This window comes from Chaetodon trifascialis, chromosome 6 (genome assembly GCF_039877785.1).
Source record: "Chaetodon trifascialis isolate fChaTrf1 chromosome 6, fChaTrf1.hap1, whole genome shotgun sequence".
Taxonomy (NCBI): domain Eukaryota; kingdom Metazoa; phylum Chordata; class Actinopteri; order Chaetodontiformes; family Chaetodontidae; genus Chaetodon; species Chaetodon trifascialis.
The window spans coordinates 12,640,317-12,928,674 of record NC_092061.1 but is presented as its reverse complement, the minus strand read 5'-3'; the positions used below and the strand labels follow the sequence as shown (position 1 = coordinate 12,928,674).

Sequence of the window (288,358 nt, the reverse complement as noted above, 5' to 3'; positions counted from 1 at the left end):
CCGATGTTCCATGTCTAAAGACAGACATTTTTGGGTGTGACTTTTAAATCTGTGCTTATAAATTACCCCCTTACGAGGCAAGTCGATTGTCCCATGAAGACAATAAGGAATCATATTCCCGCATTACAGAAGACGTCTGCAAATGATTTGGGGCTATTATTGGATATGATGCCGGCAAAATTATTTATGGATCAAAAATGAGATGACTGGATGATGGTCCAATGAATCAGCGGACATGACGGCCTATAGTTTTGACCTTATAACAATCTTACAGTGGATCACGTTTAACTGAGGACAATCACAACAAGCTCTCTAAAACTGCAAACAATGAGGAATAAAAATGTTAATTAGGCTGCTTATGAGCCAAGCAAAGGTACACATGGAAAACCATTTACTCTGAATTGTCCCAGAGGTCAACTTTTTATCCATTCCCACTAGCCAATGGGAAACCTTGCTTGCCAGGTGATTTTATTTGTGGTAATTAAAGGCTAATTTAGTATCTATAAATAAAGCCAGTAGAGTGCTAACCTGCGCTGGTAAATTTCTCCTCCCTGAGGCCTGCAGCTGTGAGTTATCAACAGCACAGAGAGAAGCACTCGACAGAATAGAGCTTGAACAAGTCTGGGTACTAGTATGTTTATATGCATGGGTGTATCCACATGCGTGTGAATGTGCATGCATACAGTACAGTCGTAAAAAAAAAAAAAATCTCTAATAAATTACGGAAGCAAGAAAGTGAGACAGTCTGTCCAGAAACATGGTGCCCTCGCATTCTGTAGCCATTAAATTGTTTTAATGAATGCAGGTCAAAGCCTGCACTTAAATTGGATGTCTTAGATATAATAACTCTGCCTCTGCCTTACAAGCTGTGACTGTGTGTGTGTGTGTGTGTGTGTGTGTGTGTGTGTGTGTGTGTGTGTGTGTGTGTTTCAAGGGGTGAATAGGGTTGATGACGCTCTGACGCAAGTTGGACTGTTTCTGTTTTATGCTTTAAGCTTTGACGTCTACCATACACCTTATTAAGCACACATACTTTGCATGCATTTACACGCGAAGAGAGGGACCCTCCACCCTCCCCCCCACCCCACACACACACACACACACACACACACACACACACACACACACACACACACACGCACAGAGAGAGAGAGACAGAGAGAGAGTATGGCACTCCATGAATCAGCAGTATGTCTAATTTCTCAGCACATTACAGAGAGGATGGCCTTGTAAGACTCCAAATGAAAGGCTTAATGTCCCACTATTGATTTCCCCTTCCTTAAATTGTACTTTATTTATAGCGATGTCCACCATTTTTTTCTAACGGGAAAAAACAAGAAGTGAAAACCCAGAGAGGAAAGAAAGCAACAGGCTAACAGGCAGGCAGAATGTGCACAGCAACAGCAGGTGGATAGACAATAAGGAAGACAAACAGTTGTGGGGGATACAGACAAACATGGAACATGGAACATGGAAAAGCAATGCTTCAGTCCCTTCTTCATAATAAGATGTGCTCACTTCCTCATCACACTCCAAACAGCAAGAGGTGCCATTCTTCCTCTGTCCATTTAAAGCTTGTGGAACAAATAACCGTAGGGGGAGGCGCCCAGCTCCTCAAAGTCTTTATGATAAAGGTTTGGCAATATCTTACATCTTGGAGCAATAAGTCAGTGATAATGGCTTGTTTTTCCTCTGGCTTTATTAAAGGAAAAACATCGGCCCGCCTTTATCAACATCTGTCTTCCTGTTTACCTTTTTAAAAAAAAAAAAAAAGATTACTTTTTTTGCCATTTCTGTTTTATGGAGAGACAGGGAATGCAGGGCAGAGAGAGAGGATGACAAGAGGGAAAAGGCCCGGGTTAGCGACTCCTTGATACTTGGTCCACACTCTACCAGGTGATTTACCAGGAGGCCCCTTCCCAGGTTTCAAAACAGTCTTCTTTCACTGATCTGGTGCAACTCAAATGTACCGTTATCGAAACTGTCTACTTTTGTCCATCCAAGACGGCCACCTCAGCATGCACCCTTTCACACTGGCACTCCCTGGTACAGTACAGTAACAATATAACAGCCAGGAGCATCTCCGCTGCTGCAGTCGGAAGTTTAACCACCTTGCTCAGAGGCCGCTGTCAAGAAAAATGATGACGCCTCGATCAGAGATTGCATCCTATTGGTTCCAAAATTTTAACCACTGACCTGACCTTGCTAGCCTGCGGTAACAAAAGGGTTGAGATTGTATGTAATGTATGGATTGTGTGTGCAGATTGTGTTTCATTGGCGATCTCGCAACTCAGGTGATGTCAGACATCGTGCAAAACTTATGGATCGGCGTATGATGATTACTCATAATAAAGTTTGAAGGCCACGCAAATTGTGGGATTTTTCTGGGAAATGGCCTGAAATACAGGAGTATTGGCAGGTGCTACCTCAAGCTTCTCAAGTTAAAAAAAAAAAAAAAAATGGTGGGCGGAGAAGCATGCCATATTACTTCTGTGTGCACTAGACTGTCTTATGCAATGGAACCAGACTTTAGCGAGCAGCAATTTATTGGCCAAAGATACTGTGCTGTGATATCCAACGCTCCTGACCTTTTCCTATAGTAGGCGGTATATGCTATATAGACATGAGAGCAACAGCAATATGAAGCTAGAAATCAGCTGAAAACTATTTCACTGCAGCTAAAGAGTATTGTATGTATCACAGAGATTGAAAAAAAACAGATTGGCAGAGCTTATGGGAGAGCAAGTACAGTGTGTGAGTACACGCCTGTGTGTTTTCCAGCGTGTGTCCTTGTGTATTCACATCCATGTGTCTGGCGGTATGTGGGAAATGGGTGCAAAGCTGCCTACAACAACATTTAACGTAAGTTCGAATGACCCCTAAAAGCTTGTGTGAGGTCATGTAATATTTGGACAGCCTAGTCCAATTTAGCCAGTCATATCTCCATCTGCTTTGCTCTGTATTTACCTCGAATGGGAATTGAAAACTGAGATAGGCCAGCTGTATGCATTTAGAAGTATGGCAGGGAAAGGCAGAGTCAGTCACTCCCTCCAGCTTTGCCCCCCCCCGTTCGCGTGCCAGTTTGTCTCCTCTGTCCACCGAGTCAAACAGTGTTCCTCCTGTCTCACTGAACTTGTGGCACAGTCAGCAGGTTGATTCATTAGTTGATGCTCACGCTGTAAGGTTTTCAACAGTGACAGGGTGGAAAAAGTTTGAATGCAAATAAACCTGTTCACTTTTTTTTTCCATGCCACCTGGAGACCTGTTGACGTTACCTGTTCCATTCAATCAGTGACTGTGGGGCACAAATCACGGCCGTGCTCATGACTGGATTAGGTTAGAGAGACTCAACCAGACTGTCACACGCAAAAGAAAACAAGAAAGGAATCCCGTGCCGATCATTTTGGTTTAATTTCTGCAGGTTTAAGATTAACATAACTTACTGTGAAGAGTTTTTCTAGAGGAGAAATAGTCTCAATGAAAAATGATGACAGTATCTTTTTTTCATTATTTAACGCTGTGACATAATAAACGATCGTCTTTTCACTCCCATTGTTCTCAGTTGGGTGCAGAAATCTCAAAACCAGGGCAAATGAAACCCAAACTAGCAGCATGGCTGGATACCAGTGGGCTAAAGTGAGAAAATATGTGATGTATGTGAACTGAGCATCTAAATATCCCCTCGTGCCTTGCAGCCAGACTCTCCTCTGAATCTTCATCAAGGCCCTGCAGTTTTTCCCCAGTTTCATAATTGTTTATTAGTGATAAATCAAACAACATGCTTAAGAGGTAATTATTTGCAAGAGTTACGCCATATCCTCATAGTTTCTGCTCACAGTGTATAAACATAAACATGTCTCAGATATTTGGAGTCTACTTTTCCGCTCCATTTGGGCACGAAAGGTCAGCCACTCAAAATGATTAAAGAAAAACTCGGCACAGGTGTCTAAAAATCCTCTGGAAAAAGGTATGTTTACATAGTATAGAAGTGCATGACATATTCTGCCCTGCCACGAGCACACAAGTGTCACACACAATATCGGAAGTTCATGTTCCTCACCGCGCAGACATTACTGGCGAACAGCAAAGCCAAATAATGACAACACAAGGTAAACAAATCTAGCCTGCCGACGCCAAGGCTGACACCCAAGGTCTTCCATCACCGCTCTGCGCCTGCTGCTGCTGCTCTACAGTACATCTAAGAATTTTACCCCAAAGCCTGACACTTTTCAAATGTGTGTGTACTTTTTTGTGTGAGTGTATGTTTAAAAGACAGAAAGAACCAGAAAGAATGAGAGAAATATGTGTGTGAGGCAAAGCGAGACAGTCTGCCGTGCCGTTCTCGGGGCGCTGTGACATTTCTGCTGAGCGGTGGTCACCCACGGCTGTTGTTGGTGACGCACATGTGACAGAACTGCTGACCCAGATGGTCAATCTAACCACTGCTCTGCTGACGCCTCCACTTCTGTAGGTTGCTGCGCAAATTCAACACCCGCATCTCCAGTGATCAAGGAAGGAGTCATTAACCTCATCATGTATGTTTAGTCAGCAAGATGAAACAAAACATATCCGCACTGGTTTTGGTGCTTTAACACTTCCACCAGAATCAGCTGGCAGTTTAGAGAAAGTAGTAAATCTGAGAATCTCAGAGGAAAGCTGGCTAATTCATCCAACATCACTCCCTCCACCCTGTACGGAATATTAATCAGTGAATGTTCCCAGTATCAAGCTGGCACCCAATCCAAACAGATGATGGATGGAGCACCAACTGGGCTATCTCTCTCCTCTCTTTCCTCCCTCGCTCTCTGCTTCATCCAGATATGAGCAAGTGATTTATATTTGGACTATTTCCTCCTATTGATAGTCATTTAACTTTCAGCTTTGGCATAGTCTCTATTTTCTTTCTCTCCCTCTCTCTATAGACTTTAGCATCTTTACTGTCCAACAGTTTGCTCTTGTTCTTTTTCCTCCTCGTTTGCTCTTTATATCTGACATCCTCCTCTCCAATCATACCGACTGCCCTCTTGTGTCGCTTTTGCGTTCAGAATGGCAAAATATCAACTGACAAAATAACAGTAGAGGGCCGTCCTTGTTGTCGACCGATAGATCTTCCTCTCATTTAAGTTTTAGCTAAATGCTGCTCCTCTCTCTGGATGTGGCATCCCAAAAAGGCAGATTTTCTTTTGAAACATTTCCGCACTATTGCAGTCCCTCTGTTTCATTTTCCTGCACATTTCATCACTCCCAGCACTACCCTGCACCACAATGAACTTTCTGATTTCTGTTTTGAAACTGACCTACAGTAAAAACTCTTGTCAGTGATTAATAATCATGGTGATGTAAGCAATGAAAGAAAATCCTAATTCTCAGACCAACTCTCCAAATACATGGGACACAGACACAAGATTTTTTACCTGCTACACTGACCTCTGTAGCAAGTGGTTGCATGCCGGCTTCACTGTGTGCATACTAAGGTTTGCCAAGTAATCAAGCTCTAGCTTTAAAAATGCTACACTGGTGGCATTAGCTAAAATGACAAGGCTGACTGAGTTATCTTTAATTTAGGACCTGTAATCAAGTATTCCTCGGCTGTTCACTTAGTCTCTACTGCCACCATTTCCATCATCACATGAGCACAAGGTGTGGCATTGGCTGGCTTACAGTGCTCACCTCAGGAGAAGTTGCCACGGCACCTGTTGTGCATCATAATATAGACCCAACCAACTGATGATGAACTATTATACTATTTATACTATTTATATAATCACTTAAATCATTTGTTGTTTCAGCCCCAATTTGACCCTAAGACACGTTACTTTAAAAAGGACTAATATAATCTTAAGGAAGTAGGAATGTATAAAGGGTGTAAATATTCAATACAGAGAACAGCTGGATGTCTAGAAAATATGAGAAAAGATGACAATTCTGCAAGAGACAACACAAAGCAAAGTAAGTCAAAAGGCATTATGATGAATGCAGAAGTAGATTTTGTCTAGAGGCCTCCTCTTACAGGGACTCTGTGCATGATCCCGGGCTGCAAAGCAGTCTTTATTCTTTACTCTGTGCAACTGTTTGTACTGTTGGCATTCGATTAACATGTCATTTTAAAGAAGGCTTATCTCCTCAAGCAGATACAAAAAATATGTCCCAGTAGAAATATAATCATGAACCTTTTCTTTGAAAGATGAGATATAAAGCAATAAGAAGAAGAAAAAAAGTTTTGGTGACACTGCTCCTTTGTTTTACTTTTATCTCCGTCTGCCTGCTCGCTGTCAATCCGGCGTTCTCTGCAGACTTTACGGACAGATCCTGCACGCTTCTCTGCATTCCTCCAGCAACCTGATTATTTTCTAAGCTTTGATAAGTGACTGCTGGGTTTAAAGAGCATGAGAAAAAACTAAAAGAATAAAGCAAAAACGAAAGCCATCAGAGTCGTTTATGGCTCTGACCTTTCGCTGCACAGACTGCACACTTTATTATCCCTCATTCCTACTCTGGACTCATTAGAACAACGCTTTACTTTGACATGTGGAATTCTTCACACACACATCCATATAGACACAAATGCGCATTCCAGGGTCTGTGGTGGTTATTAGTTTGGCACTGGGAGCAGGAATGACATCATGAGGCAGGAGGCGGTAAACACCCTTGATTGGTGGACAGCTGACACTGCCAAGAGAGTGGGTGTCAGTGTTGGTGGTCCACGGTCTCTCGCTAGAGTCCTGCCTAACAGGGACCAGAGTGAATAAGCACAATTCACTCTGCTGAGGTTGAACAAGCATGTGTTAGACCGCTGGGACTGATTAGAGCATTTGGGCTTGTTGTGTTTGTTTGAACAGAGGCAACTCACATCCCAAATCCTTTTTAAACGACAACCTTGTCTCGTAGGGTTGGATATGTATCAGAAATATACGGTGGAGTGACGTTTGCTTTGCAAAGTGACACACGCATCGGGGTGAGCCGTTCTGTTGGCTTTTTTTTTTTTTCAATTTAAGTTTGCGAGTGTGTGTGTGTGTGTGTGTGTGTGCGCGTGTGTCAGCACAGTACATTAGTACAGCTGAAGGGATTCTTTAAGCTGGGATTTCAGCCTTTTGCAATTCTGTAAAGTATAATTGTGTTGTCATTTTCACAAGCTTATCCTGCAGCAGCTTAGTGTGCTGGACGAAAGCCAAGGAAGGTGTTACATACGGCGCACTGTGGGAAGGTGGGAGAGGCACTGTGAGAACTTGTGCATACACAATATATTACAGTATAAACATGTACATGTCTGTATATGTTTATCATGTACAATTTATTTTTTGGTATTTGAATTATTATTCATTAGATTTTGATACAAACACCGTTTCGTCTATTTTTTGGTTTCATACCTCAGACAGTGAAATGCAGTTTCTGAAACAGTGTTGTCAATAGTCTGATCAAGTCAAAACACCCACAGACAGACACAAATTAATCAGTAAGTCTGCCACTTGGCTCAAAATGAAACATGAAAAGCTGCAACTACAGTAATTATTATTTTCTTTGCATATCACACTGTAAATTCTTTTCTGAGTTATTAGTTTCACTGTTCTATTTCCCAGAGCCCAAGAAGATGTCTTTAAACTGCTTGTTTTGTCCGACCAACAGTCCAAAGCCAAAAGATATTACATTTGAAATGATGAAGAACAGAGAAACAATTGCAGCACAAGAGACATATTTGGAAAAATACTCTCTTGTAGAACTCATTTCCACATGTTGTTGGGTCAAGAGAAAAAGGGTGTGATACCTTACAGTAGAGTGGATATTATGGTACAGTGTTTGAAGTTTTTACCGGTGAAACTGTGATATATTAAGCAGCTGTGGATGGTTTGGTCTGTTTAGAGAGTCAAGGCTACAAATGAAGGTAAACCTTTAAGATTGCTAATACTGGGATGATGCATCAAACATGGCCAGGTAGAGTGCCTTTATTTTGTAGAAAACAGAATATAACCAGGAAAACATGTCAATTGAATCGCACGGGGCTAAATAGGCACGAAACAGGCCCAGAGTTTATTTTCCCACCCTCTGACTTCGCAAAGCTCCGTAAACTCTTTCAAATTACCATTCCAACTTCAGGAAATCTATGCTAGGAGGCATTTCCCTAAAATGCTGCTTTATTTCTGCCTTGAAAGGCACTTTATCCATCCAATTTCCAGGCTGAGAGACGTATCTTCTTTCATTCATTGCTTGCAAAAATTGTTCAAATCTGAAGTATCTGGATAGACCTTACCTTTGTTCTCAAGCTCAGCTGGTTTGGGGAGTTCAGCAGCCGTCTGCTTGTGCTGGTGTGTTATCCTTACATTTACATGGGCGTGTAATTGTTGAACTTAGCAGTGTGTTCATTCATTAGTGAGTGCTTACCTCCTGGTCCCTCTCCTCATCTCTCTACATTAGCTCTGACAGTAATGACTTGCCAGGCCTAACCTCTTAACTGGCCTGATGCATGCTTGTGGCAAACCCACTCTTGCTGCCCAGCTAAAATGGAAACATGCCGGCTCAGTGTTTTACTTTTCTCTTCTCTCTCTTCATTTCCTTCCTTTTATGTCAAACCAAAAAGGGCTATTCAGTCAAATTTCAGGCATTAATTAATTAAACTTTCCAGCAAGATGTGGCAGTGTATATTTTTATTTGTTTTATTATTATTGGGTTGTTGTTTTTTTTAATGAGCATGTGACAAACATATTGTTATAGAAACTGAATGTATGTGCTGCTGATGTAAATGTGCAGACTTCTCCCAAACAGCCTTCATTCTTTTTTGTAAGCATTTTGTGCAGCGTCTGTGTAGCTGGTCACAATTTTACTGGGGTTTATGCAAACAGGTCAAAATGAGTCACAAATTAGTTTCTCATGATCTCACGGTTAATTCAGATGTTCTCCATGGTCCCCCCGCTCAAAACCCAACTGAGCACCGATGGGAGAGGGCTACTTTATAAAATTACTGCGTCAGTGTGGATAAAGACAGCTAAAAAAAACTTTTTTGTTAACATTAATTCAATCATACCTCAACAAATCTATTTTTTTTCTGGGGATACTCAGAGTCCTGTCAGACAAGAGATAATAAGATTGTCCTGTTCAGTGACAAGATGTGTGCTGTGTTTTACTCTGAAGCACAATGATTGGGTTAGGAAAGAGGGACTGATTTAAAAGCCGTCACTTTCGCCTCCATTGAGAGAAATCTGTATGACTTTGGGCATTTTCATTGGTGAGACTGGGAAAGTGGGAATACTTGTCATCATAAAAATAGATGATAAGACTGTGATGTTTATTGCAACTCTGGTAATATTTGCTGTCTCCCCTTCAACACTCAGCTCTGCTCGCTTCAAAGCAGCTCCAGTCTCTTTGGCTGGCTGGCTGGCAGAGTGGTGATAGGCTATTAGTCGTGACGTGTAACCAATCACAAGATGCTGGTGCTGTGGGCAGGACATTGAGTGACACTACAGAGTGATGACAACAGAGTGAGAGGTGACTTCATCGGGATCGAAGTAACACATTTTAAATTTAATTTAACCCAAATATTTTTATTTTTCTGAAATGAAATTATCTGATCGTGACTCAAAATTGTGATAAGATCCGAATCTTGAGTTGGGCGATCTGTTGCACCCCTACTGGAAATAAATACACTTTTACAGAAGTTAGTATGTCACATATTTTCTCAGACAGAAATGTGTTATTTATTGAATGAATTTACTTCTGGATTGTGTGGATTCTTTTTTATGTTATCAGACATATGCTGCAGATTCATGGAACATATTCATGAGGGACTTTTAGCCTTTAGGGCTCTTTTACCCTCACTCTATCCAGAGGGTGGAAAAGATACATGAGTTCAGCTATATGATTCCTGACTGGACTGCAGAGATAAGAGAGTCCAAATAAATCTCCACCCCTCCAAATGGGTTCCAGTGACAGTGGAAATAAAGAGGTTTTGGTTGGCCAGCCAGATGACTGACGTCTTGGTGCCGTTCCCACCTCGGTGACCAGCAGATAAACCCAGGATTAGGGGGACACACTATTACACTGCTGCACATGCACATACATACTCACACAAACATGCACGTGCTCACGCAGAAAATGCATGAACCCACGCCAAAAGGCATAATGCGTCCTCACAAAAACACACACATTCAGTCACAAATTCATACAAACACATGGTGGTATTTAAGTCAATTCCACATCAAATCATTACAGCTGCAGAATTATGGTGCACACTATTACCCCAAGATCCCACCTCGACCGGAGGAGTCACCGCTCAGGCGACAAGGACACGATCCCTCACTGGCTTCCCCCTGCAAACACTGCAAATTATGTATGTTTGCTGGAATGCACACGCAAGCCGGAGGTACCACTGCCTGGGATTGAACCCATCTCTCTGTGGTAGCTGGCTACCATTTTGCCCCCTCGCCACCCCTGCACCCCAGAAATCTTTATTTATCAGAAATGTTAGGCTGCTAAAAGGCTCGGGTGAAGCCAGAGGAGAAGAAGAAGAGAGAGAAAATAGAAAGGGAAAGATGAAGGGAACGCCGGAGCAGAGAGTGGAGAGATGTTATCGGGGATCAGAGATTCTGTCTGAGCTGCGGACCTCTCTGCGTTGTGAACTCCTGGCGGCCTGACCTGAAATGATTCCAGTCTGTCTCTGGCTGGAGGAAAGACATCCAAGAGGAGATAAAGCCCTTGAACAACTTCATAATGCACGCACCTGTTTCCTATGTACACTGAGAAACAGAATGCTACAGGCCAGTCCTATAGATAATGTACTGCCATATGAAACAGGATAGTCCAACATTTCGAGCGGACATTTTCTTGGACCAAAACTCAAGATTAACCTTTTGGCTCCTTAATTCAGATTCGTTCTAGCATCCAAGATCCAAAGAAATACAGAGAAAAAAATTATAGTCACTTGATTAACATGTAAATATTCATGCATCCAAAGTCCCAGCACACATTGAGGAAATCAGTCATTAAATAATATATAAACAAACTTTCGATGTGTCAAACAGATACAGAAATATGATTTATGTATGTGAAACTTAAGTCCGTTTTCATGATTTACAAAAATGAGGACACCACTGTGGAAACGAAAGGCATGAAATTAAAAAAAATGAACACCAAGGAATCACACAATTAATCTTTAAGCACAGATAGACTAAACACTGCTCTCCTTAAATAACAGAATCCTGACAGTCAGCAACCTCGAACAGTATGAACTGAGCTAAACCTAACTGGTCTTAACTGAAGTATGCCATTACAGCAGCATGCATAAAGCATTAAAACTACCCTATTTCCTCCAATATATGGTCTTGTTATAAGACCTATGAGGTGGCTGTGCACACAAAGCTCTACAGATGTAATGCAAACACCACGGGCCCATGAGAGACGCAATCATCATTAATGCGGTTGTTCTAATTAAATCACCAGTGCATACTGCTGAGCCAGCTGCCGGTCGTATGATAGTTTGCCTGATGGCTTGTCTTGCAGGATCTCTTTAACCATTAATCTAGGTCCAAAATGGATTGTGAGCCCGTTAAAGTTGGGACCTCACAGAACAAGTACACCAGGACATTTTTATGGCTCAGGCTCCCCGGTGCAGTACGTTTTGTTCAGATACACATACTGCACTTCTTTATATGCTTGACTAAAATCAAATGTGATGTGTACATACTGTTTGGATTTTGGGATTACACATTGTAATGGCATGCTAATACACTGAAGCATTGCGCCTATTAATCGAGTCTACAACAACAAAAATAAAGGTCGGGCTCTGGCCCTATTTGATCTTTGAAAGCATACACCAGCTCGAGGAGAGCTCTTCCGTTCATTCCGATTTGTATGGTATTGCTGTTGGCTGTTGATTATTCCTTGAGGATAATGCGGTGCAGTTGTGCGAATGTTGCACCCTGGAGAATGGCTCTTATCTTCAATGGCTCTGCAAAACTCCAGCTGTTTTTTAATTGGTTGCCAGGATGGGTGAACAACAAGTACCTCCCAGCAGTGCTCTGTTTGGTGATGGAGAAGCAGTAATGCATGGCACGTGGCCAGGAACTCAGAGGGTCTGTCTGGGTCAATGGAAGTAATACTTGCTGCTGTGGTTTTCAAATATTTTCTCCAGGGGGAGAAGATTTACATAAGATCTGTTCTCATCATCCAAACTGATTTTGTGGGCAACTGAGTAAGATAAACCAGTGTCATTTATTTAGTTGGATTTTGGCTATCAGCCAAAAAGGCTATATCATTCAGTCTGTACAGCAGAGGGACTCTGACTGCCTCATACAACATAAACGCAGAAAAAGAAGCACAGTTTCAGACAGTAAGCAGGAGAAGGTGGACAGCTGGTAATTCAACACAGTCTGACAGCAGTTCATGATATAGTCATGAAATTTAATCTTTAAGATTCTTGTACATGGACCCAAATTTTCCTTTTTTCGTGATACTCAGCATGACTGTCAAACTAACACATTTAAATTGGAAGCATCTTTCGTGCCTGGACCACGTTCAACTCCTTCTCATTCCAAGGGCAAGTTCGAAATAAAATGCAATGTTGAGTAAGACTTTCAAAATAAAGCTTGCTGAGAAACCTGTCAGGTGATGGTACGTATGACTTGGTTTGAAAAAAAGAATATGGTTTGGGTTAAAATTACTTCCTTAAAACAATCACTACCTATCAGCTTCACATGGGAATCAAACATATATGTTTTTAAACTTTTCACTTTTTGAGTTTACCAACTTTTGAAGTAAGCAAATTTCACAATTTTAGGATATCTAATAGCATCCACAATTATTCGATTTATTGATGAAGATAAACAGGTTATTCAGTAACAAAAAGAAATGGTCATTGCAGCTCTACTTTCATCCCACTGTCATTGCACTTCAGCAAGAACAGTTCTAGCTTTGCACAATGACATCAAACTGTCTGGTCAGCACAATCGGTTACTCTAAAAGAATTTGGGAAGCCACTTCAAAATTTCTTGTGACAAAACTTAGGATGTGCCATATGTCACAATTTAGTGGTACACTTGCCTAACAGCAACAAGAATATGGATCACTGGTCAAAAAGAGTTTGAGCGACAGGCACTCTGTTGCCACGAGCATTCGTTCCTGAGTAATGTTTCAACTCAGGCAGAGACACAGAGTGACTGGATGACATTTATAGTTCTGGACTGGCTGTCTGAGCAAAAGCTATGTGCCCTGTTCGCATAAAACACAAAAAGTATTAGCTCACTGCATGAGCTGCAGTAGAGTTATTACACTTTTTGTACATAGAGGTCTTGTCATAGGTGGAATAACCAGCCTCTTCTCTATTTTCCACCTTCCTTTGAAGGATTGTCCATCTGCCCTGGTGGGAGGCACTGATCCATCCTTGCCCTGGCACTTGCTTCAACGTCAAACCACCAAACTGAAATGTCACTTTTACTTTCTGCAAGCACTTGTCACTGCAGGACTAGCTTTGTCCCCAGGCTACAGCTGCAAGTTTCATACAGTGTGGTGTCAGAAAGGCTATTCTCCCTCCATCTCACATTCAGATCTTATTCACCTATCTCCTTTAATGTGTTATTCCTGTGGTTAGGTGGGTGAGGGTCTGTATTCACTCAAGGGATGCCAAAGACAAATCATTACACTACTGCCCTCAGTCAGGCACATGCACACATACACACAAAAGCTCAAGCAAGCATGTGCCTCTACATGCATTTGCAGATACACACACACCATCTCCAGGAGGGAAGGCAACCAATTTCAAGAGGCTTGACACCTGCAGCCACTTTCCCCTTCTCTCTCTCTCTCTATCCTTCTCCCTCTCTGCACCCCCATCTCTCTATCGCTTGCTCTCCTCAGCTGCCTCAACTGTCAAGCCACAGAGAAAAATTCATTCACAGTGAGGAAAGGAACCATTTGCAGGTCTGGAGAGAAGATCCTGTCCTGGTTACTGTCTGCCCTTGAGAGAAATGGTCAACAGTGGCCTTTCAAAGCTAGAAATCAACTATGACTCACATTGGAAGGACACACTTAGAGGTTAATAACAACTGCTTGTAATTGAAATGATGCATAAATTATGTTTTTACTATTAACTTGTAAGTGACTGAAGCTTTTAATTACTGAATTTGTCTCATTTGAGTAACTTTTATGTTTTATAGAGTTGCACTAAAACAAATGTTTGTCATTGGCAGCTTAAACCTGGAGTTCGGACCTTTTGTCTCCCCCTTCTGGCAGCGATGGTGATTATACAAACACTGTCAACCGGCTTACAAAGCCATAGGCTCCGCCATACTCCTAGTCACTGTAGCCTACTCTGTCGCCAACAGACACCAGATCTGTTTGGCAAGGGTTTGAATGCCACAGACATTCGTTTGCATATGAAAGTTTGGCAGTGCAGCATCAAAGCAGGCTCTTATAAGTTCGTGGAATAAAGTGAGTGACGATGATATGATATGAACATATGCTCAGTCCCTTTATGAATGTTTCATCTTGCCACTCTATGCCCTTAAATACACTTGCCCTCACCTCAATCTGCGCAGCATATTGCAACATATGGCAAGTTTACGATGACTGTCCAGTCGCAGCCACCAGCCAATATCAGCCAGTTTAGAAGTGAGGACCTGCCATCTGTCAGGTGCTGATCACTGCTGCACAGCTATATGTTTTTGTGCCATAAATGAGAAACACACAAACACTGTATGCACATGAAACATGGGAATCACGCACAAGGAGATTGCAACAGTGCAGAGAAAAGCACTCTGAACAAATCGAAAACTTGGGAGGAAAACAGCAGCAATGTACAGAGTTCAACTTTGACTGAGTCTTATCATTGAGAAAAATCCAACTTTCAATCAAACTATTGTTTGGGTTGAACATGTGTTTGTGAAATAACTGACAAGTCTGTTTATTGAGTTAAATCGCCATGGAGAGCAAGTATTGGTTTTTCTCAAAGATTGTTGGGATAGAGATTTGGAAAAGAAAAATTCCACTCATATCTTCCTCGTTCTGTTTCAATGCAACGAAAAAGAAAGAAAACATAGTGTATCTCAGAAATGTGTGAGGATGTGACAACATTCCAACACCTGGTTAAAGGGAAAAAAGTGGATTACTATCTAACCATGCACCTAATCAAACTCAGATCAACCATGGAACAAGATGTCGCCACATCATTTTGGCCGGGCTGCAACATTTCCATGAAAGAATTCCATCCCATCTGTTCTGGTGTTTATAATTAGCGGTTAAACACTGAGGGGAGAAATTAATCTAATTTGACAAAACAGCAGTAACAGAGTAAAATGGGCAAGCTTAGTGACGGGGATTATACAATGGAAGGAAATATCCATGGTCTATGATAATATCACACTCATAGTGGAAGAAGGGTGAAAGCAGCAGGATACTGCTGAGTAGTAAAGGAAGATACGGATCAACTTGTCGCACCGCTTAGCCAGTCTCTGCAGACTCACACACGTGTGCTGCATGCATTAGCCCTAATATTAGCACATGTACAAGCACAAATGCATTGTCATTAAAATTTGGAGGCATATACAAATGACATTTGAACATTGACACGTGTGTTTGCATTGTTTTCTTTTTGGATGATATTTAACTTTTACAATAAAATGTAAATTTTTTGACACTTTTATTTACTGCAGAAGCCAAGGATGTGACTTACAACTAAAATGTAGTTTTAGTTTGTTTGAGATTTTCCAAGCAGCTGATAAACTTTAATTTCTTCCCTCTAAAAAATGGCATTCTTCTGGCATTCAAATGAATAAAGTCTTGAATCAGATCGTCCTCAAACCTTCATCGGGTAACATTTGTTCATATGATGCCAGTAAGACTTTAAGAACTTGGCTGTGATATAAATATATGGTTATAAATTCTCTTGAAAATAAAATATGGTGGAAAAGTAATCAAAAGGAAACGGCCATCCATCCTTTCCGGTAAGACTGTTCCTCCAACTCCACATATGCATGTTTAGTGTACAGTACACCATGCAGGCATATTTAAATATGCTAACATATGCCTCTGCTTCTTCATGCAGTAGCAGAGGTGGAGGAGATGTGCTTTATGTTTAATGAGTCGTGTCTAAGGTGTAAATAAAACATTGTCTATCTCAGATGGTGGCTACGCTGCGGCACCTTCATGGCTTCATTTAATCCTTATATTCACCTCTCTTCACTCTTATAGCCTCTTATCACGGCGCAGAGGGGATACTCCTCTCTCTCATCATCAATCATCGGAGCCCATGCCCTGTCACCCTGCTGGCAGAGGTGCTGTGCCGTGCGCTATTGTTTTGTCCTGTTTTGTTTGTTGTATTAGACGAGCTCTATTTTTAGTTTTGAAGGTCTTATGGGCTGGCTTGGCACTCATAAAAAGCTCCACGGCGATCCAGACGAATGTTTACCTCCAGACTGAATCAGAAACTCTCGCAAAACTTTCAAAGGTAAGTGGTTTGCTGTTGCCCTTCAAAGTCTCAAAACAAGGACGTTTAACTTCTGATTATGAGGGGCAAACTTATGAATGATGTTCTAAGTTATTCAAGTTCAGTATTAGGAGCAGTGGGCGACACAGTGAGTGGCAGCCAGGAACCAACCCCAGGAGCCAGAATCGTCTTAATGTCTTAAGTTACAAAAAAAAGAAATGTACAATCTCAAAAGATTTCAGCGTTAATGTACATCATTTAGGTACATAAATACATCTCTTCAAACAGGCATCTTCCCAGACGCCTTCAAAACTGCTGTTTTAAAATCCTTTTGGCATGAAAATAAACAAATGAGCAATAATTTCTTAAAGCTAAACTAGGACAAAACTGAAATCCTACTAGGATTTCTACGGCCCTACAACGAAAAGAGAAGTGCTGTTTCATAATGCGGAGAAATCTCGGTGTTATCCGAGATTCAGATCTAAGCTTCACATCAACAAGGTCATTCTTCCACCTCTGAAACACGGCTAAAGTACGGCCATTTACAGATCAAGAAGATGCTGAAAAACTGATTCATGCCTTTATTTCAAGCCGACTCGATTACAGTAATGCACTATTTATTCAAAACTCTGCAGCTCAGCCATTAACCACATCCAAGACCAGAGAGCACATTAGTCCAGTTTTAGCTGCTCTGCACTGGCTTCCTGTAACGTCCAGAATTGATTTTAAGGTCCTCCTCCCTGATTTAAAATATGTATATATTTATATATAAATATTACAGGCTATGACTAAGCTACATTGCTGACTCCCTCGTTTATTATTTGCCTTTAAGAACCCTGCAATCATCTGCTGCTGGTTTACTGGAGGTTCCCAGCAACAGCCACAAGAAAGTCAGGGATGAAGCCTTTATCGATTCCACCCCGAAGCTCTGGAACACACTCCCTAGAGATATCAGGAAAACCTGCAATTCATTCCATTTATTAGTATCAACAGGCAGCATGAGAGTAAGTAAGACACACCAGCTACGTAGCAGATATGAACTCGCTCATATTAAATATCCCAGGAATTTCCGACGTTGAGCGCACAATCTCTTCCTAGAAAATTAACATAAGCCGATAATAATCAGTACATGAATATAAACCGTAAATTTGGTAAAGAGTGTGACTGAGTGGAACAGATGAAATATAGTTAATTATGACATCAAGAAGAAGAAAGAAAGCCTTTGGATAAATCCGCTGCTTTCGTGTCAAATTCTAACACTTAGCTGACTAAGTGTGTAAGGAAAATGTGACTTTGAGTTACAAAAGCCTTATTCAGATTTCTCAAGAAGCCATTGTTACAAATAAGTAAGGATGTAAGGATGAAATATTTAAAGTCAAGTACAGCCTATAACTAACCTCCACTAGAGAATAGAAATCACACTGAGCCTACAGGAAACACCTGACAAGCAAGCAGCAGCCCAGGACGCCAAACAAACCCCATTCAGTCACAACACTGACAGTATAATAGTCATACATGAGTGTTTCATCACCAGTGACTCTTCAGCTTGAAAGTATCTAAATGCACAGTGCCAAACATCAAACACAACATCACAATTACTGGCCATTCAGGTACTAGAAGCAGGTAAATTACAGCACAAAGAAGCAGATTTAAAAAAAAAAAAAAAACAAGACAGGCAGATTCACAGGGAAGCCATGAAACAGCCAGCAGCATCAGCCAAGCACACAAACAGCACACACAGCCATGACATCTGCTCAGCACTGGAAGTCAGGACAAAAAGCAAGTACTTAGCTTTGCTGAAGTGGAGCAGCCATCCTCAGCTCGTCACCCTCTGGGGAAAGCCTCCGCGGTAGAGAAGTGACCGTTGATTATGACGAGGGGCGGCATGGCATGGGATCCTGGCGACAGCAGCAGCAGTGGATATGCTTCCCAAACAGCATTATTTCCCGCTCAGAGGCCTTCTGGAGAAACATGTTCGCACTTTTGTAAGGCCAGCTAGCTTTGGAGGAGCTCCGTTTCAAGCAGCGGTGTTATTTAAGAGTGAGCAGCGACGCAGTGAGCAGGCCGCGATCAGCCAGGTTAAACAGCGCGCGAGACAGCAAAGGTGCGCTGGTTCTACGTTACTGCGACGGTAGATGAGGTCACGTGCGAGGGATGAGCCAACCGGAAGTAGGCCTACCTCAGGTAAGTTTAGTGAAGCAGACCTTTATGCAACAGGTTTTATTTTCAGGCAGTTAGATGCATCCTCTATATTTTCTACTAAAATGTATTTTCTTCTTACACATAATACGATCATATATATAAAAAAAAGAAAAGCATTAAACAATATAAGTTACTTAAAAAAAAATATATATGTTTGTTGTTATTGATTCCCGTATTTGATATTTATTTATTTATTTATTTATTTATTTATTTATTTATTTATTTATTACAATGTTTTATTTCACAGATATGTTTACATTTTAAGGTTAATCTTTATCAGCACACTTCCTTTCACCTCCTACGCAAGAATCACAATAATTATGCAAAAAAAAAAGTAATTTTTTCCCTTACTTTTTTTAAATTTTCAATCAGCCCTCAAAATGCCTTTATCTATAATTGTTTTAATAAACTCAAAGGACTCCATAATTTGTACAAACTGAAGGAGACAACTAGAGCTACATTTTAATAGTTTATTATTCAGTGGTTTTGGTCACAGTTTTGCATCAGTTAAATCTGTCCATTACAGTTCTGGATAAATGCATCATAAGATGGCTACAGTTGGATGACTGACCAGCATTGCATAAAGAAATAACTTCCATGTGCCTAACATAGCAATTTCATTTACTCCTTGTAGACGACAGGGTGATACAGTACAGTGGACAGGTTATCAGTCCTTTACATACTGCAGACAAACACTCAAATTCATGCCTCATGCACAACTCAGACTTTCTTATTTGCCTAACGTACATGTTTATGGGATGCAGGAGGAACAGCTAGAGAAATACATGTGAACAAGTGTACCCCACATAAACTTCACACTCACGTGAACACACTTATTTCTTCACAGAGAATTGTTTAATGGTCCTGTGACCTGACCTACATCAGTTTTCCTATTTTTAGAGGCCTCATACATACAAAACCAGAGATGATCTTATAGCTTGGATCCTTAGGGAAATCAGGTAGTGTTCTGTTCAAAAAGCCAGAACACAGGACACGCCTGGAAGGAGTCAGAGAGGCATGAAATCCAAATTTTACTGTTGCTGTTACAGTGAGCAGACCAGGTCCACCGGTCATCTCTGCCTTACCAAGATTAATAGCTCGTCTCGCAGGTTGGGTTCCCATTACGTAGTTTATCCGTCGCCACCTCGTTATGGACACATCTTTCACTGTCAGGCAGCAGAAGAAGGCAGTCGAATGGTCATAGCCCTGCAAACCTCGCTCACGTAAACCTGATAGGCGCTCTACAGCACATGGCTAAGACCAGTAAAGCCTCATCCTCCCACATACGCTCAAAGCACTGTATGCATCTGCAGGCAAATGCTGCACATTGTCATTGAGACACCTCTCCTACACTCTACATTACAAAGAAATCAATCTCAGTTGTATATTTAGAGCTTGTTAATGTGACTAATGTTGGCTTTTCTCTTCTTTTACTTTTGCAAATGAAGCTGCAAAACCCAGCGCCGTGATGACTTTGATCCCTGTGATAATGTTTTGTAACCTAATGGATGATACCCAAAAACTATCAAACCCAAAACTTTGAAAGCCAAAACACAAAGATGATCAATAGGCCTAATTATATTGATATAGCTATTTTCTTCCAAAAAATACTGCTGTAAAAACCGCACACACACCATATGTTTACACCAACCCCCATGGCATATTCTGCTTTGCCTCATGTTTTTCAGTTACTTACCATTAAAATGTGTTGTTGAGGTGTGAAGTTGTGCTTTTGTGTGTGTAAAAGGCCCATTGGTTGGCACAATATTTGTCAGTACGATGTAAAGTGGAAGATTTCCAGGTGGGATTCACTGTCTGATAGCTGGATGAGAGACTGAAACTAATGGCCCGGTGTCAAGCCATGGATAATGTATGGCTCCACATACAGTCGGATAAATAGGATACGGTCAGTGTGTGCGTGAGCATATGTGTGCATGTGCACAGTGATGAGTGATATGCAGTGTGCGATGGTGATATACTGTTGTTTGTGTGTGCTTATGTGTCTCGGCCTGTGCCCACATGCTTGGTTGATCATGTGTGCGAGGAGGGATGCACTATGAAGATATTTGTCAAATACTGAGGATTTTTTACCCAGGAATCCAGGCCTCTGCGCCTCCTCTCCTGTGGCTCTGATGAGTAGCTCTGTTAATAATTCATAGGGAATTCTACATGCCGAATGGTAAATTATTGTTTTTGCAGACCCATTCATCTTCATAGTGACTAATTTGCCCTGTGTTATAATGGCACTGAGGGCTTTGTGGGTGTAATGGGAGTCAATGACATTTTCTGGAGATGTGATTGCTCTAGCTTTTTATTTTTCCTGTGCACACAGAAATACAGATGCTCATGCACATGGCACGCACACACTGTACAGATTTGTGAGCAGTTGGAGTTCATGTGCATGGAAAAATCTCCTAAGCTTGAGTGAATGCGGGCGCTCCATCCCTCACATCCATCTGCCTATTTATCTAAGTAAGCTACATGTAAGCTGTTATTTATGATGAGACTCTGGAGAATTATGTGATCTAAGTAGCTTCTCTCTTATTATTGCCGTAATGCGCATTAAAGCATTAATACTATCTGTGTATACTCTCCTGGTGGGTTTGTTCATCCATATTCATGAGGACGGAGAATCTGAGGTTTGCCATGGTGTCAGTACATTAATCTCGTATACCTCTCTCTCTCTCTCTCTCTCTCTCTCTCTCTCTCTCTCTCTCTCTCTCTCTCTCTCTCTCTCTACTATGTGAGATTTGAGAGATCAGATGTGATGTAATGTAATAAACAGCTGTGGTGGGCTGTCATGTCTGCATAATCTCTGTGGAAACAATTGGCCGAGACGCTGTCTGACATACAGATGACAGAAGTTGTGAATGCAACAAAGAGCCCCGTTCGATGAATCCTTTGGCCACGGGTGACATGTTTTCTACCTTATGACAACTGTTTGTCATCAGAAATATATTGATGTTTTGAAGGAAATCAGGTATGCCTATCATGGGTCTCAAAAGAAAGTTTTAGACTTCTAAATATTCATGTTTGATGTTCCAAAACCCAATGGGTTCAAACTTTGAAATTGACAAACTTGAGAAACAGCGACAAAACCAATTTGGAGAGCTTGTTCGATACGCTGTATACATGTGTCAACAAGAACTCTAATAGTTTGCTGCAATCAATGAAACGAGCAGTTATGAAAAACAAACATAACATAATTGGAGAATGGCACTTTATCACAATTTATGGCCTTAACTGTACCCACAGTTAGTGTTCCTTTGGGACAGGACCGTACGTACAGGATGTTCTCTGAAGAGAAATAAACAGATGTCTTCAGATAGAAGAAATTGTCATGGATGGGTGAAAAGGGAAAGATACAAGATACAGATGAGAAAGAAAGAGAAAGAGAGGGGTGGAGAAAGCGTCCTTCTCCTCCTCCATTCCAGGGTCTCTTCGTCCTGCTGACAGAAATACATTAACCGAGACACGCTCGCCTTGAAGTTCCTCCCTCAGCAGCTGCTGTCTCAAACATTTTATTGAGTTATCGAACAGAGAATATATATGACAAATGGAGTCAACAGACTAGGCTTTGGTTTACATCCCTATCCAAACACTCTGTGTTTACTCTCGGAAATCAAAGTATAAATCTGTTCCCAGCCCGTGTGCAGATCAATAATGTGCTTCGGATACCTTCAGGTGTCCGTCAACAAACATATGAGTCACATCGCATCGAATACTGAAACTGTTCATCTCCATTTAACAACTTATTGCAAAGCCAAAGCTTTGTGTTGTTAACCATGCGACCTGTTTGTCATTTGCACCAGTTCAAGGAAGAATTGTGAGAGGCCTGTCCTCCCTCAGATCAACCTCCAGGAGTCACACAGTAAAGCTAAACTAACTGAGAGGTGTGGAGAGCCTCGAGATGTCAAAGCGGGCTGAGTGCATGAAAGTCGTTGCATTGTTGTGATGCAAAATGTACGACAGTGTGTATTTACTGCATTGGTCTTTGTGTTGGTAGTTAGCTGAAAAAGGGTTAACACCAGGATGAGTGACCACCACTGATTCACCAGGAAACCCCTGAGACACAGACATCTGCCAGACTCGTTCAGAGCCTCATCCTCCCTCAGGCTGTATGGACGTCTGTCAGCACAATCCCCCCCCCCCCCGCCCCCTCTGGTTCCTCGTCTGTCCAGGGGTGAAATGAAAGGATGAGAGGGGGAGATAAGAAGCTTTGACCAGAGGGAGAAAGGAAAATGTTGATTTTTCAAATATCAGTTTGACAGCTGCATCTCTACCTAATTGTGTATGTCTGTACATCAGCGTTTGTGTTTACAGTTCATATTCTGTATGCATACAATACTTTACTGTGTGTATAAATGCCATGAGTGCAGCTAAAAGAGTGGTGAGACCTCTCTGTGTCACTGGATGAGTCAGCATGTTGTTTACTGAAGTTGTTGTTGGAGTAACAACAGAGCCTCACCCTGAGTCCCAGTGTGCCTCATTAGCTGCTGCCATTTCAGCTCTTGTTCCCTTGTTAATCACCTCAGTCGATCACCTCTCTGCAATCAGTAAAATGTAGTGATTAAGTGGGGAATGCTGAAAAATGCTGCTTGGGGTAGATTTAGGCAGTTACAGAAGAGGCACATGTCTGCTTCCAAAGAGTGGTGGTTCGGTCAAGATAATAGATCTGGAGGAGCAATTGGATTCGTTCTGTGTGTCCCCATCTCAAAGTGACAGAATGCCACTTTAAGTTTTGTTACTACAATGGCTGCCTTTGAATACTCTAACAGGCCCTTAGCTGTGTTCAATTATTTTCATTTAGTTTTTATTGTAAAACCTGCAAATCTGCAAGACAACGATCTTGTTTTATGCTTCATTTTGCTGGTCATATGTTGAAATCTGAATCTGTAGTAACCGATAGCTGTGAAATAAATGTAAAAAAAATTAAAGCGTACAATATTTCCCAATGGAATGTGGTGGAGTAGAAGTACACATGGAAATACTCACCTAAAGGTCCCATATTGTAGAAAGTGATTTTTCCACATCTGTTGTTTTTATTATAAAGCAGGTCTAGGTGCTATTTGAGAATTTTGAGAATACACACGACCTTCAGAAACCTTTAAATGCTTAAAAGAGTCAGCGGGACTTCTTCAGCGCTGTCATGTCACAACTGTACAGTCACCGCCCTCTGCCACATCCCCAGCACAGCTGTGGTCACAAAAACAAAGACAAAACCGATGCAGAAACGCAGTGGACATGCCTGCTCAGAGCTGTGAGGGCTGACCAATCACAGCAGACTGAACTTGGCTTAAACCACCAAACCACTAAAACAGTGTTTCAGACAGACGGTGACTAGAGGTGCTGCAGAAATGGACAGTATGAGGAAAATGCGTTTTTTTGAATATCAAAGCATGTATACATTTTCTAGTAGTCATCCAAAAAAAAAGTATGAGTCTGAGAATGAGCATAGCCTTTAAAGCACAAGTGCTTCATAACTTGAATGAAATACTTTCTGTGTAAAAATAATTGAAAAACGGTGGCACAGTGGTTCCACGCAGCAAGAAGGTCCTGCATTTTTATCTGTATTTCACGCAGAACTCCAGCACATCCTCCCATACCTTTTCAAGGTTCACTGTTCATTGATATATCATTCTGTAACACAGGGTTGCTAAACAAAAGCAAGCAGTTGTCCCTTTATGCTACACAAAAACCACAATTTCTTACGGTACTTTGCAGAGGATGAGCAGAAGCGTCTCACCGCCTGAGGAAAGACGCTGCCCTGCCGTCTGGTGGCATGGCGGATACTTCTGTACTGCTTGACAGGAAGAATACGCTGTGGCTGCGGTGGGTGTTGTCTTTTAAAATCTTATTTTACTGTCACATTTTGTTATTTATGTATTGTAATAAACACCTGTTTCCATAAAAGCCCCCCCCCCTTTTTTGAAGGGCGTTCACATGTCATGTGAGTAATGATGTTGAGTGGATGCTCAGATTTTCTGTGTGTGTGTGTGTGGGGGGGGGACATGGTTCATAGATAGTGGCTTTAATGAGCATCATTCAGTCTCAATCTAATATGACCTTGTTGTTTTCTAGCTTGTTCCATTTGAAAATTGCATTATTATTCAATAAAAAGCCTGTCTCATATATATATGAAGACACTTTTTTTCACTTGTGCATAATGATAAAGGAAAACTGAAATGAGACTGAAAAACAACAACCTCAAAGTCATCGAAATGTTGTGTGTCTAATGTATCACCATCCGAGCCCATTACGCGTGGCAAGCATGGGACGAGACTGCCAGGAACATTTCCAAGCACCTGAAATCTTTTTCTGATTAGACGTGTGTTTCTGTTAATTTGCTTTGCTTACCTCCAACACGACATCAAATCATTCATGTCCAGATAGCTTTTTTATGTTCGTTTTGGCAGCTCTTTGGAAATGAGTAAACATTACTGACACTCTGTTAAAGGTGAACCAAAGAAATTCATAATTTCCAATGTGTTGTGCCGGCTTCCAGATCATCATTAGGCCAAAAGCTCAGACAAGCCAAAATGCCTGTTGTGCAATCAACATAGGAAATTATGAGAATGGTATATCAAAGGGAATAAGCACTAATATACTCTCTTTTTATCCCATAAAATGATTTTCTTAAGCCATTCTCAGCCCTGTTTGCTCTTAAGAATTTTGTTTTCAACGCTGATGGATTTGCTCTCCATATCTAAATTGAATTTGTTCTGTTTATCACTCCTTTTCAAACGCGTGCGCTCTTTTATCTGTTCAAGTAAACACATCTCTTTGTAGTGCCGTCGTTTTTTTTTCCTAAACAGCTCTCTCTTATGTATGGCCACGTGCCGTCTCGTTCAAGGGCAGTTCACTCACCTGCATTTCATCCTTCAGCGTAGATTCCCCCCGGTGAGCGGAGCTGACCTCAGTGCAAATGCAGATGAGCATGTGGCCGGTGCCAACTCAAGATCAAGACCTTTGCTCCCTTTGGTTCAAACATGAGGGGTTATTTTAGCACCTACAGTTGTTGGTTTTTTTTGTTTTGTTTTTTTCCGAATGAAAATATGTTGATACGTTTTCTGCCTCTCATCTGTCTTCTATCAGCACCCTGTCAGTCACTGGATGGATGCAGCAGTTCAGAAGTCGCGGTGACCTTGGCAAAAAGAGCTGTCCTCTCGAACACTCCTGCATACCAATGGCCCTATGATGTCGCTCTGAGATGGGAATATATTCTGGAGAGTTTGTTAGGTTGCTATCAAGTGCCAGAAAATACTTGAATGATGCCAGCAGGATATTTATGCAACCATATCTCCTATGAATAACATATATTTATCAATATAAGAGGTGAAGACTCCAACACACCCTCAACGACCAGCGTGACCTTCATCGTTACGTGATTAAAGTAGTGAAATTCTCTCAATTTTTTCAGGGTTAGGCACCAAAACTACTTGGTCAGGTTGAGTACAAGACCATGGTTTGGGTTTAAAACATTACTGTTAGGTAGGTTATGCAACTTAAGTACATAATGTGAGTTAAAATTAGTGACTTCTGGGTTCTTACAGGACACAAACCGCAGTCTCGTGTGTGAAAGTCCTGTTTTTGTTTGGCTCCATCTCACCTTCCTCCATATGTGGACTTTCTTACTCTTTATACTACATCGCCTGACTTCCTCATTTGCTCCCGTCATAATTGCTATGGCCACTAGAGGTCACCGCCTAACAATAAAAATAAATAAATATACGTTGTAATAACCTACTTGCAGAAAGGAGATATGTGGCCAGTTTTCTGGTGTTGACTGGCTGGAAAAAACAAATGTTGGATAAATGAGCAAAGTTTATTTAAAACATATTTATTTATATATTAGGTTGGTATATCTCCAGTGCAGTGTAAGAAGGATTATAGTAAAAGATTTAAGATTTTCATTATGATCCTCTTCGTTTGTCAGGGACAAATTAGAGGTTAGACCTGGTTACATCTTTTGGTGTTGCTACATGGATTTAGCTAGTCTCACTAAGAGTCTCATTAAGAGCCTCTGTCCACAGCACTAACGGCAGGCTGTGTGAAAAGCAGAGGTTATATTTATTTCCCCACTTTTTCTGACCAATTTCTCCCAAAGCACATCCGCCATATTCTATTCAGTGGTATACATGTCGCCCCCTAATTTTGCTATGCACACTAACCTTTCACAGCACAGCGTGATAATGGCGGGTTTAATGTCACGTTGTCACTTACTGAGGGCAGATAGACGAATCATGTGGGAATTACACAAAAGATTAAGCGGAATAATTATCCCATGCACCATTATGAGTGACATAAGGCTGATTGGGAAGGCGGATGCCAGAGTTGACAATGTACATATCAGTTCAGGGTGTCAGAAGTCCTATTTAATCACAGGTGAGAAGCAGTGTAAAGACAATACATTCATTTATGCAGTCCTTACTCTTCCATGTTACCTAGTTTTAGTGTTACTGCAGATATACGCTGATATGTTGACATGCTGTTCACATGACAAGCATTTGTGGATCTAACACTGCCTTGCTTGTTAAATGATGTGAGCGATGGTAGATATTGCAAATGACTTCTTTAAAGATGTTTTCTGTGCGTCTCAGACCTGAAAAGCAGCAGTGTAAACAGTCACTTTAACTTTAGGAAAACCTAGAACACCTGAGCTTCTTTGCATATTCCTTCATATTATTTCAACGTGCCTGAGGAAATCAGTGTGACCACTCTCAGCCACATGATTCCCACTGCCACAGTCTATTTCAATATAATGTGACTTTTATTTGACTGAATCTGCAGCAGAAAAAAGGGGATTGGAAAGGTAGTAAAATGTCTTCATTTTATCAAATAGCTTCTGTAAGTGAGAGTAATCTCATGGCTAGTTTCTGACATCTAATTTTAGAATCCTTTAACTCTCCGGCAGCGAGGAAGCCTGTAATAATCTTTGACACGTCTGAGGAACTGATCACTTTCAACTTTTTTTTCAGTTTCACTGTGACTTTTAGTTTATGTATGTTTTTCCAACCTTACCGATTTCTGTTTTTCCACAATTAACAGATAAATGTAAAGATTTGTGCACAAAAATAGAGACAAAAAGTTCAGCAGCATGGCTCAGCGGTTCAGATTTGCGTGGACCTACCTTCCCTCTTAATGTGGGCTTTCTCAGGGTGTTTTATCTGAAGTCTTGGTGAATACAAACTCTAAATTGGTCCTGTGAGTGTGAGTGTATGTGTTTATGTGTGAACCCAGCAGCAGGCTAATGAAGTGTCCAGGGTGTTTTTCGCCATGCATTCTGATGATAAGCAAGTACAGAAAGTGGATGAATGCTTACAAACAGCCATGTAGATATAGCAGCATGTGAGGAGAGCACTAAAAAGGGGCTGAGGAGTTTATGTTTTCCTTGCATTTTCAACCATGAGGGTGATGACTGACACCTTGGTAAGAGAGACAGGTATAAACTGCTCTTACGACTGGGATATAGTGAAAGATAGAAAAGAGAGGTGAATAACTTAAGCCTGGAGTGGTTTAGAAAAGAAAGAGGAGTTGAATGAGGAGAAGACGAGTGGAAAATGTGCCCACCGAGGCGTAAAATTAGCAATTACATTGGGTGTCATCAGTAATGACTATTTCAGTCCAGATATAGGGGGTTAATGTCCAACAGTGAGACTGTAATTCAGCCGTTACACCTGTGTTCAATCAGCCGGTCAGGGGAGGCTGTGGTGGAGCACAACCCGGCTCAAAAATCACACCTATGCACCGATAAGCCAAGATGGCCGCCATCTGCTGGGAAAGCTTTCAGAGGCAATTTATTTTTTAAGACCCATATGCTGACCTTGGTTGTGAAAGAACAAATTTGTATGAAACTACATCGCAGGTTTTTATCCCTGTGTGTGTGTGTGCGTGCGTGCCTGTGTGCTTGTGTGGGTGTGTGTGTGTGAATGTCTGGTCTGGTGAGTTTACGTGTTGCTGATTTTTTACTTTTTTCCTTCACAGGAACAAGTGCAACAGCTGAGTCTGGGATTTTAATTGCCTGAAGAAACAGAGGTCAGAGATGCAGTTTAAGTTGGTCGTGGCAGGTGGAGAAACAGATTTACTTTAGCTTGGTTTCTAATGCAGTGGGTACTTCTACTGTGTCAGTCCTCCACATGAATGTTATCACAGTTTGACTGAAGAAATAACCATACAAGTTCTCTGCAAACTGACGTCTTCATTTTCACATTTACACAACCACCTTCATGTCTGGCATATCTGTCTACCAAAATAGTCCCGCTCATTTGGTTTGATTATTCTGCAGCTCTCATAAAAAATAACCATCTGTCCTTGGTTTCCAGAGGAAGCGCTTTTTAAAATCCCTACGCTTTCATTCATCACCATGATGTCACATCTATCACTGTGGCGACGGGAATACAAATGAGGTGGATGCGCACTCAGTGGCCCGCTGTAAATAATTTACTGTTTTGTTTTATTGGAAACAGAGACACAACATTATTTTCTGCTAGGACTCCCCTTGGCCAAGGTCTGCAGACACATTCATCCACGATGCACCATATAGAGAAAGTTAAATCTCATTTTTATGCGTCTTTATTATGCATTATCACTCTAACCATTAAGGAGGGCTCTCTCATGGCCTGGACACACACTGGAGTGCTGTTAGCGAGGTGACTTGATGCATCACTGCTCCTCAAAGCCATATGGTGAAAGCCTGGATATATCATGATGTATTAGTTATGTTTTTAGAAGCCACATTTGGACATGCTCTGCTCGCTGTAATGATGAATTACATGTTATCTCTTGCAGCCACAGGAAAACGGGCACAAGGACAAACTCAAAAACATATACATTATACATATATGGTTATGCACAGGCATAATAGGCAAACACCCAACTTCTGCCCTCTCCATCACCCTTCATCACCCACCCCTGTGCCCTATTCTGTAAGTCTCTATTCAAGCAAAATTTAAAAACATTCCTTGGCAGAGCATGCATCCAGCAGTTTTAAGTGCAGCTCTGAACGTTAATCCTAGTGCACCAGTTCACTGACAGTGCTGATTATAAAAGCTTTAATTTCTAGCTTTAATTACCCAAGCATCGCGACTGGAGTGACAGTTTTAGAACTCTCCACTTTCTGCACCTTTAAACTTGCCAGCCAGTCGTAATCCTGTTGGGAGGGTGACATAGTGGAATTGGCTGAAGCCATGCTCCACAGATACTTTTCAATAGTGCACAAACCATCTAATCAAACCTTCTAATCTAAAGCACCCCCCAATCTATGAGACTGGAATTATACGGCCTATAGGTACCTTATTTTCATAGTCTTTAAAGCTGCACTAATCAATAATAATTTTGTATTAAAAGGAATCAAATGACTAATGTGCGAAGTGCAACTCTTTGGGACAAACACAGAGAGGATGATCCGCTGACCCTGCAGCTCCCCTCATTCTAACAGAAGATATTAACAACTTTAACCTTTTTGTTTGTGTCTGCATCTTTACTCTCTCAGCTCAGTCTCACAGTCCTGTATTTGTCAAGTGGTCAGAAACATGAATTCAGATGAATGATAATATTACTTCATGCCTGCTCGATGTGTTAATAAACTGTTTGCTAGCAATTTTGATGCATTATCTAGTTTATTTTAAGGTGACCGTGTTGCAGTTCAGTGTAGTGTGCTGCCTCCAAGTGGCTAGAAAAGCCACTCTTCTCTACAGCTTCACCACGACAACTTATAGCTGTGGATAAGCAAATTAAGCAAGTACAAAGCATAGAAGCTATCGTTGCTAACTGCGAGATTTCTCCAGCTAAGGCCTCACACAGCGAGTCTTCAGTACCTCAGTGCTGTACCTCCATTTCCTCTTGTTTCTTGGGCCCTTTCGGCCAAGTGCTTCTGACATATCTCCTGTTCCCTCTCTTGCCCAAAGCAGCCACTATACCAGAACTATCCACCCGAAGAAAATCAATTTGTCTACCTCTGACGTGTGCTGCACATCCGTCACTTGAAGCCCTGGCTTGCTTGTTCATTTACAGAGGCTGGCCTAAAGCATGTGGAGGAAGTGGACTGTTGTCAGCGAGCTAAAGAGCAATTTAAGAAAAGATGACCAGAGCGAACCTCAGCTGACAGGCAACACAAGTGCCACAAAAATTACATTTACATTACATTTAAATTCTCAGTGCTTCTTGTTCAGAAAATAACATTCGGGTAAAGTTGCATGCAGCGGTAGAGTATATCTGTCTGAGACCTTGTGATATAAACATAACTCCAGTGATTTTCAAAGTGGACTCTTCTTTATTTTTCCTTCATGATGATCTGTGGAAGGAGACTCATTTTGCAAGGAATGCTGCTGTAAATCTAAAATTGTCTGTAAATTCAACAAGTTGAGAGCAAAAAGCAATTTAAAAATGTGCTTTTGAAGCAACAATACTCGCATTATAACTCCATGTCTTTTAAAAGCTGGACAATTAGTATGTCACCTTTTACGCACACCTTCTTGTTTACTCTTTTTCTCTTGAAGTGGAATAAAGTTCAACACACAAAATGAACTTCTGAATGTATTACTGAAATGTATTCTGCCATCAAAAGTCTCTCTTTAGCTTTAGAGAAAGTGTCGCTGTGGGTGTTCTCTTTCTCAAAGATGCTTATTATTTACTTGGAACATGAGAAATCTGGTCATTCATCTCCACATATACATGATTGGAACAACATGCAGGTTTCTGATCGTCTGTGTCTAGTTGTGTCTTGATTTATCACCATGTCAGTCACTGTTTGTACCAACAAAAAATGTTCAGAAACCTAGATAAGATGTTTAAATGGCACAGTATATCGGTTTCTGGTGGGGTAGAGTAACAAAATTGTGATACAATTTAAATTAAGCTCAATCTGATGTTATAGTTTATCGGCAGTATTGTTTCAGAATTCAGTTCCAACTCTCAGCTTGCAATGATGGCGTCAACAACATAAATGAAAAGGTGAGAACTCTTCATCATCGTGACTATTAGTACTGATGTTCCACTGGAGCGCCGATACTTCCAGTCACCAGTCATGGCAAGCCCTGTTATAACCCTGTGACATTTAGTCTAATTGCTTAATATCTTGGATTTGTAGCCATTAATTTAGACACATAATTAAACTTAATTGCGAATGGGGAGATATATTTGAAATGGCACTCAACACTTTAGACTGATGTGACAAATAAATGTTCCTGCGGGTCATGATTATCACATGTTTGTAATTTGATATGGAGCGTAGTTAATTAATTTAGAGCGCCATTAAAACATTTTTCTTTATTGTGCTGCTGTGCCATCAGTCACTATTCACAATTTGCGCACACATTGATTAAAGTTACCAAAGAAGTAAATACAATGTCACTTCAAGTTAGCTTTTTACTTTTTGTATTTATTTATTTTTTTTGGTGCAACGTCGTCTGTGCAACTTTCTCGTCCTAATTAGTGCAACAACAAATCAGTGTTTAGGCTAGTAAGTGCCATTTTAAAATGTCACAATAAAGCAATCATCACACATTAGGGGGCATAAAAGTCCAGTGTGAGTTATTGCTAATGTGGACAAAACCACATAGCAATAAATCATTCAAATTAAGAGTTTTTCTTTTTTTGTTTCAGATCTGTTCAGTGGTGTTAAAAATATTGCGTGCGGCAGACAGGAATGGATCTGCAACAATCCCTCTCCAGTTTCACTCTTAACACACTGAGCTGGCTGACCACAACTATGTTCTCCTCCTGCACCTGGACCTGAATCACATGATGACCTCCCAAGCGCCCTCTCTCTCTGTGTTTTAGCCCAAAATTAAAGACAGCATTATGCACCGTCTAATAGTGCTCATAATCCTGAGCCACAGAAGCTACATTCAAGGGGTGGGTGATGATGATTATAATGTGGCTGTTTATAGGCAGCATTATTACTAACTGACATGTGGAGAATAATGAAAGCTTTGCTTGATGTCTCTGTCTGAAACCTCTTTATGACAATCTACAGCCATTGTTGTTAACGATGATGAGAAGTATAATGGGAGAAAAGTGAATTGGAGTCATGCAAGGATGTGATATGTGCTTGACTTAATTTGAATGTGCTCTGGCCCTGCTACAGTGATACAAAGTGACATCTTCGTGTGGGTGGGAACAGTGCGCTCTTCACTTGCCTCTGTCACCAGTTGAATATTAATGATAATTGTAGATATCTTAGGGAGGGCTTCTTGATGTGAGTTGCATCAGCCGCACGTAGAAGTGGGATCATCAAATAGGTGTTGTAGTTGCATGTGGTCTTGGGTAATTCGGCGAAGGCATGCAGCATTACGGCTATGAAAAAGGAGATAAAATCCTATTTGACAAATGGAGCATAGCAGGCACAATGTGACATTGGCATCGCCACAGTTAAGACATCGTCTCACAGCTTAAGCCATGCTCTAAATATGAAGTCTTAACTAAATCTCTCAGCTTATCTGATAGCAGACACTTCAGGGAAAGTGCTGTGGCTATGAGTTTTCATCCCCACTGTCACTGATTTGTTAGGGCCACCTTCGCTGCTGACACTGATACTCTCCTCTCCTCTCCTCCTTAGAGTTGTCTATCTCATCCCCTCCCTCCTCCCAAAGCTTCTCCTCCTTTCCTTCTCTCCATCCATATTACCATGGTCTGCTGCTCCCCATCTCCTGTGGGGATTAGCAGGCTAAACACAGGGAGAGGCTCAGTAGCATATGGGAGACGGTTCCTGCTCAGATCGTAAATTCATCCATGATTGAGGGGAGTAACGCCAGGCCCCTACTGGGCAAGCAGGAGTTCCAAGGCACCATACCAGGCAAAATGACCTCAAATTGACATTAAAGTGACCTTGAGTGGGACTTACTGTGTCAGCGCTCTTGCTGGAACATGATGATAAGGCTCCAGATTAACAGTTGAGACTCGGGGGGATGAAACCATCTTTTGGCGATACGGCGGATTAAGAGAGAGGAGATGCAAGATGCACATGTGCTCATGCACACGTTCACATGCATGATAAAGATGAAGACGTTTGGTCAGCAGCAGCTGAGGCATCTATTTTCATGTGATTTACTTGGGGTTATAGTATGTTCCATTTGTCACAGGCGGGCCATTTAGGCTAGGTGAAGAATGAAGGCAGAAAAAAAGATGGTTTAATCTGCCTAATGCAGAAACCCCATTAAAGGCTTCCTTCAACGTGTCACTTGAGGCCAGAAGTTTAACTTTATATTTCTCTCATTAACAGTATGTGGAAGATCATCAAAGAAGAAAGTCTTGCTCTGCTCTTTCGGTTACAGAAAGTAAGAGATATTAGAGGAATATTTTACAGTTTCCTGCCTGTGACCCCTCAATATAAAGCAATCTTGTGACCCCTTGTCATCGCGTGCATGTTGGTACTGTCTTGTGTGTAGCTCAATCGACTGATCTACTCCTCTCAGACTGACTGAATTTTATTAACTTTAGAGGCCAAAAAAGGCAAAACAAAGATTAGAGGAAAATCTCCCCCTTATTTCCTAAGATGGTTATTATCTTGCGACCCCTTGACTGCGAACCACTGCCTTAAATGATCCCGAGATATCTGCAGACTTTTACAAGATATGATATGAAGACCACACCAAATCTACCATCTTACAGTGTGAAGCAATGCTCGACGCTGTAATAACAAAACCCTACCGTATTCTGACATAAATCTTGTCCTCTGCTCTTTTCTCATCTGTCTTATACTAGATTGAGCCAATATCTTTGTCTCCTTTGGTTTCTTTGGCTTCCTCTGCCCTGTGGCTGTGAACCAGCCCACTATCAGTCCTGCAGCTCTGAGGGACATGGACCCAGACACATCAGACCTCTGCTCTGTCAACAGAAAAACATGGATGTTTCATGTTCTGGATGAGAATAATACCAGCTGACTGTTAAACGAAGCTCTGTGGCTTCATCAATAGTATAATTACGCTTAAGGAAAATATTATGTCATGCATGGCAATGATTGGGCCCTGGTGTATTGCAATCAGTGAAAATGGGGCTCAGTGACTCCTCTGGCTAAGGCTGTGGATGGAGGCACAGTGAATAAGTATAGATGAAGTAAAGAGAAGGACATACATAGATGATCTCATAAGGCAGACATAATGTTTATATTTAGGCTATGGATTAAAGGAACACATGCAGTTTATCATGCCTGTATCAAATTCTCCTAGTTTCAGCCTCTCCCAACCAAGTGTATTCCTTGGTGTTTCATTTATCTCATATTCAGAATATTGAGCAGTCAATATCACATATCTGTCTATTCTCCTCTTATCCTGTTCTGGGTTCAGCAGTCTCTCTCGTGTTTCCCCAATCGATTAAACTCTCTGAGTTGTGTCTGAGAAAAGCTATTGTCTCAACACGGACCTGCTGACCAGATGCTTGCTGTTTTTATTTACTTTTAATGAAGATGAAACCGGCTCTCAACAGAAGTGATGCAATAGGCGGAAGGCACAGCTGAGAGCTGCCAGCAGCGCCTCTGTGCTGTACTTCAGGGTGTGAGCTTTAGCAGCTACTGCAAACACATGGTGCATTTTATTTGCCTCTTTCCGAAGACCTAATTTGATTGGCGCCACTGAATTTGTTTTGGTATACTTAAATGAATGTAGTCCAAAAAGTTTCAACTCAGAGCCCCAGTAACTGGCATCTGCATCAAGGTATATTAGTGAACAGCACTCATAATGTGCTGCGCTGTATGGGAGTAAAAATACAAAGAGAGTACTCCTAAGGTAAACATATTATGTATTCGAAAGACACTTTTATTTTTGAAAGCTGGAAAAGAAATCTACATGCAGATCTCCTCTCAAACCGTGAGCTCAATTTATTTTATTTGACACTGCTTACAAGCGAGGCTACTGGGCAACAGTTAGTGGTTCTCATTAAAGATTGTTCCTTTTCACGTTACATTTGTCTTGTGTTGCTGTAGCCAAGCTAAAAACATGCCCTCTGGAGTTCTCATCACTCACATACTAGCTGTGGCAGGACTGGCAAGCAGCAGCTCCCTCAAGGGTCCTCAACAACAAAACATTTTTCTACCATGTTTTCCTCTGTAAATACAAAAGAGTTCCTCTTCACCTGTCAACATGATTATCCAGTCCAGTGTTTCCCGCTGAAAGTAGACTGGTGGTCTTACTTTCCCACATGCATCTGTGGGAAGTCTTGAGATGTGGGACAAAAGAGGCCTACAATCCTGCCTGGATTACCTCATGCCTTTGGTCCCTGAAGTGGCCAGTCAGTCTCTCTCTCCTCCCTCTTAAAATACAAGCAAGGAGTGTGAGTAAGTAAGGTTGGAAAGGAGAAAGCATCCGAAAGAGAGGAAGAGCGGAGCGTTGAGTGGGTAAGAGCATAAAAGGTGCTGGTGAGGAAACAGATTGAATGTGTAAGCTAAAAAAAAGAGACAGCAAGAAGGGCTAAAGACAGAAAAGGAGGGGTCTAATGTTTAGTATTCATCCATGTTTGTGTGATTAGGCCAAGTAGGGCAATTAGGCCAGATGGAGAATAGAGATTGGATCCAAACACAAGACTACTGATTCACATAAGTGTTCCCTCAGGGACGTAGTTCACCTGGTGTGAACCTCCCATCCAATGCTTCAAGGCAGCTGACTGCACAACACTCTGCATGGCTGACATATTTATGACGAGGTTCCCACCTACTACCAATACGTACGAGCTTGTGGCCACTGACTGTCTGTTGTTTACCAGAGTGAGTCACCAGAGAAACTCCTGCTGTCTCATTTAGATGTGCTTCATCGTGGTGTGGTGCAGTACATTGCATTCCGGTTTTTAGCATTTTCTCTGAGGACATATTCAATTTCAGATCATTTAAAATCATCATTAAAGTGGTAAGTATATTTAATTACTGCTGATAGTAGACAGTTGTATGTTTAAGCAGCACTTACAGTAGCAGTTTTTTGCTGTTGTGTTTTTTGGCCACGTGGGGTCAGAGCTCCATAAACACCACCTGCATGTCACTGCAGCAAGGTGAAAAGTTCATCCACTGGAGGTCAGCAAAAGCAAGATTTTCAGGAGGTGCTGAATCACAGAGATGTTAAAAGGCTGTGTAGCGCTGAGGGGAACTGCAGGTTTGGGTGATAATTTTCTGTGGATTCATACAAGTGAGCCCTTCCACATTACACAGTTATTTGAAATATTCATTTCAATGCAGCTCTTAAGCTGACAGAGAAGATTTTTCAAATATTATGAAGAAGACAAAACTTACACTTTTTATAACTATTCTCCTCGTGGTAACCATGTATCACTTGCCGTTATCACTGCAGGAACCTTAAAGGAGACACCGATTTTAATTGCCCCCAAGGCCCCATTTGTCTGCAGCAAGGTTTAAAAGATGAAAAATAGAAACCTTGATCAGATGGATAGCTTGATCTGAGACAGACAGATGTACCATTCACAGTGATGAGTTTGAATAAACCCCAAACACAACTTTGACTTCATATGATCTAATGCACTGCACTAACACAGATTTTATATATATATATATATATATATATATATATATATATATATATATATATATATATATATATATATATATATATATATATATATATATATATATATATATATACACAGAGAGAGAGAGAGAGAGAGAGAGAGAGATGGTCGATTAAACAGCACATCTCATTTTGCTCCCAGAAACTCCACAGATTTGATTTACAATTTCTGGAACACGATTTATATCACAGCTGGTGCCTTCGTATACACATTTTGCCTGGATTTACTTAGTGTTAACACAGTTTTTGTACTCAAGTTGAATACATAGCAGTTAAAGAAAAGATTAAATTAACGTCTCACTTGAACAAGAAACTGAACTTCAGAGATTCCCAGTAAAAAGGGTTGTTCAGAGTATAAGTGATGAAATCTATGTGGTGAAAATGCAAGCTGTAGCAACGATCACCTCAATATCTCAGAGTATCAAGCTGTCTCAGGGCATCAAGTGTTTCAAATCATAAATGAATTGGAAAAACAGCTAATATCTCACCGGACTGAGCCTCATTGATTTTACCCTCAGACCATGAAAAAAGAGAAAATCACTTTGCAAGCAGCATGAAGCCCAAGTCTGTGGGCTTAGTAACTTAACCTTGTGTTGAATTGAAGGTGTTGAATAATTTTTCTGTCATTTTATGTGATCCATGGTGCCTTAAGTGACGCCTGAAGACCACACATAACTGGCTGTATCAAGCAGGTGAATAAGAAAAATAGTAGTCAGACTGCTTCTGACCTGTAATGAAAACAGTATCGTATGAAAAGAAAGTGTTGAATAAAATGAAATGAAAATGAAGAGGTGCTCATATCTTTTAGTTACTTTTCAGATTTTACATATGAAACTGTAAATGAAGCTATCCAACACTATATGAGGCTTCCTTATTAATACTAATATAATGTATAATGTATAATAACTTCAGAAGGAGCTGATTCTGCATTACAAACAGTTTCTTCTGTTACTTAAAGGTCCAGTGTGCAGGATTTAGTGGCATCTAGAGGTGAGGTTGCAGATTGCAACCAACTGAACACCCTTTGTCTTAGCCTCCACTACACTGGCTGCTAATATCTCAAAATGAAAACATTTATATACATACATACACATTCGTATAAGTACATAATATTTGAAAACACAGTTATGAATATTATATTTCATTTCTAACAGTAGATGTCCCCAAAATCCTACACACTGGACTTTTATAATACATTTTGAAGTTCAAAAGATACTTTAAAAGAGTGTTTTTGTATTTAAACATTACAAATTGTCTATATGTATATAGTATGTATGTCCATGCACTGGTCCAGGACACTCTGATTATAAAGATAAATGAAGATCATACTTGCTATTTCTCTTATGATGAGTTATTACTTTAACAGAGTACATTCAATCTCAGCTCGTCCATCTATGATTCCTGCATTATGAGCTGAAAACGTCCTTGGAACATTCATTTTTTGCAAGCTTGTATTTTGGAATGACATGTCCGCCTCTGTTCTGCACATATTTCTTTATATTTCTGTGCATTCACCATGAGTCAGCGTATGAATATCCGAACACATTTCTGTACATATGGCACATCCATTATTAAATATGTTCTTATTGATGATTTGTTTTTATAAAAATAACAGTTTGCCCTTGGAAATTTGACAGTTTTTCTAATGTTACAGTACGTGTGAGCAAGGCTTTTGAATGCATTTAATGAGATGAATATATTCATTTCATGTTATTTATTCATCTGTTTTTGCATGAAATAATATAGTTATACATTCAACTCTGTCTTGACACCATGAAACATTCATACACAACATAAACATGCATACATTTTGAAGACCAGATTTTATTTTAAGTTAAGTTTATTTTAGACTTTATATCTTTGTGGTAGTTTTGGCACAGCTTCATAAGCCTACAGTCAACCTCATTTTCATTCTACATTTTGTTTTGTTGCATCCATATTTATATTTATTTCTACTGACACAAGCACACTATCCCCCGTCAGCCAGTGCCTCCACGTTACTCACAAGCTCACTGAAGCTGGGTCCATCTTCGGTGACATCTGCCATCAGCAGTGCATGACTGTGGAGAAATCTGTTTAAATCTACAGGGCACTGTACTGAATGGTTCCCATTGATCTACATTTGCCTGACACTGTGAATGACAGAGCCAATCAGCCTATCATGGCCCTGGAGACAGACAGACACTCATTTACAGGTGAGATGGGGTGGGATGAGTTTGATTGATTGACAGACTGTCACTGAGCCACTGGGGCATTACAAAACCATCTCTGCACAGCAGGGGAGCAATATTATGTTGGTGTATGAGTGTGTATGAGTGTGTGCGTGTTGATGCTTTTGCATGAGTGTGTTTGTGAGTGTGGGTGGTCAGCCTTATACAGATTACCCATTGCACCTTGAGTGTGGTGACAGGTAAAGAATCAGGCTGTCAGGTTGGCCCGGCCCACATCTTCAGAGGCTGGCAGAATTAAATAACCTATCAGGCAGAGACTCTGCCAGCAGGCTGCCAGGCCAGAATCATATACACTCTACGCATAGACACGGACCTATAAATGTGCACATATCCACACCCCCAAGGTGTTTCTCTCCTCTGTCTATGTATTTACAGTCTCTCACAAGGTCCCTCAATCTCCCTTTCCCCCTGCTCTCTCCCTCTCTCTCCCCTCCCTCCCTCCCTCCCTCCCTCCCTCCCTCCCTCTATCCTGTGGTTCAGTGTGGGATTCAGCAGTGCCATTACTCAAACACAGCCTGTCAGTACAGATAACAGTTGTTTGTTGTTTAACACTGTACAGAGAGCTGCATGGCAAGCCAAATCTGGAAACATTTTTTTTTTTTATCCCTGCTTTTTTTATTTTTTTATTTTTTTGCATGATTTCACATTCAGCAATTTCAAAGCTGGTTCAAACTGGCTTGAAGCCGCAACTGTGAGGATCCCCCCCCCCCCCCCCCCCCCCTTCAAATATACGTTCGTATCGTATCTCAAAAATCATAATTAATAGAGAGGGAATGTCTTTTATGTTAAAATTTCTGGTCAGCATATTAAGATATCCATGAAAGAGGAGAAGAAAAGTTTCCTAAATACTTGATTTTTTTCTGCTATTAATGGCCTGCTTCACAGCTTCATTCTATATTTCTTATACTATAGTATCTCAGTGGTTCGACACACTGGATTTTTGTTCTGGTGGGATGACACTGTGACAAGGTTTTAAATTACCTTGTTATCCTTAGAACATCTACTGCCCTCATGTGGTCGAGGTATGCATGCAAACAGACACAACAAGGCGCTCACACCTTAGGACTCAGAAACAGAATCTATTCTGTGAAAGCTGCTTAAATGTTTTCATTAAAAATATTGAGAGGAAAATCATTACTAATAAGCCAGCTGATGTGATTTCAGCTCAAATGACTGTGTGGTTGTTATACTCCTCCTTGATAGCTGAGAGTGGAGAGGTGGAAGATAATATAAAAAAATAAGATAAAACTTTATTGACAATATTCAACAACATGCAACAAAAGCCTGTTGCTGTTTCATTGGTGCATCAACCCCGAAGCCAAAAGGGTGCCATGATGGGTTACTTTTGGTTGATTTGTGAACATTATGTTTGATAAGATATGTTTTGGGACATACGGTTAGAGAACCATGTGTTTTGCTTGTGTTTTGTGTTATTTTCTCTTGCATCTGTAATGTAGCCTAAGTAGTGTCTTGTAAGCCCATTTGGACCACAGTGCAGCATCCTGTATGACACTTAAAGCTGCTATAATCAATATTTATATATAAATTATGGATCACATGCTTACTTACGTATTTGATAGGGGTTGCTCATGGTGACAAACACAGTGAGAGACCTTTTCTCCCAACTTCTCTCCCAAGTTCCATCTTCGAAGCTTTATAGCATCTGTCACCTTGCTGTTGTGGTTTTACAACTTTACGCTTTAGATTCATTGTCACAGCATCATTTTTGGCTGCAGCAGGCAGGTGTTGTCACTGAAAATGCTCTAAAACCAGACTGCACACTAACTACCTGGCAGCAAACAAAATATTGTGTAGCATTTAGGGGCGAAAGAGGCAGATACTTCTCTCAGGAGTTGATGGAAATAAAAAGCAGTGAAAAGCAGAGTGAACACTGACCTTACATTCATCTAATATGTCTGTGTGCAACAAACATAACAATGACAGTTTGATACTGATATCCACCCTGATGTCTGAAACTTCATCTCATGTCACATGATGTCTCGATTTCACACCACCTCTTGCTGATGAAACAGAGAAAATGTGCTTGCTTGGTTAAGGTACGTGTGTTTTACAGCATCTCCAGCATAAATCAATCAATCCACTCTCCTCTGATATCACTACCTGTGTCATAAGGATGCTGTAACCTGCACCACGGGAGCACAGACCACACTCTGCTCATGACAAGTCTCTGTGCAGCCACACACTATATGAACTGGTGTTTGTTTGCAGCGTGTCTCACTGGGTGGTCTGGTTCACTGACAAGGTTTCGTGGTAGAGGAAGCGTGCGGTATTACAGTTTCCTGCCTGTGGACCTGACAGGACGGTTTGCTGTGTGAGCGTGTGTGTTATTGATGTGCTGTTGACATGTTTCTGTGCGGGCAGTCACGCTTCTCTGGAACTTGTTCCTGCCACACCTGTTGCTGGCAAAAAGATCATGTCTCTTCTATGCAGAAAACAGTGGGAATTACAGAGGAATAAAAGATGACAGTTTTAGAGAGTCTATTTATTTACATACCATTCACCCCCACCCTCCCTTTCTCTCTTCCTCTTCTATCATCTCCTTTCATTTTCTGCTATGTTTCTTTTCACATTGAGAAATGCTGAGCGGAAACCAGAAGCCAACCTGGGACATAACAGAATAGTTGTGAAAAGAAGAGAAGCGGCCAGAAATTCAAAGAATACTACGCCACATAGACCATCAGCCAACATGTCTACTGATGCAATCTGCCAGCGCATATATATTCTCACTCTCATGTTATTCCTCAGGCATCTGCAGACCAGTCCTGGTGCGTTTAGATGATTTTGGAGGCTGAGATGTTTTACCAAGCGCACGAGTCCCCGAATGAGCTTCCCACCTTGGGTTTGGCAAACAACATTTCCTGCGACCTCCCCGTGAGAATAACCTCAGCACCAGGAGATGATTTGAACGTGAACATAATAAATGGACAGTTAGAAAGAGAAAGAAACACTGAGAGGGAAGTATGTAAGGAAAATGCTCAGCCTCCCGAAGTTTTGAACTGAGTCTTTTGAGACATGAACTCGAAAACTGATCTGGATTTTATGACTTTCAACAAGACAAATCCATTTAAAAAAAAAAAAAAAAAAAAAAACTGATCTGTGAAAACAGTGTCAACCTAACACCAGTAGATGGCAGTAATCGAACAGGCTAATATTGAGTGATGTGCTACCACTTATATGCAAATGTTAACACTTTCGACAGAGATTACAAGGTGAGTTAAGTTTGAGTCTATATCGTACATTATTCTAATATGTAAAAAGATGTATGCATTGTGATTTCAGTGTTTGAATGGAGACAATGACTCCAGTCTCTGGGTAATTTTATCTGATGAAGTTAATTAAAATAGCAAGATGAGAGCTTTGCATAGTCTCTTTGCATACTGTGTTATTATCAATTAGCACACATGAACCCAAGTGCCCTGCGCACATTTCCACTACCAACCACAGACTAACAATAATTCCTCCTATTGCTTTTGGCTAAATATTCTCTTCCAATTACAATCTTTGCTCCTTTCCCAGAATGTAAAGTGGAGGATTAGAGGGAAAAACCAATTTTTCAAACAGATGATGTCTGGCCATATCACAGTTTGTTGCTTGGGGATGTTTAGTGCTCTCACCTTTCAAGAAGACACATTACATCACCTCACATTGGAGAGAAAACTGTGAGAGAACCCACATCAAGACAGGCTGTGGGTTAAAGGCACCAGTGCTGGAGGGATGGCATGGCAATGTCGGTCTGTCAGATGGACAGTCCACTACTTTGGTCCACAATGAAGTCATCTGTGCTTTTGAGGGAAATGTCTCAACAACAACTGGACAGATATCTATGAAACTTTCATGTCCTCCTCAGGATGACGTCTAATGTCTTTGGTGACCTCTATACTTTTTCCTTCAGCACAATCATTAGGTCAAAATTTCAATTTGTCCAATACCTTGATTGAAATCATTGCAAAACAAACATTCCCATCAGCCTCGCCTCTACTGTGTCAGCTATGCTGACACACTAAACTAAGATGGTGACCATGATTAACATTATACTCTCTTAACATCAGCATGTCATTTTGAGTGTGTTAGCATGATTATGTTAGTGTTTAGCTCAAAGCAGTGCTTGAGTTGTTCTTTTTGAGTTTATAGACTAAATAAAGATAATGATTACAAATACACTTTACAACCCACTGGAACATACTGAATTATACATTAACAACCCGGAAGAGATGGGTACATTACCATTCAAGCATCTTCCAGTGTACTGTATGCAGGCTGTGACTTTCCAGGAATAACAATACAACAGTGCTCAGACTCTGCAGCATTGGTTGCTTTTGTGTGGGCAGCAAGGTCCTACAAATGTATTTTAGAGGAAATTACCACAAAGCTTTACCAGAAAGTGTGGTGTACTCCAGTGCTTGAAATAAGAAGCATGACAAGAATTGAAGCTATTACATACTGTACTGAGCTGTGCATCAGACTGAGAATTCCTTTGTTTGACAAATACAGTAACCTCCACTGCCTCCATAATGCAGAAATAAAACCTGTGAATTTCTTCCTGGCTGAGTGAGAATTTATCAGCAAAAGCATCTGTTTCCTGATAAAATCTGCTCTCCTTTCCAATAATACAAAGGGGAGGAGGGAGAGCAAGAAATATCGGCTGATGCAGAGGAAGATGCTTTGCTGTTTTACCATTGGCTGCTTGAAAGTCGGCAGCCTGCCATAAATCAACACTTAACGTTTAGGAAGCTGGGGGATTCTGGGAAAGCGTGTGACAACAACAGCCAGGATAACAGCTTAAATAATTGCCTCTAGTTTTGCTGTGGATATCATTACTAGAACTGCTGGCTGGACCCCATCACAACAAGATGCATAATCATGCTTCCAGGAAGAGAGCTGAGCAAAACGACTCCCGACTCTGCTTGGATGCCATTAGACCAATTTCCACCTAAATTAATGATTGCATTATTACAGTGTGTGGCTGTTGAGACCACTGTGGTTTTCATAGATTGTTATTTAGCTGTAAAAGGGTGATGAAAATCATTAGAATGCATTGGTGAACTTGTCCTGGGCTGACCATCTTCCTCTGAGAAATATATTGTGTATGTACTGAAAATATGTTGCAATGCTGCAGCTGAACGTTTTGGGTGTGAGTCTTTATAAGCGTTGGAGAATTACTCCACTTTGACCAGCAGAGGTCAGCAGATACTTGGTAACCAAATGAATTACCTGAAATCTAAAGCAGAATCTTTCTGGAACATGACTGTGCTTTCAGCATTCTACAGGGGAAAGCTGATCATTACTAATCCTATCATCATGTTCTGCCTGCTAATATTTCACCCTAGCACTGAACTGCAGAGGGCTATGCTAGTGTCTTTTAGAAGTTTGTAGAGGTTTTCAGGCCTGGTTTAATGGGCTAATTATGGATCAGCCCCTAATGGTTTTCCCATCTCTGCTTCTCCCATCAAGTGTTATAAAATACTTTCCTGGCTATTAACAACTGCATGTTTCTCTATAGATGTTTACCTGAAACTAATACAGATGAGTCATGCCAGGTATCAAAATATGATGTATCAGCCTGCAGCATGGTCGAAGCACTGCACTCACATTACGTGCCTGATAGCATATTGTGACATGTCTTGCATTTTAAAATTGTGCAGCCTGTCACAACTACACTCATACGAGATCTGCTTTGATCGAGCTCTCTGCAGCACATGACAAGGTCAGGGGTGAAAGTGAGACTGGAGTACTGTCTTGTCACATGTCGTCTCCTGACTATGAAGGACAAGTGAGAGAACACAGGATGCTGTTACAGTGTTGGATCTGTAGTTGTATTCTTTAGAGCTGAATCCCCTCTGCTTTATTGGTGAGGGGCGGCAGGGGGATCATGTGGTGTTGGTATGCAGCTGCACGCCAGCACCGTCCAGCTCTGGAGCTATGGCATGCCTCGATGTGACATCACTGGCCTGCTGACTGCTTGGCTGCTGAAGAGGTTCGCCTATGTTTGGAACTGTTGTCATTACTGTAGCTGCCTCTGAAACCGAGTAAGGATACAAAAACTCGGATCAGGATTAGGGCAAACTGTGAGTTTCGAACATGCTTGAACTATGTCTCCCCTGTGTACCGCATTCAAATTCCTCTACAGATGGGGGGTCTTATTATATAATCGCTCATGTGCCTTGTTAAGTCTCTCCAGTAACATTCAGTACAGTATCACCTCTCCTGCCTGAAGGGCAACCTGTTGTACAGAGCATTGTGAAAAGACCCCCCCCCCCCCCCCCCCACTACAAAAGTTAATTCTCATGCATATCCTCCCCCTGAAACTATGCTGCTGTTCTTTCTTTCTAACCAAGCACTGTCCATAGCCTGAAGGTAAAAACCATCTGATACTCATTTTTCCCCTTTTCACAGTACTTGAGTTAACCAAAGTTCTCTAATTTTATTGTTGATTTTGCACATTTGGGAACAGCCCTCACCAGGAGGATAAAATCCAATCTAACCATAAAAAGGTCAACAGTGCTTACTTACTTAAGTAGTTCCCATGATTTTATCTATCAAACACTTTAGTATTTAACAGAACCAGCAGTGACTTTTTAAACTGATCAGATATAGGTCATGAGATGCCTGCATAAGAGTGAAACATTATACCTCTCTATATATCTGAGTATCTCTGAGGAACAGAGGGGGAGGCAGGGTGTGTGAGCTTGTGGATTCTTCCCATTTCACCTGCTGCATGTAACGCAGTCAGATGTAAACCACCTGTTTACAGTGTGAGCATACAAACTTGAATGGGGAGACATGCTGTACAGTGCAGAGAATTCAACCTCATAGTAACAACAAACAACGGTGTCAAACTTCAGTCCGCCAAGGTGGCCAGTGCATAGTCTGACTGTGCTGTATCGTGTGTCACAATTCAAGCTCAGAACATTTCACGTCACCGCTTTTAAAAGCTGAAAGCGTAAATGTCAAGTGCACCCTTAACCTGCACAGAGCAGTTATGGATTGCAGATGCTAAACATCTGCAATAAGGGGTGTTTTTTCTGAGGGTACTTTTACTCGGAATGGGTATAGAGTAATGAATATTCTGAATTTGGCTTTCAATCATTACTCAGTCCCCAGTGACCTTTTCATGCAAACTGGTGCCTCTTTACAGTAAAGCAGCACTTTTTTCAGCTTGTGTGCCTTTTGCCTTTTTATCGATACAATTGTCCCTTTAGGTCCCGTGAGGGTAGGAGCTGTGCACCCTTTGACTGTGAGACAGTGTTCAAAAACCCCCATGTGATGTACCAAATACTTTCACCTCCCCCACAAAGAGAGTGGGAAGTGTTTTCTGACTCAGAGTTGACATAGGTGGGCTTTCATTTCTGTTTGCAGTTTACATGCATGCTTTTTAATCAGCAGGGATAGATGAGAACCCCCGTACATGGGTACACATATGTACAGCGTTAGCAAACGTGCTAAGAGTAAATCGAGACTGTACCTTCTGTTCTGCTGTGCAAAGACAGCACAATGACGGTCACTTAGAGAGAGTAAGAGAGAGGTGAGCAGGGGTGAGCAGGGGTGGAAGGGGGAGAGGAGGTAAATAAAAATAAATGGAACTGAAAAAATGGTGCAGGACATTCTGACCCAGAGTGAAGTGACTGGAACACTAGGCTAGAGTAACACTGTGTGTCTGCTTTGGCTCTTATAATGGTGCCCCATGCCAAGACTGTCAAAAGATCACGAGAGCACACACACACACACACACACACACACACACACACACACGCACACATGCACTCACACTGTTAATGATGTTTTCCGAAGAGAGCAGGGAAGGAGATCAATAGCTATTAGAAAGTACTGTGAGGTTGTATTTCTCTCTCTTACCTCTAATGTGTGCCATGATTTGTTTCAGTAAAAGTGCACAGCCATTTCTTTTCATCTGGTCACTTGCTATTACAGTAACAGCTAAATGTTACCAGCAGCACATTTCCTATCCCTCTGTACCAAAGGAGCTATATTTGTTTCATATCCCTAAGTGATGACATGAAAGACTGAAGACTATATTTAGCCATTTTATTGGCAAAACCCATCAGCATTATGACCACAAACAAGGCAACTATTAGCCTGTGTTGCATTGTTTCGGGAGGTGTTTTCAGAGATGGGAGATTAAACACATCGTAGAGATGAAAACAGTGCCACAGTTTTTTTCATGTTGGATGAACTGGAGAAGATACTACTTGTCCCTCTGAGTCCTCATGACTTTTTTTTTATATAACTGTTTTACAGGGAGGGACTCTCAAAATAGCCAGCCAGTGGAACAAGCTGTCTCGATGAGACGTGCCTGTAACACATGTTCAAAACATTGATTAAGAATGTTGCTTTGACCAAAAGCATGACAAATTGAATTTGGGGTCAGAGAACATTGTGATTTTTCTTGTCGTGTAGATGGGCAGTTCTTCTTTACCATCTGCAACTGACTGTCTCTGTTTGGACAGTCTGTTATTTAGGATGCAGGACAGAGGCCTATTTTAAGGGTCACCAGATGAAGCACAGCAGATTGCAGTGAACTTTATTTGGGTGTTCCTTAGAAACAGTACAGAATATGCATCCCTTTGTTGTCTATATTCAGCTCTATCACAATTATGATTTACAGATGCAGTCAGCATGAATATCCCAATATTTGCTGTATAACCTTGCACTGACTGTACATTGATTGTACTAAACCACAGCGCTATACCCATCGTCACTGCCTGTACTGTTTGATACATTTAATATTAGATGGTGCATACCACTGCACACACATCTTACATATTTTTGCCAAATGTTATAAATTTCTCTTGATCTCTTTTCCTTATTTATTACTGCTTTGCTATTCCGTGACATATCGCTGCTGCTATGAGACTAAAGTTTCCCCACGGGGATAAATACAGAGCTATCTATCTTAAGCGCTATCTGTCTATGATGACTAGATAACTGCTGAAAGGAATTGCTAAAAGGAAATGTAGGACTTTCAGATGGAGCATGGTTTCTGTTACTGTAAGGAGACAGTGATCAGTGCGACAAAAATGTGCAGTGAAAATGGGAGATTCCAATAATGCATACAATACCATTCACAATATTATAGTAAACATGCAGCATAATCCATCAACAGGATCTGAATTCTGCAATCCCTGCTCTGTTTGCTTTGAGTCAGTGCTCCCACCAACGATGCCACGTGTTGCTCTCTCCCTACGTAGACATGCCGAAGCTGTTTTCATAAATCTGGGGATAAACTTCACACACTTTTTCCAGCTCATCCCACATAAACTGTAATAATTTCCCATCACATAGTCAGAATCTGTTCACTGCAGTACAGATGACAGCAGCAACACAGATAGCTGGGGGGCAGGCTCAGTGGTTTGTTGCTTTCACGTCATAGTTTGATACTCTCCACATGTTGGTGTAGATCGGCAGTGAGCTGGTTTCCTCCCACATTCGGAGGAAAAGGTTAATCAGTTATACTAGATCAGAAATCACATGAAACTACGAAAGAATATTGCTTTCCAGTTGTAACATCTACTCATTAGTCCCTTGTCTTGGGTGTGATGTATTCTCCACTCTGATAAAGTAGCAAAATATACACATTAGAAGGCCAAAATGCATACCGAAAATCACTAGTTAATTATTTTTTTCTTTTTTTTTACTGTGATAGAGACTGCTGCTCAACAGTGCAATGCAGGACAGAAATAGAGGAGCTAATCGTGGGTGGGGAAAAAAAGGTGAAAAATAGCAGAAACAGCCCTGGAGAGTGCTCAAAAGAAACTAACAATCTCTGAAAATACAGTTTTACCAGTTATTTATGACTCCTTTGAAATTAAAATCTTGTGACATGACTGCATTCCCTGTTGGAACAAAACTGTAGTATCAGTATATGATATTGAGTAGTGCTGTCAAAGGGGCCTCCACCTCTTCTCCCTATTAAAAAGCCACACGCTGGACTGTCAATGAGAGGTGGAAGGTCAATCAGTAGCAGGATGAGGGGTCATCGGGTCAGAGGTAGGTCTGTGTTGTAATTGTGCCGTCCCCTGGGCTGTGTAAGAGGGACTAGACAGCTGTCCTGCCCCATAAAGATACATTAACCCTGCCCTGGCTAAGTGCAAACTGGACATATTCACTGCAAATGGCTCTGGCTACAACAGGATGGCCAGATAGAACACAAATACTGATCAGACAGCTGTAGCAATGGGGTAACATTTAGCTTACAGAAACATATAGATATGAAATTGTTCTGTTACATGAATGCACCACTTTCAGTCTTGTGACGCCTTCACTCTCTTATGAGCCATCATAAACAAGAATCTTGTGCATTGTGTGTCTGGTAAGGGGTGGCGCTTTGTATCTGGTGCAGCTGTTGTATCTCCCCAAGGGCAAAAGGAGGAGAAAGGGGACAGAGAAGAGGGTCCCTGCCCTGTGCTGTCTGTATCATGCTGCTGCTGCTCTTCTCTTTCTCTGCCCACTACTCAAGTTTCACAGCCCACACAGCTGAATCACACAGTCACCCATGAAATAGACGTGTGCACACACACGCACACACTTTTTCATACCCCCAGGAATGATTCATGGTTACCCCCCTCATTTCCCCGGGGAGCAGTGACTCAGGGTGAGAGGAGAAGAAGAAAAGGACAGGACATAATACAGTGAAGTGAAAAGTGGAGAGAACAGAAAGCAGAGTCGAGTGGTGTAACGATGAGCAGTCTGGCCTTCAGTGCTTTGAGGAGGCAGCAGGCGCTCTGTGCAACACAACTTTTGCTGAACATGAGCTTCATGATGCACAGTGCTGGTCTTAGTCACCACGGCAACTGTTCTATGGCGCTCAGAGGAGGGACATTTTCTGCAAGTGACATTCATCAATGTTTCAGCAAGTACATGTTTCACTCCCTTTGCACACCTCATAATGTTAGCTAGATGTTACTATTGTGAGGAACAGCTGCCAATGGAGACAGTATGAGTAAGGATTCATATCAGAATACATATTGTCAAATGTTACTAAAATGTGCATCACGCTGATAGCCATTTTCTTACAAATGCATTTGCAACATTTTCTGTGGAGGAGTTTAAATCAGCCTCCCCAAACCTGTAATGTAAGAATTTTTTGCAAGAAACTACTTCATGCATTTAAATGTTATACACTTTTAAGAATCTATGCAAATCAAATGCAGCAAATGAATGTTGAATGCATGTTCATGGCAAGTGGCACACTGTGGTTAGACCAGTGACAGAGAAGCAAAAGCAGATGCAGTGTTAAAATCACAATATCTTTCGTGTGCAAGGACGTGCTAACATGCAGGCAAGCAAAAAAAAGAAAAGAAAAAAAAAATCTGCCCCACAAATATCATCATGTTCTGTGCTGCTGCTGAAGGATCAGTGAACGGTATCAGAGCTACTATATGAGGAAAATACCTCCAACTTCCCCACTTCAAACTCAGACTTAGTGAGTAGAATTTGTCTGGCTTAGCTGTGGCCAAACACCAAAGCACCTGGCCAGAAAAAGGGCTGACCTTTCGATCTCTTCTGATCTAAGGAGGGAAAAGGGTCTTGATATTTCTGTCTATTCTTCTGTCTTTCGTACATGCTACAGTAATTACTACAGGCCTGTCCATTTATGACAGAAGCCACTACAGTTTCTTGCCATGGGGTCCTAATTGGTGCAGTTATGAGCTGTCAGTGTGACCTTTTCAGACAGAGAAGCAGGGTGAGTCAGAGTGTGTAAAGTGCAGCATCTTAAAACATGGCCAGACCACATGGTGTAGAGTTGAGAGAGAGAGAGGGAGAGAACCTCACAGCAGCTATGACTCATGGCTCTTTTTCTCTGGGATGCTTTCAACCCTAGGTGGGTGTGTGTATGTGGGATTGCCAGTGTGCGTGGTAGCATGTGGTGAGCCATTTGGTGTGAGGATCTGCACCACCTAATGTCACTTCTTTTCATGCATAAGCAATTTCGGTCTCAAATTAAATGCATGGACATGTCCAAAAGTTAAGCTCCATTTATCATGTTAAATAAATATTGATAATTGGCCGTGAGAGTTTCCAGATTTCTATGACATGTAGGAGAGACATCACTTACAGAAAAGAAAAGAGCCTTGGTTGCGGTGCACATGCTTTCTTGTTACGAAGAGAACAGCGAGCAAAGTGGAGTTTCCTTCAGGGGAGGAATCCCCCCATGCATGGTTTCTGTCTTTCTCACACATCTCATACAAACACACACACACCCACACATACAGTGCTGCTTACAGTGCAGCCGTTTAGACTCACTGATGCATATTTTATTTATTTATCTTGCACCTATGCTAACATTTGCACTGAACTGCATCTGCATTCTGTTCTCTGTCCTCTCCTGCAGTCTGATGTTACCACTGCAACTTTAAAAGAGTGTATGACTCTCTTTCAGATCACCTACATCAAAACCATGTTATCTTAATCTATCATGAAAGTCCAATGTTTTCACACTGTACCAAGTAAATACCAAGTAGTTTCAAACCAGTATCATTTACCTAGATCTCAATGACATATTGATGCCTATATAGTGGCAGCAGGCCAAAAAGACACAGGCCATTATTGGATTGACCCCTCTAATGGAGCATGAGGATCTCTGACCTGTATACTCACACCAGTCACGGCTCTTATTGACTCAGATCAGGAGTCAGCTCACACGTAGCCACATGGACCCTAAAAAAGTGAAAACTGGCCCTGGATCAGCATTTGTGACCGTGTTAGCCTTTTGCCCCTGCAGTCAGTGTGGCTGCCTGGGTGGAGGAAGTGAGAGTGATGTCTGATGATTATCTGACTGACAGGAAACCCTTTTGTCTCCGGGGTTATCTGGCTGCCTGCAGAGGAGATGACGTGAGCACCAGAGGACGGAAAGGCCATTTCGCTGGCACTGTGTGCAACTGTTGCTAGTTTCCTGTACATGCACCCACAACCAAATAAAGCCTATTCCAGTTACCGTTAGTCTTGCAGGTCAAACTTCATCAACCCAAAACAGCATGCATGATGAGGCAGGATGGTGCATCTGTGTGCCAGGCAGTCACTCATCTCTCTTGCTTTCTGCCTCGTCCATCCTCCCTCCAGTGTAAGTTCTGTGTTTTTTCCTCCCACTCTTTCGTCTCTCTCCAGTCCCTCTCGGTCCTCACTGTCCCGCTGGTCTTGTTGTTTTTTGCAGCACTTGGTTCCAGACATAGAATTTCACAGGAATTATGAGTAATGGGACCCCACAGTGTATACAGAAGCCACCACGGTGGTCTAGCACATGCTCCAGCTCACTGTGTCCTCTGTTTACCTTCTACATGTGAGCTGAGTTCAGTGAGCAAAGGATAGTGTACAAGTTGAGATAAATAGTCTGTATAAACTCTCTTTGCTCTGTATCTGTCTTCCAAAAGACAACATATTATTATTATTAGCAGTACATAACTTATACATGATGCATCATCTGAGAGGATGCTGCAAAACCAGATCTAGGATGCCGCACATATATATTCAGATAGTACAAACAGTCCAAAAAGGGAATACAGAAAATACCACAAACACAATATTCATCAATTTCCAGTAAATGCCATCCATCCATTTTCTATGCCGCTTATCCCTTTCGGGGTCGTGGGGGGGCTGGAGCCTATCTCGGCTGTCAGCGGGCGGGAGGCGGGGTACGCCCTGGACCGGTCGCCAGCCTATCGCAGGGCACAAACACACAATTATTCACACTCACACCTAGGGGCAATTTAGAGTCACCAATCAACCTAATGAGCATGTTTTTGGTGGGAGGAAGCCAGAGTACCCGGGGAGAACCCACGCATGCACAGGAAGAACATGCAAACTTCACACAGAAAGGCCCGACCCGGGAATCGAACCAGCGACCTTCTTGCTGTGAGGCACACGCACTACCTGCTGCGCCACCGTGCAGCCCTTTCCTGTAATCCATCTTGCTTTCATGATTTCATGAAAAATGTCTCATCACAGTATGTCCAATACAACAATGAGGAAAAGCTGACTCATTTTCTGTTTCTCCCTGATCACAAAGCTTGCACAATCTGTTTTCCTTCTGGATATTTTTGAATCTGCCAGCCTCAGTAGCTAGAGGCAGAATGCTACTTCTTTATTGTAAATGTAATGATCTCTGGTTTCAAGCATTCAGCCATGACTGCTAAAAGACTTCAAATGCACATTTAGTACCATCTTTTAAGATCAAACACATCTTGACATTTGAGGTATATGTTCAAAGTCAGTCGAGCTGTTTGCAAAAGATGGCCTGCTCTTTCTCTTGTAGTAAAAGGGGCTTCTCCTTGTTTACACATGTACTAATGTGACTCGTCAGGCACACGGGAGAACTTGTTTGTGTGGCGTGTCTGTGTGCAGGTGTTTCTGAGGAGGGTTTTATGTGGGCCTGTTTGTGATTTGCAAAGCCAGAGGGGCACCTTTTGTGTGCATGTGTGTGTTTGTGCGTGGGAGGAGGGAGAGTTTGTCTGGGTCTGCGTGTCTGGTGGTTTATCTACCATAATTTGGGATTGCAGCATTGTGCTCTTCATGCTCTGCTTCTCACTGGCAGGTTGGGAGGTACGCTGAGTCTTTGGGGTCTGTCACTCCCCACCCGTGAGTGCAGGTGGCCCCGGTGTCAACCACAGACATCCAGCACCCACGCGGAATCAGTGGTAGACAACACAAACTCTTTTGAGCAGCAGGGTGGGCTCATGTTCAGAGCGATCATCCTTCAACTGGAGGACTGGGTTCAACCTCTCATACTCACATGCATCTGTCCTGCTGAAATGCACTTGGAAAAACATTAAATCCTTGCCAACACATGGAGCTTTTCTGCAGCTGACCCTCACCTCTGACCTTGATGAGATGTGCAAAGAGAGTTTTACCACAAAAGATCAATAAAGTAACATATTATATTAAATCCATATGTTGCAGTTTCACCCTCTTGTAATCTCTTTGTCACACACAGGCAAGTAAGGACTCCGACTGAGCAGCCTCAGTGTCAGCTGCTCCTACCAGCTAATGAAATGGAGGTGTAAGACGGCAAGAGGGGATCTGCTGACTTTGAAGAGTTGCTCTTTCTTTTTTACCATAATGCTGTGGCAGGTGGAAAGGCTCCCTAATCCCATTAACAGAACTTCTTCATCTAATCATCCAAGACAGAAGGTGATAGTGGGATAGAAGGAAACAAGAAGCAGAAAAGCTGGGGTCTTTGTTGGGAGGTGCACGTTGTTCCTCCTTTCAAATGGGGTCACGTACCTAAATCTTTAACTAAATGATAGCACCAATCAAAAAGCCATTTAATCTGTCTTCCTTTTGCACTCATCTTGTATCCTTCAAATGAATGCTTTGCAGCTGTGCTCCCTGCTTTAGAAGCTTTGTGCTATATAAATAAAGTTTATTATTATTATGTTCTGTTGAGAGCATTAATTGTACAACATTCAGAAGAGCAAGGTGTTTTTTGTTTTAAGACATCCTCTTTTATTTCTGCACCATGTGTATAACATAACATTCCAGAGGCTTGTGGAGTGCTCACGCTTCAGCAGTAAACAACCCTGGGTTATGTAAGGTCTCACTCAGTGTATTAAAAAGGTTGCAGTAGGACATCATACTGAGTGCACAAGCCCTTAAAATAAAGCTTTAGCTGTGCTGTCAGATGAGGGCACCTCACCACTGCAGCTTAGATCTGCTTTCTTCAATCAGTCTGCCTTCAGAGCTGCAAATTTTCCCTGTCACCGTTTCTCCATGTTGTTTGCGTGTGTTCCAACATGAAACGATTTTGCCTTCGCATGTTTAATCTGCAGCTGAGCTCTGTATGTCTTCCATGCGGTCACATGTCTGCATGCATGTCTGTGTTTTTTTTTCGACACTCAATTTAGAACAAAGAAGCCTAATTCTATGGTTTTCAGCAGGTCTCCCTTTACTCTAAAGAAGAAAACCTCCATGTTTATTGATGCACTGGCAGTAAAGTGTTAACATCTGTGTGTGCCCATGCTGCCCTGTGTCTGTGCTGCGTTTCTGCCTTGTCTGGTTTGATTTTAGGGACTGGGCGATGTTCAGGTGTCTGGCACTTGGAGACCTACTGCCGTAACTGACATTTCATTCTTCGCACACACCCGCAAACAGACTGTTCACAAGTATACACACATGCAGGGACACAGATACACACACCCTCAGACAGATGGTTCACACACACCCACTACTGAATTTCCATTCACATGCACACTGCCCAGACACTGCTGAACAGACAGAGTGGAGTTATATTCAGTCAGTCAGTGCAGAGTCAGAAGGTTTCATTGTGACAGGCAGGGGTGGATAGTGTCACAAATTGAAGGGTTTTAATCCAAAATTATAATGTTTACATGTCAGTCAATGCTTCAAAAATGAGTATGTTTCTTATTCCCACCAACTTCAAGTCTCTTTACTCTTTAGCCGTCTTTCTGTCTGAATCAAACTGATCTCCACCCTGCAAAGGCTCCTAGCCTGTGAGTCAAAGACAGACAACCACTCATAGGAGTATCTGTAAATGACACAGCCATCACATCTGTACATTGTTGAAGCACAAAACCAAACCTCTAAATGGGAAGAGAGGCAGACAGACACTCATACAGTTAAATAGGTGTTAACTGTCGCATCCAAAGCCTGTTATTTGGCAAACTGCTCAAGCCGACAATTACGGCTCTGAGTTACAGCACCTGCAGTCATAACTTGCAGTTTCTATTAGCATCTGCAAATTACATGATATTCTGACAGTTTAACGAGGTGAGCAGATTGGACTGAATATGGAAATGATTTGATTTGACATTAGCTGACCGTTGTTTGACACTCCAGCTCATGCATGTCTTGCAGAATGACTTCTGCTGCGTAACCACAATCACAAGAGATTATTCCAAGGCCAGCAAGGAGTCGATTAAGCTCTGACAGGTTTAGACGGTGCTTGATTTAGAAACACTGATAGCTAGAGATGGAAACCACGAGATGCGGTTTGCTAGAAATAGAAGGAATAGTCACTTTAAAAAGGAACGGAAGCTCCAAAAATAAACCCTTCCAGACCTGGTCAGTATTAACTTGCCCAAAAAAGTACACAGGGAACAACAGAGAGACATCTTAGGGGATATTTACTGAGCTGTCATCCACTTAAAGTAGCACATATTCCGTCTTTGGCTGCCCTACATTCGTTCTCTCTTGGCTGTCCTCAGACAGATAATCCTCAGTATTCAGGTGAGAGTTTGCTCGCTTAGGATCTGGTTCACTCTGGTCAGTTCTGAACAAAATCTAATCCTAACCTGTTGCTGCAAACAGAACGGAAGAAAACGGTTGCTGCTAATATTGGTGTCACCGTGTACATGTACCTGAGTGGTTGCAGGTACCTGAGTGTTGGTGCATTTGCGTGGGTGAGTGAGGGTGCTGAGAGGCTTTAAATCACTGTAATCAGGCATCAGAAAGATGCATCTCTAAAACACATTTCTTCACTCAAGACGATTTTAATACGTTTATGTGCTGTTGTGTTCATTCTGTGTGCAAGCGTAAATCATACACTTGCAGTACATGCTTAAGTGTGTGCACTCTCCATTCACATTGGCTCAGCCTTGTTGAGTCAGCACTCAGACTTTATGGCCTCTGCACTTCAATTTTGGCTTTGATTTCCTCAATCTGTGTATGAAAATAAGAGATTGTGAGTACATTCCCCAAGTGAGCCTGTACTTTTAGGCGCCTTCCAAATGAACTGTGCTGCAGTTCATTGGTACTGAGGACATAATCCGGGCGCTGACAGGAAACAACCCCATGCTGCATGGATTTACAGGTTTAAAGGACATGTGTCAGACATCAGTTGCTTGTTCAGCATGATGCTCATTTCCAGTTTTGCTTTATGTTTTCTACTACCATCAAAAATGAAAAATGAAGGCAAGGACTGCAGTCTGACGTGTTCATTTAAAGGGACTGGAATTAGATTCATTTTGACCTCATTACCTCTAACCTTGGGGGGATGGCAGGTTATCAACACTAAGTCCTGTAAACAACCTATTCATATGTCGATTGCACCTCTGTTTTCAAGTGAGCTTAGTGTGGAACAAAATGAAACCAAATAAAAACACTAGACATTTTTTCCCTTTGGTTAAGACCAAAGCAAAGACCCTGTGCTCCTGTTGTGCAGCATTATTGATGAAACTGATGTAAAACATTGATCTTTAAACTGCTCTGTCACCTCCTCTCACTGTTTCCATCTCCCTGTTTCTCTTTCTGCTTTCTGTCAGCCTCCATCATCTGTTCTCTCTCTCTCGCTCTCACTTATATGTGTATTGTTCACCTCCAGTCAGGCGTATGAGACAGCTGTTTAGAGTGTCTCTGTTGTATCCTGCTGTTAATCCACTTCCCTCTGAAACACTTCCTTTTCCCTTCCCAGATATACTCACTGACATCCACACGCAAACCTGCTAACGCACAAAACATGCGCAACAGTCGGACACACATACACCCACACACACCCTGCAGACTTGAGCCACTCATTCAAACCTCCTACACATGCGTGAATGTGTTTGTGTGTAGGTTTATGTGCGTATGCGTTGGTGCTTTCATGATTGTTGCATCTAAAGCATGTGATATTTTCTCTCTCTCCTCCATCCTACCCCCTACATTTTCGTCCGATTCTGTATGACTAATAGCATTACATGTGTTTCAAGTATCAGTTTAAAATCTGCTCTTCCAGTGGTTTCGATCCACATGTTTGTGCAAAAAACTACTATGTGCTACAAAATGACTCACATGCCTCTCGCTCGCATCTTTCAGACTCCGGATGTGTACAAATGCAAGGCATTGCACTATATTCTTATTCAAATCCGTCCACCTCCTCTGTCACTCCCTTCTATTTTGGGTGACACACATGCACACCTTTGTATCCACAGATGTAGGTCAAATCGAATGCCTGTATCAAAGCTAGACCCGGTTGAACGTGGAAGCAGGTCAGACAAACAGTTATGCATTGGCCCAGATATCTTAACCTACATCTCCCCTTTTGCGTTAATGGTGGGAAAATGGAGAAAGCCACCCGGTGAAGGCTGGGATGTCACAGTGCTTTAGTCTTACTCTTTAGAGACCCAGAGGTGTCACAGTCAAAACAAAAACATGTAAGCATATTGGATGTCAGCTCAATAGGGCAACTGTATTTTTCCACGCTCGTTTGACTGGTCATCAGTTCTGCAGTAGGATTTTGCAAATTAAAATCTGGCATGGTCTTGCAGAGTACCTATTCTCCTTGATATATTGCCAGTAAAGCAACATCACAGTAAAGTGCAGTTCAGTTTTAAAATCTATCCCATGAGCCTGTCCTCACCTGAAAAACAGCCGTATAGGTTGTCTGTACAAGTCGGTTATTACAACCCACGTTTACTTTTATTGTTAGGCGCCAGCAGCTAGTTGTAGATGTCAAATGATGGGAGCAAAGGAAGAAATTAGGTGACGCAGTATAAAAAGCGTGGGGTGGGTGGATGGGCCAAACAAACAGAGGAGGCCGCATTTTTTGTGAAACCGATTTTTCTTAAGTTACATAACGTACATCACAGTAACCGATGTTTTTAACCCAAACCATGATCTTATCCTAAACCTAACAAAGTAGTGTTGGTACCTAAACTTAAACAACTGTTTCACAGCGTTACCCATGTGATGATGAAGGTCTCGTAGGCCCGTCGCTGGTACTCTCCATTGGTCGTATATGTTGTTTTGGTCAAATGACCTATTCAGGCATTTACATATGAGGACATGTTGATAGAGCATTAATTGTGTTCCTCCTGCATGAATTGCAGTTTAAAGCAAGTGATAAAAGCACTAACTATTGTGAAACTTTGGAAGGAACGTCCATTGTTATTTTACATGCACAAATGTCCCTTCTCTTGCAGTTACTCCTCCAGACTTTACTGTACGTAATAAAATGTTCTTGGTCAATTAGTGTGCTTAAAAGAGGGTTTAAGACAGCAGCTCAGTAGCAGGGTAATCAAGACCAGAGAGAACAGCTCCTGTTTCAAGCCAGCTCTGATTCCACCATTTACAAAGCACTGGCAAAGTAGAATACTAAGATTTCTATGCCTGCCCTATAATACAGAGACACTGTAATTAGAGAGAAGAGGGGCTTTTAGATGCTGAATTGTCTTTTGAGGTAGTTCAAAGGCAAGCCACGACAGCTGCACTGAGCAATGGAGGCACCAAGATACAAGCCTTAATGTGCAGTTGTTGTTTGTTTATGTGATAGATTGTATTTGTCTGAGTTGATTTTAGCAGTTGTGCACAACGGGCCAAGCCATTTTTGGGAAAATATGTCTAAACAGAAAAATAAAAGACTGCAAGTTTTATTTTTATTGCATTGTGTTTTTTTACTGTATGATAAATTGATGTGCTGAACACTTAAGTTATTTATACAAATGAACAACATATGCATTTCAGAATAAAAATAGGCATAATGACAGGGACACGCTAAATCTGAAGATTTACTAGTAATGTGACTCACCTCGGCAAAGAAAGTTTCCTATTCACACACCGATATTGTTCGTAGTTACAGCAAGTGCAAATTCAACCTTTCACAAATCTCTGAGTAAGCCTCTTGCATGAGTCTGTTCATGCATTCCTTTAGGTCTCTGAGCTCTTTCCGCCAAATATACAGTACAAACCCGTTCCTGCAAATAAAACATGCAAAACAATTCAGATGATGAAATGCATGCTTATTATTCATGTTCTAGCTACTAGTCATAATTGCAGGTACGCTCTAAAGTGTCTGATACATTATTAAAAGCATCCTTGTGCAGTATATAGATAATACATAATGCAAATTCCTGAAGGAAGCCACATGACCGAAGTGCAAAAGCTGTAATCAGTTTAAATTTTCCACAGACGTTGTGCAAACATTGATGTTTCGGAGCTCACCACATGAAAAGGATGTGAGAATTACATCTTTGATTAAACTTCATCGCTAACAAGGTCATGCACATACACGTGAATGTCTTTCCTGACCATCATGTTTATTGCCTGTACACGTGCAGAAGCAACATGTGTGCAACAGCTACTCTGAGCATACCTCTAATCTGCAGGCTCTGGCCGGGTTTCTCCTCTCTTACCGCCCTACAAAAAAAACGCCAGTGACATGTGTCATTGTGAAAGTTCTGCTCCTCGGAGGGGAAAATCATGTTGCTACATGAGCAGTTCTGAAAATGCTCTTCTCTCAAAACAGTAGTGTTTTCAAATCCAGGCTGATCAGCTGTTTCCTTATATAGATTTGCCTGCACTGATTCTGAGCTTCAGTGTGCTGGATAACCACAGAGGGCTAAGAGTGAATAGCAATTACAGACAAACAGTGTGGTAACATGACATTTATGTGGAGCAGTGGGGCTTAGTATTTTAGAGAGTGAGGGTTACGCGAGGTCCTTCTGCCTCACTATATTAGTCGTTGCACAAAATGAGACATATAGTGATATGACTCGTCATCATCGCTATTTGCTTGTGAGTAATATTCTTACATAAAGTCTGAGAGAGTTATTACTGTCTTTCATGTACGATTGTATTTGTAGGTTTTGCTTGGAAGTAGTTGGTTTGGATTCCTGAACAGACAGTGAAAGGGTGGGTGGGGAAAGTGAACTGATGAACAGCAGTGGAAAGTAACTAAATACATTTACCCAAGTACTCTACTTGAGTATTTCCACTTACTCTGCACTACAGTTCAAAGGGCAATGCTGTGATTGTTCCCACACTACATTTATCAGACAGTTATATTACTTTTCAGATGATTTTGCATAAAAAACACACACACATCTATAAAAATGCAATGCATTGTTTAAGATTAAACTACTGATTCCTATTCTCGCCTTTCAGTTCCTCAAAAGAGACGTTTCCCTGTAAGCTTCAAATCTATTTTTAATCATTCCTGGAGGCCTGAAGTTGTAAAACTCTGCAATGTTTCACTTCATTTTTCTTCTCTCCTTTCAGCACTAAATCAAATGTTATGAACCTTTAATGTTCAACGAGGAAAGCACCTTTTCCCTAAAACTCCTCACAGATGTGCAATACTGCATTTCTCCACAGCATTTAATATAAGCATCTTGCTTTCCACAATCTATCAACAACATTTCCAGAATCTCACCAGCATCAATGCATTTGACTAAGTGTAAAACATATGTGAAGTACAAGAAGTGCATAATCCTTATCATCATGTTATCATTTCACCATCTGTTCCTGGTTCATATAGATTGCAGATGTTGCCACTGAAGTTTATTTTCATTGTAAGCATGAATGTCTGTTCTCGCTCGCTTTGCAGCAATAAAAACCTCAAGTGTTGAAGAGCTGTTGCACAGTACTGAAAGCATGCTTGAGTCTGAGCATGCAGCATATATGCATGATAGCGGACTATTAATTGCTGATTTCATGGTATGACGAAGGTGCTTTGGGTCTATTAATAGAACACCTTTTGTTTTCTCGTTCCCTGCCTAAAAAATGGAATAACAAAAGGCCTTAATTGGCATAGGTTAAAAACACCTGGATTCCCTGATGCCAAAAATAGCCTCTATAAGCTGCCGGCAGGCCTGTTTGCTTACTCACAGCCACTTTACCTCATTCATGACATCACAAGCCTTTTGCTAAAAACACAATAAGGACTTTGTGATTTACTGAATCTATTTGTGTCACTGTGGCTAAAAAAAAGAGCTGTTGCTCTAAAAATAGTGAGTCTCAACCGTAAACAATAGGGGTAAGACTGCTGTTATTACAGAGCTCAGTCTCCCTCGGCATTGGTAAGATTACAGGAGTTAGGAGCACGGGGAGACTGAGGGGCATTATTGTTGCTGACGTGGTGCTTGCTGTCATAATGACTGTGCAGAAAGAAAAGACTCGGAAACAGTCCACACCTGACCTTTCCTGAGCAGGAAATCCAGCTACAACCGAGGTTTAAATTTACTTTTGGAAGGGATTCAACTTGCTGGGGGAAATCTTTCTAAATATAGTCAAACAGGCAACAATACATACAGACAGCTCCTGCTATCCCACACTTGTGCATTTATAACCTGATCTGGGTAAAAATCTACGTCCAAGGGCCTTGCTATTTATAGACTCAGGGGATTTTAAATGGTGAGAACTCTAATTGTTTTGAGGTGTGTTATTAAAGGACCTGTGTGTGACCTGCTTTTATTGGAGTGTATCTGGTAGCAGTGAATTACCGCTCTCTGATGCCTTTCCCCTGTCTGCCTCACAACCAAACTCTCCTTCCTATTGGTCTCTCTTAACTGATACCCTGATACCATCTCTCTCTCTCTCTCCTCTCAGCAGTGATATGCACACTCGGCTCCCAAACCTCACCTCTTTGTTTCCAGCTTAGGGCTGTACTGCTTGTGATCTCCCTGACCAAATATGATCTTTTGAAGAGGCCCTAAATTAATACTTTTTAACAACTGCTCTTGCATAATCCCGTTCAATCCTGTATGTTTTTTTGCTCCCTCCTCCCCAGTTCCAATCCTTGATTAATGAGTTCAAAGGATGCAGCATATGGGCACTCAGATCAGGGTGTATTGTACACACACGCACGCACACACACAAGCTGACAAACACACAAGCCAGGATTAAAATACTAAAGGTGGGACTGCCATTGTGGTAGCATTATTGCTCATTAAACCATATTTCTGCAGGGATTTCAGTGCGAGTGTGTGTCCGGGGGGATTTCAGGGGTGACGCCCACTGAGTGATTACTGGCCAGATGTTCGCATTGTCTTTCTGACCACTGACAAAACAACCGTATGTCCTCTTTATACAGAGTGTGTCTGTGTGCGCATAGGTGGGTAAGGTAGACCGAGGACAGACCTGTCATGCTCACGTGGTTTAAGCTGAGCATCTTGCTGAAAAGGAGGGGAAAACACAGACGATGTCTTGCAAGAAAAGATAGGTTGAACTCTTTGACATCTAAGGAAAACTGTAAAGACAAGGTAAAGATCTAAAGAGCAGGTCTCTTTAAAGTTGTCAGACAGGTAGGCGATGGAGGAGTCGGAAGGGCGAGGAGAGCTCTGGGAGACGAAAGGGGAAATGAGGGGTGGCCTCTTCTTTGGTGGAGACTAATTTTAAGTAACTTTAAAAAGTCCCTGTAACAGTCCGGCTGCCACAAGGCATCAATGGCCGCTCATTCTACCCCTCTAAGTGATGCTTTGAATTTACTGAACAGTAGTTTTGCTGAGTCAGGTGAAGGTGTCACTTTGAGCTCTGTTTAATTGTGACTATAATATCAAGTGAATGGATTGACTGGAAGATAAATTCATAATGAAAACAATCATTAGCTGCAGCTCAGTAAACTACATGAGGAAAGTGCTGCTTTAACATTACTGCACCAACAATAATAATAACATGCTACTGGCTAACGTACGACTCACTGCAAACTTTGCCTAAGAAAATGTAAACATAAGCTACCTTTGCACATGTAGGTCATATAGAGACATCAGTATTAAAGTTAAAAACTATGTGTAGTACATTTAAGTCAACTTAGAACCACAGGACTTTCACTTCTAATGAAGTAACTTTACTTCAGTGCTGAATCTGAACACTTAGCCAATAAGCTGTTCTGTCTGACACAAAGAGGCTTTTCAGAAACACAGCGTACAGCACGTTAACAGCAGGTTCTGTTTGAAATGACCAGATCTCATGTTTCAGTGGTTGCCCTCCTCATTATAACACTTCATGACTGATTTTTAAACAGCAAAAGATTGCAGCAGTGCAAGTTCACCGGGTGCAGTGCCATCAGCACTAAGCCGTATAAACCACATCAAACACTCCCCGCTTCTCTCTCTCATCTCTCACTATCTCATGCATTTCTTCTCGCTCCTTTTTTCTTCTCTTTTTGCCCTCACTATACCTGCACCGCATTGGCCTCTTTTCATCCCATTCTTTCCTTCTCCTCTTTACAGTTCTCCTACTCATGCCTCCCATATGCCACAATCATGTAGCCTAGGGGTGTGAACCTGTGTGCACTCCAAACACAGGGTGGAAGGAAAGAAAGGAAAAAAAAAAAGAGTCAGGCTAGCCTGGGTGTGTTGTTTGAAGAACAAAGGTTATCATTAGCTGCTTTGTAAGATGCAGAGAAACTCAGCAGCTGTGTGGCAATGACTGTTCGCAACAAAGCTGAATCAGAGTAAATCTCATCCAGGCATAAACAGTGAAACAGATATGTAGCCACACAGGTCAGATTCTGCTCTCTACTTCGGCTACGAATCAACATATGCTAACGTAATATGTTATATAGAGCAGTCACTACTCAATGTATAAAGTCAAAGGGTTGTGTACATAGCGAGAATCATCTGAGTCTATCCTCTAATCAAGTGTTGCAGGGGTCAAAGGATTACATCTTCCTTGAAGTAATACGTATATTATACATAGGCAGTAAAACCAGGTCAGTGTGTCAGGCAGCATACCAGCCATGTGGTGTTTCCTTTGTGTGCCAGAGCCACCCAGCTTATTGTGGCCTCACTCTAAAAGGCCCCCTTTTTTTTAGGCCATCAGCTAGTGGCATCTCACGTCTCATTAACTCTCAGTCAACAGGTGAGAGCACAGCTGCAAAAATCTGCATACATCTGTCACAGCAGAGTGGCCAGTCAGAGGCAGAGAGAGGGGAAAGCATGGGGGGGGGTCATAAGTGACACAGCTGTCCTCATGAGCACAAACTGTTGATACGTATGGTGGATAGATAAGTGTTGGACAAATTGTGTCAAATGTGAAAAGCAGCACACATGCAGTAGTATCCCTGGTGTCCATGTTCATGTCCACAACTAAGCTCAAGGTGTAGGTTTAGGTTCAATTAGGAATCACTTATGTACATGCACCTTTCTATTATAGAGGTCCCATTTGATACTGTCAATATCACACGTAGCACACATTTGGTATGCAGCATTTTTCCATCAATAATTTCTATATTAGCCTAATTAGTTATCTTTCCTGTGTTTATCACCCATCATGGCCAATTGATCAGCTTTCCAATTGTTGTGAGAAAGAAGATAGTGAAGTCACCTCCGCTTAATGCTGATGCAACTCACTGTCATTACGTATTGGTGTTAAACAGCACACACAGTTGCACACACAAACATGAATGCACATATGAGAATTCCCCTGTGGTTACTGCTCTACTCATGCTCAACCAACACTGCTTCTGGGGTCCCCTGTGTTTAGGCTGATAAGTGAGGTCCAATCGTGCCACTTCCTCCTTCACCTTGATTGATGGTTCACTATCAGGCACTGTGACCAACCACAGCTGAGCATGCAGGTCATGGGTCAAAACAAGAGAGATAACCACCTGCTGGAGCTGTTCGGTGCCCCCACATATATCACATGCTGTGTATGGTGCGGGTGTGGCCGGGTTAACGTGTTGACGTGTGTGTGTTAGTCGTCAGGAAATTCTGTGAAGGTTGTCTTTGTTGTAGTGGTGGAAAACAAGCTAACAGATGTTTCAGTTTAACATGATGACCAGTAACTGCTTTTAAACATCATGAGAACAAAGGCGAGCATTGAAACATTATATGAGCCTCACAAAGTTGTGTTACAAAAGAGTCAACAAGTGCTTTAGCCCACTGTGGATAATCAAGATGGGGCAAATGGCACAGAAAATCAGCCACTCCTTTAACAAGTTTACAGAGAAATTAGTAGCCATTGTGTTAACCAGGTATGATTTTCAGCATGTCTTTGCTAAAGCCTGTTGGATGCTTTCATTAGGGATGCCAGACACACTACATCTGTGTTAATCACCACCTTTAGCTTCGTCAACTCCACCCATTCAGTCAGCATTACAGCCGAAGTGACACCTTTCTAAGAGTGATCATGGATCACCCGCCCAGATAAACACAGGAAGTGGGTGTAACCGAGCAGATAGAAGGCTACAGAATAGGAGGCCCTTTTCAAAGGAACTCCTGGAGTGAGCTGACAAAGGAGGACAGCTTCCACCTTGTTAATACAAATGACCAAAAGCAAACCACCCTGCTTAAATTTGAACAAACAGCCTAACTGTTAATCTGCTTCACATAATTAAATTGTCAAGTCTGGTGCTCCTGCTTAGCAAAGGATGAAATACATGCAGGACTTTTGTAGTCTACCTATTGTGTCTTTCTGGAGCAATAATTAAATAGCACCAAAGTCTTTTAAAGTGCTGCACACCTGTGTTCTGTGCAGACACATTATGTACAGGCCGCAAATCACTGACTGTATAATAGTGTGAGGAGGGATGGTAATTTCACAGTGATTTGAAGGTGGTGACAGGGCTCTCATTAGATGTTCAGAATATCTTATGAAATCTTGTCTGTGATAAAGTCGGAGGGAGAAATCCATTTTAGAGTGAAATCTGACAGAGTAAAGCCAACTTACCTCTTTACCGCTTTAATAGCAAGAGTTGAGCCATATTAAATAAACACATTTTAGAGAGATTATTATCTGTTCTTCCTAATCTTCCATTATTTTAAAGTTTGAATCACCCGTGTGACCAGGTGACACAGCGACCATGCATGTGATCTCATTAAGAGCATCAACTATACTGAAGGTGAGGATGAGTCAACTGCCCACTTTGTGAAATACAAGAATCTGCTCTGACATTGGACACTCATTAACATTCTTTCTGTGGGAATATTTCCTCCATAAAGAGAACAGTTCATTGCATTGCTAATAAAAAGGCAACCTGAAAGACTTGCATGCTCTTTTGAAATTCTTATAATAATGGTATGTTGTTCTGTTTTCATTCATAAGAGACAGAAAAACTTCTAAATGCCAGACAAAGATGCCACGTGTGTGTAATTCATCTAAATTAAGCGACCTCGAGTGACCTTTTCTCACTCTCTGCTATTAAACTCACATGTCCATGCGACCGTATTCACTCACGTTAATCCTCCAGGGTGTGTGTTAACAAAGATAATGAGCTACTTATCAGATGGTTAGTTCTGGGATTAATTGCCTGGTCAGTGTTATTCAAACACGACACCCTGAAGACACCCTGAGGGCTGGCTGCACAGCAAATTCATCTGTAATGCAGAGCAAGCTGTTATGAAGCTCATTAGCGTGAGTGGGAGCACAGAGATGAAGTGCGCGCACATACACACACACACAATCTGACATCCACACTGAGTCCGTAATACACAGAAATGTTTCAGACTTCATAGTTAAGGAGATTTACTGTAGAAAGGATTTTGCTGCTGTGACCAAAAACGCATCCAAATGAGAGAAGTGTAGCTGGAATTACTGTAAACTGTGACCCTGTGTGAGTGGTAAGTGCTGAAATTGCAGTCCAAGCTTCTCCTCTCCTGCATTATTAATAACTCTACACACACACACACACACACACACACACACACACGGACATAACTCACAACACTTTCAGTCCTGCTGCTTTATGCAGTCTGTTAAGCAGCTGTCACTGCAGTTAGCAGCCAAATGTCTGTTTTAAGAAATCTGTCTAAATCTGAAGATTTGATCCTCCAGTATTCACTATGCTCTGTTCAAGTTGCTTCTCTCACTCTCCCCCAACAAGCTCTTTGATTATGGAGGAGTCTCCACAGGAATGTTATGCTAAACTCCACACTGCAGACGTCAGGCTTTTGGGCCTCGGATGCATACCACTGATTCCATTCATTTTACACTGCACACATGCCCAGAGAGAGAGGGATAGAGAGAGCGAGCACTGAGGGAATCCCCATGGGGCCTTCTCTTTTGGTGCACACTAAATGCTTACAGCAACAGCTGCAGACACAAGTGTGTGATGTTGGAAAAACCTGCTGCTGAACATCAAACCACCCAAAAAGCCCATTAGATCTGCATTTCACCAATGTGGCGTGAACTCCCTCTGTACTTCAATAGAACGTGTGTGTTGGCTTTTTGTCCTCTGTGTGTTTGAAGATGTAAATTCAAAAAGTTTTTTGAAGGCCATGATCAGACCTGCATAAGATACTGGAGTTGAATAGTACAGACATTTGGACTGCAGTAATGACAGTGCAGACTGTGGTGAAAAGTAACTGAGAACAATCACTCAGGGACAGTGCACAAGTATTGTACTATTTACTACATTTATTTGACAACAAAGTGTAAATATTTGCATATAAAACATGTGATTGTCTTATGAAACATTTGTTAGAAATGACAGTAGTTTTTCTGTAGTACTACTGTACTTGTTACAATTACTACTACCTCAACTAACTACAACAGTAAAATGCAGCTACATGTTAATATAACAGTGCTAATAATCCAATAATATGGTGTGTCGTAAGTAAAGAGTAAAGCGTCTTACACTTGACACACATTCTTCTTAAAAGTCTGTATTTTTATTAAAAATACAGGACTTTTACTTACAATGGAGTATTTTCACAAAGTGGTATTGGCACTTTTACTGACGTAGAGAATCTTAATACTTCTTCCACCTGTGAGAACAGATTATACAGTGTCTTTGAATTTGTATTTGCTCTTGAAATTTTTTGTGCTGTACTTCACACAGCAAGTAATGATCAAACAGGGATCCCTCAGGTCTGTGGCGGGTAGGCATCGTTCATTTTAAGCTCCTTCGTGCGTTAATCTCCATACATTCATTATCTCTTCCCCTTTGGCTCAGCGAAAGATTACAACTTAAAAAACAATGAGGTAGTTCAGCTGCTATTACAGCCCAACCTTATTTCCAGACTTAGGAAGAAAAAAAAAAACAAAAAACAGGCCAATAAAACAACATCTCTGTGATGCAGAGACACTGGTTCCACTGGACAAAAACTGTTTGCAAACACAGAAAGCAACAAAACAATCCTATTGTTCTCCCTTTAGATGTTTACTGTGACATGATCTGTCGCCTCCATATGGTTATCTATAAATGGTGACTCCCCCTCAAACAGAAGGGATTGTAATCCCTCAATGTCAGATTAGTAAACACTTAAATTCCTTCTGCTATATATTACTACCATATTCCTGGTTAAAGGATGCTGAGATTGAGATGGAGTGCAAGAGCAAGAAAAATGACAGCAGAGAAAGAAAAGATGAGACGGAGGAGAGGGGAAAATAGCAGTTGTGGCAGAGTAATGGAATAAATTGGATAATTGCAGAGAAAAGGAGGAAGCCAGAATGAACAAAAGGGGAAGGTTCAACATGTTTGAGGAGACTTTTATAGAAACTTGATTGATGCGTAATGGAGGTACAGAAGACGCTGAATTGGCTGTGCTTGGATTGGTGTCTGGCCTTTTGCTGGAACAACTTTGAATTGGGTGAAAAGAGAGAAGAAGGAAGACAAAGGAGGCAGAAAGGTCATGTGATGTTTGAAAGAAAGACAGAGTCCCTCCAACAGAAAGTCAAAAAGAAGCTCTCATCATCTGCATGCAGCGTCAAACATTTTGATCTCCTCACCCGTATTTATGCGTGCTAAAACTGAGCCCTCCAAACACACTTCTGCCTATTCCAAACTCTCTCACACACACACACACACACATGCAAATCCTCAGGGGGCCGTTCAGCCGCTGGCTCTCGCTGTGAAAAACATCCCAGGGGGATTTCAGAGCACTGATCCTCTGAGATTGCGTATGTGTCAATATGTAAACATGTGTATCTGGATGCATTGCTCTGTTTTTGTTTTCAGGGATGTACTGTATTCTCACATGTGGCCTTTGATGTGGCGGCTGTGTTGTTGACATCCACATGATTACACTGTGCCCTTTTGGGGGCTGAATTTATTAAAGGATTGTTTGACTATGCAGAGCAGAGCAGGAGGATTATGACAAAGTCCAGTGTGTTTAAAAAAAAAACTACAATAATAGCCATGTGTGATGTTTACACGGCGTTTTCTGCAATGTGTGCCAGCTGAACTTGGCATCAGACTCTCAAAATATTCTTTAGCTATTGTTATTGTATTGAGTGTAAGCATTAATTATTTCAATATTATCAGGACAATGCTCAGATAACATAATCTCGCTGGCAATGAATCACCAAAATAATAAAAGCATTAAACTCTTCATCTAATTAACTGTGAATGATTAACTGCTTAAGTTTGGCTTTAATGTGCTCTCTCGCCCAACACGTCCCCATACTTAAACAACTGAATCGATTAAGTGCTCGTGACTCCCAAAGCGACATATATGATCATCAGAGGGTACCAGCGATGGACGCACTGCACCCTCTAAGATTAATACCACTCAATACTGTCAGCAGCCGGCTATCTTAGCTTAGCGTCAAGACTGGAAGCAGAAGGAAACAGCTGGCCTCACTCAGTCCAAAAGGTAAAAAAAAATTGTCCACTTGTAAAGCTTGTTGAGGAAGACATTAGATTTTGTTGATCCATACAAAAAAGACGATCAACAGCAGAACAGAGTAAACTTTGTCCAGATTCAGCTTCCCAGTTGTGGCCCTTTCTACGTCAGAGAAAAGATACTCTTCGTATTTATTTGTTTATTTTTTTGCACTGCTTAACTCATTGTTCAGTCTTTTTTGTCCTCGTTAATCAAGCATATTGTGTGTAATGTTTAAACCAGAGTCAGATCCCTTGTATGTGCACATATACTTGGCCAATGAAGCCATATCAGATTCTGAAAAAGCAAAGCATGAAAAAAATAGTTGTTGTTTTCCACTGTTTTATTTTTTTTTTATTTTTGGCTAAAGGACTTCCTGGAGTTTCCGCTGGTTGCCTCTCAAGGGCATAACTGACTCTTGGCAAGAAAATGAATAATCCTATTTCCTAAAATGAGGAGCTGTTCCTTTAATGTGTAGACAAATACAGTAGAAAGATTAGAGTCTGTGCTCATAAACAGCACAAGTTAGAAACACCACTTAATGTCTGAACAGTTTTGTAAACCACTTTAAAAAATTGTAACGTAATGAGAGTTTAGACAGAGCAAATAGGGTCAGGTTACCGACTGTTTCATCTTACTTTGCGTAGAACATTCATATACTCATTAGCAGGTGTGATCACAGACAGCCTGTCTGCTCTGCAGAAAACTGTAAGTGACAGAATCAGTGGCTGTGTCCTGAATTTGCCTCCAGTCATCTCCTCATGTGACCCAGATTACATTACCCCACATAGGCCTGTGGTCAGAAGCACATTGATCCTACAGTCCAGACTTTGCTGATACTATGCAGCACTGTACACCAGGCATACAAAGACGGCCTTGTGCTGATGCAACAAAAGGCAATAGAGAACATCAAACACATCTGTAGAAGGAACACCCCACTGGAGGCCAGAGGCAATTCCCTCTCTCCGCCGTGTGGACCCAATGTCCCTGTGTGGGCCCCACAGAGGGGTTGGCTGTGTCGTCCGGATAATCAGCTGGTGAAGGTCTTGATTAGCAACAGAACAGCGTAAACCCAGTTTCAGCTGCCCAGTTATGGCCCTTTCTACGTCAGAGAACAGATATTCTGGATCCAGAACTGGTCCGATTACAAGGCTGTCTGGAGGGAGTCCAGAGCAATGAGTGGGCCTTGTTCACAGTTTAGTGTTTGCAGGGGGTATGAGTGACCCCCAAGAAGGAGAAATAATATCCCCCACACATTCAGAGTTTGTTTGCTTTCAAGGTTCTCACAGCCTTGCCAGCTCTCTCTCCTCCTCCTCCTCCTCCTCTTCCTCCTCCTCTTCCACCACCACCTCCTCCTCCTATTCTTCTTCTTACTCCCCCAGCCCTAGACTCTTCTAAATCTCCACAGTAAACAAAAGGCCTGTTGAAGAAGATTTCACAAGAATGGCAGATCCCATTCATACCATATAAACTGTATCATTTTCTTTGTCCCAGTGTGTGGACCACCAGTATGAGCCCCAGCATTGCTGTCATGTGAGGACCACAAGACTAAAGACAGCATATGAGAGCCATGTCAGATGGTTGTGGACGGTGACAGACACAGTGCTGAGAGGCTGAGCTGTCCTGCGGTACCGACTGTGTGGTTCAGTGGTATGACAGCAAGATGAGGCAGCATGAAGTGGGCAATAGTCGCCACAAAGGATAAGAGGAGGGCAGTGGGAGGTTTATGGGGGGATGAAGTAGGAGCAGCAGCACAGGTAGAAAAAGTTTGCAGTATTGGATGTGTATTTCAACATATCTGTGTTCTGTGATGTCTGAATGTAAAACAGAAGGGTAATGTATGCATTTTCACAGCGTGTGTTGCTTTTTCAGGTGCAGATTGTCTGAATTGTCAAATGGGGACATTATTGTTCATTTCATTATCCATTTCGTCTTTACACAAGAGCACAGACACGGTGAGAAAACGCCTTAGTCAGAAAAACATGATTAAAGAAACTCAGGGTCCAAAAGATAATAGTAGAAATAAGACAAAACATTAATGTGAGCTGGTTAAATCGACTTTTGTGCAGATTTTTAAATGATGAAACCAAATTAATTTGATTGCTTATGTGTTTGTTTGCTGTGACAGGACATGCATCGCTGTCAGCCATGCTGTCGTTTTTGATGCTGCCACTAGGGGAGCTAAGTTCAGAAATGTAAAAATTCTACCTGCTGCAACTCTGATGAAGAGCCTACAGTTTATAAAACCCGAGGAAACCCTTTAGTGATGCTGAAGGTATATTTCTGCGCTGACTTGATGCAAATAATTAAAATAAATTAAGCTAAGCTAAGCTAAGATCACCATGCTACAAACACTTGCAGATATTCCCAAAACTGGTTGGATGCTTCAACTCAATGTATATTTTGAAATTTGTTGCTGATGTGGTTGATGTTTGCACTTGTTTTTTCAGTATTGGTGGGCACACTTTCCATAAAAACAAGAGATGTTTTGCTGTTGGAGTCTGTTTCAGTTTGTTTATAAAACTCCTGGATCTCCAGTTGCATACCCTTTTTTTCAGGATGGTGAATGACCTGCCCTACTCTGCCTCTGATTGTCCAGACTCCTTGCCTTCATTGATTGTGGTGGTTAGGTTTAGGCATGAGGAGTGAGATTGGTTAGGTTTAGGGTAAGAGTATCAGTATCAGTCAGTCAGAGGCAGAGTAGGGCAGGTCATGCCTTCACCAACATCACATAAAACACAGCACTCCAGTTCATGTTCATTAATTGCAAACAGATACTCTCAGTTTATCATTCACAAAAAACAGGAGCATGTTCAACGAATGCGCTCTTATAGCGCCTTCTTGTGCACTTCCTTGAAATGCCACAAAGAGCATAAACACATCCATGACCTTATGTCACAAGTAGGAAAAATAACAAAACTCCCCTACAGCAAGTGCTTCTTTTATTAAGCACATTTGTTTCCCCCTCAGGCAGAATCACAGGAAATATCAAGAAGCAACACACTGTCTTTATTCATAGCCAAAGCGTTCAAAAATAGACTCAGTATTTTGGTGCTGATGAGTCACTGGAACTTCACATGTACCTGTTACATGTTCCCGTTTATTCCCTTTTGCCTGTATCAACAAAGACTATTTCAATCAGAGAATCTGCTCATAATATTGCGTCTGGCAGCTTCTTAGTTAGATTCACTCTAATTTTTCAGCGCCTTTCAGCCTGCTAATTTCTTCCTATGACTCAAGAAACACAAGAGAACATCTGTAGTGTGGAATTAAAGTCAATCATGTTGTCAGCTCATGTGGCCCTGGTGCTTTTTGCCCTCTGAATCAACATGAGCAGGTGTTTATGAATCAGGAGTTTACTGGCAACACATGTGCGTCTGCAAACACAGTTGAGACTGCCGAATTCTGCATGCAGTCGTGATTCATGAATGACAGGAGCAAAATCTGTTGGAACAGTGACATGCTTCAACATTTGCTCAACCAACATCATGCAAATCTACACCATTGCATGCTTTAGTTGTCTAAGAAAATTCTGTCATTCTAATAGCTGAAAAAAAAATTAGAAAATTAGAGCCTGAATGCGGTCAGGTCATGTGGGTGCTACTCATTTTTCTGTGGCTTCTTTCTGCTTATGACAGGGCGAGGACAATTGCTGGCCTGGATCTGCAGAACTATTTGCTTGGAGACAGATCGTTTTGCCCCACATTCTGTTTCCAGGACTATTTCCAGGCAAAAAAAAAAAACTACACACAAACAAACCAACCGGCCAACAAACACACAGAGCATTTGTCTAAAATGTGAGTGTCCTAATATAGAAACTTTTATTGGCTTTATGTTCAAAATGATGCATTCTTTGCTAACAGCGTGTGGTACCACTGCTGCCTGCTCTGTGATAATGAAAGCAAATGTGTGGCATTTCTAAATATTTATGAGGGAGTGCTGCAATTGCTTACATCCCACAAACTGAGACATCTAAAAAGAATCTGAAGTATTTTGTCAGGTGGAAAAGCATCCTGTTATACTCCACATTGTCCATTTGTAAGGACATAGCTATAATCTATTTGTCCAATGTACTTAAGAGCCCTAGTAAGCTTGATCAATACACATTACTGTCTGTCTTGTGAGGCTGTCATTGGGAGACATTTGAAAACAGAGCAGTCAGATGAACTTTGATGCGTAAATGTGAAGTATGACTGTTTTTTGGAAATGATACCACATTGCTGAGGAAAATAACGTAGCCTTGCAGAGAAAAACTACCACACTTAGCAAAGAAAACAAAGGATTCTGAATAAATGTGAAAGGCATATATTAATTATATGTTTCTATGGTATGACAGGGTCATGGTTTGGCCATCCTTAAGATAGAAAAACAGCTCATACTGTGAACAGCTGATGCAGATATTCATCAGCAGGGGATTTTTCAGGCAGGAGAGTCAGCAGCAGCACAGGGACTTTTGCTCATCGTTGATTTAACTGAAGCCGTGACTACGCGAGTGCAGGTATTTTTCAAAACAAACATTTTCCTCTGGGTCTGGGCGTCTCATCCGCATGCAAATTATGTTCTAGGTAACAAAACTGAATTTTTTTTTAGAAAACACTTTCTAAAGTGCAGAATATTCAAAACATGTGCATCTGTGTGTAAAACAAAGCATTTGGGAAAGGATGATGTCATCACCTTAATTTGTTGCATTGTGTGATGAGCACGTCTGAATCAACAGGTTCAACAGGCAGTCGGACTGTTTCGTTTATGTGGACTAAAAGTGTTCAATAACAGGCAAGGCTTTAATATCAGTGTATATTTATGACCTGGTTTTCCTGATGTAATTCATACTAGCCTATGAGTGGTTATTGTTTCAGATGATGATAATTTCAAAAAACACACCAACATTTGGCATGTAAACTCTACTGAAGCCCACTCCATATTTCTCCCGCTGTCTTTCCTTCTGTCCATGTGAGATTGAGCACATCAGGGAAGTTGTTACATGCAACAAAGGAGCAGTGTTGCCCAGTGCAGATGCCATGTGACAGTTCAGATTTCCTCTCTGTGCCTTTACATGCGAGCATGCACAGAGACTGCAGCACCCTGCCAAACAAACAGCATGATGTGTCCCCGTGCTCCCATAAAGTTACACAACCCTGGATCACACAGTCAAACGGTACACTGCGAACAGGCAACAACAAAACATGTGCTCTGTGTTGTGGCCGTCAGAGCTGCAGGACTGGTGCCTTCTTATCCAAGCAATTAGTTAATTGCATTCACCTGCCATTCCAGGTGTAAATCAGTATACGATTAGACAGTCAGGCTACAGATAACCCAGCTCTAATGCCTGCACAAAGCAGGGTTTATGGTGTTTCAAAAGACAAACTGAGGGACAGCGTTCGTATTGTTATGTAAGGTCTAACGTGCTCTTATGGAAACACTCGGTACACTGCTCTTAAGATACAATGTCCTGAAAAGTGCATGCATGTGTGTACATTTACACTTTTTCTCTCTCAGGCTCACATAAAAACCACCCCAAACCACATACAAATACCACGCTGCTTTCGAGCATATAATCTGACTGTCTTGCTTCAAATTACAGTCACATGCGTGACCTCTCTGTCATGAATATGAAAAAATTGTTAGGTTAGGAGTTTTCTTAAATGCCAACCTTGAATCTTAAAGTGAGGCTGTGTAACTTAAAGAAATAAAACAATCTTCCATATTAAAAAAAAATACATTTTACACTAAAACACACACTTGCTCAGCTCATTTTTGTGGGTATTACTGTTACAGTTCTAAGTGGTCTAACATGAGCTATTACCTATGGTGGCTAATGTTAGCTAATGTTGGAAAACAGTTAGATATATCTTCCTGTCTGACTGATGTTACTGAGTCATGTCACCATTTTTATGACTCATCTTTACTTGAGCTATTCTTACACTACATTTTAACACATCATGGATAAGAAGTAGATTATGGTCCATTAATTCCATTCAAAGAACAAATATTGCTGGTCTGTTTCTGTATTGTGTGGACCACTGAGCACATGCAGCATTGTATGTTAAACTTCATATTGCTATTAAGTCATGCACATATAAATCTTTCTAAGGCTCTGGGAAAGAAGTTTTACCAATATTAAACCATAATGCTTAATGCTAATTTGCGTTCCTGGTGCTGTGTCAGCTGATTCACAGACGTCTCTTTCAGGTCCAGTCAAAGTGAGATAGTGAGATTATTTGTTATTGATCACAGATTCGCATGGATTTACCCCCATAAGCAAATCTGCTTATCACATCAGTTGAAATGAACTGATTTTGTTGTCAAACTTTTAAATGCTGGTGTGACTGTACCTTGATATGTCTGTGGGGAAAATGTTTTGCTTGCAGGGGATTTTTTTGCTGAAGCACCATGACTGACCACAAGGACACAAGTGGTTGACCACCCGCTTGTGGCCACAGTGGTTGCTGTTTGGCTGAAGTCACATAGTCTTGCTTTCAGGGACAGTCGGCAAAAATATGGTCAATCTCATTGGGACAATCTTGAAGTAGCAGTAGAACAAAAGTAATCTATCAGGTCAAGTGGTGTCATTTACATGGCTTACAGTAAAAGATCCCCCACTACCCATGTTTTACACCTCCCATCATTAGCGTTCAGCCTGATGAAGGGCGATTCACATCTTGTAAACACATTCCTGTATGACGAACACAAGTCAACCTGTAGCTTTTCCTCTGATTCATAAGACAAAAAGAACTTCCCTTACAGACATCTGGAGGCTGAGATGTTTATTCCCATTTGATACAAAGGCTACATGCAGTTGTGTATCACTCTTTATCTAAGAGACTATCCCAGATACAAGCATTCCTCTTCCCTTGACAATATTCTGCCCTGAGATAAATCTCAGAGCATAATATCCAATTCATAAGTGGAAATGGAGAAAAACAGGGAAGCATGACATCATCTTCCTTTGGCAGCATCTGTAATCTCCCTCAACAGTAAACAGGAGATACAGAACAGACAGATAGGTCTTTCTTCAGAGATAGGTACTGTACAGCAGTCGGAGACAGCATCGCACATCGCAGTTTTCCTTACATAAACCCTCACAGCTCGTCATCACCCCATATGAATCAGCCATTATCTCACAACCAGGCCAGTATTGTTAGACAAGAGCCTATTCTCCATGTGTCTTAGAGCATGCTTATTGATAAAGAAAAGGCCAGGCACTCACAGTCTGTACAGACACTCAGTCTGTGGAGCAGAGCAGATTAAGCTGCATGTGTGTGTTATGTTCATATCAGATGAGAGTGATTGTGACAGTGAAGAGCTCATGAGCTTGGTATGTTAGCCATCATCAGTACCACTCACCTTTTCTAAAGTGTTTATGAACCACATCCTGTTGGGCAACTCCTTTTATCTCCTTTATTACATTGAGTCTAATCTGACATAAAACATATATATAGTGCAAAATTTAATAAAATGTGTAATAAGATGTTGCAAACATGTTGCGCTTTCACCACAACGTGCAAGCATTACAGCATCATTACTGCTACTGCCATATGTTTTTCTCTCTGAAGAGCATGTTGTTGAGTTCATAGAGGTTAGATAATGCTCCTCCTGTCCCTGACAGTCAAACTGTCCTTTCCTCACTAGGAGGGCTGTGTGGGGGTTAACAATTCCTGCTTTTTGCTGCACATCTATCATCAGCTGGACAAAAACCACCAGAAACCAGATCCTTTTTCAGGCAGCTGTCGCGTGCAGCTGGTAATCCGAGACTCGGCTCTCCAAGAGGCTTTTAATTCCACACATGTGGCACTACCTGTCCAGTGTGGATTTGAAGATTTTATGCGCGTGGGGCAGCTGCTGTGGCTTGTAAGACTTGATAAGAAGGGGGGAAAGGGAAAGGAGGGAGAGACTGTAAAAGTGCCCCTCTTAGATCTTAAACGTATATCTCCATTCATATACTAAGTTATCCCTCTATGTATTTTCTGTTGAGTAGCCACATGTGTCTGCACATGTCAGGAGAAGAGAGCAAAGTGGAAATCTGTCACCCCAAGTGTGTCTGTGTTTATGAAACTTTACCACTGACTGCTGCCACACAGTAGGTGCCCTAGAGACTCTGCACAGAAGGCTCAGTGAGCTGATGGCTGTGCACATGGGGGAGGAGGACAGAGAGGAGGGGTAGCACAACACTGGAGATAACTAATACAGTGCTAGTAAAAGAATACATTGTTCAGTGTGCCTACTGCATGTACGCTGGACAGCCTGTATGTCAATTATACATGTGAACACAGAAATCAGCAGAGAGAGAAAGACTGCACTTGGCTCACTGACACATCTTCCTCTTTTGACTCTCACAGCAGTGAGTTCTTGCAGTCAGAACATTCTGCTCTAAACGCTTTTAATACACTTCATCAAGGTTTATTATGTGCTGTTACTATTCAACGCAATGTGCCAGAGATATTTGTTTTCTTCCTTGGATGGCAGAGAGCAGTGAGAGTTGTAATGCATCCTCACACTGCAGAGTGGATGCACTGGACCTTTGTTGGCAGTAAATAAGTGTGTAAACAGTCAAATAAAAAAGAAGCGAACAGCAGCTGAACTTACATGGTTTTTATTTGACAGGAACATGCTGCTTATTTTGTTTTTCTACCACTGGAGGAAGGAGACATGGAGTACTACTCGGAAAGGAAGAGACACTACCAAGAAAGTAACTGTATCCTCTTTGGGGCAATGCTGGCTGTGAGTTCCCCTCTGTTTACAGGAATGAGGGCAACACTGCTGCACTGAAGAGTTTTTCTCAGTAACATTAACGTTGAATCCACCTCCTCTTATCTCTGCCTACCTCCACTTACTTTAATTATTCTGTGTGGGAGGGAATGCATAATAGGCTACTTACCTTATATTTGTTGGAGAGCACATTAAGTTTATTTGAGGAGGCCAGTTTAGATGCAGAGAGACTGAGCAAATTTCTGAAACTACTGTGCAATTTTTGCTTCCGACCTCGTTTTCTCCGCAGATTACTCACTCTGCAGCTGGGTGAAGGCTTTGCTGTACTGTATGTACTCAGCTGGACTTAACTTCCCCTGCCCTCCTTCTTCCTCAGCCCAGTTTACCGCCAGGTCTGGCAGCCACTTCAAACAAACATGCCTGTCCACGTGCCAGTTAGGAGGTGAATGCAGGTGACTGAGGAAAAGATGTTTGATGCAGTTCTATCTCACATGGCTTTGCTCTTTAACATGTTTGCCTGTGGTCACAGAACTCATGTTACACCGTGTAACCTTTGGGCATTTCAACACACTACCATATTCAGCTTCTCTCACCTGATTCTCCTTTGATGTTCACCTCCTCTTCTTTTACTGTAAATACCTGACTCTTTTTTTATATTTTTATATTTTTGTCCCAAATGAGATGTACGGAATATCTCATGATAGCAGGTAGTCATAAATTAGCTGTTCAAAGATGGTCTTTGGCAATAGATGTGAATGGCGCTCTCAGTCTTTCCTCAGCCATCTGCTGACTCCTCGTCAAAGACTTTGATTTAATGTAGACTCCTGCACCTAAACACAGGAACCGAAGACCCAACCCGATATGACCTGTATGGGTTTAAATCCATGGGTCAGGTCCCATTCTATAACCACAGGTCTGTTTAACATTATGTGCATTACCCAAGTGGATCCAAGAATACCCAGCCGTGATCAGAGAGAGCTGATCATCACAAAAGTGATCACTGCGTGTGTGTGTGTGTGTGTGTGTGTGTGTGTGTGTGTGTGTGTGTGTGTGTGTGTGTGTGTGTGTGAGAGAGACATTAGGGTGAGAAATCACGGCTGGCAAATAAGGTGAAAAAAAGCACATATGATAGGAAATTAGCAATGCTAACAGAGCTGTGGCAACAAACGAGCAGTCGTTATTATAGTCCAAAAGGGCAAACAAAGTTATTTTTATTTTGCTACAGTAGAAGCAACAAAACTGCAAAGCTGACTATAAATGAGACGCATTTGTCATCCGTCACCATGACAGCAAGTGGACTTTTGAGATGAAATAACGAGTGGATTAGTCACGCTGCTCCAATCAGCAAGGGAAGAATAGAAAGATATAGAAAACCTGGGTGTATTTTACCAACATTCTCGGAAAGGAGGGTGGATTATATGCGTCATGGCCAGGCACAGGGGAGAAGACTGCTAACGTTACATTAGATAACACAATTTTGTTTTGCCAACTTGCAAATTAATCTTAACCAGTTAATCACCTGTGCTGATCAGGTCTGTGCCTATTTGGGTTCAAGGTAGTACATTTCAGGCACAAATGTTTGGACCTGTGAAGACCTCAACACTGCAGCACTTGCAACAATCTGTGCTGCTAGTTTACTGCAGTATAGCTCCCAAAAATCAGAGGCAGCACACCAGGCATCAGGTCACGTCAGTACACAGAAACCATCTGGGATTTGATAATGTTTGTGTTTCCTTTAATGGAAATCACGTGCACTTCATCAGATTAAATAATGTTCTTGTTACTTAACCCCTATGTGACATTGGCATTGTTAATCCTGATGGGTTTCTGAGATCTCTGATGAGCTGATATTGTCGGCATTCATCCATTATTAAGGAGGATAATGAGCAATGAATGCTTGAAATGATTGGGTCAGTCAGATAGCGGGATTGTGATGTATAGTATGATGGATGGTTGTGGGTCAAGTTTTTTGCCTCCAAACAGAAGTTTTGAAAAGACATTTTAAGGATCATTTGTGCATACTTGCAAAAGAGAAAGCAATGTATCTCCAAACTGGTGTTCCTTTATGGCTTGAGAAAATTCCTCTACTTCTTCAGCGGCATAAGTCAAATGAAAACCCACTTTTCACTGGACAGCGCTAGTTCTAACTAACATAAACCCAGCAGATACAGATTTTAGCCTTTGCCTTGCCTTTAGTTTAAAAGAGCAATATAAGCTCTTGACGGAAATCCAACCCAATGGACCCAGCAGCCCATCCCACCTCTGTTCCCAGAGCTGGCCAGTGGAAGAGAACAGGATGTAGGTGATTTCTGCTCTCCTGAGAAAGGGGACATCTGGCTCACATTAGATGGTGTTTGAGCTCAACGTGCGCACTGCTATCGATCACATCAAAGTGACTTTGCATTAGCCAGAGCAATAAAAATCCCACTTCAGTGACTTGTCTGGTTTTAATGTGTTTATATTAGGATGTTGGGTGTTTTATTTTAAAGCAACACAGAAAAAAAATAGCATGAAATAATAACATGTCTTAAACTCTCTGCCACTCAAAGGAGGCTCTTAATGTGTGATGATGTTCCAGCAACAGTGCCTCAAGATTATTTTGCTTTATGCTGTGGAAGGGTATTCAGGGAGGTTAAGCTTATCTGCCCTTCTAATGTGATTAATCCTCCAGTAAATGTATCATTTGATAAAGGATTACTCTCTATCTCTTTGTTGTCTTTTCACTCAGAGAAGATCTTCCAAAGCTCAAATGCATCAACTAATCTATATCCAAAAGTGATTTGATGACAGAGCTGAGTTCAGACAAAGGCACTGTATGCTACCAGTGTGGACTTAGATGACACCAGATCTCTAAAGTTATTTTAACTCACTCATCTCTTTAACAAAGACCAAAACTCCCTGACACATGATCAAAGGATTTGTTCATCTTAAGATCCTTTTTTCTCTGTGTCCTAGACTTCAAAGCCCTCAAACATCTTACGCTCTTCTGCTTAACACAAAAAGGAAAGGCTGTTTGGCTGCTCCGAGCAGCAGACAGAATGGTGAAAGCTGGCAGCAAACACGAACACAACTAATAAAACCTCAGCTGTGTGCATGCAGCTTGTCGGCTTCTCTCTGTCTGTCTTCCTGTGCGTCTGTCTTTCTCTTTCCCTTTCTCTCTCTCCTGCTGGGTCTGTGCTGTTTGCAAGGTGACAGCATGGTGAGTCAGCGTGGACTTTCCAGCCTCTCCTCTGATCTCTCTAGAACTCACCTTTCAATGCCTTTCCTGGTATCTGCTGCAAACACACACACACACACACACACACACACACACACACACACACACACACACACACACACACACACACACACACACACACACACACACACACACATTTGTGTTTCCATCACTTTTGGGACTATTATATGCACTCACATCCATTTCCTGAGACTTATCCTAACCATAACCAGCCAAACCTTAACCCAAGTCTTCAACCTAAAATACAATGAGTCCTCATAATGTGACTGTGCAAACAGATTTATGACCCCACAACATCAGTAAGACACGTCCACACACACACACACACACACACACGCGCGCACACACACACACGCTTCTGTGAAAGGCCAAATTTCACACAGGTTTTTAACATCTCACCTTCTCTCTTCTCCTCAGTGCTTGACTTCTTCCCTGAAGCAGGGGCTGCTTACCGGTCTAAAGGGTAAAGACCACTGGAATCCCCCCAGGTTGAAGATTAGGGCACCTCCCAGACGGCCTCACGTCACAGAGGAGTGTGAGGCTGATCTTTCACCTTTTCTCTACTCTGTCTCAGTTTCCATCACTGGGCTCAGGGTCTAGCCTGTACTGGTTGAGTGTTCTGTTACTTGGGTGTGAGAGTGCGCCAATGCAGAGTCCAGTTTCACACACTAACCTGAACCCTATCTGAGAAATACTGAGTGTTTCTTAGATATGGCAGAGTAAACAAAACACCCCATACCTGAGCTGCAAGAAGTCAGCTCTTGGGGTTAAAGAGGTGGTGTTGAATCCTTTGATGCAGTAAGCTGCGTGTCATGTGTGCACGTGTACGATGGTGCACACATGCTAGAAACAAGTGCACAAGCAGTTTAGAGAAGGAGCATGGTGGTGCAGATCTGGAGTCATCATATGTGTGTGCTATTAAAAACAAAGGAAAAGCAAAGGAGTTCTGAGGAAGGTTTTGTTCAGCTCATATTGCCTTCACAACAACTGCTCTCACATTCCATGCAGAGAGTGTTCTTATCTGTCCAGAGACCTTTTTATTATTTTACAAGCTTCCAAAAACCTCTACAGGAATGCATTCACCAGGACTGCTTGCAGGTCAGATGTGATTGTTGCTTGCTTCATTCAAGCTATTGCTCAAGAATGTTTCATAATGAAATGAATTTGAGTGTGCATGTAAGCACACGTGTACTATATGAAGCAGTTCTTGCGATCAACATTTGCTTTTGAAATCACCCAACCTTTTGGCCCAGAGGGTATTTTCAGTAAGCTCTTAAAGGGCCACCGTCCGCCGTACTCCTTATCTACACAGTGTATATAAAATGCAGCACTGTATTGATTCTAGAGCAAGGTTCATTATATGCACAGCTGGGTATTCCGCTCAGTGTTTGCACCAAGCATTCATACACCCATAACACACGCACATGCAAACACGCACCTGCCTTGTTGCAGCAATCTTACGGTAAAGAGTTTTATCACAAGACTCAATTGCTGCCTCAGGCCACTGTAAACTTGATAGCATTTCGGCTTTGTGTATGTGCATCTTTGCGTGCATCTGTGTGTGCTCTGTTTTGCCTGTTCACTCCTTTTGTGATGCCTGGAAGCTTCGGAAAACAGCTGAACACATTAAGAATGTTTTTCAATGTTTAGTATATGATGATGGCAACTACAGCTTGAGACTATATCGAGTGGTCGGGAGGAGAAAAGTGTGACTATTGGGATTTTGTCAAGGGTGCAAACAAGACATAACATAAAGACACCACACATCTTATTGTCCATGTTTTAGTCTTAAGTAAAAGTCGCATAACATTACAGTCTGTAAGTGCTCAGAATTTTCCTAAGCAAGTTAAAAACCTGTATGTATGATGGAAAAAAATGCACATTAAGAACACACAGTAGGCATTTTCACCTTTGCAAACACTCATAACCTTGTAGTATTTTGGAAAGGGCTTCCTTACCCAGGAAGCCATGAATTATGTCAGAAGTTAGACAGTTGGATTAGATTAGATCAGCCAGTCAGCATACAACCACATACACACAGTCAGTGGTGGATTGATGGGTGCACAGACACAGTGACATACAGGAAAGACATGCTCCTTTCCAAAAGCAATTACCCATTGTGTTGCTGTAAACATAAGGATGCGGTCTTAATAAACTTGTCTGGTTAAATCAGGGCTTCAGGAGGCGCAGACAGGTAGGCCGATGACGGGACGGGGGTAAAGCGGGGGGTTCGACAAGTAGATGCAGGCATGACGTTAGATAGCGAGGTAGACAGATTGTTATCAGCCGTGCAGCAGCGTGTGCTGTTGTAAGTGCAAACAGTCAAGATGGGGGAGAAAATTATACTCCTGAAAATACAGTATATTCTCCTCGTGTTTACGCACACGCATCCATATGTGTGTGTTTACATACACGACAGCAACAGCAGAAGCATGGCTTTTATTTGATGTGAACAGGTGTGTATCTCTCTATGTGTGTGTCTTTTGCAGTATTTTTCCAATCTGTCATCTGAGTCAGATAAGAATCAAGACAAAGTGTAGAAGAAACAGACAGAGGAGTGTGTCGGGAAAGCAGACCAGGTGCCCAGGTTCCTCTGTGTCAAAGGTCATCACAATCAGCTGACGCGGTTTCTTTCTGCTTGTTAATAATCATTCTGTGGTAAATAACGGCGTCCCTGGTGCCTGCAGTGGGACGCTTTTCATCAGTATGCTGATAGAAATTTACTGACAGTGCAAGCTAGCAAGGGTTTGCCAAGGGTTTATGTCTTTATCAGCCATGTAGTGATTGATTATCAAGAGAGCGATTCATTGTGTGTTACAAGAGCGGTTCTCAACATTTTTGGCTTGTACCTCCTCAAAAAAAGGAGTATGTTCTTGCGGCTGCCAGCTGAGGTGTGCACATGTGTGCAGGGAGGTTAAGAGTTATTTCTACTCTCAGGTTGTTTCAACAGATTGAAAAAGTACGAGGTGAATACCATTAAAGCAAACACTCACTCATACATTGAGTAACTTTTCATTCAGGGCCAGATGACTGAAGCTCCCACATCTAAACCTCTCCTTTCTTTCCCCAGCTGTGTCAAATAGTGTACTTCCTTGCTTTCAAATTCACCTGAGTACATGAAGCGACCAATACACATTATACATACTATGATCTGTTTGTTTTGTAATTACCTGCTGAGTACACCTTCCGCTGATATCTGCCAAATACGCAGAAGGCCCCGCGAAGCTTCCCTGACAGCTGAGGGTGGAATTACCCTCTATTTACTAATGTGTTTTCTGAGATTAACAGCAGTGAATGCAGCTGTTAACAGAATAATAAGAGCCATGGATTCAGCACCTTGCTCTATGCAAGGTCCAAACTTCGTAAACATTAAGTCCACGCTTAACTGTTATGTGATGTTTGAGAAAATGCGATCACTGTGCATTTTGTTGCACAGTGTAATGTACAATATGTTATACTATGTAAGAATAATGATATTCACAGGATATGGTTCTTTATTTAGATCACTTCCCTTTGTTACATCAATAGGATGGAAAAGTCATAATAAGATTTGGGGATTTTAAGAGCCACTTCCTGTAAATGCAGTCTTGCATCTGATCCCTCTCATCTCGTTTCTCCTCTGCTGGAGGTATCGTTTCAGATGATTGGCTCTCTGCTTGCAGGGAGACTTCAGATCTGATCAGGCACCCCAGGCAGTTGCTGCTGTTAATACAACTTTGAACACATTCTCTGGCATCCTCTGAATGAGCCATTCAGGTGGTCATTATCCTGATCTCACTGCCCTTGTGCGATCAAATACCCTCGTGTAACACATTTTCAAAATCCCCCCCAAAAAAGAAGCTTTGTTCTCTGTTTGCTTTTCCTGGTGAAGTTATCTTTTGAGACAAACGACTTTTTCGTTACGGCCAATAACAATGTGTGTAACAAACAAAGGGCAGACAAAGGCTCCATAATTGAATCAACCGTCGTTCTAATTTCTGGGGCATCCCTCATCCTAATTAAGCATCGCTCGTTGGTTGTCATGGGAGACAATGACAACCTGAATAGAGCTGTCACTCTGGATCAGACTGACGTGTTGCCTTGGCAACAAGGGTCAGTGGGTTTACAGTGCATGTGGATGTAAGATGGGAGGAGGGGGAGGAGGACAGAAGTGTGGAGGGTGCAAAGAGAATCGAGATCCAAGAATCAGCTGGGAGTCAGCCTTGCATTAGCATGTGATGAAAGCAGTTAAACAAAGCAGAGACAGACTTTGCACAATTCTCTCCAAAGGTCAGCGTTGCATCAGATACGTCATATGTTTTCTTTCAGGTTATACTTCACCTCATTTATCCCTTTTCCATAATTCATCTGCATCACATGGATTTTGCAAACACATGACTCAGTGCCCTTTAAGGCTTTTAACCCTCTGCTCTGTGTACTTTTCATGGTGTTTCAAGGTAAAGGCTGAATCACAGCAGAACAGGGCTCGAGAGGAAGACATTTGCATGAGTTTCAGGAGCCTGCATTGCTGTGCAAATATCATGTTGTTGTGGAGCTCTGAATGACGCCTCTGTGTCAACAAACGGCGGCTCTGTCGTGGGGATGCCATTGTGTCTAAATAAAGCGACGTGGATGAAAACTAGGCTATAAACGGCTCTTTAGGTGGTGAAAGTCTGTCTGCCTCCCTCCTATCAGTCCGGCCAGAATGCTCTTTTTATTTGCTGAGAAATTTGGGTGAAGTGTGCCACTCTTTATGTCTTGGCAAAAATCCACACCCATCTATTTCAAAAGCTCTTTATTTCTGCTTCTGCACACACACACTGCAGAGAAGTGGCCCTTCCATTCTTCATCACAGCCTTGCATTTTGAAAGGGCCTGGCTCAGATATCCTATAGGCAGGAGGAACAGCTGTCGCTAAGCCACCATAGCTGGCCCCCACTCAGCACCCAGTGGGGACCCAAAACTCTCCATGTCTGTCGCTGTCTCCATCCCGCTGTCTAGCCTTTGGACTGGCTGTCGCTGGCTACTTTCACTGTCTCTGCCTCTGTCTCCCCTTCTCTGTCTGCTTCTTCTTCCCCTATAATTACATTGCATCCTAATTTTCCATTTAGGAAAAAATGCACTTCCTTTAGTTTTTTGAGATTACAAGAAACAGAAAAAGAAATGGAGAGGCTATGAAAAAGAAAATGACACAGGAGGTGGGACAAAGAAGGGGTGAGGTCCTCTCCTCCATTCATTGAGTTTGAGGCCACAGACTGGGCCACACACCCACACACACACACACACACACACACACACACACACACACACACACACACACACTCCACCCCACCTCAGCCACCCTCTAATCTGCACTGTTCCACCCTGAGGGCCTGAGGCTGGGGCAGCTGCTACTGATGGAGCCAGAGAGCCAGCTGTCCTCACACACACACATACACACCCCTCCACTCATTCATTTGGGACAATGGAGCCAGGACAGGAGTGTGCATGGCTCATGATTTTGGAGTGTGCCGTGGTCATGGGGAGGGGGGCCTTCACAGTCAGTAAAGTGGTTTTTATGTTCGCTTTGTGTCTCAGCAACAGTTGGCAGCACGTGTGACAATGACACGCCTCTTTGCTTTATTGTCCATGAAGTCGGAGGGTTTAGGGTGACCTGGGACAAACACACTGACACACTTACAGAACCATAAAGACATGCATACACACAAACAAAGGGGCATGTGCAGATAGACAGTTATGAAGTAGTCCCTTTTTTTAAATTGTCAATCTGTCAAAAACAGAAAAAAACAGACATGCTGTTTGCTCTGCTTATTTCTGCGATTTCATCATCTTGCAACATCTGCAACAGACCTCTGTTTTCAGTCTTTCATGTCCTTGAAAAAACATGGCAGGATTTGTTCTGTAACATGACAATCTTGTGTAAGTTTGGATTTCCCTGTGTATTACTAGCTGCAAAGTTAGGATTACAAAATAAGGGCATTAACATCTTGCATGTTTGAGTGTAAAGGGAAAGTTTGGAGTAGAGCTTCAAAAACAACACATCAATGGATTCAGCCTTCAGGTTCTGATTGGTTTATCTCTATCTCTAACTGCTTTGGTTTCTGGCTCCTGCTGCTATTGGCTGTCCCTCTCTCTGTCCCCGATTGGCTCAGCTGCTGATTGCTTTCAGCCACAGCCGTCTGATTGGTGGAGGATCAGCCTAGGAATTGCTGCGATTTGCTCTCGGTTGCGAGTTCGCCAGTCAAGAGTGTTTTCTAACTACTGCAGCTGCTTTGGAGACAGGGTGAAAGCGAGTGTGTGTTTGTATGGAGGTTGATTTGCTTGAGTGAGTGCATGAGGTGTGTAGTTAGCAACTAAAAGGCCATATGGCTGATGACACATATACACACACACCTGATTGCTGCCTCACACCTGCTGCACTGTCTCTGGTTGAGTAAGATCCAGATCAAAGGAAGCAAGCCCCTGGGGACTTGTATGTGCGTGCATTTATGCGTGTGTGTGTTTCAAGAGACATTCACTGCTTCTGAATCTATGCCAACAAAGAGGATTTGTATTTGAATGAGAGACGACTCATGTCTGGCTTTGCTAAGACAGAGGGCTGAGAGGGTATGGCACGAACGCTCTGTGCTGCAGACTGCACACACACGCACACTTAATGTAGACCACAGCAGAGTTACCTTGACAAGGACAGGCGGAGGATGGCAGTATGGGAGGAAAGTGGCAGGAGGGAGTGAAATTGCAAACTGCACCGTATGTTGTGTGGGGTTATTGTTCACTTTAAAGTGTGTTGGAGATAGTGTGAAACGGAGCCATGTGCACTGAAGAAAGAAAGAAAGAAAGAAAGAAAGAAAGAAAGAAAGAAAGAAAGAAAGAAAGAAAGAAAGAAAGAAAGAAAGAAAAAGAAAGATCATCTCATCATATTAAATGAGCCAGTGGATTTCAGCATTATGACCTCATTAATAAGGCTGGAGATACCCTTTAATATGCTGTAGGAATTACAGTTCCCTTACGTTTATACACACTCCCACCTACCAACCTACACACAAACGCACACATACGCAATCAAAGCAGGGCGCTCAAAGGCTGGGTTCTTTCGGTTCGCCCACAGAGGCAACAAAGTCCGTCTTTGTCACTTTCCGAGTCAGACGTCAGCGAGAGTTTGCCTTGCTCTGGGGCTGTGGATAAAGCTTGCCCACACGGAGCCCCCATGTACATCTGCATATTGTTATGACCACCCACACACACTACTGCGCACAGTACAACATACTGTACAAGAAATTATTAAAGGCAAACAGCAGATGCAGAACTTCCTAATTTCTCCTCCTTGCATACATACAGTGCATGCAGGCATGTGTGCAAAGGGCAGACGCACGCTTTGATGCACAAGATCTGCACAGACAGTCACACACATTCATGCAAAGCTGCAGACTTACAGATCCTCTTTTACTCACAAACCAAGTAAAAGCTTTTGTCTGTGGTCTGCGTCCATGTCTGTTAGCACACATGCAAGCTTGTGTTTGTCTGCAGCATAAACAGACTGGCTCAGTGTCAGTGTACAGTAGTTGCTGGGTAGAGTTGAGGAGTCTGCGGAAGATGTTGTGGTTGGCTAGCCCCTTTCTTTGTTTCATAAACTGTCTGTCTGGCAGTCTGCTGTTAGACTGGGACAAAGGAGCTAATTTAGATGCATACTGAACTCAAGCAAGAAGAGGTTTATGTGAGGAAAAAGAATGTTTTCCAACTATTTCAGTGTGCTTCATGCTGTAATGTTTTCTTCCACTTTTTTGTCTCTCTCCAACAAATACAGTCCAACAAGCTGAGACCTGGGTTCATTCTCTCTGACAGCCACCAGTATTACTCCAGCGTTACATTTAACTGTCCATGTGGCTGCTATGGATGAACTTACACTCAATTACTACATCCCCGTTTTCCAGTGATTAGGCAAACATGATTGCACTCACATGCTTTGTGTGTTATCCTGGAACAAAAAGAAAAAAAAAAAAATCACGGATTACTGATTAGATTACCTCTCTCCTGCCCTGAGGGCAGATTCATCTGAGGAGCTGGCTGTGGATTTAAGACAGGGAGAACAAAGGATAGACAGGGACTACAGAGAAGCCTCTTTTCATAAGGAAATAAGCAGTAAAAGACACACTCAGATACAGATGTACTCACTCACACACTATGCAACTACTGTTTACTTGCTGCAGCTGCATCCTGTGTGGCAGGTAACAAACATGCACACACTCACACACAAAAACACAGACCACACGTACACTCTTCAATCTTTACACCTCTGTAAATGAATGAAAATGTTTGCAGCTCTCTGGTGCTATTAAACAATAACAAAAAAAATGATTAAATTAAATAAAAAACGTGCAATTTACATGAAAGTAAAAAAAACTCAGTTGTAGGAAACGTGAAAGAAAATCACACCATCTATGTGTTTTGCTCCTTGCAGCAGTCCACATGGAGCTTGAATTTTGCTTGTGTTCTGGAGTGTGTGAAATTGCACACTATATGATATTATATTTTACAATCAGGTACATAGAAGAGCCTCTGTTGTGTATGTCCACAGTGATAAAGTGACTGTTAACTGGAAGACAGCGAGATCCTGACAGTAAAGGAACCCCAAACAGGTGACAGAACCAGCAATCAACCTCTGTCATAACAATGACAGCTGTATAAAGAAAATGTACACATGAGCACATGTACACTCATGTGCACAAACACAAAAACACACTCAGGATACTGCTTTTTTTTTTTTTTTAACAGTGTCAGTTGCTCAGGCACAAACACACGTGGCCTCTATACGACCCTGAGATCAAGAAATGAAAATGACGAAAACTGTTTCTGTGACAACGAAAGGAGAGCAGTGTTTAGGAGCATGTTCAGCATTAATCACAGCACCACAGACAGATGCATGCACATACACTCCTCACAGCCCTTCATTGGGAGATTAGGCCGTTGATTTTTAATTGGCTTAGCGGCGTGTGTTTATTTGATCCTGGTATTATTGCCCAGTGTGTTTTCTTCCTTGAGTGAGCTGATTAAAAAATCTCCCCCCGTCAACACGCTGCCAGATAGATACCACTGTTTGATTAATTCACACACACAAACACACATGTCATAATCCCCCCCCCTCCCATTGGCTGCTGTGGGAGCCCTGTTTCCAAAGCAACATTGGAATGCCGGGTGTGTAGCCCCGCCCCTTTCAGGAAGGAACCGCATGTAAACAAAGCCGGCATGTGCAGCACTGTGTGCTCCGTCTGATGCCGTGGTAAACAGAGTGTGACTGGGTGCAGGCAGGTTGAGGCTGACCTCTAGGATTACATGTTATTCTGTCGCCTGACGTTGCAGGCCTGGACATGTTGTTTGTGTCTGGCTTCACGACACGGAATCAAATCTGAGCTCAAATTTACAGATAGAGAAAATACACATAAAAACAGTGTAAAACTGTGTTTAAATCTGTGCATGGAAGCAAAAAGGTGCGCTGCAAGTCAACAACAGTCTGGCATCGGTGTGGGAAGAAAGGGTGGCTGCATCATGCGCAACAGCGGGGTCAGTGACCTGTCCTCCAACGTCACATCTTTCCCCTACCGATGTCATTTTTACGGGGTGTGCAGCTTTTTGTGCTGCCCAGTGTGTTTACTTCAGCAGCCCAGATAGCACAGTATGGCCTTTCCTCCACAGACCAGCAGCTAAAGGTAACCACAGTTCAGGAGGATTTAGCACTGAGTGGTGCATAACAGCTCCGACATTTTACTATGGTATGGCCTCAGCGGATGAACCATAAAGACCTCTTCTGTGTGTGGAAACAAAAGGGGGAAGAATAACAAGGTTATTAGAGAACATAACAGCAGATAAACAGATTCATAACAGTGATCAAAATACCCACTCACTGAGACACCTATCCCATTGAGCAAGAACTCCCAACAACCAATCAAATTTCTGTTACCAACAGCAACAACTCGTGTTTATGCCTGCCTCTAGCTAATCCTGCCCTCTGATTGGCTGGTACCCGGACCTCAGAGCACAGCCCCTTCCCCCCCTCCCCGCTGTTCTCCCTCTGCCTGTCACTCCATCCCTGCAGATTAAGTAACACCGGCAAAACAAAAAGAGCTTATTTTTGTTTTCCATCAATGACAGTGCACCCACACAAACATGGGGCTTGCTTAGATGCAAAGGTATGTGCTCTATGATGGCAGATGAAGAGGTGCAGAGACAGGAGAGAGGAAGAGGAGGCGGGATAAGCTGAACCACTGTTGCCATGCACCCTCAGTGTGTTACTAGGTTAAGTATGGTATGTTGCTATGAAAAAAAAGCCAAGTGCAAGGACGAGGGGCAATTGCATCATTCCCTTGAAAAGTCCTTGAAAAACACGTCTCTCTCCTTTTGTACCCTGTGCAAAATTCTAATTGCACTTTCAAATCATCCTCTGGGAGGGATTTCAAACTGAAAGGCTGCACTTGGTGCTGCAGTGTGCGAACTTAGAAATGTTGTCTCGTGCATGAAGGAGCCAGCTATATAAACTCTTATTGTTCCTTTTGCTGCTGGCAGTTTTGATCTGTCAGTGACTGTTGTTGGAGTAGCGGCAGCATAAGATAACATATGTTTCCAAGAACATGGTCAGTCAGTCCAGATCCTGATGTTATTATGCAATACCTCAGTGGTTCAAGGAGCATGTTTTTAACGCGTAGCAAAACAGACCCACATAGGAAAACAGAAAACATGTGGTGGTCACTTTAATATATAACCGCATCACAAAGGTTATCACATGCTTTTGTTGTTGTGTGTACTTTGATCTTGTGTGTGTGTACATGTGCACAGTTTGGGATTCATAATCTACCGTTACACACTTACATGCACGCGCACACTCTTTCAACGAAAATCAACTTGTTTGTGCATGAGCTCCTGCATCATCATTCCCCTAATAACCCTGACCTGTAATCGAGTGACGGCACAGCACAGGCAAACAAGGCCTTCGTCAGGGACCCTCCTCTTCCCCTTTTCTTTTACTTCTCCGTCTGTCTCATCTGTTTCCTTTATCTCCTGACATCTTTCCCTGGGCCTTTCTCTCTTCTTCTCCCGGTGTCAAGGCAGGCCGTGTCCCTAACTGACTACTCAACCTCTCTCGAGGTTTCTAATTAGCGTGTGCGCTGAAAGCAAAGAGACAGTCTGGCAGTCTCACTGTTTACTCTGTGCTGCTCTCTCTCTCTCTCTCTCTCTCTCTCTCTCTCTCTCTCTCTCTCTCTCTCTCTCTCTCTCTCTCTCTCTCTCCCTCTCTCTGCATCTCTGTCATCCTCTCTCTAAAAAAATGTCATGCTGCCTTGACACCTTTCCACTGGGGGTACCAAAACACTGTCAATGTCCTTAAAAGTGAGAACATAGAGCTTGTTACTTGCATTTCCATGTTTTCTTTCCTTCTTTGTCCTGTTCGTTTCAGGCTTGCACAGAATCATGATGTGAAAAAATAATGAATACTCAGTGGACAATGTGTTCCTGTTTCTCTCCTTTTTTTCTGTGTGTGTGTGTGTGTATGTGGCACGTGTGTGCTGCTCTTGACTTCCCCATGAGTAAGACTGAGCATTGCTATTTCAGATTCCACTTTGTTTAGCCTGCAACAGTCTTACACATCAGCGTGATGGAATCTGGAATTTACACCATCCATGCAATGTGTCTATCTCTTTCTTTTTACACTCTTTCTATCTATCCTTGAATCAACCCGCTCATCCAGTCTGCCCCCTCCGTCTGCACGCCAGGACAGAGCAGAGACTCTATTATCAGATGAGCAAATATCTTGCAGTGTCCCCACATTTTATTTGTATGTGTCTATGTCTGTTTGTATCTCCCGTGCTCTCCAGACTGCACTACTATGGCCATGTCTTCCGGCCTGCTGCTCTACATGAGGATTGCAGGCTGTGAGAGGGAATTCCTGGCACAGCTTTGAGTACATGTGCTTCTGGAAGGATAAGCTCAGCTATGTCAGTAATGTGTCAGCCCTGCCGAGGTTTCAGGCTGCTCCCCATATTTGGCAAATCAGTTAGCATTGCCCCACCTCAGCCAGACATGCAGCCACAGCAAACCAGAAAATATGAACAGAATCCAGAGGCATACTTGGCATCAGGGAAAAAGCATGAGTGAGGAATGGGATGCATTCATTAAATACCATAGTCTTTGGTGAATGATAACCCACTTGGAGGCACACTTTTAAGGTGTTTGGCTCGTTTTCTACTCTCATTGTCTACCCTCCTTTTCCCTCTTCTGTTCTTTACTGTGCCAGAACAAACCAGGTGAGACTGTAAGACTCTGAGGTTCTCTGAGCTGTTTCAGCTGTCCTGAAATAGCCTTTGCCTTTTACAGTTATCTCATTAGAGCTTATGTACAGAGGCATGCCCACAGGCCGAGCTTTATTTGATCAATGCATTTGGCATCATATTGCTCCTTGTGGTTTGTCCAAGAAGGCCTGCGTGTTTACTCATCTCAGTGTTTTTCTTGTAAAAAGTATTTTGTGTGTTTGTTGTGATGGTGCTCAGTTCATGCGAAACACCATGAGGCAGGATGAACTGAGAAATCCGGCATTTGAACCATGTGATCTAACTTTAGCCTGCTGAGGTTCCTGTGAGGTCACTGCTATCATGGCTAATGTATTATTTTTAATAACCCCAGTGACTAGAGTCTCATTGCAAAAAGGCAATGAGGGCACACAGATAATCTCGTTTGTGTGACTAATACAGATATTGCACTCAGAAATCATGCAATTCATCCAGTCAGTCCATTCAGTTGCTGCAGAACAAACACCCTGATGCAATCCCAGGGCAATTTTGCAGATGTACCAATTTGAAAACACATCCAAATGATTATATCCTGCACAAATAGTGGAGGGAATTAAATCCATTCTCTCTGCCCAGCACTCGTTTTTTTTTTATTTTTAAGACAACTGTCTCATTGATTTTAGCCGGAGAAACAGAGACTAGTATTTCACATTAACAGCAGTTAAGTATGTGCCATGACCTCATCTGCAAATGACCTGCTGTGTGTGTGTGTGAGTGTGTCACTGTACCCCCCACAAGGGGACACAGTGGATCTCAAAGTGTAGGTCAGGTGTTTGTGTGTGTGTGTGTGTGTGTGTGTGTGTGTGTGTGTGTGTGTGTGTGTGTGTGTGTGTGTGTGTGTGTGTGTGTGTGTGTTTTTGTAACCTGGCCACCCTCCCCCTGGCTCTCACACACAGCTGTTTTACTCAGTGTGATTATAGGTTCTGTAGAAAGTCAACCGCGATCATTACTTCTGAACTAAGAGGTTTAAATCATGTGATCTCATCCGTGAGTGTGGTGCGGTCATCCCAGGTGCCCAGGTGTACGTGTGTGTATGTGTGTGTATGCTTCAACATTTACAGCTACCTCAGCCCTAACCGCAACCACAAAACTCAAAAACCACCCGCGTCAGGTCATACCGAGAGTCCTCACAGATAGCAGCCTCACTGTGTCTGCATGTTGTTGTACAGGAATCACCTTGGCCACCGCAGCAATGAGAAATTCCCTGCCCCGTGAATCTGAGAACTTCTGAAAGTTGCACATTGTGCTGGCTCACCACACAGCCTCTGAGGAGTGAGCTCACTGTAAGCTGAGCAACAGCAGAAGCAGAAGCAGCGAGGGTGCAGCTCATTTCTCCAGTGAGTGACACATACTTAGATTAGAGACACCCAACACCAGCCATCCATCTATCTATCTATCTCTACTGCCTGCCAGAGCCAGCTGGGCCTTGAGCTCATGGTACCAATTTGGCCACACGAGAGAGAGAGCAGTAGAGTGAGAGAGAGCTGGGTGGGGTGAGAGGGGATGTTGCCTGCCAGCTCATGGTGTAATCTCATCTTGCTGTGGTTACTGTAAGTGAGATGGAGAAGGGGAATGGGAAGAAGGGACCACAGTTCCCCATGAAAGTAATGGCTCTGGGAAGGGCTGAGTATTACTCTACTAAACTCCCTTTAGCATTTACAGTTGAACCACAAGTCTGGGAATCACATCCCAATTTGGACATACATACTGTAACATTTCTCCAGGGTTAAGATAGTCAAATGGCCAGCGTCGTGTGGTATTGTAACACCATGGGGCACATTTTGTAGACATTACTATTACCAAAGTCCTCAAGGTTATACAAAAGGTTATCACAATATCAAATGTTACTCATTTTTGTACTTGGCAGGCTTGTTGAAAAGTTTGATGTCATTCTCCTGTTAGTCTGCTCAATATGAAGCTGCAGCAGCTTGAGTAAATGGCATAACTCCCTGCATTTTTATAGTGTTTATCTAGTCTACTTTGACCACTCAGACGCTTTACAATTTACATGCCACATTCATCCATTCATGCACGGCATTGGATGGATGATTGATTTTGTTACCGCCGGACAGTGCCAGCCTGTGTACCTCTGTTACCAGAGGTACCTTATGCTAAGCTAAGCTAAAAAGCTGCAGGCTTCAGCTTCATATTGACAGAAACTAGTGTGGTATCAATCCTTTTATCTCTGCAGTGAATGAACGTTATTTCCCTGACTGTTGCTCATTTCCTTTAAGAAGGTAAGTCATCATTTGAATACCCTTTAATCATCTGGGTACATTTTGTGTCAGTGGTCGTAGATCAATCAGGTAAAAACTGGATTTTTTGTCTAGGGTTGTAGCCAGTGTGAAACAAGCCATCAGCACTTCAAGAAAACAGTCTGCAAGCATCTTTGAGTAAACTACCACTTGATGTTTACCATCTTTCTATGCCACAGTTGAAAATACTAATGTTTCTAAGTCAGCGCACACATCTGTCTGGTCTTGCTCCCTCCCTTTCAGTCTATCATAGATCTCTGGCTCAGACCTCGTGCAGACAGTCGGCTGCCTCGACAGTCTGGAGAGTTGCTCCAGGCTTTGGCACCACAGCCAACACGGAGAGAAGATGTTTGTTAACTCCATACAAATAGCAGCACAGGCAAGAGGCAGCCCTTCCCAGTAGTCTTTTTTGTTTTGTGCTGGCCCACATACACCTGAAGCCAAAAGGAACGCAGCATGAAAAACAGGCATGTTGTTTTTTAGTCTTGCACAGGGCTTGCATGAGTTGATGCTACAGAAATTAGGGCTGAGATGTGGGCCTGGTTGATGCAGTCGTGGAAAGCACAAAGTAAAACCTGATCTATCACAAAGGCCCCCAGTATAACTTATACAGAAAGTAGGTCAAGGATCTAGTCAATAATACACTTTGTACTTGTAACTACCATACACTTAGCCATCGCTACTTTGTTTACTCACAGCAAATAATAAAACAGTCAGCATTTATATTCTTGAGAAAATGGGTCTTATCTGGGGCATTAAATATTGCTTTTTTCCAAAAAACAGGTCAAGATTAGACACGACTGCCTCTGCTTTTGTTGCTGGTAGTGGGGTTTTTTTCATGGCAGAACAGAGAAAAGGCTGTCTGGAGAACACTGACCTGCATAGACCAAAATTCAATATATATATATATATATATGAAAAGAGAGAGAGACTTTCTCTTTTCAGTTCTGTCTGAAACTCAAATTTGTTAGCTGGGACATTTCTAAGTAATTTTGATAAGATTTTATGAAAGATACTCAAAGATACTTTTGAGTACACCAACCACAGACAAATAGTCATCACAAGCCACATTCCCAATCTATCTTCAGTTTTGAGAGTGTATGTAGAAAAATGACTAGTACAAGTCAGCATTTATGGTAATTTATTTGCGTCTCACATATGCCTACCAGTGCAGATAGTAATGCCCATGGAAAGTCCCTTTATTGCTTCTCTACAACTTGCTTTTTGTGATTCTTTCTGAGTAAAGCTTCCCCTGTTCTTAGAACACTGAGCAATTACTTGTGATCAGCCTCAGCTGAGAGGGACTGCCTCCTTCGCTTGTGTATGTAGTTGTGAGCATTTAGTGCGAAAGTGTGTACATACAGTTGCATGTGTCTGTTCATGCATGCGTGCACCTGCGCGCTAAACGTGCACACATGCCGGGTATGACCAGTGGTTGGCTGGAGGCCGAGGTGTTGCCAAGAAAAGTGAGATGAGTTCCTCTGAAGTCTGCTATCTCTTTGATGTGGGCCACCCTTTACTGACAGCTTCAGCTGAGAGTCGACCACAACGCACTCACACACTTCCCCTTACCTTCCACTGATCATCTTTCCGACCCTCATTCCGCTACAGCTCAGCTCAATTCCAGCCCATTTCCTACGGTGTGATTGCATGTGGCTGCGTGTGTGCGCGTGCACGTGTGTTCAGGAATACAAAATGCAAAACTTTTCATCACTTTCCCCATGTGTGTTGCTTAATGGCGAGCGTGAATTTTGTAAGCCGTTGCAGGATTTATCAAACTGGACTTCCACACATGTATATGCAATACTTCAGATTTCCCAACAGTGCATTTCTGATATATAGTTTAACCTCAGTGCTCTACAGCAGATCAAAATTTGGTTATCAATTGCATACGGCATCCCATTTCCACTTGGGTGCACAAAACTACAAACTGAACAGAGCACTCGCTGACACACATACCTCTCTAGCCTCAGCTGCCTGTGCGCAGAAAACAAAAGAAAGCTCCTTTCCTGCAAGCCCCCCAGCCTCGGCCTCGATTCTGGCTGCAGCGATTGTGCAAGCTGTCGCACAAGGCAGCTGGTCTACGAGCAGTAAAGTATCAGTGCCTGGAAAGAGCACATGTCACAAGTATCATTATGTTGCAACTACCCTACTCTCTCTTAATCCCTGTCTCACAGCCGCCCAACTTTCCATCTTCCACCTACACTTTACTTTTTCTTCTCTTTTACTCAGTAGCTGATGTCATGCAACACTTCCTGATACCTCTATATCTGTGCAATCTGCTGTGTTTTCCCACGCTCTGCTGCAACTTCACTAACCTATGGTTTGGCAAGCGCCAGTGTAGTCTGCGAAGCTCAGTGCAAAAGAGAAATAACATTTCTGACAAAGGAGGATGAGTTTGAATTCAAACGTTTATTCACAAAGCATTAAAAACGAGTACAATTCAAATGAATATTGCATTGTTTTGTCTGCATATTTGAAAGTAAAAATAATAGTCCATGAATACGTGTCACAGATACAGACACAGCTCAAATCAGGATTTGCAAACAAAGTCTGTGCTTATTCCAAGAACTTCCTGATAGCTGCGCTGGAAAAGAAAAGTCCACTTGGTCATTTTCAGATACCCTCTTCTGGACCAACATCTTCCTTGTTCCCATCTGATGAGATTCAGTCCAGCTTCTGCACTTTCATATGTCCATTTCTTGCACAGTCTCCATCTCTGTGACCCTCTCTGCTCAGTTCCCCGTTGCCTTTTATCTAGGGCACTAACTGGGCCAAAACTCAGCATCTTTTCATGCACTATGCAGCACAGTCCAAAATCCTTCTCAGTGTCCATCAGGCTTTCTGTCCACTCCACTGACACCTGAACCAGTCCACACTTGACCTCTGAACTCGAACCCTTCCTCAGGGTAATCCAGAACCACCGTGCTGACCCAGAATGCACCGGAAGGTCGTGCAGGGGGTTACAGCCACAGCCTCTTAATCCAGACATGTGAGGCAGAAAGGCTTGACACCCCCGTCTGAAGCTCAGCTCCTTTACTTTCTTTTAATCATCATGATCGTTAGTGGAAAGTCACTTCAGCGTTCTGGGAGTGTGATAGTGGGCACCCAGTCGTACACACTGCGGCTCTCCTCGCAGAAGAGACTCAGTTTATCCAGTGCGGGGTCTTTCCATGGGTTTGCACTGGGGCTCTGGAATAAAAGGAAAGAGGTGTTTAGAGTCAGAACACCTGCCACAGATACAGAACATTCAGACATGCAGGAACTGGAGAATTCAGACAGAGGGGTGATGCATGCATGATTCACTGGCTGAGTGGGACGTACCGTGACAAGAATGCAGTGCGCGTCCTTGGGCTCGCCGGTCTCGTCTGCACCCACGAGGTCGGCCAGGCGCTCGATGTCATTGATGCGCACCACGTTGATGTCGTTGTCGAAGCAGAAAGCTTGGATGAGGGTGAAGTGGATCTGAAGAGCAATGTCACACTCGTATTCCTCATCGGTGGCGAGGACGCAGAATGCCACGCTGTCTGGGTCACTGTGGAAAAAGTCAAGACAGGCGGTCAGAACATATGCGCTCATGTTTACGCTTAGAATTAAAAAAAATGCAAATGTAGTTAAACATTTCATGAATTGCAATACTTACACATTCATGACTTTGGCAGATTCGTAAACACCAACTGTCAGGTAGTCCTGCTTCTTAGCAGCGACCAGCAGCTCTTCCAGGGCTGCGCCTGCACTTTGCACCCTTCACAAAGAAAAATACACACCATCAGGGCACTGAGCACATTTCAGGGCAAGACAGTTGTAAAGCATTAACACAGCAGCTTGAATAATGCTGAATCCGCGTGTAAAATATTTACCTATCAGCGTTTTCCATTGTGTTCTCTTGTCCGCGGATCTCTTCCAGAGTCATAGTTATAATCCAAGCGCGATCGGGGTTTTGCAGTGAACAGAAACGGCTGTGTGCTTCTCTTCTCAGTCTCTTGCGTTATTCTGAGCTCGGAACAGGCGGTGGGTGGATTTATAGCAGGTCAGCGTAGTTTCTCGGCAAGGGGCGGTCTTTTCCGCTCCTGCCTCCTACCATTGGCTCAGAGCAGCCAGGGGAAAGCAAAAGTCCCCGCGCAGTTACGCAGAGCATGTTGACAACCCCACGTGGGGCAAGATTACAACCTTTCAAGAAATCCCCCCCACCCTCATCCACCACCGATTCCTCCGTACCTTGTCAACATCCAACATCACCACTATGAACACAAGCTAAAAGTCCTGTTTACGATGGACTTTCACAGTGACTGTACAGCCGACACAACAAAGCCTGAACCCACTCTGGCTTCAACCTGAACGCCACACAGTCAATAATATTTTGGCATATGCTGACACTGACCTTAATGTCTAACCATACATATAAACCAAGTGACAGTACACGCTTCTTAAGAATAAACAGAGATACATCTGAAATAAGATTCAGCATCCTACTTGTCGGGATAAAGTGATTATTTGTCCTCTGATGGTCACAGGTGGAAGTCATAGTTTATTCACCGTGTTATTTACCTCATCATGGAGTACCAGGAAACCTGCCTTGTGTTTGTAGGTTATATAATTGTTATGCAGCAAGTGGTGTTTTCTCAAGGCGGTTATAAAACCAGTGGGCATAGCAGGCTGCATCTCTCCAGGTGACAATGTAACGGAGTACGCGGATCAGTGAAAGGAAAATTGCCGAATCGCTGCTGTGGGTGAAAGGGCAGTGGAACCAGTAATGAAATTAATCTCTTCCATGATAAACTCCGGAACAATCTTCTAAGAACTGGACTTCCCCAGCGTGGGGAGTCACTGCTGTGTTATAAATAGGCCTTCCAAACTTTCCCTGTAGTCTGGCTTTGCCCTCAATAAACAGCTTGTTGACGGTACACCTGCACGCGCGTGCAGCTGATCAACCTGTTATCCAAGGTGGTGCTGTGTTTACGGTCTTCCCGGTAGTAACAGATCTGTCACGGAGAGAGAGCTCTGCAAGCCTGCCCTGACCCAAATACTGCAGACTTCTTGACGGCGTTTCGGAGGAGCGATCAGGACAGCTTGTGGCCGGCACACGCCAGTTTTTTGTTCCCCCGTTGAAAAGGAAGCTTATAATTGCCAGTCTGACTCGACGCGTGTCGTTTCTCCACGGAGAAAAAGCGACTTTGTGTCACAACAATAATCACGTCCTCCACCTGCCCTCTCCTTTCATGGGGCTGGGGGATGTGTGTGTGTGTGTGTGTGTGTGTGTGTGTGTGTGTGTGTGTGTGTGTGTGTGTGTCCTGCGTGCGCCCCGCACACTTAATTAGCCCACTCCATTCAACGCCATGCGGCAGATGCCCGACAGATGCGCGTGGGCCCCTCCCGCAAAGCGCCACGTGCCGCGTCCAGCAGTGTTTTCAGGCAAGTTTATCTTATCAGCGTGGCCCCATATTTACATTCAACATCGTCCGCTTTTCAGACATATGCAGAAGGCTGTGCAGGTTTTCTTGCCTTAACTTTAGAGAGGCCTACGTGTGAGTAACTCAGGGAAATTTTAAAATCTCAAAAGTAAACATGACGACAATGCGCAGCCCCTAACAGACATTAATACCACAATAACGATACAATCACTGCTAGGCCTCATTACAGGAATAATGCACTCTTTACTTGTCAAATGATGAGTCAAATCGGCTTATAAGCCACTCTGACATTTGTCTGAATGCAAAAGAGTTTGCCTGCATGATAAGTGGATGACCTTTAACCCTAATAACACCATGCTCTGCTCCTCTCACCCTGCACGGAGGAGAGCGCCTTGTCAGAACTCTGGACTTACATCGCCCTCTGCTGGTCATTCAGAGACACTGACCTTTGCCCTTGTACGCAACTAGTCTCAACATGTTGGATAAGCTCATGACTCATGATTCCAACCTCACACTTGTGAGTCACCAACCAGTCCCCATGTTGTTATTCCCCAACAGCTGAGGTTGCGTCTAAAGTCAGACAAGTATTGTTTTCCAGCCGTGGGGCATGGATGTGACCAGGGGAATACAAAACCAGACAGAAATTTGTTTATGAAAAAAGCAACAAACCTGCAGTTTGAATTGATAGAATATAAAGCACATGTATTGAGAATCGCTGCCCTTGTAGAGCATCCTTACAACATCTCTGTATTATCCACACAGGTGCATTTGTCATTCACATGAATAAGTCTAAATGCATTGTGATATGCTGCTCAGATCAACAGCAATGAATATTTTTATTTTTATATCTGGAAGCTGTTGGAATTTTGTGGCTTTTATAGCTCTGATTGCAGTAAGCAGTTTGGCTAAGAGGATGGGGGAAATCCCACGTTGGCTGTGAAAATCCCTGTGGAGGATAAATTAGAAACAGTCTCCCAACATGACCTTGAACAAAGTACCTAACTCCCAAAACCTGTAGTTGTTAGAAGCTGTGGCAAACAGCTCCATACTGGGGTTGCACTGACAGTCAAATAGAAAGACAGAGTTCACAGGTATTCTTCTACTCATTGTCAATGAAACTTCCCAAGAAAAACCCCAAAAGACTCATTCTGATTTATAAAAAGTTTATTATTATAGAGGTCCAGACATGTCTTATACATAAAGAGTTCAAATGTACAGAAGAGCTACAATCATTTAAGCCTATTTACATTCCCTTCTTGGACTACATCAAATGTCAGTGCATTTGTTCAACGTGATCCACATTTAAAATCTCATTTACTGTCGATTATAACAAAAAGCAGTTCCAATACCATTCAGATTTCGTTTATCACTAACAGGAACATAAGAAATACACAAATAATGACAAAAATGCCTCACTGACGGAACAGGTCATTACATTTTTGAGTATATCTTACTGCAACACGGTTTACTGAACAAATAATCAAACCCCTTATCCAGTGCACACAGGTGCTTCGGTATTTCAGACATGTTTAGAAAGGTGCGAACTGTCCCGTGAAGTTGAAAAAGAGGAGACGGATGGGGTGGACTGGGGTTGGCGATCAATGACGAAATCAGAGGTTAATTGTACTGTTCTATACTTCGCAGACACTTTTTCTTGATTTACTGTACAACGTAAAAATGAAGCATTCCAAAATTAAAAGGAGCATGGATACCCTTGTTACAAGGGAGATACTAACAAACTTTACAAGTCTTCTAAATGGCCAAATGTCCTGCAATGGCTTAAGCATTACGGTGGTCAACCACTTTGATCAAGCTTTATGAGTCACAAGCAGCCTATCGTCTACTACGCTGTGGAGGTTTCTGGCTAGTTTGCCTTGGACTACTTCTTTTCACAATAATTTACTATGGCAGAGTCACTCACGAGCAGCTTAGCTGAACATCCAGATCTGCGGGAGATGATCAGATCCAGAGTCAAACAAAGCCCTCCCAATTATTTTAGTGATAAATAATAATCAAGTAATACTCCTCTTGAAGTAATCTGGTTCATTAGAAATTGTCCTGCGGCGGTGCCCACAAGTTAACGAATTTTGGTCATTAGCACCACTTTGTACAATAAGGTGAGAGCGCTCAGTGCTAAATCGCATGGGGCCTCCAGCAATGCAATCGTGTATATTATTGCTGTTGTGTCCCAATATTTAGGTATCTTACAGCACTAGCATATGGAAATCTCTCTCCAGTTCTTTATGGCCAGTGGAACAAGGAAATTAGAACAAAGTGCAAATTAAGTAACAGTAGTACATCAGAGGGCTGTTAGAGGGGAAAAGAAGGGACAGACAGACTGATCGTATATCTTGATAATCATTGGTATTTTCCATTCCTCCTTGTTGAAGTTTCAGTTTCCCTCTGCTACCTAAAACATTGGGAATATGGCTCCCTCTGCTGGTTATACTGATCAACATCTCAATACTACATCTCATCTGAGCGGTGCTGCTGTAATATGACAGACGGCGGGTTCCGGTCTATCCAGTTATCCTTGGATCCTGTGACCTCATACGCCACTGCAGCATCGATGGATCCTTCCTTCAAGGCCCCTACCCCGCCAGCCGGCCCCGGTATCATCTCTGCAGCCTGAGTGGGACTGGGGAAGTCTGCCGAGGAGTTGCTGTTGATTCCTGTTTCCGAGTCTGGCTGCTCCACCCTCTGGTAGTCGGGGGTGTGATTCTTCTGGCCGCCGGCGAAGATGGCTTTAACGTTCTCCACCTCTGCTTGGGGTATCAAGCGGAACTCCTCCTCTTCAGGATCAAGGTAGGGTATGGCATCGGTGCTGTCTGGTGGCAGTGAGCGCAAGGTCCGGGAGATGACTGCGATAACGAAGGACAAAGGAGAAATTCAAGAAAAGTAACATTTAAGACGAGATAAAGAAAACAGCACTACACAGGCCAGTAGTCAGGGAAACATTTCACAAAGAAATCTGAAGCGGTGTGATGCAGTCTGCTAGTACACACACATCCAACACATGTGTATCAGAAAGACACGACAAGAAAGGCTGAAATGAAACAAAGGGGTGAGGTTTTAATCTGGTAACTTACCTTTGGAAGAGGGTGTGTAGAGCTCCTTCTGCTCTGTGTTTCTGCCAAATGGATTGACTGACGGGAAGATGATGAGGCAGAAAGAGAGCAGGAACACCTGGAGGACAAAGCCAAGGAGAGGGTGAGGATAAAATACTGCAGCATGACAAAGAACTTGCCACTTGACTCAAGTAACCTCATCTGGAGAGAAAAAAGAAAGTCAGCCAACAAATTTACCATGACACAAGTGCTGGTTGTGCTCGCCTTCATGGTCGACATCTTCAGCATCGCCTGGAGCTTCCTCAGTTGCTCTATCAAGGATCTGTGAGAACCAAAGGGACACATTTACTGTAACACAACAGATTCAGAAACACTTTCTCGATTCCTGCTATTACGTCTGAGCGCAGGCGATATATCTCAGAGTTCTTACATGTTCTGTTTCTGAAGCATTTGGACTTTCTTCTGTAGCTCCAGGTTGTGTGCAGTGCAGATGGCAACCCTGTGATAGACAGTGATTCAGAAATTAGTATATTTATCCAAATGTCATTAAAGAGTTTTTGACCAACCATAAAAAGACATAAAATAAATCACTGCTAGTATAATTAGTCAAAGAGAACTAAGCTAAGGTACTATTTCTGCCCAGGTCTGTGTCCACCAAAGCGTTTTTTCCTGAGGTCAGCGTATTTTTTTGACTTGCTTGCAATGGGAGCATATTTACAGTACGCTACAAACACCAGCATCTTGCTGAGCTTCTATTCTGCCATATTTTGCCCTTTTTTTTCAGGTTGACGAGAGTTAAAAAACATTAAATTTTGGGTAAAACGATGCACTTTTTACCCAGCAATCCAATCACAGCGGAGGAAGGACGGGACCATTGTACTCACCGACACAGTTACTTCCACAGACATTCAATATAATAGCAAACAAAGTGTCTCAGCTGAAAAAACGCCGCTGCTCCAAAGTGCTCTCAACCGCACCCAGCTGGGAAAAAATGCTTTGTGGACTCAGCCCTTAAGTTCTCCCTGCACTCTGTGTTCCTGAGTAACCACAAGTCCTCATATGAATAACTGTCTGTGGACTGTAGAGCTGCAGAAATTAGTTGATGATTGACTGGAAATACATTGGTAACTGTCACATGATAGTGAACTGAATATCTTGAGTTTTCGGCTGCAAAAAGTACATTTGAAAACATCACTATGGGCTGTGGGAAAGTAAAACAGAGATATGATAGCTGGACTATGACCATGTTGGCCTTCCAATAAAATCCTTGCCAGAAACATAAAGAGGTTTTATCTTTCTGGCTACAATAACCCATGATTCTATGCTGTCCAATGATGAATGCTGATCATAGCTGGCTTTAAAAAGAAGTGGAAGTGGAGTTTAAGGAGCACTTTTTATGCATGAGGAACAGGTCCCTGGAGTGAGTGACTACACAGAGTAGTGCAGAGAAAGACCACTATCCTATGAACAGATGCAGAAATGTGTGTATATATGTGAAAGACTTTACTAGACAGACTTCATCTCTCTTCATCTCACCTGTTTTCCAGTCCATCAACATACACCTTCTTCTTCTTGCGGCTCTCCTGAGCAGACTGCTTGTTGCGGATCTTCCTCCTGACCCTCTTCAAGGTCCTCTCCTCTGCCTGTTTAACAGAGAGGAGGCTTTCACCACAATGTTGACACGACAGATGACGATGTGTACGTAGCAGCCCTCAGCAGCTGTGCCACATGAAGACTAAACAGAAGATCCATCTGAGCGTTCATCAAGCAGAAGGGGTTAGGTTTGAGGGATTTGAGGGTAAAAAAATAAAAATAACGACCATATCAACATACAATACAAAAACGTTCACATATGACCAAATAAAAAAAGATTACACTGTTAGTTATTATTAAATAAATAACTGCTACAAGGATGAACAACAACTATTCTGATGAGTCAGCAGCATGCTGTTTGACTATGCTTATTTTTATATAAACACTTCCAACCCTTGCCAGATGTTCTTGTCCAGATCAGCTTACAGTGCTGCTCAGCATCCTGACAAGACCATCAGCTCAAGCAAATAAACTTTTTTCGGCATTCATTACCTTTGTGAGCGGCATGTGTGTGGGAATAGTCGCTCCCTCTTTCGACAAAAGCCGCTTCTCCTCCTCAGTGAGGATAATCTCTTTAAACTGGAACTGGGAGGAGAAAAGGTGAAGATGAGCCTATATGAAGCGTAACAAACTGAGACTTTCTGTCTTCTTCAAGCAAACTGTTCAGGTTGACCAAAAAAAAAAAAAAAAAAAAAAAAACAGGAGGAAAAACTGACCTGGTCGTTTTTCTTGAGTTCAGCTGAAGTTTGTGTCGAGTCCTCTATGGCCAAAGTGCAGGGCAGCTCACTGATCATGTCCTCCTCCTCCTCCATTTCCTCACTCACCAAGTCATCTGGCACAAGAGAAATGCATTTGAAATGAACCTAATCTGCTACTCTTATCTGCTCAAAAGGAATTTAAAAGGATATCAAGGGGTTGAGTGAGTAAATTATTAAAAAAAATGAAGTACATTAGGCTATAGAACTCACAAATGAAAGAGTTCTTGGACTACACATACCCAGATCAATGAAGACATCTGTGTCCAGCTTCTCTGCCCTCACACTCTGCAGGACATCCATGTCACTGTCTCTGCTATGCAGCATGGAGTAGCTGTGATCCGCCTGGACTGTTAAGGCCTCCAGACTCTCAGCCTGCACCTCACCAGGGGCCAGGGCAGGGTCAGAGTGCACCGGGCTGGGCTGGGAGTAGCTGGGACTGGGCACAACGTCACTATCACTGCCCTGTGGACTCAGGCATCCTGGAAGGTTGTTGTTTCCAGCTCCAGAGCTGCTGTCGTCAGAAATGCCGCTGTCGCTGCCCAAGGGAGAATGAGAGGGACAGAACGCCCCCATGTTGTCCTCTCCCTCTAACAAGCTGGACAGAAAGTCTTCAGTATCCATACCTGTCAGCATCTGGGGGGAAAAACATGATTTGCTGCTCTGTGGTGTTGATATGTGTCCAAACCATGAAAACCACCCTAACAGTGAGTTGTTAGTCATATAACCATGTATACAAATGAGGGAAACCCCATTTCAAGCAAAAGCTTTAACACCAAGGTTAGATAAAGACTGAAAATTCCCAGTTGTAGCTTTTTGAGTCATCCAAAAATAAAAGAGGAACAATGTGGTTCAAGTCTTACATCTTGTTCGGACAGCCAGGATTCGATGAGGCCGTTCTCATCAGGAAAGAGAGGCTCAGTAGACCCGTCCTCTCGGTCTTGCAACAGCAGCCCTAACAGGTCTGCTCCATCCATGTCGGGAAGGTCCTCAGCGACGGACATCTGCATCAGCACAGAAGCATGAACACAGTTTTTGTTAAAAATGGTATCAATGTTCATGTAACTTTATACAGGCATGATGTCAGATTAGCCATGTTTGGGATGTTGGAAATTTGGGATATAGCTTAAATGTAATTTATTGCTCTAATAGGCTTTAGAATATCTTTCAATTTCGCAATGTTGATGAAATAAAACATGTAATTCAAAAGACATCACTTTGGGAAGTTGTGATGAAAATTAAAAAAATTATAATAATGAAAATGTTAGCTGCAGCAGTCAGGTGATGCATTTTCTATGATAGCTTATCAGAGATCTGAGCACACACCTCAGCCATGATTAATGTTGTTTAAACATACATTTGGATATCAAGTACAAGTATTGAGTCAAATGTTATCCTAGTAGAATTTCCTTTTTCACCAGTATCACCCTGCTATTTGTGATACACTACTTAAGTGTCTGAAGCTTGCCCCCACACTGACCTCCATGTGGAGGATGCAGGTGCGTTTGGACATTGTTTAGACTGTGAGGAGTGACAGTGTAAGACATCATACTTCACCGTCAATGGGTGAATAACACGTACACTGAAGTGCCATGTAAACTGCTTCATATTGCATCATTGCCACACTCCCACTATGACCTCATCTGAAATCGAGCCCCGCCCCCCATGCCTTTGTCACGAGACCTGAATCCAAAATCAAGTGTCAAAACAAAGATGTTTAACCTTCACTTAATTCAAGGAAAGCATCATTTCTGATATGCATCCCGTGCCGAGATAAAAAGAAAAAAACACACTGCAGTTCGGGTGCAGGGTGTTTTTATTGTCTTGCAATAAGAGTATTGACTTGCATCATAGCCACTGAAGTCACAATCGACCTACTTAATGCTGCATTGAACACTATGAGCAGTGAGATTCAAGAGATTTGGTGTTAGCAGGATGATGGACTTATTGCATTATGCACTCTGATGGTAGAAACACAGACATGTCTTAGGCCAACATCGACGAGCAAGCCAGCTAAGCTAGTTAAAGCGATTTCTACAATCCTGTCATGATTCTTAATGTCAAGAGGGCGTGGTCCCTCGTGACATTAAACATATTGAAAAACATCGCAAAACAGTGACTGTCGACATTAGTTTTCTTACCGTTTAATGACGGCAGACAAACGACCATTCAAGTGAGTGCCTCCAATTGTCTTCTGGTTTTTCTACTCTGCGTTTCTTCGCTACTGCCGTCTACAGACTCAGCACTTCCTCCTGCAACCTTCCAACGAGGCAAAAATTGCGTCATCACGTACAAGCCGACATGAGCACGTGACCTTCTTGGGTGCTTCTGGGAAGTGTAGTACACTACACTACACCTACCATGCGCTGTACTCCGATTCCCCTGTTTTCATGGACGTTAAGTGGCAGCAATAAAATAAGCAAATTATTTTACATTTACATTTTAAATTTATTTTAATCAACACATGAGCATTAACATGGCATCAGGTAATTAAAAAACCTAATTACTGAAACTCACACTGAGTCCAAACTGAAAATTGATTTTGCCACATGAACAACTATAACTTTGGTGGTAGGTATGTTGTATTCATAACTTAATGACATTTATTGGCTTTTTAAGGCCACAAGGAAAATACATTGAGTGAAGTCATTCAGGTCAATCAGTCCAACATCTCATAGAGATACATCACATACGAAGGTAAAGCGTGAAATCTCTATTCATACCATCACAAACTTTAAACAGTATAATGAAACTGTTCTGTTAGATTTCATAACATGATAGAAAACTAAGGCATGAAAGAAAAGTGCAATTTAACATGAAAGACACACATTTCATGTCTTGACTGCATGTTTCTCCACTTTATCACATCAGCAGAATATAGTGGATTTATTCTTTTCCTTTATGCTACATTGATTTATCATAGGGTTTATTGGTGATCCAGCACAGCAATGGGTGTGGGCTATAAATACCAGGCCTGCATGGCCCAAATGAAATGTTATGTATGCCATCCAATCATCATTATGTTTACTTAAATAAATTATATTTTCGTAATATTTCCCAAATTTCATGAGGATTACAGGTCTCTGTCCCTGTCAAAAGAGGAGACAATAATGATTCACTCGCAGCAACATTCTCACAGAGACTAATTTTACTTACTAGAAGAAAGATACTAAAGTAAGAAATCCCAGATTTCAGGAGCTGAGTGCGGTTACATACCATGGTTTCAATTTAAACTGCTGGATTGAAAAGCAATTTTTTTAATTATTTCTAATGAAATCCATGCAATCTCATCCCAGACTATCAAGTCACTTAATTTCCAGAACAAAGGAAAGCATTTTGTCACAGAATCACGCAGAGTTTAGATGTGTGCCTTAAACTACGGTACACTTTTAGTCGTTCCTTTTTACTGGTTGTAGTTGGTCCGACTACCTTCGTGACCACAGGCATGCTCTCCACAGCCCGTCTTTTGTGAGCCCGGTGTAGCAGGATCCTATAGACCCCTGTGATGGAGCTCCTGCAGTCTTTCCCCTGGTTGTTGAGGATGTGTTCTGAGCTGATTCCTAATGTTTCCAGTGCTGCCTTTACCTCCATCTCTTCCTCCGCGAGTTCAGATAATTCGCTCTCTGCTAGGTAGGATGGGTCTAGTTTAAAGGACTCCATGGCGTGCGGGAAGTCCACAGGGAGCAGCCACTCGCAGCCCATCATCTGCTCCACCGTGCAGCGGTCAGCTGGTATGGGTTGGAGGATTCCCCTGATAAGCCTCTGGCATGCGTCCGGCACCCATGAGGGCAGGATGTAGGCCCCCTCCAGTATGCATCGCTTCAGTTTGGCCACAGTGTCCGCCCTGAACGGCATGGTGCCAGTCACCATGAAGAACAGCATCACCCCCAGGGCCCAGATGTCTACAAAGATGCCAACATAATGCTCATCCCGAAAAAGCTCAGGCGCGGCGTAAGGCGGAGAGCCGCAGAAGGTGTTGAGCGTCTCACTACGGCGGCTCAGCGTGCTAAAGCCAAAGTCCCCCACCTTGACGCAAGAGCTGCTGGTGTAGAAGACATTTTCTGCCTTCAGGTCGCGGTGGATGATGTTGTTTTCATGCTGTGGTAGAACAAGGACAAACTGCATTATGGACGTGCCACCTTCATTCACATTAATTTACTGCTCAAAGATTATCCAAACTGCTCATATTAATAGTGGACCATAACTATGGCTCCCTCCACCCAAACTGTTTTGTTTACTGGAATTTCAGTTGGATGTTTGAGCTTCAATGTGCAGAATGATGTTTATTTTTTGTCACTAGAAGGTTTTTTTTTTCACATGCACCTGCTGAAGTTTGCCTGAGCTCACTTTAAATCTGACCTTAAGACATTTATGTACGAGCAGGATTTTTTTGACCTCACAACGAGTTTGGAGGCCAATCATGATCCAATATGCAATTTACACAAGCGTGAATGTCTAAAAAGTAAATGTTGCATACACACTTCAGATGTAAGGAGTGATAAATTCCATATGTGGTGCATGTAAATCAGTGTTGTGTTAATAGTCTGTCCTAACAGAAATTGTCCTATGAGATGAAGATTAGATGACATTTTAAGACTTCCACAGTTAAACCAGGTCATGAAAGCAGCGGAGAACAGATGATACTATAGATGAAATGCTTAAATTCAGATTGAGATTTTGTTTTCTATTTTTTTTACCCAAAGATACCACTTCAATATGAACTTATACGCACTGACCATGTGTTTAACAGCAGAGAGGATCTGAGCGAAGACGATCTTGCTTTCAGTATCAGATAGTTTCCCCTCTGTAGTAATCTTGGTATAGAGCTCTCCTCCCCCTGCATACTCCATCACCAAATGCAACCGTGACAGCGTCTCCACCACCTAAAGAAGATGACAGGATGTCATCTGGTTGTAGCGATCAGTGAGAAAGTCCCTTGGGACCAGATGACGTTCACGTATAAATCAATACGGGAGTGTGCATGAGTCAAACCTCATAGAGGCGTATGATGTTGGGATGGTGCAGTTTCTCCATGCTGGAGATCTCTCTGGACAGCAGCCTCTGGGTCTTCTGATCCAGCTTGGTTTTGTCCAGGATCTTTATAGCCACTTTGTCTGATGATGCCGAGGAAGGAGATTACAGTCAATGATCGCTGACAAATGACGCATGACCAAAAAAATCTTTGCTGATTTTTTAAAAATTTAGTTAGATAAATCTTATATAAGTCAAGGATGTGAGCCTGTTTCCACCTTGCAAACACAGAATTGCCCCTGAAGCGACCATCCTGAAGCTCTGCTCTAGATAATTTGATGGAGGATTAGCTGTCCTCAGACACCAATTTTGTTGATTACTTTCTCCCAGGGGATCAATTCTCACTTTCAGCCTTATAATACAAGGAAATTTGCTTTTGTAAATAAAGGAAAATGGCTCTTTTGCTGTCATACTGCAGATACCACATGGAAGGTCAAGTCAGGGTGGAGGTTCAATATGACACAGAGTGCGGAGTTAGCAACATTGTTCTGGAATCAAATTTAACTTATCACCTCTGAAAATATGTTCAGAGGAAAATACAGCGCACATTTCAAAACGTACACAATTTTACAGCCAGCAAAGACCAAAGACCTTCACATATATCAAGTTCAAACAACTGATATCTTTACTGTATTCTGTTAAATGATTCATAAAGTGAAGTGAAATAGACCGCAGGTAACTGAATACAGAAACGTTCTTAAGCGGCAAAATGGTGTTGAGATATCTAATTGTGCATCAGCATGCATTATTCAGGCTGGCATTAGGCTCCCTTTCAAGTGTGACATGGCTCTCAATGGGAGCATTCAAAATGCATCGCAGCTCATATTGTTTTTTGAGGACTAAATGATACCACTTACATGCACACACACACATAGCAAGGCACACAGGCATAGGGTAAAGTACATGTAACCCTAAAAACATTGCGCGTGCACGCTCACACAAACGTACAGAGCTACGCACTCATTCTCCTCCCTCTCTTTCGCCTTTGATGAGGCATGCAGCAATTTTAGCCGTCGCTAAGGAAACTGGAGATCTCTAATCAATCCATCTGTTCAAGGGCAGCAGACAGTCTGTCTCTCTGTGGCTGAATCAGCCCCCCGGTCAGGCACACATCACCTTGTTAGTGAATTGCTACATAAGGACACACTTGTTAGTGTTGCAGCCCATTGATGGAAACAGCAATCAGCCAAATTATCACTTAAATCTAATAAAAAGGCAGAGCAGAGAGCAAATGGGAAATTACCTTGGATTTTTATCTTAAAAGATGGATGTGTTTAGACTTCTAATGACGGCAAATAAGTCAAACCGTCGATCACTACTTAATAGCTTTACAGTCAGTGTGGCTGCCACTCCTCAACTGATGTTTTCCTCTACTCAAGTGCAGCCGTTTCAACAGATGCATTTCGTTGATGTCTTCAGTTTCCTACCTTTGGTGAGGGCATGAATTCCTAGCTTGACGTGGGAGAAGTTCCCACAGCCGATTTCTCCTCGAATTTTGTAGAAGCCGATCCTTCTGCCCACGGTTAGCTCACGGACCACCCTGTGACAAGATTACGTGATGGAAGATGCAACACTAAATATTCTTTATGATATGCTATAGCAGAGCCACCACAGCAAGAATTTCACCTCCTGGTAAGTCAGAAATAGAAACACCACAAATCTTGATAAAAAGATGAATATTGCTTCATTTTTGTAAATTATCCCACTGTGGGATTAATACAGGATTATTTTATCTTTATTTATCTCTTGAGCCCTACCTTTCATCCTGGCACATATCCAGGTTCAGCCTTTCCAGTGGAGTGAGGCGGCGGATGGTGACTCCCTCGTCATCTGTGTTGATGTCTGAGCTGTCCTGATGGCTCCAGCGGGTGTACCGTTGGCCACCTGCGACCACAGCTGTGCCTCCAATGGAACCTCCGACAGAGTCTCCATTAGACTCTCCGGTCTCGACCCCAGAAACTGAGATGCTCCCAGTGGTGCCTGCTGCCCCCGACCCCCTGGTGCCTGCTGTCCCGGCCCCAGCTTCAGCCCCGTCTGGGCTGCTCTCAGAGGGGCAGACAGCAGTCATCCTGCAAGGGACGCCCAGGCTGGTGTGGGCTTAGCTCATGGCTGGGAGTGGTGGAGGGCTGGATGTACAACAAGAAACAAACTGTAGTATGTTCCTTGTTTATTTCTAACTACATTTCTTGACAGCTTTTTGTAAAAAGTAAAAAAAATGATTGGTGCTCCTACATTTTGTCAGTGCCTTTTAAAATCTACCTCATAAAACTAAAATTAAAAGGCATGGTAGCAAGAAATAAATCTGCTGCTTCTATTGAACTAAGCATTCATACTTTTATTTTTCTTGCCTCATCGTATCAGATTAACTGTCTTCATTGTGTTGTAAAATAAATTATTAGCCCCCATTTTTACAATGTGCTCACAGTAGCTTCAGTGTAAGCCTCACACACACACACAGACATAATCCACATGATGTGAAATGAAGATGCAGTTAAATAGCAAGCAGCATGCACTCATAGCACATTATTGTTATACTATTACAGATCCAATTTGAAAGTTGATGTGTAAATTAATCTGGGACAAAACCTTGACTTACCTTCAGATGTGTGAGCCATTTAGAAGTGTAAATTCTTTCAGTGTCCTTGTCCAAATCACATAACTACTTAGAAAACTGAGTCAACAAACAAATGTTATGAATGAGGGTCTTCGTGTATTTCAGTGGAACAGGATAGAACCTCCTGTCCATGGACCAAAGCGCATGCTGCATCCGAAATTTCCCAAATGCGCTGCAGCTGCAAACTGTCCTCACCACAGTGGAAAATCAGGGGCAATTCGTCATCTGGAGCTTGACGCAGTTGTTGTTGTTTTGTTGCATCTTAAGAATTTCCAGTGGTTGAAGCCTTAGTTTTCCTTATTTGAGGCTGTTGAAGAAAAGGTGGAGAGGCTGGAGATCAGATGGACCATGTGCTTTCGAAATTAACGCTCACTGCTGTCCCTTCCTGAAGAGGTCTGCAGAGCGTTAATGGGCTCTTCTGAGTCTCCTGGGCATAAATAGGCCACAGGTTGAGGAGGAGGGGAAGAGAAGCTGGATGGGGGGGTTGGAGGAAAGAGGTTGAACAGATGACAGTGTCACGGTGCATCCATGGGGCATCTTGTGAGACAACCTGGAATGAAGCACAAGAGAGAAGCAAAAATAATGTCAATTATGTTTTGATGCTCATGAGCCCTCCCTTTCCTTTTAATTATCTAGTTCTTCTGTCTTAATCTGTTTTCCTTTCATTAGTTTTTTACCTGCTTGTAGCTATGTCATTGTGTGTATTATTTTGCCAATTTTTAAAATGTTTTTATGAGTCTGCATCTGTGCAAAACCATGGTACACAGTACACGTGTTTACACCCGGCATGGGAGTTTGTGAGCAACACAAGTGTGCCTGTGCAGTAGCCACTTGACTTTCCATTAATGTGTATTGTAATCCGTACTTAATTTAGTGCTTGAGTCCCGCTCCAAGGACGATGCAGGCTAAGGTTGCCATGAGAGCGAAAATAAACAGATCAGAGATCCTAATCACTCTCTACCAAGAAGATACTTACAAGTTGGCAAAGCTATTTCATTTGTAATGGAGAACATGAGTGATGACTGTCGTTCCCTTGTGTGTGTGCGTGTGTGGTACAGTGCGTGCGGGTGAATAAATTTGTAATTATGTGATAATTGCATGCTGTTCACAAAACAAAGCTCTAACAATGTCCCATGAGCAGGAGTAGAAAAGGTGAATCTGAGGTTAAGGTGAGCCCTGATTTTTTGCAGAAGTATCTGACACAACTGGACTGGCCTGAAATGCGATTGGCTGGTTCTCCATTAGCTCCACATGGAAGTGTTTAACACAATAATAAGAGTGCCCACGTAATACTTTAAGTGAACTGCTCTGCACTCAACCTGAACTGAATTGGTTTGTGAATAACAAACAGTGTACTGAAATGATATACTTCACCCAAACTACAATCTACAGCCTCCCCTGTATGAAACCTGCCAAGCTTTGTCACACTCACACTTTGAACACATGTGGCTATTAAGCTGCCTATTGTTGCATTAAAGGATAACAGTCTATATTATTATTTTCAATCAACAGGACCCATGCAAAGCTCAAAACCCATGAATGAACTGATTGAACATTATTGGTCTTTTGAAGAATTTTTCTTTTCATTTCTTATGGATGTTTAAAAAATAAGAAAAAAATTTGAATAATAATAAAATACATTCTTTTATGAGATGATTATGATAAATGGACATAGAAGATGTAAATACTGATCAGCACTTGGATGTTTACCTATTAATCAATCAAAAATAAATAAATATATCAATTATAGTTGCTGTGTACTTAAACAATCTACCAGGGTGTCCACTGGAGTACTCATAATGTCAGTTTCTGTCATAAATCAAGGTTGGCAGTGTGTGCGTAAAGCAGGAGCAGCAATAGTTAACGTAGTGTAACATGCTGCTTTGGAAGGTGTTCTCGCATCCGTTTCTATGTTAAGATGAATGAATCTATGTTCAAGCCTCGCTGGCAAATCAAAGCAGTGCTCCTTTGTGAGGCCTACTGTCTCCCAGCCTTCAAACACCTTCCTGCCATCGCGCCATGAATATCTAAGCATTGATCTCAGGCGGCCTAAAAGGACTTGCTAAGAGAGGAAAGGCCTCCACTTTACAGGACAAAGCAACAAGCCCTGAATACCAGCCTTTTATTTATGGAAATAAGAAGAGGACAACCATGAGACAGACAAGTGACATCAATGGTAAGAGGTGAGCAATAAGAGTTTGGGAGAAAATCATCATCGGGAAATTGTATTTTTCAACTGTAGATGGATGTTTACTTGATAGTATTATTAATTGATTAAGTATTGATGAATATGTTTTGGAAAATAGAAGCTATAATGTCATACAGCTTATCAGACACATGATACTCTCTAACATTGCTTGAACACAGAGTGCCATGTTGAGTATAGCAAGTTAGATAAGCAGCTGGATGTACTGATAATGATGTCTGCTGAAGAGTACCCCACAGTGGCTCTATAGATGAGTAATAGTTACCCAGATTGCTTTATGTGCTGCTTCCACTGGAAAACAGATCACCTGGTTGCTTGGTGATGGACACTGACCGAGCATGTTTGTTCTTCTTTTTTTAAGGCTGAGGATTATGCATTAACCGGCGCTGAGCCGCAAGCGAGAGAGCACACAAAGCCATGTTTACATTCAGACAGTGCTACATTGAGCCTCAGAGTGCCCATGTTAATGATGTGCATGAAGATGTGAAGAATTGGAAACCTTACAAATACAGTGTCTCGCTCACACCTGTCTGATTAATTAAAGATGAAATCGGTAAAGTCACCATTGATGAACTGTTACAGTTTTATTAATTAGCTTTTGCGACAGTTTGAAAGCATTCCTGGTCAGACCAAGTAAGCAATCTTAATCAATCTTAAGATACAAAACATTTCTAGAGTAAAAGCAAGTCTCTACTGAAGGGATGTTTGAAAATGGCATCCATGGTCATGAGCTCTAGGGAGTGACCAAAAGGATGGAGGCCATGGATACAAACAGATGAATTTCCTCTCCTGGGTGGCTGTGCTCACCTTAGAGAGAGGGTAAGGAGCTCAGACATCTGCAGGGAGCCGCTGCTCCTTCGCGTCAAAAGGAGACAGTTGAGGCGATTCGGGCATCTGATCTGGATACCTCCTGGGTTCCCTCCGTTGGAGGTTTTTGATGCATGTACAATTGGTGCAAGACACCGGGGTAGATTCAGACCATGCTGCAGAGCTCATATATCTCATCCGGCTTGGGAACGCCTTGGAATCCCCCAGGAGGAGCTGGAAAACGTCGCTGGGGAGAGGGATGTATGAATTATCTTGTTTAGCCTGTTGTCACCGCGACCCGGCCCCACGTTAAGAGGCAGAAAATGGATGGATGGAAGGCTGCATACAGTCCACCGAACTTGTTGTTTCAAGTTTGAATCAAAGACAGATATACAGTACCATTTAAAAACTCAGTGAATACAGTACACTGCTTACCCCAAACGGGCTTATGAGTCTGCAAACAGCCAGCCCTTCATCAGAAAACACAATCAGCTTTGCCAAGTACAGGTCCTTACTCACCACACTCTCAATCATTTGTCCGAGGGTCTCAAAAGAGAGGGAAGAGGGTTTGCCCGGTGTGCTCTGCTGCTGATCGCACGGCTAGCATCAGCAGCCTCTTCACACACTCCAACAACGGAAAACATGACAGCCCATCCACAGCAGCTGTGGATCAGGAATTAGACACTGTTTCTCAAACACCCATCTGTTCGTGTAGTGAGACAAGCAAACAACAGAGGGGCTGCTTCCCCCATCACAAGCTCTGAAATCTGTAAAATAGTTCCTCCTCTCTGTTTTGCCTCCCACTCACTTTACGTCCATCCCCTCATTCAGCCTGGGCTTGTGTCCCATTCTGTCTTTTTCATTGCCGTTATGCATTCAGGCGCAACGCAACGCGCCGTCTGCACACACACAATCACACACCCGCTCCTCTGGCAAACACATGCACAAGCGCACTCGTGCAAACACATACACACAAGCGCTGGCGCACACAGACGGCGAGCTCTCTCCACACAAAGCTCCCCAGTGTGTTAATTGAGACGCACGGCTGACAAGAATAAAGAGCTCAACAGTGAAAGAGCTGCGACAATGAAGACTATGCGCCCTAGGAACAGAGGGGCAGGCCTCTCTGGAATCTATGGGGCAAATATTTCACATTTCCAAAAAAACAGACTGACCTCTAAATCCCTTCCCCCCTGACACACATACACACAGAGTCCAAACCAAAGCTGCACAGGCCTCTGCAGATGCACTAAAAGTAAAGCACCTGGAAATAATTCACACACAATACATGGCTTTGCAAATGGTCAGCTGAGCAGGACACTGTGCTACTCTTTCAACCATATTTTGCTGAACTTTTATCTACTATCTTAACTACTGTAGTTTTGAAAAAATGTACAGTACACACTATCATTCCCTCAGCCTGACAACACACAACATGCACTACTCTACAGCTCCCAGTACATCTTGAAGAGACGGAGAGAGAGAGAGTCTCTGAGGCCTTAACAAAAGTTACCATGACACTGTGTGCAGGGAGCACAGTAACATAATGCAGAAGACACAGTAAATCCTGCATCGGGTGGTTCAGATCAAAATCCATTTGGTCAATCGTCTTCTCCTGCTTTAAAGAGCCATCTGCGTTTGCATGTTCTTCACTGTCAGCACTTCAAACAGGCGTGCATCAAAGGAAGAACACACGAAGCACAATGTTTCATGTGCTCTGACTGATTGACCATCAAAAGAATAAAAATCAGGAACAGATTTCAATCAGGTGGATGTAGACCCCCAAAAGGGCTATTTTTGCTTCATAACTATGGAGATATATTCAGCTTCTAATCCCGCACTGAGAGGAAGGATAAAGGCAGGTGTGAGGAGACAACTTTTTTTTTTTTTTTTTTTTTGACAAATTACAATAAAGATTACCAGCTTAATTTTGCAACTGAACTTCATCACACAGCATTCTGGTGGCTCGGTTCGATCACACATCTAATGTAGGGTATCCAAATGTGGCTGCTGAGTCATTCAAATCTCTCCTCTCTTTTGCTATCAGAAAGAGCACACAACACATCAGTCAGTGTGTATTCAACAGCTCTAGTTGCAGGCTGTTTCCTTTGATTTCCTCCGTGCTTTCTCTGACAGACACATCTTTAATCTGCGCCTGTGCAAATCTTTGCTGAGTTTGTGTTTTGTGCCTTCGCTTCAGAGCAGGATGACAGAAACCAAAACGTCAGTCAACTCTCGATTAAAGGAACAAAATCAGATCGAGGTGTGATGGACACAGGTTGACCCCCCGGCACAGTGCAACAGGTGCTACGGCCGAACTCCTTCGTCCGCGCAAGCTGTGTGCTTTGAAACAGTCCGGGAGGGTAATCAGTGTGTCACATCCCCAAAGTTGATATCTTAAATAGCGCGTGCGCGTGCGTCACGTGCGTGCGTAATTGCCAAGTGATGCATTGTGAGCCTTTTCAGAAGTGCTGCATTGAATTCAACTACTACATCAATGCGGAGCAAGTCTGAAAAACAGTGAAATCAGAGCGCGAGATCATGAAAGATGAGTTATGAGCCGCATTCTCGGTCATTATGATGAGCTCTACCACCTTCACAGATTATTTGACATGGTGGGCTACTGCTGAGTCACATTTAGGTAAGAAAAAAAAAAAAAAGAAAGAAAAGAAAAGAAAAGAAACACTTGCAAGCTATGAAACTACAAACCTGCTTTGGAGTAAAGAAATCTTGCAGTGCATCAGTTAAGTCACTTGTCTATCGGTGTTCAATGACAGTCAACAGTTAACATCGCAGCAGGCCATTCATTAGGAGCCAGCGCGATCTCACTACGATCCCATCAGCACAAAAACACCACAAACGTTTCATCTGTGAATCTTACTTGGGTGAATATCTTCAATGGGCTCCGTGGACAAGCTTCACCGACCTCGCAGTAAGATCATCTTCTCCGGTGCACGGTGACATTGAGCGCACCGGCTCTGCTGCAGCTGCTCCCCGGTTCAGTCTGTTGTGGAGGAAATCCGCTTGACTTGCAGGTGAATTGACCAATCGGCGGCGGAGTCCTGCATCTCTTATCCAATGAGAAGCAAGTATTGGCAGCTTTGCTTTCGAGTTCAGTACCACCGGAGCTGTCCAGAGCGTGAGGCGGCGGCGGCGGCGGCGGCGGGACTGTCCAGGTAACCTGACTCGTGTGTGTCACGCACCATGGCCACGGGCCACGCTATTAGCACAGCAGAGGTTCAAGGTGGGGTCAGGGGACCAGCAGGAGGCCTAAACAGGATTCCAAGATCGGTCTCAATTTCACTATTCTCATGTGTGTATGTGTGGCCGTTTCTTAATGTAAGCCTACAAATGGAGATCCCTGCGCCCAAACCTCATCAAACTGACTCAAACATATTGAGCTCCTCTACGAGCTTTTCTGGGTCTGTCATGGAACATATGGTGCTTTCAATTGATCAATTTTGCATCATAATGTCAATTTCTGGACAGTTATTTGTACATACTCCTCTGTGGCTGTACGCACATGCTGTATACATTGCAGGTAGACCACCTAGCCAGCAGGACTTTAATGTAGAAATTTGTAGTTTGACTGCTTTAGTATATACTTATTCACTGTAATACAGTCTGTACACACTGATAACAACAGCTTTAATTAGGGGAAAAACAGAAATTCTAATGTGTAATAAACAACAGAATTTCTAAATGTATCTGTACCTTCACTAACTCAACTCAAAAATTAAGAGCTCAGTAGATGTATGCAAGACGCAAAGCCCATTCTGGAAACCAATTTTATTCCATGTCTGAGTTTTTCCTGCAAAAACACCAAAAGGCAATATGAAAAATCATCTTGAACAAATCTGTAGCATTAGCACTGATGGACATCAGTGCCATCAGCTGCTGAATGAGCTGCAACAAGAAGCTTTCATTCACTGTCAAACTGTCTTGCACTAAAAGAGCATGATGTAAATTTGAGGTGAAATAAGACAAAAAAAACCCCAAAACAAACAAAAATGAAAACTGATTGATGAAACACTGAAGAGTCAGCAAGAATACACAACATGATGGCAGACAGCTTTAAAATAAATACAGGATCATTAGCAGGAGATTATATATCTCCATCACTCTGTCCATTAACTCAGAGTTCAAAGAGTGAGGGCGGTGGGAGCGGAGTCATTCAATGTGATGGCACACAGCAGGACATATTGAGGAGACATGCTTTATCCTACATTCAGTGTTCTTCATGGAAACTAAGTTGTCAGCTACAGGATAATGCAGCAGCTCAGGACTGACAGAGCGCCCTGCAGGTCATCTGAGGGTATATTCACACGTGTCATTTGGAGCAGTTGTGTCAAAACCAGGAGTGTTTCCCCTCCAAAGAGCGTTCTGCTGATCGTGAAATCTGTTCAGGAAGTGAGCATATAATTGATCTGTATTTATGTATGTATCTACGCAACTCATCTGATAACCATGGAAGCACATATGCATGTCAGCAGGGGTGTTTTCTGTTGTTAAAACTGCTGAGCTGGTATCCTGCACAGCAATCCCACAGTAACGATCCCTGAATCATCCTACAAGATGCCTCCTTTTCATCCTGTCGATACCCGTCAAAATTCATAACACGCAGTAGAATTTCAGTGCAATAATACTAATAATGCTTATATCAGTAATTTCTTTGTGAACTCTTTGCGACACCAAAAACATAAATACACACATCATCAGTCAGTATAACTTCATGTCTACTCCTCTTGGCTCGTTTGTAAAAAGTCAGTGTGAACAGGAACTAGACCAGAACTGAAATGCAACAAGGTATCACTGAAGCCCCTGAATCGAAACAACGCAAACGAGCTACATGTGTGAATACACCCGAAGACACGGTCCTTCTCACATTCTCATACGACCACCGCTTGTTCTGCCTCCTCAACGTTCACCATTTCACCCTCCATCTCTACTTCCACTTGAGAGTTCACCACCTGCTGCCCGTCTACTTCAGTCGTGGTCACGTGCACCACCTGGATCTGCACGCCGGCCTGCTTTAACCTCTCCACATCTTCCTCGCACATCTCTGTCACACCACCGTCCTCCACCACTACAGTCGCAGTCTCCTCCATCTCCATCACATCCACGGGCTCCACTGTGACGTGCTCCACCTGGATTCCATCATCTAACAGGACTGTTTCTGCTCCTTCTATGCTCTGTGTGGCAATGGCGAGGGCGGCGGCGGCAGCAGAGTCAGTGATGACCACTTCCTCACTTGACTTGTCGTCCTCGGTGGAATGGACATGCTTGAGGTGGGCCTTTAGGTCTTTTGGGTGGGTGAACCACATATCACACATGGTGCAGTGGTTGGGTTTGATCCCTGTGTGGCTCACAAGATGGTCTTTGAACTGGTCCCAGCTGTTGAATACACTGCTGCAGACCTGATGGAGGAGGAGAGAAAAAAAGACATTAAATCAGTGAAAACAGAATCTCTTGTCACCACTTTGATGTTACAGTTTCTGCTGTGGCAATAAAGATTACTTTTTACACTACATCTCCCAAGAAACCACCACGAACAAAGAATCTGTATGACAATACAGCAGAAAATTCTGTGTCAGTACATCAGTCTACACATATTATGTTGCATTTCTGCATTAAGTGGATACATACATTAATATAATGTGACAAAAAATATTTGGATGGTCTTTTTCTACTGTTGACACTGCACTGGTGGGGGGAGTGCTTGACAGCCCTGATTCTGGACAAACTGTACCTGGCATTCATAGAGCTTCTTCCGTCCTTTCTTGGCTCCAGCCCCATTCTGACAGGCGGCCATATGGCACTTCAGTGTGCTGTTCCTTGCAAATCGCTCATGGCAATCTGGACACTCATAGGGTTTTTCACCTGCAGAGAGAAATAGCCGAGTTTGTGTTTCAGTTGAAGATGTGTAACAGCAAGACAATTATATCCAATTATCAAAGTAATAAGTTGAGTAATTTGAACATTGAGAAACTGAAAATAATTATTTTTCATTCTCACCTGTGTGTTTCCGCAAGTGCTCCTTAAAGTGCCCGAAGTGGTCAAAGTGTTTTTTACAGTATTCACAAACATGGACTTTTTTCTGGGGCTTCTGGTTTTGAGACAGTTCCTCTGCATCAAAGTGAAACGTGCTGATGTGCTGCTTCAAGGCGCCCTCCCGCGTGTAGGCTTTACCGCAGTGGCTGCACACATGGGGTTTTTCCAGCAAGCCCAGGTGCGTTTTCAAATGCTGCTTGAGGTGGTAGTACAACTTGAAGCTACGGTCACACTTGCTGCAGCGGAACATGTTGTCCACTTGTGAAATCTGAACCTCTACGACCTCGACATTCTCCAGCACCTTGGAGGCAGTCACCGTTTCCTCCTGATACACCACCTCCTGCCAAGCACAAACACAGGCAAGGCAGGGTTACTCCTTTCACATTTAGAACTCCTGCTGTATCCCCATATTTTGCCAATTCATACACCAAAAAAATACGACACGCATCTTGAATGAAGGCTCGTACAAATACAACTCAATATACCTCCTCTATTTCTCCCTTCTTAATGACCTGTAGTGTAGAATCCTCTTGCTGATACTTGCTGGTTATGTCAGCAAGAAGTGCCAAAGCAGAGTCATCTGACGCCGCCTGAGCATTCTTTGCTTCATCCACCACCTCTTCCAGTCCAGTCTCCTCTACCTCAATGGCCCCTTCCCCTATTACCACGATCTCCACCTGGAGAACATTGAATACATTCAGCCTTGACAGTTAAATGTGTGGGCAAAGTAAGGGTCGCTTATGTGTTAATAATGGAAAAATGCAGGATGTCAGTGGAATTTCAGTCAATGTTACTGTCCACTGTTTATCTTTATGAGTGTGACCACCATGAACATACTGACCTGCTCCCGTTCCACTGAGGGTAGGGTTTCTGTGATCACATTAGATGTCTCAGCAATCTTTCTCTTTTTACCTTTGCTCTTTGCGGTCAGCGAGGGATTGTCATTCATCCTACAAGAAAAGATGAGCTCTTGTTGAGAGAGAGCGGTGTCTATGATGAAGAGTCATGAGACTTGTTCCTTTCTATCTCATAAAACACTTCACTGCAACAACTTTGTACATTACAATATGGACACCAGCAGAGATAGGTGACAGGTCAACTGTGTGCAAGTCTCACTTATTGTTGAGTGCTTTGATGGCTTCCTGCATCTGGAGGTATTCAGCAGCCTTCCAGACATCGAAGGCCTCCTCTTGTCCAGCTACAGCTAGCGTTGCGGTGTAAGTGAACTCCATCAGCTGGCGAAAGGCTGTGTTACTCACTCCTGTCATAAGAGCATGACAGAGCAGCGGTGTGAGTAAAAGCTGTTCCATGTAACACAGTGACAAACACAGGAAAATATATCTGTAGCTGCAAATTCCTGGCTGGAACACAGAGCACATTTAGCATGTGGCACAGCAATTACTAGTAGACTTAAGATGTTTGGTAATACAAACTGTTCTAATATGCAATACCTCATGGGTGGTTGTTTTAGATGACGGACTTACAATAAAATTATGATGAATAAAGCAAGATCATTTCTAATTCCATTTACTGTTTTCGATCTGGGTCTTATTTTCATAGTTCTCGTCATCGTTCTCATCAGTTACAATTCCATTTTACTGAATGTCATTGATAGCAGCTGGTGAATTTGATGATCCTTCCAGAAGTAGCAACAGACGTGCTCTAAACAAAACTTTTTCTTTTATCTAATTTTAAATTTATTTAAACCAGGTAAAAACTATAGAAAAAAATCAGTTAAAAGCTTTGTGAATCTCCATGTGCACACATGTCTGACTACCTTCTTTTTAGTGTTATCTGAAACACAGAATACCTTCTATCTCCACCAGTGGCTCCTGGGTGAAATCCTGGAAGAACTTATGGAAAAACTGGCTGCATGCTGCCAACACTGCTTTATGGGCTCTGAACTGGTGTCCTGCAAGAGACAAGAGACATGGAAATAAGAAGCATTGCATAAGTATTTCACAAAACCACCATAAAGATGATCTGTAATGTACGTCTACTTACCATCTACAATCAGGGTAATGTCTGTGAACTGGTCCAGCTGTCGTTGTTCATTAAGTTTGTCCATCATGACTTTATAATGCGCCGGGTACTCATTGCCTCCATCGACCTCCACCTCAGCCGCCATGACTGACGTTATCCCTCTCTGCGTGAAAAGGGGAAAAATGGACATACAAGTCTTAATATGAGTCACTTTGCTTTACCTCGATTCATGCTTCCAAATTTCACCGCTGTCTTAATGCATATTAGAAACAAAAGACAAGATTTTGAGAATAGTTTAAACTAAAAACAATTTAATCTAGACATCTAGCAAAGAGACCACCAAACCTTATTTTTAACTTTAATAAGACCAATAAGACAGAGCAAGACAACGGCTGCTCCTCCATACATATTCCCACGTTGCATTTGCACATATATATATACAATATGATAACTGCATGACTAAATTTGAATTTTAACAGCACAGCTGCAAAACCTACATCTGGCAAATGAGGGGGTGGCTGCAATTAAGTTGTACTGTGTTAAAAGAAAGTGAAATTATCTTTAGTAAGGCTAAAAACGCTTGCACTGAACGAGGAAGTCAAGATGAGGGCCCATGAGAAGCACATCACCGCTAAACTCGAGAAGACGTTACATTTGCCAGAAAAAAGGTGTACGAACAATGAATACACACTCTGCTAAATTTTCCTGACGTGCCACACGAGAGGACGGGCATATAATTCAACGAATGACCGGACACATGGTTGTTCATTCGGCTAACGTCAACAGCTTTGCTAGTCCAGCTACATATTAGCTAAACTAGCAAACATTCAATCCTGCCTCGCACAGGGCAACAAAATCAGTTATTTATCACGCCTAATAAATGCAATCAAAGCCCAACTTACCCGGACTACATGCTGCTGTATAATCGTTTCGATACAGTGATACGAAGGAAACAAACATGTTACAACCCCAGAGTGTGACAGGTAACGGGCCTCATAGCACACTCGCCATTTCGAGTTCGACTATCAACATTACGTCATCAAACCGCGCATTAAAATACACTTTTCCCTGACAGATTTCCCGATTTTAAACGCCCTGGGTCAAAATACACGTTAAAAAACATCGGTATACGTACGTCAAGTTTGGTTACGCTGCTTCAGAAAGTTGTTTTGCGATAATTTTTCCCTCGACGCATGTACGACTGTTCTACTCTGGTTGCTCTAAAAAGGGCGGTCGTTCAACCCTCGGGCCTCGGATTCCCAGAAGCCCTTGCAAAGTCGAGGACGCCGGGAGTGTTGCTTAGTGACAGCGGTGAGTAACGACTGTTTACATGTTCTTCTTACTACATCATATAACTGCTTTGAGTCAGGCAGACCGACTGTTATCTAAACGGACAAAAGTGCATTCACATTCAATTTACATCACATTATCATATGCAATTATGTATTTAATTGTGAAAAGATTGCTAATGCTTCCTCCCTGTCAAAATAAAACCTATGTTCATAGGACTGTAGGCCGAGTTTAATAATGTGCCAGGTCTGACTAACGCAGAAAATTATATTCACTTCAAGTAATGTATAATGTAAGCCACAGTATATGTATCACTGTTACTGGTAGGCGGAGGTCTTTACCTAAATAAAGGGAGCAATATCAGACTATTAAAAGACCACATATTACAAGAAAAGTCCTGCATTCAAATATTACCTAAGAAGAGGCCAAACATCTTTTAAGTACTTAAAGTCTCAGCAGGTCTTCATCCATCTTTACACAAAGTTGAACTTTAAAGAGATAAGATAAGATATACAGCCATAGTAAAATAAATTAAAAGCTTAAAAATCTATGCATGTGGAATAAATGGAGGTGCAAAGTGCAAACGATGATGAAAACACAGGTCAGTGTCCGTGATGATAAAACTGCACATAAAGGTGCCTTACTATGTAATCATATTACAAATGTTACAAATGTTATTACAAATGTTACAAATCACATGAACAGAAAGAGCATGAGCTGGAAAATATGTGAACTGTATGAAGTGGTGCATTATAACACGATATAATGTTATTATACCTGTTATATGTGAAATAATGAAAAAATAAGTTAGAACAGCGGACTGAGTGTGAATGTATGATTAATTTAGTCAGTACCAGCCACACCAAACTGGGAACATTTTCTCATTGCCAAAAATCTGTTATGCTGACAAAGGTTTCTAAGATATTTTGCCACCTGTATCTCCTTTTAGTGTCATTTGGTTAAGTTTAGTGTGATGAACTCAGACCTCCTGAAACTTACTGATATGCATTCTTATAAACAGGTCAGTGTGCCCTGATAACGAGCATTATGTCATACACTGTAAATGAGTAACCCTGTAATAAGCTTGGCCTGGCAGGGCACTCTGAGTAACATATCAAGCTCAGCTGTATCGGCTAACGGCCACGCCACAGTCACATCTCACTGCAAAGAGAAGGTGGTGTTTACAGACACTGATAACCTGCATTTATCCTTCACACTGGTGCACGTTCCTGCTGCAACTGCTACATCACAGCCTCCACGTGTTTTTGTTATGCTCCGTTTGTAGGCTATGTGTCCTTGTAGATCTTCAATTTTAACTTAGTTTCTACTTTATTATCATTTGCAGCGCTCCCTCCGTGTTGGTATGTATGAAATGCTGCTTGTGTATTCTGGCAGCAAGGTGCATTCCCAAATGTTAAAGCATATATTCTACCATCAGTTTTATAAACTGTATATATTGTGCATATACATAGTCCTAGTATTTCTCAAGTACAAGACAACACATGACATTCATAGTTTTTAACATAAGAACATTGGCAATAGTACTCTTTTGTAGCAATAGGATTTTTAGGACATTTACTATTTTTTATAATCCATACAAATGTACACATAGTTGTTTTACTATTCTGTATCCTGTATACTTTTAATTTTGACCTTTATGCCACTGTGCTTGCTCTTTGTAATGCTTGCTGGCTGTAACAATTGAATTTCAATAACGTCTTATCTTATCTTACCTTATCTTATCAAGTCAACTAACTTTGCTACAGTGTATGGCTCCTGATATGACAAGCAGCAGGAGATTAACTTTTCCACTTGTCTTCACTTCTGTCTCAAATATTAAATTGTATGAACTTACAGTAGTGACTCTACTGAGATATACTGGGGGTGGACACAGTGTAGGAACATATTTGACACTGGCAAACCTAAGCCAACAACATTACAAACATTACAGCCTAAAAATCAGCACAGAGAAAAACAATCACCTCTTAAGCACAGTTGTAACAACAAGCTGCAAAGATTGCAGGGTTATTGTATTATGTTGTCTGATATTGTGTTACATTTCTTGTACAATTACTGTTCAGCATTGTTTTGGATAATAACTTATACTCACATTTCCAACTCTGTGTGTTTAAATGCTCTTTATTCCTTGTTAAACTGTCACTGACATTTGGGCTGGGCTAGTTAAATCTGGCCTTTGACCTAATCTCATCGCGGTGCTTTCACTACCCTGAACTGCATGGCCTGTATTTGCAGACAGACTGGACTTTGATTTTTTTTTTTTCATTCTCCCCTGTTCATGGCTAAGCTGAATTCCTCTTTTCTAATTAGTTACATATTTTTTGGCCTGTCCTGAGCTATGAGAGTATCATTTACTCACTTATGATCTCCCATGTTCAGCACCGTACAATACCCTGGTTAGATTTTTCTTCTTTTACTGTCTGTGTGTATCAAACTGCAGGAAACTTCCTCAAGAATGCTTAAACTAACCCACTTGTGTATGCTGACTCCTCTCTAGCTGTGTGGGCCTTGTAGAAACATGCTGGACACTGACCAGAGTCCCGCCTTCTGTCCCTTCTCACTTCCCTTCTCTGCACTGAAAGTAAAAAACAAAATTGCACAATGTTCCTCAATGCTCTTGGAGACTCATAATACAACTCTATAATATAGTTCACATAATGTAAAAGCTTTCTTTTTGAATGAATGAATGAGCTGACATATCTTGCAGCTGTAATAAAGACATAGCTTCTTCTCCTCTCGCTATTCTCTTAAAGGAATTTGTCAAACTGCCAGTTTCTATGGAACATTTACCATTAAAAAGTTTTTGTATCCTCTCAGCAAGCGGAATTCATGCCCTGGTTAACTGCAGAAAAGTGTAGACATCAGCATACAGCTGGGACTGAACTTTGTCCTCCTTCCAGGCTGAAAAACAACAGGCAGAGTATAAAAGGGGGGGGAGCAGGGAAGGAAGAGACTTGTTTTTGTGCAAGGAGTTGCAGCAACACAGAGCCGAGCAGAGAGAAGGCAGCTTTTCAAACGAAGGGTAAGAAAGAGAAATCATTACATTTTTAAATGCCCACAAAGCAAACAAGAATTTAAAAGTGTTTCCTTTTACAGCTGTAGTAAATAAATGGGTAAATGCTAAGACACAGGGACTAAGGATATTTAGCATGTTTTGAACCTTTCTTAAATGCAAATGTTTTCATTATAGATGCATTGTATCAGTGTATCCTACTTCAACCAGTCGCTGAACCATTTTGTCCATTATGTAACCTTTCTGCCAGTAATGCATGTGGTGATATGTTGCAGAAATTTTAGACTTTTTGCTTTCGACATTCAAGCATGCTTCCTCTTCGATGATATGTTGTTTCTTTACTTTGTATCCATTAGCTTAAATTTGTATAGAAACAACATGAGCACATGAGATGAGATGTAAGAACTTCAAATCAACCTCTTTCTTCACTCAGCTAGATGCACAGTCACTTTTATAACTATCCAGCAAACACTTGAGTGAAAAGCAGCAACACTTTAGGAGGATATTCAGGATCATTTGGAAAATCTAAAACTCATAAACCTTCTCTGGCCTTTTGTACAGTCCTAATCTCTGATGTTCCTTCCTCCCTCTGTCCCCTCTGCACTCTTTCCCAATTTCCCCTTCTTCCTCACCCCTATCTCCTACCTCTCCAGCAGCTTGGGGCAGTGAGGAGGCACTGCAGGGATGTGGGCGTGCGTCAGCCTGCTCATCACTCTCTGCCTGCTCCACGGGGGCAGTGCAGAGAGTGATGGGGGTGGGCCTCGCTGTCAGCTGCCACCACCCTGGAAGATAGGGGAGGTGGATCCAATGAAGGACGCAATGGGCAAGGTGACAGTGGTGGCCCTTTTCCAGGCCAGCTGATTGTTCTGCTTGGTGCAGGCTTCCAGGTATGTGTGTAAACCAGTATGACCTCTTGCTATGCACTTCTGTCCAATCAAGAAAAAACATGACATTAGATTGCACCACCCTAGGAGTCCTAAATCTGCGGTAAAGCGTGACATTGACACTGCGTAGTTAGTCAAGCAGTGTTACAAAATTAAAATAAAAAATATTAGATATTTAACAGTGTCATTTAAATTTTATGACACACTCTGCAAGGCTTGCCAGGTTGGCAGGAAGGCATAGCAAGCTTAGACTGGTCCTTCCTATGCAGCTGTCAAAGAAGTGCATCCTGTTCATACTTGTTCCTTAAGCAGACTATCCAGCAAAACTAGTTACTTGACAACAGTTTTTTAAACTCATGGTGTCTGATTTTTCACAGAATGGACGGCCTGCGCCAGAAGCTGGAGGGCGAGGGTCTGAGGGATGTGGTCTACATAGTCATTAACCACCAGGGGGAGCAATCACAGCGTCTGCACGCCATGCTGGTGCAGAGACTGTCAGAGAACATTTCGCTGTACAAGCAGGATGAGCAACAGCCTGATGTCTGGCAGACTCTGAGTGGAGAGAAAGATGACTTTCTCATCTATGACAGGTCAGTAGAGGACAGGACATTTACATTTTACACAGGAAATCAAATATTTTTTGTTATTTATTTTACTCACCATGCATTTCTGTCCCTTTGCGACCAGGTGTGGCCGTCTCACCAGCCACATTTCACTTCCATACACCATCATCGGACAAGGCCACGTGGAGAGTGCGATCAAAGAAACCTACTGCAAACGCATCTGTGGCGAGTGCTCACATGAGGTATAGACCACACATGACCTCAAGAAAACAAATGAGCTCATACAATGAAATCTGTTTTGGTTCTGATTCCATTTATTTCTCCACAGAGAGCTGAGATCCCCGAGGAGTGCAAAGAGAAACCACCTGCACAGCCTGATGCAGCCATAATCCCACCTGTAGAGGAGGACACTGGACATGGTCACCATCATGGACATCACCACGGTCATCACCACCACGGGGATAATCACGGTTCTCACCATGGTTCTCATGGCTTTGGCCATGGCCATGATCACAACCATGGACATGGTCATCACCATAGAAATCACAACGGCCATGGCAGCGACCATGGTCAAAGTCATCCAGATGTTAGACAGCACGGGCATGGCCAAGGTGGTAGTGCATTTCAAGGGCAAGATCATTTAGATTTAGGTCAGGTGCAGCAAGCAGTTCACATGCAGCAGGAGGTCCACAGAGCCCCTATGAGGCCTTGAGTACCAGAGAAGGCAAGGTGAAAGTCAAAGTACAGCTGACAGTGGACAGCAGGCTCTGACAATGAAGCCTCTCCTAAGGCCAGCTGATGCTGACACTGACGCAGGCTGTTTGGCGATGCAGGGAGTGAGCAGCCGGTCGGTCTCTGACACTGTGATGAGGCGCTGCCCGCCTCCTGACAGTGACACGGACTGATAGGCGATGCGTCCAATAATGTTAGGGAGACCTGACAGTGACGCTTGCCTCCTGCTGACTGACAGCAGCCTCAGCCAGCCCAATGAGTCTGACCCCAAGGTGAAAGCTGAGTATGAGAGCAGCTGTAAGCTGGCTCTGATATCAGCCAGAGACACCAGGGGCCAAATGCTCTTTTTACCAACAAGTATTACCCTGAGAGAGGGCAGGGCAATCCCTGACAGCATGGGATATATTAAGAGGTCCGACATCACACTGATAAAGACAACATGAGGGTAAACAAAACATGAATTGGCAGCTTGTTAACTTGCTTCATTTGGCACAGACATCCAAGTAATTTGATCAAAGAGCATATGTCGCATTTCACCTGCCTCAGCATGTCTGTCAGTGTGTTGCTCTCGTTCTCTCTCAGGAGTCTATGTGGTTGTCATGTTCATGAACTTCCTCCTCCACTTTGCTCTCTCCATCCATTATGAAAGCAGACACAGAAACTATGATCTAGTGGTGTCTGTTTGAAGTCAGGCAGGAAAGGGAGGAGAGGGTAGTCCAGGAGCATGACAAACACTTTCAAAGTTCAGTATCAAAGGATACTTGAGGGAACATCAAAAACGAGATAGAATCTGCAAATACTGCCACAAACTAGAGATTCAGGATGAATAAGAGAAGATTCTATGAGGTTAATACCAGAAATCAGTTTTTGGGGAAACCAGAAAGCACAGGTCCGTTACTGGGGAAGAAAGTTAAAAAAGCTATGGAAAGCAAACCTTAAGAAAAGTATGCAAGTGATGTGTTCGTCTGCAGGGCATGCTATTGATCATTGTTCTTGAGCACATGTAACAGCAGTAACTGCCACAAATGAGTTTTCCTTTTTTTTGTTCTGCACTGGTTGAAGTCCACAAGCTTAAACATATATCAGGTGTGTCTTTTACTGCAAACATGCACATTTTAAATGTACTTGGCATTCCTGTGTATGCTTTTCTTTGCATTTTCTGGACTTGCTATATAGATTGCAAATAGCACACATTCATACAAATCTTACTTACAAAAAAATCACATAAGGCTCTATTGTTTAGGAAAAGTCAGAGGGAAAAAGAGAGCGATAAAGGGTTGTTGGAATACACTCTGTACTTAATGATGGCTTCTGTGGGAAGATAACAGTCACCCTGAAAGCCTGATGCTCACACACAGAACTGTATTGTGTACAGGATGTCAAACATGCAAAGTGAGAGTTGAATAAAGATGGTTGAGTTGCTTTTTTAGTTTTTTTGTGTGTGTTGTGTTCTTGTAAAAGTCAAAACATAAATGTTGACAGTGAATGTATATATTTAAGCAGACTCCAATGTGCTGTGTAAGAGGTATCATGGGGTCTGCCTGGGATTGTATGTCTCAGGGGAGAGACTCTTGGCAGTATTTAGCAGCTCGCCTGCACGTGCCTGAGAGGTTAGATGCATGTGACTTCAACAAAGCAGAGGGCTCGTATTACCCACAATTGCCTACTTGTACATTTACGATCTTCATAAGAGTCTGCAATATGCCATTAAAGTCCAACAATACACAAATCTTACATCTTAATGTCCCTTAAGTAGATAAAATTGTTTTCAGTAATAAATTTTAGAGCGCATCTATGTAAAGGGTGCCGTTCAATGTGCTGGTGTATTTGTCAGCAGATGGCGATGAAGGTCTACACAATGAAACACCACCACAGTCTCAACAGCTGATTGGTGACTTCACTAATGGAGCCTGTCCTCTTTACTGACCTCATACAGGCTCACCACATTCTTTGACAACTCCACCCAATTGGGCTTTGAACAGAGTGCCTCTTCACTCCAAATCATTAATTAAAGTGGCTTTTTAATTCAAATAAATTGCTCAAGTGTGCAGGTCTTTCTCCTTTATTCTCTCTCACACATACACATGCAATTTCAATAGCACTGGCGCAAGCTATCCTGATTTTATATGAACATGAGCAACATGGCACGCATCCAGTGTCAGCTTGAAATAATTTCAGGAGTACTCTATAGAGCACAAAACAGAGCTCTCATCAGCTAAAAAAATGCTTTCATTTTAGTTGAAAAATAAATAAATAGAAAATCCATCATGGTTGGTTAGCTGTGGTTTTACCGTATTTTGGTTCCTAAACTTAAATTTGTGATTTATATACACATTGTGAATTGATAATATACTTGTTACATCTATTTTCTTGCATTAGTAATAATGATGATAGAACAGACAACACAAGAAGAAAGTAGTTTGCATCATATTTAATAAAATCTGTCCATTTGGTTTGCTGTTTGTGACATGTGTTTAGAGTGGCCTTGGATGCACGTAACTTTAACACATGCAAAACCACCATCTTAAGCTCATTTTTTTGTGCTATCACTTACATAATGATGTCAACACACAGCTCAAAACCTACGAAACAGTCCTCAAGACTTAAAGTGCATCACCCTCTGCTCAGTGTAATGTATCTGAATTGCCTGTCGGACTGTGTGTCTGAAAAGGTCAACAAGCAACCGGAGGTAATAAATGAGGCCGAGGTGGACCGCTTGTGTGGGCGTAATTGGGCTGAAGATCCAATACAGGGGAACAGTGACTTATGGGTAATTACCTGCAATGTCCTGAGACGAAGAGCTGTGAGTGGCTGTCTCTCTGATTCAATCAGCCCCACACAGAGCAGTGCAATACACAGCCTTTGTCTTAATTGTCCGATATGCTTTCCCCACGATGCACAACTCTTTCTGCAGCCGCTTCCTCTCCCTCCACTTACTCCAGCAGCGCCAGAGAGAGAGAGAGAGAGAGAGAGAGAGAGAGAGAGAGAGAGAGAGAGAGAGAGAGAGAGAGAGAGAGAAGCACACACTTGTGAACTCATTCACACACACAAAGTGTCTCTGTGTTGCTCACAAACAAGTACCCACACAATTCCTATTTTTCCCTCTCTCATAGACACACATACACAAAATCCATTTGCATTTGAACTCTCCCACAGTGGGCTGTACATTTTGTTCATTAACATCCTTTTCTGTCAGTGCTGAGTGCTGATCTGCGCTGACCTTTACTGTGCAGTGTGCCGCTTGTGTACTTTTAATGATACAGCTGGTAGTGAGTTATGGGGGTTTTGTGAACAGTCTGGCGAATTGTATTTAAAATTGAATTGAAATTATAATCAGTGACATAATAATAATAATAATAATAATAATAATAATAATAATAATAATAATAATAATAATAATCTGATTTGTTTAATTGACTGTCGCATTTCCAACACTAACATTATACTTTTCATTTAGTTTGGAAGGAGGCTGTTAAAACATGGCACGGAAAGCATAAAGAACAACTAAAAACATACCAGTTAAATGTTTGATTTTATTTTTGTGGGCAGCCGATGACAAAAAACTTGGGCGAGATGATTGAGATGCTGTATATACATTTATTGTGTAACTTGTTGAAAGCTTATTGATCACACATACAACACCAGAAAGGCTCAGCTGGTAAGAGAACAATACCAAATCATCAAAGATCAACACAGTTCTTGGCCTTGAGTAAAACAGCAGCCAACAGACGAGAACAGTGACTCCAAGGACAAGAAGGTCTGAAGATGTGATTGAAGCACGAAAAAATGTGGAAAAGGCATATCAATTAATGAAGCCAATGCAAACTGATAAATTATGTTGTTGAGTCTTTCTTCACTTTCAACCACAATGCAGCTGTTTCTAATTCTGACTTTTTTTTTTATTTTTTATGTAAGCCTGGATGACACACGTCAGAGAACAGTGCACACATTACTCCTGCTGCCCCATTTACTGATGGTGATCTGAGGGCTCGAAGACAAATAAATAACAGGTGAATAGAAATATAGAGCGGAGCCACTGAACTTAGTCCAAAAAAAAAAGGAAAACAGGGTGTATACGCTGTACTCAAGACAAGAATTAAACTACTTTATTTCCCCAACAAGCTGAAAAAATGTCTGGTTGAATGCTCTTCGTTTGAGTTACAACCAGCGCAAATTCCAGCACTCAAGATTACTTCCAGGCTTAACAGAACGACAAAAACTACCCTTGAACTGACGCAAAACCACGAAGCTGGAGGCCAGAATACGTCACTATAAAACACTGTAGCCCCTTCTAATGCACTTTTCAATAATGAAATGGTAAAATCACATGGTGGGAGAAATATAAGAGTGGAAAGTTACAGTAGAACCGTCTCACCCTACTAAATATTTTGATATGACTTTGTAAAATATCTATCTTGTCTATCCATAAATCTTAAAGCAAACATTAAATACTCCATTACAGTACATCATTCTATCAGTCTGGTAGTGTCAAATATGTCCTACAGTATAAACATTAACTCTGTAGAACACAAGTGAAGCTTATTGATATTGAAAGATCCTCATTGTCTGGTTATTGAGTTGGATAAAAACATAATGCTGTTTTATAATAAATTCATAGACTTGATTTAGTCCAAAATACAAAATCTGACTACTATTTCAAACATCAGATATATATTTGTGTGTGTACAAAGTGCTTGCTCTAAAGTGTCTGTAACATTTATAAGTTTGGAATAACGGTTGCAAACTTTCACACTACATTAAGAATGAGCTCATTGCCAACAGGAAAAAAAAAAGCAGACACAATGTCGTAAACACCTGTACAGCAGGCTGGAACAACAAAAAAAGCACCTCCCAATTCCTTTTGCTTGCTGTGACCTTTAAAAACACTTTCAGTGATTTAACTGTTTTTGCAACTTTTCCTCAATATCACAACTGCACCGCATATTCCAGTTTGCACACGTTCACAATCACCACAGTACAACTGAATCAGAATCTTAACAGCGCTTTTTCCATAATCTGATTTTCCTTCATGTACACAGAGAGCCTTCTGGGGATCTTTGGACGGGCGTAAACACTGTGAATGTCAGATGAGCATCACAAGGTGAATGCACTGCAGCTTGACCTTGTGGCAAAACTGCCCTATTGTTGCTTCTGATAACTGAACCAAATCATACCTTCCCATTTCTCACAGGCAACAAAACATTTTCAGATATCAGGAGCATCTAATTTGCGTTTACATTTACAGAGTCGCGATAGTTTTGAATGACCCCTTCCCACCACAGTAAGGCTGAATGCAGGAAAAAATACATGTACCGAGCAGCAATACATTGTGATTAGTAACATTAATGACATAAAAATATACTATACTTGTAATCTTACAGCACTAGTAAATATATTAAGACATTTCTGCAACAGCATTGACTTGCTGGTATCATCAGCACCAGGCAACAACAACAGAACACTGAGCTTTATTAAAAAAAAAGAGAGAGAGAGAGACAAAAAGAGAGAAATGGCACATATTTATCATATTCACATTTTCAAAAATTGTCATTTCATGGCTCTTGCTTTGTCTCTCTTCATTATGGGATTGTCTGATACAAAACATCTTTTCTATCAAAGTGATTCGCCTACTTATCTCAAGGATGATTCCCAAATAACATTATTCAAAGGCAGGATGTGTTTCTTAAGCATTTTAAAGCATGTTTTGTTTATGGTGTGATGTGACTATTCAGAGGCTGCGCTGATGGTATACAATAGGAATGCTTCTGACTCATTCATGAACTCGTTGAAATGAAAATTCATTGTGTTGTATCACAAAACCACGCATATCGCACAACCTCTATTGACCTATGCTTAGATAGCTTCTTGTATGCAGTATATGCAATGCTGCTGTGTGTCACAGGCATATTGTCAAAGGCTTTATGATAGAAATGAACACATAGGAGCATAAAACCTTTTCAAAAGGGCTCCTGTGCTATCCTCTCACCCACACAGGCTATTATTACACAGATTACTTATTATAACAAGATTACACTGTCAGTGAACCAAGGGCAAGCTTACACTGCAAGCTAATGTGACTATATAACTGATAAAGCAACATATTCTGCTTATATAATGTCCTTAATTTGGTTATTCTAATTAAAGTATGGGGGCAAAGTAACTGGGAATCCGTGCCTAATTATATCAAACCAGAACTCAAGGGCTTTCAGGGTTTACCATGATTAGCATTTTTGGCTTGGAAATTATGGTCAGTTTTACGAGTGTGACCGGAAATGTGCAAATTATGGTTTAAATTTTGCAGCTAGTTTTCAGCTCATAATTTTTATGACTATGTCAGGAAGGCAAAAATGAAATATATCAGTTAAGGCAAATGTTCTTGATGTAGTGTGTGTGTACGCATGCATGTTATTGTGTTAGTGCATGTGCAGGTTTTTAGTAGTTACTCTATGCACAGAGAGGCTTTACACCAGTTCACCAACACACAACAATGCAAAAATGCATGAATCCTAATACCGACATATACTTTAGCACAGAAATGGCAAGCCAATAACACTATCATAGGCACGGTTTACTTGGCAGATAATAAGTAGAAAATGTTAGCTAATTACAGCTATTACATACTTTCACAGTCTTTCAACTTGTTCCAGTTGCTGCCCCTGCAATAACAAAGCAACATGAGAAGAATACAAGTCCGGAGTTGAAAGTTTACCCATTAAAATTTCAGCTTAAGTGACAGGTTATGAGTGAATGCTCATTGTAGAGGTGAGACTTGGCTGCTCTTACAAGATGAAATGAAATATCTGGTTTGGGCGTGTGTCCTTTCCCTTCTACCTAACAACAATAACAATATCAATGTGCCCTTGAACAAGGCACTTGGTGATGCTCTGTGTACTACACTTCGCTGTAAGTACTGAGCACCTCAGTGAAGATGTGAATGAATCTGAGTAAATCCTTCCTCCTACTGCCGTTAAGCGTCGTGACATGTTCTCAGGACGCGTGTCAGAGTAAAACGAAAATAACTCAGGTTAAAAGAATATTCTGTGCTGGGACATGCAGAATCAATCAGAAATATTCGATGCATTCGAGGAATTAGTTTATGATAAAAAGTTACAATTTCCCTTTTATTTGTCACTTCTACTTCAATTAGTGTTCTCCTTCAAATCCCAGAATGCATTTAAAATTCCCCCAAGGAAGGAAAGAGATATAATAACATTAATAAGTGTTGAGAGGTTGATGGTATTTTGTCCCAATTATGCTTGTCTGTGTGCATTTTCAGTTGTTGAAAGAATTTCTTTCATGTTGTGGCTGTAGAGGAAAAATAAATTTATTGACATCATATAATCTAGATTTGGCTACTTATTCATGAAAATATGAACAGTATTAAACAAAATGAAGCCAGGAATGCAAGGTAAAACTGCATAGTTGTGTTTTCAACTGCATCTTATTGTGGATTCTTTTCTTTCGCTAATGCCTTTTCGTATAAAAATATATCTCTAGTGAAGTACTAATAAGGTGATGTGATGAGATAAGAAATTTAATAATATAAAAGAAGCCACGATTGAGTGGCAAAACACCTCTGCCAGCAAGAGGAATCAACAACAGCAATTACTTCTCAGCGTGGTGTGGCATACATGGCTAGAATGTGCTTGTCTCCTCTCAATCATACGCTGACATCTCTGGGTAAGATTAAGACTTCAACAATGTCGTTGCTCTGAAAAGAATCAGCCAGAGGTGTAATGTGATCCGAGGCAGTTTGGGAGTGAGCCAACGCTTTTTGACTCATTACAATCTCAGTCAGCCTATCATCTGTGTGTGTCTTGTGCATGGATGTCAGCAAATAGAGCAAACTGTGCATTTGGTTTGTGATGTTTACATTTGGCTGCCTCTGCATCAAATGTATTGATGGGGCAGATGACAGAGTCCAGAAAACAGCTTGCAGCTTTTCGCGTCACCCTTTCAGCTCCCTCTGAAAACAAACACCTGTACACACTCATTCACACTGTGTGCTGCAAGTTATTTGGTTTCCAGCAGGAATCAGGTAGAAACAGGTTTTAGTGACTGCAGGGGACTTCCTGGTCAATCAACCTCACATCTAAGGGCCTAACGGCAATGTCATTTCATGGTGAGAGGTTCCCCAGCAGGTCTGGGGTGATGTACCCTACGGGCATGGCAGGTAGGGCCTTGAGGGGGTGCTGGGGCAGGCATGGAGGGGGAGACTGGCGAGAAGGTGGGTTGAGGAGCAGACTGTGTTGACTGTCCACCTCCTGTACCACTGTGTAGTCTGCAACAGGGGCAAATAACTGGGACTGGGGAGAGTCAGGAAGAATGTAAGCCGGCTGATTATCCTCTGCTGTGGCTGCAGGTTTGGTCTCCACTGGCTGAGGGTGTATGGTTTGATACCCTCCATCAGGCATGGGGGAGCAAGGGGGAGTGCTGATCTGCCGGGCATTGCTCTCCGTGGTGTAGCCACTTCCTTCAGGATCCACTACCAGCAGCTGAAACTGCAGCTCCTTCTGCTTCTTTTCCTCAGTGTCCTCGCTGCCTTTGGGCTCTTTTACGTTCTTTTGTGTTTCCTCCTCTGTGGTTGAGGTGCTCTCCTGGATTCTGAGTTGCTGGCCAGGAGACAGCACCACACCCCCGGAGGGCATCACATTGCTGACCTGCGCATAGAAGTCTGTGTTGATCCAAGTCTGGGGTCCTCTAGTTTGGGTTTGGACGAGGGGCCTCTCCTCTCTCTCTGGGGCTGGGGATCCTTCCTCAAGATCGAAGGTGGCTTCTTCGTCCTCAGGCTGGCCTGGCAGCAGGGTGGCCATCAGCATGAGGGTGTCTTGGTTGGGCAGATCTTGGTCATAACAGCTTGCCCGGCCTGAATCATCATCTGGGAAGCTGGGGGAGAGAGAAACAGGTGGAAACAGAGAAATGTGGAGTCATATTTGTGGCAGCATAAAAACATTGCCTTTACATGGGAATCTGTGCAGTACCTGATAGCATTGGAGCACCCAATGTTCAGGTGGTGGCTGACAGGTTGGGGCAGACCCAGGAGCCTCTGGGTGTCTGAGCCCGGGTTGTCGTCCTTCTCTGCAGCATCTGCATCCTCAGCATCCACCTCGATGAACTCCACCCATGGCTCGTCTTGGTAGAAATCTGGTGCATAAGTCGATAGGCCACCCATACCTCCACCACTCAGGATAAAATTCAGCTCATCCAGCTTCCCCTTCTGTATGTGCACAAACGTGTATGTTGTAAGTGTGTGGCAGTCAGGATGCAGAAAGGAACATCATCATAAAAGTCCTACCTTTTCCCATTCTCTACACAGCACTGGGACTAATGTGTAAATTGCAGCTGCAAACCTAACATGCTTTGTGTTTCACATTTTGTCTGAATGTGAAACAGCAGCATTATTACTCTATTTATTTCTACCAGGACTTTTTCCCCCAAGGTCTGGGGGCAAGGTTGTTTTGTAAAGAGCAAACAGGCTGCCAGTAAAATGCATCCCACATCATCTGGCAGTAATACACCCACAACACAACCAAGACCCTCGTCACATCTTATTATCCCTCAGCGGTCCTCCTGTCCTTGTTTACTTACACAAAACAAGAGTGCCTGTTTGCTTTCAAATTATTTGTGGGCATTTTCGCTTTCATTCGATAGTTGACACAAATGATAAACAGGCTGTGATTGTGAAGGGGACAGTGGGTGATGTGATGATTACATAGCCTGCAGTGCCTCTGCCAACTGAGCCTCATGGACGCCCAGCAGTGTCTGTTTTTAATCAAAATTACAATAGAAATGTCATAAAAAACAAAACAAAACTGTGGTTACACAACACTTTATATAATAACTTTACCGGATCAACAATGCTCATTACCATGTGTTGGCTGCTGTGAATTATTGATGTTTACAGTTTCACTCTGTACATAGACAATACACACTATACAATAATATATACTATAAAGTCTGGCAGGATTTCTGAGAGTTAAAAATTGCAATATATATAAGTTAATATTTGTTTTGTAAAATAAATACATAATAGAAAATCCCATGAAAGTGACTTATTAAAGAGTTTTAACTACTAAGGTATGTACTGTGGGATAAGTGGGATATTTTACAGCTGAAGAACAAACTTGGCTGCACTCTCTGCTGTATTAGTGATGTAATGGTGACACAAGCATCTTTGGAAATGTCATTTCTTGTTACATATCGGCGAACATACACATCGATAACAACGCATCTGTGACAAGCTAAGACCAGGTAAGCCAAAGTATAGGTCAGGCTCTAGAAAGATAAATCACAGTGAAGGCAGGATAACGACACAGAGAGAAATATACCTTTAACAGCTCTGGATCGATGCCTTTAATTTTGGGTGCAGGAACCGGCGGCAACAGAATCATCATTAATCTGCAAAAGCAGGGCAAAGAGGATGAAGATAATATGTTCACAGTTGACAGTATTTGTGTGTGTGTGTGTGTGTGTGTGTGTGTGTGTGTGTGTGTGTGTGTGTGTGTGTGTGTGTGTGTGTGTGTGTGTGTGTGTGTGTGTGGCAAATGACGCCACACTGAAAGCTGCACTACACAATCTCATCTCACTGTAAATACCATCCTTAATTCAGTGGAGGCTGAAAATGTTATTTGGGCACTGTTGTTAAGTATGCATGAAAGAGCGAGGGAGTCTGTTCCTACCTGTGCTGCTGAGAGACAACAATTAGCATGATGAGTATGAGGATGCCCACGACCCCAAAAACAAGAACCAGCGTGAGTAAGAAAGTAGACTCTGAAAAACAACATAAAACAGAACCCATTATCATCATAATCATCGCTGTCACCACTACTACAATGTTCCCATTTGTTAAAGATGGGGCAGTCATATTTATTTACTACATCTAACCAAAAGATTCACTGCTCCACCCACGACCCACCGTCACCTTACCTTTGCTGGGAATCTCAGTCACTTGAATGAAGATGGAGTCGCTGAACTCTCCGAACTTTGTGAAGGCCTGCATCCTGCAGCGGATGTGCACTTCATACTCTCTTCCTATGTTCAGACCGTAGATTGTCTGCTGGGTGTGTGGCTGCATCTCCAACTGACATACAGAAACACATGAGAGAGAGAGAGAGAGAGAGAGAGAGAGAGAGAGAGAACACGAAAACACAGAGAAGAATTAAAAAAAGAAGTGATTTTGCTCTGTTTCATTCAATCAGAAAGGATTGAGCTTTTGTTTATCCTGACAGAAACAGGTAAAACTGACAGGGTGACAAAGGTGCTATTGTTGAGACGTTTCAGATACATTAGATGGAGGACGCACTGTTAATGGAGGCCTCTAAAACTCTTTCCAAGGCTGCATATGTCAGACTGGCTAGTCGGTAATGAATATGAGTCTGTTCAAGGTCCCATGGCCTCTGACCTACAGATCCCTCCCTTCACTTCCTTCAGAGAGGCAGTGTTTTCCCAGGGGGCCTTGCTCTGGCTTCCACTGCCTTGCCAACAAAGCTACGCTGCATTTTAGCCACAAGAACCCGGGGGGGAGGGGGAAGGAAACACGACACTGTGCCTGTATGATCTGACTACAATTTACTTTAAAGAGGGTGCATGAGTGTTTGCATTTGTGTGAGCTTGCGCGCGTGCAGGGAGGCATTTTAAGGCGTGCTTACATGTGTCAGAACAAGCAACCATGTGTGCACATTAAAGCAAGGGAGGAAGACGCAGAATTAGAGAGATGACTTACTGCTTCCCAGTTTGTGGTATTTCTCTCTCTGTACTGGATCTCATACTCAATGCGCATCCAGCCTGCCTCGACGTCTGCAGAGGGCGGGGGCTCCCAGTTGACCATGACATCATAACTTAGCCCAGAAGGACTTATATTTAGCAGGGTCCAGTTTAGAGATACTGGTGGGTCAGGACGTACTGCCAGGAAAAGGGCAAAAGTTCAGTTTGAACAGAATGAAAACATTTAGAGCAGACCTATAGGTTCCCTATACTGTTCATTTGTTTATGTGCGAGCATGATGTGACGATGTTCCAGTTTCACTGGACTCCTCTGAAATGAGCGATCATTTTTGTAAAAATCAAATATCATTGATATTTCTTCTCTACAGGCAGAATGTTTGGTGTGATGGTGGCACTGGTCACCAAAAACATTAACATTGATCATCATCATTGGTGAATATGAGCATTCACAGCAAATTTCCTTGAAATCCAACCGATAGTCGTAGATGTATTTTGCTCTGGATACATAGTACTGCATAAAAAGATGGACCAATAGCATCTTTACTCTCCTCACCTCATACTGTGAGTTTAGTGGCAAAGAGGACAACATGCAAATATTATTGACAAAAACATGTTGATAATAGATTTGCACACATGAGGAGAGCTGGCAAATAAAGGTTTCCTCATGGAAGAGATATCTGCAAGCACATGACATCGTCATGTGACAACACAGTATTTCAGTATCTTCTACAGTCCTGGTTAGATAAAGACCGTCAGACAAAGACCAGACAAAACATTTAGCATGTAAATACTGTGTATCTGACATTGCTGTGATATTGAGCATGTGACATTTGCTGTTTTAGCTGATACACAGCACCAAGTGCCATTTCTCAGACACCTTTAGTGAGGTGATGTATCGTACTTTCCACAGTGCAACAGCAAACAATTGTCTCTGAATAAATTTACTAAGCAATTACTGAAAATCCTCTGTAATCAGTCCAGCTATTTATACATGATTAGGAAACAATTTAGCCAGAATGTGCTTCACAATGTCAAGTACACTGGAACTGTAATGTACAATCCCCCTAATTCATCAGACATACAGCAAAAATCAGGATATATGCAGTTTGTTACTAACCGATATTTTCCACAGTGAAACAGTCATCCTCATTGAAATAGGTGACGTTGTTTTGGCTGCGGAGCTGCACGCAATAGGGGATCCAAATGGATGTGTGGTTTACGTCGAAGAAGCACTCCCTGTGCGAATGGATATACTCTGGACACTCTTTCCATTCACTGGTGGGTGAGCTGAAGGAGGGAAATAGTAAAGGGAGAAAGGGAAGGAGAAGAAGCCAAGGAAGTAAGGAAGGTTGCAGCATTTTTAACTGGGACTCACACATGCATTACAGTTACTTGAGCTTCTCCTGGTAAAGTAGGCGATCACACTCACTCTTTCTTAAGGTAGAAGACTCTGAGTGCTCCAGGGGAGGACAGGTTGTGGAAGTTGCCTGGACTCCACCAACATCGGAATGTCTCCTGGTCCCTCGATACACACTCTGTAAAATGAGGTTCAAGGGGAGCTGAAAGACAGTGAGGAAGACAAAGAAAGGTAGCAATCAGAAACAGAACACACAGCAGAACCTGGATCGCATTCGGCTGATCAATCATCTTTGCTTAAGTCTATAAACTCTATGGGGGTTTGGATTTATCAGTGCAATAACACTGATACTTCCTTATTATCCCCACTCCTCCTCAAAGCATGACTTCTGTTAATGGACACGAACAACAGTCCCTTCTGCACAGTAGATCCAAGAGAGATAGCTGCGAGCCAACCTAAACCAGTGCTTCAAGGTCTCACCTTGGAACACACATTTTCCCATCGTCAGTAAGTTGCAAACCTGTTTTGTAAAATTCAAAACAAGCAAATTCAGCAAAAATAGGCTAGTAAACACATACGGTGTCATCCTGACCTTACACGCGCACACACACCGAGGGATTTTGTCAGATTATTCAAAGATAGTGTCGCCATCCTGCATAGACACGTTTTGTGCTCGAACACATCAGCAAGATACAAGTCACGTGACCCAGATTTGGCATCAAACAGCTCAGATAAAACGCCAGCTGTGTAGGCAGAAATTTCGCTGAAAGTGTGACAACATGCTCAGATTTGTAAAACACCAACTGTGTACCAGAGTTGGTTACCATTTTGATGACATCTTTCAATGTTTCATCAGGCACTGGCACCATCCTTAACTGCCAACCAGTTCTATGGCAGATTTGGCACCCCCCCAAGAACTCTCCATCCATCCATCCATCCATCCATTTTCTATACCGCCTATCCCTTTCGGGGTTGCGGGGGGAAACAGTTGCTGGAGCCTATCCCAACTGTCAACAGGCGAGAGGCGGGGTACACCCTGGACTGGTCGCCAGTCGATCGCAGGGCAACACACAAGACAAACAACCATTCACACTCACACCTAGGGGCAATTTTAGAGTCACCAATTCACCTAATGAACATGTTTTTGGTCTGTGGGAGGAAGCCAGAGTACCCAGAGAGAACCCACGCATGCACAGGAAGAACAAGCAAACTTCGCACAGAAAGGGCCTGCCCGGGGATTGAACCAGCAACCTTCTTGCTGTGAGTCATGTGTACTACCTGCTGCCCCAAGAACTCTCCACCACCCTGATTGTCACCGGACATGTCTTCAATACGCCCATCTTTGGTGTCAGCTTATGCAAATTGATCCAGCATCACTCCGATCATGTCCAATGGCAGCAAGTAAGATAAGCTATTGCATAGGGTTTCTGGGCCTTTTCAAGCTACATGGTAAAAAGCCTGTACATGTAAAGTGCCCATTCTTGTGTGGAACATGATTACATCATGCAGTTTTGCGATGTTCTCTGCTCCTGGAGTCATTTTTGATGTGGGATGTTTCTATTCTAAATAACACTCAGTTTTAATGGTTTCATGCTCTCTTTGTGAGCACACGTGCTCACTACATATGATGTTTTGTTGGCACTACATATCACACACTGGGGTTCCAGTTCCTTCTTAGCATCAGTGAACCCAACCTCACCATAAACTTAGCCTGTCACCTTTCAATTAAATGTTGCCGTTACCATGGCAACTGCTAGCCTACTGCACATCTTTCATGCATGTCTGTCAAACTTAAAATCTGACATTAGATAGCTAAGCATTTAAATGGATTTTTTTTTTTTTTTTTGGGACCACACACCCAGTGACCCTTTCAGACAGCATGACATTTGCAGTATCTCACAACACAAGCTGGCAAATGTGTCAGTGTACATTGCATACATGACATGCCATAGGCTATTTTCAGTATTCACAGAGGTTGTGACCTACCTGTAGCCGCTAGCTGCCATGAGAAAAACACACAAACCTGATGAAAGCCATGGAATATTAAGCAGGTGTAATACCGTCTGCTGGCAGGAGACGAGGATAATTTTCAGTCTGAAGCTTATGTTAATCTAAAATTGATTTCTGCTACCTGTGAACCTGTGATGCACATGTAAGAAGGAAAAGTGCTTATTGAAAGATGGAATTACGTTAGATCAAATTTCACTCACCATGCCTTAATAACATTTAGATCTATCCACACACAAGCGTTTCATGCCATTTCTCCTCTGCCCCACCCTCAGGCCCTGACTCAGCCCTTTCCACCTCTCCCTCAGCACCCTGTCAGTCCTCATCACCAATCCCCCGCCAACTCCCTCCACTGTCGGAGGCCAGTTTCTCATCCAGCTGAGAGTCCCAGGGTTTGGTGCAACCATAAATAAGCAACTGAAGGTATCATTGATTTCTGCTCTAGCAGCTCTCCTCCAGCTCTGGCTGCAGCATAAATCACACACAGACCCGGAGCATAAACATGCTTCACAACACAAGGCAAGGAATTAAAGACAGACTCTGCAATACTCTGCAAATGCAGCAAGACACAGTCATAAGATGAGTTTAGAAACATGAAACAGAATTATCTCCACATAGACTCACTGAATGCTGCTGAACCTTAATGAAAAACGATGAAATACTTCAGCAGTATATACAGCATGTTCATGTATACAACATTTGTGTACACATCTGGCCAGCATGTATCCCTAGTTATCATAAACACACTTCTAAACCCCAGAAAAAACCCACCCTCACAAACAAGCCCAACCCCATGCAGACTAGACTGCAAATATTCCTTTAATCATACAGAATATGCACCATTACTTTGATTACTCTGCTTACTTTCTATTTGATGCCAGTGTAACCTCATAATTCATTGCATTCCTCCACCGCTGTGCCCCTAGCTCTCAACCGTTCCTCCCCCTTTCCCACCTTCCCTCCCTTCATCTTGTGCACAGTGTCGTGGTTCCCAGAGCTTTGCTATTTCAACTCGGCCTCCCTCCCCCATCCAACAAATTCCAGCTGCCACCATCAAAGACCTCTCTGCAGACACTGGATGCAAAGGAGAGCTTAAAATTACAGCAGGCCAGATTATATAAGAAGTGGGATAAGTCCTCGGAAATGCTTTCGGTTAAAATACGTGTATGTCTCAAAGCCTGATGATCCTGACAAATTAATCACATTTTTGGTTTTTTGCTGCAAATATGCAGCTATTTACATCTTAAGACATGTTTGAATGTCATCTCACAGCTTTGTTCTATTCTGGGTGGAGAAGACTCAAAAGCACACAGGCAATGTTTTGACAGTTAACCTCTCCATAAAGAATGGCGCTCTGCTAGTAAAGGTCAGAGGGCATTTTTCAAAAAGTTGTTTGCATTTCTGAACGCGGCACAGGATGGTAGCTGAATCTGAAGTGTGTCAGAGGTGAAAGGGTGCGCAGCAACACCTGCAGAGTCTCACATTCTCACCTTATATCTCAGACATCTTTTCTTACTCTTCTTCTTCTTCTCGATATCATAAGGCTTCATCCTATTAATTGCTTTTTCAGAAGATAAAAATAATAAATGGAACTGCAGCTGGCTCACAAACCAGGGGCAACGTCTTGACAGAAAGGTGCTGATTACCTTCCATGCTTAGGCTGATAATGTTGTTGCAGGGCCTTATTCCCTCTTTTCCACACATACTATTACACTGTATAACCAGCTTAACTGATGGGAAGCTAAATCCTGCCTGTACCTGCCAGCTGCCATGAACTGATCAGCAGTTGAGAGCCTTCGACTGGAAGAAGAAACTTAATTTTACGTGTGTGTTCATGTGTGTGTGTGCATGCGCACCTTCATCCTGGCTGTCCATATGTATCTGTTGGTCCTTGTGGACTGTGTGTGCAGCTGAGACTGATAAACAGCTCTTAGCCTCATCCTGTCTTCATCAGTCCATACAGAGGAGCTAGGAAACCACTTATCCACCTCGATGTCAGCTTTAGCCATTAAGATTTAAAATCCACTAACAACCCTAAATAAAGCACTCTTCCCCCAGCTCTTGCGCCAGCTGGTAAACAGCACTAAACAGGCGGTGAGAAAGGTGCGACTGCGCTTTATCAGGTACTGTATTGCGAAATGCTTGAATGTCATGAGGAGCATGCAGGAAACGAGGCTATGACACGATGAATTACCACCTTTTCCAGCTCATTTGCAGATTTAAGTTAGTGCAGAGGTTAATAACGCTTGAAAAGGCTGCTACAGGGAGAGAGAAGATGAGAGGTAAGACAGAGGATGAACAGAGAGACACAGATGGAAAACAACAGGATGGATTAAGGCGCAACACCAGCAAAATAGTAAACCAACCTGAGTTCTGCCGCATAACAGACAAACAGAGAGTTCTCGGTGTACTAATATTCTCAGATTTGCCTACTGCAACTCATTGAATGCTGTAATTTCCCAGACTGGTATTTCCCGTTTACAATTAGTGCAGAATGCTGCTGCTGAAGTGCTGTCTGGACAAAGGGAAAAGATTTTACATTTGGTTTGGTCTTCCTACGCTTGAAGCACTTTGGTACAAATTTGGTTTATTTTTAAAGCATCACATCGATTAACTTGATCTTCTATTACTTTGGGACTTCATGTTCAGTTCATGTGCAGGTTCTAGAGAGTGTTTTTCTGTGTTTCTTACTTATGCTACCATACTGTCAAAAATAACACAACAACACAGACACATACGCACTAGAAACATGGACACTGAATGCCTCTCCATCCTGGTATTAGCACATAATTGATTTGATTGCCCTATGCTTGAAGAGAACACACACACGGCTGCAGAGCAGCAGAACCTGTTGTCCCCGGTCACTTCACTCACATAACTCGTACTCTGCTGTCCACTGACAGCGTAAACACAATAACAAGACACTCAAGCCGAACTGTTGCAGCAAGTGTCAATTTAACCCCAACAGCATAGCTGAAATGTAATATTGATTTAGGGTAAAGCTATCATATAAAGTGCTAATTTTACATTATTTTATCACAGATCAGATTCCATATTTACATGGTAGATGCTCATTTTTTAAACCACTAAATTGTTGCAAAAGCATTTATGTTCTTTATGCCTCAAGACCAGTCAGACAACGCTTTTGAACAGTTAATTTGACTTATTTACAGATCAGCACCAACCTCTCACTGCCATCACTGCACCACCCATGCCCTGTGATTCACATCGTTTCCTGCAGCACCATCAGTCTGTGTGCGTGTGTGAGTGTGTGTGTGTTTCTGTCAACCAGATGGAGAAATCAGCAGTAAAAACTGATGCGAGGCTGAGTGTAAAAGTGTCTGTCAATCTGCACAAGCCAAATCCTACATTATGTCCCTGCTCCACAGCCCATCCAGACACACACACACACACACACACACACACACACACACACACATACACACACACACACACACACACACACACATACACACTGCACAAGCTGTAACACACACCATTAGATGTGCTAATGTGTGTGCAACAGACGGCATCGTTTGTCTTCCACAGCAAATGTGTCTTGGATGATGAGGAAAAAGAAGGAACGAAGAGATGAGAAGAGAGAAAAAAACGGGAAGAGGACAGGGACAAAATCTGGAAAAACCAAACAGGAATTTCCTTTATTTCACATTTTTTCCCATATTTCTTCCATGTGTTTAACCTCTTGGCAGAAAATAAAATTTCATCCCTTCAAACTGAGCTTAATAGTGGCGGTGAAAGCCAGGAAGCCATGTGGCACGAGAAGTGGGCCAGAAGAGAGGGGGAGAAAGGTGAGATACTGTAACAAGATACAAACAAGGGAATGTAAACAGGTGATATAAATAACTGTCAACATGCACACAGAGTTTCACACACAAGTGCACGGACGCACACAAGTGCACACGCATTGAACTTACACCTGCAAAACAAAAACCGACAGAGAATATCAAAGTGCCATTGTCCAGTTCCCTGAATATGTTCTGCCTTTCCTCCCAGTTACACAACAGCACCTATGGCTTTTCTTCCCCAGTCAAGTTTGGGACCACAGAATGACAATTACTCGCTCTGTCTGATCCTCATGACTCCCATCAGTGTTTCAGCTTTGAAGTCTATCGCACACACAAAACCTGGTGAGTGTTAACTATTCAGTGACCCAGTCAGCTTTTTCTGGTATTCCACGTTTATTAGCCAGAACTAATGATGATAATCTCCTCTAATGCCATTACAGCCCACAGCATTGGCTTAGTTGTGTCATATTATGTCCAAGTGAGAGTAAATATAGATGAGCAGGGGTGTCTGACTTACAGCACAGACACCCGCATGCATTTTCTCCCCTCGCCAGTTTTTTTTTTTTTTTTTTTCTGGCTTATTCCACCCCGCCACCCTCTGCACTTCAGCAAGGTGTCAGACGGTTTCACATGGGACAAAGCAACTTGTCAAATTCAGCCAGTGTGTGTGTGTGTGTGTGTGGGTGGGTGTGCCTCACACTGAGGTAAGAGATCCCTGTTTCACAAATGAGTCAAAATGGCTCCATAGCTGTTTGTTTATCAGTGACACAAAGACTAAACAAACAGCCCAAACTGAGCTCCTATAGAAAGCTGTAATCCTGACATCACTGCAGTCAGCTGTTAATGGTTCTTCACTGGTTTTTCTGAAAAAATTAAGCCCATTTCTGGTGTTTAGCTTTAATATTCTCATAAAGTTTGACAGTACTTGCTATGTGATTTTAAGTCAAAGGCTTCTAGAAAGGTTTACAAGGTTTTTATGTGATTGTAAACATTTTCCCTTACTTTCTTATCCTTATCTTTACTTCTTTTTATGCCTTTGGGAAGATTTGGGATTTATAGTGGACCTGAAATACAAAGCACCTCCACAAATGTATGAAGAATCATAAAGTGAGGCGATTGTTTAAAACATCATCAAAATGCAAATATTTCCATCTCACAATAACTCTTAAAATAATTGCAATATGATTTTGTCTTGCATATTGTTCAGGCCTACTCAGCAGGCGATTGCTAGATTGTATGTCCATCACAGATGAATGTCGAAAGAAAATCTGGGACATTTAAGTCAAGAAAAGTAGAGACCAATAGCACAATCAGTCACAATCAGGTGCTGATGAGTGAGAAAAAACTAGCTGCTGCACTGCAAGTCAGAGGCCGAGCTGATAATCAGCAGTCTGCCACACATAGAAAAACATTACCCATAGAGACAGACATTAAATCAACAGCAGAATCACATTGTTTGAATTTACCATACCTATCTAGACAAATGCAAAGCACCAAAGGACACACTGTTGAACAAGGTTATGGTGTAGCGATGGATTTTTAAAGAAAAGATTAGTGTTATTCTTACTTAAGAAGGCACCTGTTCCACTTTAGCTCTCCTTAAGGGTGCTCCTCATTCTGCCTTGCTGCTTTTCAACCTCTGCCTTTAAACTCACTTTTGTTGAACTAGGAATGTCTTTCATACATGCAGAATGCCGCTTCTTCATAGCTATCTCCCCTTTACTGAGCGTTTAATCAACCATGTATTCTCCCTCCCCCTATCTACAGTATACTCTCTCCTGCTTTTGATGTTTCCAGCTTTGTGTTTAACTTCAGGCACCACACTGCAGCCCAAACCAAGCCCCAACTTCGCTGCTCAGAGCAAACACACCCACTGCTTGTCTTTGAGGCAGATGTAACTGCCAGATGGGAACCATACCTCTGCACTTTTACCACCGGTTACCACCTCTGTGGCCAAGAACACAGCCTCATTCAACAGGATCAATCTACAGGCGAGAAGAGCGAGTCCTCCTGAGGCACACAGGCTCAGGAAATGTTGGGGGAAAAGAAAAGACAGTGTGTGTGTGAGAGGACAGATCAAGACAAATGACTACCACTAGCTGTAATCACTCTGGTTAGCCTTTAAATATATAGGAGCATCTCCAAACGTCTACTCTCAGCTTGTTATGCGGCTGGCTCTACAACACACATAAAAATGCTACAGAAACAGAGAACCCGCAGAATTTCAGGGGGGCTCTGTTAGGTCCACAAGTGGCACAACAAAACGGTTTTAAACAACCCCGAAAGCACAATGTTTACAGTTACTCACCTGCTCACCAAGATTGAATGGTTTTTGCAGCCTATTAGACGTGTCGGAGAGAAAGAGTGGAAAGTAAGAGGTCAAATATAGATGGTTTTATGCGCAAACACCAATGTAGAACGCAGGTGTCAGGATGGATTTGGTGGCTTCATACAGTGCGCTGTGCTCGGCGCAGACCGTTTTAACGACTTAAGGAGGTCAGTCATACCAGTCAGGAAGTTTGATGGTTTGATCTCACCTGCCTATCAGCAGTTTGTCTGAGAGCTTATCAGAAAGGTAACACAAAGGCCAGGAGATAAAGACATTTGCTGCAGTTTGTTGACAAATACAAAGCCAAAAGGCCCGGGGGCAAAGACGTAGAGCTCAAAACTCTCGGTGGTTTACTAATGAATTCACAGCACATTACAGACACCTGTCTTACACTAATGCTTCAGTAACATGGCATCATAAGATTAAGATTAGCGGTGTTGAAATCAGCCTACAACTGACTAACTGAACGCATGTAACTGATGGGAACGTCCTCATTTTCACATGCTTTCACACGTCTGTGGCTGTATACTATCAGTGCACTTTGATTCTGAGGTCTTAGTTAGTCACATCAGACTCAACAAGAAAACCACTTACCTCAGCCAGACTGCTTCCTCACCTCTCCCCAACATAAGCTGCAACAAAACCACAACCAGAAGGCAGAGCAATAACCAAAAATTTATGACACGAGGCCAAAAAACAATTATAGTAATGAATTTCTAATCAGAATGCCAACATGGCCGTTAACCATGATTGCTTTATCCAAATGGGAAAGCTTGAATGTGTTTGCGCTGATATACTTTAGACCAACAGGCTCTCTAAAAGAAAACATGTTGGGTTGATTCACAAAAAATCTGTGAAACAAAGCACTTTGGCTGCTTTGGTAGCAGCACTGGCACCAGCATTTATTTTCACTCGGAAAAGACAAAACGAATTTCGACACTAAAAAACAGCCGAGCAGAAAGAAAAAATATGTTTGCAGCACATGGAAATTGAACCAATGTTCTCAAACTTCTGTGCCACGTCGGCCCACTGAGTCGTTCATTTTCCCCAAAACTCGATTTAACCGGCTGATAGCTGTTGAAGCTTTGACTGATTATTCCCTGATCAGTGCATTTTAGAAAGCAGCAGAGCGGAGCACGCTGGACAAAACGTAGAGAATGCCACCCAAAAAACAGAAAAGAAGAAGGGCGTGGACTTGACCTTAACTTGGCAGAAGAAGACAAGATGAGTTGGCATTCTCCAGTGGATGCCGGTGGTAACATTTCTAGCTGTTTTTTCTGCTAAAACACACACTAACAAAAGACGCGCCCAAGTGCCAAACCATTTGTCTGACTGTCGATAGTCGCTCATTGTCAGCTGTGGTAAAAATGACCACTGCTTCCTGTTCACTCATCAGTGAAGATGTGAACTGAAGAATACATAAATCCAAATGTGCTCCATTCACATTAGTCATGCAGTCTAAGTCAGTTTGCACAAATTCACACACTTCTAAGGTCAAACCCCATTAAATGTCACATTAAATGCATTGTGAACGCTTAAGTTGAAAAAAAATAATAATAATAAAAAAAAGGAAATACATCTTCCAATGCTGTTAGCCGGACTATTAATAGCTGAAATGACATTTAAGTCAGGTAATGGCTTTCCGTAACTGCACGAATAACATGTTTTAAGAAGGGCACTGAGAAATCATTTACATGTGCAGAGTACATGTGCAGGTACCCACTATATCCCTGTGGATGGGGCAATCAGAGCACATGTCACACAGCCAAAATTTCCCTTGTGTTTCTACAGGTAACACACGTGCTTTCCATTCTCGGCAACAGGTGCTGCAGCAGCCAAGCCGGCGGCGATAGTTTCTGAGGTCTCTGGCCAATGCTGTCTGGCCCACTTCTTAATGGCAATGAACAGATGCACCTAAGAATACACTGGCAAGACAGTGGCTTGTCAAAATGCACGTTCAAGGACGGCTTTTAATTGTGCTGCCAAATGTTTTCGGTGCCATTAATTGCATGCAAACTGTACATTCCTCTAACTGGAACTGAGTGACGCTTCGCCAACAATCACAAAAGAAGAAAAAAGAAAAAAAAAAAGATTTTTAAAAAGTTAATGCAACGTCTAACTCATCAACAAATTCAAATATGCTGATATGTTACTGACAAATGACTTCAATCATTACAGTGCTCACTGATTTATCTATCAAATAATATATAAATGACTTCAGCATTGTTTTATGTGTGATTTTTTTCCTCAACAATATCCTAAGGGCATGTGGATAATTGTTTTTATTTATCCTTACCAAAACCAACTATGTCTCAAACAAGAATAAAAAATCCATAGCCTGATATTCCTCCATATAAAGTGAAGGAAAGAAACATCACATCAGGGTGTGCGAAAGAAAATCCACAGTGCATGTATTCAGGAAGAAAGAAGAGTCTGTTCACATATAACTTTGTGCAAACTCAACCAGGCTCATGAATAATTATGTTTTTTTTTTTTTCATTTCTTTCCTTTTTTTCAGACAATGGTTTATTAAGAAGAATCCCTCACAATGCAAAACCCAGGAATGCAGACACAGCAGAACCAAATGACAGACAGCGACGTTTTCAAGTTTCGAGACACGTTTCGACAAAGTCAACAGCAGAATTGTTCTTGGAGAGTTTCTGTATCTTGGCTGTGAGGATTTCTCTAAATCATGTGCTGTTCTAGCATAGGTAGACTCTATATAAACAAGAGCCTTTTGGCTAAGGAGCTGCACACTTTCACCTAATTCCAGCTGCAGTGGCTTCAGCCATTAGAGGAGGATGCCAAATCATCTTTCTTGACTAGTTTTTTGATTGAGAATTCTGACCATCACTTGTAGATTATGCGGGAAAAGACGGCATAGTTGATTTCAAAATTCCTATCTGGGCCACCCAAATGATAGATGACATCAAAATTAAAGTTTGGCCTGTTTTCTCAGCCGCAGCATTCTTGCACCTTATTATTTCCAGTGGTTCAATGACAGCTAGATAAGCTGACCAAAAATCCTGCATCGTCCTGTCCCTGGACTTTGACAAAGAAACCCCAACCGTATATTTACCCTAGCTCTATTGATCAGCAGCCTGTTTGACAAGCCAAACCAGGAAAGTGTGGCGTTTGCTCAACAGTGAACATTTCCACATGTATCTGAGCAAACACAGCATTCTGCAACTGATGTCTGACATAAGACGTGATAACAAGTGTCAACAGCATGGTGTGTTCAGAACCTGAATCACATTAGTTAATGTTTGATGAGCTCCATGTACTGTAGACAGATTGATAAACTGTCTGAGAAATATTTTGTCTCACATCAATCTATTTCTCCTGATTATCTGTCTCGACACAGAGCAGTACAAAACACCAGTAACCTACCTGATGATGTTATGTGGTCCCGGGCCATCAGAAATGCAGATCCTGGAGTGGACAGCCAATCCAGGGAGGGAATCAGAAGAAGGAGCAGGAGATTGGAGGAGGAGGACGAGACTGCCATGATGCTGGGGAGAGACACAGCAGGGAGAATGAGAGCGGGACAGAGACACAGTGATTATAATTATCAGTTGGCCTCCATGATGACATGCCCATGTGAAAAACCCTCCTTCCCTCACTACTCTCTGCCTCCCTCGCTCTTTCTTTCTCTCTGGCCCGTGAGGACAAATTGTGGGTGCCATTTATTTTCAGCTGCTGCATGTGAAACCTGACACAGAACGGGGCATAACTAATTATCATGCCAGGTTGCTGCTACAGCACTTGTAAGTTGAATGTATGAAGCATGTTTTTAGGTGTAAACGAGTTTTACACCCACTTGAAATTACATCGTCATCGACCATGATTTTATATTGACATATATCTACTGTAGGTTTAAAATTGAGAGCAGGAAGAGTCACTTGAAACATACAAAAATGCACACATGCTCACAAATACATATACTTATGTGACCTCTAATTGCACCAATTAATACTGAAGGGTAGTTAAATATTTTATCATTGTGCTGGCTACTAATGGAAGCCAGTCACTGATTAAGAAAAGTGCGGAACAGCATCTCCATATGTGGTAATGGATTATTTAAGAATATATGTTATATATTTTGTTCAGTTGTGTATTTATATTATCACAAATGTTTCCAACAGTGTTGAAACTTTTTAGTCAAGATAACAGTGCGTTTTATTTGGTCACCTGTCAATGGCGTCATTGAAAGTTGGTAAAACTTCCAGGGAAACACAGGAAATACCAGATGAGACAGACAGTGAGGAAGGAAGTCAGTGAACTAGCTAACTAGCTAATTAGCTAATGTATTGTTTGCTATTGTTTGTATTGCTCACTCTTGATGGAACACGATTATTAATTTTCATCAGAAATGGTGGTTGTGCAACAACGACAACAGCTCCCATGATCCTACGGTACTCCAGGGTGACATCGGACTCCAGATTTTGATACTGAGAGACCCCTAGTGGCAGAAATTACATGCTGTGCATTTAAACCGGCAATGACTGATTTTTGTTGGGCCATCTTCTTTTGTTGGGGGCAGCAAAAACAAGCTGTAAACACAACACCAACACATTATCAAGTTTATGGTGAATTTTTGGGCAAACATTAGGGAACTGCATTCGACTTCATTTAGAATCATGTCGTGTCTCACTCGTCTTTTAGATCTTTTTTGGTCTTCACCAGCTCCTGGGGGAAATATGTGGCTCTTTGGTTACTAAATACTCCCCCATGTTCACCAGCTGGTAGCCCTGCCTTTGTCTGCCCTTTGGTGCTGGGCAGTGTACGCACGATAGTGTACACACTGCGGAAAAAGCTGCCAAAACATCTTCCTGCTGTGTCTGAAAGTGAGGTGGATGAGAGCAATGAACCAATAAAGTTGCAGGCTGTAAAACCAAAACAGTGAAAGACTACAATACTCCATAGAGCTGCACCTCACATTACAGCCATTTGCTCAATTATTAATGCAAGAATATTCATTTTAGCAGCTTGAAGCTTCTCAAATCCCAAACCAAATCAATTCCACATTAACAAGTACGAGTAGTTATGACTTCCGGTGTTGAATAATCACATGCTGTCGCAAAACATAACTGAATCTAAAAAGACTTCTTGGCAAAACTTGCACCACAGCAACACAGCAACATTTCCCCGAGCCTGACTCCCCTTCTAAATACTAGAATTTCCCAACAAAACCTTTAACACAGAAATGTGGTGACTACTTCTCTCATCCAGGCCATCTACCGTTCCTAAGACTAAAATAAGGCTTTTTAACACCATATGGTGTGTATTATAGAAAAAGCAACTTCCTGTTCTATATGCTGGTGTTGGTGGACATGTTCTACCAGGCAAGTCCAGCCTCTAAATATAGGCCCAACTTTCTGTCCGCACCCTTGGCTATTTACAGCTGTGTCTCCACAACGCTGCTGTGCTGCCAACAACCCCAAATGCGGAGGCTATGTTTCTGAGGGCAACACTGCCAGTATTTTCCCCAGGTCTGGTGCAGTCTGTGGACAGAGGATCTTCAAGCCATATGACTACAGTGAGCTATACAGCATATCAAATTCTCCTGTGTGCTTCACGGGAAAAGAAGTTCGGGCTCTGTGCCGAGAAGTAGTGAGCCAAAAGATTGTTCCCAGCATTTGTGACAACTCCTGAGCAACAGTGTGGCCACCTCAGGCACATTTTCAAGACTGACAAACTTGGATAGAGCATTGCAAGACCGAGTGGCAGAAAAATGCCTGGGGAAAGCTCACATGTTCGTATAACAGCACATATCTAACACTGGCACCTATTTACTAAATAAGCGCCAGCTGTCCATTTACGGTGGATTAGATTTACTGCAAATAAAAAAAACATCTTTGTAAAGTGCAACAGCAAAAGCAAGCGCACATACCAATAACTTCCCCAATGCACTTACCAAATCTTACGTCAATATTCAGTCAAATATTAAGTCATAAGTGTGTGTATATATGTGTGTATGCATGTGGATAAATTCCAAGTGTCAGGGGCCAAACAAGGCCAAGTTATACAATGCAAGAATTTTTGGCAGAGAGCTGTCAAGCAGCAGGCTCATCTGGACTGACTAAAATGCCTCATTTACAATCAATTATTGCTCATTTTCTGCATTTGACATCTTTCCCAAGTCTGTCCTCAGACCCTCTCGGTCTAAATCTCCCTTCACTTTTGATGATCTGTCATTCTAAAATAAAAACATTGGCCGTTTGTCCACTCATCAAAGTGAACTTAACAGCCCTCTGGATGAGCCCTTTCAAAATAGTTTTATGACTTTTGGAGGGTTTAAGCTGTTGCTCTTTTTTTCCTTCAAAGTCTAACATTCTTCAATCAGTTGAGGAACCAAAGTACCACAGATGAGCCAAACAACGCCCCAGCTCTCCATCATGTTAACCCTAACACCAGCCTCCCCCTCACTCATGTGAGAGCCTCTGTGAAAGCCTTGACAAGGCTAGAGCTTCATCTCCATATTATGCACGCTTCTCCCCCATTCCTGCCCTCAGCCAATTACTGGCTCTTAGACTCGCAGGAGGGCTGCCTAAGCCAATCAGAAAAGAGGGAGGCTCAGCCCAGGCCTCCTGGGGTCCCTTGATAAACATTTAAGGCCTCTGTGGTCAACCTTCCTCCAGTACCTCTGCCCTAAAACGCACACACACACACATGTATGCAACATCTTGACTTGGCACCCCACTGCCGGCACCATGCCTCTCCCATGTTTCCTCAAATCTCTATTAATCATCTGTGTTTGTTGAAAAGGAGCTGACAAAAGAGGGAGGGGGGGGTTAGGAATAGATGGGGTGATGGTGTAAGGGTGCAGCCAAAGAAAAAGAAAGGTTACGGGGTGAGAGGTCACATCATCTCTGTGTTAGTCTCTTTTGTAGCTGCAGAAGAAAAGCATGGACACACACACGCAGAGCGATGTTGCAAGCTCGAGTTTAGTTGGAGGTCTCTCCAAAGTGAGAGCAGAAAGACCACAGCCAGAGAGGTAAATGTTCAATTTTGTGAGGTGCGGTCATTCTGAAACACAAACTTTCTTTTATATGATTTGCTCGGGCGGTGGTTCTCTATCTGGCATCTGGGGTCATTGCAGGGGGTGGGGTGCACATGACCCTGAGGGAAAACATGGAGAGCAAGTAAAGTTTACCAAAAAAAATCTGATCTATGAAGAAATAAGAAAGTGTGCTGATGTTTGCAAGATTTATTCAACTTTGATAGGGAAGAAAAGAAATGATGGTCATTATGGAAGAATATCTGAAATATGATAAAGCTCATTTTACTCTTGAGTTCACGGTAAATGCAGTGGGAGACATTTGCCTCTGTTAAGTCTAAAAATGTAGTTTTGTCATTGTTTGATGGGGCATGACAGAGGAGTTTGACAATCATAGCATAAATGTCCACAGACAAAAATCCAGGACACGCTTCTTAAAAGTTAACTTTCAGTACAGAAGTACAGAAATGTTTGGATACTCTTGTTTTGGATCAGATACATAATGGATGCATTTGAAATATAGATGAGTTCTGACACCAAGTGGGTTTTCTTCGCACCATAATAACATACAGCTGAGGTGCTGGGTTTTGGATCCCTGAAGATAAATTATCCAGACTCTGGATGCATTTATTGAACAAAGAAACAGCATTGCACTAGTCCAGCATTTCATGATTATCTAGAGCAACATAAATTGTTTCTCTAACAATACAATTTTATCGCTTTTGTGATAAATAATGAAATGGTTGCTGCATTTTCTTTAGTGGCTTGTGATATTATGGAGCAGTAACAGTGCTATGGAGCAATAGTTTAATGAGTGGGCTCCTATTACATTTGTTTTGTGCAAGAAGATGAATATTCACGCACAGTAGTGATGCAATACACAGTCCAGCCATCCTGATTTCATGTTACTCTAGGAAGTGTAGCAATGTGCCAATAATGGCAGGGAAGAATAACTGCAAGCACAAATTTGGATGTAAACAAAACAAATAAAAGGCTCTGAAATATTCAATGAGGAAGAAAATCAGACCTCAAGGATAAACAAAACTTAGAAGAAAACTCAGTGCTGTGGCTGATGAAACTATTGCTTCTCTTCTTATTTCTACTGATCTGCAAGATAAGCATTTGCGACCAACATAAATAGTAATTTACAAATGTACCACTATGGTTACTGACATCCTGAAAAACCTAAAAAGAAAAATAGAAATTGTCACCTGGAGCATGCAGGTGTTTAGTTTGAGGTCGAAAGGTGGCACTGACATCATAAATTCATTAAAAGGATTATACAATTGCATCCATGCACACGCGTGGACACACAAACCTGCAAATAAGAAAAATGAGGTCGCCCTTAAATGGGATTATGACCGCATGTTGTGATGGACTCTCTCTACATTCACAGCCCTCAATGAGTTGTCGACTTCAATCTGTGTGAGATACTCATGTTAAACAGGTCCGCATGCACACACACACACACACACACATGGGCACACACTCATTAAGGAAGAAGACGGGTGTTTTCCTGTGGCTTAGGGTTAGGATAATTAACACCAGCCTTTATCCTTTATCCTGTTTTATCCTTCTTTTTGTTGATTTTGTCTCAGTAGTGGTGACTGAGTGGAGTCAAGTGCTCAAGGTCCAGAGGAAAGTGTGAGGTGGACAGAGAGTGTGAGAGAGGTGAGCAGTAACATGTCTGCTTCAACTCATGTCTAAAACAAGCAACCAAACAGAATACAGCATTATTCCATTATTGACATCTTGAACATTGTTTTCAATAGGTTTTTAAAAAGCGTATGAGCTAGGGTGTTTTCCCTAAAGTGGGGTTGTATAAAATGTGTGTGCTTGCAAACAAAGTGCATACTAAAGGTAATATATAAGTTCTATCAAAAACAAAACAAAACAAGTGTATCTCCTATAGGCACACTGCTGTTTACACTGAGATGCTCTTTTTATTCAACTTTGTTCCACTATGTTTATCATGGCTTTTCCTGTTAGTTGGGGTCTGGAGAGAGGATGGAGTGATGGTGGGCTTGTAAATGAGGCATCTGAGCTATGGCTTTAGTCTAAAAGGGTTTCACAAATATCATAGTGTCGAGTGTCTACATTAGCCTCTGAGCTACTCTCAAGGTGTGAGGGACTTCTTAAATCATTGAATGAATCAGTGTGAATGTAATACCTCCCATTAGTGTATCCCTCATCTTTTGCTACCCACTATCCACTCTTCTTCATGTCTTTTACTCCTTTCTTTTGACCCTTACTCTCATTCACTGCAGTCTATCTATAACTACACATACCCTGACACTCCAAGCTCAAAGTGCTTGCCTCTCTGGGCTAATTGAGGGTTGTAAGAGAATTAAAGGATGAATCAATTTAGTATAACCTCTTTAATTACTTTGGTACCAGTCAGTGAATTACCAGCCAGGCCAACATTATTAAGGCAATCAACTGTAATCATGGGAGAAAGACCATATGAATAAAGAATGAGTGTGACCCCACAAGGACTCTTTAATGGCTGTGAAACTGCAGACATGATCAAATGCTAGCATTGAAATGTGTGTAAAACTTTGGCTACCCAGTGGTACAGCCACCATTAGACTCCCACAGAAAAACACAGAAAAACTTACCAAGAATCCGTCCTGCCATTGTGTTTTCTCACATTACCCAGCTTTAAACGGCTACCTGCTCTGACGTCACTTGTCAGTTTGTGAAAAGTGGCATTGCTAAGTGCAGCACTTTTGACATGCTGGAAGCTGTAATTTTAAGCCAAACTGCTTGAAAATGGCCGCATAAAAAAGGCTGAGAGCTCTGAAAAAGTCATGTGTTTGGAGGCAGCCTGGTGGAAACAAAGCTCATATAGTCACACTCATTTCCCTGATTGGTTTAGAATGAAATAATTATTTGGTGAATTCAGTTTGAAATCACTTTAAAGCAACTTCACATGATAAAATGTGTCATTTAACCTAAGAGTATGAAGAATTTAATTAGTCCAAAATGTAAACAGTTACATTATTAATAACTTCATAAATTTCATAGGTTATATGTCATGACTGTATGACAACTAATATTGTGGTAGAAATTATTATATTTCAACACGATCATTTCAAAACAGTCCTGTTTATGAGCACACGTACACAAAGTTGTCCAAGGTCCACTGTTGGGTCTCACAACAATTACACAAGAATCATGCAAATAGATTTTCTGCCCTCGACTCTCCCCTTCACCACTAACTTCTTTCCTTAAAATAAACAATATGTGAGTAAACATAGCACAGACTTCAACATGAGCCTGCATGTTACAGCAGCCACTGGTGAGGAAGAGTCCACACTGGCAAAGCCCCTAAGACAAGAGGTGGGGCCCGAAAGCTGCAGCTCAACCAGCTGCTCCTAATAGGCCTTCGACTGTTAGAAGTATTTACATGAATTCATTAAGCAGCAGTGAGGCTCTGTGTGTGTGTGTGTGTGTGTGTGTGTGTGTGTGTGTGTGTGTGTGTGTGTGTGTGTGTGTGTGTGTGTGTGTGTGTGTGTGTGTGTGCGCGCGCGCGCGTGCATTTGTGAAGAGGGTATACATGCAGACACAGGATGCATTTTTAACCTGTGTGCATGTCTGAGCTCTTGGGCATTCAGATCTGGCTACTGGATGGCTCTAATGTCTCCTACTCTTATTTCATAAGAGAGAGTGGAAAACTCAGAGTCAGCACACTGGCATGAGAAGAGCATGTGCTGGAAGCAGATCAGGACACACATCTGCAAACCCAGCTCCAGCCTGTGTGTGTGGGAGGCGAGTGAAAGAACGAGTGGGTGCTTGTGTGTACGCGCGTGCATGCGTGTACTGTATGTACAAAATCAAGTGTGTGTATCAGAGCAGGAATGAGAAAGGTAAAGAGTGCAAAGCAAGAGACGGAGCCCAGCAGAAACAGACACAGTGCACGCTGCACAGATCTGAAAATTGATCTTGGTGGAAAATCTCTGCTTTGCAGCATTCCATGCTGAGTGCGTGCACGCACGGGCATGCAGCACTTTGTCTAATATGTTAAAACCAAAGCTGTAAAGTAAAATATTGCTCCCAAATCCAACTTTTTCATCAGTTGCAGCTGCTTCACATCAGTAAAATAACTGGTTGGTCATTTCAGAAACAATGAATTCTAATGAGAATTGACTGGATTTGGATTATCTGGGCAATCTTGATTTTGGTTTTAATGATTTATCACATTTTGAATGGCACACATTTATTACTTAGGGTTGCAGAGATGTGTTCAGTGTTCATCAACCCACTTGTTGTGTTCGAGGGCTAAGTATAGATGTGCTGCATGTACCTGAACACTGAAGACCAAGTGCACATTGATGTGGGTAAAATCTAATGGTTTCCAGAGTTCTGCTGAGCTGTCCATGTGTAGAGAGCATTGCAGCTGTATTTAATGTTGTATGTGGGAGTGTGCTGAACACTGAGAAAGAAACTAACGCACCTTAAAAACTCCTCACCTCATCTATTAAAACATCTCTTACTTGAGTGACCTGCTGGATGCTACAATAGCATCTATTCATTCCCTCATCATGCTTTTTCTCTGCGTTAGTACTTACGGAACAATGGCTGCAAAAACAAACAACACTTAACATGGTTTAGCTATATTCAGGTGAAAATGAGCAAACTCTGCAGTCTTATAGATGGGGTTTGCATAATATCACACATCCAGTTGATGAAATAAACCTGCAATATTTTACAATTTACAATAAAGATGAAGAGCGTGTGGAAAACATTGTTGTCAAGTTAAGAAACAAATCACATCTCAATATATAGAGATATACTCTAAGGTGCAATAAAACATTTACCTTCAGGAGGAAATTACCGCAATGTAGTGTGTGCCTTCTATGTGTGCACATTGCACCTCATCACAGTGGTGAGCTTTCTAATAAACAGAAGAGGAGCAAAGGTGCTCTCCTGTACTGTGCAACAGTCTGCAGATCACTGATGAAGAGCAAACAAACTGAGAGCAGGAGCTGACTGGAGAAGCTCACGTTGAAAAAGTATATATATATCTTTAATCAGTGGTCATTTATCCAGTAGGAATCCTAAACATTAGCTGGTCCAGGCTTCTCCCAGGAAAAAAAAAAAGAGAGAACTGTTTCACATGAATATAAATGAAATTTCTTTGAGCTTTTGGATTGTTGATCGATGAAACCAAACAGCAGTTAAAACGCCTCATCCGGAACTCTGCCAGCTTATATTTGACACTTCTCATTTGAGGATTAATAGATCAAAACAGTTAAAAAGAAAATCATAAAAGCTGCACTTCTCATCTACAGTCCAGTAATATAAACAGACACTTTATGGTCACTGCAGCACTTATGGGCCGAACTGACAAACTGATTTCCATGCATAGATCAATACACGAAGCTGTGTCAACAGTGAAGCAACCCAATTGGATATTTTTGAGCATTACGGATCCAACTGCCTACTCTATCATTTAAATGCTTGATGCCTTTTTAAATGAATCAGCATTTCCCTCTCATTTCAATCAGACGCTTCCATTTCTCCCTGAGGATTTAATATTTATTTGTATGCTTTCGAACACGGAACGGTGCGCACCAAATGAAACTGCACATGAGATAACTTACCAGGTAACGAGGCTACGTCCGTCAGGAGCAACCATGGCTGTCACCTCATCCCTTCTGCCGGGTGTCCAAATGATTTTGCAACACCAAGTTTCAGCGGAATTTTAGACAAGCTCAAACTTCTGTGATTTTAATGTAAGGCGCATTGCACCAAGCGGTAGCCTAAACATACAGAGTGTTTATGGCTGGCCAAAATCAATTTGCAAAGAGCAGCATGCAATGTAAAAAAAAAAAAAAAAAAGTATTGAAATTTCACTAAAGTTTCCCGAGTTGCGCGTAAGCCGCCTAAAACGTGGAGTTTTGGATACGTGGAGGAACACAGAAAAAGATGCACTGCACGCTTTAAAGAACACAATCGCACTTACTTCATACGAAGTCTCGAGGTGGAAAACTGCAAGGACAGCGCAGATCGACTTTTCACAACTTGGTCATCTGATGGCCAGAGTGAGCACCAACAGGCACGAAAAGTCCTGCTCCTTCACTTCAGCCTGCCCGGCCCAGAAGGATCTCTCCGATCGGGATCTCTCGCATCACCCAATCATTGAATTCGGGTCTGTTCGGCTTTCCTGAAGAAGATTTTAGTCTTATCTGCAGCTCAGTTCATCATCCAGCTCACTTTCACGGCTGCACACACTACGTAGCTTAGGCACAGCCAGTGTGTGTGAGTGTGTGTGTGTGTGAGTGTGTGTGTATGTGTTTCAAATGGCGGTGAAGCGCCCTCATCCGCCAACAATCCAATCTACTCCATTACGGCCACAGAGACGACAGCCAGAGAGAAAGACTGCCGGGACAAACTTCCAAAATAAAACCTCCTAGGAAGGAGCTGCTACGCTCTCTGTGAAGAGCCAAAGTTTTATGAGGTAGCAAATAATCATTTAATTAGGTTATTTTTAGACTAATTTATGGGAGAGTAGCCCTACAGTATAACTAAAAGAGTCTCGCCAGAGCATATATATATAATAATAATAATATATATATATTATATAACCAATGAGTCTGACACTGAATGTTCTGATGAGCACATACAGTGATTCCCCCCCCCCCCCCCCCCCCCGTTATTTTTAGGGATAAAAACGCTGAAAAAAACATCGTTGGGTGTCTCTTTCTGGACGCCCTCGTGACTATTTATCCATTGAATCAATAATTATTAGCATAACAGTAAAGAAAGTGATGCTTTTTAGTAATTACGGTTATAGGTTGCGTTTTCACACATTGAAGTGTTGAACTTAATTTTCCTTCAGTATGGAGCAGCTTGTAAATTTGACCCGTTCAAATTACAACTTATTTCAGTCTGTAGCTAAAAGGTTCGATATGCCAACTTTACATGTAACCTGCGCACAGTACGTTTCACAGCACACCACGAGCGTTTGTTTTACTATCGTTTTCTATATGCAAATCAAATCCTCCGAGAGCCTTGCGCGCGAGAACGTAGGAGGGGCTGTCCTGGGTATACGTGCGTGCGCGCGCGCGACCACTTACGTGCACGTGCGTATTAGTGTTTCTAATAAACTTGGCGTGGAAATAACAGAACGGGATAAACAGTATGATCCATATGATGGAGCATATTTAAACCTGCAGGAAGCTCAGCTGCTGGTCAAAAATGCAAAACGGGATTAAAAAAAAAAATCTTAAACATACAGGCTCAACAGGCTGTGTAGTGTTTTATTCCACTTGTTATTAATGATGTTTCAGATGCTGTTGATGTCTGTCTTGTCTGTCCCACCTGTCTGTCCTCAGCGTGTGTCAGTGCTTTCTCTGCACAGAGTGTCTTTTTTTTTTGTCTCCTTATCCATATCTCCTAGCTCGACTCCACTTCACAGACTACATTCACCTCCCCCCATGTCACCCGGCTGGCCCGGATGGCATCAGCCCCAGACTGCTCAGATCAGCTCTGTGGGGTCCTGCCATACATCTTCAACATGAGCCTCAGTCTGGAGAGAGTTCCAGCCCTTTGGAAAACGTCCTGTGTGGTTACGGTCCCAAAGACCACGCATCCCAGGGAGCCCAACCACTTCAGGCCAGTAGCCTTGACCTACCGCCTGATGATGAAGACCTTGGAGAAGATTATACTGAACCACCTCCGTCACCTTGTGGGCAGTGAGCATATCGTCAAAACATCAGCGTGGAGGACGCGGTCATCTACCTGCTCCATCGATCTCTTCCCATCTGGAGCATACTGGAAGCACGGTGAGGGTCATGTTCTTCAACTTCTCCTGTGCTTTTCAACACGATCCAACCATCACTGCTCGGGGGAACCTGGAAGGAGCCGGCATAGAGTACCACCTGGCTGCGTGGTCCATAGACTACCTCACCAACAGAGCACAGTATGTGAGGCTTCGCGACTGCGTGTCCAATGTGGTAGTTTGCAGCACAGGGGGGCTCCACAGGGTACAGTGCTCTCCCCCTTCCTCTTCACCCTCTACACATCAGACTTCAGACACAACATCAACAGCTGTCACATTCAGAAGTTCTCCAATGATACAGCCATCGTTGGATGGATCATAGGGGAAAGAATTTGAATACAGGGAGGTTGTAACCAACTTTGTTGACTGGTGTGGACTAAACCACCTGCACAAAAACCGCAGTGAGATGAAGGAAATGGCAATTGATTTCTGAAGGAATGTACCACAGACTACAGCAGTGAACATCCAGGGCTCGGACATTGAGATTGTGGGGGATTACAAATACCTAGGTGTTCACCTTAACAGCAAACAGCCCTGTACAGGAGGGGCCAATGTTGTCTGCACCTGTTCAGCAGACTGAAGTCCTTTGGAGTATGTATGACACTGTTAAAAAGATTTTATGATTGTGTGGTGGCATCTGCAGTTTTCTATGCAGTGGTCTGCTGGGGTTGTGGAAGCTCTGAGAGGGACAGGAAAAGACTAAACAAACCGGTCAGGAGAGCTGGCTCTGTCCTGGACTGCCCTCTGGACACCATCGAGGAAGTGGGTGAGAGGAGGATGTTAGCCAAGCTGACGCTGATAATGGACAATCCATCCCATGCCTTGCACAAGACGGTGGGGGGCTTAAGCGGCTCCTTCATTAACAGACTGCTGCATCCAGCCTGTAAGAAAGAAGGCTACTACAGGTCCTTCATCCCAACATCTGTCAGACTTTTTAACTCCAGCATCATGTAATGTAGCACTGTGTTGATGCTGTCGTTCTCAATTCTACATCATAAACCTGTTTTTGATTTTGCACTACTGTTCAAGGCTAATGCTAATGTCTGCTCACATGTATCCATTTCACCTGGTGCAATTTCTAAATTTCTAATTTGTATATTTCTCTCAACTGTGCAATAACACTATTTATCATCCATATTGGCAACTGTATTTTTCTAAACTGTATATATTGTGCATATAAATAGACCCAGTATTTCCCAAGTGAAATAGTATTTTTCTCAGGTGCAATAGTATTCTCAACTGCAATACAATACATGTCATGTCAGTAGTTAGTTTTTCTCAATACGACTACCAGCAACAGTACTTTTTTATGGTAGTTTTTAGTCTGGTAGTTTTGTTTTTTTTTTTGATAGTAGGATTCTTTGGCATTTACTATTTTTAATAATCTGTACAAATGTACATAGACGTGGTTGTTTTTTTCTATTCTGTATCTTGTATACTTCTATATTTTTTATTATGACCTCTTTATGCCACTATGGTTGCTTTTTTGTAACCTGCTTGCTGTAACGACTAAATTTCCCAGGTGTGGGATCAGTAAAGTCCTATCTTGTCTTATCTTATCCTTACCTCCACAGGTTGATGGTGGGTTAGTTGCTGCCGTGTGTGCACAAGGTGACATCAAGAGCTCTATTTTCCCGAATCTTGGCGCGGTGCAGATCACCGTAAAGTGCGCCCTGCACAGTACGTCTGGAGCGTGCAAAACTCGTTTTGTGGCCAGGATAAGCTGGCGCACCTGTTGCGCACTTGGATACCGTGTGAGATCCGAAAGAATACTTAATCATAGTAAAGCTGGGTGTGGTAGAGGCTGTGACAAGCATGGCCAATAGCATTCACTTCTTTCACCACCTTTAAACATAGCTCTCTCCCCGACGTGGCGCACTGACAGTTTGGATATCACGTGGAGAGTTTTCTTCAGAGGAAACTTTTCAACATGTCTGGGATATAATGGCTCAACTACACTGCCGGGAGCAGATGATGGGTCTTCAGAAATGCTCATCTGCCATCACGAGGATCCATTTTATAAATAACTCTGTTTTGTTGCACTACTGTGAAACTGAAGGATCTGCAACGATCTGATGCTTGTTGCACAAAATTTAACCAGCGCATCCGCCGTGCGTAATTGTGCACAACATCACTTCAATTCGACGGCACATGGCACAGATAGGCTACATGCTTTCTGCAGATGCCTGTCAAGAGGGAGGAAAGGCCGTCAGTACATATAACTTTCGTGGATTGCAGAGCAGGTAAGAATCTCTCATCAAGATGTCATCAACACCATAATAGGGATAAAACTGTGTGTGATCAGATGATAGATGAGGATTGCAAAATGAAAGTGAAAAAATAAACAGAACAGAAGGGCTTTGGGTGATCTTAAAAAGATATATTAGTGTGACATCACCGAATAAAGAGACCAAAATATCATGGAACACAGGTTAGATGACTTGTTAACCTGCTGTGATCTGGAGAAAAACGCAGTAGCCGCTGGACGCCATGTTTTTCACACTTGAACTACAGCAGCAGAAAATGCATCTACACGCATTCGAACAGAAACTGCTAAAAATGACATTTATTACAGACTCTATTAATAGGTAAGAGGTTTCACCCTGCAGCAGGGTGGATTGCAGCCCCCACAGACCCCCCCCGCCCCCCAGCTGATGTTGGGAGCTATAAGCAGCTTGTTGTTACGAACGGCAGCGTCTGTCTGAATGCTATGGCCTGTGTGCGCTCACGTGGAGGGTCCACTGGAGGAGTGACGCCACGAGAGGCTCGCCCAGAATTACAGCTGTCAGTGGATATACACCCCCGACCAAAGAGCCAACAATTAGACGGCCCACCCAGACACGTGAGAGAAAAACACACCCATGTACCCATCTTCTGCTGCCGGCTTGCAGGTTTTTCGGAGTTGGTGTGCACGCGCCTCCAAAAACTTCTACAGGCGTTCAAGCAAATTAAAGGCAAGAGTCAGACTAAAGATACGCACACTGCCAATTGCTGTGTCTGTTAGATGTTCACATCTAACAGTGTCTGTTAGATCGAAACGTTGCTCAATTAAAATTGCTGGGACCGTTTGTTACAATGTGCGGATCTCTGTTTTTTTCTGCGCACACATTGCACGTATGTGTCTGCCTGCGTGGACCCTGTGATCGTTTTTCTTTTCAGGATTTGCCTTCCAGTGATCATCCCAAGGCAAATATCCATAAGTGTGAGCAACAGCAATTGCATTATTAAAGCTAAAGCGGCAGAAGTATCAATTGCATGAATCCATGCTGCTCTATTACAGATGGTGAAGTCAGAGCATGTTATGTCAGCCTGTAAAAATGAGCTAACCCATGTGTTCTACAATAAAAACCATCTTAACGGCCTGTAGCCTTCAGTACACACCAGCTCACAGTATGAGTTGATGGTAGGATAGATTAAAAAAATGAGCAAACTAGAACCTATATTATTCAACATGATCACCTTCAGTAGGAGAGACACACAGAGACTGACAGACAAACGTACTGGCAGAAATGAGGCCTGGCGGTCCGTTTTTTCTTGATCTAGTGCTTTTTTTTCTCTCTCTGGCAACACGTTGACATAATTTGTGATGCAAGGGGCAAGAAATGGAATTGGCCTGTCTATACTGAGCGGAGCTATCCCTGTATTTTTATATCCTGTCCCGTTCTGGTTTACAAGGTCCACAAGTTATGGCTTGGCTTTTCCGAGTCCTCCAGTTGCAGTGAACATAAAAACACTCAGTGAGACACCAAGTCTGCTCGCTGTAAATTATGACTTGCAGCCCAGATGAAAAGGCTGTAACTGAAATATATTTAATCAGGTTTGCAAGTTTTTTGTACCATCTTTCAATATGCACACTTATTCCATAAAACAAAAGGTAAATTCAAGCAATATTAGGGTTCCTCCCGTTTGTTGGCAGTTCAGCAGACGTGGGGCACTATGTCACATTAATTACCACACAGAAAAAAACACTGACAAGCATTTGTATGTATGAAATGACCCCTGAGCATGTCCATGAAGCAGTCAGCTACAGGACAGAGAGCTCTGATTGGAGGAGAGTGGGGGCGTGCATTGAATTAGTTCCTTTGTTATGGAATACTCATTCCTGTGATTGTCTGCTCTGACTGATCATGCGGACTTATGCTGTATCGAATGTGACAACAGAACAATGCATCCAGTTCACAGACTGATGCCACTTGGCCTGCACTGGAGGGCTGGAGCTGGCTCCCCTCCGCAGCTACTCCCTCTGTGGGATGTTTGGTGAACACTCTGGTGTCAGTTGTTACAGCAGCCATCAAAGTGTTGTTGCTTTTCATTACTGACATTTATCATTACAGAAGACGTTATCCTCAAGCTTGACACTACTAGCTTTTAAAATGCACACATGCAGTGGAAACACAGAATGGGTTGCCCTTTTATATATTTTGTTTAAATATGTATATATTTTAATGATAATGGGTTACTCTTTTATATATTTTCAATAGGTTTTGGACAGCAATGGAGCTCTATGGAACAGAGGAATATGCTGCATCGGGCTGTAGTCACACAGGCGATAGTTGTTAGCAAGATCAAAATATATAACTGGACTTTTTTTACATTTACAAATTTTGTATTTTATTTTCATCACAAAATTACTGAGAAAATAGCATTTTAAATGGTTGTGTCATGAGATTGTTTGGTTTTCAATTTCTGGGCTGCCGAGCAGAGCATAGTAGTTTCAGGCAACATTAAGTCACAGCCTCATTCTCATAATTGGTTTTCTGCAATAGCATGCTTTTCAATAGCCAAGTAAGATCTATTTGAGTTTGGCTGTCTGTTTTTATTTTCCACATAATGAAAGAGTGCCCTTTGTGTCATCCCCTTCAAGTCACCTGTAATGCATTTAGTGCAGTTCCACGTCTCTAGTGTGGCTTTTCACAGCTAGGTCAGCACCCTGGTGTCTATTACATTAAGATAGGAGAGAACAGAAGGCTACAGGGTGAACACACGCACACACACACACATGCATAGAAATAATAACAGCAGCAGTATATAAGGACAGATCACTCTGCTCCTGGTTTTATAGCTTCTCTATCATGGAATTGTTGATAGACCGAAAGTCACAAATAATTCACTATTAACACTTCTGAACCCTAATCCAGTATTACAAGTCCCTATACTGCCATATATATGACAGCAGGAGGTAGGTGGGGCGGACGCAGTGAAGTGTGGAGGAAATTGAAGTGAATTGGTGAGATTGCAAGGGATGAGCAAGATCCACAGAGTATCAGCATGAGAGCCCCACCATGTGCCAAACAACACAATTAAGAGGGACGCTTAGCCTAATCAGTGAATGCATCATGCAAATGATGTTTTTTTTCAGTGCCTACTTTAATCTTGGCTGTTATTGTAGAATACAAATCAGGGACTTAGCTCTAATGAAAGGAGGATAGAATGAGAAAAGTGGGATGAGACAAAGGTGAATAAGAGGGACAGTGAATGATGGAGATGGTCATGCAAAAAGATGTCTGAGAAAGACAGTGTTGGTTGCTGTGATTACGGTATTTAACCCAGTGAGCAGCGTCTACGGCCAAGTTCATTTTTCATGTCAAAAAATTATTGACACAGCAGCAAATCTTCATTAGATTAATAGTGGTTTCCTCATACTTAACTCTGAATCTGCATGCAAAGCACAGATACATTTACAGCCAAAATGTTATATTATAAGCAGGGCTGTGGTGCTTGTCATTGCAGAATTATAGATTTAGATGGTACAGATGTTGCTTTGAGTGAGTCCACCCCACCTATTTCACGTAGGTGCACAGAAATAATGCTTTCAATAATATGTACTCAGCTGAAAGCTCATCTTAATGTCTATGCAAATCCTAGTAAAAAGAATCACTTATTCTATTTTTATAGTACCTGGTAAATATGGTTCTCCAAATTCAATATTTGACTTAGAAATGCTGAAAAGCTGTAGACCAAGTTAAATAAGGTCATTGCTGGCATAAAATGAGATATTATACATCTCAGTAGCAAGAAAACTTAAGTTTCATTGAGCAGGGGAAACCTGCAGGAATATATAGGAAATGCCTCCAGCAAAACATTCTTCACATTACATTTGTAAACAGGCTAGCTGTGAAACACAGCTGACCATTTTCTCTATTGCTTCAGGCTGCAGAAAGAAGGCTCTAAACCGATCTGCAATAAACTCTGTTTCACACACGCAGGCACAGCTCACACCGGGCTTAAAACTGACACTTTGAATACAGAATTGCTAATAATAAGGTGTTGGAGAGTGCTTTTAACTTATGATAAGGTCACATATTTAAATCGGAGCAATTGTAAGGCACATGAGAAGAGCTTTTTCATCTGTCCCTGACTTTTTTCCTTTTTATACACATAGTACATACCCTGTGTATCCTGGTGACTCCACACATATTTTTCATGCATGGTGTGCTTCAACTGTCTTCATAATGTTGCAGACTTGTTGCATCTGTAAACTGTCTTGGGTCAGTAAATAGGGGTTTCTTCCTCATGACATCATATCCCAGACGCCCCTTTTGATTGTGGAAGACAAGAGGCAGCTGGCCTGGTCCTCATTCACCCATCCAAAACAAGACCCAGGAACCTCCCCCACCAACCCCCAGCCACCATTATGTAGGGACATGTGCTAATGGCTCACAGTCTAAATGCTCAGACCTTGAAAATATCCTATTCAAGCAAGCTCCAGCCGTGGACCCAACACATCCTGGCTTCAAATCCACAGTTGCTTCGTAAATGCAGTTCGTTTTCTTTAGCCTGCATTCACATAAAAGTGGTTCATCTCATTCACATTGTCATTGATTCAGACTGTAATCACAACCTTACATATTCATCTACACTGACAGCGCCAGTCCTTGTCCAGTCTCTACCTCCTCTGGCTCCATCAGGATCACAGAGTAATAACAAAGGATTAAGCAGTGTTATCCCTTGCATACCTGCCCTAACAATGGGCTTCCGTGGTTTTTGTGTTTTTATATATATATATACACACACACACACACACACACACACACACACACACACACACACACACACACATATATATTTTTTTAATGTGGTCCACCATCATTGTTGGACAGTCTGTATGAGCATGAGCATGTATACACACATGCTCACATGGATCTGCACACACTCACACTGTCTTGTTTCCATCAGTTAGGAGGACATTACATTCATTTCCTTGAGACTTACCCTAATCATAACCACTACTTGCCTAACCCAAACCCTTACGTTATGGAGACTTGCATTCTGTGTCCATAAGGAAGGTGACATCCTATTTACAGAGAACAGAGAGGTGTGTTGAGATGAAAAGTCAGATTCTGTCCATCTCTCTCTGTCAGAAACACACACATAAGACACACACAGAGGCCGACTGCTCCATCATTTCTCTTGAAATTTCAGCAGAAGAGAAGAATTATTTTCAGCTTCACTAGTATTCAGCTCAGCTTAATGCACCTAAATTGCACCAATCATGGTCCTATTCTAAACCTCTATGTGTATGAAAGTGATTGTTGAGACTAAGGAACCTTTTAATCGAAGGGCTGTTGAAGGAACGTACTTTTACCAAAGATTTGTGGTTACCTAGGGGACTAGAACAAAAGCACATCCGCAAGGCACATTATCTTGTCATCCTCACACCATCAGGGCATGTGAACACTGTCTCCAGGGACACTGAATATCAAACAGGTGGCAATTTTCGGTGGACAAGCACATTTGAAGCACATTTACCTGATCACTTAAGTGCTGCAATTCAATTCAGTTTCAGAATAACATGCTATGTGCTGATGTTATTGAGAGAGGGACTGATTTTCAGGCTTTCTAAAGAGCCAAGTTGTGTCTTTTTGGAGCATTATTTTGCATTACTGGGATTTGCTTCTCCTTTTTTGTTGTAGGGGTTCTTATAGAAAATGTTTACTTAGTTTGTCAGGATTTTCCTATTTGGTAAACATGTTAGCTAGCTTCAACGTCTATAAAATTTCAAATAAAAGAACAAAATCAAAGGCAGAGCTTTCATTAAGGCAGCACTGAATCACACAGCTGCTAGTAGCACCCCCTGGTGGTCAAAACTGGATATTTTCCACGCTTGCTGTCATGCAGATGTGGTTTTGACTTTTCATTCCAAGGTTGACGTAAGAGGAAAGGAACCACAGGGCAAGACTGTGGCACATTACTTAACAGAGCAGAGAGGAAATACCTTCTGCTGTGCACAATATTTGAAACACGAGAATATGTGCATGAGATAGAAAGAATGAAAAAGAAATGAAAGATGGAAAAAGACGAGACAGAAAAGTTGACTCATATACAAAGAATAGTTCATCACAGTAATTATTCAGCTCATTTTCTGGTTATTTAATGAACATTTAATGGTGAGTAATCAGTGTGGTCAAAACAAAGTGACTCAAGAAAAATCTGCGGTTCTGAAAGCATTTGTGGAACAACGTCACTGTGCAACAAATAAAAGATGTAAACATTTAAGTGTTTTTTAAGTGTTCAGCATTTATGAAAAGGAAACATTTCTTAATTGCTTAACCATAAAAAAATTAAACAGAGTAAATAAACGTAAATGCTTGTATAAAAATCATACCTTTGTAAAAAGTTATACAAGTTGACTTTTTGCTGGAGGGCTGTTGGCACACATGCGTGACTGTAAAAATTTGGGATCAGGAGGCAGAACAGGCAGTGTTCTTGGGGAATAAAATGAATAAATTCCACAAAAACAACTTTCAATACAACTTAAAGTAGTTTGAGTCTGTTTTTTTTGTTTTGTTTACATAATGACATTATGAGCATTTAATAAATCAAAAGACGTGAAAAGACTTACAATCTCCATCCCGTTTTTAATCAAACAGTGGGCCACCTGATTAGTTAGCAGCTCACCAAGTATAAATCCGTGTCGACGCGACACACAAATGACCTTTTATCAACATTTATACCATGGTCTGGGAGAATACTCGACTCTGATTGGCTGCAGGGTGTCCGTTAAAAAGTGTTATAGGACACCTATAAAAAACGTTCCAGTCAAATAGCCTGATTGTTCTAAATTATTGCACTGGCTCAAACGCTAGTTGGTAACCGTGGCAACAGAAACTCGGAAAATTTGTGGTGGATAATATTTATAAAAACGATTTAGGATAGACTTACTTGCTTGATACACATTTAATGATCAGAGTGAATGGTGGATGATATTTCTTGCAATAAAAACGATTTAGGAAACTATCTGTGGACTTTGATTCTTTGAAACAAAATTTCGCATCATCCTCTGGACACACACCAGGGGTAAGAGGCGCACTTGCCCTCTGACATGATACTTTGTATCACGTAACATAACGTTAAGCAATCATCTCACTTCGCGTCGGACGGTTCACGCCACTGCGTCGTCCATTCATTTCTGATAATGGACACCTCGTCGGGCATTATCCCTTACATAAAGTATTATCATAGAAATTATACATTCTTCTGTGGTGTAACTCCTTCATATGGCTCTTTCTGTAGGTACGAACAGGGTCTCTGTTAGCTCTCCCTGCTCCTAATGCAATTCATTAAATTCCACATGCAGTGATCCTCTCCTGAGACATCCAGTGCACATATGGTAAACAGCATACAGTAGCACGTCTCAGCGTAAGGATGATGCAGCAGTGAGGTCTGTGGTTTTAATTCATCTGGCAGCATCAGAGGTTAGGTCACTAGCTACCTTAGACTTTGACTCCAGAACATCTCAGCAGCCAGGCAACGCCATCCAGAAGACCTGATAGGGATTCTGCTACTGTATCCTGCACCTGAATAAGAAAGAGAAACACAAACACGGGTGGAAAGTCTCCTCAAACTGACACTGGATGGATATGGATGCAGTGGAAGCCTTTCGGTTGGTCAAATGTCAGACAGTTACCATCCAGGGGTTAGCCAGTTGGGGTAGGCGGAGTCTCTTTGCTACGTCAACACAGGGAGTCCGACACCTGGCTGTGTTTCTGCTGCTAGCAGTGCAGCTTGTCCTGACTGCTTCTGGTTCTTCTCTGGAGACACAGGAAAGCACCAGCAGAGGCCGGGATGCTGACCCCCCCGCAGAATTCAGCACAGCCTGAATCTGAGCCACCTCAGACTCCCCCTCACCTCCTGAAGACATGTTTTTTCATGCAAATGATCTGTGCAGATGTTTTATATTACAACAACCAATGTGCATGACGTGGCATGGTGATAGCAGAGAAGCAGCAGCAGAAGAAGAAATAGAAATGTCCTCTTATGTTACCTCTCCCAGGCTCTGCATTGGCTACATAGATGAAACCATCCACCACCTGGCACACTTGCCGGACCTGAGGAGCAGGGCTGTAGATTGGGGAGCCTGAGTCATCTGTTCCCTCACAGGTAAAAAGTTTATTACTGATGCTCTGCTGCTGAACTCTGGCTCTTTCCCTCTCTGCCCTTCACACACAAACACAAAGACTTTGGTGACGTATTCACATTAATACTCAGAAAAAGACAAACAGTCGCAACTTACAGGGTAACTTCAAAGTGCATACCTGTTGGTTGAGTACAGAGTCAGGATATTAAATTTGAGCTGGTTGTTGAACATGTAACTGATCCCTGAGCCGACACCTAGAAAAAAACAAAAAAACAGTAAACATGGGTTACATTCTTCAGACATCTTGGCTGACGTTTACCAGTGAAATAACAATTGTGGGCTGGTAGTGTCACCTAGTGGTGCATAAATAAATCTGCAACAAATAAGATGATGTGATTTTCTTTCAATAATTTGTCTCCTGGTTGAGTCTATGTTTCATTGAAATGCATTAATACAATATTTGTGTTATGTGAGCATCACAGTTTTAGGCATACAACCATCTGATTCTAGCGACAGCTTGACAGGAAGCTGGACTTTAAAATTGATTTAGGGGTACTACTGTGTTATTAATGCTGAGAAACGACCAAAAGGAAGCCTATCTCACCATTAATTTGTCTGTGCGGAGTGCCAGACACAGGAAGCACATCTGGTGCGTGCATGAGCCTTCTGACTATAGAGACATCCAGCTGCTCCATGCCAGGGCCAAACATGGCGTAACGAGGTTCAGATGAGGCCACCAGAGACTGAAGAAAGGACGTCACAACATCATATGCCGGCCGTGAAGGAAGCCATTGTTGTCTGCAGGACGGGCAACCTTTCAGGTATCTGTTGAGACAAAAAGACTGGTCGAAAACATCTCCAACAAATTGCTGCCAACTGATACGGGACGACAGAAAAAGACACCCACTCTGACATGTAGTCAAATTTCAATTCCATCACTGTGTCTCCCCCTTCTTCTCTATCCTCCAGGCTCTCATGCTCATCGATTAGTGGTGCATCCAACAACTCCAGCTGGGGCATGGTCACGTGATCAATGGAGGGCCAGTATGGCATGTCCCTGAGCAGGAAGTACCTCCATAGTAACGGATCTCTAACCATGGCCCTCCAGTAACGACTGGTGGCTCCCAGGCGGCAGATATCACCAGGACACAGAAAGGTCATGATCAGGAACTGTACGTCCACCTAATGATGGAGGATATGATGATAATGATGACCGTTTTAACAGGTGATACACCAGGTTTCCACATGACAAGCTGGATGATGCGTTTTACTGATTCTGTGCCCACAAGCCTCATTTTTTAATGTATTTTATTTTGAAAAGCCAACAGAAAAACAAAACAGAAGAGGGTCAACACCAGGTAAGAGATGGACACAGGAAGGGAACTTTCATTATCAATAAAATACACAAAAGGGGACAAATGTAGGTTTAAAATAAACATTAGAGCATCATATTTTCTGGCCTTGCATATCCAACAATCTACCACTCTCATCTGGACATATTATATAATAATGTAGCTGTTTGAAATGGGAGTAGTGTAATAGATCAGATTTTACAAGCCGATTTTATGTGTCGTGTAAGTTTAACACGTGTATATTGGAATATGTATGTGAGCAGAAGTTGAAAGTGAAACACTGATTCTGTCCCTGAATACACAGTTTGACTCAATATGCTAATATGAGACTATTTGACATTAGATGAAAAGCGTCCCGTGAATTCGCCCCTCTCACCGGTAAGGTATCCAAAAATCCCGGCTCGGGTTCTTGTCCGGTGTTTACAACAGGAGTCAAGTCATCTTTGACGTCTTTCCAACTATTTGGGAAATATCGATCTCTGAATCTCCTAAGGCTGCGGATCACTACAGACTCGTTGAGCTGCTGATTGTTTCCTGCCATGACTTCAGACGTCAGCGATAATAGGCGAACGGATGATCAAATATCCACCTGGCCAGAGAAAACAAACGTTGACGTTTCCCTGATTGTCACACTTCCTTGTTGCTGGCGGTGGCAGGGCATTGTGGGTATTGTAGTCCAACATCAAAGTACAGCTAGCCGCGGCTGGAGCTGTTTGAGTCGTAATGCAAAAATAAACGCGTTTTACTTAAAACAACGCGCGTTTATTGTCAACGAGGACATTAAAAAAAAGAAAAATGATCTTTGTCCAAACAACACACATTCTCTATCAATAGTTATACTATCAAGATTATTCAAGTGGCAGAAAAATGGAACTTGCAATAGATGGGAATACAAGTGGTGCATTACAAAGCTGTTATGAACAAATCTGAACATTAAATGGTCATGGATACATCAAACTGGTTTTGATCACCTTTCTTTGCCTTTAGTGTGTACATGTTTATACACACATACATATATAATGTATATGCAATTATAATATATTAAAAGCATAACAAAATGGCAACAAAACAATAAATAAAATGTTACTGTGCAATTTCTGATTTCCAGCTGGATTATCTTCAAACTTGTAACAATCTTAAAAAACGAAACAAAAAAAAAGGTCAATTTTATTAATAACCTTCTTATATTCATATTAATGTTATTATAACACATTCTCAGAGCAAAGTAAGTGCCCCAGTCAACAGTCTGGAATCGGGATGATAACTGCTTTTTCAGCAGGACAGGGACAAAAAATGATTCTACAGCCTCCACTGCAGCCCCCGCCAGTTTTACACCACCTATCTTATACTTTCTAACCTCTCGTTCACCTGCTTTGGCCTGGGCCATTTGGCATGGGATGAGGTTGCCTGTAGACACTGATCCAAAGACTCTTTTCTTCACATACTTTCTCCCCGTGCCTCCCCTTAACCTTCCACAACACTACACCCCACCTGATGGGCTCCATTTTTATTTGGGGTTGACACACATTTGAATACTGATCTTAGATCTGTGCCTGAGGGCAACTTCAACACAGGAGCAGCTTGGTTCACTGTAAAATACTAAGGATCTCCTTGGCATTCTCTGTGTTCCAGCCCTGGCCCTGCAGAGGGCCCTCACAGGCAAGCACATATTTGTTGAGGATCTGTGTGCCAATGTCCCGAAACTGGAGGCGATCTTCTTTGCGATCCATAGTGTCAGCACTGCAGTCCTCGTACTTCACTGCCCAGAAACACATTTCCCCGATGTACATCATTGTCAGCAGGTGTGTGTCTGAAAAGATGCCTGGCCGAAAACATAAGAAGGTAGTGAGTATAATTAAATAGTCAAATTTTCTCCAAATGGACTAAAGCAGCACAACAGTTTTTGTTATTCGAAGATGACATATTTACCTTCAGATAGGAAGCTTGCTGTAGCAGTGTCATGGAGTACAACACCATCGTTGAGCTTCACAGAGTTTCTCACCTGCAGCATTCGCATCAGGTAGCGCACCCCTTCCTGAATACACTGGATTAAAATAACAGCAGAGATAGATGAGCCTGCGTCCTAATATCTGCATATACCAGCAGTAACACTTGGATACTAAACCACTGTTTTCACTAAAACAAAGTACATTTGTTTGGCAGATCCAGTCAAGCCCAAATCTCTGCTCACAAATACAATTTACTGAATCAACTTGGATCTTTTCAAAGTGTGGTACCTTAAGGAATGTGTCCTTGTTTTTCTTAATCCACTGTTTCCGTTGATGAAGAGTGTGGCAGTACATGTACAGCAGAGCTCCACGTCTCCAATAGAGGCATTCCAACAGCTCTAGGCCCAACACAGACTGCACCTACCATGGACAAAAAGACAAGAATAAGGATGTCACACCATGACTAGAAGTAAATGTGCACCCAAAATTATAAACCAACAAGAAAATTAAAGCGCAATAGGCATCTTACTGGGACTACTTCATTATCAGCTCGAAAAGGAAAATAGACAGAAATGATGAGTTATTTTTTTAATGTACCCTTAAACATCTTTTTCCCTCAGAGATGTATTTACTATAAATCACACGACACTTAGTGATGTTGTCCCTCATTGTTGTTTCATGCCAAGCAAATATAGTGTTACATGGAGTACAGTGAGACATATTACCACACAAAATAGTTTTGAGGTAAACGTATACACACTTCTTGTGCTGGTGCTAGCCTCCCCGCCAAAACCTCTGGCTCGGTTAGGTCTTGCAGCAGCTGCTGGATTTTAAATGGTGAACAATCCTCAGGGAACTCCTGGTCCACCAGTTTATTCTCTTCATAAAACGTGATGTCTAGGATCACCTTAATGATGAAAAACAAATATATACCTAAAATTGAATATAATGTGCAAGAAAACTATGCAACATTTTCAAAATCACAAAAATCTCTTGGAGTCATCACAAACAATTACCTCCCTCTTATGAATAAATGGCCTTCTTAAGATCTTCATTAATAAGGTAGATCAAATCAGGGATGACAATGATATTTGCCAGGAAGAGGTAGCTAAAGCTGTAGCCTCTTCTCCAAAATGCTTATTAAACCCCTTCTCAAAAGCAAGTTTGAGATCCTAGCGTCTATACTAACATTCAATCAACTTGAGTGTTCAGTGACAATGAGTTGCTTGACTACTGGTAACTTGATACTAAAAAAAACTCGCTGAGCCATTTCACTCAGGGTATAACCAAAGCTGTTAAAGTTCTACAACTCACCGCAGACTCCAGCTCACCATTGGTATTAATTTTCCTTCATCTAATCATCCCTTAAGGTTTTATACCCACCAAGTTAAGTAATTTGCTTTCCAGCCTGAATATACATTTCACTTCTATGTTCTTCAAGCCGTGGTATTGGTTTCCAAAAAGTAATCCCTAATGGTGAATGTAAAGCATGTGGTTTTTAACTAAAAAGGTAAACTGAGGGCACCTCAGGTTGTTGAAAAAAAAAATAACCCACAGCAAATTTGGTAACTGATGAATAGCTTATGTAATTTATCAAGCAAAACTGGCAAGCATTTGTTGGTAACACCTTCTCAAATCTGAGGATGTTTTCCCCTGGATCATATAATTATACATGACTGAATACTTTATGTTTTTGACTGTTGGTAAGATGTCCCAAGATATCTAATGATCACCTTGAGTGAGAACTGAGATGAGCACTTCACACTATTTCAAAATGTTTTAAAAACTAAACGATTAATTGAACAAAAAGTCACATATTAATCACAAATTAAAATAATCATTAATTCAAGCTCTAGACATTTCATGAGGTTTGACGTAATGAAGTACCTGTGTGTAATCCTGGAGCACCTTGGAAAGGTTGCTACTCTCCCCTCCTTGCCGGTAATAGCTTTTCAACTTGTCTAGTATGGCAGACGCATTCTGTAAATAGTCATCATCTGTGGAAGAACGACATGTTAACATATTACAGATCTAGACTCAAGAAATGGCCTTCAACGTTATACATTTCAAAGTATTTATACACAATGCTTATGCAGAGCAAATCGACTGTCGGTCAAACAGAACAACTTTTAACATTACAGTGTCAAAGGCAAAGGGACTAAGCAACAACATAATATACAATCATGACAGTGAATCTGTAAGTTATGAACATTTCATAATTTTGAAATGTAGTTGACAAATATAAAGGCACATACAAAACAGTGGCTAAGTTACTTCGACAACTAGCTTAACTCTCAATTCTGGTATATTCAGTAATACGCAGAATCATGTTTCATCGCCAGCTAAACGTTTGTCAACAATAATGATTTTTAGCTAACGTTAGCGAACTTAGGCTAGCCATTAACTCGAACATCTGGTCAAAAAGCGACCATCGGTCAGCAGCTATGACTTTGCAAAATAAAAATGTTACCGCCTGTTAGTTAACCGTTGGATAAGTATTATTTATCAGTATGCAACATTTCATCAGATAGCAGCTGTTGTTATGGTTGCAGGCTACGTTTGATAACGGTAGCTAGATGCTAGTTGGCTAACAAACTGAAAAAGAATTTAGCCGCACATACGAAGTGTAAAGAATGGCCACGAGACAAAAGAAAAGTAACAACGTCTTATCGATACCTTGCTTCTCGGCTCTGAGACTAGAACACTTGATGTCTAACTCAAATATCCTTCTCTCCAACTCGAAACCTTGTCGTCTGTAGTCGTCGGCCATGACTAAAAGTATTCGTCACGTGAGCCAGGGATTACTCACGTGCTCACAGAATGTCAATTCTCTGTCCAACACGGCAGTGTTTTGGTGTGTGCACGCGCTAAGTGTCGCTACACACGCTTCATCGTCGCCATTATTTAACCGCATTACTTCTTTCCCCCTTGACTTTTATAAATATAGGTAATGTTGACGTTCACCGAGTAATTCATCCAAGCGCAGAGGCGATGAAAGGGTTAAATTTAAATTAGCTTGCCGAGCCTCTCTGCTTCCACTTGTGCTAGTCCAGCCCATTGAGACACCAGCCAATGTCATTGAAGCGCTTACTTGTCGGCGTGTGAGCTAGCAGCGCTATCATTGCAGCCACATTTTGCGTCCTCCTCTCATCATCTGTCGTCCACCGCCTGGAGCTTTCATTCTGCTCCTCGACTCATACACCGTTTGTAGCTCCAAAACATGGCGGCCCTCAGAGCTCTGTGCGGAGCGACGAATATATTCTTCAAACACCTCTCAGGTCCCAGCAGAGCCAAATTAGACTTCGTTAATCTCCAGCTGAGCAAGGTCGGTATTTAAACGGTAGCGGTAAGCTAATGAGTTTACTGAGTAACTCGGTTGAAAGAAGATGTTTGCAAAATGGGTGGGCAAGATTAAAAGGTCACATATTAGGAAGGGTTTTTTCCCTTTTGTCGTCCAGCATTTCGAAATAAAGTGAATTTAGCTTAACAATGTAACGTTAGCAATCTTCACATATTCTTGTTGTTTTATCTGAGTTTACCGTCCACGCATTTCTCAGCCGTACTACATATTGTTGATGTGAATTTGAACAATCAACAATGAAACAATCATGTGAATTTGATTGTTTTAGCTCATACGACATTGCATCGATCAGAGACTCAAACCATATGATGTACATTAGTCAAACAGCTAACTGTGTGTAGTGGTAGTACTTGCATATTCCACCTCTATCATCATAGCTTTACACATACACACACACACACACACACACACACACACACACACACACACATTACAATACTTCCGTCATGTTTCTTTTAGTCAGTGCCCATAGTCTAGACATTATATAGTCATGTCTGTCTATGGTGTTATTTCAGAAATTAGTGTGATATCTAAGAGCTAATGAGGAAAGCAGTGGAGTGTGATTGAGTAGAACATGACTGCATTTTGTGAAAGTCTGATCAGTGAAGGTAGACCTTGTGTTTAATCATTGGAGGAACAAATGGGAAGTCCCACATCTTAGTGCCTTAATTGCCTTCGTGACCTCAAGATGTTACTGCAGTTGATATAGTAATTTGAACCCTTTGGCCAGTTGTAAACCATCAGGATGACGCCTTTCATAAAGGGCAAATGTGCATTTTTTTCATTTTGTAAACAATATTGCACAACAAGGTGTACATGCTAACTGCATGTCTAGATAAAGAAGTTTGGAGCTTCCTCCTTCAAGTCTGACCAATAGGGATCTAAATAGTTCAGCATTTAGAAATCACAAAAATGTAATATAAGATGTCAGTATTACATATTGCAGTGCAGTTGTAATTCGCACAGAATCTGCACCAAAATACTGGAGGCGGTATAGTGAATTTCCATGTAGTTCCACCACTGTCTGGGAAATGAATGGTGGCAAACACAACAAAATATTTTGCCAGATTAATTGGTCTTATCATCACAGGTATGACTGTAAACAATCAGCACTGACACAGAGGATTTTGAATCTGAGTCCTCAGCTAACTGTTGGGTTTGGGCTCTTGGCTGTGGGTTACCCGATATCTCTGCCCCTTTTGTCGTAGGATTTGTTCAGCGGTGTTGCTTATCTTTCCCTTCCTCAACTGAATAAACTGGGCCAGGCACTGAAACTGTGCAAACGTATTAGCTGTCCTCAGGCAGCCGGCCACTTTTTGCAGCTAATATCATTTTAATGAAGCATTACACTGATATGCTTTTATCCCGAATCACTTACAATGAGTTTTTGTTGCTTGGTGTGGCTCTTTTAGAAAAACTAGATGAATGCGTTTTGTGAGGGTTTGTTCACCTCTTATTCTGCTTTCTGCAGACCTGCGGCTGCCACTTTTCGACCTCCAGCAAGAGAAGCTCACAGTTCTACTCAGATCCCACCGAGGCAGTCAAAGACATCCCGAGTGGAGCGACCTTACTGGTGGGAGGTAAGTCGTTGGATGGTCGCATACACACAGCTATGGACTAGGGAAAACAATCTGCAGTGACCGCTTCACAAACAAAGTGAGCTTGAACTCAGCCCGGCGTGGTGGTTGATCAGCATCCACAGACAGAGCACGCACAGATTCCACAGCTCTTATTTATAGTCAAGCTCCGAGTGACATTGCAAAACATTTTCCATTGTGTCACATTTCTGTCTCAGGGGAAAAAAAAAACTCAGACTGCTTCACTCGGTGTAATATTAGAAATGTTGACCAACATGTTCTACAAACAGGACTAGGATTACCTGGTGTTTGATTCAAGGTTATTGTTATTGCACTTGGGGTTTTCCTGTGTGATCTGTAACAGCTGGAGACATCATCTGTTTCTGAGATTTGTAGGTTTCTTCCATTTTTGTTTAATGTGCATTGCTTTCTCACACAGGTTTTGGATTATGTGGTATCCCAGAGAATCTTATCAACGGTTTGCTGAAGACTGGCGTTAAGGGTCTCACTGCAGTCAGCAACAATGCAGGGTAAGTGCGTGCGTGTGTACATGCGTGCGTGCGTGCGTGTGTGTGTGGAGGGGAAGAAGCATGTGTGCACCATACATGCATGCAAAGCACTCATACCTGTGTCCGTGTGCTTAAACCATGCAGTGTATTCCATGGTGGTGCTTGATTTTGATATTAATTTAACACCATCACCACCACTCTGAAATCCCAAGAATAAATGTGTTGACAGATATGAGTTTGTTTATGTACTTCCCATTGTGTTTGCATTTCACGCCTGGCTCGGGAAATGTTAGCAGTGTCGTGTATCACATTGTGTGTTATTTCTGTTTTAGTAGAAGATTTGCCATAAAACTGAAAATCAAGTTCAGTCTGGCTCTGGTTGCAATCTTAAATGTTCAAGGGGTCAACTCTTTCAGCATATTTAAAACCTTGTCTTTGAATTGAATCAGATTGAATACTGTTAATGCCCCAGTGACATGAAAAAAGTTGTTGCTTCTTTCGGTTGACCTTTACACAGGGTTACTCGGTTTGTGGTCTGTTACATTCCTGTTTATTGCCTCTAATAAATGTTAGGATGGGCTATCAGAGCAGTCAGTGTCAGTGCGTGAGACTCTCCCCTGGCCTCTGCCACTGCAATCTGTGTACCTCTCCTGGTGCCCGGGGAGTTTTGAATGGGCAGTCAAAGGAGTCTGTGACTTTAAATTCACACTGGAGACGTGCTCCTAACCTTGTTACTGTTTTTTCAAACAGACAGCGTGGACCTGGAAAGTTTCCCAGAATTAAGCTTCTGATAAGTTATCAGAATACAAGCACAAGGAAAAGTTGTGATGAAAGCAACGGCCACTCCTTCAGTGGTCAGGTGATATTATGTGTGTGTTGTCTGTCTTTGCTCTCAGTTGGATGGACTTTACGTTTCCCCTCTGGCACATGGCTATCAGCTGCTGACCTTAATTCCCTTTAAGTGTTTTGTGTTTTTATTGCACACCTTGATATGCAGTATCTCGAACGTAACACGTAGTAATTTAATCTGCTGGGTTCAGCAGAATGTTGATGCCTCTTGCAGACTTGGAAACAGTTTTCATGTTGCAGTCAGTTTCCGTAATTGAATCCTGATGTGCTGCCACTCGGTAAGCATAGTTTTATCTGAATTGTTCACATAGCAACACTGAAACTTGAGACAGTGACCAAAACCTCAGCTTAGCTACTTAGATATTAAAAAGATCCTGCAAAAATAATGTTTTTTTCCTCTGACTATAGGCTGCTATTTTAAATCATACATTTTTCAACACCACACACAATTTTGTGTTTGTTACACTATTTTTACATTCAAAGCACTGGCTTAAAAAAATGTTAAATTTTAACCCAAATTTGATTTTCAAGTGGAAACTGTAATTGCTGAGCTTTATGAATTTTGTTTATTTTGTTACCTTTTTGTTACAAAGCTTGATACAAAAAGCTGCACATCTTTGGAGCATCTTTTTGGAAAACTGCCTTCTACACGCAACCAAAATTAGAAAGTCTATAGTGAATGTCATGTCTGGTTAACCTCTTTACGTGACTACATGGACTGGTATTGCTGAAAGGGTGGATTGCCAAAGTTAATCGTGCCTATTTTGAGGAAGCTCCTGTTTAATACATTCTTTTTACCTAGACCAGTGATGGGGATCAGCTACTGTAATTGCTGACGGTACTGTAAAATTGAGGTTTCGAATCAGTGAGTCAAGTGGTAGCACACTGATTCTTACTGCACGCCAAATGCCAGAGTTGTGGAGTAGGAAGATCAAAATGTCTTCAGAGTCTCTGCACACACTGTTTTAATACTCTTCTCTATACCTGTAGCTGTTTTAGCCTAAAAAACTATGTCCTGCACTATGTGCTTAGTGTGCTTTTTACAAGACTTTTCTTGTGAACTTTGATTTTTGGTGAATATTGATTGTTGGAACATGCCCTCAAAATGTTTGCTTGAGCCTGGCCATCCCCCTGAACAGTCATTGCTCCTCTGAATATTTTTCCCTCTGCAGACACCTGCTGCTGGCCAAGATCGTAGCTACTTGCAAATAGTGGCCACAAGGTCTCTTTTGTGTCGTTTCTGAGCAAGTTTGAACATACGGTTTATGTGCATATTACAGTCTACATGTAGTCTGTATGTTTATTTAGTTTGTAGTGTATATAATACCCTCGAGCACATGCTTTCCCTCTATACTAGATTGACTGGGGCTTATACACAGAGACAGGCACGCCTCTGGCTTGTATTGCAACAAGGAGAAGTGAGCTGAAAAATGAGAGGTACACTGACGTTGGCAGGAAGGTGTTACACATGACGGTCATTCATTATTCTAGTTTTATAAAAGCAGCCAGGCCTGTGTACTGTATACCCGCCGTTTTCTTGATCACAGCTGAATTGTGTTTGCATTTCCTGGTTCTGTGGGGAGGAGGCCTCGAAGGGGAAGAAGTAGTTATGTAACATGTAATTTTAGAGAGAAGACTCCTAATGCTGAAATCTCCCCGTCCTCTGCTCGCCACTTCTTGAATGCCTGAGTGGATTGTTAATCCTCTTCAATGAAACATGCCAAAAACGTAATATGAGATACTTGTCCTCTCAGAAATAAGGAAGAATGCAGACATAACAATGGAGAGGGCATTCTTTGCTGCTGTGAGCACTTTGATATAAGCACAGGTTCTCCCAACACAGACTGCATATCTAGTGCAAAGAGGAAGTGTGGATGTTAATTTAAGAAAATGTGATGGACGAAGTTTTGCAAATGGAAGGACTTTCCTTAACAGTCTCTCATGGATCTATACAAAAGAATAAAGGAAACAGTTCCACTCATCCATGGACACTGTATGATGTTTGAACAATAGATGTTGCTGACCTATTTTTAGTAACAGTGAGGGTTAAGTGTAATTTTGGTTTTGGAATTGCTGCCGTACATGAGAGGTTTAAGAAATTGCTTTCATTTGGTGCGTCCTTCATGTGTCCATTCGTTTGCATGGATACAGGAGACACTTTCTGTCATATGAGATGGGAGGGATTCAGCCTTACACAAAAAGATATTATTGAGCTGTGCAAGAATTGCGTCCCCCTGCAGCTTGATATTTATTCTTAAATCAGCTGTTTCAGGAATGTGACACAAGCAGAGCAGATTCAATATAAAAGGCAATTTGTGCTCAAGAAGTTGTGTTTAATGCTGGAAACTGCTCTGATAAGTGAGTATTAAGTATTTAACTTGGAAAGCTTGCCTTTTGATTCTTTGCCCCCGGTAGAAGAGTGCACACGCCTCATCATCAAACAGTCATCTGTTTTTGGTATTCTGAGTGCACATGGCCTAGATATTTGTCAGCTGACCTGAGGTCCCAGTTAAGGACAAAGCAGCAGCTCCTGAATCTCATCTTATTGGGCCAGAGAAAAGAAGGAGAACCCACCCCTCACAAAGATCAGCTTTCCTCTTGGCTCTGATCAGTAGCAGCAGTGACAGCACAAACTATTTCTGGATACGTGCTCTTACATTAACATTCAGTAAAACTTTTTTATTTTATTAAGTTGGTCATTGAAACTGACTTGATTTGATTATGCTTTGTTCTCAGAGCAGTGTTGCTTGTAATCAGACTGGGTTGGAAATATAAAACGAGATGTATGATTTTACTTTTATACTTGTATCATAAGACAGGACCCTGTTTAAAACATTTTTACTATATGCTCCATAAAGTCTTATGACTAAGACCATGGCTTCATTAGTTCATGGCTGACCAGCCACACACAGTAGGTCCTCTCATAGCTACTGGGCCACTTTATAACTATTTCAACAACCCTAGTGACACAGTAACTTTCTTTGGTCACAGAAAGTCACAAAGGAGTGTTCACAGCACTGTCAAATCATGATGGTTTGTCCAGGTTTGATGATCTAAATGTGTGATATCCTGTTGTGCTTTGTGGAGCCGGTGTAACCCAGACTTGAGACCAAGATGAGCATTGCAGCTTCATTACAGCGCAGTCCGCAGTTCATCACCCCTCTAATGATATTTTGTAGTGATTTTTCCCAGCTGATAAACAAATAGATGCTTACAAATGAATGTCTCACTGGCTACTCCACTAGTCTGGATAGGCTGTAGATGCACTAGGCTCTGTCTGTCTTTAAGATCACCGAAAAAGAGCTGTATCATTTGGTTTGACCCAGTTACGACCTTTAATAACACCTCTCGGCATTTATGGCAATGTGACCTAGTTAGGACGTGGTAAAAGAGTTGGAACAAATGAGATGTGAACGGTGGAGGGAACTCAGTGGAATTTAAGTGTATTTGACTCAAATCAACAGAAAAAAAAATTATGTCAGAGTGACAACAAATGTTTACAAATGTCCTAAACTGATTCCAAATATGAATATGATTGCGTAAGTGTTGGCAATCTTTAAGATGCTGTGTAGTATTGTCATAGAGGTGACAGCCTTGAGTCCATATCGTGATGAATTGTTTGAAATGTAATGTTGATGGAAAAACTGATGGAAACACAACTGTGTGTGTTTGTGTGTGTGTTTTCTTCAGAGTGGATAACTTTGGCCTGGGCCTGCTGCTCAAGACTAAGCAGATCAAGAGGATGATCTCCTCATACGTTGGGGAGAATGTAGAGTTTGAGCGGCAGTATCTGGCAGGGGAGTTGGAAGTTGAACTGACGCCGCAGGTGGGTCAGAAAAAAGTTTAGACGTGAATTTTGAAATCACACATTCACAAACCAAATTTCCTCAAGCAGAATTGACATGTTAAATTCAAACATCTAAAAGATCAGACTTCATGGTATATGTATTAAGCCTTGACAATAAGAAAGGCATGCAGTGCATATTTATGTTGCACTCCTCTTTTAACATGTCGCCTTCTCCCTCACAGGGTACTCTTGCAGAGAGGATCAGGGCTGGGGGTGCAGGGATTCCAGCCTTCTTCACAGCCACCGGCTATGGCACACTGATCCAAGAGGGAGGCTCTCCTATTAAGTACAACAAAGATGGCAGCATTGCTATCGCCAGTGAGAAGAGAGAGGTGAGAGTGCTGTCGTCCCTGTGGTGGCTGTGCCATCAAGCCTATCATGAAGTCAATGCAAACTCTCTTTTCCTGGGGATTACTGCAAATGTTTTTATTATTCGCTTCCAAGAGCTTCACTGTGATGTGTTGCAGTTCTCTCCATGCAGTGGAAGATGCATAAAGTGATGGGTTGAACAAATCACTCAAATGATGAGTTCAACCACATCCATCCATCCATGTCATCCATCCATGACACATCATGTGTCAGAGTAGACCATACATTGTAAAAACACACTTAAGGAGGGCTTAAGTTTGTAATGTGAATGTATGCATCGAGAGCACAGCACAGAACTTATTACAGGGGAAAGGCTGCATGACTTTCAAAAGAAAGTTGCAACTTGTTTGACTGGTTTGATTTTCATGTTGCAGCAGGCCATGATAATGGTAAAAAAGAAATCGGAAGTTCTTCATGTTTGCAAAAATAATGCTTTTCACAAATGGAATGTAGATGGTGTAAAGCTTTGCCATAAATGTTTGTCATACTCTTGACTTTTGGGGGCAGGGAAGACTTATCTAGGTCTGGACTCAAGTATGTGGGCCAAGTCTGAAAATGCAGTAAAACAGGTCACCATATTCTTCCTCAGCTGCATCCAGTGCCACTCACTCCATGAAATGTGTTGTTGTTGTGCACAGGTAAAGGACTTCAACGGAAGGCACTACATCATGGAAAAGGCCATCACTGGAGACTTTGCTCTGATCAAGGCTTGGAAAGCTGACAAGGCTGGAAACATTATTTTCAGGTACATGGTGTGCAAGCAAGGTGTTTTGATCGCATTGAGCTAAATCAATAGCACAGACATGCAAGTATTTGTCTTGAAAAGGATTCAGCTTCTCCCTGCTTCAGAGTATATGAGACTATCCTTAACTCGCCAAGGTTGTGTTTGCACAACAGTCAGCACAGACTGATTGTTGTGCAAACATCGTTGCAGTGAGAGTGAAACAGTAGTTTGCATTTCTCAGATGTTCTAGCAGCGGGTGTTCATTTAGTTTGACCTTGACCTTGCTTTTGATTTGATCTTTGAGAGCTGTGCTGTATGAACTGATTCTAATCTGTACAATCAGTTCCATGGTTTTCTTTTGCTTCTGCTGAGTTTCATAGTATTTACATCAATTTCGGTATCTTGAATCATTCAGACAGCACACTTGTTTCACGGTAGGGTTTGGATCATCAGTCATTATTGCTAATTTAGTTTCATTCAGGAAAGCCAAGATAATAAATCACTAATTACACCTGTTGTGGATATCCTCATTATTACCAACACAATCTAATTTAGGTTTAGGCTCATCCATGTAGCACCAGTCAAGTACTTTGCACCAGCTGAGCATGTGTGAATTATGGAAATTAGTAGCTGTAGTAAAGTCTTTCTCCACAAGAGAGCAGTATCTTCCAGTAATCTAACTGCTTGGTGTGAATATTAGTTATGACAATGAGGGTTTTTCAATTTACTTGCTTGTTTGTTTTAATATCACCTATTTCTTCCTCTTCTCTGTCAGGAAAACAGCCAGAAACTTCAACCAACCAATGTGCAAGGCAGCCAAAACCACTGTAGTTGAGGTATGCCTTTCCAACAACACAATGATGTGCTTCTAAACCTGATTTCTGTCTGGAACGTGTCTACTGACACACATCTGGATTTCATGTATTATGCTGACTTTAATTTTATAAATTCTTTGAATTTAGTTATTCTGGCCCCCATAGCTGAGATGGGTCCTCCAGGATAAATGTAAATAACATAATAATCTACATTCAGCACAAAAACCACTGAACTTTGAAATACATACAATGTTGTTCATACGCTCCATATATCATGTAGAAACATCCTAAATTAAAGCCATTCTTACACCCCGGGGCATGCTGATGAACTAATCTGGAATAATAAGTGTGAATTTGTGTTTCAACCAACTAAAATTGCCACTGTCTACATGTACAAATAATGTGTTGACCATCAGGGTAAAGAAATCAACCACTTGATATTTGAACACAACCATACAAAAGCAGTAGTCCCCTATACATCTTGTCGCCAGTAAAGCCACAAAACACAGTCATCATTTCAAGTAGATGCTACAGTATCCAAAGAATATGGTAGGAAGCACAAATATACTCAAGTGATATACTCCAGAAATGTGAGACATGTCTTACAGGTGTGAGGCCTGGATTTTTGTGACTGTGGGCTGAACAGATCACATTGAATTGTGGATAGTTGATGTTCCAGCCAGTCTGAATATAACTCTAAAACCTCAGATATTATTAATAGATTAGAAGTTGGAAGATCTTAACCTCCATCTGTATGGCCAAAATGGAGTGAGAATGTCCTGCTATCTCTGGGCTGTCTGTGTCATACCTAGTTTCCTTCTGTCTGTCTGGTCACCCACCTGTCTGGCATTTGACAGTCTATAAGTCTGTGTGTGTGTGTGTGTGTGTGTGTGTGTGTGTGTGTGTGTGTGTGTGTGTGTGTGTGTGTGTGTGTGTGTGTGTGTGTGTGTGTGTGTGTGTGTGTGTGTGTGTGTGTGTGTGTGTGTGTATCTGTGTGTCTTCGTCTCCCTCTCCACCCCTCCAACACACACAGCTTCACACCTCCCATATAGACACTGTTTGATTCAGAGAGCAGCAGGGAGAAAAACTGTGCGTGAAAACCATAAAACACAGGCGCTTTCTGAAAATAAATCGGTAGCGATTGGTCTCTCATAAATCTAACAGGGTTCCACGAAGCACATTTTCAATTATTCCATGGCTGCTGGAGCTGAGATTTAGTCTGCTGTTGATTAGAAATGTCTGGGACCAAATGGGGAGAGTAAATTCTTTCACTGTTGAGCTATTGTGGACCGTTGTGGTCGACTGATCGCTGAAATTTGGTTTATAGCTGTAAATAGCGCCAGCATTAATGGGTTTTTAAACAACAGTTTTCTGCACGCTTAATAGCCACTAAATTCAACTATTTTGCAACATGCACAATCTACTGCGTATGTGGCAATGACTATGATGGATAGCAATTAAATTCTCTTTTCTAAATCAATTTTAGAGAATCAGTGCCACAGTATTATAGAAACTGCCAAGGGATTATGAGACTCGTGGCTCTGACAGCGTGGTGCCACCAAGAAATGTGTCTGTGTGACGTCTGCTGGAGTTGTGATGTAGACAGTAGTGACATGAATGATAATTCAGCACTGCTTAGAGAGCCACTGGAACGCAAGCATAATTGGTTGGATTTTATATTGAACTGTCTGCTCCCAGAATCGTCTGCGCTGGGTGTTTTTGCCAAGTGGAGAGGATGAAACAATTATTTAATGGCTTTAGAGACTCAGGTTGAATTTGGACTGAAGAACAGAAGTGTTTTTTGTTTTTTTCATTTTCCAGGTGTATTTCTACGATTGTCTTTGTTGCATTTCTTTTTGCATACAGTGAGAAGTGGCAGGAATGATTGGAAAGAGAGAGAAGGAAGGACATGACAAGTTGAAAGGGAGATTTAGATCCCACAGTATCACAAGCTTCCAGGATGCACCTGACACACTTCAGCTAACAAGGCCTGAGAAAAGGTCTGAAGACAGACAGCCTCTGAGGACTCTCATGGATACAGAAATAATTGCTTGACTTAACTGTTCAAACAAGGACACAGTATAAACAGCTTTTTTAATGAGTATTAGACATAAGAGTGTTGCCTAAAGAAATAGCCTATTTATGAAAATAATTAATGACACATCCCAATCAATTAACCTCACCCAAAACACACAGCAGAACCTGACACAGATGATCTTATTTTGGGAAAGGAAAGCTCTGCATTTGCATCTGAACTTATATTCATCAATTTAATATGTAATTTTATGTTCCCTGCCACACTGTGTCTATGTCAAACAACTGTGTCAGTCTGGCAAATTACATCAAACAGTATTTTCAAATATTAAATTATAATTCAGCGCATTTCACAGCTGTCCTCCTTTAACGTTGTGTGGTTGTTAAATGGTTTTTAGTTGCTTTTTGTGTGCAAAAACTGCAAAGTGAGCGATACTATTGTGATATTCATGCTCATCTAGCTCAAATACCTGTTACAGATAACAAACATGTCTCATAATTCAAGATACATAACACGTATAAGATTGAGTAGTATTTCTAATGCATATTTGGAATATTGTTCATTAGGTGTGTGTTTAAGTACATCAGATCCCAGTGTAGCTGACTGAACACTTCTTATCATCCTGTCAGGTGATTGATTGTCATTGTGTCCAGTGTGTCACCATTTTCTCTATGGTGCCTTTTTCATGGCAGCGGGGGTAACATGAACATTATCTATGACAAGCCTACTTACTGGTGACAAAAAAGTGATCGAGCTGTATTGCAATACTCATTTAGAACCTTTTTATCTCTGATAGCAGTTCCCATCTCTGTGAAAACAAATTTGTCTTTAGGATTCAGTGCATGCTCAGTCATAAATCTGGTGATATGCTGTCAATATTGACCCTGCTGTCTTGGTTCACTGTTTATGGCTGAGAACCAACAGACAGGTTCAGGGGTGTTTGAAGCTATTCATTTAACTTGCAGCTCAGCTTGAATCTAGGGGCAGTTTGCGCAAGCTCTCGTACAGCGATCATGTTGCACAGTAGCCGTCTGTCTGCTGGACCAGATTTCTTTCTCTGTAGCCTTTGTGCAGCCAGGTAGGCTCACGCTGTTCAGGGGCTAAGCAATTAATTGTTATCAAAGGGCAAAAAATGTCAGAACATTGTTGAGGGAGACCGACAGGACTGGGGAAACGGTGGAATAAAGATGAAGCACATCTCGGTTTCAGTTAAAGGGCAGCAACTTAGACAGCACTTACAACTGAGCCAGAAAGACTTAATTGATTTATCAGGTTCAATCCAAATTACTTTAGTTTAAATTCTGTCTTAAAAATATTCATCAGTTGTGAATTTAAATCCCCCAGTTGGAGTCAAAAAAACACCAAATCTCCTCATCAGAGTGATTCCGCTCTTTGTTTTTATTAACTCCTGGACCGTCACCGCATTGAATTGTCAAAGTGAGTTCCATAAAAGCCGGTTTGTCCTCTCCTTGACGAATTGCAATAGCTGGTGCCCATTAGCCTCTTGAATAAAATTTTGTTTTGCCAGCCCCTACCTCTCTAATAGTTGTCTTAGTTACCCTCACTTGAACTCCTCACTTGCAGATTGACATGACAATCTCCAGAGGGGCCAAAGGGGCAAATAGACATTTAGATATTTGACTCCACTTATGTATGAAATTAATTCTGGGAAGCAGGTTCAAATGATCACTCGGCAGTCTGTCAATAACCCAGCAGTTGTCGCCAGCTGGCTCCCTTTCACACAAAGGGCTCCACATTAACCATGTGCGAGATAAATCGATTAACATGAAAGACCCTCATACACACGTGCCCTTATTAACAGGTTCGACTTCGGCCGCAGCCGTCGCTGCTGCTCCAGTCCCTCATTGTAGCCCCCGTACCAGTCCTGATACATACGTCGACTTTTTTTCTGTCCTGAATTTAAAGTACAAGAGGCAGGAAAGGGTGTCAGCGAACGAGATAACACAAAAGCACTTTGAAAATTACCAGATCATCACCAGCTCCTGCCACGGTTGCTAGGCAACCAAACCCTGCTATTCAATTGTTGAATGTTCCTCAGCATCTAGCCGGTCCAGTTATTCCCTCATCGCAGGTACAGTGAAAGGCCCCAGTGCATTGTGGGATACAATACACCAGAGACTTAATCAAAGCAAAGGTTTCTGCTGTTGTTCGACAATCAGTCACAGTAAATGATTCAACTGTATTCTGTTACTGTGGCAATGCAATGCAGTGTCGTGGTGCGGTGTGGGTGTTGGTGCGCACGCACAGCCGAGCAGTCACGCATGCATGAACTGAATGAATGTAGTTGTGAGCGTGTTTTGTTCTTTTAACCAAGCTGGAGGCCTAATTGGATATAAATGACCTCCATCCTCAGGTTTTTCAGCCTCAGCCTTCCACTGTACATTTGTGTCGAAATAAATATATCAACTGAAAAACCTGCTGATTTACTCTGATTTATTTGGCTGTGGGATGATTATCATGACCAATTAAATCTTTTCTGTCTGTGTAATGCTCACTGCTGGAGTTTTGATTATCACAACCCACATTTGACGTGCCATTTTACAGCACTTACCATGCCTTGTTGAGTTTTTGTGCCTTGATCTTGACTTGTGCCCTTCACTAACTCCATTACTCAAACTACTGTTGGCATATAATTACAAATCCACTCATTTTCCCCATCATTTCCTGCCTAAAGAGGTTTATGAATTAGCTTTAATGTGCATGAGATGTGAAATGAATGTCATCATTACAGTCTGTATTTTGCTTACGTTGAGGGGAAGGATGTTGTGGGATACAGATGTATTGTCTTGGTGATCCAGTTTCTAGCCCTTCTTTGGGACCTTTGCCCCAGTGGTGCAAAAGTAATCTGTAGCTTTTAATTGGATGCATACAAATGTGCCAGAAGGTGACATGGCTTTGAATCCAGTTTGATTAAAAAAAATCCTTATTGTGCAGTGACGCTTGTTTTGAACCACTACTACTTTTGACATACTATGATACAGATGAGATAGCGAAGTTAAAATTGCACAATATTGTGCCACTTATTTTTGACTTTGAGCCAAAACCTCTCCAGAGCAAATGGTGGTAATTACAGAGCTGGCTGGGCTACAACACAGCAATTTGCTGTATATCAATGGACAGATGGTATAAAATCCTTTGACACTATTTTTCCCCCCAAAGTGTGCGTATTCTGGCTTTCATGAGTCACAATGAAACTGATAGCGTTGATATTGTACTTACACATCCATTTAGCAGAGACATTCTTGAGGTGGGGGACTACACATCAATTCCCGACTGAGCAGCCTTGAAAGTGATTGAGGGAAATAAGATTTATTTAAGATTTGATTTATTCTAGCCTTGAAAGACGCACACATGAGATGACCTCACAAATGATCTCTAATCTAGTAAGACAAGCAGTAACATTTGATCATGAAACATTTCTATTATCTCAAAATTTTCTTCTTCTTTATAGCTTATTTAGAAAGTAAATGTTTGGCATCAGCTCCTATTGTAATCTTATTATTTGTATGTGTCAACATAAACAGCAGCACATTTTATAAGACCAGATAATATTCTACACTCTTGTCAAACTAAATTTAGGTTGTCTGGTTGTCCGTCCATTTCTCCTTCAGCACTGATGCATAAATTTGTTCACACAATAAACCTAAAACTCATGTTGGTGTCTGACTAAAGTAGAAGACTGGATGTAGTCTGTGGGCTTGCAGCTGCTTAGGTCAGGTCTTTCCTTCATTGATTAAAACTTTTGAAGATCCGGTCTCATCTCGAGCTGATTAGTAAAGCTGATTCATATTTTAGAACTAGTGTATGTTCCAGCTTATCTTTTAGGGATATTGCTGGCAGTATTTGTCCTTCTGCTTTGCCAAAAATGTTGCTCAGGCGTTGAATTGAAAATACTTCTTCCTGGATGTAAAGGACACATTTGCCATTTTGGACATGTCTAATCTGAAATCAGACATTTACTCTTAGGCTGGCATTGGCTTTTTTTTTTTTTAAGAGTAAGTCAGGTTTGGCAAATCAGTTAACATCAAATGGTGACATTTACTGATGACGGTGACAGACTGTTGGGCTAAGTTTTAGGAATCAGCTGTAGGTCATCGTAGGAGTGGTTGAACAGAGAGACAGAAAAGGGGACAGGGAATAGACATAAAAGGAGAAGTAGAGGAGGAAGGCAGATTTACTGAGCATATGCACAAACTGAATGTTTGGAATGCCAAATTTACATGTTAAACAGCCCGACTGTAAGTTCAAAGTTCCCCACGGACTGCCTATCATCTGAATCTGAAGCACATTGCGCGGAGGCATATGTGTTCTTTGAAATGTAAACATTGAGCGGCGTTGTCCGTGTGTAGTCTGTGTCATTTGAAAAAAAATCTATTTTTAGCTCCTGTAATGTTGTCAGGGTTTGCATTGGCTGGCTGTCTCCTTTTTTCTGGATACCATAAAGACTGTCACTGACCAGGCAAGCTTCCAGTGAGAGGAAACAGATTGCTCGTGTTGTCAGTATTCTGGGTTAGAGGATAGAGCCGGAGCTGAGCCCCAAAAGTGGCAACGGAGCATGGCCAAGTGCCCGCATACACAAACACACACACACACACACACACACTGGGAGGAAGACGGAGAGGCTAAAAATACACAAGGTAATGAGAGTGTGGTGTAGCTGTCATCCTCATGCTCTGTCGCCTTTAGCCACACCATCTCTTTCTCCTGACTGTCACATCTCAGTACCCACCAAAACATGCACACACAAACAAAACACAGACTGGATGGATAATAAATTCAGGTTATGCCGCAATTAAAGTAATAGCGAGCTGCGCTTTTATAGTCTGTAGTATCTCAGTTTATCAATGTGATTTTAAAATTGAAAATCAAAATGTAAAACTGACGATTCCATACTCAGAAATGTTACCATTTTATTAAAGGGATAGTTTTGGTTTTTTGAAGTGGGATTGTACGAGCTACTTATATCTAGTCAGTGTGCTAGAGAGAATAGCTCTGGGATGGTGGCAGGGACTCAGATCAGACAGTAAGGCACAGAGAGTTCAATTTAAAATAAAATTGGGCAAATATAGTTTTGGATGGACACAAGGCAGGTGGAATGTTTGGCTGTGTATTTGAGTGCGTGCGATCAGTTGTTTGGATCTGCTCATCCCAACCAACCCCTGCTTTCCACAGGTCTTGGATGAGGATTTTAGCCCGTGTTGAGAATGGAATGAGATATCCCAGTGGGACATATTGTGATGCTATCACCGTGAAGACATTTCTCAGTGTCGCACTCCACAGGCCAATTTCTGTATCCAAGGCAGTCGGTGAGGCAGTTCCAACAGAGACCTGCTAGTTCATTTGGGTCTTGGCTGCATTGGGAAAGCCACTGTTCTGTGCTGCCTGCTCTGCCTTCCACAGGGAGGTGCTGCACAACTGATGGGATGTTGCTAGCCCACTGCCTTATATCAAAACCTCCAGCAGATATCAACTCACACATTCGATTGATGAGTGTCCTTGCTTCGTTGACAGGTATGAGGCTTTGCAAACAATGGTCAACATAGATGTTCCCCTCGACAGTGTCCAGGATGTTTTTATTATGCTGGCCACCACTGTCATGAATGCGGAGCCCTGGGGTGACGAAGGCTCTCTCCAATTGAATTTCTTTGTCTTTAAGGCAGCATTTCATCCATAACTGTTTAGTAACTGATTCTCTAGTTTGATGCGTGCACGAGCCTGGCGTCTTTGTCTTTCTTGTTCCCTGAGAAGCTCTTCCCATGCCTTCACATCCAGCAGTTGACAATGTTCCTCTGCTAGACTTCCATAAGCTGCTTTTGCATTTATGCTAACTCTACAAGCTTTAACCTTTCCTCCAACCTCGCTGTTTGAAGCCCAGTTATTTCTGCAGTGATCGAACATCCTGATATAGATGTTCACTAATCTGGCTTCTAGGTTTACTGCGGTGGGAAGCTGAAGCATATGACAGTTGAGAGGGTGAGCCTTTCTATGTGGTGACACAGTCTCCACTCACCTTACACTAGTGCTGTTGGGCGATTGGTGTAAATAGTCGGTTTAGGTTGATATTCAACTTCACAATCATTAAAGAAGGCTGGTGGATGTCTCTTCCACTGAGTTCTGGAGTGCACTGACATGTCGACGATATCATGATGCTCCAACTGCATGTTGTCCTCAAGGTGGCTATCAATTCATCTTGAAGGACCATGTGCTAGAGAAAATACCTCTGGGATGCTGGCTTGATAGCCCCTTGAAGGACAGGGACTCAGAGCAGAGAGTAAGGCACAGAGAGTTCAATTCAAAATAAACTTGGCAAATACAAGTCAGGGATGGACAAAAGGCAATGGGTGGTATGTTTGGGCGTGTATATCTTGTGTGTGCAATCGTCGGTGAGCAGTAATGATGCCTGTTGTGTGCAAAGTGTATTTTAGCAACGGAAAATAAGGTCTACCTTAAATGATTAGTATCAGTTTAAGCATGTGCTGTACTTTTAGCATTGTTACTGCTTAATTCCCATCAGACAGCCCTTTCCTTTGGTGCTACATTTTCTCAGCTGTAAACACTTCTCCACGCACTGACCCAGACCACCACTAAATAAGCCAAATAGATACTTAGGACAAATTTCACAGCTGTGCAGTACTCCCATCACCAGGATCACTGGGAAGGATCTCTAAAGATGCTAATTTTAACAATGTTCTCTATCCCCTCCGTCCATTCCCTTTGTAATCAAGAGTGTAATAAGCGTAGTAGCCTCCAGGAGCCATTTGTTTAGTTTGTTTAACGGACAGAATTATTATGTGCATGCAATCTGAAGACACAAGCACATGATCCTGTTTGTTAATTGGTGATTGAGTTGTAGGGCAGATGGTCAGGATGAGTGCAATCAGCTGAGATGAATGACTTTCATCATTGAGTCTGTTTGGTACTGAAAGATGTTTGTGTATCTCAATTCCTGTATGTGTTTTTTTATTTAGTGAGCATAATCAGCTTTAGTTCCATGTACTTAAAAGTGTGGTCAAACTGTAAATGCAGCACCATTTGTTTTTATTGTAGATGCTTCAGTGAAGGTATATTTCCAACATTGTTTAATAACCACAGAGAAAACAGTGGGTGTATCACCACTGTTGGTGGTTTATTCTAAGAATATGGTAACATTGTGATTCAGTTGTTGAGATTAACAAGATTTGACAAAGCTCACCGCCTAAAAAAGCACAAACTATTGAAAAAAAAAAAAAAAACACTTATTGTGTCCCCAGAGGGCACTTTGATTCCCTCTATCCTCCTGCCAGCTCACTTCATGCCTTGCTCAGCTCTCATTGATGTGAAAATCGTTCTACAGATATGGGAATATCAATGTGTGTGTCTGCGTGTGTGCCTGTTTACTTGCTCCACACACCTGCTCATTTGCGTGTGTGTCTATGTGTTATTCTTGTGAGGTTTTTTTTAAATTATTTTAACACTTTATCCACCCTCGCCCGTTGAACCTCCTGTCTGAGTTACATCCAAACACCGGCGCGGCTGGGATACATCACCCAGATGAAAGGAACGGCGGCTTTTTTTTATGCACGCAGAACATCTAAATTACATGAGCTTGTTATTGTCCTGTGACTTAGCTTTGGAAGGCTAATTGAAAATTGAGCTGAACAAATGGTGTGTTTGCATGTGTGTGAGAGACCAACAAACGGACACGGAGAAAGAAAGGTGCAATCTCTTTTTTTGACACCTTTTTGATCGAAGAGACAAAAATTAGGGATTCATACAGTTAATTAAACAAATTCATTGGAAGTCTGGAAAATTCATGTCACCAAATATTTGTAGTGATTCCCCCAGTCTTCCCTATTTTATTACTGTTACTGTTTTATAATGTGATGAGCTCTCTCTTCCTTGATGAGCACGTCTATGGAAATCATCATTCTCACAAAAGACAGCTCGAGCCCCCAGAGAAAGATGTGGGTGGATGTGTGGGACTGCTGTATCAATTCTCTCGCGCTACCAATCTCATCTTGCCTGGCCTCGTTTTCACTGTGGAGCTTCAGAGACTTACCATAACCCGACTGAGAGAACCAGGAAAAGAGTCTAAAATCACTTTACGGTCCTGAGTGGCCCTAGCTCACCACAGACCAAAGCCTGCGTATCCATGACAACGCTAAGATGGGATCCACTCTTGGCCATTGACTCCTCTCAGTCAGCACTGAGTGCTGAGGGAGGAAGTGGAGATAAGGAGAGATTCAATTGAATTTGCTCCGAATGGCTGCTTGCCCCACATGTAAATGGAATAAATAGGTTACACTCGGAGCTACACAGGAGTGAAGCACAGGGAGGGGTGACAATAATGCTGCCATGGTTAAGTCCCATTTTTGGTCCTCAGAGATGTGATGATAACTTGGTGCTTGGTTGTGCTCTCTTCTTTTTTCCCCTTTTTTTAATACAATGTAATTTTAAGTGCTTTTCTCCTTGAGGAATCCTCAGCAAGAAAGAAATTGCTCCTTCTCCCTCTTAGTGTCTCTTCTGTTTGATAAAGGAAAGTAACCTCTTAAGAAAGTCTACTGCTGCTCCCTTCCCATCTTAGTCTGATTCCTCTGCCGGCTTAAAATTACAGGGACCACTGTGTTAAATAGCATAGCCTACTGTAAATATTAACATGACTTAAGGGTTTTAGACTAAAATGCACAGCAAGATTTAGTGGAGCCCACACAAGCTGTACAGCTTCCCCTGAACACCTGTATAAGTGGAGGCTGTAGGCTCGGTTTATAGCAGTTCCTAATATTGCCTAAGGAGGAGGGAGCAGGTGCGTTCATTCTGGGATTTCTATCCCAGTCATCTTGACCTGACTCTGCTAAAATCAATAGCCATTTCCATCTGTGTCGTGCTAGTCAAACAGAAATAATCCTTTATGTACACGACTCCTCTGCTGCTGGACACTCACTACATAAAGGGGGCACACTTCTGCCTCAGAATACAGTGATTGGTGAGATGCATGCCTTTCTTATTATGCTGTCACATTAAATGTGAGAGGTATTAAAGCATTATGAGGGAGTATTTAGAATAGCAACTCTTCTGAGATCCGAACAGTAAGCTGAGCTGGAATTTAGACCTTGTAAGACAGTCCTAAGGCAGAGTTTGTGGAATGGACCTAAAAATAAAAATAGGTGGCTAAACATTGTTTTCCACACAGTAGAGTAAAAACTTCCTTTTGACCTTCACGCTTGGTTTGACCGAAGTCCTCCCAACACAAAAACAATCTCCTCTGTGCACTCTACTCTCCATCGCCTTTGATCCCAGGATCAAGCTACGTTCCCTGAGCCCAGTGTGTCAGATGATCCTCTTCTGTTTTCAGTCAGCCAAGCAGGGTTTGGATACACAGACAGCTTTCACTGGACTAAAAAAAAAACAAAAACATCACTTTCTCCTGCAAATATTTGCCCTCTTTACCTGTGAAAGATTTGACAGTAGCAGGATTATTAAACACACCAGATCATATTTGCAGGACAAACATCAGCCTGTGCATCACCCTCATTGTTGTTCGTATCTCAATTTAGGATCCAGTGTCAAACAAAATTAAAAAGTGCGCTGTATTCCTTTAAAATGTACCCAATCACCTAAAAGTCAACCTAATTTCTGGAGATTATCCTTTCAAGATGGCAAAAAAAAAAAAAAAAAAATGCTGGTCTTTATCTGTTAATCTTTTAAATTTCATAGCAGCGTAGGCAGGGGTTATTTTCTGGTAGCGCAGTTCCATCAGCACATGGTTGGTTTATCTGTGCTTTGATGTCAAGAGTTGTGAGATGCTTTACAGGTGAAGGCGGTGCTCATCACTCTGTGTTTCTATGTAGGTGGAGGAGGTGGTGGATGTCGGGACCTTTGCCGAAGAGGACATCCACATACCCAGCATCTACGTCCACAGGGTTGTGAAGGGAGCTAGCTACGAGAAAAGGATTGAGGTACAAAACAAGGCCTTTCAGATCTTACATGAAAGGAGAGATTATGCATGTTGTATCTATTCTCTCTATATTTTCTGCATTATGTCTTTATGTGAGTCACACAAATCATGTCCATTCAAAAATCAGTTAAATTAATAAAAAACATGAAGGATTAATTCTGTAACAAAGTGTTAAAAAAAGAAAGAGTTAAACCCTTTCTCACTAAGCCTTTGTCACAGGATTTAGCATCATTGTTCAGAAACACACACACTAGCTCTTATCCATATGTGTCCTTGTACTCGGCCAGAAATAGCCTGTCAAAATCCTGTCCCCCTTGTTCCTCATATATCTCTGTATGATTCCAGAAACGCACAGTAAAGAAAAGTGAAGAAGTGAAGCCCAAGCCAAAGAAGGACTCGGATATTGTTCGGGAAAGGATCATTCGCCGGGCTGCTCTGGAGTTTGAGGATGGGATGTATGGTATCCTTTTAAAAGAATACAAGCAGTGAGAAAATTACAAAACATGTAACTTTGTGCTCCAATTACCACGACTGAAAACAAACCAGGTGTCGGCCAGTAGCCACACTGTTCAGCATGCGTAATGAATAATTGTAGCCTTTGGATCATTTGATTGCACAGGCTTATTATACACAGAGCTTTTTTTCCCAGCATTTCACATGAAGCCAGCCTTAGTTTTTGAGTGGCTAATCTGTGATTAACCACTGATTTCTGGACTTATTCACATTCCCCTATAATTTGACATCCCTGTCAACATTGAAATTTAAAAATAATGGAAATTTTCCATCGCCCCACCCTTACCACTGTCCACATGCCCCTTACATTTAGACAAGGGTACACACAATGAATCCTAAAATCACCACAAGGCAACTATAGTTGCTTTCGTCAAAGAAAATTATGACTAAATATCGTCGTCAACGAACCTTTATCACGTGACGAAAATGAGACGAGACGCAACGTAAATGCTGGTCATGTGACGATAAATATCATTGAAGAATAAAAACGAGACTAAATGTGGTTTACAAAATAAAAACTCTGCTAAAATGTCTCTTCATTTTCGTTGACTAAAAATTTTGGTTTCGTGTATACTAATAGGTACTTTATTGACTGTGTTGAATAGAATTGCATTACTAAAAAGAGACTAAAATACAGTTTTCATTGACTAAAGCTAGACTAAAATGTCATCAGTTTTCGTCGACTAAAACTAGACAAAAATAGTCATGGATAATTCTGACTAAAATAAGACTAAAATGCTCAGACTTTTAGTCGACTGAAACTTGACTAGACTAAAAAGAGTATGAACGTGACTAAAACTAATAAAAACTAAAATGACAGCTTGACACAAAGACTAGACTAAGACTAAAATTAAAACAGGAAGCCAAAAACAACACTAAAGGCCACCACTTGCTTTTAGAACAACGGAGAAACAGTCACTGGGTTAACTAGTTACTACATTAAGGGACAAGAGTTAATAAAGGGACTACAGGTAGGTGGTCAGAAAGAGGTTATGGCTACTGGCAAGTGAGACAGTTGATAGGATTTCTGTTGTATGATTACAAATGTGGTTGTTACCATCTTTAACAAAGAGCTGATCAGCCAACCTTGGTATTGGTATCCCCATGCTGGCCAGCAACTTTATAAAACCAGATATCACCGTCCACCTCCAAAGTGAAAATGGAATTTTGGGACTGGTAAGAGAGCTTTCTTCCCCTCAGGTTTCAGTTATTTGACTCTCAACAAGCTAACGAGCAGCATATTTTCCGATGGCTGTATTAAGCAGCAGTAAACGTTTTTAAGCTGAATTGGGTGCTGAGTTTGTAGCGAGATGAGTGATTCGTGAGCCATTCATTTGTGCCGTATCATTCCTAGTTGGGGTCCTCATTTGAAATATGCTGGGTTTGTTATGTAACAAATTGTGGCAGTTTGACACCTTCTCTTCCATTTCTCTTTCTCACAATCATTATTTGCTGGCTGAGCCTTCAACAAAGGCTGCTGACGCTGCCATGGAATGACTTCCCAATCAGTTGTGTTGACAGGGGAATGTAGGCGCCTATGCTAATGTCTTATTTGTCAGAGTGTCTTTGAATTATGAGTGCCAGCTTTAAAGAAGTCCTCCTCTCCTCTCCTCTCCTCTCCTCTCCTCTCCTCTCCTCTCCTCTGTCTGAAAGGATTGCTCCCTTTGTTCAACCCAAAGAAAATCAATGTCTCATCTAATCGAAAAATGTGATCGTGCATGTCTGTCCTTTGAAAGATCATGGCTGGTCAGGCTGAGTGACATGGGAGTGTATGTGTGACTGCCTGCCTGTGTGCACATTCTTGCTTATGTGCATTTCTCTCTGCGTAGGGGCCGTACCCCACCGAGGATTCAGTGGATCCAGACCTGATCAATGCTGGTGAGGGTTGTCCAAGTCCATATGTCCCAATGATACATGTATTTTTTCTATTTATATTTTACATGAAAAAAAAAAACAAAAGCTGTGATAACATTGGTTTAACTAAGCTATAGATGGAAGAATTTTTTTTGCCTAAGAATTTCCTGAATTATACATAATAATAATAATAATAATAATAATAATAATAATACAATGGTACAATGGCATATACTTGCACATTTGTTTTCACTCATACGTTCATTCATTGTTATCTTTTTGTTTTATGTCTGTCATTTCTTTTACCTTCTTTGTGATTTTGTTTACATGTAAAGTGTGTTGCTTTTAGGTAAGTGTGCTGTTAACAGAGTTTACTGCAATGATGAGTTAATCCCAGTATTTTATTTTGCCCTAAAATCAAATATTTCAACTCTGCAGGCAAGGAGACTGTCACTGTACTGCCTGGGGCTGCCTATTTCTCCAGTGATGAGTCATTTGCCATGATCCGAGGGTAAGGCCATAACACAAATGCTTTGAAAACTTATTTGCTGATGAAAGTTATATATGCCTGACATTTCTGGATTTATATGTAGACAGCTTAGTACTTAAAGATAATTTTCATAATACCATGACTCACTTCTTCTGAACTTCCTGGTGGAGTCTATGCAAATCAAAACAACAAAAAACATCACTTTTGTAATTTACTCAGGGTGGCTCCCTTCAGTCCGTAGTTTTTCACCTGTACCATAAGCCAGCCATAACTATTAAGCAGCGTGTGTCCTCAGGACATTGCCACAATTTGTAACACTGGATATTAACAAATATCCACTGTCACCAGTACTAGACAGCAGCTTTGCCAATATTCCCAAGGTCCCTGCTTCTTATTGATTTGGCAGCTGTCTGAGATAGCCCACCCGCACTCCCTGCAGCATCAATTCTGTTTGTCCACCCAGTGGAAATCCAATAGTGCTCATAAATAGCACTGTCCAGTCACACTGGCGGGGACCAAATGGAAACACGCTGTGTGTGCACACACGTGCACGTGCGTGCATGCGTGCATTTTTGTCCAGAATCACTGAGAAAGAGTAATGCATATGGTGAACTGTGAGCCATGTTGCCTTAAATACCAAAGAAGTTATTTCTCATACTGGATTACATTTAAATTTGTGCTTCTTTATTGCAACGTTTGTTCACCTCTCAGCCTTTGTATGTGTTTGTGTGTGGCCTCATACATGCAACTGTCCTAACAATGCCCCCATCTGCTCTACAGGCATTGAAACCTCACTTTGGACTTTGAAATATCTTGGAGAAACAGGCAAAGAAATTGCTTTCTCACAACAGAGGAGCACATATAGATGGAGAGATGAAACAACTAACATATTCTGATAACACAGTATATTTATACATAATATGTGATGTGGCAACTAGAGTAGATAAGACCTTGACACAGACCCTAGAGTAAATATGCAGAATGCATATAATATTTTACACAGTAGTTCAGAGTGAGTGAACATTTGTTCTGAGAATCTGTCTTTACATCAAGGATCTAGTAGTATCAAGTATTTTTAAAGTTTTTTTTTTTGATGTGTGGACTTGTGAGTTTACAAGTTGAAGTGATTCTGAAGCTGACAGCTGTCTTCTTCTGTTGTGTCATTCTCTTCAGGGGTCACATCAACCTGACAATGCTTGGAGCCATGCAGGTGTCAAAATATGGAGACCTTGCCAACTGGATGATCCCAGTAAGTTTTTTTTTTTGATGTCACAAATCTTTTACCTTGTTCTCAAATTCATGTTTTCTGCTCTACATGCCCAGCGGTCATCACAACAACATCGGTACAATAAGCGTGCGTGCGTGCGTGCGTGCGTGCGTGCGTGTGTGTGTGTGTGTTTACACAGTCACATTGTGGGGACTGTCCTGCCTTATGGGGACAAAATGCAGGTCCCCTTAACGTAAATCATTACATTTTAGGGTGCAGACTGAGGATAGGGTTATGGGTTAGGTAAGGTTGGTTAGGCATAGGGTTAGGAATAGGCAAATAGTGGTTAGGGTTAGGGTAAGGCTCCAGGAAATGAATGTAAGTCTATGTAATGTCCCCACAAGTGATAAAAACACAACGTGTGTGTCTGTGTGTGTTTGAGTTTGTGGTATTCAGTCTCTTGTGAAGCTTGTGGTGATGTTCTGTTTGCTTGATATTTTGCTGGTATGCATATTGTGTCAAGGACACATTCAAGGACATGTTGTGTGGACATTTTTGTGCTCTGTCTTTATCTTCACAATGTCACATGTCAGAAACTCTGAATGTTTACTTGTGCTGCACCTAACAGTAATCTTCATTATTGATTGATCTGCTGATTATTTCCTCAATGAATCATTTTGTCTTTAACATGAAATCGTTAAAGCAAATCTACTCTCAAAAGTGACGTCTTCAAATTGCATATTTCATTTTGTAAATCTATCCAAAAATCAAAGATATGCAGTTTTCTAACATTTAACATGAAGTAAAGCAGGAAATCATGTGAAAATTAATTGATTATCAAAAGATTTGCTTTCTGTTTAATTGACCTAGTGGTAAATTGCTTCAGCTTTACTATAAATGACTATTAAACTTTCTCAAATACCCTGGTTGAATTTCTAACCAGGGTATTTTTTAATCATTTTTTGTGTGGTACATTATTAATCTTCGATCAGGCTGGACTTAATTGTACTCTTTTGCTTATTTTATGCTTGGTGGTTTTCAGCATTTCTCAAAAAAAGAGGAGATGTCTTAGTTGAAACAGATTCACAAAGGGTGCAGCCTTGGTGGTTGTTATTCAAGACCACGGGGATATGCTTGTCAGGGGAACGAGGGGGGGTTGTGAGTGCTACAGTATAATGGGTCGGCAGCATTATTGCCTAATGTCTCATCAGGTCAATTGGTCTTAAGACCACAGTGGCTACAGTCCTCCTCTGTGATTACTAAGGTCAAGAACCCATTAAAAGCCTGTTCACAATGTGGGAGGCCTCAGCCAGAATGCCCCCAGCACACAGCTGTTTTCTGCTTGACCGAAGTGGATATGCAAGGTTGTTTCAGCCAGTGCATCATTTCTGAGATGCATCTCATCAAAGCAGCCAAGTGGATACAGACCCTGAGTGTAGAAGATATTTACATGTAGAGAACATGAGAATAAAACATTAATATTTAAACATCTCTAAATTTTGCAACTCAGTTTGCTTTCTCTTTCCTTCCCCAGTTGTGCTCCCTTGTCCACGGTAATTGGCAGTTAACCAGTGCCTGATTAAGCACGTTATGCAGATATTAAAGGCCCGCAGTGGAGCTGTTATTCAGAAGCAGGGAGTTTATCTTGTTTGGCTGTTCCAGTGTTGTACAGGTTGAGCAGCAAAGTGCACACACGACACGCGACACAGGCACACACACCTCCGTCCTCACCTACGCTTCAGTCTCCATTGTCCCCTCTTTTGAAAGGATGGATGAAGAGAATTACATTTCCCACCGCCTGTGATAATGAAAATTATTCACGATCTAAAGATGGGTACATAGCGTGAAATTGGAAATGTTGTACGTAGGAGTCGGGGATGCAGTACTCTCAGTGTGATTATGTTGATTTTGAAGGCTTTTAATATGCAAAATGCAGATGAACATTTTCCAGTTGAGGGCTTTGAAATGCTTTTACATCTCCACTCAGCCTGAAACATCTGGAAAAACAATAGATGGAGAGAAAGGGGTAATAGAATAAAGGGTGGCATTTTGGATTTGGTGCTGTTTTTTCATCGCGCTGCTGCAGCTTTATCAAGCTGTCCTAATCGTAGGGGTCTTGCACCCAGCAGTTCCCAGGAGATGTAGACGCTGATGTTTCCCGTCATACGTTCCTCCTCACTGAATTCTAACAGTCAGCCACGCACACTTTTTAAAATGAGAATCACATTTACTGCTAATTTAGTTTTCAGGTGCTCCTTCAAATCTGCGAGGGACAAACAGATCTCGTCAAAGAAGGAGCTCTGAACATGTTCAAGTTGACTAAAGCAATAAAAATGTATCTGTTCAGCGATGTATTTTACAAAACAAAATTCCCTTTGATAGTCTCCGGCTTGAAGCGGAGAAAAGAGGCGCTACATCACACATATATTCCAAACCCCTGGAGGCTCGGCATAAGTGCAGCATTAGTGCTGCAATAGCTTGAGCTACTGACTATTAAAATGCAGTTACTGGCTCAAGTGCTCATGATAAGGCCTGATGGCAGCTTTAATGAAGGAGCTGCTTAAGAGCTTAGTGCTTTTTTTTCTTAGAATTTCACTTGCTTTCCTGCTGTATCATAAACAGAATTACCTGGAAATGGTTGCCACTTTGTCAGTTAAAGATGTTCCAACAGGTGTTTTTAAATGTTTAGTTGTTTACATATATTCAATAACCTCGTGTTCCTGACATTATTAAGTGGAATGTCATACCTAAAAGAGATATTGCGGCTCAGAAACTTTTCAGTAGTATTTAACACTTGATTTTTTTCCCTCTAATTAGATATCACTTAACATATATGTTGTATTTCTAACAATAGAGGTTTGATGTTAACTTATTTGTTATTCCTTAATGAAATTGGCATATGAGGCCTTTTGACTGCGATAATTAACCTTCCCTCATGTTTGCTACATATTGCAGACTTCTACAATACATTTGTAGTGTTCGTTTGTCTCTGGTGAAAATTTCAAGTTGAAATGAATTTAAAGATGAACGCTGGGAGTAAAGATGTTAATAGTAATGTCTAGAGATGAATTACACTGCATTCACCAGTCGTACTCTGTTCACACTTTTCCAGTTACTTTGAACACGGTGTCCATTGTCTTCCTGTCAGTCCCGTCTCTCCCTCTGATTCATGTCATTAGTTGTCTGGGTAACGAAGGCTCGTGGCGGTCGGTCGCTATGTTATTAAATAGAGAGCCATTTGTATCAGACAGCGGAGATTGTCAGAGAATTTGTGGGGGAGAGAAAGGAAACCAGTTGGTAAGTGGGAACTCTTGGATTGTGAAGGGGGTCATTTTCTGTGGTGTTTCTGCCGCTGACTGGAAAGTGAACACTTGCACAACAAGCGAGGAAATCGTATTCTGTCGTCATGGCAACACACACCACAAAAAAAATAAAAAATTCAAGCAACCCCGAAGCCTAGTAAGAGAAATACAGTGCTAGTGCTTTCCATGATGCTTTTCTCATGCATCGTCACAGCAGCATATTTTAGAAAACCGATCCCACTGTGTGTCACAGAGATGGTCTGCCTCCGACTCAACCAGTCGACCGGCAGTGGATCGGAAGGCAACAGAATTTTCAGTTTTCAGAATGAAACAGCGAGTGTTATTTGGAATTTGTGCCTCGAAATTAATCACTTATCAAAGGTACATTTTCTGTTAATTGATAAGTTGATTTTTTTTAAGCTTACTTTGAGCACATGCTTTCTGTGCAGGAAATCAAGCACTTCCATTGCTATTCCACTCTTATAAAATACATGTATATAAGCCTTATGTTAACTGTCATAGTTGTGCACCTGTTGTGGCTCACTTACAAAACCTTGTTGATTGAGTGGGACTGACAGTGTCATCGTCTCTGCTCTCACATGCTATGATGGGAGTCATCTCAGCAGAGCTTTAACATAAGAAGTCCTGTGTTATCTGGCTTCTCCACGGCTGACACTGCCTCCTGCAGTCCCCCACATTATCTGTCGCTTTAAAGCCATTATATGAATGGATGTTCCATCGCTCACATCTTCACTAACGCCTGTTTAATTAGCATATGGGTAGGCTACTGTATATGTGCCTCTGGCGAGGATTAATTTCAAGGAGAAAAAAGTTAAATGGCTGTTTTTGAAATTAAAAAAAGGAACATCTGCGGGAACGAGTACAAGGAGATTTTCTCATTACAGGCTCTGAGGTAAAGCAGTGAAATAGATAGCTACAACATTAGCATAGAAGTGTCTTTGAATTGCCATACTTAGTGTAACTGAGCATATTTTGTACATTAGAATAAATTAGTTGTTCTGTAATACTTTATGGAACAATACAAGTTCCTTTGAAACCGTTTGCATAAATGTGTCCCATTGTGTTTGAGCAATAGCTGTCACTCCATACGAGAGAGCGTATTGTCATGTCTTTATGTGTTTCTGTTATTAAAATGTATCTAGATACACACTTTCAGGTGTCCTGGTGCCCCCATGGTGCTGCTGCGATTATAGCAGGCAAATGGACGCAATCAGTGGCGAGGAAATTAAAAACCTGTGGGGCTTCAGTCAGACCAGCCAGGTTAATATCATCAAAGCTGTGTTAATTAAATGAGTAAATTACCCACGCTCTTGTTGGCGACTTCGACAGAGGACATTTCTCTCTGTGGTTATTCTTCTGACAGTTTATTCGTTCAGTGTAAGTTCCTTCTTGCAGGTTCTGCTGGTAGAAAGCCAGATACCATGACAAGCTCTGTATTCAGCAGTATCCATGAAACTTATTGGTTTAGCAAAATAGTATTCTCTTAATCTTCAATGCCTTAGTATTAATAAGAGGCAGTTAATTAAGAGTGATCCAATTTTTGGCTGCCTCAGTTCCAGGTGAGCAGCTTTACTGAAGCCTAGCAGCCAAGTCAAACAAAACAAGTCGAACCAAAAACTGAGACTTGATTGGATTGAATTGAAATCACTTAATTAGCAGGATGGAATAGGTTATTAACTTATCACATAATGCTATTTCATGAATTCGTCAGGAAGGCTACTTTTGAAATGTAACAGGTTATAGATCACTAGTTACCCTGTTAAAAATGTCAGAAGTAATGTATCTATACATCTATACAGACGAGAGGCAGCGCAAAGTCAAACAAGAATCAAACTCTCAAATTCAGATGTAACCCCTTTGTATCGCCAAAATTTTGAGTAATGTTTTTCGATTACATATTTTTTGTAGGAGGTTATAATTACATCTATTTTAGAATTTAATTACGTCTCACCATCAGATATAACCAGTTAGTCCCCAACACTGTTCGGCACACACTTGCGGATTGTGATATGTGTGAGTTTTGCTGCATGGAGATGAAAGCAGGCTCAGATAACCACATGCAAAGCTGTAAATCAGAGGCACGCAAATGCCAACCCTTTCTGCAATTTAGGTCACTGACAATACTGAGTGAGCAACAGAGGCCATACCTGTCTGTAAGTCTCCACAGCAACGTTATTTTATCATAATATTTTCCCAATAACAAGGTCAGAAGCATCAGTGAGACATTTGGCCACACACATAAAATCATGGATTGACACAAGTTGGCTATTCAGTTGCCAGAAACACAACCAATTCATTCTTATAGCAAAGGATCCTTCCAGTAGAAGTCTCACTGCCCCCACAACAAAGCAAGATCATTTTGTAATTTTACGCTTTTATTGATCATAACTTGACCAGTAATTTAAAACAGGTGTTTAATTTTTAAAACCCATGCCCCCCTTTGATTAACAGCAGGCTCGCTGGGTGGAGTACATTAGCAGGTGTCTGGCTACACAGCTGTAAATCCAGACTCCACTATCGGGTCACACGGCGTTATCCCCCTGCTGCCTCTGCACACACCACTTAGCCCATTAACATTGATCATATAAAAAAAGGACACTGTTTCCTTTTGGAGTTTCATCTAAAGAGTTATTGTGTTGAATGGCAAGGAAGGTAGTAGAGATTGTGTTTGATGGTGAAAAGTCAAAATGGATACTATTTTGATAACATAGATTATGGGGGTTTTATTTGAGGATGTCTCCTGAGCTGTTATTGTAGACCGCTTTCATTTGGTGAAGATAATAAAGTTTATGAAATTAAATGCAGCCTCTTCCATATCCTCAGTCTGTGCTTTTCGGTACTTCGCCTACCCCTCCTCCCCTCTCCCAGCCTCCTTCCGCTCTCTGTTGATATCTTTTCCACCCAGCTGGCCTCCCCGGAGGCAAACAGTATCCTTATGATGCACCACGCTTGGCATATATATCCTCTGGTTATCGAGCAGAGAGCAAAGCAGGCTCTTCACATGATTGATGAGCAAATGGGATTTTAATTCAGTTACTCAGCCGTCACCCTGTGGCCATATCTGCATGTCAGCTTTCTTTATTTGGAAGCCTTCTTTATTGGGAATAATGAGAGACCAGAGGCCGATTTTTCACCCTGCTGGCACTTCTTTTACTGCGATGATTCTTCAAGATTAATTTTATTTTTTTTTTTTAAAAGGACTTTATTTTCCTCTCTTTTTTAAAATAAAACTCACTGTGGTTTTATTCAAAATTTTGAAGAAAACATGTAGTCATTTACTCACTGAATTGTGTGTGTCTGTCTGCACAACCCTGATTCCAAAATCAGTTTCAAATTATGCATTTACAAACAAAATGTGTTTACTGACAATGGTTTTACAAAGTGTTCCTGAGCCCATGTAGTAATATTCTTTATACAATCATGTGTTCACAAAGTGGTGAACCTCACTCCATCCTTGTTTGTGATCGACTGAGCCTTTCCAGGATGCCCCTTCCATACCCAATCATGATACTATCACCTGTTACCAATGAAGCTGTTTACCTGTGGAATGTTCCAAACAGGTGTTTTTGGAGCATTCCACCACTTTCCCAGTCTGCTTTCAAGTAAGTACATGTCAAAGAGGATTGGCGACTTATCTCACTCTTTATGATTTGTATAGTGTCCCAGCTTCTGTGGAATCAGGGTTGTCATATTAGTCATATTATCTAAGCAAAGAGAAATGAGAACAGAGAAATGAACACTGGCTGTTGTATCGAGCGGAGGCCTCCTGGTTGAAGTTTGCTTCAAGGCCGGTGTTTCGCTCTTTGCTCTTTCTCGTCTCGCATTTCTTTGCAATCGTCATTCTGTTTTTCTGCCGAAATAAGAGACCGTGGTCCCTGGATATTTGTGGATGGTTGGCACTGCAGTCTATAAAAGAATCTCATATTTTTTTAACACTTTTTATTGTCTTTAGTACAATGTGATTGTTGTCTGCTGGCAACACAAGCCTTTAGCAGTTACTACTGAGACCTGGCAGTTCACCTAGTTTTACACTCAGCTATTTTCTTTAAATATGGCTGTGAAAACCATTTGTAGAAGAGGCTTCATCACAGCACCAGCATTGCTCTTGTAATGGTACTAAATTGGATGCTACATCTTAATACAGTATACTGAAGTCCTGTTGCTGCTGCATCTTTCCATGACCTTTCATACCTTTGACCATTAAATGCATTATCCGAATGCTGCCACTTGAGAGCCGTGACTTATTAGCGTGTTGCCCATACATTAAGGACATTCAACAGTAACATGTCTTTCCAGGAACAGCCTCATCGAACATGTTGCCAACATTGTTATTGGAGCAACTCTCTATCAAACTGCTTTCCTCCACAGAAATGGTCTCTATTAAAAGTTGTTTTCCCATGCAGAGGATTATGATAATGGCTACTAGGTTTGCTTACCTTCCTTCTCACACAGAATGAGGTCCACATGTATTAAACTGGAGCTGTTTATAACTGTGTGCTCCGCTCTGCATTTGCGCCTAGTTATGTCACTGCCTCCCTGTATCAATTAAGATGAAAAGTAAAATAGTTATAGTAACCTGTACAGTAGGAATAATGATCGGCAACCACTAAAATAGGACCCAGGTTGAATAAAAAAAAGAGACTCCTTTAAGATATTCTGGATATTTTGGGCGAGACGTCACTGGTGCATTTTCTAATCTTTAATTGGCAAAACTTTTTGTTGTTGTTGCCACTGTAACCTCACCACATTTTTCTAATGCTGGAGATCCATCCTAATCTCTTATTCCTGTTCTCTCACTGTGTGAAGTGTTTCAGAGTCTTAGGATTGGATAAAATTAGGCTTTACCAAGCACAGAGCATTAGACGATATCCTTGCTCTGAAGAGAGCTACAGAACAACTTTTGTAAACTTTTATGTATTATTGATGGAGGAGGAGTTGTTTTTGGAGAGCTATGTTTACTTGAATATGTGCGGTAGGAGAGGAAAACGTATTGCTGTCATTTCCTCACACCCTTTTAAGCAAATGCTTTTGTTTACTATTATTTTGCATTTACGGTCATTTATTTGTTCTACATTCAACTCTACGCTCATTTTTGAGTTAATGGCTGCTTTGGATTGCATTGTGTTATATTGTAAGGTGTTCCTGTTGTTTTGTCCACCCTTAAATGATTGGAGTAACTGAAAGCTCAATCTTTGTTTGTCTTCCATTCACAGGGTAAGATGGTGAAGGGAATGGGTGGAGCCATGGATTTGGTGGCTAGCGCTGGAACTAAGGTGGTGGTCACCATGGAGCACTCAGCTAAGGTGTGTATCCGTGTGGGAGTGTGTTTGAGTATATGCTTTCACTATGTTCTAACCAACAGTGATTTTACAAATGACCCCCAAAAGACCAATTCCTTTTCTCAGAAATTATATTTGCAATTTTTTTTTCCCATGTTGGTACCTGCACTAGCGTGCCTTGTATCTGCTTCCAACGATAATGAGTGTGAGTGTTATGACTGATTAAGGATAATTCTGTTAATGGATTGCTTAATGCCTCTTTACCAGAGAGCGTCAGCTCATCCTGATGAGGTTTTGCAGACAAAGCATCCCCTGTTTGTTCGTCTTCGGCTAATTTGAGCACTGGAATTGGACTCAGTGTTTTGGGAAGAGCTGATTAGTTCGACTGGTGCTGCAGCTAGAGATGAATAACCCCACAGGGCTTCTGACAATAGCAGTACGCAGTTCAACTCAATTGGTTTACTTTGGAAAGTGCAGACCAATATGATGCAAGGGCAACGTAACATTGTGTATTCATAGAAGCATGCTGTTTTTGCTAATGGGAGCCTGTCTGGCGCCCAGCTATAGTCCAGATGGTGCAGCAGGTGAGCATAAATTTACTGCCCTGAAGGCTGTTTTCATTCTTGATGGGGAAGGTGGGGACGTGTGATGTATGATGCGTGCTTCTCAGGCAGCGTCAGCAGCATCTGGATGTGTGCTTTTTCTTAAAGATGACTGGCAGGGAAACTGAGACACACTCACATGGAAAATGTGCTGTGTAGTCATTGGGTATAGGATGATCATACATTACCAGCTGCACCCCTGAAAATATTAAAGCACTGATAGAGGTGATTGACAGGCTCAACTGAGTGGCTGGCCTCCACTTAAGTCTTTTTTTTAACAGACTATCCTTTTCTTTCAGGGGGGAAAACACAAGATATTGGACAAATGCAGCCTGCCTTTGACAGGGAAGCAGTGTGTGGATCGAATCATCACAGAAAAGGTGTGTTTATCTGTTTGTTTATATATCGTCATAATCCTGAATTTGAATAGATGGATGGGCACATGCTTGAATGGATGGATGAGCCATTATTCATAAACGTAGGCTGGTTACTCATAGGTGCTACATAGACGACGCCACTGAGTAAGCTATGGCTGCACAGTACTCCCAGCCGGTGAAAGGCCTGGATATGAGGGACATGAGAGGATTTCGTGCAAGTAGCTTATTTAGCATTACTGTAACAGACACTTTTGGGGATGTATTTTGCATGAGTGGATAACTGTGACTTTTGAGTCAATTCACTATTTTTGTTGAAGAACAATGTTTTTGTAAAATGTAAATACACAGACAAGGACACCCAACTGATTTAAGTCTTTAAGGCATAACCAGTTGAGCCTCTGTGTACAGTGGGCTGCAGTATAGGGTCCCTTTGGGATTGTAAGATTTCCTCCTTGTCTTTTTTAATCATGTGCTAATTTTGACTGTATATGATAAATTATTGCAATACCATGCTTAATAATGGAAACACAGTCTCATTAAGCTCATCTAAAGCCAAGTCACATCCAGCTAATCACTGTGGTAGACTGATCTTACGCCTACAGTCACTGAGCCTTTGCCCTGTTGCTAACACTGCAGGTTGGTGTTCTTAGCATCTACAAATAGCTTGAGGCTTTTTTGTTCCTTTAATATTAATTTCATCCATCCATTCATCCATCCTTTTTCTATACCGCCTATAAATCACTTCCCTGAATATGTCAGCAATAAGCAAAGCACAGAGAAAATGAACACGAACAAAACCCAAGTCACACAAATAACATCTTTATCTCCCAATTACATCTCCCTCACACACATACGAAAACAATCACTGTAACTGAGAGATCGGCGTGTTGCAGCAGAGTGACGCGAGTAAATGGAAATTACATTTACTCTGTTAACACTAATTCAATCAGTTGATTTCTGAAAGGAGGCATATTGATTTTGTTATGTTTTTTTTTTTTTTAATTTTCATGGTTAGGGTTGGGTTTCCCTTTATTATGTATTGTGTTAATACTCCCATCCCTGCTTTAGGGCCACACTCGTAATGTTGATACTTGTGCAATGATTGTCGTCGTGACCGACCTGCAGCTCTACATCTTTGACTCTGGTGAAAAGCCAGACAGACCTTGTAAAACCAAATGTGCAGAAAGGTCAAACCAGTGGTGAAGAAAGTCTCCAGGTTGAAGGAGGAGGGCTTTGGTTTTGTTTTCTTATGATTCTTTGCTGTTATGCAAAGCACTTTGAGTTGCATTTTATACATTCGTTGTTTGAATGGTTAAGTTTATTTTGGGCTTGGTTTTCCCCAGAAACCCCAAATCAGCAGACAGGTTTTGAAAGGCCTGAGCCACTTCAGTTTCTGTGGTTGTGAGGATTACTGATTTTGGGCCATATAAATACAACTGGCTTGAATTAATTTGGGTGTTGGTTGAGGTCATGAAGAAGAACTTTTAGTTAGCCTCAAAGAGAATCACATGATTCAGAAAGGGGCGGCAAGGCCACACTGCTCTCAGCTCACTGGATGAGACCCTTAAATGCAACCAGCATTCCCTCTGTGGAGGAGGTGGGAGGCTTTGGGAACAGGTCATGTAGGCAGTCCAGAAGCTTCACAGTGGCAGAGATGGAAGAGATTGACCCTAGGTTTTAGATATTGCTGCATAGTCTTGATTGACATAGACTAGCAGGTGGGGTTTCTTCTTCCCATTTGAAAAAAAGATGGTCCATGGTGTGTACTTACTGGGAAATCTTACTGCTCAGTCTCCCCTGGAAAGCTTATGGAGTTTACCCTGAAGGCAAATCTCCATCGTCTTCATTTGTGTGTGAACATCTCCGTTTCTGCTCTGTTTTTGAATTTCATTAGCTGCCCATAGTTTGAGTTCTGTATGGTGAAAAACTGTGAAAGCATTTGCTAACCTATGGGATATAGCCCCCATTTGTAACAATATATTGTCCTACTTGGTAGCACAGAGTCTGAGAATGAGTCCAGCTGTGGAGGAGCATGAATAGTATATTCCTTGGGGATTGTAAATTCAGCCAAATGGGGTTTTAGTGACCAACATAAGGTAAAGCTTGTGAATGGTACTTGGAGATGAGTGGAATTTTCTTTTAAGATGGATATAAAATAAGCAGTAAGCAAAAGAACAAGGCTGGAAAAGGTGAAGAAAAATGAAGATGGAGGGTAGAGGCAGTTAGATGTAATGGAGGAAGGAGGAAATGGGAAGTGTAAGTGCTGATTGGGAAGAAAACATGTTGGGGAGGAATGAAAGAAAATGTCCACAGAGAGGTCTCGTAGAGGTTGGTGCTGATGTAGTTTTTGTGTCTTCGTGTACTCTGGTCAATTCCCTGTAAGCCTCAGCCTTTGGAGCCGCTCATTGAAAGCATGACCTGTCATGAGCAAAGTCAGACAGTGTGTCCATGGCTTTTTTTCTCCTTTCTTTTCTTTTTCCTTTGCCCCGATCTGTTCTTTTCTGCTCAGCTGGATTTTGACGTGATTGTGCAACATTTCTCAGCCGGCAGATTTCTGTCAATATTTATAAAGGTTAAAGCTCTTTCTACTGCTTTGCTAACACTGGTACCACCTTCCTCACTTAATCTCCTGCTGTTTCTCTCCCTCTCTATCCATTAGTACTCTTCTCTTTTTACATCCCCAGCTCTTATTCTTCCTCCCTCCTTATTTCCTTTCTTACCTCCACATCCGCCCTCTTCTACTTTATTCTTCTTATACCATGTTTGTTGCACTTCTGTTAAATTTGGGGAGAAAAATCTCCATTCGTTCCATCCATACCAAACAGGAAGTGTCCATCCGTAAATGTTGACACTTTGAAAACTCTCTTCCTTTGATGATGTCAGCCTCTCTTTGTAGTTTGGACAGGAAAACTGGAGCACTTCAAAAATTGTGACATATGACTGTCAGCTTGTCAGCTTCTCAGATTCTGCCAAAATACTTATATATAATACTCGTCAGCAATGTTAAGAGCCAACTTTTTCTTACCTCCAGCTCGGGCTGCGATTGCTTGTTTTGAAAATCAATACCAGACTGCACAATAAAGGTGTTGTCATGTTAACACTTTTCCTGTTTCTCTCGTCAAACTGCACAAGTCGAATATAGTGACTTGATTGAGTTTGTCAGTGCAGCAGCTCAGGAATTACTGCTTGGTTAGCTTGCAAAACTGTCAGTTAAAGTATGACAGCGCCCATATTACATATTCAGCTTTATTGAAAGACAGAATGAGGATAATGGAAGAAAACAGAAGGAAGACCAAGCAATGAGTCTCAGCTTGTTTGCTAAAGCTGCATGTCCATTGATCCTCTCTCATTAGCACATAGCGGTAGTGTGTGTGAACGGACATTAATCCACATCATTGTGTCATATTGAGATGGGTGACAAAATATCGGTTTGGGTTCATTTGAATCCACATCTGTTAGTCCAGCCTTGTGGGGACATGGTTTCAGCCCATACCGTGTTTGCTTAGCTGGTTTTTGCTCATCTCAAACACCTGTTCTATACATGTATTTCCTCAGGCCGCATTTCTTCCCTTTAACAGAGTGTTGTATAAAACTAGTGCACCCAATACAAGGGCAGCCAAAACATGGTTTAAGAACCCTCTAGACTCCAGAGTGCATGAAATGTAAATGTTATCTATGAATTTATTGGCCTGGGTTCAATAACAATATGCACACTATGATTTACCCCCCGCGTGACCCTTCCAGCACTTTTCTGTCACTGTGTGAACAATTGGACTTTATTAACTTCCTTCCTTGTGATGAGGTAGAAGAGTTAATTTATTTTTCACAGCATTTTCAGTGACAGCAGGGAGGGGTGTAAAAGAAAACAACCAAAGAAAAAGCTGCATCCAGTAATCCATTTTTTATTTATTTATTTTTTGAGTTAGTCCAAACTGGAGAGCATTATTCAAATTGTATTCAACAAGTAATGAACCTTACCTGTTGAATAATAATGACTTCGCTTGCTCAACGTAGTGCTCATCAGACATTTAGCTATTGGAAATGCACTGTTCCTTGTCATCATCTAGAGGGATGGCCAGTATTATTATCAGTGCTTGTGTGTGTGTGTGTGTGTGTGTGTGTGTGTGTGCGTGCGTGCGTGCGTGCGTGCGTGCGTGCGTGCGTGCGTGCGTGCGTGCGTGCGTGCGTGCGTGCGTGCGTGCGTGTGTGTGTCTTCATGCTTATGTGCACAAGCAAATGTATGACAGGGAGATCTGAAAGCACATTTTGGTACCCAGCTGGAGAAATTTGGGGATTAACACCCGAGCAGACTTGAAGATTAGACTGTACCATAGATTGTTTCACAACTATTTAATGATCGTTAATCCAATGTGTTTAGCTAATATACAGGTTTTTGGAGTCTTTGTTATATAATCTAACCAGTGATGCATCTGAAAGCAGAACAGTCTGCTCTGCTACTGTGTTTCTCTGTGACAATGATGACGAGACAAACACTTATCTGTGATTGTCAGTGAACACTGATGAATAAAGATTGACATTTACAAGGCTTCAAGCCTCCTTGCAGAAACATTACCAGCACATTTGTATCACATGCAATTGTTAATAATCTCACAGGATGTGGTTTTAAGGTAAAAAATTAGTAAAGATGTGGTCACCATTTAATACCACAACTTAAGACATGAAGATGTGTCGTGCAATGTTTCAGTCAAGGTTTATACAGAGGACACAATATCAACTAGGGCTTTATGTCTGGCCTGAGCTTTTTCTTCAGCAACCTGAGGTTAAATGAATAAAAAACAACCAGGCATCAGCATTACATTGAAGCTTTTTGTTCTTTCCCTGATAGGAAAATGTTTAAAATTACCTGTGCGAGAAAATTATTGTGGTAATCGCCAGAAGAAACACCTAGCAGTGCAATGAGGGACGACAAACCTGGTGACTTTAATAAGCCTGTTAATGCTTGTCCTAAATTTATTGTCTTGTTTGCAGTTGTTACATGATTAAAATCTCTGCTCCGCTCTGCTTTGTTTCCCAAATGAGAACAGAAACCAGGGCCTTCAAACATACCAAAAAAAGAAAAATATTTCCACACAGGCGTATGCACAGATGCTGACACACACACAATATATTCTCCCAAACACAGCTTCCTGCTTGGCTTGCGATGGCCAGAAGGAATGGTAGCTCAAGCGCTGTCCTAAATAATGTTGCTATGATTTGAGGCCCAGGGTGAAAGGAAACCTGTTGCCTCAGGCAGTGTTTATGCTGCATCTCTATATGCTTGGACCATTTTATACTATGTTGCCATTTCTTCTCCCTTAACCACAGTTCCCCTGTTCACAAGTTTGCTCGCTTGCAGCATTGCTGTTGAAATGATGGATTGTGGTCTTTTTCTTTCCCATCATATGTGCAGTGAGTAATTCACATCGCTTTCATGGCCTCTGGTGCTTGAGTTGCTGCCATGACAGAGGTCTGCATGCAGAGTCCTTCAATATTTTCTCCTCTCAACAGTAATTTAGGGGATTATTTAAGTAAAAATAATTGCCCATTCATTCACAAATGAAGCAGAATGACTCCCGGATTATTCAATCATCATAATGGGCTCAGAAATGTGTTACCTGTAGCATTTTCCCTGATTACAGCACTTATTATTCCAGCAACCAAATTGAAATTATTTTCTAGGTTTTTTGGGGGGTTGGGTTTTGTCCGAGCACGTCTCAGAATGTGCTTCTTTCTGTTATGCACTTGCAGAGTACTGAGTAAGCTTTTAAAGTATATAAAGTTGGAGGGTAAAATGTTTTTTTTTTACGCCCATCTCTTCGTTATATTGGCATTTTGCGAAACATTAAGTGGGCTGAGTGATGGTGATTTATTATCGTTGCATGACATTCAGCCCACTTCTTGCCAGACAACACATGGGGTAGACTAGCAGCTTCTCAATGACTAAGTTGCATCAATCTGGTTAATGATGGTTGTGACTTTGAAGACTGTGAAGAAAGGTGACTCAACAGTTTCACAACAAAAAGTCTGCTTTGCAAGTGGAGGCACAGTTTGTTTTTTCAGTCGTGAAGTGTGGATATCAGAAACTGGGTCAGTCGATAGTTAATGGCTTTAAAGGTGCAATATGTAAGAATTGGCCACCCTTCAAATTCAGACAGAGGAGAAACTGCTTTGAAACTGTTGCTAACTGTAGCTGTAGGAGCCAGAGGGAGGTTGGGCGTCAAACAGCACCCACCTCAGGAGGCCTGAGCAGGTTCAGCCCTGCGGTGCCAGGAGCCACACCTGTCAGGAAAACCACCTCTGTGTTGTTGTGCTGAGGACAGATGGATGATACAGTGACTCACTATCGCCTCTTAAAGTACAAAGTGGTATTGTGAGACATTACGTAGCACCTGCCATATCTGCACAGCATTGCACACCCATATCAACCACCTCTGACACACTTTGGCCCAGTCTTTAATTTTCCTTTATCACTCGCGACATGTGTCACGATTAGAGCTGCGTGTTAGTGTCTGTGTTATCCATAGACCCCTGTTCCTTGTGCCATTCCATCTGTCTTGCTACATTGGAGTGAGATATCTGCCTGCTGCCCTGTCACTGTGTGTGTGCGGTCTTAATGAGCTGAGAGTCCTGATGGGCTTTGCCTGGATGTGACTGTGGCTTAGCCTGTCAGTCCCTGCTGAGAAAAGCAACAGGGACCAGCTCAGCTCAGTGTGCATGGCCTGTCTTTTTTCCACTGTGTGCATAAATAGGTGGAATGATATCACTCGAGGTTCATTTTTAAAGGGTTGTTGTATAAGCTGTATCGTATGTACACCTACCTATCTGGCCATGTCAGGCCTGTGTTGAGAAGCAGCAGCCTGTTAACTGATAATATCATAAGATGCTATTTGAGATGCCGACTTTGACAGAAATCCTTGGCAATGTTAAGCTCGGCAGCTACCCAACTCATTGATTGAGAAATGGAGTTACTTGTAGTAGTTGCTTCAGAGCACCAACTGAAATCAGTTTATCAGCCCAAGCCAAAGTTAACTTTCTATACCTACAAAACAGCACTCCAAAAGACTGTCTCCATTTCTGCCCTCTACTCTCTATAGCATGTTCTGGTGTTGTGGAGAGACACAGGTCACGTTCATGCTGAAAAACCATCCCAGTCTCCAAGCAACCAGTGATGATGTGGGAAACAATGGACTCCTAACAGAAAATTATGGGATCATTATTCACTAAATTTGAGTGAATCAAAGTAAGAAGAGAAGCCAAAACAAAAAAGTCTTTGAGACGAGACGAGACTTTACACCAAACAAACTACACCACTCTAATGTTGTAAACACAGAAATGGCTCAAAGAATTATTTTTGCTCATAAAAGAAGGCTTAAAGAGCCAATAAAAGCTCTGTTTCCTGAAAGTACTCTACTAGCATCTGTGCACCAAATTGATTTTCTTTTTCTGTTGCTACTTTTCAGAGGACAGAGTATTACTTTTCAAAGAGACTGTTTTCAGCATTTGGGGTCCATTGCCATTCAATGTAAACGACATGTTTAGCAGGATTCTTCGTGGTAATTGCCAGCTTCCTCTCTCTCTCTCTCTGCCACAGGACCAATGCCTTTGCCCATATTCAGCATTTCATTACTGTGAGACATGTTGAAATCTCCAGGGACTTTATTTATGAATCGTGCACACTCACTCTGTTTTGTGCATAAACCATGTGTAAGCTCATCTGTGAGCCTGGATTTATCAGTTTTTGCTCATGCATGTGTGTATATCCAGAACAGCTCGTCACAGTGTATGTGCACAGACCCATGGTTAGTAGTGTTCTTGTAGAAGTATAAACTCAGGTAAAGAGTAAATAACCACAGAAACTCACAATGCTATTTTTAACCTCATCAGCATAATTGATAAATGATTGTCAGCTACCCAATATTTTACATTTAACTTACTTTTCTGCGATGCTTCACGGTTAAAAGCAGTGCAACAATTAAAATGTGATTGCTCACTACTCTGTAGTGGGGCAGAGTTGAGGACCCACTCTCTGAGGCCTTTCATGGATCATCAATATAATTGCAGCTATTTTGTCATCTATGGATGACACTGAAGTGGTGCTCTGGCCCCCATCTGTGACACTGATGTTTTTTGGGGAGGCTTGTCATCTCTTGTAGGTCACCTTCATAATTAAGCCCCCCACGTCCTCTCTTGTGACCATGCATCATACTATTAAGGCAATGCTCGTTCTCATCATTTTATCTTTATGTCTCATCGCCCACCCCCCTCCCTCTGTCTCTCTGAACACATCATCCTTTTTTCTTCTTTCTCTCCCTCCCTCCCTCCCTCCCTCCCTCTCTGCCCTGTTTCTGTCCACCAGGCTGTGTTTGATGTAGATAAGACAAAAGGCCTGACTCTGATCGAAGTGTGGGAGGGGCTCACTCCTGAGGATATCAAGGCATGCACTGGCACAGATTTTACCGTAAGTAACCCTAACAGTTTGGCTACCAGCGCTGTATTTCATTTTCTAACTTCAAACATCATAACCATGTGACGACTCTTTCCTCCTTTTGATCTGTCCGGTGTCTTCTAGGTGTCTCCCAACCTGAGGGCCATGCAGCAGATCTAGAGGATTTGAGGAAAAACTTTCAATGTGTGGTAAACAGCTGGTGATTTAGTAGCCTGAAACCGGTCAAATAAGCTCATGAAACACAAATGCTTGGTTCAGTTCCCAGGTAATCATCATGCAAATATCAGAAGGATTTACTCCTCACTAACATTAACTGAATGGGATTGACAGGATGAATTGTTCTTTTTTTGTGATCTAATCTGACCAATGATTAGGGAACATTCCAGTGTTTCCTATTACACCATTAAGTTATTCATTTTTACTAAAATCTATACAGCTATTGCCAAATAATACATATGAAACCTGGGAATATGCTTGATGAGTTCACAAAGACAGAATGCGACGTCATTTGTACCATGATCAAAAATACTTTGATTGTGAATCATATTTAATGTTGATCAATATGTTACTGTAATGGGATGTAACTGGCTGAAATGTAATGAGTTTAGGAAACAGGTGTGTGCTGTAGGTCAAGTGATTCATCATTCAGCACAGCAGGGAATAAATATGTAGTTGTTTAAACTTGGGCAACACCACATAACAGAAGTTGTCCTTGATTTATACATCCTGTGTGAGGTATTTTTCTGGTTTTCTCCATCTACAGAAGCTGAGATATACATGTTTGCAGTAATCACCTCGGCCTCAATGTCAAACTGATGTCTTTTTTTTTCTTTTTTCTTTTTTTCCTCTCAGCCTATATATGTCAGAGTTGGCCACAGCATACATTCAGCCAGAAAACATGAAGCCTTAACACGTTTTACCTTGCCTTTGTACAAAAAATAAAACACAACCTTGTGTGCTGAGTGGAACGAGTGGAATTTCTTTTCTCGAAATTTTGAAGAAGTATCGTAAAAACCGGCAGTAGTTGGCTCGTGTGTTCAGATTATTCAGCTCATCAAATCACACTGATTGAAAGCAAACGACTTCAGATTTGAGAGTGATGACTTATGACAATTTACAGGTTAGAGCTTTCTATATATGGATGGTGCGCTTGCATTGACATTCTTGATGTGATTTCTCCACTCGAGTAGAGAGGCGCTGCCATTACCTGAGGGCTGTTACATAACTGGAGAATTCAGCCCGTGGGCTTTTGGGTTCAGGGATCAACTGGATTGGATCATCAAGCAGAAAAATGGAAGAAAGTGACAGTGGGCTTTTGCCACCAGCAGTTGATGTTAACCCAGCACATCCCTTGATGACTCAAACTAGACTGGTACCCTATAAGCCTACATCCTTAACCTGTTTCTCATACTGTTACCGAAATGGGATGAAAGGGGAAACATGACAGGCTTTTACAAAAACAAATAGGTTTGAACATGAGCAGTGCAACTTATTTTTTAGTCATTACAAACGAAAGGTTAATGAGTGACTGCACTTTGCTTAAAATATCAATAGGTACAGTGAGTTTAATGAGGATAGCATGGACAGAATGAGTGATATTTGGTGTACGTGGTGGCTGTTACCTACCTGGTTTAGTGTGAGAGCTTTAACAGACTTATCAGACCTACCTCTAATGATAAATCACTTTATAATGTAGCCTCTCGATAAACAGCTGCAGTCACTTTGAATCCGGAGCATCAAAGCAGTTGACTATTGAAAAGTTGCCAAGACCAAACATGTAAGTTATTCCTCTGTATACCGTGTATAGCTCCATCCATTCATATGCGATTCTTAGAGGTTAAATTCCTGGTCACTTGTATCTTTTTGTGATGCTAGCAGGGTTGGCTTTATCCATTTGAGACCAGAATTATGGGTGTGAGTTTTGCTTTGGCCCTTTAACCACCTGAGTAGGCCTTTCATAGTTTCCACAATGCTGATCATTTACAGAATACATGTAGCATCCAACCAGGAACAAAAACAATCAGTGTTGAGAAATCAGTGATATTCAGTCTATATCTAAGGAAAGCATAACATTTGACAGTCAAGTCATCTCTTATTTCTTCCTGATTATGCAGGGTGGTTACTGACTGATAAATATGCAGTTTTTGGTATATTCTCCATCTTCATACCATGGTGACCGAGTTTTGTTGAATGACTCATTTAATGTGGCCAGCCAGCTGATTATTACCACAGTGAATGTCAGTTATTCATTGTCACTGCTGTATTAATTGCAGTGATAATGAGTCACTGCCATATGGCACTCAGTCATCCAAGTGCATGACCTCAGACATGCTCCCAGGTCAGATGGAAATTAGATTTCAACCTCAGTTTTAACAGCTGACAGGCTTTTCAGACACAACTTTGTTCCTATACATAAATGAGATGATGGCATCTCTAATGCCACAAAACCTGTGATTCTGGGGATACCTGCGTCCTCGGTGATGTGACCGCCATGCTGTAGACGCTTATGGAAGAGGAAAAACAAACAAAGAACAGCTTTGGGTAGTCTTGCATCCTTATGAGGCTTTATGCGGTAGGCTGTCATTTTTGGCAGATTCTGGTGACTGTAAAAACTGAAATATGTACTCCTTACAGTGTTATTACTGCGTATTAATAGAAAGCTACCCGAATGTTGCCATAGTTGAATCTGTCTAACAAACCGCATTTTCGTAATTGTGCCACCCGCCGATGCGTTCTGCTCAGGGGGGTGTGGACTGACGCTCGGTCGCTCTGGTGTGTGTCTGTGTGAGAGAGAGACAGGCAGGGAGTGTGTACGGTGGTGTGTGTGTGTGCGTGCGTGCGCGCCTGTGTGTGCAGAGAAAGAGAGAGAGAGAGAGAGAGAGAGAGAGAGAGAGAGAGCGCACTCCACGTTGGCGCAGGCACCGGACCGGGAGAAGGGAGCGTTGTGCACAGCGGCAGCATGGCTTCGTCTCACGGGAGAAGCGACCTGCGGTTTGCAGACTGGATGGCAAGTTTACCGCAGAGCATGCACACTATTCCGCTCACCAACCTGGCTATTCCCGGTAGGTGTTTCTTTACGTTACCCCTGTGTAAATGGGTGAGGAGCGCGTCCATGCCTTCTGATCTGCGCGCATTGCATGCAGCTCTCCTAGTAGATGAGAAATAAATAAACCGTGAGTGTTAACATTCAGCATATTTTACTGCAAACTTTGATGTTTTACCCTGGGCAACTCATAGAATCCAAAATATGGCTTTATTCCGCTGAACATCGTTAGAACAAATGGGGAGACCTGTTGCGCAACGTTAGGAGTGCAATGTATCTCGAACAGTTCTTCTTCCTCTTGTTGTCGTTCGCTGTATAAAGGTTGTAAAAATATACCCAGAGGATTTCAGGCGTCTCCATCCACTACTCCAAATGATGAGACAGCCCGAGGTGAAAGAAGTACTGTTAGAGCCACTTCAAAGATCCAGAACACACAGCAAAACCACGCTGCTCTCTTTTGTGTAGGACTTTTGGCATTTGTAATGGGGTGGTGGCCAGAGATGAAGAGACGGGGAGTGGGATGGGTTCAGTCTGTGCACTCGAATAATCACAGCGCTTTCCATGGACATGAGTTGTTGGACCTCTAGCCAATCAGTGCGCAGGTCTCCTTAAACTCAATTCAAATTGGAAATGCTGGTTGTAAAGCCCACCACTGATATCTGACTGATGGAGTGGCTTATTAGCAGCCAGTTAATTCCATATCTGCTGCCTAGTGATTATCACACCTCCACACGAAGCACTTTCATTCTTCATTTTCTTGCATTTCTAATCCTTTGTGCCCCCGTCTCTCTCCATCTCTGCCTTGCTGTTGAACTGTAGACTACCTGGTGTGTTCAGGGCTGGCATGTGCAACGCTGGCATTTCAGATGCAGATGGCTTCGGGCTGAGTGTCCAGTGAGGCGTGGCATATTACCAGCACTGACCACTGCTCTTAAGGATACCAAGACCAGTGCATAAGTTTAATCAAATATCAACTTGAATACAGAAACAACATGGCGTGTATTAACTCATGCTTGGAATTTTACTGAATCACATGATGTGCTGTGTTACACCACTGTTCATCCATGCCAATGCAACATGGGAACATGCTCTGTCCCATTTAATTAGGTATCATTACTTCTTACTGGCCCTGCAGCCTGCAGCTCAGCTGCTCTCAGTATATCCTCCGTTTGGATAGATTCTGTAAACATCCTCCAATTCTGTGCACTTTCTTGTGTTTGTGTGCACACATTTGGCGTAAGGCTTGTCAAAATAGATTTCATAATCCACAGGATTTTACGAGAGCTTATTTAGCAAGAACCATGTGTTCTTATTTGTGTGTATGTCTGATTTCTTTCAAAAGTGTGCCTCATGTCATATCCTTCTGTCTCATCATAGAATGCAGCATCGCGAGCCTTTGTTCAGGCAGGAATAAAACTGGGACAGATAAGTAATAAATGAGACAGTTGTTTTATTTCCTTCTCAAATTTAATTATTCCTCCTAGATGGAAAATTATTTTCATGTTAGACTCCTTCTGTACAATCCTCAGCATCCACCCTCTGTTGCCTGTAATTCAGTGATGCTATTTATTTTCCAGAAAAAAAAAAGAAGTTCACCAGCTGACAGCCTCAATGATCCAGACTAAAGTGTTTTGGCAATTTGAAGTACTCAACCATGTGGGGGTGATGTGATGGCATGGTGCTCTGCTGTTGCCAAAAAGCTAAACAGTCCCCACTGTGTCTGTGTTGCCAGCATTGCACAGCTGTACCCATTAGTATACATAATCTTCTGTATGATTGGCAGTGAATTTATTTTAGGGTTTCATGATGACAGATGAGACTTAATTAGGATTGGATTTTTATGATGTTTTAATGGTATCTATTTGTGATGTTTCAGGTAATTTGTATATGAGGTAATGCAGCCAAATAATAGCAATATACAGTTTATAGCTATACACATAACACATTATAGATTCTGAAGGAAGCCGTGTCTGCCAGATACAACAGCTGCTGTGCGATAGATAGCATCTACTTACCATATGTGCTGTGACAGATCATTGACTTTGATCTACCTAGCTAATCTATGTGTGAAAACAGTTTAAAAGCGTCGGTATGCATGATGTGTATGCTGATCACACTTTCGTAAATGATTAAATGGTTAGTCACTTTATTTGTTTTGTTAGTTTTAATGTTTGTGTAACCAAGGTAGGCAATTAAAACAAATTAATTTTCACTCACAGATGTACAGGGGTTAATAGAAGGATATTGCCTCAGTCCATCATGTGCACTGAGGTGGAGGCAGTAATGGTGAAGTGCTACCGGTAAGTTTATCTATAGGCAGACATTAAAAATCTGTTTCCAGCTCAGACCCCGTCATTAAATATTATGTCAAGTGAAGACATCTTATGTTAAGAACACAAAAAGAGCAAAATGTAGAAAATGAAAATAGAAATTAATAAATACTCTGTAGTGTACAGATATGTTTACGCTTAAAAGCATGAGCATACAGGGTAAACTGTTAGTCAACAATGGGAAATACTCACGCTTTGATTTTTACTGGGACTTTAGCATGGACTGGAAATATTGATCAAAAGATCTAAGGGTTTTGGAAGTAGAGATATGGTCAGGTGACTTTTCATGCAGTGCTTTAAAAATAAATTAAAGAGTCTTAAAATCAGCTCTTCTTTAATTGGAAGCCATTGACAGACAGACAGCACAGGGGAAAGGAGCCTAGCTGTTGCATGTTGCACAAGCTGCAGACGAGACAAGGCCGACTGACTCCCACAAAGACGTACAGTAATCAATAGGCAAAGGGATTAAAGCATGTCTCCAGGCCCCTAAATGAGAGAAACTTTTAATTTCTTAAGTGGAAAAAGCTACCACCTAGGACTTCTGCTCTTGTTAAGCTAAATAATCTTTTTACCCATTTAGTATTTGAAATCCCCAAAACCAATAAAGTTGAAGTTTAAAAACATCAGCAGTTTTTAGGGAGATATACAGCTGTGTATTCTCAGTGTTACTACAATGTCTGAACATGTTTCCCACCGGAAGAACATTTCACAGTACAATACAGTTGGCTCTAAAAGGGAACCTTGTGGTACACCACAGGAAAGGAGGTGCAGAGGAAAGCAAAAAGTTATCAATTCTGACCTTAACTGATCAATCTTGGATTTAAGAGGCAAACCACTGTAAAAGCCTCCATGCTAACAGCATGATTGAGACAATCCAAGAGGAAAGACTGATTGATTTTGTCAACAGCAGCAGGGAGGTCCAACTCAATTAAATTTGCATGATTTTTTAGAATCCAAAGACACCAATAAACCATTTGTCACCCTGAGGAGAGCTGACTCAGTGTTTCGCTGTTGTGAAATTTGTCCAGAAAGACAAAGAGCTGTGAAAAGATGGCTCGACCATAGCCATAGACAAAAACAGCTTATTGAGTAGAGTCAGCATTAGATTGGGTTTTTGATTAGAGAGCAGTAACGTTTACATACATACTGTAACATACTGACCAGTGAGTGGAATTAATAAGGATTCATAGAGTTGTTTATCATGCTGTGACTCATGACACAGCGCAGCAGCCAAGTGCATTGTGCTTGTGTCAGTTATTACATAAACATAATAGACCTTTTCATGAGCTTAATCCTGCCTGTGCTCTGCTGGTCAAAACACCTTGTTTGAGAGATAAGAACATGGTTGCTTTCAGACATGACTCAGCTCTCTGTGTTGGCCCCACATGCCTCTTTGGCCTCACGCTGTGTCAAAAGATCGAGTCTACACGTCAGATGACCTGCACTAGTTCTACTCTACACCTAATTGTGGAAGGTGTGAGGGGACGAGCGGGAGAGGAAGTAGTAGCAGATTAAAGGTGGAGGTAATTAAAGGAAGAGAAGGAAACGATGAGGGAGAGCGTAGTTACCGCTTTCCTTTCCCCAAGCTGATCAGTGGGGAGCATGGTGGGCTGTTTTCTGTTGCTATTGTTAGATCTGCTAGGTGAAGGATGCAGCCTGCCTGGCTGCATAGTGGTCAGCAAAGGTGTGCTGCCAGAGATATTGTCAATCTGTTTCTCTGTGGTTCTGTCACCATGAAGCAAGCTTTACTGGAGGGAAGGGAATGGCTGTTCGAATTTCACTACCATAGTAATTCAAGTGGATTTATTGGATTTCAAGATTTTTGGCATCAGTGCAGTCCTATGATTTGGAGTAAGTGCCAATGCATGAGCATATATCTGTGTCCCACAGATGTGCACAGCAACTAAATGTATATTCAGATGGCTAAAGGTCATTTCTAGTAACTATGGTCTGTTCATTTAATTCATTCATTTAAAAGGCCAAAGTATTTACATTTACTCTCTGAATAAGTGGTATAGGTGATCAAATAATCCACAGCTTTGTTTTCTGGCTGTTTAAAGCTGTCTTAATCATGGATTTTTGGCCACTAGGGGGCAGAAGATTTCCAAAACAGTCCCACAGACATGCAGCCCAGACATACTACTTTCCCTGCAAATGTACATTTATCCATCCATCCATTTTCTATACCGCGTATCCGCGGTTGCAGGGGGTGCTGGAGCCTATCCCGGCCATCAATGGGCGAGAGGTGGGGTACACCCTGGAAAAGTGTCGCCAGTCGATCGCAGGGCACAACCACACAACCATTCACACTCACACTTAAGGGCAATTTTACAGGCAATTAACCTAATGATAATTTTTGGTCTGTGGGAGGAAGCCAGAGTGCCCGGAGAAAACCCACACATGCACGGGAAGAACATGCAAACTTCACACAGAAAGGCCCGACCCGGGAATCGAACCGGCAACCTTGTTGCTGTGAGGCACGCACACTACCTGCTGCTCCACCGTTCATATTATACATAGTGACTTGTTTCAGAGATGATATAAAAATGCCCTGACTCTTTTTTCACACATGGCTGATAAAAGACATTTGAGAAAGGGACAAATTACATATTTAGGTAGCTTCTGTCTTATTTTGAGTTGGCATTATGATGAAAAATAGAAAAAATGTAGAACAAAATTCAGAATTAGATGGTGGTTTGTGTCTGGCTAAAACTGATGAATTTACTACCAGATAAAATTAGATCTTGTTTGACTTCATTCAAAGCAGACAAACTACTGTGACTAAGTGGCTTTACTTCAATGACTGCATGGAACCACAGAGTCAGATTTGCATGAGAGGGCTCAGGGGAGCCACACTTAACCTCTCCAATGGCTGAAGGTGACAGTTTAAGGCTTTACCCGAGGTAAGAAATGAATAGCATACTCCGGGCCAGAGGGAAAAGGTGAAGGCGATTGTATTAAGCTAAGATGGCCTTGCAGGCAGTAAAAACAAATGCTTTGCCTCAGAGGCATATTCAGCCTTGCCAGCTCCCTCAGGGTCGAGTAAAAGGCTGGGCCAGGACTTTTAGCTGTAAATCTGTCAATCAGTCCCTTGACTAGATCATTCTGCTGCCACTTACGACCCTGAAAGGAGGATGAATGGTATCAGATGCCAGAATAAATACTGTCGAAGACCAGGAAATCAGCCAAGAGCCACTGAAAAATAGAGGATGAGAAATTCAAAACAGAGGAGGAGAAAATAGTTTGGTAAAGAGAAAGACAAACAGCATATTCCTCTCGGGGAAATTAAGCCAATGGGTGGTAAAGAGGTGGGAATGGCACAGCTATTTTCTGTAATGGATAATCCCCCATGAGTCACGACCCGCCTCCAGTCTCCATTTAGCTCTATTTACCTATGACCAAAGTCACTGTGTTTGACCATCTGCACCCAAGTTAAACTTGTAATAAACCGTCTCGATATACGAACTTTTCAATTTTGTAAGCTGCTGCAGTAAACCTTTTGTCAAAATAACATAGAAATGAGCAGAGTGGTTAGTTACTGATACTCCACAGGCTGCTTTTGCCTCACCACCAGCAGTAATTGAGTTTCCAGCAGGAGGACATTTATCTTGATTCTAAAAGTCAAATAACTCATCGTTATCGGAAATGTATGTGCTTTGTGCGCCACCGCCTCTCAAAGAAGATGGAAAAGAGTAGCAAGGCAAGTGGCAAAGTGAGGCTGGGGAGAATTGAACAGGAGTTTGAAAAAATGAAGGCTGGATACAATAGATGGGAAGAGCAACTCTTTAGGTGTTACCATAAAACCACACAGAGGGATCAATGCAGGGAAAGCGTGGAGGAGAGTGGATGGAGTTGGGGTTTGGGGCTCATATCTATATTTTGATATTATTTAGCTCATCTCCACCCTGTTACGTTTCATTTCCTTGTCATTATCTCCTCTCCTCTGCAACCTGAAATAGATCTTGAAAGACTTCATGCTGAGCAGTAAAGATTTGTCTTGCAAAAATGGCAGACACCACCAGTGGTCCTCTGCAAGGTCTGCTCTCAGTGAGTCAGAAAAGACTCAGTTAACACAGGTCAATTCTGAAAGGTAACAGTCACCCACCACCACCACCACCACCACCACCACCTTCATCCTTGTCATCATCGTCTCCATCATTGTCATTACCAGCCTCAGCCGGTTTCAGCCTTTTTCTGTCTCTCTTTCAACTCTCTTCACGCCTTCTTCGCCCCCAGCAGGACATCAGCTTCTTCATGTCTGTTCCTGACATGTGATTATGTTGCTGATGTGAGGGGAGAAGTTCACATCCTGCACTCTGTTCGGACACTGTGACAGTCTAACTCCATCAGACAGTATGAGAGGAGACATTGATAGAGTAGATATTGCTGACAGTAAACAGGTCATTCCAAACAACAGCCCATTCAATCAGTGCGATCAGACAGAACCAAAGCATGATCACTATGAAAGTCTTTACCAACAAATTCGATGTTTTTTGATGGAGAGGGAAAAGTTAAGGCCATGAGGGAAGCAGTAATATGGATGTCCTTGTTTGATTATCATGATAGTCCTTATTTCAATCACATTTTTGTGTAATTTCTGGCACTTGAAAAGAGGATAACTTCATTACACATCACATGCTGTCTAATGAATGTTGAGATTTTGATCCCGTATCCAAAAATAAAAGGGAAATGGTTCAATTCTGAGACAGTGTTGAGAGTATTTGCATGAAAATCTGTTGCTTCCACATGCTTCCAAATGAATGTGTTGCCCTTGAGTTGTGGCACAGCATAAATGTGCAGCAAATTATTTCATAACGTAAACAATAATTAATCATGTTCAGAGCTCAGGTAGCAAAGCTTGATTGTGTTAGAGCTTCTGCCTCTGCGCCCAGCTCTCTCTGCAGATTCTTACAGATGTCCTGCACACTTGGCGAAATGTTTTGCCCCTCGGTCTCTGTTTCCTCTGTGAGATTGTTTCTCTTTGCAGTTAAGCATGATGCACAGGCTTTTTGTCATGCATATTTAAGGCAGTGCTAGTTAGTAATGCACAAACAAGCCTTACGGGGGCTTTCATCAAAACTGGTAAAGATATTGTTTGTTTGCAGGATGCTGTGGCACTGTTGAATTGAATATTTAACCTATAAGCTACCTATGAACTGCACTTTTCCCCTAACATTGGAACAATGAAATGATAGCTATTACAGGTTCACTAGTAATAGTAAGACTTTTGCCCCTGTACCCCAGCCCTCTGCATTGCGTTCACCCCCAGCATTCCCTGTGCCACAGGCCGACCACCAAGCAGGATTAATGGTGAATGTGGTGAGGAAAGGTGCATGGCACATATCTGAAAAAGCACAAACATACACACACAACTGTCAGAATATAGTGCAGTAAAAATAATGTTGTATATTTGTATATTGAGGTCATAGTTATTATTTGTAGACAGGGTATAGGGTAGGTATATAAGGTGAAGGATACAAATATAGACAGTACATTATTATATAACTTAAAGAGTGAAAAAGAAACAAGGAAACAAAGGAAACTTTGGGCTTTGGTCCATCTTTACACAGACGTTCTTAGAAGCCATAGACACCAATCCAGTACACTGCCAGATATCCTCCAAGAGCTGCTTGGATTGCTGACACCGTCTGTGAAAAAGAGACCTTGGTGTAGGAGGAGGGTCTTTGAATGGCTTGAGCTGGATTCTTCCACAGTTGGCCAGGCAGGCACTGAAGGATTTGTGATCGCCATGAGCTTTTGACTTTTCCCAAGGAACATGGCAGCAATACAGGAAGTGCAGACTGCATCCATCTTATGTGATGTTTAACTCCACTTGTGACTTCTTGTGCAGCTTTATGGGCTCCTCCTCTTTTGTGCAACACACACACTTAAAACAGGACTTGTGAAAAGGTATCATATATGACGCACTTACTAAATTATCATATATGGCTGTAGTGGAGACCATGCATAAAATGAGTAATAAGAAAGGCTGAGTAGTGATTTACCTGTAACCTCAGACCAATGATCTGATTGGCCTCATTCTCTGCCAACGTCCTGTCATCACAGTGCTCAGTTGAAAAGTCAGACAGCTGTTTGAACTGATTATATTCTATGACTATAATTGAGTCCACAATGAGAGGCGTTCATCAGAAAGCTTGAGTATTCAGGTGGCAGCAATGACCTCTTCCGTCTCATTCGCTGGCATGTAAATGTAAATTGTTAATGTGGTTACTGTAGGATGAATTGGCTGGACAGCTAGTTGCTGTATTAGCCTGTTAGTGCGAGCAGCTAGGTAAAATGGGGAATCGGCAGTATGTTAGTTTATTTGTACATTTTAAAAGAAAGGTCAAATAAAGGAAAATAAATTGAACAGAAATACACCTGCAGGTGGAAAGAGTTAATAGAAAAGCATCAGTTAGTTATGTGTAGTCTCAAGCAGCTCCAGTGACCTCGTCAACCTCGTTCTCTGGTCACTGTCCTCATGCCGCTCAGCTGTCAGACAGATCGTTGTGTGAAATGAGACAAACAGTGGTGTGCCACCATGCATTAACGGATTCAATACACTGATAATGAAACCTTTGGAAAATGTTTACATAGGCTATGACACACACACACACTGAATTGAATCAATTAAAATGAACAGATGCCTGAAGTGGACACACCTTGCATGAAAATGCTATAGGCTTTACATGCATAGTCACATTGTGAACTGAGGTAGTTGCTAAAGAAAACACAATCATATGCAACAAAAAAGTAAGATTCTATATCTGGGACATGAACACATGGAGACCGTGTACACCATCTGCACCATGTAGACCGCGCCAACTGCAAAAAGCATGACACACAAATGCTGTGCTTGCTAGCGAGGTACTTTATTAGCATGCTAACACACCATTAAAAAAAGCCAAACACTGCCTAGTTTCAGCATCTCAAATGTGAGTGGCTGCTTTTCATTGTTTCATGTGATATTAAATTGAACATCTTTATTTTTTAGACTGTATATTGGACGAAACATGCAAATTGACACCACCTTGGGCTTTAAGAAATTGTATTTTCACTTGTGGAGGTAATTATTATGGTAGATTAATGGATAATGAAAATAATTGTGTGATGCAACCTTCAGAGCCAGAGCTGAAATCTTTCCTCTTCAGCAACAGCAGAGCCAGCTGGTGTGACTGGTTAAGGTCATACTCTGTTACGCTGTGACCCTAGTGATACAATTCAGCATGTAGTGATGCTGTTTGCTGTCCTGCCCCAGGATTCAGCTGTCCACCCTGCTTACGGTCATTCTCTGGGCTGACTGTGAAGACCTGGCACTGGAGTATTAGCTGAAGGTCAACTCGGGCTCCGTGTCTGCTTGTATGAGTGTGGGCGGAGGAGAGGAGGGTGTATGTTTGCGTGAAAGAGTGAGGGAATGTGATGAAGAGATAAAAAGAGGATGAGAAGTTGATTGCAGTGATGAGAGCAGGATACCAGAATTAGTCAGCGTAATTTGCATGACGTGCACACACACACACACACGCACACATGTACACACACTTTCTCTTTTCTCACTCACAAACTTGGAAAGACACGCGACCTTCAGACCTAACTAACAGAATCCACCATGGACGGTTGCAAGGAAGGTCTTCAGTGTCACCTAGGAATGCATCAGCATATGGACAGGCTGTCACAATGGAACAGAACTGTGTTTGCAATGCGCGAGGCACTGAAACATTACATTTCAGTTACTCAGTATAATAGTTTTCATCCGACTGCTTTCTACAGAAGACACACATGTATGATATTTTAATACTTTAGCGAGAGGATAATGAGCACTACAGCGTGTTGGAAATGTGACGTTAGGTCAGCTTGTTTGCAGCATGCACATCTCACTGAAAGCAGTAGTTCAGCAACCCTGTCTGTTAGAAGTCTATCCAATCCTGCTTGCACAGCTATGTGTCCTTTATATGTTCAGCGGAGAGTGAAATAGCTGTCGTCTGACTGAGAAATATGTTGAGTCAAAGGCACTATTAGTTTTTCTTTTTCTTTCTTTGTCTTTGTTCCAAAGCTCTACAGTATATTATCTGACCTGTTAAAGATGCCTTTGAAAACTTTCAAATGATGTTTATCTTGTTCCAACTTGGGAAAAAGTTGGTCTGAAATAAAATCAACCAAGTTTTATGAGAAAGTTACCACCAGGAATTGAATCACTAAGGTGGCCATGTTTTTGCCACCAGTAAGAGAGCACATTAGTCCAGTTTTAGCTGCTCTGCACTGGCTTGGGGATGTAGCCTTTGTCCATTACGCTCCAAAGCTCTGGAACACACTATGTACAGATATCAGGGAAGCAGCTCACTGAATATTTTGAAAAGAAAGCCAGAAACTTATCTCTTCACTTTTAGCCTTTCACTAGCCATGACTTCCTGGTACAGGTCTGAAGCTTTTGTGCTTTGCCTCGCGCTTATACACTGCTGCATTTCGTTAAAAATGTTGTATTTGACTTGATTTTATGCATTCTGTGTAACTGTGAATGCGTTGGTCTCTGGGGCAACATTGGGTTGTGCCCTACAGGTAGATAAGACCCACAGTGAGATTACATCCATGAGAAGACGTTCTGAGGCGGCTGTGAAATGCCTGCTTCAGTGTAATCAAGACCTGTGGTGAATCAGTATCTACCGAGAAGGAAAAAGATTGTGTTGTGTCTGAGGGCCGCACACCAGCTCTTTTAGAGCTTCATCTGAACAGATTTTTATCCTTATTCTACTCTATTTTTACCTAGATTTTAATATTTTATTGTTTGGTTTTATGCATTGTCTTTATTTTCATCCTTATTTCACATTCATTTTTAAATTGTTTTTATGTCCATTTTGCTTTTTCTATGTAAAGCACTTACTTGGTGGTGAAGAAAGAAATCTTCTTGTAAAGCACTTTGAGCTGCAATCCCTGTATGAAAGGTGCTATACAAATACATTTTATCATTATTATGATTATTATTATTACATTCACACATGTGAAAGACCTGTCAAAAATAGACATTGGCCCTTCCGAGGGGTTCAGAAAACCTCCAAGTTGAGTCATCAGTGGTGGACTGTAGGTAAGTGATTTACTCAAGTACTGTACTTAAGCACAAATTTGCTGAATAAACCATTTAAAAACCCTCCTTGGTTTAGCTGGAAGATGCATGTTGTTGACTTTTTAGAGATGCGTGGTTCTCACAGGACAGCGCCACGACAAACATATGATGGTCTGATTGAATATGATGCGTTCAACTATGTCTACGTTAAACTACAATAATATGTAAAGTGGCTTAAATGATCTCAGCTTAAAACAACAGCAGCAGCAAAATGTATCATTATTAATACAGAAGTAATATTAATCCAGAAACATCATACGTAATAGAAAAACTGACAGGGACTGTTGTACTGCAGAATGAGTACTTTTACTTTTGATACTTACATCCTTTTACTTCAGCAGGCTTTTGAATGCAGGACTTTTTGCAGTTCTCACAGTACAGTGTGGTACTGTATTAGTAATTGTAGTGAAGATTCACTATAAACGATATATTCTGAATGCTAAATAGGAAATATATAACATCACACCCAGCGTTGTTGTTCCCTGCGAGCTATGTTTTGTCTGAGAAAGGCAATGGATGAAAACTTTCATTGTTTGTGAGCACAGACTCGCTTCTTTTCAACTTGTCAGAGTTCATAGCTTCTGACCACGGAAGCTGTTATTCGCACAGTCAGCGTTGTTGCCATGGCACCGGGCTGTTTTCAAATGCTGACCCCACTCTCACAGCTGTGCCCCCCCCCCCACAGAAATAAAACAGGCAGCGTTCAATACCTGCATGCAGACTCATGTTTGTGTCTCCTGCAGGTTCCCATGATTCCTTCAGTTTCTACATCGACGAGGCATCTCCGGTGGGCCCCGAGCAGCCGGAGACGGTGCAGAACTTTGTGTCTGTTTTTGGCACAGTGGCCAAGAAGCTAATGAGGAAGTGGTTAGCTACACAGACTATGAACTTCACCAGCCAACTGGAGGCTGGGATCCGCTTCTTTGACCTGCGCATCTCCACCAAGCCCCGCGACCCTGACAACGAGCTGTTCTTCGCCCACGGGCTCTTCAGTGCCACGGTCATCATAGAGTTTTGGTGGTTTTTGATGTGATGAATATTTTGCAATGCTTGTGGTTGCTAAGTGATGTTTGTGCATGTCTACGTCTGTGGCAGCATACTTATGTGTGAGTGCAGACTGAGAGCTTAATCATACAAGGTCCTTCAGAAATTTTAAGTACACCACAAGTGTTTGTGTGACTATTGTTCACATCATTGTGCCGTCAAAGACATTCTCAATACAATTGTTGTTCTTATTTGTGTTTTCTAGGTGAGAGAAGGTCTAGAGCAGATCAGTAGTTTCCTGTCAGCTCATGCCAGAGAGGTTGTGTTCCTGGACTTCAACCACTTCTATGGCGTGCAGAACCTGCACCATGAAAAACTGGTGGCCATGTTGAAGGAGGTGTTTGGAGAGAAACTCTGCCCAGTCGTCTTTGCTCAGGAGGTACTGTCGAATTCAAATCCACTTTACATTACACCTTACGTTATATTCAAGCCCTTGCCAGCCGAGTTCACATATTTTTGATAAAGCCTCTAGGTAAATCTCTGTATTTTGCAGGATAGTATAATTTTTGTGAAAGTGATGCATTTTAGGTCAACAGCTTACAGGTTACAGCCACTAGGAACATGGTGGAGAAATTTAAAAAGTGTCCTAGAAAAGTTTCTGATGGTTCAGATATAAGAGAAACTCAGCGTTGCTCCGGGGGCCAGGGGAGATGGGGTTGAGCTGACCTGTAGGCATACTACATAAGCTCGCCTCGGCAGTGTTTGTGTGATTACTTTCACTGCCAGAAAGGGAAGGCAGGTTCCACACTGCAGGTTTAATGCTTAACAGGGAGTAAGATTAAAAGCAATGAAGTGACCTCGAACATTTATTTCAGATCCTTCTTTCACCTTGAACATTTTCCTGATTGTCCACATTTTGTGTTCGAAAGGCTCTTAATAATTATTGTTTTCTCAGCCCTTCACCACACTGACTGTTTTGATCTCTTGAGATGCAGAATAGTGGTTATCACGTCCCCACTCATTGCCGTATGCACTTTTGCATAGAAGCCGAGTAGAAAAGTCCTCCCACGCTCAGATCTGTCTCCCTTTCTCTGTCCGGTTTCTTCTTTTTTTTTCCACCTTCCACTACCTGGTCCACCTCCACCTATCCCTCCCCCCACCCTGAGGTGTATGTGAAGAGCCAGGAAGACAGAATACTAATCAGCCTCAAAATTCATCACCCTTCACGAACTCCCACGCCAGCGTTAGCTCTCTAAGATCATAGTTTCCTGTCAGGTGCTGCTGCTGAGTGAGGATGAAGTGTAGAGAAGAGGAAAAGGCAAATAGTGGCTAGTGCATTCTGGGGAAATGATGAACTTCTTCTTCTCAGAGCTGCAGTGGCATCTAGGGAGGTGTTTAAATTTAGAGTAGACAATTGCCTATTTCGGTATTATATTTACTCTATGAGTACACTTACTCTGCTATTCCCTCGTCGCTCCTTTACCTCTCTGTTACAAACGTAACCCACTGCACGACTTTTCTCCAGCAGTTGTTTGGCTTATTTTAATGATAACGTACAGCTGGAAGGTCAGAATCTCATGAAAACAAAAGACATGAGGTAAATGTATTTTGGGGTTATGATGAAAAGCTGTTGAACCTGTACACCATCTAGCCAATAACCTGGCCTCTAACCAATCAACGGACAGGGTACATTGATTTTTTGTTGTTGTTGTTGTTGTTGCTGGCTAAATGTAACCATTGAAACATACATTTATTGCTGATGTGCATGATATGCATGGTAGCAGAACTGCAAGCATAGCAATATTAAGATGATGTGGTGTACATCTGTTTTACTTTTTTATATAAATTAAAACTGAAAAGACACATAGAGCTGCACAAAAGTTTCATATATATCATTTACCCAGAGGGTAATTTCTGGAAGGCAGTCTTCAGTCTTTGTAATTCTATGAAATGTTTTCAAAAATGCGTTTTACCTCTTGAATAGCTTGTAACAGCTTTAAAAAAATATACCAATTTAAATTGTGTTTCATACTCTTCCAGTTCTCAAGTTCTTTTCTTGACAAGCAATAGACTGTGATTAGACATAAAACAGTTTTTTGTTTGTGTGACCAAGCAGTCTGCCTTCAGAAATAACATAGCTGACATTTTCTATGGTCAGTCAGAGTATTGAACAAAGGTGCTTAATCATCATCATCAGGCAATTACATCCACTTATTTCTATTTGCTTCCATTCAAATAAAAGTAAAGCTCACCCAGTAAGCTGCCAGGTACATATCAGCTACCTTTTGAAATGTTTTCTGTCACTCAGCACAGAAGGGGCTCTTTTATATTTACTATTCAACATCCATCACCTTTTTTTTCCTCCACCCCGCTTCTCACTTTCTAACCTGCTTCTCCCGTGAACACATGCCCTCTCCCTCTATCTCCAGGTGACTCTGCAGTATCTGTGGGAGAAGGAGTACCAGGTGCTTGTCTTCTACCACCACCCCATGGCCCTGGAGGTGCCCTTCCTGTGGCCAGGCCAGATGATGCCGTCTCCCTGGGCCAACACCACAGACCCAGAGAAGCTGATTCAGTTTCTCCAGGCGTCTGTCACTGACCGCAGGTCAGTCCCTGTAGTTATCCCACTGTGGGCACTTTATGTCCTCTACATCATCTGTGCAAGTGATGTGTTTTTTTTGTTTGTTTGTTTGTTTTTTTTGCCTTAATTGAATATTGATGTATCATTACCTGTGTTATGTTTTATAGCATTACAAATGTCCAAAAGTCCAACCATGATGTGTCATTATAGCATGATTTTGATTTATTGACAAAGGGCTCAGACAGAAATGACTAACAATTTAATTCACTGTAGTTTGTTCAAAATAGCCATCTGAGAGGATGGGATGTGGGCTGAAATGCACAAGTTATCACCATCTGGGCTATCTGACACTCACACCAGTGGCTTACTTGTAAAACATAGGATCAAAGTACATTTTTATCCTATACAACTCATTCATAATGATACATAACAATACATTTAAAAGAAACTGATGACAGTAATGGGAAAGTGTTCCTCACAGTAATTTGCATGTGAAATGTCTCTATACTTTTTTTCTGTCAGGATAAGTGTCTTTGTGGGCACTTAAACTAATTAATTCTACATTAAAGCAATATTTATTCATGTGTGGCACTTCACTGCGGAAGGTGTCATAAAGTGCTTTTCATCAATAGATACAATGCAAGAACATACTGTAAATACAGCAAAAATGTATTTTAACTGCTTGATGCGTCTCCTGCAGGAGGAAGGGGACCTTCTTTGTCTCGCAGGTGGTTCTGACACCAAAGGCCAGCACTGTGATGAAGGGCGTGGCCAGCGGTCTGAGAGAGACAATCACAGAAAGGTGTGTACATCAGTGTGTATGTGTGTTTGTGTGTGATAGGAGGACAGACAAAGAAAACTGTTTTATGTTCATGCTCAGTGTAAAACTTTCGGATTGGATAAGATGTCAGGGTTAGCTGCTGGGTTAGCACCAATGGTGGCACACAGGATTAGTCAACATGTACAAAGACACCATAATTATAGCAACACCTCAGACACCAGAGGCCACAGAAATGACATGATTTACCCATAACACAACTTCATAGGCATGTGCACACACACACACACAGTCATATGTGAGTCATCGTGGCATTTTATAACTATAATCCAGAGGCATGTTGGTTTCTACAGGTATCCCCAGGCATTTGACACTGACCTCATTCAAGTTTTTTTTAACAGCTGCCGCAAGCCCGAGGCGATGCTTCTCATCCTTCTCCTCCCTCTTTCTATATCTCCCCTTCTCAGTTGTGGTTCAGGATTTTTTTTTTTTTTTACCCTCAGCTTTGTCTGTATTTCACTCCCTCTTAATGTCACCAGTTTGTTAAAAGCCTCAGCCGCAAAACCATCAATTTGCCTGCAATGAATTATTCATTTGATAGCACCACTATCAGCCATTCTCACCAGGCGTTTGGCGACTTTGATGTAGGCATCCTTCAGAATTCCATCCATTCGTCTTTCCACACAGACTGTCAGAACATAAGAACAAGAAAGCCAATGCAGGAGGAGGAGATGACTTGTCGAATTTCGCCCTGCAGAAAGCCGGGCGAGGCACGTGCAGTAGTAACACCCTCCCCTGGTGCACGGCTCACATGAACATGTCCCGCAAGTTTACAGTGTCATCCTCACAGCTGGGGTCTGGCTTCTAGACATCTCATGCTGCGTCACAGAGATTTTTTATCGCAGCGTGCCCCTCTCCGTGTTAAACCAGCCAGCCATGAATCATCCCTTCTTCTATCCCTCTCTGCATCTTTTGTGACTTTGGGTGTTTTTGTCTGTCCTCCCAGGGCCTTACCAGGCATGATGCAGTGGATCAGATCGCAGAGACCCGGGGAGAGCGGCATCAACATTATCACAGCTGACTTTGTGGAGCTCGGAGAATTCATCAGCGCCGTCATCACCCTCAACTATCACCTGGATGATGATGAAGACGATGCCACCTGAGAGCACAGAGGGGGGCGTCAGGGAGCACAGGCACCACCGCCAGTGGTTTGGTCTGTGCTCTCACTCTTTTCTCTTTGGCATTTATTTCAGGAGGGGAGCTGCACTGCTCCTTTCACTTTATTTAGGGCTATAGTGAGTTGAGAGATAAAATGGCAAAAGGGGGTTGAGGGAAGAGAAGTTGGGATAAGGAGGAACAACAGTGGTGTTTGGTTGGCGCACAAAGAGAATGAGGTTTTGTTTGTTTCCTATTTAGGGATCAAAATTGTGTTTTCAAGTGAGATGTTCATTTCCTTTACTTCCTGTGCTGTAAAAATAGCTGCTTTTTCACTGATCAAATGCACTCTTTTCAACCAATGGTAGATTCCTCAGAGCATATCAACTTTCTGCTAAACGTATTGGTCTATCATTCTTGATATTCTTGTGACAGTGAAGTTTTGTTTTTTTTCTCTTCCAGACGTTGTTTTAAAATCAGTTTGTGTAACTTAAACCACTTAAATTGTAGGCTGGTGTAAGTAGCTACCAGTGGTTTGTCTTGTTTGGAAAATCCGTCCAACAATATGCATCCCTGGTCTGATCTCTGCAGGTGTTTCTGAAGAACTCCTCGAGCAGCTTGAATGCGGAGTGTGTTTAAAAAGTGTTATTATAATGTGTTTACTCAGTAGATAGACAAGAAATTAACCCTTTCCCATTTGTTTGTTCAGCAATAATCCCTCAACAGAGTGCGGCTTGGGTAGCAGAAAAAAATACCACCATGTGTAATTTATCATTGGTGCATCTAAACAAAACAATAATTTTCACACTGTTGGTGGGTTTAAAATTTCAAGACAAGCGTCGTCTGTCGCTGCAAGATACCTTCCAAAAAAATTAATTTGTTTAGGACAGCTAGAAATGCAATCAGGATGCTCGTCATTGTGCTGGTTAGAAATCCAACATAACCAATTTATTAGATTTTATGGTGGGTGCAGAGTCGTGATAGCCAAGTGTAAAAATACAGTACATCTGGGTACAAGAGTGTATCCACTGTCTGTGTTTGCTCTGCTGAATGCTTTCTCCCTGTGTGTGCGTCTGTACTTACTGCTGTAGTGCAGTATATATGAGTCATCATGAGATGTATCACAGTGTTGTGTCTTTCATAATAACAGGTGATAAAGTTGCTCAATGCTCACTCAGAGACCTGTTCTTTTCAAGTCAGTAAAGGGTAGACGTCCATAATTCAGTCAGGAGGTCTTGATGTGACAGCAGTGGTTTAACACTTGGAAAATAATACGATAAATGTTTACTGGGATCTAGCTGTAGCTCTTTGGTGTCTACTTAATTAGGTGTTTCATGTTTCTGAATGTTTCTGAATCTCCCAGTTTCTGCTATATTTAGTACATTTAGCACACTTTCATTTTATATTTATGTTTAATGCATTTCTTTCTACACTCTGCAATGTTTCATTTCAGCACACTACAGAAGTACTTTGAAACGGGCACCCAGAAAGATAATGGAGAAATCATTGCAAGGTTTTACACATTATGCATGAAAAAAACAAAAACAAAAACAAAAAAAAAACAACTCGTCAAACTTCCACACACCTCGTGATCAGTGTGGCATTTTCTGCAGAGAATGTATTCTGTGAGGACATTGTTGTCTAGTTTGGTGGTAACGTAAGACCCAAACAGGAAACAGCTCTTTGGATTTGTGAATGTATGTGTCCTGTGAGTAACTGTGCCATTTCTAGGAGTCTCATGTGATGGAGTGAGTGAGTACCAACTAGAAAGTCATTTTTGTAGTGTATGCTTCAATGTGGAAATGAGTTCAAATAGTACTTCTTTTCTTTCAGTGTGGCTTTATGTTAAAATGTTTTATATCGTGGAAAGTTTGTACATACTATAATTGCAAATAGCATACTGCCGATGAATTGTAAATGATTTAAGTCACTGCAGAGAGTCATTGATAACAGTTTCTTAACTTACCTTAACTGAGCATACTGCTTCTTGTTTTTCATATTTTAAGTTTTGTGCATGAACCAAAAAGTTTCTCCGTGTACCTTTTGTGTACACCAACAAGGTCCACTAGGTTTGTGCATCTCTTCACTTACTTCACTTACCGCATATCGTTCTTAAGAGCATGGGTGCATCTCAGCTGGAAATATTTTTACCCTTTAAGACAAATCTCTAAATTGATTTATTTTTTCAATGTTGCACTGCTACTACCCCATGCAGATTAAGAATGAACCCACACTAAGGAGCAGACTTGAAAAGGCTTGCAAATTGTGTTGTAAGGACATTTGTGTCTTCCCTGGTCCAAACTGTTGTTGTCATTGCCTTTATGTTCTGGTGTGAAACGAGTCCTTTGCTGTTGTAAATCTCCAAAACTTTTGTTCAAATGAAAGTGACTCTGTTGTAAGTGGAAAACGGCCAATCAAATAAAGCTTCTATGCCTAATAAGGACTGAGTGAAGTTTCATTTCACGACCAGTTTCTGGCTTATAATAATAAAATTGCAATTTAATTCAATCACCAAATGACAATTGTAAATCTGTAAATCCTGTAAATCTGAAGTAGATTTGCAGCTTTTAAGCTCACATACCAGTATTTTATTACCTATCTATGCAGTCCTGAAATCATCCAGTTTCCAGGGTGATGAGGATGGAGGTGGGTGGGCAGCGGCACCCAGGGTGACTTTCTGAGACTGTTTCATAATTCAGCATCTGCCATTCAGCAGCCAGGTGTTGCTAAAAATGAAGAAACAGATAACCCAGATGTTGAATGGCTCACTAATGTGCTTTTGTGTGCGTATTACTGTAGGTTCAAGGTCTTCACTTGGGAAAAAAAATCTGATTTTACACAGTATGAAGCTTTTTGGGAAGAAATCACTGAATCGATGGGTCAAGCTGTGTTTCAGGCTTATTAACCGAGCAGCACATTACACACATGCGCACATACTTGGAAGCTGCCCAGTACAACAGCCGTGTCACGCTTATGGCCAGTTGACTGGATGTCTATGAAGTGCTTTGACTGCTTTGATTGCACATTACAGTAGTTCAGGGAAGAAAAAGGCACCACTCATTCACTTCCTCTGTGCAGAGATTGAAAAAACACAAGACAACAAGTAAAAACATATTTTGCAAGACTTACAACAACAGAATGTTAACTAAATAGATAAGAAACATAATGAATCGAAAGTATTAAAACCAATCATTGAGAGTTAAAACCGACGCCATGGTGAGTCATTAATAACGCATTCTGAGGAAAGGCAAAAGAAAATGCATTGTTATCCTTGGATTTTATTGAAACAGCCACTTGCTGGAGAAACAAGAAAATGCAAATGCGCAGTTATTGTGCCCTCATGCGTGACTGCATGTTTGTGTCTGTCTTTCTCTGTCACGCACACGCGGGCAAACAGGAGGAGGAGGAGGTAGAGGTGTAGGAGGAAGAGATGGATGATGGCATTCAGACAGTTTAAAGAGGGGCAGCAACGAAACGCAGAAAAGTTTGGAGTGCGAGGAGGAGGACGGGTATTTTCACCAGCCGCTGCTGTGTCTGGTTATGAGGGAACATTACACAGGGAGGCAATTTGTCTGCCAATACAGGCTACAACACAACAATCTACAATATTACAGTGAGAGAGGCATAAAAAGCAACATAAAAGAACGAACACTGTTATCCCTCATAAAAAATGAAACAAAGTGAGGCTGGGATACGCAGTTAATTATCAAAAGTCAATAAAGATGGAGTTGTTATCGATGGAGGGGAATCTGTGGGAATAATAATGATTCTTTCATGAAAACAGCAAATGGCCAATGGGAGGCAGCAGGCAACACTCACAGCAAATGGACAGAGACAGACAGAGAGACAGAAGAGCTTATGTAGTGACTGTGTCATTCTGTCTGAAAGGGCCATCGGTTAGAGCTGACCACTGCTGGTTTGCAACCTTGTTCATGACAGATCATCACCACTTTACGTAACCTCTGAACTCAGAGAATTAGGTTAAAGCGAGGCATCAGTTTTCATTTGTCTATGTTCAAATACCTGCTAATGACACCTTTTGGCTTGTGATAACTTACGTGAAGCAGCTTGTGACCCCTTGTCACAGGCTTCACGTTGCTGCTGCTCAATCGAAAACCAGCTTTTCACGAAATAAGAGGAAACAGGCTAGTTTTAAACCTTGTGATAACACTTTTGTTTAGATAATTCACTGTGTTATATTTTCCAACGACACTCAGAAGAAGTAAACTCGTAAGGGAACATTTAATCCTTCAGTTTCAATCATTTTCACTGAGCGGAGAAAAGAGTGATGTGTCCTTCTGAAATTGCTTCAGTTGAATAGTTTGTGGATTCCTGAAGGGGTGAAAATATCCAGTGTTTTGCAATAAAATTCAAAGATTTGAGAAAATACAACTTGGATCTCCAGGATGGGAACCATTGCCTTGCAGTATGTTGTCTAAACAAGCAAAGATGTTGCAGATCTGGTTAACTGCTGGGTGACTTTTCAATAAATTTCATATACTTCCTCACCCTGACAGATAACAGGAACAGACAGCAAACCAATGTCCCCAGGCCAATCAAGCCAGGGATGTCACAGTGACATAGAGTATGCATTTTGACCCATAGACTGTCTGGACACACATACTGTATCACTGTTGGACCTGTTGAAACATGAAATAGAGCTCCTTCTGGAGGACAGGAAGCACATAAGCAGCACATTCATTAAGCCTCTCTCCGTCTGAGCCTCACAGACTGTCGTTCTCTGGCAGACCAAACTTCCAGGGCAGATGGCGGTCAAAGATGCCCTCTGAACATCATGAGACCCACAGAAGCAGCACTAATGGAGGGCACGGTCTGGTGGCCTATTGTCTGAGCCAACTGTTATTCTAGCCTGAGGTGCTGGGACTTGGCTCGCTGTTGTACAGTAGCTGACTCATTTAGCATTGGCTGGTCATTTTAGAAATACAGGAAATCACTGTTGTAGTCATTATCTCCTCACTATGCATGACTTAATGTTTGATTGTCTAGAATTTGCACTATGACCTCAGGTGACACTGTGCACAAATTAAATGTTTTCATATTTTAGATTTTAAGATTGATTTCTGAGAATAATGTTGTTATCGACAGATGCTGTGTAAAAATTGAATATTTGCAGAATGCAATAAGAATGTATACTGCTGTGTATTGTCAGACAGATGGTTGGTTCTCTTGCTCATCAACAATGACAGCTGGATAGAAAATGACATGCAATTTCTGCATTGCTCTAAAATTGCTGTACCTGGGAAATTGCTCTGGAATGAGATGCTTAACTTGAAGGAGCTTCATTTTTCAGTGAATGAAGTGTGAGCACAAAGTGTTTGTTTGAGCTTGTGTTTACCAATTTCCTCTATTTTGTGCTTCTGCCATTGCTTCAGAACCAGACAGTGTATTTTCATTGCTAAAACATTGTTGAAAAAGTAAAATTTTCCATCTTCTGCAACTCATTTTAAAATGCTAAGTTGACATCCTGACTTTGTCTCCTGCTTATTTACAGAAATGATAGGCAGCAGGTATCAACGCAGCTTAAAAAAAAAACATTTCATCCAAATACTCAAACTCAGCAGTGTTCCCTCTTGAGCCACCAGTATATGATAGATATGCACAGTATGGGCCTCTGTCTGGCTGTGACAGCAGATATATGTCCATAATTAGACAGAGCTGTGGATACCACATGCAAGTATGGCAACACTTTCTCATTAAATAGCAGCAAATCTCTTTGGCTGCAAGGCATGCCTCCCTGCAGATACACATCTCATTGTCATGGACTTCATCATCCAGCTTCTCTTCCTCTCTGAGAAAACATTAAAAGCAACATTTTAATTGATCTGAACTAAATTCAGGCTCAACCTTACGGCGATGCTCTAATCTCCTCTGCATACTTACAAAATCAATGAATTTTCTTGACCTCAAATCACATTTCATAAGGAAGGAACGTTCCCAAATCTCTATTGCCCTCCAGTGTTTGCCAGACTGCATCACATCTTAGTACTCAGTTACTTTATGTCTGTCTTCATTTTCAGTCTCTTAGTCTGTAGGATATGTTGAAATGGTACATAGCTGACTGTTCAGATCTAAAATGTGTCACAATAATAGTGTCTGGCACAATGGCGCTCACTTCACAGCTAATGTCATTGCTTTAATGTGTTTTGTGAGTTTAGGGAGATAAATGCCAGACTGTGAAACATCTGTGCTCAAGATGTTCTTGAATTTGGGAACTGTCCATTATTCTGAGCACCACAAGGAGCTTTTGTCCATATTGGCTAAAAAGCTGAGCCATTCTTGACCTCTGATAAGAGCCTTAACTTTAAAGCCAATATGCACATCAGTGGGTTGAAATTAAGGGCCCCAGTGTGGGACAAGCCTTCTCTCACAGAAGAGATTTTGACTTGCCATAGCAGGAAAATCACAGGCGTTGTTAGTTGCATTAACGACGGCTCTGTTCTCGTCAAGCACCCGAGTGAGCCATGCAGCGAGCCGACAATAACAAGACACCCAGACCCTGTTTACACTTAGGGAAAACACATATGTTTTCATGCGGTGAGGCCTCTCATTTACACGCAAACTGAGATTTTTTCACAGAAAAAAATTTTAAAAACTCAGGTATTTTTTATATTATATTGTTTTCTTTTGGACGGTAGTAACGAAAAACACAGAGAGTAGTGGCTATTTATTATTTTATTCACTTTTATTTAACACTTTTCTGGCACATAGCACAGCAGTGCCAACCAAACTTAAACCAACCAGTTGTCTGCTGTTCATTCTGCAAAATATTCCCATCCTCAAGGCCAGAAGCAGCTAAAGGGAACTCGAACCGTCATTAATGTGATAACACCTGTGCTATTCCTACTGTGGAAAAAGGCCCGTTAATGTAGATGTTTCACAGTGTTCTGGTATCGTGCATGACATCTTACTTAATTTATGGCACTCCTAAAGGGAACACAGCATTATTTAGTGTTGTTAGATCCACCTGTGCTTTTCCTGCTTTGCCAGGTGAGAATGTGCGCCGTGAGAAACGTCTATTAGCTCCATAATAAACGTGACAGTGAGAACAAGCACAGCAGACAAAGATTGTCACTCCAAGAGGAATTTTTACTTTCGGTTTCAGAGTGATCTCCTGGAGGAGCTTCTTGGCAGGTTTTGCTGCACACACACACACACACACACACACACACACACACACACACACACACACACACACACACACACACACACAAATCTTTTCCCTCACGAAGTTCCAAGGAATGTCCAAGAATTTTGACTCCCTTGCGAGAACAAAACTTAGAGCCGTATAAATATCTTGCGTCAAAGCCTGTTCAAGACTCTTCTGTTTGCTCCTCTTCTCTCACCATGAAGGCAAGTAGACTTTACGCTCAATAACAAGAAAATGGCATACAAAGATTTTTCAGATTGCTGCCAAACATTTGATATACGTTTTAACTGTGATCTGGTTTCACTTAGAGTATTTCTACATTTACTTTGTGTCCTGATCTCTTCTCTTCTCTTCTCTTCTCTTCTCTTCTCTTCTCTTCTCTTCTCTTCTCTTCTCTTCTCTTCTCTTCTCTTCTCTTCTCTTCTCTTCTTCAGATCATTGCGCAGCACTTTTTAGCAGTCTTGCCATGGCTGCTACTCCTGTTCACTCAAAAAGGGTAAATCTGTTTTTGCTGTACTGGTGTTTTGGTTTCATTGAATTTATTTGGTTTCTTTTATTGAATTATTCGGTTTAAATTTCATTTCTGAGGTTTTGTGACCAGAGAGTTCATTGCCAGTGGGGGCCTTATGGTGATTGGTCACAGTGTGATGGATGCACCAAATTACAGGTCAGGAGATGATGATAAAACACACATTGTGTCAGCAAAACTGCTCAAAAGGTGTCATTAGCAGGTATTTGTTGTTGTTTTTTTAATTATTGAAGATATTTTTGAATCAATGTGCTTGTTAATAGAAGTTTTTTCATATGTCTCTGTCACATTATGGTATGTTACAGACAAGAAGCCGAGTCATGGTTGTCTACACTCAGTTTGGAGGGAACCCCTGCGATGGTGGCCGGACTCAGACCAGGGCCTGTGAAACCACGAAAGGCTGCCCTCTGGAGGATGGGTGTGGAGACAGGTTTCGCTGTCGATCAGGTTAGAAGTGAAACTTGGTTCACTCCCAAAATCACACAGAATTAAAGAACAATCACTGAGTTGTCTGACTGTCTCTCGATCCTCAGGAAAGTGTGTTAGCCAGTCTCTGGTGTGTAACGGAGATCAGGATTGTGAAGAAGATGGACTTGATGAACTTCGCTGTGATGCGCAAAAATACATTGTATGTACAAAATCAGTTCTGCCGCCAAGCATTGAACACCTAGGACTTGGGTAAGTGACCAATTGGTGTGCACCCGTACGAGCACATACAAGCAGGTACCAAGTGCTTACCAGTGGGATACTTTTACTGCGTCTGCAGGTTTGATGTGGTTTCAGGGCAGCGACGGGCCAGCGTCATTAACACAGAGAGCTTTGGGGGCCAGTGTCGCACCATCTTCAGCGGTGTCCACAATACTACCTACAGACTGCCCCTTAGTACTATCCAGTACAGCTTTATGGTTGGTCATGGAAACAACAATTAATTACAATTAATACTGAAACTTCTCTTAGTCTCTTAATTCTTCAAAGGTACCCTGTGGATTTCTGATTATCCATAAGTTTTGTCTGCATTCAACACTTCTCAAGAAACACTTTCAAAGCTACTTTTGATGCATTTAATCTCACATTGTTCACATCAACTTGGAGCCATCATCTTATTTAGCTTCTTCCATCTTTACATTCCTGCCATTTCCAACATTTTACTGCCACCAAATAAGCGCTGTCATGCATTACTGACTCTGCAGTCTGCACAGTTATGCAGTACACAGGACATCCTTTTACCTATGAAACAGAATAGACAGACAACAGGTATGCTTATAGTTTGTTTTAAGTGTCGTGTCTTGTGTGTATGTTGGTGCTTTTGTGAATGCTGGAAAGCTAGTTGTCAAAACATGACAACTACAGTGCTGCTAGTGGTCAGAATCTCCACAGGGTGTCTTTAAAGACTCAACATTTAGTGCCTTTTTTGCACATATTTGTTTCGTTAAATGAACTGTGCTGTTCACAGGTTAAAGCTCAGAATGACTTCAGTGATGAGATGTTCTCCAGTTCATGGCACTATGCAAAGGACATCGTCAAGAGACAGAAGGTGTCCGGAACCACGACAGGATATCGAAACTATGACTTTCATGAGACAAAAGACACGAGTCAGGTGACTAGGAACCTCTTATGACTTCATCTTTTAACATCAAAGCCCAGCAACAATGCATCTCCTTTGGAAAAGAACAATCATACAGTCAGATAAAACTTAATCATTTTTTTTCTCTTTCCAGACCCACAAGCTTGTAGTTTTAAAGAATGACATAGAGGTAGCTCAGTTCCAGAGCAACTCTCCTCAGTACCTCCCAGTGTCTGAGGAGCTGTGGAAGGCACTGGCCAAACTCCCCTCAGTCTACGACTTCGCTGCCTACAGGAAGGTTTTGGAAAGATTTGGAACACACTACCTGTCTGAGGGAAGCCTTGGAGGCTCCTTCAAGGTCGTCGCCAGGATTGATGAAGAAACAGAAAAATATATGGGTGAGGATTCACTAATCATCAGCAGCTTTGTGGCAGGCCAAAAACAAAGAATAGTAGATCTGCAGGCAGCTGACAGCTTGCTATGTTTTCTGAGAAACTCTCATATTCATGATGGAACATGTAGGGAACTACAGGTTGAGCAAAAACAAATCCTGCTGTTAATTTCTAACTTCAGTTTGTCTGTTTCCTTTTACTTTCTGTTGTTTTCCAGTCAGCGAAAGCCATCAGTATAATGAATGTGAAAAGACCAAACGTTGGATTCTGGTTTTCCCCATCACCTTCATGGCCTGCCGGAGTGGGCAAAACAGCCGCACGTCATTTCATGGTACAGTGTTAGTGTTAATTCTCCAAACGTAACAAAAAATACAACCTATAAAAGCACCTGAAGTCTCTGAATCTTTCTTTCATCCATCATCCCTGCAAACATTTTCTAAAATAGATAATTCCCGGAGTAATCATGTGGAAGAAGTGGATGTGGAAGGAGGAGGCATCGAACAGATTACAGCACTGAAGACAATGCAGCTCTCTGATCTGAATAGAAACTGGGAAATGTATTCAAACTGGACTGACTCAGTTCAATCATTTCCACAGGTCATAAAACAAAAGGTGAGGGAAAAGGTGTTTTACTGGGTTATCTAATCAGGCGACCTTCATCTTTCTGACCCCAACTCTTGTTTTTGGCAGCTGCGGCCGCTGTCAGAGCTGGTGAAGGAGGTTCAGTGTGCCGGGGTGAAGAAGCTCTACCTTCGCAGAGCAATAGAGCAGTACCTTACAGAGAGCGATCCCTGCCACTGCCAGCCCTGCAGAAACAATGGCATAGTCGTCATGGATGGAGATAAATGCAAATGCATCTGTAAACCTGGTACATCAGGCCTGGCCTGTGAGAACGGAGTTGAAATAGAGGGTCAAGCAGGTGGGTGTCGTATTTCAGACAGGTTCTCACAGTCAGTTTGTGCTGGAGGAAGGCGCTTTAGAGGTGCCCTTGGGAATTTCGATACCTTTGGACAGAGCCAGGCTTGCTGTTTCCTGATGGCTATGGCCTTATGTTGAATGGACAATTATGAGAGTGATATCAATATTCTCACATCTCAGCATGCAAAAGCAAACTGGTGGTGGACATGCATGTGTTTTTTTCTGGCCATGTCTAAGTATAAAATTAATTGTCTCAGGTGGGTGTGATTTTTTTACTTTTATCAAGCTGAATACCTGTAGGTACCCACCTACAGCAATTCACTCTTTAATATCACATGGACTGTAATATTTTTCTCTCTTTCGTCCTTCATGTTTCTGCTCATTAAGGAGTGATCCACGGTAGTTGGGCCTGCTGGTCTTCCTGGTCATCGTGCTCTGGGGATCGAAGGTCAAGAAGTCGCTCCTGCTCTAATCCCACTCCTCAGAACGGGGGACAGCCCTGTATTGGAGAAACCACTGAGACATCCGACTGTGAAGACCAAGATCTGCAATACTTAAAGTGAGAGCGAGTTTTATTTTTCAGAATGAATTTTTGTAACAGGCAGCACCAGTCATTGCTTTGAATTTTCAATAAGACTTTTACTGATGAAGTTACTGATGAAAACATCCTGTTTTCAATGATTTTTCCACAGAACCATGGAGCCTCAGTGCTTTGACCAAACTCTCACAGTTAGTCAGAAGTGTGGAACCCCGCCTGCTCTAATCAACGGCTACGTCCTGGTAAAGATGGAGCCAAACTTCAATTTACTGTGAACAAATTATTCCAAACATTTCACACTTTTATAATCTCATTAATTGCAGCTTCTTCCAGTATTGGTTCAGTATTACCCAGAAGACCACAGTACTCCTCCTCATATAATTTATGAGTCAGCCTAATTTACTAAAGAATGCACACCCAGATTTTAATACGGATAATTATATAATGAGGTAAACCTAATAATGAAGCCTCTAAAGCACGACATAGAAAAACAGGTGCCAGTGTGGGATGTTTTTCTGTGTGTGTGGTAGATGATCAGTATTTACATTCGGAGCTTCAAAGGGGTATTTTGTAAAATAGGGGCTGTGAAATTGAATATTTAATATGTCTCCGGTAAAGTGAAATGCACCTGGCTCAGTAGTATTGGGTCACATTTGTTATTCATATTTCAATCTCTCTTCAGTTTTCCTTTTTTAAGAGGATTCTGTGCAAAGGTCAGAACTGAAAAAATGGAAGTTAATCACATGATTTTGTTGCCACATGCTCCACAGGACCCGAAGGACGTTTATCTTTTGGGCAGTAAGGTTATGTACGCCTGCACAGATGGTTTCTATCTTATCGGTCAAACCACCATAGAATGCACTGCTAATGAAACCTGGTCTAGCAGGCCTGGGCTGTGCACAGGTGAGTACCTATAACCAAGGTTTTAACATTTACGATCGCAGTGAATCACAGTGCTGCTTTTTTAAGGCCAAATTTTCTCCCAGTCTCAAGGTGCAGGCTTGAGTCTCTCGCGGATGATGTCATAGCCTCTCCTTTATCTGAGGCCTATGGCATCGGGGAGACGGTCACCTTATCCTGTCCACCAGGTCGACAGCTCTTAGGAGAAGCAAGGATTGCATGTGACCCGAGTCTGAATTTTTCACCAGACCCCGCGGACATCAAATGCAGCCCAGGTAAGTTTTACTTCAAGGTTCACTTAAATTGTTTTATTGGACTATATTTTTATCATTGCATGCACTGATATTAGTCAGTTACCTATGAATGAACCTACGAATGATTTCTATGTATCCTACAGTCAATATGCCGCAAACTATGGCTCCATTGGTGCAATGTAAACCGTGGGAGAAGTCTTCCAAAGGAAAATGTGTTTGCAAAATGCCTTTTGAGTGCAGGTATGTTCACTCTACTGATCATCAATTCAGTCATGTCACTTTTTGCAAATTAAACTGATGTGATTTTGTTACCAGTTCGTCTTTGGATGTGTGCGCCACTCCTGTTGTGAGAAGAAGATCAGTCCTTCTGAATGTGTGCAAAATGCATGCACTGCAGTGCATGGGCAAGAGCCACATGATAGCAGAAGACAGCACCTGCAAGTGGCCAGAGCGCAACACAAGAGGCTGTGCCAACTGTCACATGTGGGAGACCTGTGATGGTAGGGACATCCGAGGTTATGAAAAACCCATGATAACGTACAGTATTTGCAATTTGTACTCATCTCATTTGTCTCCACACCATTCTGTCAGATCAAAGCAACGAGTGTCGCTGCAAGGACTCTGCAGATTGCTTGAACCCAGGATTAAACGTGTGTGTACGTGTTGGGGAGGACGCAACTGCAGCAAATCAGACCATGAGTGAGTGTGAAGCGGGGCTAAAGCGATGTAAAGGAGAAAAAGTGTCAGTTGTCAGCATCCTGCCTTGCTCTGCCTGAGGAATCAAGAAGAGGATTTGACCTTATGATCTTCAATCTCCACCTTTAAGCACATATAACATATATATATACATATACATAACACTTTCTTCATACATTTACAGTAATTGTAGTGAAATAGTGAAATCACACTGTTATTCATGTATAAAAATATGATGTTAAACTGTGTTAAGACACGAAATAAACAGCAAAACAGCAGCCATGTTCTTTTCATTATTTCACTTTTTATGATGGTCTAATATATTAAGAGACAGAGATATGCCTTAAACATAATTACAAGTAGGTGTAATTATTACAGAGAGACTGGCATCCACAGACACAATGTGTGCAGTGTTGTCTTTCCAGCTAGTGTATTACTGATTACTTATTATTTTACATACACAAGACACATATATGAAGTGGGTCTGGGTTTTGAAAATAAAAGCTTCCTAACTGTCCCTCAAGATGATGTTGCTGGACTGATTTGGTCTATTTCAAAAGATGCCCTGTGCTTTCTAATCCAGACAGCTTTCAGCGTGCCAACCAAACTCCTGCTGACAGTCTATTCCTGCCTCTGGCTCGCTGCCCTCTCTCAGTTTGAGTGCATGTGTGTCTGAACCTGCCTGTGAAACTGTGTGAAGACACCAACTTAAAGTCTCCCCGTCACATTAAAATACTTAATGTCAGCAGATGTGCGTCCCTCAGTCACGTTATGCACAGAGGCCAGTGGGTGAGAGGAAGGTGCTAGAAATGCTCAAGAGCTAGAACGCTTGCTTGCTTGCTCTCTTACAGGGGTGACACAAGCTGACATACAGAAGTTTTTTGGTAGTATTCAGGCAAGTACAGGCAGGCTATCAATCCCCATGAGCTCTAAACGTCATTAAAGCAGGGAGCTCAAAATAAATCTACAGATGGGTGACAAAATAGACAAAGGAAATTAAAGCCCATTCAAGGGTCTGGAACTCTGCTGGATGGTTGAACACCATTCTTTCAAAAGATATTCCCTTGTTTGGTGTTTTGATGATGGTGGTGAAAAGTGCTATCTGACACATTCGTTTAAAGTTGGTCCAGAGATTTGAAATCAAATGAAGGCAAAGGCCTTAGCACATGGCTCATATCGTTCTCATCAATTCATTCAGTGTTTTATGCTCTACCATTGTATGGACAACTGCAGTGTATCCCTGCAAGCGTTGGGCACGTCACCAGTTTGTCAAAGGGCACACATTCATGCCAAACCTAAATGTGCATTGTAAATTCTAATAAACACTATACATGGCCAATTTTTGGGTTGATAAATGAAGAAACCATGTCAGCCAGGGACGGACTGACCATCTGGCATAGCGGGCATTTTCCCGGTGGGCCGACGTGCTATTTGGGCCGATAGTCGGCCACTTTTTTATTTTAAATATTGGTCTGACCAGCCCATAACACCAGACAGTCGATCAGCGGCCCGATTGACATTGGGCTGGCCCAATCACATCGTTAAACACCAACCCCTTTCGCTTTGGTCTAGCCGGCATAATGCATTCGGCCAAAAAAAAAAAAAAAAAAAAAAAGTCAGCGCAACAGTTGATAACCACCGACCGGCCCTCGACACACGCTGGTCTGCGGCCCATAGGTCATTTTCTTCACTGACATTTGACGGGGCTCATCTCGCCCAATCATATCGTGAAACACTTCCCCTCTTTTCCGTCGGTAACGTAATCTGTTAGGATCTTCGAAAATGGATAGGAAATGAAAAGGAGTTTCATCGCAGTTTCTCGGCACCTCCTTTTCTGACATGTTTGCCACATCAGGGCCTTCATCAGCTCCCGTGCCCGATGACAGGGGTGGTGGCGACTAGTCTCTCTCTCTCTCTCTCTCTCTCTCTCTCTCTCTCTCTCTCTCTCACACACACACACACACACACACACACACACACACACACACACACACACACACACACACACAGAGAGAGAGAGAGAGAGAGAGAGAGAGAGAGAGAGAGAGAGAGAGAGAGAGAGAGAGAGAGAGAGAGAGGATGCCTTCACTTGTTTGTTATAAGAGTCCTTCAGGGGACTTCACCTGCATCCTTTTTCCTTGGTAAGTTCACAGTTGATGTAATGCAAAAGACACAGCACACCTCTCATTCTCAGGTTGTTGTTGTTGTTGTTGTTGTTGTTGTTGTTACTTATTATTATTATTAAAAAAAAAAAAAAAAAAAAATAATAATAATAATAATAATAATAATAATAATAATAATAATAATAATAAATGTGTCCCGGGTCGGATCCGGGTTTGGTTCTGGATCGGACCCGGATCTGGTCCCGGGAAGTTACCGACCGACCCGGAACTTATGCGGACCGACCCGGAATTTACCCGGGACATTGCCGGGACCGACCCGGAAATTTCCCGGGACTTTTCCGGGACCGACCCGGGACTTTCCCGGGACATTGCCGGGACCGACCCGGGAAAGTTCCGGGTTGGACCCGGGTAGGTACCGGGCCGGATCCCGGGTCGATGCCGAAAAACTGATTCATGCCTTTAATTCAAGCTGACTCGACCCAGCTGTGACCATCATTTTTATTATCATCTCTCTCTCTCTCTCTCTCTCTCTCTCTCTCTCTCTCTCTCTCTCTCTCTCTCTCTCTCTCTCTCTCTCTCTCTCTCTCTCTCTCTCTCTCTCTGTGTGTGTGTGTGTGTGTGTGTGTGTGTCTGTGCGGCCCGGTACCAGTACTTACAGTATGTTCTGTGTAGAATTTCAGCAATTTTAGTTTTAAAAACATTTGTCAGGGGTGATGATTAAGATACGGGTATGATGTATTGATATAAGGTGTCCTTAAACAGAAGTCCTCCAGGATCTGTCTGCCGGGGACAGGGAACTGCAGCGCGGGGAAGTGCGCCCTGCACTTCTTCTGACAGGACGCTCTCATCATCACTTGCCAGTAGACGCGGAGATCCCGGTTACCTGCAAAGGACGGTTCTTCATGTGTGCTGCTGCTGCTACAGTGCAGCATGCAGTATCTCACGCTGTCCCTAAGAAGCCGGTGCAAGCGCAAACTCAATTCCAAATAATGTATCGATTACGTCCACCTCTCTGCTGCGTAATAGTCCCCAGCCAATCCATACGCAGCCGTGAGGGGCCTGAGCTTCTCCTTGGGGAAATTTGTGAAATTGTAGTTTTCATATTGTGCGGCTGACATAAAAACAAAGGTCAAACAAAGCAACAGCGCGTAGCCTCGTGCGCAAAATTCAACCATGATAAGATAATATCCGACATATTAGTCTGCTTCCTCTGTCGTCTTCTCCTGCTGGTAACTTTCCCGTGTCTGTGTGGCGGTCTGCTGAAGCGCTTAACGGGCATTTTCCCGGTGGGCCGACGTGCTATTTGGGCCGATAGTCGGCCACTTTTTTATTTTAAATATTGGTCTGACCAGCCCATAATACCAGACAGTCGATCAGCGGTCCGATTGACATTGGGCTGGTCCAATCACATCGTTAAACACCAACCCCTTTCGCTTTGGGGAAAAAAAAAAAAAAGTCAGCGCAAGACCTCTCTCTCTCTCCCTCTTTCTCTCCCTCTCTCTCTCTCTCTCTCTCTCTCTCTCTCTCTCTCTCTCTCTCTCTCTCACACACACACACACACACACACACACACACACACACACACACACACACACACACACACACACACAGGATGCCTTCACTTGTTTGTTATAGGAGGAGTGCTTTAGGGGATGACTTCACCTGCATCCCTTTTCCTTGGTAAGTTCACAGTTGATGTAATGCAAAGACACAGCGGATCCTCTCATTCTCTTTCTATCTGTCACACACATACAGGATGATGTCTTCTTTTTTTAAGGATTTGCCCAAGTTCACAGGCCTTCTTTATTCAGCACTGTCTGGAAAACAGTGGTAATCAGATCAATAAACCAGGTCTATTATTTCTCTTTCTCTCTCCCTCATTCATGTGTCATCATCCCTCTTAAGTTTTCAGTTTCTACACTGCTATTTTTATCTTTAAGAATGACCAATCATTAAATCTCTCTTGCTTTCTCTCTCAAACATACATACACACACAGAGTTCAAAGTTCATTCAGGAGTTCAGCTACATTCAACCTTTTGGACTGGGTTAGTTCAATTCAATTTACTGAGTACTACTCTTGGAAGAGTTAGCATCTGATCCATCATTTCTCATCTCTATTCTTTCTCTTTCTCTTTTCTTCCTCCCTGAAACACATAGGTACACCCAGCAGGATGAATTCTGCTTAAAGATCCATTACTGTGATGGAGTGGTGGAGTGTACTTTTTTTGTAGTGTTAATAAATTACACTTTTTGGAAGTATTTAATGTGTCCACTCTCACTGATTTCTGTTAACTCATTACATGGCTTAAGGTACGTGGCTTTCAAGAGTTGCAAAATTGGTATACACATTCAAGAGACCAAAAAGACCGAAAAGGTGTGCGTTATCGAATGTGGTGGGCCGGTATGGTCCAAAATGCCAGGGCCGATTTTTTGTCCCAGTCTGCCCCTGATGTCAGCTGCTGATCACTGCACGCTGAAGAAAGTATAAAATATACTTCATTCCAGCTGGATCATGTCCGAGATCTGCCGGCCGTCTTTTCACTCTATTTCTCCAACCCTCTGTAAATATAAACAAAAGGCGCTTGTTATGGACTTAATAAAAGGCTTTTCTCTCTTTCCCTCTTGTATCTCCATCAGTCTTTGTCCCCCTCGAATGCTCCTCATAGAAATGTTTACTCTTCAAACAGGCTTAGTGGCAAGAATATCCACAGCAAACCAGCAAAAACATCAGAAGAGCCTACAGTAAATGCTGGTATGTTTATTCCCAAAATGTGCATTATTACACATTACCCTCTGATGGCCAACTTAAGAGCATTCAACCTATTAAAGGAGTCATGTTTGACTGACAGTTTGATTTTTTCCAGATACAAACACATAAAGCGTGGCAAACAAGTTTGCCTTTTATGGTAGTTTGTCTCCACCTAGTGGACATTTAATGGATTACATGCAAAAAAAGAAAAACAATACAGAGACTAGTTGATTAGTTTCAATAACAAAAGTCTTATTAACAATGTAAAATGACTTATATCAGTTTTGACTACTGTACCTTCACTGTGCCCTAAACATCGATCACTATCATTAAAAAGCAAGACCCATGCTGCCTGCCGCCTGTCTGCACTGACTGTATCAGACAGAGGGAGACCCTCCCTGCTTGTATGAACCAACAGATTCTTTGCTAACCAACTCCAACTTTGAAAATAATTCAGAGAGCATTGCGTAAATGTGTATGTGTATATACAAGTCTAATGTCTGAATTTATAGATATAGATATAGATATAGATATAGATATAGATATAGATATCGTGTGCAAAGAGGTTTTCTTTTTGAGTATTGTATATTCCATTTTGAAGCTGGAAAGTTAAGTTGGGTACAGGTTCTTGGTTTATGGAAGACTAAATTAAGTACATTGAGAAGAAAAACAGCAAGAAACACAAAACAGAGACTGTAATACACAACAAACTTACTCTGCACAAATCTGTCATCTCAGCTTAGACAGACAAAATTTATAACTTTGCCTTTGCAAGCGCCATCCTCAAATATTCGGATGGCATCTATTCATAAGTTATCAAATTATTTCTGGCAAAAACAGACAATTATATTCCCTTTTTGTAAAACATGAATCCTCATTTCATTCATTCAGGAAGTAATTGATTTTTATTGATTGATTTTTTTTATTTGAAAATGGCAGTAATAGATTGGTGGGAGACACACGTGGTGAAGGACAGTGGGTAATGGTGTCTTGTTGCTGCCTCCTACCCACGAAGGCGGGGCCCTTAGCTGGTTACCAGGCAACAGAGCCCAAAGAACCGCCTCTTCCTCTGTCGGACCAGTGGGTAGGGAGTCAGGTTCAGCAAACTGCTGTCATCTGGGCACAAGAACACACACAGACCACTGCCAAGTCAGACAATTTCTCTAGTTTGAGCTATGACACACTGTTTCTGGAGCCACAGTCACTCCTCGTCCCAATTAATCTTCTTGACTTTCTGACTGTAAAATATTTTTGAAAGTGTCACTGCTGTTGAAGAAGCAGATCGTGTTTCAGTCTTACCTTGGTTCTTCAATGGTAAAGGCATTGTCTCCCTGAGTTTACTGAGAAGGTTCTTCATCTCCCTCATATCCCTGTAATAACACAAATAAGGATATTTAGTGACCTGTTGCATCCATCATGTAGTATATTTGCACACATACAGACAGACACATACACTCAGGCCCACAAGTTCAGTACTTGCCCCATTTGTGTCACATCATCTAAAAATATATCTGAAAACATATTGTATTTTGTAGTAAAATGCATTACTGTCTACTTTAAGCAGTTAATATGATAAACACTTAGACAAAGCACTGTCGCACTACATGCCACCTCAGTATGTGAGGTATTTTTCAAGTAGTTTGCAAACAGGCAGCGATGTTGCAACATCCCAAGTCAAAATTGAATGTCATGAAATTTTAATATTTGATTCTGTAGTTTTACGAAATGTTCCAATTATCAAAAACAACCACAGATACTACACTACATCATATTTTTGTCTGCTCTGACAAGTACAGTAACTGCATATACTGTAAATAATATAATCTCACATGGCTCTTTGTAACACAAATATATGGAAATTTTCAGGATGCAATTTAATTTATATAGGTTTTAGTCTTTTAGCTGTTATTATGGACTGGAAATAGCAAAATGAACGTATAAAGCAAAATGTTAAACCCCTGGAAGAGTGCAAAAACTTGTGTACTTTGCATTATGTTTTCTAACACATGCTTTGACCAGTAAAGCATGTACAATTATTCACAGCACAGTAAACACACACAAACAACAGCTGTGTTTACATACTTTTCTATGTTTTCTATGTCAGTGGCCACCAGCCAGCAGAGTTGAGGACAGTCAGTGGGGGAGAAAGAGGTGTCCTCCAGGATGGGGATGTCGGAGCTCTCCTCAGTCTTACTGTCAACCCCGGAAGGACCACAGACTCCCTTGCAAGAACAAAACATGGAGCCATATAAATATCCTGCGTCAAAGACTCTTCTGTTTGCTCCTCTTCTCTCACCATGAAGTAGATTTTACACTCAATAACAAGAAAATGGCAAACACATTTTTCAGATTGCTGCCAAACATTTGATATACATTTTAACTGTGATCTGGTTTCACTTAGGTGGTTTCATTTTCACTCATAACAAGACACTCAAACTGAAGGCTTGACCATACGTATAGAGATATTTTTTTCTGTTTAAAAAAGAAATATCTCCAAAAGGATTCAAAATTCTCTAGTAAACCAGTTGGTGGCGATAAAGTCTACATCACCAATCCCTCAAATATTTGAGAAGAACATTTGGAGCATGTGTAGTTATTTTTATATTATATTGTTTTCTTTTGGTGGTAGTAACTAAAAACACAGAGAGTAGTGGCTATTTATTATTTCATTTACATTTCTTTAACACTTTTCTAGCACACAGCACAGCAGTGCCAACCGAACTTAAACCAACCAGTTGTCTGCTGTTCATTCTGCAAAATATCCCCATCCTCAAGGCCAGAAGCAGCTAAAGGGAACTCAGCCGTCATTAATGTGATAACACCTGTGCTATTCCTACTGTGGAAAAAGGCCCGTTAATGTAGATGTTTCACAGTGTTCTGGTGTCGTGCATGACATCTTATTTAATTTATGGCACTCCTAAAGGGAACACAGCATTATTTAGTGTTGTTAGATCTACCTGTGCTTTTCCTGCTTTGCCAGGTGAGAATGTGCGCCGTGAGAAACGTCTATTAGCTCCATAATAAACGTGACAGTGAGAACAAGCACAGCAGACAAAGATTGTCACTCCAAGAAGAATTTTTACTTTCGGTTTCAGAGTGATCTTCTTGGCAGGTTTTGCTGCACACACACACACAGACACACACACACACACACACACACACACACACACACACACACACACACACACACACACACACACACAAATCTTTTCCCTCACAAAGTTCCAAGGAATGTCCAAGAATTTTGACTCCCTTGCAAGAACAAAACTTAGAGCCGTATAAATATCTTGCGTCAAAGCCTGTTCAAGACTCTTCTGTTTGCTCCTCTTCTCTCACCATGAAGGCAAGTAGACTTTACACTCAATAACAAGAAAATGGCATACACATTTTTCAGATTGCTGCCAAACATTTGATATACATTTTAACTGTGATCTGGTTTCACTTAGAGTATTTCTACACTTACTTTGTGTCCTGATCTCTTCTCTTCTCTTCTCTTCTCTTCTCTTCTCTTCTCTTCTCTTCTCTTCTCTTCTCTTCTCTTCTCTTCTCTTCTCTTCTCTTCTCTTCTCTTCTTCAGATCATTGGGCAGCACTTTTTAGCAGTCTTGCCATGGCTGCTACTCCTGTTCACTCAAAAAGGGTAAATCTGTTTTTGCTGTACTGGTGTTTTGGTTTCATTGAATTTATTTGGTTTCTTTTATTGAATTATTCGATTTAATTTTCATTTCTGAGGTTTTGTGACCAGAGAGTTCATTGCCAGTGGGGGCCTTATGGTGATTGGTCACAGTGTGATGGATGCACCAAATTACAGGTCAGGAGATGATGATAAAACACACTTTGTGTCAGCAAAACTGCTCAACATGTTGTTGTTGTTTTTTTAATTATTGAAGATATTTTTGAATCAATGTGCTTGTTAATAGAAGTTTTTTCATATGTCTCTGTCACATTATGGTATGTTACAGACAAGAAGCCGAGTCATGGTTGTCTACACTCAGTTTGGAGGGAACCCCTGCGATGGTGGCCGGACTCAGACCAGGGCCTGTGAAACCACGAAAGGCTGCCCTCTGGAGGATGGGTGTGGAGACAGGTTTCGCTGTCGATCAGGTTAGAAGTGAAACTTGGTTCACTCCCAAAATCACACAGAATTAAAGAACAATCACTGAGTTGTCTGACTGTCTCTCGATCCTCAGGAAAGTGTGTTAGCCAGTCTCTGGTGTGTAACGGAGATCAGGATTGTGAAGAAGATGGACTCGATGAACTTCTTTGTGATGCGCAAAAATACATTGTATGTACAAAATCAGTTCTGCCGCCAAGCATTGAACACCTAGGACTTGGGTAAGTGACCAATTGGTGTGCACCCGTACGAGCACATACAAGCAGGTACCAAGTGCTTACCAGTGGGATACTTTTACTGCGTCTGCAGGTTTGATGTGGTTTCAGGGCAGCGGCGGGCCAGCGTCATTGACACAAAGAGCTTTGGGGGCCAGTGTCGCACCATCTTCAGCGGTGTCCACAATACTATCTACAGACTGCCCCTTAGTACTATCCAGTACAGCTTTATGGTTGGTCATGGAAACAGCAATTAATTGCAATTAATACTGAAACTTCTCTTAGTCTCTTAATTCTTCAAAGGTACCCTGTGGATTTCTGATTATCCATAAGTTTTGTCTGCATTCAACACTTCTCAAGAAACACTTTCAAAGCTACTTTTGATGCACTTAATCTCACATTGTTCACATCAACTTGGAGCCACCGTCTTATTTAGCTTCTTCCATCTTTGCATTCCTGCCATTTCCAACATTTTACTGCCACCAAATAAGCGCTGTCATGCATTACTGACTCTGCAGTCTGCACAGTTATGCAGTACACAGGACATCCTTTTACCTATGAAACAGAATAGACAGACAACAGATATGCTTATAGTTTGTTTTAAGTGTCGTGTCTTGTGTGTATGTTGGTGTTTTTGTGAATGCTGGAAAGCTAGTTGTCAAAACATGACAACTACAGTGCTGCTAGTGGTCAGAATCTCCACAGGGTGTCTTTAAAGACTCAACATTTAGTGCCTTTTTTGCACATATTTGTTTCATTAAATGAACTGTGCTGTTCACAGGTTAAAGCTCAGAATGACTTCAGTGATGAGATGTTCTCCAGTTCATGGCACTATGCAAAGGACATCGTCAAGAGACAGAAGGTGTCTGGAACCACGACAGGATATCGAAACTATGACTTTCATGAGACAAAAGACACGAGTCAGGTGACTAGGAACCTCTTATGACTTCAACTTTTACCATCAAAGCCCAGCAACAATGCATCTCCTTTGGAAAAGGACAATCAAACATCAAATTAAACTTAGTCTTTTTTTTTCTCTTTCCAGACTCACAACCTTGTAGTTTTAAAGAATGACATAGAGGTAGCTCAGTTCCAGAGCAACTCTCCTCAGTACCTCCCAGTGTCTGAGGAGCTGTGGAAGGCACTGGCCAAACTCCCCTCAGTCTACGACTTCGCTGCCTACAGGAAGGTTTTGGAAAGATTTGGAACACACTACCTGTCTGAGGGAAGCCTTGGAGGCTCCTTCAAGGCCGTCGCCAGGATTGATAAAGAAACAGAAAAATATATGTGTGAGGATTCACTAATCATCAGCAGCTTTGTGGCAGGCCAAAAAAAAAGAATAGTAGATCTGCAGGCAGCTGACAGCTTGCTATGTTTTCTGAGAAACTCTCGTATTCATGATGGAACATGTAGGGAACTACAGGTTGAGCAAAAACAAATCCTGCTGTTAATTTCTAACTTCAGTTTGTCTGTTTCCTTTTACTTTCTGTTGTTTTCCAGTCAGCGAAAGCCATCAGTATAATGAATGTGAAAAGACCAAACGTTGGATTCTGTTTTTCCCCATCACCCACGAGGACTGCCGGAGTGGGCAAAACAGCCGCACGTCATTTCATGGTACAGTGTTAGTGTTAATTCTCCAAACGTAACAAAAAATACAACCTATAAAAGCACCTGAAGTCTCTGAATCTTTCTTTCATCCATCATCCCTGCAAACATTTTCTAAAATAGGTAATTCCAGGAGTAGTCATGTGGAAAAAGTGGATGTGGAAGGAGGAGGCACCCAACATATTGCAGCACTGAAGACAATGCAGCTCTCTGATCCGAATAGAAACTGGGAAATGTATTCAAATTGGGCTGACTCTGTTCGATCATTTCCACAGGTCATAAAACAAAAGGTGAGGGAAAAGGTGTTTTACTGGGTTATCTAATCAGACGACCTTCCATCTTTCTGACCCAAACTCTTGTTTTTGGCAGCTGCGGCCGCTGTCAGAGCTGGTGAAGGAGGTTCAGTGTGCCGGGGTGAAGAAGCTCTACCTTCGCAGAGCAATAGAGCAGTACCTTACAGAGAGCGATCCCTGCCACTGCCAGCCCTGCAGAAACAATGGCATAGTCGTCATGGATGGAGATAAATGCAAATGCATCTGTAAGCCTGGCACATCAGGCCTGGCCTGTGAGAACGGAGTTGAAATAGAGGGTCAAGCAGGTGGGTGTCGTATTTCAGACAGGTTCTCACAGTCAGTTTGTGCTGGAGGAAGGCGCTTTAGAGATGCCCTTGGGAGTTTCGATACCTTTGGACAGAGCCAGGCTTGCTGTTTCCTGATGGCTATGGCCTTATGTTGAATGGACAATTATGAGAGTGATATCGATATTCTCACATCTCAGCATGCAAAAGCAAATTGGTGGTGGACATGCATGTGTTTTTTTCTGGCCATGTCTAAGTATAAAATTAATTGTCTCAGGTGGGTGTATGCTCTATTACAGGTGATTTTTTTACTTTTATCAAGCTGAATACCTGTAGGTACCCACCTACAGCAATTCACTCTTTAACATGGACTGTAATATTTTTCTCTCTTTCGTCCTTCATGTTTCTGCTCATTAAGGAGTGATCCACGGTAGTTGGGCCTGCTGGTCTTCCTGGTCATCGTGCTCTGGGGTTCGAAGGTCAAGAAGTCGCTCCTGCTCTAATCCGACTCCTCAGAACGGGGGACAGCACTGTATTGGAGAAACCACTGAGACATCCGACTGTGAAGACCAAGATCTACAATACTTAAAGTGAGAGCGAGTTTTATTTTTCAGAATGAATTTTTGTAACAGGCAGCACCAGTCATTGCTTTGAATTTTCAATAAGACTTTTACTGATGAAGTTACTGATGAAAACATCCTGTTTTCAATGATTTTTCCACAGAACCATGGAGCCTCAGTGCTTTGACCAAACTCTCACAGTTAGTCAGAAGTGTGGAACCCCGCCTGCTCTAATCAACGGCTACGTCCTGGTAAAGATGGAGCCAAACTTCAATTTACTGTGAACAAATTATTCCAAACATTTCACACTTATAATCTCATTAATTGCAGCCTCTTCCAGTATTGGTTCAGTATTACCCAGAAGACCACAGTACTCCTCCTCATATAATTTATGAGTCAGCCTAATTTACTAAAGAATGCACACCCATATTTTAATACGGATAATTATATAATGAGGTAAACCTAATAATGAAGCCTCTAAAGCACGACATAGAAAAACAGGTGCCAGTGTGGGATGTTTTTCTGTGTGTGTGGTAGATGATCAGTATTTACATTCGGAGCTTCAAAGGGGTATTTTGTAAAATAGGGGCTGTGAAATTGAATATTTAATATGTCTCCGGTAAAGTGAAATGCACCTGGCTCAGTAGTATTGGGTCACATTTGTTATTCATATTTCAATCTCTCTTCAGTTTTCCTTTTTTAAGAGGATTCTGTGCAAAGGTCAGAACTGAAAAAATGGAAGTTAATCACATGATTTTGTTGCCACATGCTCCACAGGACCCGAAGGACGTTTATCTTTTGGGCAGTAAGGTTGAGTACACCTGCACAGATGGTTTCTATCTTATCGGTCAAACCACCATAGAATGCACTGCTAATGAAACCTGGTCTAGCAGGCCTGGGCTGTGCACAGGTGAGTACCTATAACCAAGGTTTTAACATTTACGATCGCAGTGAATCACAGTGCTGCTTTTTTAAGGCCAAATTTTCTCCCAGTCTCAAGGTGCAGGCTTGAGTCTCTCGCGGATGATGTCATAGCCTCTCCTTTATCTGAGGCCTATGGCATTGGGGAGACGGTCACCTTATCCTGTCCACCAGGTCGACAGCTCTTAGGAGAAGCAATGATTATATGTGACCCGAGTCTGAATTTTTCACCAGACCCAGCGGACATCAAATGCAGCCCAGGTAAGTTTTACTTCAAGGTTCACTTAAATTGTTTTATTGGACTATATTTTTATCATTGCATGCACTGATATTAGTCAGTTACCAATGCAGACGAATGATTTCTATGTATTCTACAGTCAATGTGCCACAAGTCATGGCTCCATTGGTGCAATGTAAACCGTGGGAGAAGTCTTCCAAAGGAAAATGTGTTTGCAAAATGCCTTTTGAGTGCAGGTATGTTCACTCTACTGATCATCAATTCAGTCATGTCACTTTTTGCAAATTAAACTGATGTGATTTTGTTACCAGTTCGTCTTTGGATGTGTGCGCCACTCCTGTTGTGAGAAGAAGATCAGCCCTTCTGAATGTGTGCAAAATGCATGCACTGCAGTGCATGGGCAAGAGCCACATGATAGCAGAAGACAGCACCTGCAAGTGGCCAGAGCGCAACACAAGAGGCTGTGCCAACTGTCACATGTGGGAGACCTGTGATGGTAGGGACATCCGAGGTTATGAAAAACCCATGATAACGTACAGTATTTGCAATTTGTACTCATCTCATTTGTCTCCACACCATTCTGTCAGATCAAAGCAACGAGTGTCGCTGCAAGGACTCTGCAGATTGCTTGAACCCAGGATTAAACGTGTGTGTCCGTGTTGGGGAGGACGCGACTGCAGCAAATCAGACCATGAGTGAGTGTGAAGCGGGGCTAAAGCGATGTAAAGGAGAAAAAGTGTCAGTTGTCAGCATCCTGCCTTGCTCTGCCTGAGGAAGCAGGAAGAGGATTTGACCTTATGATCTTCAATCTCCACCTTTAAGCACATATAACATATATATATACATATACATAACACTTTCTTCATACATTTACAGTAATTGTAGTGAAATAGTGAAATCACACTGTTATTCATGTATAAAAATATGATGTTAAACTGTGTTAAGACACGAAATAAACAGCAAAACAGCAGCCATGTTCTTTTCATTATTTCACTTTTTATGATGGTCTAATATATTAAGAGACAGAGATATGCCTTAAACATAATTACAAGTAGGTGTAATTATTACAGAGAGACTGGCATCCACAGACACAATGTGTGCAGTGTTGTCTTTCCAGCTAGTGTATTACTGATTACTTAATATTTTACATACACAAGACACATATATGAAGTGGGTCTGGGTTTTGAAAATAAAAGCTTCCTAACTGTCCCTCAAGATGATGTTGCTGGACTGATTTGGTCTATTTCAAAAGATGCCCTGTGCTTTCTAATCCAGACAGCTTTCAGCGTGCCAACCAAACTCCTGCTGACAGTCTATTCCTGCCTCTGGCTCGCTGCCCTCTCTCAGTTTGAGTGCATGTGTGTCTGAACCTGCCTGTGAAACTGTGTGGAGACACCAACTTAAAGTCTCCCCGTCACATCAAAATACTTAATGTCAGCAGATGTGCGTCCCTCAGTCACGTTATGCACAGAGGCCAGTGGGTGAGAGGAAGGTGCTAGAAATGCTCAAGAGCTAGAACGCTTGCTTGCTTGCTCTCTTACAGGGGTGACACACGCACAAGCTGACATACAGAAGTTTTTTGGTAGTATTCAGGCAAGTACAGGCAGGCTATCAATCCCCATGAGCTCTAAATGTCATTAAAGCAGGGAGCTCAAAATAAATCTACAGATGGGTGACAAAATAGACAAAGGAAATTAAAGCCCATTCAAGAGTCTGCAACTTCTTTCGAAAGATATTCCCTCATTTGGTGTTTTGATGATGGTGGCGAGAAGTGCTATCTGACACATTCGTTTAAAGTTGGTCCAGAGATTTGAAATCAAATGAAGGCAAAGGCCTTAGCACATGGCTCATATCGTTCTCATCAATTCATTCAGTGTTTTATGCTCTACCATTGTATGGACAACTGCAGTGTATCCCTGCAAGCGTTGGGCACGTCACCAGTCTGTCAAAGGGCACACGTTCATGCCAAACCTAAATGTGCATTGTAAATTCTAATAAACACTATACATGGCCAATTTTTGTGTTGATAAATGTTTAGGAAGGAAACCAAGTATAAAATGTACTTCATTCCAGCTGGATCATGTCCAAGATCTGCCGGTCGTCTTTTCACTCTATTTCTCCAACCCTCTGTAAATATAAACAAAAGTTGCTTGTTATGGACTTAATAAAAGATTATCTGGCTTTTCTGTCTCTCCCTCTTATATCTCCATCAATCTTTGTCCCCCTCTAACATTCCACATAGAAATGTTTATTCTTCAAACAGGCTTAGTGGCAAGAATATCCACAGCAAACCAGCAAAAACATCAGAAGAGCCCACAGTAAATGCTGGTATGTTTATTCCCAAAATGTGCATTATTACACATTACCCTCTGATGGTCAACTTAAGAGCACTCAACCTATTAAAGGAGTCACGTTTGACTGACAGTTTGATTTTTTCCAGATACAAACATCTAAAGCGTGCCAGACAAGTTTGCCTTTTATGATAGTTTGTCTCCACCTAGTGGACATTTAATGGATTACATGCAAAAAAAAGAAAAACAATACAGAGACTAGTTGATTAGTTTCAATAACAAAAGTTTTATTAACAATGTAAAATGACCTATATCAGCTTTGACTAGTGTACCTTCACTGTGCCCTAAACATCGATCACTATCATTAAAAAGCAAGACCCATGCTGCCTGCCGCCTGTCTGCGCTGACTGTATCAGACAGAGGGAGACCCTCCCTGCTTGTACCAACCAACAGATTCTTTGCTAACCAACTCCAACTTTGAAAATAATTCAGAGAGCATTGCGTAAAGAGTATGTGTATATACAAGTCTAAAGTCTGAATTTATGGATAGATATCATGTGCAAAGAAGTTTTCTTTTTGAGTATTGTATATTCCATTTTGAAGCTGGAAAGTTAAGTTGGGTACAGGTTCTTGGTTTATGGAAGACTAAATTAAGTACATTGAGAAGAAAAACAGCAAGAAACAGAAAACAGAGACTGTAATACACAACAAACTTACTGCACAAATCTGTCATCTCAGCTTAGACAGACAAAATGTATAACTTTGCCTTTGCAAGCGCCATCCTCAAATATTTGGATGGCATCTATTCATAAGTTATCACATTATTTCTGACAAAAACAGACAATTATATTCCCTTTTTGTAAAACATTAATCCCCATTTCATTCATTCAGGAAGTAACTGAACATTGACATTATTTCAAATGACCTCTCATTCTCTTTTACTTTGGACAAGCAGATATCTGACTTCATTTACCAAAAAAGGGAAAATTTGTTGCAAAATATCTTAAAATATATGTTCATGACTTTTTGTTTTCATTACATTGCAGTTACAATTCTTATTTGTATTACAAAATAAAATTAGAAAATGGGCAGCCTTTAAAAAAAAGAGAAAGAGACAATTTATTTGAAAATGGCAGTAATAGATTGGTGGGAGACACACGTGGTGAAGGACAGTGGGTAATGGTGTCTTGTTGCCGCCTCCTACCCACGAAGGCGGGGCCCTTAGCTGGTTACCAGGCAACAGAGCCCAAAGAACCGCCTCTTCCTCTGTCGGACCAGTGGGTAGGGAGTCAGGTTCAGCAAACTGCTGTCATCTGGGCACAAGAACACACACAGACCACTGCCAAGTCAGACAATTTCTCTAGTTTGAGCTATGACACACTGTTTCTGGAGCCACAGTCACTCCTCGTCCCAATTAATCTTCTTGACTTTGTGACTGTGAAATATCTTTGAAAGTGTCACTGCTGTTGAAGAAGCAGATCGTGTTTCAGTCTTACCTTGGTTCTTCAATGGTAAAGGCATTGTCTCCCTGAGTTTACTGAGAAGGTTCTTCATCTCCCTCATATCCCTGTAATAACACAAATAAGGATATTTAGTGACCTGTTGCATCCATCATGTAGCATAAGCAGCTAATATGATAAACACTTAGACAATGCACAGTCGCACTACATGCCACCTCAGTATGTAGTTTGCAAACAGGCAGCGATGTTGCAACATCCCAAGTAAAAATTACATGTTTTGAAAATTTAATATTTGATTCTGTAGTTTTATAAAATATTCCAATCATCAAAAACAACCACAGACTACACTACATCATATTTTTGTCTGCTCTGACAAGTACAGTAACTGCATATACTGTAAATAATGTAAGCGGACACAGGTCTTTGTAACATAAATAAAAAGGAAATTTTCAGGGTGTAATTTAGTTTTTATAGGTTTTAGTTTTTTAGCTGTTATTATGGACTGGAAATAGCAAAATTAATAAGAATTATAAAGTAAAATGTTAAAACCTGCAAAGTGCAAAATGCATACTTGTGTACTTTGCATTATGTTTCCTAACACATGCTTTCAATAAAGCGTGAACAATTATTCACAGCACAGTAAACACACACAAACAACAGCTTCGTCTACCTACTTTTCTATGTTTTCTATGTCAGTGGCCACCAGCCAGCAGAGCTGAGGACAGTCAGTGGGGGAGGAAGAGGTGTCCTCCAGGATGGGGATGTCGGAGCTCTCCTCAGTCTTACTGTCAACCCCAGAAGGACCACAGGAATCCTTACCTAAAGCACACAGAGAGCAGTTACCTACAACATGCAATACTACATGCATTAAAACACAAGGAAAAGGAGAGATCGTCAGATCACATGATCATTGTAAACTGCATTAAACAAGAACAAAAGAGCGTGTTAATATTTGTTATTGTCATGATTTCTTTTATACCATAATAATACAAACATACAAACAAACTGAGTGAAGTTACTTAAAAGCTATGCCATGAGGTGTATTCATGTATTAACCTTTCCTGTGGAGCTGCAGTGAGCCCAGCAAGCAGACAGATTTGAGCATCTCAGTGATGTACATCTCCAGACAGCACTGCAGCTGGATGAAGAGCCTACAGATCTCAGGGTGGATCTCCCCATCCTCTGGCCTGAAATGGCACACAGGGTGAACACAGCAAAGGTTATTAGCTAGCTGGAACTTGATGAACTGTAGATGCAATGACCAACTTCATGGATATAAATTAAAAAATAAATTTCTGTTTTGAAATGGGAAAACTTATAGACAGACTCATGCCTCTGTGTACAGCTATATGTGCATATGTATGTGCAATTTTCCACGCTGCATGCAGAGACATCAAAGGCAACACACTGTGTTTACAGTGAATAGTAAAGAAAAAAGTCAAATTCACCAAACACTTAGATATTCCTTAAATATTATACCACAGTCTGACCACTATTATATGTTAATTACTTGCTTTATTGATGAGTTGATTTTGTCTTGCCTAGAAAAGTTATTGAGGTTTTGGAATATGATCACATACATGTGCAGATAAGCCAAAACTTCATAACATCATAAAAAGCCAACCACAAATGACACTAACATGCTTTTATTTTGAAATATCTTACCTTCTAACAAACATGAAGAATAATCCACTAAAACTAACGGTTTTGCCTGTTTGTGATTGCCACAGCAGCTGCTAATGTCAGAAGGGATTATAAACTGAAAAATTCATATAAAGTTGACCAAACATTACCATATTAAAACCATCAGATGAGGGATAAGCTTTGGAGTTTGCATTGATGATCAGTAAATAGGAGCAATCTGCTTCTTTAGATGTGTTTCTATTGGTTTGTGTCAACAGCAGACAAGGTCAAAATCTCTTCTGACTGGATTTTGCTTGATTATATTATTGTATTTGCAGTCTGACCATATTTCTAATTTGTTTAACCATCTAAGAATACACAAATGAAACGCAGTGAAGAAGCTCAAACATAAAAAGTATTTCTTTTATTTACCCAGAGCTGATCACTAGCTTTTATGAAACACCAAAGTAGCTTCACAACCGTATAAATCTGGTGTTCAAGGGGAAACTACAGCAGGTGATATTCAGTGGGTGAGATATCACATGGGAAAGTGACAGCGATGAAAGGTGTGAAACTTGCACCTGGTACAAATATTTCTCACACAAATCATGCTGTTGCGTTCTCCTCTTCCAACAGCAAGCTTCTCCTTCCCATCCTTGTTTTGTAACAGTGCTGCCTTCCACAGTACTGTCGCTAAAGCACAGCTGTCATCAATGCTATCCTGCTTATCAGCTTTCCTCTAGCACATCGGAGAGGCCCCACGTCACTCAAACCATTCAGACACACAGGCTTTATTTGATTAAAGGGGGATGACCTACACAGTCCAATTCAAGCTCTGTGTCTCTAGTAGTGGAGACAAACATTGAAATGGCCCGGAGAGCTTTTAGAGAAGGAGCTTTAGAGTATGTGCTGGTGATGATTATGACAATGATGTTGATGCTGTTATCAGTGGGAACTTAGACTTCTCTCTAAAGCTGCAGCACCGTCTCTATTTCTATAGCAGCAGCAGGAAATTCAAACACAGGACTCTAATGGATAGTACTCAATGTCTTGGAGAGACAGGTTTAAGTGTATCTAGCTGTATAATTATTAGATATATATTGGAAAGTAATAGTGCAAAGCATAAAGCTTCTGCACTGTTTCCTCAAAGATTTAAATAAGATGTTATTAAAACAACTGAGATGCCCCTCTTCAGTGGATGTTATATGATTCATGCCTATGCATGATGAGAAACATGCAGGAGACATGTTCACTGGCGAACCGTACAAGTGTGTCACGCACATGTGGCCTCCATACATTAAATGGATAGATTTTGTCATGCATGTAACAGACAGTGAAGGATATGCATTCTTAAATCACAGTGAGATACAGCAAGTAAATTAATTATTAACCCAGGAAATAGGTTACAGAGCAGAGTAGCTGACATGTTTTAACCTCTTTATAAAAAGATGGCACGCTGATATTTAATGAGAGAGCACTTTGCAGCTCTCCAGCAAATGTTGACGCCAGTTATAAGGAGGAATAGGAGCTATAGCTCGAGTAAACATGGTGCTGCTACTGTTCCAACAGTGCCCTGGCTTTGGCGAGCAGCTAGCACTGCAGACATCCCCCAAATCTCTCTCACCGCTGGCTTCACTCTGTCCGTTTGTTATTTAAGTAAGACTGAGGGTGCCAAGTCAGCTGGCATCTTAGCCTCACAGAGGACCTTCAAATCCCAAGCCTCGCTTTGCCCTTCTCTCACTGGCACCAATGTGGAGTAGATGTTGGGCTCACTGGAGGGTGTAGGCTGAGTCAACAGACATGTCAGGCTTCTATTGTATGCCCCCTAATCTTGAACCAAAACTTATATCAATAAACAAACTACTTGGAATATATTCTAGCCTGAAAACATTCTTGTTGACACAACTTTGATGTATTTGTGTATCTTAGTGGAAACAATTGTCCTTGCAAAAGGACAAGTGAATCTAAATCAATGAAATCAACTTCGAATCTGATCACTTTGCAGCCACTGCTTGATTATCATTCGAAAAAAAAAAAAAGTAAATAAATAACAAAACAGTGATTCAGATTCTTAGAAATTTTCTGCTCTCTAGAAAACAATAACAACCATTGCTGAAAATCAGGCACTAAATGTTCAAATCACACACGCGCGCGCACGCGCGCACGCACGCACACACACACACACACACACACACGCGCGCTGACACACTGGGCCACTCTCACAGTGCATTAAAAGCAGCAATGCAAAAGTCATGTCTCCACATTATTGATACTATTATCTCAGATACTCGTCCTGGGAAGCATTCCACTTCATGCATTAACGTTTTAGGCCCAAGCTAATGGGACATGGTCAGTTACAAAATGTTGTTGTGATTGCTTCCTGCTAAAGCTGTCCCGATAGCAATTAGAGTCATGGTGGTTTTTAAAAGCTGATCTCATGCTCTGTTTCCTCAAACTCCAAGGTTTCACACTAATGGAGCAGACACTTGGCTGATTTCTTTGAAGCGCAGGGGAGCAGGCTTAAGTATACGTCTGCCTAAAAATGGGGATGCTTATGCAAATTAGAGATAAATTTAGATACTTTGCAACTTTAGGCGCAGCAGTGTTGCAGAGCGCCCCATTTGTTGCGGTTTGCAGTTCCCGAGCAGCGGAGGGCTCTTTGCGAGGCTGTCGTTTTCAGCACCACGGACAGCGTCTGTGCCAACTCACCCCGATATCAAGGAGAGACTGTGGTGTGCCGCTCTCGCCATTTCGCAGCCTTTAGTTCGGGTCTTCAGCATTTCGGCTCGTAAAGATGGACAGTCGACAGTGATTTCGCCAATGGAGATGACCAGTTCACGGTACAGAGCCACAAGTGTATTGAATTCCTGGACGATCTATGTAACAATGAAATGGCACAGAAATGAGTTATTCCCCCAATGATAGTCAAGTAAGCACCACACAAATGTTACAAACTTCCTGTTCTGGTCATTGCAGCAGAGAAGCTGTTATCCCCGGCCTGCATATTGACTTGACAACATGAAAACGTGTCGACCAAGAAGGAAATGCTGAGCAGCACTACACCCAGCTTTCATTCTTTGTACTATTTTTTCCACACTAGACAAATAATCTGCCAGTGCGGATGCAAGGCGGTAGGCTTCAACACAATGAGCACTTAAAAAATGCAATCTTGCACATATGCGGTCACAAAGCCCATTGATCTGTGAGAGAAACGTGTGATTAAGCAAAAGGTGAAGCATTGAAATAGTCCGTAAAAGTCAGAGGGCATGATGAATGAACTTATTTTTGTATCGACGGGGGTCCGATTATGCTAAGTTTGGTTGTTTGCTTGAGATTAGGGCTCAAATATTTCGCTGATTTCCTGCATAGCATGCTGCTTGCACTCCTGTGTGCGAGCAGCGAGGCTCCATGACGTTCACTGATGTAGAGAAGATGAAGCAGGCTGTACATATGATCGTTCCTGTCAGCCTCTGTCAAAACACAGGACATTTGTGCCACGATCACAAACACCTCCGTAATGATCTTCTAATTCAGGCAGTTTTCAAATCGGCCCCAAATCACCAACAAGCTTCCCACACTCCAAATGCAAATCACACAGTCAATCTGCACGCCGAGATCATCTGTTTGGCTTCACTGCCGACACGGCAATGCAAATGCATATAGCTATTTTTAGGCTCCCAGACCGGGTTACAGTCTCTTTTTTTTAGCAGCTATTACCAGCTGTCGCCTGTGCATCCTGCATGCACGGGATAGCCGATCGTCCTAGAACAAAGAAATGTTGGGATGATAACACAGCATCCTTATTAGAGGCACCATGCAGGCATTGACGTGTCGCAAACCTACCATTCTGCAGTCGGCCACGGCGCGCTGGGCTTTGCGGGTACTTTCGGTGCTCTCCCTCCTCTGTGGGTCTCGGTAAGGAGGCTTGCCGATCTGGAAGATGTTCCCGGCGGATCTGGGGCGATTTTTGCGCCCATTCGATGCAGAACTCATGCATACACATCCACTAATAAAACAGCCCTAATACAGAACGCTTTTCTCTTATTATCCCCCCCAAACTCCACCACTTTCTCTCTTCCTGCCTCACCACCCTGCTCCTTACTGTTCACCTTATTCTCTCCTCCGTTTACGCTCAATTCACCTTCGCCAACTACTGGCTGGGTTGAACCTCGATTATTGTTATTGCTCTGTCTATCTCTCTCACGTTCCTCCCCTCTAGTGTGGGAGACGGAGCAAATATTTTCCCAGACGAGCCTCAGAGCGCAGGAAAAGTGCAGGATGAGCGCCTGCGACTCCTCTCCGCATTGCCTTGACTGCGACGGGGCGCAAGTCACCTTCACTCCAGAAGCACACGGTGCACAGTGAAGACTTCACACCCAAACCCGGAGTCCAGCTAGCTGAGGTGTCTTCTCTGACGCACCGATGTTGGAAGGGGAAGATCGCATTCACGGATATGCTCCAGATGCAACCATTTTTTATGATTGCGCGTTTCCATTAAGCACCTCTAAAACAGGCGATAACGATCTTTACTTAGCTGCACAACCTCCTTATAGAGACGAAATAACGCTGCCGATGTCCCCGCTGACGGTTTTGCAGCGCGCAGCCGACACTCTGAGTCTCCGTGCCGGAGAAAATCTGAACGTTCAGGAAAACTTGATTCCTGGTATCGAGGTGTTCGTGCGGCTGCCGGTGCCTGTTTCTTCGTGTGTTTCCAGCTCGTCGGGCAGGCCTGTCTCTAACCTTGGAGAGGCAGTAGAAGACGAGCAGTTGCTACAGGCCTGACGTGGCTCCGTGGCTGGCAACACTGCGCACCCAAAGGACGGGAGTACTAATAGGGCCCATCAAGTCAGACCCCCCGCCCTGAGCTACATACAGTATGAGCCCCTAAACATGTGAAATTCAGTCTGCTGGCCAATTTGCCTAAAACACAATTCATTCAATATCATTTAAACTTCATTTTTGAATACTACATGGAACCTGTATCTACTATGGTATATTTATTATTATGCAGGTCTATTTTACTCGGACTTAAAGTGTTTTTTATACTATTTTTTAAAATCAATATCTCTATCTCCACTGTTAGATGATATTCTTATGGACACACAGTGTGGTGTTGTGTTACTTTATTGTACCTCATGGTGACCTACATATATTTTAAGGTTTTATTGCATTACTCTTCTTTCTTTATAGGTGTGATCTTGCCAAAACCTCCATGGACAAATAGATGGAAGTAAGCTGCTTTTATGCACATGCAGAAATGGAGCACAGTGGCATCAAAGAAAGAAAATACATACAGTATATGAGTATTTAAATGTCTAATTTATCAATAAATGCACCAGTTTGTTGTTGTAATCACCCAGGTAACAATACTCTTTCAAAATTTCTGTTTTCTTTTGTTTGCTGCTGTAAATGCAGCTGAATCCATTGGCAGCAGTAACTTTTTTGCCCTTCTTTGCTTTTCACAACCACAAAGACAAAATTACATCTGTGGTACATACTCTGAATAAATTAGGAGTCCATTTCAATGTGCTATGGTGAGTGCTCTTGCTAAATCTGCATTACTATTCAATTAGAGGAAGACTTTCAAGATCCATCTATGAAACTATTTCAGACGCACACCCACAGACGCAAACAGCTGCACTCGCACCAACACAAAGGGGCACACATACAGTGCAGCAGGACTTCATTTCATGGCCAAGTGAATGCAGATTTGTGGTCATGTGTCTGATTTTGGTGTTGACCTCTTGGAAAAGATGCCACTGCGACCCATCCCCTGGTTTAATGGCAGTGACCGCACAGTTAATTCTTTGAAATGGCCTTTACTCCAAAATGTGCATACCACTTTAATAAATAAACTTGTCCAGAACTTAATCCATTTTAACTGCAACTTCCTGAGTTGCCAACAGAAAGTCGTACTTCATGACCTCCCCAAAGCTCCTGGGGACCATCTCATCATGGAAACTCCTGCAAAGGACGGAGTCCAGTCTGCAGGAGTAAACTGAGCCTGTGCTTTCCATAGAGTGAGTCCAAACATATCCATTTGGGGCTGCTTTACATCCTGCACTAGCTTTGGGTACTTTCCAATCACCAACATGCTCCAGATGCCAGTTTGCTCAGAGGTTATTCCACCAAAGCACCAGACTGTGTTTGCTTTCCAACTGGAAACAAACTTGACCATCTCAGCTAACATGTTAGCATTGGGCCCAACACAATCTAAGTATCCATCCATTTTCTATACCGCCTGTCCCTGTCGGGGTTGCGGGGGGCTGGAGCCTATCCAGCCTATCCTACACCCTGGACCAGTCGCCAGTCGATCGCAGGGTGACACACAAGACAGACAACCATTCACGCTCACACTCACACCTAAGGGCAATTTTAGAATCACCAATTAACCTAATGAGCATGTTTTTGGTCTGTGGGAGGAAGCCGGAGCACCCAGAGAGAACCCACGCATGCATGGGAAGAACATGCAAACTCCACACAGAAAGGCTCCGCCCAGGGATCGAACCGGCAACCTTCTTGCTGTGAGGCACGCGCACTACCTGCTGCCCCACCGTGCCGCCCTATAATCTAAATATAAAACAAAAATATAACACATTATTACATTTTAAATTATTTACACATAACAAACCATTTACAAAACAATAAATAAGTTAAAACCAGTTTATAATATAAATAATTGATTCATATTTCACAAATATTAATTATTAGCTCTTCATTAACTAATAGCGTATATATTTGTGATGTTTTATTTACAAGTGTGTGAAGATAATTTACTTATAATAAGTTCATCACCACCAACAAATAGCGTATAAATGTCTTGCACTTGATTGTAATTTTAACCTTATACCAAACTGAGAACAATATGTTCATTGAGCACACATAGAGATTCAAAGCCCATCATGTATTTTACGCTGATGATGAAGAGTATTTGCTATTCCAACTTAAAATCTTGAAGTGTGTCAGGAATAAAGTAATCTATTTGGCCGTATCACATGATTTCATGACCAAAAATGGCAATCACTTGAAAGTTATAATTTAATTTTAAAGTCATATAGATATCCCTGCTTGTATGTTTTTGTTTTTGTTTTTTTTTTGTTTTTTTTTGTGTGTGTGTGTGTGTGTGTGTGTGTGTGTGTGTGTGTGTGTGTGTGTGTGTGTGTGTGTGTGTGTATGTGAACTTTATTTGCTACAAAATACGACAACCAAACATTTGTTCCCTCCAGGAGGTGAAGAACAAACAAGGCACCGAATTCCTTCGCATTGAAAAAAGCCCAGCAAATTCAAATATCTAGCATGACGTATCTCATAGTATAATGCAAGTGCCAATTAAAAAGGTTTTAGTTGTAAGGATATGGTGTATGGTGGTAAATTGGACCACAAAGGTTCCTAAAACCATAAACAAATGGTCTAACACATACCAAAGAGCAAAAGTCCTTCATTTAATTAAGTTTTCTGAGGATGCAAAAACATGAAAATCCACCCAAAAAGTGCTCACTCATGTTATTCTTTTGTTTTTATTATCATGGGAATATGCAATACCTGTGGTAGTACTGAAATGTTATGTTCTGGGAGATGGTATATTAACTCCCCTTCATACAGGAACAGGACATGTTGTGCAAGCCACATAACATGTGCATCATGTGGAGACAGAACAGAGAACATTGGCTTCCCAAACATCCTACATTTCCCCATTTCAATCATTTATTAATGAGAGACAACAAGCTGGCACACTGTTGTTTTCCCTCCACCACACCACCAGCTTGAAATTCACTCATTGTTTTCTAATTAAACCCGACAGCTCAATTTTACCCTTTCCCATTTCTCTCTCTCTCTCTCTCTCTCTCTCTCTCTCTCTCTCTCTCTCTCTCTATATATATATATATATATATATATATATATATATATGTATGTGTGTGTGTACATGTCTGCCCTTTGCGTCATCTTTAATTTGCTACTTTATCATCTTTCATTATCCTCAATCTTTCCTCCTTCTGTCAAAAAGAAGGGAAGAAGAGGTAGCAAAGGAAGCAGAATATGAAGA

At 41.8% G+C, this 288,358-nt stretch overlaps 14 protein-coding genes across 20 annotated transcripts; 5 read left to right on the top strand and 9 right to left on the bottom strand.

The window, feature by feature from the left end:
* Positions 1-99,469: 99,469 nt before the first annotated feature.
* On the bottom strand, positions 99,470-101,071 carry gadd45ga (growth arrest and DNA-damage-inducible, gamma a). Its single transcript, XM_070964387.1, has 4 exons — positions 100,937-101,071; positions 100,720-100,821; positions 100,401-100,611; positions 99,470-100,268 (listed from the first exon to the last, which is right to left on the bottom strand). Exons 1-4 carry the CDS (start codon positions 100,987-100,989, stop codon positions 100,155-100,157), a joined length of 480 nt encoding a protein of 159 aa, XP_070820488.1. The 5' UTR covers positions 100,990-101,071; the 3' UTR covers positions 99,470-100,154.
* Positions 101,072-103,633: 2,562 nt separating this feature from the next.
* On the bottom strand, positions 103,634-110,214 carry creb3l3l (cAMP responsive element binding protein 3-like 3 like). Of its 2 annotated transcripts, none has more exons than XM_070965060.1 (10): positions 110,045-110,214; positions 108,767-108,907; positions 108,146-108,539; positions 107,865-107,980; positions 107,641-107,733; positions 107,092-107,198; positions 105,986-106,054; positions 105,793-105,877; positions 105,577-105,673; positions 103,634-105,348 (listed from the first exon to the last, which is right to left on the bottom strand). In XM_070965060.1, exons 2-10 carry the CDS (start codon positions 108,905-108,907, stop codon positions 104,954-104,956), a joined length of 1,497 nt encoding a protein of 498 aa, XP_070821161.1. In that variant the 5' UTR covers positions 110,045-110,214; the 3' UTR covers positions 103,634-104,953. The 2 variants fall into 2 exon arrangements, with proteins under 2 accessions (XP_070821161.1, XP_070821162.1); XM_070965061.1 differs by having other exon boundaries at positions 105,580-105,673.
* A 120-nt stretch (positions 110,215-110,334) lies between these two features.
* Positions 110,335-121,566, bottom strand: nim1ka (NIM1 serine/threonine protein kinase a). Of its 3 annotated transcripts, none has more exons than XM_070964177.1 (8): positions 121,443-121,559; positions 118,562-118,808; positions 115,531-116,098; positions 114,692-115,060; positions 114,362-114,474; positions 112,896-113,017; positions 112,640-112,786; positions 110,335-112,001 (listed from the first exon to the last, which is right to left on the bottom strand). In XM_070964177.1, the coding sequence occupies exons 4-8, from the start codon at positions 115,000-115,002 to the stop codon at positions 111,243-111,245; spliced, it is 1,452 nt and encodes a 483-aa protein (XP_070820278.1). In that variant the 5' UTR covers positions 115,003-115,060; positions 115,531-116,098; positions 118,562-118,808; positions 121,443-121,559; the 3' UTR covers positions 110,335-111,242. The 3 variants fall into 3 exon arrangements, with proteins under 3 accessions (XP_070820278.1, XP_070820279.1, XP_070820280.1); XM_070964178.1 differs by lacking the exon at positions 121,443-121,559 and adding an exon at positions 119,081-119,413; XM_070964179.1 differs by lacking the exon at positions 118,562-118,808 and having other exon boundaries at positions 121,443-121,566.
* Positions 121,567-122,335: 769 nt separating this feature from the next.
* znf131 (zinc finger protein 131) lies at positions 122,336-127,842 on the bottom strand. Of its 2 annotated transcripts, none has more exons than XM_070964175.1 (9): positions 127,731-127,842; positions 126,617-126,758; positions 126,423-126,524; positions 125,729-125,873; positions 125,454-125,562; positions 125,098-125,289; positions 124,577-124,952; positions 124,311-124,441; positions 122,336-123,978 (listed from the first exon to the last, which is right to left on the bottom strand). In XM_070964175.1, the coding sequence occupies exons 2-9, from the start codon at positions 126,738-126,740 to the stop codon at positions 123,451-123,453; spliced, it is 1,707 nt and encodes a 568-aa protein (XP_070820276.1). In that variant the 5' UTR covers positions 126,741-126,758; positions 127,731-127,842; the 3' UTR covers positions 122,336-123,450. The 2 variants fall into 2 exon arrangements, with proteins under 2 accessions (XP_070820276.1, XP_070820277.1); XM_070964176.1 differs by lacking the exon at positions 127,731-127,842 and adding an exon at positions 127,498-127,616.
* Positions 127,843-131,572: 3,730 nt separating this feature from the next.
* selenop (selenoprotein P) lies at positions 131,573-134,517 on the top strand. 2 transcript variants are annotated; one of them, XM_070964859.1, is made up of 4 exons: positions 131,573-131,803; positions 132,178-132,390; positions 132,488-132,605; positions 132,692-134,517. In XM_070964859.1, exons 1-4 carry the CDS (start codon positions 131,601-131,603, stop codon positions 133,376-133,378), a joined length of 1,221 nt encoding a protein of 406 aa, XP_070820960.1. In that variant the 5' UTR covers positions 131,573-131,600; the 3' UTR covers positions 133,379-134,517. The 2 variants fall into 2 exon arrangements, with proteins under 2 accessions (XP_070820960.1, XP_070820961.1); XM_070964860.1 differs by having other exon boundaries at positions 132,692-133,354.
* Positions 134,518-140,370: 5,853 nt separating this feature from the next.
* On the bottom strand, positions 140,371-167,069 carry ghra (growth hormone receptor a). Its single transcript, XM_070964405.1, has 10 exons — positions 166,924-167,069; positions 157,708-157,829; positions 146,248-146,377; positions 145,936-146,105; positions 144,818-144,996; positions 144,022-144,175; positions 143,775-143,865; positions 143,424-143,493; positions 142,077-142,312; positions 140,371-141,981 (listed from the first exon to the last, which is right to left on the bottom strand). Exons 1-10 carry the CDS (start codon positions 166,956-166,958, stop codon positions 141,213-141,215), a joined length of 1,956 nt encoding a protein of 651 aa, XP_070820506.1. The 5' UTR covers positions 166,959-167,069; the 3' UTR covers positions 140,371-141,212.
* Positions 167,070-177,454: 10,385 nt separating this feature from the next.
* On the bottom strand, positions 177,455-181,498 carry fbxo4 (F-box protein 4). The gene is made up of 7 exons (XM_070964155.1): positions 181,189-181,498; positions 180,368-180,642; positions 180,065-180,285; positions 179,639-179,714; positions 179,368-179,540; positions 179,011-179,234; positions 177,455-178,900 (listed from the first exon to the last, which is right to left on the bottom strand). Exons 1-7 carry the CDS (start codon positions 181,351-181,353, stop codon positions 178,817-178,819), a joined length of 1,218 nt encoding a protein of 405 aa, XP_070820256.1. The 5' UTR covers positions 181,354-181,498; the 3' UTR covers positions 177,455-178,816.
* Positions 181,499-181,552: 54 nt separating this feature from the next.
* On the bottom strand, positions 181,553-185,763 carry rimoc1 (rab7a interacting mon1-ccz1 complex subunit 1). Its single transcript, XM_070964157.1, has 6 exons — positions 185,438-185,763; positions 184,649-184,758; positions 183,522-183,668; positions 183,050-183,181; positions 182,742-182,856; positions 181,553-182,634 (listed from the first exon to the last, which is right to left on the bottom strand). The coding sequence occupies exons 1-6, from the start codon at positions 185,529-185,531 to the stop codon at positions 182,399-182,401; spliced, it is 834 nt and encodes a 277-aa protein (XP_070820258.1). The 5' UTR covers positions 185,532-185,763; the 3' UTR covers positions 181,553-182,398.
* A 57-nt stretch (positions 185,764-185,820) lies between these two features.
* Positions 185,821-229,861, top strand: oxct1a (3-oxoacid CoA transferase 1a). Of its 2 annotated transcripts, XR_011602286.1 has the most exons (18): positions 185,841-186,086; positions 187,594-187,702; positions 188,139-188,229; positions 192,748-192,883; positions 193,087-193,236; positions 193,912-194,018; positions 194,773-194,833; positions 206,696-206,803; positions 207,148-207,262; positions 208,397-208,491; positions 209,145-209,193; positions 209,608-209,680; positions 210,833-210,908; positions 219,403-219,492; positions 220,370-220,450; positions 228,804-228,905; positions 229,017-229,158; positions 229,746-229,861. XR_011602286.1 is itself a non-coding variant. In XM_070964154.1 (17 exons), the coding sequence occupies exons 1-17, from the start codon at positions 185,982-185,984 to the stop codon at positions 229,050-229,052; spliced, it is 1,584 nt and encodes a 527-aa protein (XP_070820255.1). In that variant the 5' UTR covers positions 185,821-185,981; the 3' UTR covers positions 229,053-229,861. The 2 variants fall into 2 exon arrangements, 1 of the variants encoding a protein (XP_070820255.1); XM_070964154.1 differs by having other exon boundaries at positions 185,821-186,086; positions 229,017-229,861.
* A 1,808-nt stretch (positions 229,862-231,669) lies between these two features.
* Positions 231,670-251,319, top strand: plcxd3 (phosphatidylinositol-specific phospholipase C, X domain containing 3). Its single transcript, XM_070964825.1, has 6 exons — positions 231,670-231,955; positions 244,125-244,381; positions 244,631-244,804; positions 246,795-246,970; positions 247,647-247,748; positions 248,731-251,319. Exons 1-6 carry the CDS (start codon positions 231,853-231,855, stop codon positions 248,885-248,887), a joined length of 969 nt encoding a protein of 322 aa, XP_070820926.1. The 5' UTR covers positions 231,670-231,852; the 3' UTR covers positions 248,888-251,319.
* Positions 251,320-256,189: 4,870 nt separating this feature from the next.
* LOC139332406 (complement component C7-like) lies at positions 256,190-262,118 on the top strand. Its single transcript, XM_070964333.1, has 18 exons — positions 256,190-256,250; positions 256,482-256,543; positions 256,636-256,714; positions 256,882-257,023; positions 257,110-257,254; positions 257,343-257,481; positions 258,030-258,173; positions 258,295-258,538; positions 258,750-258,863; positions 258,978-259,144; positions 259,223-259,451; positions 259,838-260,009; positions 260,143-260,230; positions 260,759-260,891; positions 260,975-261,163; positions 261,286-261,382; positions 261,458-261,642; positions 261,734-262,118. The coding sequence occupies exons 1-18, from the start codon at positions 256,245-256,247 to the stop codon at positions 261,916-261,918; spliced, it is 2,520 nt and encodes an 839-aa protein (XP_070820434.1). The 5' UTR covers positions 256,190-256,244; the 3' UTR covers positions 261,919-262,118.
* A 5,582-nt stretch (positions 262,119-267,700) lies between these two features.
* Positions 267,701-268,951, bottom strand: LOC139332150 (regulator of G-protein signaling 7-binding protein-like). The gene is made up of 3 exons (XM_070963873.1): positions 268,794-268,951; positions 268,011-268,081; positions 267,701-267,827 (listed from the first exon to the last, which is right to left on the bottom strand). Exons 1-3 carry the CDS (start codon positions 268,949-268,951, stop codon positions 267,736-267,738), a joined length of 321 nt encoding a protein of 106 aa, XP_070819974.1. The 3' UTR covers positions 267,701-267,735.
* Positions 268,952-270,320: 1,369 nt separating this feature from the next.
* Positions 270,321-275,752, top strand: LOC139332382 (complement component C7-like). Its single transcript, XM_070964293.1, has 17 exons — positions 270,321-270,350; positions 270,443-270,521; positions 270,673-270,814; positions 270,901-271,045; positions 271,134-271,272; positions 271,821-271,964; positions 272,085-272,328; positions 272,540-272,653; positions 272,768-272,934; positions 273,014-273,242; positions 273,640-273,811; positions 273,945-274,032; positions 274,559-274,691; positions 274,775-274,963; positions 275,080-275,176; positions 275,252-275,436; positions 275,528-275,752. The coding sequence occupies exons 3-17, from the start codon at positions 270,688-270,690 to the stop codon at positions 275,710-275,712; spliced, it is 2,358 nt and encodes a 785-aa protein (XP_070820394.1). The 5' UTR covers positions 270,321-270,350; positions 270,443-270,521; positions 270,673-270,687; the 3' UTR covers positions 275,713-275,752.
* A 1,745-nt stretch (positions 275,753-277,497) lies between these two features.
* Positions 277,498-285,120, bottom strand: rgs7bpa (regulator of G protein signaling 7 binding protein a). Its single transcript, XM_070965270.1, has 6 exons — positions 284,158-285,120; positions 283,024-283,190; positions 279,748-279,878; positions 279,366-279,510; positions 278,728-278,798; positions 277,498-278,544 (listed from the first exon to the last, which is right to left on the bottom strand). The coding sequence occupies exons 1-6, from the start codon at positions 284,305-284,307 to the stop codon at positions 278,453-278,455; spliced, it is 756 nt and encodes a 251-aa protein (XP_070821371.1). The 5' UTR covers positions 284,308-285,120; the 3' UTR covers positions 277,498-278,452.
* Between the last annotated feature and the right edge of the window lie 3,238 nt (positions 285,121-288,358).

Excerpts from the sequence above, each read along its gene's own strand:
- nim1ka (XM_070964179.1), bottom strand. The coding sequence starts at position 115,002 with ATGACTGCTGTCTGCCCCTCTGAGAGCAGCCCAGACGGGGCTGAAGCT. Across the intron at positions 113,018-114,361 it reads AATTCATGCCCTCACCAAAG|ACAAAGTGGCTATAAAGATC; the intron begins GTAGGAAACTGA and ends CGGCATCATCAG. Across the intron at positions 112,002-112,639 it reads TCTCTGCTGTTAAACACATG|CATGAAAACAACATCATCCA; the intron begins GTCAGTGCGTAT and ends GTTCTACCACAG.
- znf131 (XM_070964175.1), bottom strand. The coding sequence starts at position 126,740 with ATGGCGGCTGAGGTGGAGGTCGATGGAGGCAATGAGTACCCGGCGCAT. Across the intron at positions 125,874-126,422 it reads GCCACTGGTGGAGATAGAAG|GAGTGAGTAACACAGCCTTT; the intron begins GTATTCTGTGTT and ends CTCTTATGACAG. Across the intron at positions 123,979-124,310 it reads AGAAGCTCTATGAATGCCAG|GTCTGCAGCAGTGTATTCAA; the intron begins GTACAGTTTGTC and ends CTCCTCCATCAG.
- fbxo4 (XM_070964155.1), bottom strand. The coding sequence starts at position 181,353 with ATGGCAGGAAACAATCAGCAGCTCAACGAGTCTGTAGTGATCCGCAGC. Across the intron at positions 179,235-179,367 it reads CAATGCAGAGCCTGGGAGAG|GAGGTGAGGGGGAGTCTGAG; the intron begins GTAACATAAGAG and ends ACATGTCTTCAG. Across the intron at positions 178,901-179,010 it reads AACTGGCTAACCCCTGGATG|GTGCAGGATACAGTAGCAGA; the intron begins GTAACTGTCTGA and ends TTTCTTATTCAG.
- plcxd3 (XM_070964825.1), top strand. The coding sequence starts at position 231,853 with ATGGCTTCGTCTCACGGGAGAAGCGACCTGCGGTTTGCAGACTGGATG. Across the intron at positions 244,382-244,630 it reads ACGGGCTCTTCAGTGCCACG|GTGAGAGAAGGTCTAGAGCA; the intron begins GTCATCATAGAG and ends TGTGTTTTCTAG. Across the intron at positions 244,805-246,794 it reads CAGTCGTCTTTGCTCAGGAG|GTGACTCTGCAGTATCTGTG; the intron begins GTACTGTCGAAT and ends CTCTATCTCCAG.
- LOC139332382 (XM_070964293.1), top strand. The coding sequence starts at position 270,688 with ATGGTTGTCTACACTCAGTTTGGAGGGAACCCCTGCGATGGTGGCCGG. Across the intron at positions 273,243-273,639 it reads TGAAATAGAGGGTCAAGCAG|GAGTGATCCACGGTAGTTGG; the intron begins GTGGGTGTCGTA and ends CTGCTCATTAAG. Across the intron at positions 274,964-275,079 it reads GGACATCAAATGCAGCCCAG|TCAATGTGCCACAAGTCATG; the intron begins GTAAGTTTTACT and ends TGTATTCTACAG.
- gadd45ga (XM_070964387.1), bottom strand. The coding sequence starts at position 100,989 with ATGACTCTGGAAGAGATCCGCGGACAAGAGAACACAATGGAAAACGCT. Across the intron at positions 100,822-100,936 it reads ACAATGGAAAACGCTGATAG|GGTGCAAAGTGCAGGCGCAG; the intron begins GTAAATATTTTA and ends TTCTTTGTGAAG. Across the intron at positions 100,269-100,400 it reads CGCACTGCATTCTTGTCACG|AGCCCCAGTGCAAACCCATG; the intron begins GTACGTCCCACT and ends CTTTTATTCCAG.
- LOC139332406 (XM_070964333.1), top strand. Across the intron at positions 258,539-258,749 it reads AGAAACAGAAAAATATATGG|TCAGCGAAAGCCATCAGTAT; the intron begins GTGAGGATTCAC and ends GTTGTTTTCCAG. Across the intron at positions 258,864-258,977 it reads CAGCCGCACGTCATTTCATG|ATAATTCCCGGAGTAATCAT; the intron begins GTACAGTGTTAG and ends TTTCTAAAATAG.
- ghra (XM_070964405.1), bottom strand. The coding sequence starts at position 166,958 with ATGGTTGCTCCTGACGGACGTAGCCTCGTTACCTG. Across the intron at positions 157,830-166,923 it reads GGACGTAGCCTCGTTACCTG|CATCATGGCAGTCTCGTCCT; the intron begins GTAAGTTATCTC and ends GTCTCTCCCCAG. Across the intron at positions 146,106-146,247 it reads GTCTTCTACCTTAAGAAAGA|CTCACCCACCAGTGAATGGA; the intron begins GTGAGTGTGATC and ends TCCCTCCTTCAG.
- rgs7bpa (XM_070965270.1), bottom strand. The coding sequence starts at position 284,307 with ATGAGTTCTGCATCGAATGGGCGCAAAAATCGCCCCAGATCCGCCGGG. Across the intron at positions 283,191-284,157 it reads CCGTGGCCGACTGCAGAATG|ATCGTCCAGGAATTCAATAC; the intron begins GTAGGTTTGCGA and ends ATTGTTACATAG. Across the intron at positions 278,545-278,727 it reads TTTACCATTGAAGAACCAAG|ATGACAGCAGTTTGCTGAAC; the intron begins GTAAGACTGAAA and ends TCTTGTGCCCAG.
- LOC139332150 (XM_070963873.1), bottom strand. The coding sequence starts at position 268,951 with ATGTTTTGTTCTTGCAAGGGAGTCTGTGGTCCTTCCGGGGTTGACAGT. Across the intron at positions 268,082-268,793 it reads GACATAGAAAACATAGAAAA|GGATATGAGGGAGATGAAGA; the intron begins GTATGTAAACAC and ends GTGTTATTACAG. Across the intron at positions 267,828-268,010 it reads TTTACCATTGAAGAACCAAG|ATGACAGCAGTTTGCTGAAC; the intron begins GTAAGACTGAAA and ends TCTTGTGCCCAG.
- creb3l3l (XM_070965060.1), bottom strand. The coding sequence starts at position 108,907 with ATGTCCGTCGCTGAGGACCTTCCCGACATGGATGGAGCAGACCTGTTA. Across the intron at positions 107,734-107,864 it reads AACTCAAGAAAAACGACCAG|TTCCAGTTTAAAGAGATTAT; the intron begins GTCAGTTTTTCC and ends TTCTCCTCCCAG. Across the intron at positions 107,199-107,640 it reads CACACATGCCGCTCACAAAG|GCAGAGGAGAGGACCTTGAA; the intron begins GTAATGAATGCC and ends TCTGTTAAACAG.
- rimoc1 (XM_070964157.1), bottom strand. The coding sequence starts at position 185,531 with ATGGCCGACGACTACAGACGACAAGGTTTCGAGTTGGAGAGAAGGATA. Across the intron at positions 184,759-185,437 it reads TCTCAGAGCCGAGAAGCAAG|ATGATGACTATTTACAGAAT; the intron begins GTATCGATAAGA and ends GTTCTTCCACAG. Across the intron at positions 183,669-184,648 it reads TGCTCCAGGATTACACACAG|GTGATCCTAGACATCACGTT; the intron begins GTACTTCATTAC and ends TTCATCATTAAG.
- oxct1a (XM_070964154.1), top strand. The coding sequence starts at position 185,982 with ATGGCGGCCCTCAGAGCTCTGTGCGGAGCGACGAATATATTCTTCAAA. Across the intron at positions 206,804-207,147 it reads GCTACGAGAAAAGGATTGAG|AAACGCACAGTAAAGAAAAG; the intron begins GTACAAAACAAG and ends GTATGATTCCAG. Across the intron at positions 220,451-228,803 it reads ATCGAATCATCACAGAAAAG|GCTGTGTTTGATGTAGATAA; the intron begins GTGTGTTTATCT and ends TCTGTCCACCAG.